Below are 243793 nucleotides of genomic sequence, written 5' to 3'. Positions count from 1 at the left end.
CGTTCGAATTAGCCTGTAATGTAAGCAAACGTTAGTTTTAATGGCGCTCTGATGTTGGTTTAAATTTTGCCATTTAAAATGTGTAACAATTTATATTTATTTAACGGATAGATTGATATAAGATATATTGGTTTTAACTGTCAAATGTTAGCTGATAAAAGCTTCGATCATATCCATAAAAAGACTTAAGAGCACGTAATATACCGAAAATTTTACCAAAAATTGCCAAAAAGGCCTAAAATTTTATTATAGGATGTTGGCTCATAAAAGCTTCGACCACTTTCGTAAAAGGAGCATGTAACCTTTGACCTAAAACACGTAAAATCATTACCCACCGTAAAACCAGAACTATTGCTTCCCGTGACATCGCAGACAACGCTCGCTTCCGTCACTGTTCTATAAAACACTTCATACTATAATACAAACATAATACATACTCTTATACAGGTCAATATAGACTTTATGCGTCTTGAAATAAGTCTAACACATGCGCTGTACAACTTTGCTAACTCATATTCAACTAAACAATCGATTTTCAGTCGTAAATGTGATATGTAAGGTTGAATTTAGGTTAAAAGGGTAGAAAAGGTTGTATGTGTGAGGGGACGCCGCGCAGCCGCCCGGCAGTACTCCCCGGGCGCCGAAGCCGCTTGCCGTGCTTGCTCATAGTGAAAACCCTTAAAAAAACACCCCAAGTCAATTTTCGCCTTCCATTTACACCCAAAAACACCTAACGTGCCCCATTGAAAGCAATAGAAAAAATCAAAAAATATAAAATTGTAAAAAAAACCGTTTAAAACGCTTAATTTGATAGTTAACTGTGTATAAAAACAGTTTAAAGTTGAAATGTGTGTTCAGTGAAACGTCAGAAGCGCGAAACCTTTGGCCAGTGTCTGCGTTACATAACTGTTCCGGGCAAGATCGATACCCTGGGCGTATTAATAGCGACCTACGGTTGAGAACAGCTGGCCGGCCGCCAGCATGCAGCCCACGGTAGGCATTCGTTTCTAAATATACTTAAGATCAGCCTTTAAGATTATCTACTGTGTGCCTTTTGTTGACTTGTTCGTTTCGTTCTTTTACAGTATAAAATAATTATAAATTACAATATTAGTGGCGGCGATTGCTATAACTATTGCAAATTTTAAGTATCTAAGTACGTCAAACGGTCTCTGAGAAAAAAGCATTTAACCGATTTGCAAGACCGAAGTGTTCCGTGAACAAAGTTTCTGACGAAACACTAAAAATTAGTTAGTCTTATAGACCTGCTATTATTAGCCTCACAGACACTCATATTCATATCCATTTTATAGTTATCAAAATTAACATTTTAGACATACATTATTAAATTATCGTAAGCACTCTTTCAAAAAGTAAACCATACACCCAAATGACTATAAAATGACCTAAGATTATCTATCTATCCATCTAATAATGATGTAACTGTTACTGTAAACTGAACAGGTACAAAACAAGCCTGAAAATCATCAGCTATTGAACTTTTCTGGCTTATTTTTTGATTGCAAAATACATCAGGAGATCGTTTATTGCTGCGTGTTTCAATATATTGATTAATTCCTCCATTGATTTTACCAGGAGGTCTCATACCATCGCAGAAATACGCAAGTTGTATCTTCACGAGGACACCGATTCTGATTTTACAAATTGTAACGGGTTTGAACGTATTTTGATACGACCTTGAAGGTTGGTGCGTGCGAAACGAATAGAAGTGAAAGTCGTGGGTGAGATGCGCCCTAATCTCCAAGACGATCGTCAAGGTAGTATCAAAGCCAATTTAAAACCTAACAATTTGTTACATTAAAATCTAGAATGGATCTTAATTTTGAATTGTTATTAATAAATATTTCACCAGTGTTTATAACGACTCAAGTATTTGAGTCTTAACCAACACTAACGCACAGACTCAACACCTCTACTGTGAGACTCGACCCAGTTTTTCAGATTTATTAAGAAGAAACTTGAGTTTTTGTCGAGACCTGAACATTTTGACCTTTTTGTAAAGATTTGAATCGTTTAAAGAACTCTCAAATTATGTACAAACGTTTTCCAAAACGCATTATCTCCACAACAACTACTAGGTACTTTCCTTAGTTTCAATTGTTTATTTAAATAAAATTTCCAAGTTATTTACTTATTTTTCTTTATTATCCGAAGGCTTGAGTAATTTTAAGTTGCGATTGCGCTCAAAAGAATTCAATAAAGGACTCGACTTGGGTCTTATACGACTCGTTTTTTTAAACCCAGAGTAGCGTTAACACGAGTTGTTTTTTTTATCAAAATTAGACTGAAAAGACTCAAGATCCTCCAACACTAGTATGAGTGGATGTACTTATGTGTGAGTAAATTCATAATCATCTATGGAAATGCGGAGTATGAGCACGTACAAGGCATATATAATCAGAGCGCCTCAATATCTTCATATCCCGAGCATTCGCCCACTGTTCACGTTTTCATTGTCTGCTACTTCTGATAAATTGCTCTCAAAAAGTAATATCAAGCAGGTCTGGGACGAGAGTCGAATTTCTAAGTGTCTAGACCAGCGTCTAGGTCAAAACTTTGGTCAGAGTTTTAATATTGTGTGAAGAAATAGTGTTTAAGTAACCTTTAACAATGTGACAATGTCATTACATAACAATCATTATACATATTCCAAATTCAAAAATGTATTCTGTATTTATGTTGAAAAATCTGCATGTATTTATGTTGAAAAATCACCTCTCAAAATTGGTTCGCTAACATTGTTGAAACAAATCGAGCTCACAATTTAATCGGATCCTAATTGAATTGTCATCGATTATTTGCCTCGAGCCGAATCGGTTTCGAGTTCCGACATCATTTTGCGCAATCCAATAAATCTTCAACTTTTTCAGCAATTAAGGTGCAGTAGGCTCAGAGAGGTAGATCACAATTAAATACCTATGGTTGCCAAAAATTTAATTAGAAATCATAAGGCCTTTCTCTAGGGACTTAAGCGATTCGAATCCTGAGTTTTTGCCTTCCCTCGATAGAAAAAAATCACGAACATAGGTCTGAAATGCAGTTTAAAAAAATATAGTAAATTTTGCAAAAAAATACTATAAAAATTATAGTAAAAACGCTGGTGGCCTAGCGGTAAGAGCGTGCGACTTGCAATCCGGAGGTCGCGGGTTCGAACCCCGGCTCGCACCAATGAGTTTTTCGGAACTTATGTACGAAATATCATTTGATATTTACCTGTCGCTTTTCGGTAAAGGAAAACATCGTGAGGAAACCGGACTAATCCCAATACGGGCCTAGTTACCCTCTGGGTTGGAAGGTCAGATGGCAGTCGCTTTCGTAAAAACTAGTGCCCTTGCCAATTACTGGGATTAGTTGCCAAGCGGACCCCAGGATGATAGTAAATTTTGCACAAATATTAAAAATAAGCAATATTATGCGTGAGGGAACTCGGTGATTACTTTTTTTATTATTAAAATTAAAACACACAAAAAAAACAACGGGTTGCACTCCGGGAGTGCCGACAGAAGTGAAAACTCAATGACATCTTACGTCTTACGCTCTCGCGAGTTTAACATTGTTTCCCCATCACAAAAAGTGCACAGCGCCGCTAAAGAAGTTTTCACTTCAAAAATCAAAAACGTGATATTCGCGGTCCTAAGCACGCACAACGCACAGTACCTATCCATTACGCTCACGCTTACGCTGAGTGAGAGTGAAAGAAGAACATGAATCTACTGGGCCTTAAATAGTATTAATTGATCATAATCACCGGCATTTCTGACTTCTAATTTCTTTAGACAATTTAAAAATTCTAAAAAATCATACTCATTCTGCCAATTCGAATAATTTTCTTCAAACAAATCAAGCACTCGCAAACGTGACGATTTATCAGACTAATTTAATTATTGTATCAAATATTCGGGCTCAATTTGAGGTTCCGAATGTCTTCATTTCCATATTGTTGTCGCTTGAAAATGAACCTTGTTTTAATAAAGTCAAGGTGGCTATTAGAATAAGAGTGCTGGAGATGAGAGCTGTTTCAGGGAGAGGGTAATGTCTCGGGGAGGGTGATGCGCGGCTGAAATGTTAATGTGTTCGTAAAGAGCGTCGTTTTGAAGGAGATTATCTTTAAAACTGCATAAGGACTAAAGACAAGGAACGTACTAGTAGTAATATAAATTGTATTTTTCCATATTTACTCGTGATACATGTTAATTATATTATAATGTTTTGAAAAGATGTTTCCCACCGAGTTTCTTGCCTTGAATAAGGGCCCGGCCACATGTCAGCGGTGCGGCGCCGCCGCCGCCGCGCGGCGCGGCACCGCAGAAATCTGCGGCGACGCCCGCCGCAACGCAAAATTTTGCGGTGCCGCGCTGCGGCGCCGCAAAGCGGTGCGCGGCGCCGCGCGCGGTGCCGCAAAGCGGTGAGTTTCGCCGCGCGCGGTGCCGCAAAGCGGTGAGTTTCGCCGCGCGCGGTGCCGCCAAGCGGCGTGCGGCGCCGCGTGCGATGCCACGCTGCATAGTAAAGAATAAAATTCGACTACCAGTTGTTTAATCAGACATGGATCCCTTATCCCTTCACACGTGTTCTGCTCTTGCTGTTGTTATAGCGATAGCGGTTCGCCAAAAAACGCTGCAAATGGTGTTAAAGGTATCAAAATCGGTACGATTGATCTTTAGGACATTTGAAACAATTTGACCCGAAGCACCAACAAATAAAAAAACTAGAGGAGTTATGACGTCATCTTTTTTTGTATGAAATTAAAAAAAAAATTGTTTAGAAACCTATCGTGTGTAGGATTAAACGAAAGGGCTTTCTGAGCCGATTCCAAAAATATATCACATCATTACATTTGAGTCATTTTTTTTAAATTATAATAAAAATATTTTTCAAAACATACCAAGTTTGGGTTTCTCCAGATACAATACCGTTAAAATTTTTTTTGTTAAATATACCTCAAATTATACCTAATATCCTCATATCTAATTCTAATAAAGCAATTTTGAAAATATTTACATTTAGTATATTTGTTTTACTCCCGAAACGTTTTTTCTACTCCCGTACATTTATTTGTCATTTAAAAGGTTCATACACACACCTTTAAACCCCTATGTTATAGTTGTCAAGACAAGTCTTAAGTCTATTCCCCAAAAAAGTATTTGTGCATACACGCACTATCTTTTTGGTACTTTTACTGTACTTCGTGTAATCACCACTTAAAAAATATTGTATTAAATACATTGTTGCCAACCTAATTTTAATTGATTGATGAGTACTAAGTGCATTGCTGCTAATGTACAAAATATTCATTAGGTTCTATAGTAGAAACAATAAAATTCCTTCAGAAGTCAGAAACGCGCATGTGACACCCGTAATATAGCAAGATCCATAGACTACGAACGCCGCTTAGCGTTGCTTGTTAGTCTCGATAGGCTACTGTGGCCAAAATCGAGAAAAAAAAACTATCCAAAATTGTAATTTAACTAAGAGCAAGTACCAGGGCCTCATGAGTTACTAGAAGGTGTCGCTGACCATCCGGCCGTGGGGCGTGGGGCGCGGTGGCCGGGTCGCGTATCTTAGCTGTATACTTTTGGTTTGTTTACCTACATATATGTCCTATACGATTCCACTTGTTTAAAGTATTATTTTTGTTGAATGAAAAATATTTGTTAAATTTACAATTTTTTTTTTCAAAGTAAGTAAGTGCTTGGTCGTAGAAAAAGTATTGTATGCAACGTTGTTTAACCGAGTCAAAAAATACTCGTGGCGTCTTTATTAACAATTTTCGGCTTCGCCTCAAATTGTTACTCACGCCACTCGCCTTTTTTGACTCCTCTTAAACAACGGTTGCATAAAATACTATTTCAATTTTACAAAGTGTAATAATACCCCTGCCGAATTATACTCATAATGTCATTCGGGTAAAATAAGAGTATTGAAACTTGGTTTACATGTTCCTTTGGTAATATCTAAGCTTTAAGTAAGAAAAAGTTCTCATGAGTGGGGGTGGAGAACTCGGGGAAAGGGGGGGGGGGTTAAAGGTGAGATTTTGCAGTTAATTCTTACATAAATAATTTTTACTACGACTTATAGATTCCGAGATATAAGCGACTTTCTGGAAAACCGTTATACTTATATTAATTTTATGCTTTCTATTTAAATATTTAATTGAGAGATTCATAGATCACACTTTGTAAAATTGAAAAATTAAAAAAAAAAGTACTTCATGTAATTATTTTCAAAATTGCTTTATTAGTGTTAGATACCTAATATCCTCATAGGATATTAGGTATAATTTGAGGTATATTTTACAAAAAAATATTGAACGGTATTGTATCTGGAGAAGCCCAAACTTGGTATGTTTTGAAAATTATTCTTATCATAATTAAAAAAAAACCGGCCAAGTGCGAGTCGGACTCGCGTTCCAAGGGTTCCGCACATTACACAATTTTTAACAATATGTTTTTTTTAATGAAAAGTCAGTAAAATGTCTTTAAAAAACCCGTAGGGGTCGGATCAAAAACTAAGTACTTAAGTCCGACTCACGCTTGACTGCATATTTCTAATAGGTTTTCCTGTCATTTATAGGTAAAGAACTATTTAGTGTATTTTTTTTCAATATTTTAGACCCAGTACCTAGTTTTAGAGATAAAGGGGGGAAAGGGTCATTTTTTGCCTATTTTCTTGAATAACTGCTAAACTATTTATCTTAAAATGATCATTCCAAAGTTTAATTAATAATTAAATTAATAAACTTTATTTTGAAACACTTTTAGGTACAGAAATTTGCAAACTTTTCTCAAAATGAGCTCTTTCATTTGATATGTAACACGATATCTTAGTTTGAAAAACTTTATTTTTTAATTTGCTCTTTTACCCCCCAAAAGTGGCCTACATATTTAAAATTCATTTGTTTACGTTACATATATGTCCGTCTTTGGGTCACAAACTTACATAGGTATGTGTGCCAAATTTTAACTTCATTAAAAGTGAGTAAAATGTCTTTAAAAACCCCGTAGGGGTCGGATCAAAATCTAAGTACTTAAGTCCGACTCACGCTTGACTGCACATTTCTAATAGGTTTTCCTGTCATCTATAGGTAAAGAACTATTTAGTGTAATTTTTTCAAAATTTTAGTCCAGTAGTTTCAGAGATAAAGGGGGGGAATGGTCATTTTTTGCCTATTTTCTTGAATAACTGCTAAACTATTTATCTTAAAATTATAAAAAATATATATTTGAGATTCTCAAACTGAGGTCGTTCATTTGATATGTAACACGATAAAGTTTGAAAAACTTTATTTTTAAATTTCTCTTTTACCTCCCAAAAGTGGCCTTCATATTTAAAATTCATTTATTTACGTTACATGTTCGTCTTTAGGTCACAAACTTACATATGTGTGCCAAATTTCAACTTTATTGGTCCAGTAGTTTCGGAGAAAATAGGCTGTGACAGACGGACGGACAGACAGACAGACGCACGAGTGATCCTATAAGGGTTCCGTTTTTTCCTTTTGAGGTACGGAACCCTAAAAAAATGACTAAAATGTAATGATATGATATTTTTGGAATCGGCTCAGAAAGCCCTTTCGTTTAATACCACACACGATAAGTTTCAAAACAGTTTTTTTTTAATTCCATACAAAAAAAAGCTAACTCATCTCGTTTTTTTTAATGGTGCTTCGGGTCAAATTGTTTCAAATATCCTAAAGATCAATCGTACCGATTTTCATACCTTTAACATCATTTGCAGCATTTTACTGAATTTCTCGGTGTACTGCCAGCGCTATTAAGAAGGCGCAGAAATAAAAAAACAATTGAAAAGAAAATTTTGGGTGAACCCATATCTTCGTATAATGAATGAAGATGCAAATCATTTCAAAAGAAAATACCGGCGCGGCACCGCAGAAATCTGCGGTGCCGCCAAGCGGCGTGCGGCGCCGCGTGCGATGCCACGCTAAACGCGCATAGTAAAGAATAAAATTCGACTACCAGTTGTTTAATCAGACATGGATCCTTTCACACGTGTTCTACTCTTGCTGTTGTTATAGCGATAGCGGTTCGCCAAAAAACGCTGCAAATGGTGTTAAAGGTATGAAAATCGGTACGATTGATCTTTAGGACATTTGAAACAATTTGACCCGAAGCACCAACAAATAAAAAAAAAGAGAGCAGTTATGACGTCATCTTTTTTTTGTATGAAATTTAAAAAAAAAATGTTTAGAAACCTATCGTGTGTAGTATTAAACGAAAGGGCTTTCTGAGCTGATTCCAAAAATATATCACGTCATTACATTTGAGTCATTTTTTTTAAATTATAATAAAAATATTTTTCAAAACATACCAAGTTTGGGTTTCTCCAGATACAATACCGTTGAAATTTTTTTGTTAAATATACCTCAAATTATACCTAATATCCTCATATCTATATCTATTTATTATTTATATTCATTGTATTTGTTTAGTTGTGTAAAAGTAGGTACCTACTTTGTTTTGTAATTATAACATGATATTGCACCGCCTACAAGTTATCTGATTTGCCCGAAGGTTGACTGGTAGAGAATGCATTTTAGCATTAAGTCCGCCTTTTGTACGTTTGTATTTTCATTTGTGCAATAAAGATTAAATAAATAAATAAATATCTAATTCTAATAAAGCAATTTTGAAAATATTTACATTTAGTATATTTGTTTTAATTTTTTTCTATTCCCGTACCTTTATTTGTCATTTAAAAGGTCGTACACACACATTTAAACCCCTATGTTATAGTTGTCAAGACAAGTCTTTAGTCTATTCCCCAAAAAAGTATTTGTGCATACACGCAGTATCTTTTTGGTACTTTTACGATACTTCGTGTAATTACCACTTAAAAAATATTGTATGAAATACATTGTTGCCAACCTAATTTTAATTGTCATCTCTGACAGATGAGTACTAAGTGCATTGCTGCCAATTTACAAAATATTCATTAGGTTCTATAGTAGAAACAATAAAATTCCTTCAGAAGTCAGAAACGCGCATGTGACACCCGTAATATAGCAAGATCCATAGACTACGAACACCGCTTAGCGTTGCTTGTTAGTCTCCATAGGCTACTGTGGCCAAAATAGAGAAAAAAAAACTATCCAAAATTGTAATTTAACTAAGAGCAAGTACCAGGGCCTCATGAGTTACTAGAAGGTATCGCTGACCATACGGCCGTGGGGCGCGGGGCGCGGTGGCCGGGTCGCGTATCTTAGCTGTATACTTTTGGTTTGTTTACCTACATATATGTCCTATATGATTCCACTTGTTTAAAGTATTATTTTTGTTGAATGAAAAACATTTGTTAAATTTACAATTTTTTTTTCAAAATTTACAATTTAATTGAGAGATTCGTAGATCACACTTTGTAAAATTGAAAAATTAAAAAAAAATACTTCATGTAATTATTTTCAAAATTGCTTTCTTAGGGTTAGATATGAGGATATTAGGTATAATTTGAGGTATATTTTACAAAAAAATATTGAACGGTATTGTATCTGGAGAAGACCAAACTTGGTATGTTTTGAAAATTATTTTTATTATAATTAAAAAAAATGACTGAAATGTAATGATATGATATTTTGGAATCGGCTCAGAAAGCCCTTTCGTTTAATACCACACACGATAGGTTTCAAAACAGTTTTTTTTAAATTCCATACAAAAAAAAGATAACTCATCTCGTTTTTTTTATTTAATGGTGCCTCGGGTCAAATTGTTTCAAATGTCCTAAATATCAATCGTACCGATTTTCATACCTTTGACATCATTTGCAACATTTTACTGAATTTCTCGGTGTACTGCCAGCGCTATTAAGAAGGCGCAGAAATAAAAAAACAATTGGAAAGAAAATTTTGGGTGAACCCATATCTTCGTATAATGAATGAAGATGCAAATCATTTCAAAAGAAAATACCGGCGCGGCGCCGCAGATTTCTGCGGCGCCGCACGCCGCTCGGCGGCACCGCGCGCGGCGAAACTCACCGCTTTGCGGCACCGCGCGCGGCGCCGCGCACCGCTTTGCGGCGCCGCAGCGCGGCACCGCAAAATTTTGCGTTGCGGCGGGCGTCGCCGCAGAGCGGTTTGCGGTGCCGCAGATTTCTGCGGTGCCGCGCCGCGCGGCGGCGGCGGCGCCGCACCGCTGACATGTGGCCGGGCCCTAAGGGATCTTATTGGGATACCCTAAGCTCCTTTCTCGAGGCAGAGGTATAGGGTTAGATCCGGTGTAGCTTTATTTGATGTTCAAAAGCGCATTGTAATATGCCTACTTGTGTTTATTGTGAATACATTAACGCTAAATTGTAAAACATGCTGTGTACACTTGTTTTGGATCTCGTGCTAGGTTTAAGCCATAATGTGCAATTGTATTACCCATGATATTGTACGATGTCTGTTTAGTGTACCTAATAAAAAAAAAATACACACTATCTAAATTATAAAAACTTACTCTACTGATATTACCTACCTTAAAACTCTCTATTTCCATTATATTATCCTGTTTACATTTTTAACGTGAGTCTGAGAGGCATTTTGAAATGAACATGGAATTTTAATTAAGAGTCCGTTCATTTTAAATTATAATTCTCCTTTAGTAGAGATTTGAACAAGCTCGCAGCCTGAAGAGTTATCATGTTTAAAATATTAAGTAATATGTACCTACTTTGGATTTTCTTTTTGTTCTAACCATTTCTCGCTCGCACTAATGTATTGGTGCGATAGAGAGGGAATGCGATCGAGTTCACGCGGTCGCTACTCGCTAACGTAAATGTCAAATGCCAACTCGTGCCAACCCAGAGTTAAGGGCTATAACGCCTAATTTTCCTGATTTAACCCTTATCTTATCGCCATAAAAGGATATTTTCTATTAATATGTATCCTGTCACCTGTGTGATATAATTCTTACTTATATAGTTTGTCAAAGGACTGTCTCATTTCAAACATAGACAGAGATGAACATTTTTTTATATAATTAATGGGCTTACTCATGGCCACAGACTAGCCGAGGTGAAGACGTGGCCTACGATGGAGCGAGCCTGCCCAGAAGGTGCCTGTTCACCTTTGATTTGAAGGTTGCCGGGTTATATGAGCTCGGAAATATAGACGCCGGCAAGGAATTCCATTCCTTGGCAGTGCGCATAAGGAAAGAGGAAGCAAAGCGCTTCGTGCGAATACTGTCATACTATCTTTGTCTTGCACTAGTACTAGCACCCAAAAAAAAAAGGGTGAGTATAGTTTTTGACGTGATAACGTCTTATAAATCGATGAACACCGGTAGCATGCACGAAAAAGGGTCACGTTATGGACAGATCTCCATGGTAACGTTGTGAACAGATCTCCATGGTAACGTATAAAAGTATGCAATCACGCAAAATTATCGTCCGTAAACCGACTTTACAGACAACCAGTTTTTTAAATCTTATTTACTGACAATTAGGTTTGACCAACTATACTCATATGCACTTAAGCTGTTAACGAATTATAAAAACTGAAAATCGCAGCACGCAACTTTAATTCAGCTTTCGTATTAAGTTTACTTACTTTTACGTCATCTTACAAATGGCTTCAGCAAAAACTCTTTCAGATAAAACTCTTATAAGTAACTTGATGGCTCAAACGGCGGGAGATTAACGACCTGACGCCATTCAGGCCAACTCAGGCCACTCGGGCTAAGTCAAGCCAAGCCGGGCCAAGTCAGGCCAAATCGGGCCGCTCAGGCCGCCTCAAGGTGACCTGTTACCTAATCCTAATGCTTAGCGGGATTTTGTAATATGAGAGGTTTGTTTTTTGGAACTTTTCTCATTTAAGTTGGAGTGAAGTTGATCGTTGTTATAATTAAATTCGTATTGTGGAGTTAATAAGGATTCTTTGTCTACCATTTGTCTCTGTATAATGTGGATCAGTATTGTTATCTTATACTATAATGTTGATTTATTGAAATAAAATAATTAAAGTCGAAGCGAAAATACAATAACCAATTCGTCTTTGTTGCTAGAAGTTTGGCACACTCGTCGCATATTACCCAACTTTTTAACCTCAGACCCCACAGGAAAAAAATATGAGCGTAGTTGGATGTTGAAGGCATTAAAAAGATACAACCCTTTGTATAAAATATACTTCATTAAAATCAAATGAGTTCCATTACATTGGCACACTCACCGCATAAAGGATGACTCACGATAGACCGGCCGGAGCTTCCGGCGCTTCATTTTCTATGGAAAGCACCACGTGATTACCTATCAGCTGTCATAGAAAATGACATGGCGGACGCCTAGGCCCGGGCCCGGCCCGGTCTAACGTGTCATCCTTAATACCCAACTTTTTAACCCCAAACCCCACAGGACAATTTTGACCTAACCGTAAGTAAGGCCTGAGTGGACGCTCGAGTTGAGCGTGCAGCGGGGCGGGGCGTGCGGCGTGCATGTTAAACAAATGCAAGCGTATAGAGCGGCCTTAGTGCACGCTGTTTAAATCACTTGCGAGCCCGACGCCACGCTGCACGCCCCGCCGAACGCTCCGCTTCGAGCGTCCACTCAGGCCTTACACAATCGCTGAAGGCATTAAGAGCATCTCTTTACGACATTTTGAAGGCTAAAGGAGGGCACGAGGTCGGTCGCGCCAGACGAGGCGACGCCGGCGCGACTGTTTCTACACACATTATCTACATTACATGCCATTTGGGAATAGTTTTTCTAAACGGATAGGTATTTAGATTTACTACAACAACAACCCTGTAGGTAGTACTTTCTCTATTTACTGATATAATTATGATGATGTTCATAACCGTACATTAATTATGATGGTCGTCGTAGCCAAACCAAAACTGAACCAGAACCTAAAGACTTCGTAATTTTTAAAAGTAAGTATCTGAACAAATGACGGTATATCTTGAAGAGTACAGCCTACAGTTTAAATTTTTGCTCGTGTTACAGGCCACACCCGTGTAACTGTAATCCATCATAACAAGTAATCGTGGTGAACCTTAGAGGATATAACCAAACGGAGTAGCCATTAACAGGCGTTCCCCTCTGTCGAAAATAGGCGGCCAATGGTCATACACAATGTATGGACTGACGTTTCACTTCACTTCACTCTTTTGTCTATGGCTACCGCGCATTTAAGCACAATTCTGCCAAAATCGAGTAACGAGCTTCGCACGGCTGACAAGAGGGTAGGTTACAAGAGTACCGAAAGACAACATGAAAGTGGGTAATACCTGGAACAAAACACGACATACACAATTTAACATTTACCACCACCAAATTAGAACCAATTTGTCGGAACGATGAAATAAATAGATATGTTTCATATGTACATATATATCTCTAACTTGGACATTTATAGATTTATGTTGTTTTTAGCCATGAATTTGCTTACGACGCACATTAGTTTTTTATTATTAGTTAGATATAGAAGGGAAGCCATGTTAGTAGGCAACGGCACATTAAGTTTCGGTAGATTAGAATATAGATCGGGGGGTTTGTTGTTAAGCGGACAATTGAAGAAAATATGGTCGATATTACCAACCTCGTTACCACAATCGCACATGGGAGAATCTTTCTTTTTAAATTCATATAACTGCTCGGACGAACAGACGCGACCTAACCTGAGTCTAATGATAATACTAGTGTGTCTTTTGGAAAGAGATCTATTTTTGAAGAACCATGGACGGGATGGGATAGATGGTTGAATTTCTGAAAAGAAGCATTTCTTAGCCCGGGACCAGCGGAGGGACCACTTTTTCCTCGTGTAGTTAAAAGGGATACTCAGAGCATCCGGTGGGTATATTTTGAAGAAGGAGTCATCGCCATCAAGGACAGCCTCTTTGGCTGCTTTGTCCGCCCTCTCATTACCTACTATTCCCGAGTGGCTAGGGATCCAAACAAAAACTACTTCCAATCCCGCTGAATGGCATTTATATGACGTTTATCTGACATGGCTATTTTTACGTTACGTATACATTTGACGTGCCCGCAAAAATCGGCAGACTGTTTTTCGCAGAAAATTACAGACAAGGCGTCTCCGTTTGGTTATATCCTCCAAGTGGTGAACGTTTTAGTCTCGGCTGTATTTGTTTACAGTTAGCAAAATAAGCATTAAGTACGAGTAGGTCTACGACTACTAACGGAAAAACGTTCAAACGGATAAACAAGACCAAGTGCGGGTAGTTCGAAAAACTCGCGCGGTTAGAAGATGCTGATGTCAACTTAAGCCAGTCTTCTCCGAGACCACGGGGACAACGCCGTCCTCGAAACGTCGGAGGTAAATCTTAAAACTTAGATACGCGATTAAGTCCCGTTGTACAATTTGACAAAATTGAAATAAGTTCTCAAGCGGAGCTGCACCTGCCCCTGGCAGTAATCTTCTGAGACCGAGAATTGGATCTGTCATGGAAGACAAACCAAAGAACCCTCTTACGATCGCCGAACTTAGCCATCTAACTGTTTTAGACCCTAATGCAAAGAGATAAGGTTTAAAACGTGTAGTTAAGTGTGCTGAAGTAAAGGTATAAATGGTTTACCTGCTTAACATTTTGACGGGAGAAAACACGGCTGGTTTATCCTTAAATTAATTATCTCATCAAAAACATTCAATGTATTTAAAAAAAATACTTAGTCTGACAACTCGTCTGACAACGCACTTCTTTTGGCAAAAAGTTTTGAGATGTACTTAATTTAAAACAAATTCGGTTAATTTACGAGTATTCAATATCTATCTATTGTACTATTTACCGGTCGGTCCATAGAACTCAACTGTCTTAAATTTTACCTACCAATAATTTGCTATTCAGGGCATTTTCGACCCCCCTCATAACTTCGTTATGGATAAAGCTTTAATACATATGTATGTAATTTAGTTAATGTATGTACTCGTATATTAAGCCTGAATTTTCTGTGACCAAGAGCTTAAATCACAAGGACTACACACAGGTGTTTCTTTAATTAACATACGAAAAAATTTTCACATTTAAATGTGTTTTAAACACCAATACCAACCCAATACCAACACCCAAATCATTTTCATCAAATCGCATCTGAATACCAAAGTGTATTCGGAACAGCGCAAATGAATCGCGTTATATCACCGTATTTCGCAAACTTTATTATCTAAAAACCTAATATCAACCCTAAGTAAATAATTACAAAGTCTAAATTTGTACAACGACAAGCTAACCCGAAAAGTGTTATTTGAAAATGGTTATTTGACCAGTGAAAAGAGTCGAAATTGCAATGGGATGGTCCTGGCCTTAATTTGTCGGTTGTAGGTATTTTATTCGCGCAATTTCGATGAGAATTTGTCAGCTTGTGCTTTTAAGGGCCCTCTTTGCTTATCAATTCACAATGGGCTGCACTGCACAGACTCCATACAAAGTATTAAGTATTGGTCTTGAGGGAAAATATAAATATGGACTATATTATCTTTTACCCGATTGTATGACAACAAAGAACAAGAAATCAATAAGTAGGTAATCATTTGATGGATTTTCCAAGGCCGCAGGTCGCATGAATGTACGAGTATTATAGAAGACATCTTAGAAATGCTACGCAAGTATAACCTTAATATCCCGCAAAATCATAAATATAATATAACAATATCTTATTTATTTAATAATAAAAGTTTAATAATGTGAAATAATGCCAATTTTCTAAATGGTTTTGCTAATAAAAGAAACGAAATCTAACTGGAAACCAAGTTCTTTCCGAGCGCCATAGACCACGCTCCTGTCTTGCTTCTTCAATTGCTTAATAGTTATTTGTTTTACAAGGGGGCAAAGATTCCATTTTTCGAAGCACTCGCTACGCTCGTGGTTCAATTTTGGAATCTTTCGCTTGCTCGGGTATCAATATTAGCACGAGCGGTTAAACAAAATTAGCCCCCGAGTGAAACACAAAATTTTTCACCACACCAACCCGAAGCAAATAGTAAATGTAAAATATCAAACAAAATCAAACCAAATCAAATCCAAATGAATGTTATTAAATATTTATCATCCAAAATCATCATTTAAAAGTCAATTTTACCAGTAAACATAAGAAAACAACTCAAAATTTGCATTTGATTACTTTGCCTCACATGTGAATAAAATGCAACTTTGCTATGAGTTTTTGAAGTGCAAAGTAAGCCTTTCCGAGCTGGTGTGGTGAAAAATTATTTGTTATGTTTGCTGCTCAGTTGTACAGGCAAGACGCCGGTTTTTACCCAACTGAGTCAGAAGGAGCGTAATGTTTTTTGACCCATTTGTACAGAATACAATAACTAATAAAATGACCAGCTAATTTCGTCCCACTCTTCTAGATACTTTGTTTAACAACCACTTAAACCTGAGCCTCAAAAATCTAACAAATTGCCGGCAATTTTTCAAGGCGTTACCCTCTCACATCTTTAACTAGTCCCTACTTTATAAGGATGTTAGCAGTGACAAGTAAACATATAGACTGTTAATCGCCATACATCGCCAGATCAAAAACCCGCTCCCATATACAGGGTGCTTCCTGTAACAGGAGCAATAAACTAAAGGCTGTACTCCTCAAACTGACCAACATTTGTTCAGCGACTTTTAAAAATTATGAAACCTTTAGACTTCCTCTTTTTCACACAAAATAAATATTGCCTTCAATGTACGCTGACGTCAGTGTGTTTGACGTTGCTTGTCACGCTTTAAACATAACAAAATTTGCAATACATTGCGTCTTAGAAATTAGAATAAACTTTAAAGTGTAATAAAAATCAAAACATGAGTTATTTTCAAAAGTTGCTAAACAAATGTTGGTTAGTTTGAGGAGTACAGCCTACAGTTTAATTTATTGCTCCTGTCACAGGAAGCACCCTGTATACAATCGAAGTTACATTCTCATTTTCAAACGATATGCTTTTTAATTAAGCGTTTTTTGGCTAGGGGCTATGTGATTCTCAATCCTTTATACTTTATTGTCCGTCATGTTGGCAAGCCTCTCTAGACCTTTCTGTAGACCTCTGGTCAATGCTAATTGGTACATGTAATACGACCACTACATCCTGAGCTGGCCCGCCCCTGCATTTAGTGAAATGCCCAACAGGCGGGACCGGGTCCAGGGGTCTCACTAAACTGGTCACTCACTCGATCAATACCATGTGATGGTTTTATTTATTGTCGTGTGTTGTTTTGTCGGTTTGTGTGTACATACAACGTTTGCACAGGGCCCTCAGAGGGGCCTTTTATTCCGTAGAAAAGAGTTTTATTCTACATTTTCCTGAAATCGGATTTTGTGACGATGTAAAAGGGTGACAGAGATGATGAGGCGTGTTCCGATTGTAAATACAGGTTATGAATTTGATCTGGATATGTTATATTCTTACGTTAATGGTTGAAAAATGTCACTTTTGACACTGACAGTTCATATCCGTGCTTAGCTTAGCCATATTGACATTGTTGTTTTTTTATTTTATATTATTTGACATTGTTAATAATTTAGTTAATTAATCGATTTCTTATAATGGTTTTTAAATTGTGTATTGCTTGACATTTGTATAATTATAATCAATTGTTATTTTCCTACTTGACGATCATAATATAAATTCGTATAGATTAGTGTAAAATAATTTATATTGTAATTGCATATTATGAAATAAATAAATCTAAATCTATCTATAACCTATTCAGATCAAGTTCATAACCTGTTATTACAATCGGAATACATCTCCATATTTTATTGTAGGTTATAGTTCGTTTTTTAGCATTAGATAAAGACTAAGCGAACCTGAGCGATTTTGAAGTGTATTTTAATTGAAAAACGCTTTTTAAAAATCATCAGGGTAATACTTTGAAAGCAAAAGAGAAAAATCGTATAGGATTCATAATTGTTACAGATTTGCCGTGACTTATTTTTCAAAAGACTTTTTCATTAAAAAGACACGCCAAAATTGATTACCTTTTTTCTAATGCTAAAAAATCGAACTATAGTCATTCATATCATATGATATGTAATACATATCATTAACAAATCACTACTTGATTTTATAGATTCCAATTGGCCTCCTTCTCATAGAAAAGATTCCTTGATCCCTTATTTGACCTTCACAGCCAAGTCTCAAGGTCTCAAGTACCCTCGTGGGAGCGAGAGGATCGATATATGTTATTTATTCCTTCAATATAACAAAGGCACGCCGAGATAATCACGACGTAATCAATCTCATCTGACGTTATATTATCCATCCCCTTCACTCACACTCTCACGAGAGAGATAAAAACAGTAATTCAATTTTTCTATCAGAATAATATTCGATTTGCGACTTTAACGCGTTGGAGCAAGGTTTGAATTTTATTAGTGTTTAATGGAAGCGAGGCGCTACGGACCGTAGCATCGCTACGACGTGGCACGTACGCGTAGCAAATGGGTTTGATAGATTTTTAGGAGCGTATTTTTGAAACGAATTAAGAAAGCTTTTAAGCTCGAGGCGCATTCGAATTTTGAAATTTCAACTTGATTTTATGTTCATTTGATATTAATTACTCACATCAGAACGTCTCGCTTGTACTTGTATATTAGGTAGGTAAGGTGTATTCGGGTATTTCCGAATGAACGAATAGTGGCGGATAATTCCGAAAGCTGACTACAACGGAATATGAGTGATTTTACGATGATTTTCGGGATTACCCGATTTCCGGAATTACCCGAATAAACCTTACAATAAACAGTATTACGTACCCTAGTGTTTACGAGATGCACTGCCGAATCAATATCAAATTGAATTGAGATTTGTAATTTACTAGCGACCCGCCCCAGCTACGCACGGGTTAGCAAATTTTACACCCAAAACTTCCTCAAAAATTACTCTATTGATAGGTGAAAACCGCGTTAAAATCCGTTTACTTAGTAGTTTTTGAGTTTGTCGCGATTATACAGACAGAGAGACGCAGCGGGGGACTTTGTTTTATAAGATGTATTGATATAGTGCGAATGCAGTTCTAGAGCTAGACTGCATATTTTTTGTAAATTATATTTCAGATTAGAGTGTAAAAAATCTACGTTCCAGCATAGAGAAAAAAATACATAGATTGCTCACTCCATACATCAGTTTTGACGTTCCAGACAATCAAGTGTTTATTACATACGTTCCTTTACCATCCCTAAACAAGAAACATCGTATTCTACAAAGAAAACCACGTCGGTTACGCCCTTCCTACCGTGGATAAAGGTTTCTCGTAAAAACGTACGCTTATGGTGAAAATCTCGCGTTCATAAAACGCGGGAAGTAAAATTTTACTGACGATAAAATACAACTCCCTTCGACTCTTGAGAATGACAATTCGTTATGGTTGACTTTAAATTCGTCCCTCTCGTTTTACTTATAAATTTTGACTAAATAAATGTCAGAAATCGTTGGTATTGTATTCTGTTCATCTTATTATGCTATTTTTACAATAACTAAAAGATACCTACCTACCTATTAAGTTTTTGAAGTGAAAACTTCTTTAGCGGCGCTGTGCACTTTTTGTGATGGGGAAAAAATGTAAAAACTCGTAACAGGTGTCACGTGACCGTAAGACGTAAGAAAGTAAGAAAAACGGTTACTTCAATGTCATTGAGTTTTTCTTTATTGATTTAAATGCCATCTAGTGAGTTCCTTCTAACTGGTATTAATATAACTCGAGTACTAACAGTGATGTGCTTAGGGGTTTCATAATTCATAATTCATAATTTTTTATTGCAACCATGGTACAGTATAGATGTCAAGTATAAATGTACAATGTCTCACATGGACCCTGTAAGGGCACAGCATAGCTTTCTTATAACAATATTATTATATTTACATATTATCATTAATTTGTTTCTATTATATGACAAAATTATATTGTATGTATTACATTATCTCAAAATCAGGTTCAAATTCCTAATAAATGTATTAGCTTATATAATTAATGTACAATATTCATATAATAAGATTAATTTTTAGTTATTATTTAGCTAAGTATTTATAAATGTCATTGTTTTAATTATAATAAATTATTTAGAATATCCTGTAACATTATCATCGAAAAAGTCCTTTAAGTCGTAATAACATTTATTTATTAGAAAGTCTTTCAACATTTTATTAAATTTTTTGTCACTTGTTTGAGCTTTGATGTCGTTTTTAAGGTGATTATATATTTTAACTGCCATGACGTTTGGACTTGTACTATGAAGTTTTAGTTTAGAAGTTGACGGCAATGCTAGATCATGCTTAAACCTTGTTTCGAAGCGTCGGGGCTGGTCTACTAACTTTGTAAATAGGTCCGAATGTTTTCTTACGAATTTACAAATTTCGAAAATATACATCGAAGTTAGTGTTAGAATTTCGTACTTGATGAAGTATGGTCTACAGCTATCTGGAATCCTAATATTCGCGAGGATGCGTACGCATTTCTTCTGGAGTAAAAATAAATCGTTTGCGTCTGTGCTATTTCCCCAAAGTATAATACCGTACTTGAGCCAAGAGTAGGCATAAGCATAATAGGCTATTTTTGCCGATTGTAGACTAGTTGATTTTTTTAATTCTCTCAGGGCATAAATGAACTTGAGCATTTTATTTTTGATTTTCGTAACATGTGCTTTCCAGTTTATGCCTGTGTCAATATCAAAACCTAGAAGGGTGAAAGTTTCTACACATTCCAGTTTGTGGCCGTTAAACGAATAATCAATTTCTAAAGCGCGCTTTTGTACTGGTTTAAATTGCATAATTTTTGTTTTGTTTAAATTTATTTCCAGATTGTGGTCATTGAGCCAGCTGACTACTTTATTCATTGTGTCATTTAGGTCTGTGTCCAGAGTGTCGTTATTTAGACATGATGTGAGAATTGAGACGTCATCCGCAAATAACACGCATGATTTGTCTATGACTTTAGGGAGTTCATTTATATAAATTATAAATAGCAAACAACTAATTACACTTCCCTGGGGTATAGAGTGATTTATGATTTGCTTGTCTGATTTCACGTTTGTTATTAAACCCGTGTTATGATCGTGGTATTGGACTTCAACGTATTGCTTACGATTTTTTAAGTAAGAAGCAAACCATTTATGTGTTATACCTCTCACTCCTATGTCGTATAACTTATCCAATAGTAGGTTACATTGTACGCGGTCGTAGGCTTTAGACATGTCTAGGAGGATTCCAACTGCATATTTTTTGTCATTTAGGGTATTTAGCACCTCCTGTATAAATTTGTAAGTAGCAAGTTCAGTGGATCGGTTCTTACGAAAGCCGTTCTGACAGTCGTCAAATACATCGTATTTTTCACAGAATGAGTAAAGACGTTTACACATGGCTGTTTCAAACACCTTTGAGGACGCGGGCAAAAGAGAAATAGGTCGATAATTGCTAGGGTTTGATTTGGCGTCTTTTTTATGTATGGGCTTAATGACGGAAATTTTTAATCTGTCGGGGAATATTCCTTCTAAAAAGGACTGATTTATTAGCGTACAATATGGCAAAGTTAGTTCATCAGCGCAAAACTTAATTAATGCAGATGGTAGCTCGTCTATGCCGTAACTATACTTATCTTTTAATTCCTTAATTATCTTGTTTACTTCAAGCGGCTCGACCGGCCGGAGGTACATTGTATTGGTAACCGGCTGGCGCACGGGTCGCCCGCGCGGGGCGGCTCCCCCGCTGACCCCTCCAACTGACGCAAAAAATGCATTGAATGCATTCGCAACCTGCTTTGGATCGGACGATAGATTATTATGGACATCCAGTTCAATGTTATGCTTGGTCTGTTTTACATTTTTGTTAGTGCGCTCTTTAATTATTCGCCACATAGATTTAGATATGTTTTTGGAGGCAGTTATTTCTTTAATGTATTGGTTTCTTTTGGAATTAAGGATAACTCGTTTTAGTAGCTTTTCATACTGCTTGTAGTGTTTAGTAAGAATAGGGTTTTTTGTATACGAAACAAGGATTTTTAAAAGTCTTTTTGATTTGCACGATATTTTAATACCTTTTGATAGCCATGTTTTTTTAGGTAGTCCAATCTTCACTTTTTTAATAGGTATATAAATGTCAAGGATGTCCTTTAATATAAATTCAAAGTTGTTATAATTATCATTAATATTATTATTACTATTTATTACTCTATTCCAATCAATTGTTTGCAGGTGTGCTTTGAACTCATACATATTGTTTTTATTAAAAATTCTTTTTTGGCTTTTCCACGTTATTTTATGTATATTTTGTTGCTCATTTAAGTGTATTATAGTGCCTTTATGGTCAGACAAACCGAAGTCATAAACATATGTTGATATAGACTTTCCCGTGAAATTGGTAAATATTAAGTCTAAGCAAGTGGATGAATTATTTGTGACTCGCGTTGGTTCATGTATCTGTTGAGTATAATTATATTGTAACATACAGTGTAATAAATCCAACGATTTTTTGTCATTTTCTAAAATATTTGTGTTAAAGTCACCTCCTATTATTATATTTTTCTTACTATATTTCTTATTTAATAATTCTAGAACAAGTTTTAATTGTATATAAAATATGTCAGGTAGTCGACTATTCCAGTATATAACAATAAGTATTATATTTAATTTAGTTAATTCAACAGCAGCAATTTCGATTACATATTCGATGGAGTAGTCCATAATGTCCTTTCGCTCGACATATTCCATATCGTCGCGCAGTAGTATGCAGCAGCCGCCTCCCGCGTAGTTGACTCGAGACAGTGATGCCGCTAGGATGTAGTTGCTGATATTGATGAGATGTTCTTTTTCCTTTGATAGCCAAGATTCGGATATACATACAGCTTGGTATTGGTTATCGCTCGGTTCTAAAAGTGCGTCTAGTAAAGTAGTTTTGTTGAATACACTTTGCATATTTTGGTACAGGATTTTAAGTGATTCTTTATTTTCAGATGTTACGAAAGTTAGCAGATTGTTGTGAAGTGTTTAAAGTGATATCTTCTGTGCGTCGCGTGTTTGTTTTGGTTTCATTTGTGACGGTAGAACTGCGGCTAGTGTTTGGGCTATGTAGTTGTGTTTCAGGTGTAGGCTGGGTTTGTAGATCGACTAGTTTTCCGTTCACATATAATTTGTTATGGCGAATCACGGCATGATGTCCGCTTTGTCTAGCGAGACGTAAACTTGCAGTTAGTGCTCTTCTGTCTTTTAGCGATTGTTCGCTCAGGTATTCGGAAACAGACAATCCGGTATTTCTAAAGTGGTGATTGTTTTGTAGGATGTACTTTGTCATACGTTTGCTGATAAGTTCTATTATTAAGGGTCGGTGTGATTGGTCAGGTCTAGATTTAGTGAGCTTTCCTATTCTGGACATGTCCTCGATATAACCAGATACATTTATATTCATAATATCCTGGAATAGGTAGATAACACGGTTATGTAGTTCACTTTCACTTTCTCCTTGGTATTCATATAGCCCGTGAATAACTAATTTCTTGCTGTTTTCTTCAGGATTGCTCGGCAGCGGCAACGCGTTGGCAGTTTTGTTTTTTAGTTGGTCTAGTTCTTGCTTAAGTTTCATATTTTCTTGTTCTAGGTTTTTTATCTTGTTGTCAATGCTAGATATACTAATTTTTATGTTAGTCTGTTCGGCTGTTAATTTTTCAGTGTGGAATGTAATGTCATTTCTAAGGGTGGATACTGCTCGCTGTATTTCGGTGAGCATTAGCTGGTAATTTTGGCTTAGCTTTTGATCTAAAAGTTTGCTGATGCTGTCTAAGCTGATAGTTGCGTTGTTATGTTGCTCATTTATCGAAGAGTGTACACCAGTGTTTGGAGAGATCGATACATTAGATTGATTTTTAGTTTGATCGTTATCTGTGTCTTCGACTGACATCGAAGTGTCGTTTAAAATTACACTAGTTAAGTTTCGAATTGGAGTATCGTCATTTCTAAGAGGACGTCGAGTAGTAACATTATAGCACTGTGGACAGAGCCAGGATCTTTCTATCTCGAATTTTTTGCTCATGTATTGCGCAGTTGTTATATTTAGGCATCGGTAGTGGTAATTATCGAGACATGCAGTGCATTTTATTCTTTCGCTGGGGTATGAGATCTCCAGTTTGCAGTTTGCACAATTCATGTTGTAATCTGGGACTTGTTATCCGTTAGCCAATCACGATATCGGGAGGGAGAGAGTTGGCTATAGTATTGGCTGCCGTAAGAGCGAGATAGCCGTTTGCGCCCACCAATCGTAGCGTAGATCAGTTATTTCTTTGAAATGGCGGTTGCCGTTGTGCACTTTAGACACTGATATTAGTCAATATAACACTGTAATTTCAGGTTTCACACACTCATTAGAGTTATCAGAAGGTACACTTGCACTGGGTATATAGTTCTTGGAGCTTTCTTAACTCTTTCTCACACAAAATAATTTAGACTCGAGCACCGTATTTAGCGGGTGCGTTCCGTATCACGCGCGTATACTTTTCAAGTAATGCGACGAAATAACGCTAGATGGCGTTAACCTGAATTATACATAGTGCTGCAGACATTTTGCAATAGCGATTGAGTTTTCACTTCTACCGGCACTCCCTGAGTGCAACCCGTTGTTTTTTTTCCTGCATATAATGCATTGACTGATTACGCCTCCTTTAGGTATTTCTTACTTAAGTTTGATAGTAAAAAAAAACAAGGTGTAATTTTTATCTATGGTAAGTCAATACTGACACTTACTGTTTACAATTTAGTTCACTGATGTACGTATATTAGTAGAAATATGGTAATAATACGAATAATTAAAGAATATTGTGGGGGCGAGTATACCGTCTGCCGGAAATATAATATTATTAGGCAGGTTTTATAAGTACCTATATCCCATAGCTCAGTAGTTTGTACTTCGCTTAAAGTTCTTGAGGGCAATAGTTTATAGAGTCTGTTCGGAAAGAGAAGAGTCGTGGAATGTATTGGGCCGTATACATTCCACGACTCTTCTCTTTCCGCACACAGTCTTAGTCCTTGAGGGCGTCCGTTATAGTTTAGCTGGCACGGGTGCACGGAGCGGGTGAGCAGCTAGGCTAACGAAAAATGATGAGCAATGGCGCGGACGCGTGCGACGGATTTTAACTACAATGGCACCCGCGTGCGTTAGCCCGCTCCGTGCACCCGCGCCATCTAGCGGACGCCCTAAACCCTGGCGGGTGCTGCCTCTGCGTGCGGTCATACCCTGTATCTTTACACCTGAACTTCCTGTAAGTAGTTAGGAGCTTTTGGACTATAGTTAAAATATACTATATATATATAGTTGTACGTAGTTGCAGTCTTACGGTAGCGATTTATCAATTTTGAAATCATCGCTATCCTGGCGGTCTAGCATGAGTTGCGTCCTCGCGCGCAACTCCATACTTGAAGTCGCGCAAGATATATGGAGTCGCGCGTGAGAACGCAACTCATGCTAGACCGCCAGGGTGTTCACACAATCACAATGTAGGAAACATTGTGATTTCCGTTTCCGCGACGGACGAAACGCGCGGGGACGCGATAATGACGATTATCTAAGATAAATATAAAACACGTACACATAGGCTTAAGGCTTGATTGACTAATATCGAGCGATTTCACGGTTGAATTATCCTTTGGCAAGGACACGTCAAGAAGGATCGTTATTATTTTAACAGATAAATTAGGATTGTAATATTTGATACTGTTGATAGGCTAGTAACAATATAGTATAATAACTTCTGCCCGCGACTTTTCGTCTGCAATGGAACGATAGTGAATGATGATGATATTGATGATTGATAAAAAGTATCCTATTCAAACTTCAAAAACCACTTTATTTCCAAAACATGATAGGTTGATGATACCAAAAATAGCCATACAAACAATATAATTATATCCTAGGTCCTTCCCCGAGCCTCAAATTATCTCCAAACTAAATTTCACAATCAGTTTAGCGGCTTAAACGCAAACAGGTAACGGACAGAGTTAGTAGGGATATAATACTTTGATACAGTCAATCGAGTGTTTTCTCGAACGTTTACGGTAAGAATCCCAATCCCAATTCTTCAAAAAAATAAAGGACCATTTATAAGATCGGCCAAGTCGGTGTAGAGTTAATTTAGACGTATTTTAACACTATTGCGAAAACAAATCTAGAGATCACGTAACTAGTTATTGTTATCTTTTTAACCGCCTTCAAAAAAAAAGGAGGTTCTCAGTTTGACCCGTATGTATGTATGTATGTATGTATGTATGTATGTATGTATGTATGTATGTATATTTGTTCGCGATTATCTCGCGTTTGGCTGAACCGATTTTGATGCGGTTTTCAGAAAAGTGTTTCTTACATTCTGGAGAAGGTTTTAGTATACATAGATCTGAGCTGATGCTGAACCCTGGCTGTACCTAGTGGAACTCGGGTTTGGTGCAACATAGGCTCACGCTGTTTTGGTCATCCGACACGCCTTGATGAGCACTTGGGAGAGCAAGTACCCAAGATAGAGCTGATGCTGAACCCTGGCTGTACCTAGTGGAACTCGGGATGTACCTAGTGGAACTCAGGTTTGGTGCAACATAGGCCCACGCTGTTTTGGTCATCCGTCTCATCTTGATGAGCACTTGGGAGAGCAGTACCCAAGATAGAGCTGATGCTGAACCCTGGCTGTACCTAGTGGAACTCAGGTTTGGTGCAACATAGGCCAACGCTATTTTCGCCATCTGTCACATCTTGATGAGCACTTGGGAGAGCAGTACCCAAGATAGAGCTGATGCACCAAACCACCCTGGCTGGCAGGGTTCACCCTGGCTGTACCTAGTGGAACTCAAGTTTGGTGCAACATAGGCCCACGCTATTTTGGTCATCCGTCACATCTTGAGGAGCACTTGGGAGAGCAGTATCCAAGACAGAGCTGATGCTGAATCCTGGCTGTACTTAGTGGACCTCAGGTTTGGTGCAACATAGGCCCACGCTGTTTTGGTCATCCGACACGCCTTGATGAGCACTTGGAAGAGCAGTACCCAAGATAGAGCTGATGCTGAACCCTGGCTGTACCTAGTGGAACTCGGGATGTACCTAGTGGAACTCAGGTTTGGTGCAACATAGGCCCACGCTGTTTTGGTCATCCGTCTCATCTTGATGAGCACTTGGGAGAGCAGTACCCAAGATAGAGCTAATGCTAAACCCTGGCTGTACCTAGTGGAACTCAGGTTTGGTGCAACATAGGCCAACGCTATTTTGGCCATCCGTCACATCTTGATGAGCACTTGGGAGAGCAGTACCCAAGATAGAGCTGATGCACCAAACCACCCTGGCTGGCAGGGTTCACCCTGGCTGTACCTAGTGGAACTCAAGTTTGGTGCAACATAGGCCCACGCTATTTTGGTCATCCGTCACATCTTGATGAGCACTTGGGAGAGCAGTATCCAAGACAGAGCTGATGCTGAACCCTGGCTGTACTTAGTGGAACTCAGGTTTGGTGCAACATAGGCCCACGCTATTTTGGTCATCCATCACATCATGATCAGCACTTGGGAGAGCAGTACCCAAGATTGAGCTGATGCTGAACCCTGGCTGTACCTAGTGGAACTCAGGTTTGGTGTAACATAGGCCAACGCTATTTTGGCCATCCGTCACATCTTGATGAGCACTTGGGAGAGCAGTACCCAAGATAGAGCTGATGCTGAACCCTGGCTGTACCTAGTGGAACTCAGGTTTGGTGCAACATAGGCCCACGCTATTTTGGTCATCCGTCACATCTTGATGAGCACTTGGGAGAGCAGTACCCAAGATAGAGCTGATGCTGAACCCTTGCTGTACCTAGTGGAACTCAGGTTTGGTGCAACATAGGCCCACGCTATTTTGGTAATCTGTCACATCTTGATGAGCACTTGGGAGAGCAGTACCCAAGATAGAGCTGATGCTGAACCCTTGCTGTACCTAGTGGAACTTAGGTTTGGTGCAACATAGGCACACTTTGTTTTGGTTAACCGACTTGTCGTCGTGTGCCTATGTTGCGGAGTTCCACTAGGTGGGTCGATGAACTTTTTTCTAACTGCCTTTAAAAAAAGGACGTTCTCAGTTTGACCCGTATGTATGTACGTATGTATGTGTGTATGTTTGTTCGTGATTATCTCGCGTTTGGCTGAACCGATTTTGATGCGGTTTTCAGAAAAGTGTTTGTTACATTCTGGAGAAGGTTTTAGTGTACAGTACATGGATGGTTTGAAAAACCAATTGGACCCGGTAGGTGGCCATGCTATCGGTATACCTACCAACAAATTTATGTTGCTAAAACCGATTTAGATAAAATAGTGGGAGTGGGAGTCGGACTCGGACTGGGACTGGGAATGGGAGTGGGAGTGGGAGGAATATACATACAAATCGTTTAGCACCAAAACGTCATATTATGTTGTGTCGCGATTATCATCGAGTTAGGCCATCACCAACATTAGTAGACTAAATGGAGAGCCTAACAAACTAGTATTTTAGCCCAAAACCTAAAATAAATGAAGTATATATCTACCTATCACTAAAAAGTAAAAAATAAAATAAATTAAACAAAAAATAATTAAAAAAATAAAAATAAACAAAAATGAAACCAAAATAAAATAACTTAATATAATATCTTTTTTAAAAAAAGGGAACCGCCTTCAAAAAACCAACCCACTGAAAAGTACAAAATAATTTTTATATGGCACCCCTTTACGTGTCCAGTCCCTATCCCACGGCGTAAAGCAATTTTTTGCCAAAAAGTAATTAATACCTAATAATAAGAAAATTAATAATCATCCGGGCACTGCATTCGGGTAATTACTTAGTTTTTGAAGGCGGTGCCAAACCAACAAAAACAGTCTTTACTATCAATCAGAAAAACAATACGAGTACGTAGTACCTACAAGAACTAAATTAATGAGTAAACTAAGTATGTCTTTATAATGCAAGTAAGTACAGCGTTCTTCGTTGTCTAAAATATCGGTTCTCAAAAATTTTGGTTTGGCACCGACTTCAAAAACTAAGTAATTACCCGGATGATTATTAATTTTCTTCTTATTAGGTATTAATTACTTTTTGGCAAAAAATTGCTTTACGCCGTGGGATAGGGACTGGACACGTAAAGGGGTGCCATATAAAAATTATTTTGTACTTTTCAGTGGGTTGGTTTTTTGAAGGCGGTTCCCTTTTTTTTTAAAGATATTATATTAAGTTATTTTATTTTGGTTTCATTTTTGTTTATTTTTAATTTTTTAATTATTTTTTGTTTAATTTATTTTCGCTTTTTCAATATGTGGTGTGGACTGTTTGCTGAATAAACATTTCATCTAGATAATTTTATTGTTGCAGAGAATGCGGCGGCCGCGGCGGCACCGCTGGCTGACGGTGTCTGTGTTCTTCATCGCGTACTCGGTCGGACAGGCGCTCATGAGCTCGCCTGGAGACGCGGTGAGTCAACTATAGATTTACCCCCTTATTCATAAACGCCTGGTAAGTTAATCAGCTGGTGATCGTCGTTTGTCCCTCTCTATGACATAACGACAGATAGAGAAAAATGACGATCATCAACTGATTAAGTTGGCAGCCGTGTTCATTAACGCCATTACTGTTCAGAGGCTGTGCGGAAAGAGAAGAGTCATAGAAAATATTGGCCTCCGTACATTCCACGACTGTTCTCTTTCTGAGGCGGTGGAAGAAGTTATTGGTGCATTCCACGAAATTGTCTCCCGTTGTCCCGAAGATTTGCAAGTGTAGCAGTTTTGTTTTCTGTCCCGGCGAACGGCACAAAAGTTTTCGCTGCCCCGACGAGTTTTTATTCTCTGCTATTAACCTTAAAAAGTATTATTTATACTAAATAAAGCTTTGTGATTACCCGCGAACCTCTTATGTACCTATACGGGCTTTACGACTCCCAAGGGTTGCAATGCAACCCACAGGTGGAAAAACGTTATTTAATATTGCGAAAATACATGTATATATCTGATTTCAGTATACTGAACTTATTCATGGATTTCCAAACTAGCAAGGCTAAATGTGGCTTTCCATCAGAGAAGGGTCCCTATGATTCATGTGCAATAAGGACCATTCTGTTAGAATTTCTGCTGGAATATCAGATAAAAACGTTCTTATTACCCTTGGAGCTCAAGGACCCTTCTGTATAGAAAGCCACATATAATGTAGAGTAGAGTATCGGCTGCATATGCTTTTATATCCCCATGCTTAGTCATCATAGAAAATCCCTGAAATACATCATTTATAAAAATTATAAATGTATATATAAGAAGAGATAGTTTACATACACAACTTGTGTAACACAAGCTATAAGCTACAAGTAAACATCTTATCTTATCTTATATTTTTGACATCAAAACTTTGAAACGTTTTTGTTTACATTTTAGCCAAAAGAGGGGTCCACGCTGCCCGAGCCAACCCCCACGACACACACGGCGAAAAAAGAAACGGACTCCACCAAGGAAGCCAGTGCAAAAGGTATTTACGCCCACATTTTTGCTTTTCTTATTTTTGATGGCTTATTTTTAAGGGGCCCACTGATTACCAGTCCGCCGGACGATATCGGCCTGTCAGTTAGAACAAAAAGTTGACAGCTCCAAACAACTGACGGCGGACTGATAATCAGTGGGCCCCTTTATATTTTAGTAATACTTTTTTTTTTTTTTTTTTTTTTATTGTTATATAAAAACACATACATAAACAGTAACAAAAATTTCGCCAAACTGTAGAACAGTTTGTTGGCGGTGCGCTCTTATCTTTTATCTTAAATTAAAAGTTAGAAGTACCTAAATCTAAAACAAGCTCAAATAGAAGTGTACAGAAATACAAACAAGTATAACTAGTTAACAGTTCACCTCGATTTAACTGCACTAAAAGTAATAATAATGCTATGTAGTGTACATATACCTATACTAACAGTGGTTTTTAACAATATTTCTTATCTATAATTATTTAACAATATTTCTTTAAGCTTTGCCTTAAGACTACCTATTTTTTTTTATTTTTTTTTCTCCAGTAAGAGAGGATATTTATTACAAATCTTGGGTGTTACATATTCTTTAGTTCGTTTACCGTAATAATTTTTAGCCGTGATTTGACATAATTTCCTCTTTTTAACCGACTTCAAAAAAAAAAGGAGGTTCTCAGTTTGACCCGTATGTATGTATGTATGTATGTATGTAGGTATGTATGTATGTATGTATGTATGTATGTATGTATGTATATTTGTTCGCGATTATCTCGCGTTTGGCTGAACCGATTTTGATGCGGTTTTCAGAAAAGTGTTTGTTACATTCTGGAGAAGGTTTTAGTATACATAGATCTGAGCTGATGCTGAACCCTGGATGTAGCTAGTGGAACTCAGGTTTGGTGCAACATAGGCCCACGCTGTTTTGGTCATCCGACGCATCTTGATGAGCACTTAGGAGAGCAGTACCCAAGATAGAGCTGATGCTGAACCCTGGATGTACCTAGTGGAACTCAGGTTTGGAGCAACATACGTACACGCTGTTTTGGTCATCCGACGCATCTTGATGAGCACTTAGGAGAGCAGTACCTAAGATAGAGCTGATGCTGAACCCTGGCTGTACCTAGTGGAACTCAGGTTTGGTGCAACATAGACCCACGCTGTTTTGGTCATCCGACGCGTATTGATGAGCACTTGGGAGAGCAGTACCCAAGATAGAGCTGATGCTGAACCCTGGCTGTACCTAGTGGAACTCAGGTTTGGTGCAACATAGGCCCACGCTGTTTTGGTCATCCGACGCGTATTGATAAGCACTTGGGAGAGCAGTACCCAAGATGAAGCTGATGCTGAACCCTGACTGTACCTAGTGGAACTCAGGTTTGGTGCAACATACGCACACACTGTTTTGGTCATCCGACGCGTATTGGTGAGCACTTGGGAGAGCAGTACCCAAGATGGAGCTGATGTTGAACCTTGGCTGTACCTAGTGGAACTCAGGTTTGGTGCAACATAGACACACTCTGTTTTTTTAACCGCCTTCAAAAAAAAAGGAGGTTCTCAGTTTGACCCGTATGTATGTATGTATGTACGTATGTATGTATGTATGTATATTTGTTCGCGATTATCTCGCGTTTGGCTGAACCGATTTTGATGCAGTTTTCAGAAAAGTGTTTCTTACATTCTGGAGAAGGTTTTAGTATACATCGATCTGAGCTGATGCTGAACCCTGGCTGTACCTAGTGGAACTCAGGTTTGGTGCAACATAGGCTCACGCTGTTTTGGTCCTCCGACACGCCTTGATGAGCACTTGGGAGAGCAGTACCCAAGATAGAGCTGATGCTGAACCCTGGATGTACCTAGTGGAACTCAGGTTTGGTGCAACATAGGCCCACGCTATTTTGGCCATCCGTCACATCTTGATGAGCACTTGGGAGAGCAGTACCCAAGATAGAGCTGATGCACCAAACCATCCTGGCTGGCATGGTTCACCCTGGCTGTACCTAGTGGAACTCAAGTTTGGTGCAACATAGGCCCACGCTATTTTGGTCATCCGTCACATCTTGGTGAGCACTTGGGAGAGCAGTACCCAAGATAGAGCTGATGCTGAACCCTGCCTGTACTTAGTGGAACTCAGGTTTGGTGCAACATAGGCCCACGCTATTTTGGTCATCCATCACATCATGATCAGCACTTGGGAGAGCAGTACCCAAGATTGAGCTGATGCTGAACCCTGGCTGTACCTAGTGGAACTCAGGTTTGGTGCAACATAGGCCAACGCTATTTTGGCCATCCGTCACATCTTGATGAGCACTTTGGAGAGCAGTACCCAAGATAGAGCTGATGCTGAACCCTGGCTGTACCTAGTGGAACTCAGGTTTGGTGCAACATAGGCCCACGCTATTTTGGTCATCCGTCACATCTTGATGAGCACTTGGGAGAGCAGTACCCAAGATAGAGCTGATGCTGAACCCTTGCTGTACCTAGTGGAACTTAGGTTTGGTGCAACATACACACTTTGTTTTGGTTAACCGAATTGTCCTCGTGTGCCTATGTTGCGGAGTTCGACTAGGTGGGTCGATGAACTTTTTTCTAACTGCCTTTAAAAAAAGGACGTTCTCAGTTTGACCCGTATGTATGTACGTATGTATGTGTGTATGTTTGTTCGTGATTATCTCGCGTTTGGCTGAACCGATTTTGATGCGGTTTTCAGAAAAATGTTTGTTACATTCTGGAGAAGGTTTTAGTGTACAGTACAGTACATGGATGGTTTGAAAAACCAATTGGACCCGGTAGGTGGCCATGCTATCGGTATACCTACCAACAAATTTATGTTGCTAAAACCGATTTAGCTAAAATAGTGGGAGTGGGAGTGGGAGTCGGACTCGGACTGGGACTGGGAATGGGAGTGGAAGTGGGAGCAATATACATACAAATCGTTTAGCACCAAAACGTCATAATATGTTGTGTCGCGATTATCATCGAGTTAGAGGCCATCACCAACATTAGTAGACTAAATGGAGAGCCTAACAAACTAGTATTTTAGCCCAAAACCTAAAATAAATGAAGTATCTACCTATCACTAAAAAGTAAAAAATAAAATAAAATAAATAAAAAAATAATTAAAAAATTAAAAATAAACAAAAATAAAACCAAAATAAAATAACTTAATATAATATCTTTTTAAAAAAAAGGGAACCGCCTTCAAAAAACCAACCCACTGAAAAGTACAAAATATTTTTTATATGGCACCCCTTTACGTGTCCAGTCCCTATCCCACGGCGTAAAGCAATTTTTTGCCAAAAAGTAATTAATACCTAATAATAAGAAAATTAATAATCATCCGGGTAATTACTTAGTTTTTGAAGGCGGTGCCAAACCAACAAAAACAGTCTTTACTACCAATCAGAAAAACAATACGAGTACGTAGTACCTACAAGAACTAAATTAATGAGTAAACTAAGTATGTCTTTATAATGCAAGTAAGTACAGCGTTCTTCGTTGTCTAAAATATCGGTTCTCAAAAATGTTGGTTTGGCACCGACTTCAAAAACTAAGTAATTACCCGGATGATTATTAATTTTCTTATTATTAGGTATTAATTACTTTTTGGCAAAAAATTGCTTTACGCCGTGGGATAGGAACTGGACACGTAAAGGGGTGCCATATAAAAATTATTTTGTACTTTTCAGTGGGTTGGTTTTTTGAAGGCGGTTCCCTTTTTTTTAAAAAGATATTATTTAGATGACCTAGTATTATATTGCCTGTATCTGGCATTTCAAAAATGATAATCGAATGTCAGTCTTACTCATCGAAAATAGAACACATGTTTGAAGTGCCGTATGTGGGAAATATATATCCCTTAGCCTGGTAAAGGGTTAGGGCCTATTTAGACGATGCGGGAACTCGCATGCGAGTTTCATTACAATGCGGGGTTTGATTGGTCGGTTGAATTGGACGTAACCAACAGTCCGCAATGTAACTAAAATCGCATGCGAGTTTGCGCTCCGTCTAAATCAGCCCTTAGTGTAATACGGGTATTACGGTAACTGAATTATAAATGATCTAAGTAGGTACCTGAAGTATGGAGGTAAACTAATTTTAAACTCTAGCGGCCCACTATTTAAGAAAAACTGCTAGACTAATTTCAATCAATGGTATTAGAGAATAGAATTGAATTTGTTTCGTTTTAATATCAAATGAAATAAAACAATAACATTTAAAATGAATTATATTCCATTGTAGGTAATTTGTAACAGTATTAGGACCGGGTACGCTAGAGGTTAAAATACATTTATAGGCTACAGAACAATATCTGGGAGACCGAGCTTCGCTTCGGAAACATACCTATAAAAACTCAAAAATGCGCGTTTTGCCACATACAAGACCTAGCTAGATCGATTTTTCGCCCCCGAAAACCCCCATTATATATAGCATATTTCACCGAAATTGTTAGGGCTGTTTCCGAGACCCTGAAATATTTAAATATAAGTACATACAAAAATTGCTCGTTCAAAGTTATAAGATGTAACAAGAATTACTCCTTAATTCTGACAAAAATGCATATTATGGCTTTTGGCTTGCTTACTCGTATGAATAAAAACTTAACTGTCATTGAATGTCACTACTTCAATCACAATCTCGTATGAACAAAACTAAGTAAACATTCAACGTTTCCACAGAACCAGAAACAACTCCCTCAGGTGAGAAGGAGAGAGTGCTAGACGAAGAGGGAGACAAGGGGAGGAAGAAATTGCTGAAAGGCACCGAGGAGCCTGACGAGGAAGATGAGGGGGAGAAGAAGAAGCAGAAGGACGCTGGATACGAGCCCTCGGTGAGTACCTACCACACTGTTAACAATGATATTATATAACCATAGATAGGTTATACTCATACTCGAAGAGCACAACAAATACTTCCATATTTATTTCTGTGCCTACGAAGAAATCTGTTATTTTTGATTAGTTTTCTCATTCCATCCATCTTTGTCACACTCGTTGTTGAACATAAGGTCGTCTCTTTCTCTTTCGGTGTGCGGGAGCTCGTTAGCACGTGCACATTTCTCGCTTGTCCAGCCGCCACTAAAGGAAACTTGTCCAATTTGTCACAAGGTAAGCGCTTCAATTTTGGAACGCCTATAACCTATCTTGAGTTATAAATCATTGACTGTTAACTGACAATAGGCTAGATGACAAATTTTCATTTATGGTATCAATCAATCAGGTTTGTTTTTAGGATCAAATGTCTATATGGGACCCATTGCATTAAAGCAATACAAAAGTCAGAAATGATAGTCAAAGTCCGACAGTTGTACTTCACTCGCGAAACGCCGCTAACAAATCGCTATGTGAACGTGTCGTCAAGGTCACTGAGAGCGCATCTTGAAGTATGAACAAAACAAGAAAATTGCATTTTTGTCAGTGAAATATTGCGTTTATGTATATAGTTGCTATACCTACAATCTTTGGATAAAATATGAGGAATCGCATTGGTATTCTTACTTTCATAAGGTCCCTTTTCATAGATAACGTCACATTTATATATTACACACCTTTCACTCCCCGGTATTACTGAAGGTTACCTTTACACAAAGCCTTATCCTAACCATTAATTTGTTGCTTTCATCGCAAGAGGAAGTCATCGAGATCAAAAGAGGGCTTCAGACGAATTGTAAAAGCTCTTTGTAGATGCCGTATACAAATCGTAATCTCATATTTCGTATGGTATCTCATCGTTTAGGAAATGTAATAATATAGCTTACAGAGCGTAGGCACCGAATAAGTAATATACTTCGTTTTTTTAGCATTAGAAAAAAGGTAAACAATCTTGATGTGTCTTTTAATTGAAAAACATGTTTTAAAAATAGTTCACGGCAAATATGTAACAATAAAATTATGAATCTAATACGATCATTTATATTCTTCTGCTTTCATAAGTATTAGTTACTGATTTTTAAAAAGCGTTTTTCAATTAAAAGACATGTCAAGATCGCTTACTTTATTCTTCTTTCTTATGCTAAAAAAACGAACTATATATAGTATTATCATACAGAACGGCCACGCACCGCCCCGCCCCGACTCGCATTACCTCGCCCCGTGCTCGCCCCGCGACTTGAATCTGGCGGACTTCTGGCGTGCTCTCAGTAAAGCTACTTACCCACACATACACAATGACGCGTGTACAGACGTGCCGTGCACACATATAAACGCAAATGATTTTTGATGTATGGCGTGTCCGCCCTGTGGCGTAGGTGAGTCAAAGGAGCGGATTGACCAATCAAATTGAACAGTTGCTTAGCCCAAGGGTAATATATTTCCCACCATAATTTCAACTCAATAAAAAAAATTTAGTTTAAATTAGCTTTATTTAATTTTGGACACGTATTAAGGGTTAGAGAGTTAAGCACTAATCTCAGGAATGAATCGTACCTGATAATGAATGACCATGGAAAGATAGTGCACGATGGTCTAGAAATACTTAGGGCATCTAAATATACCTACCAGTTGATCCGTCACTGGCTAAAGGGTCAGCAGACCAGTCTGAGGCCTTTCGACTGAGTGAGACGGAGATAAATGGGCTTTTTCTAAAATAAATATCGAAAACCCGATTCTTTCAAATCTGGACGTTCTTGGGCTCATTCTACTCAGAATCGACAGCACTCTATATCATACCATTAAAAAAAGATGTCCCAAAATTTTGTATGAAAATTGTACATTCCACTACGTCACGTTACATACAAGTGAAATTTTTTCTCATACTAAAAACGTGACGTAATGGAATGGACATTTTGGGACATCTTTTTTTAATGGTAGGATGGAGAGTGCTGTCGATTCTGAGTAGAATGAGCCCAAGAACGTCCAGATTTGAAAGAATCGGGTTTTCGATATTTATTTTAGAAAAAGTCCAATTTATACAGGTGGATTTTCTTTTTGGATCAGTGAGGGCAGCTACCAGATCCCGTGTTGCTACGAGAAAACGGTCTAAGAAGACCTTCCCTCGATTTCAAATTAATGAAAATTGGCTTTTACAGATTTTGGAAAAAACACACAGGGTGCGAGAAAAAGGTCATTTTTGACAAACATTTTTTTTTTATGCCAATCGATCCCATTCCTATTAAGGATCAAAAGCTTGTATGAAACCAAAAAAAAATTTCCGGCTAGAAAAGCCACAAATCGAGGAAAACTTTTCCCATACAATTTGTATGAAAATTAAAACTTTTATTTTTCACATGCTGTTTTTGTATGCCAATCGATTCCATTCCTATCCAGTATCAATAGTTTCTTTGGGGTCAACTTACGGTAATGTACTAAAAAGCCAGAAATTAATAAAAACTTTTTGCATACATTTACAGTATAATGTATAAGTGGAGTAAACAGGTGTAAGCGAAAAATGTCGGAGAATAGTCCATTTAACCGGAGTGGACTAACACGCCGCAGCCCGCCCTCAACGCCCACGCCGCAGCCCGGCCCGCCCGGGCCCGCACCAGCAAACATGCAGCAGGAAGAAGAGCCCCCGAAGGTAATTCCCACGAGTGACATCCAGACCTGGCTAAAAAAGATCGAACTGAACCTCCACGACGTATGCTCTACATCTGCAGAAGGTAAACTCAACACTGACCAGAAGCTCAGAATCAACAACCTGTGTCGCAGCGTGAACCACTTAGCCTCACAAATGGCTATTGAATACCAATCTCTAAAAAGCCACGCAGTCCAAGCATATCAGTCTCGCCAAGCGCAACAGGAAAAGATGGACCTCGTAAAACGCATCCAAGAACTAAAGGAATCAATTGAGGAATCCAGCCGACAAGTTTCGGGACCTGTATCGTTTGCCGACGCCCTTAAGAAAAATGGAACGAGGTACGTTCAACCATCTAACATTAGCTCAGTCGCAATCTATCCGGTCGACAAGTTAAAATCGAGTGAGGAGACAAAATCTCTCGTTCAAAAGATTATCCGGCCCGAAGAAATGAAGCTGCACGTGAGAGGGTTGCGCAAGATCAAAAACGGCGGTGTAGTGATAAGCATTGACTCAAAAGAAGACGTCATAAAACTCAAGCAATCGGCGCAGCTTACGACCTCTGGACTCACCGTTGACGAGCCACAAAAACGCAAGCCCAGAATTGTAGTCATTGGAGTTCCCGTGGACTTGCAGGAAACTGAAGTCCTCAAGTGCATCTTCAATCAAAACTTAGCCGATAAATTACAAGATTGGTCGCTCGAAAAATTTATGTCTTCCACTAAGCTCAGTCACAAATCCGGAAAAAAGGACGCCGAGACCTGTAATTATATAATTGAAGTTTCTGGAGCGATACGCAAGGCCTTAATTACGAACGACAGAGTTTTTGTGAATTGGTCATCCTGCCCTGTTAGGGATGTCACCTTGGTGACGCGCTGTTTCAAATGTCAGCTTTACAATCATGCAGCGAAGACCTGCAAAATGGAGACCAACATCTGCGGCCACTGCGGCGAAGCGGGTCACTCATTCAAGGAATGCACAAAAAAGGACGAAGCACCAAAATGTGCAACATGCTCGCACTACAAGAAACCATGCAACCACCAAACAGGCGAAGCCGACTGCCCAGCTAGAAAAATGGCCGAAAAAAGGTATTTAAACTCTATAGATTATGAAGGCGCCTAGGAGCGCTAACTTTCTACATACTTATATAGCACTTCTTATTTCATTAGTTTAACTACCTATGAACAATATCATATTTTCTGACCTAGATAGTTTCTCTGTATCAGAGTCTAACGCCTGCGATGTCGAAACCTGCAAACAACATGTTCGTCGCTGTCGAAGTCCATTATCAATTTTAACACAAAACATACGGAGTATCTGCAAAAACTTCGATAATTTTAATGTATTTCAACAAAGACTAGATATTACTTGTGACATCATTGTCTTGACTGAATGCTGGCTTAGTACTCATACCAATCTACCAAATATGCCCGGTTACATTTCGTATAGCACTAAGTATAATTATAACCAAAATGACGGGGTAGTAGTTTATGTAAAAAATAATTTAAATATCACAGTTGTGGAACACCATATACTAGATTGCAATCGGCTCTTAATTAAAATCGGATCAGATACTTACTGCAGTATTAGCCTTATATAGACCCCCCTCCTTTAGAGATACCAATAATTTTATCAAGTCCCTGGATGAAAATCTAAGTAAACTAACATCCTTCAAAAATATAGTATTGATAGGAGATATTAATATTAACATTCTATCTGAAAACAGCGAATCCTCGCTGACAGCCCAAAGCTATCTTAACCTGTGTTCTTTCCATGGCTTACTCCCAGCGCACACGCTTCCTACACATCAAAGCGGGTCATGCTTAGATCATATTATGGTAAAATCTAATTCTTCGGCGTTAGCACTTGTTACTAACTCTACAGTGACCGACCACAGAGCTGCCCTACTAACCCTCTATCGTAAATCACGTAGTACATGCACGCGCACGCAATTTGTCACTAAATTAAATATAAACAAACTTGGAGATGTTATTAAATTATACAACGGGACTTAATCGCGTAGCGCTTAATCGTGAAAGTTTAAATCAGTGTTAAACTTGGAGATGATTTACGCAATATTGACTTTGGCCCCGTTTATAATTCTGCTGATGCAGAAAATAGTATGCTGTACTTGACCAAAAATGTCCAGCAAGCAATTTTACGTAACACTAATAAGACACGTTTAAATAGCAAGAATTTTAACAAAAAACCATGGATAACCACGGGACTTCTTCGATCTATGAGACACAGGGATAAACTACACTTGAAAGCTAAAGCAAATCCAGACAATCTTATATTGCAACTGACGTATAAAAGATATCGTAACTTTTGTACCAACTTACTGAAAAACATAAAAACAAACTACGACAAAAAACAACTGGAAATTGCTGGAAAAAACAGTAAATTAGTTTGGAAACATCTTAAAAACGTAACACACACAGCAAAACAACGTGAATCATCCGCAATTTTGCTGCAAGCAGGTCCGTCCGAATTGTTGGCTGCAAATAACACAAATGAGTTTTTCGTTAACATAGGCAAAAACCTAGCTGAAAAAGTCCAGGGATTTTCATCGCCACTCCCTTCAAGATTGCTATCCGAACCAAACAAATCTTCCAAATCTTTTGTGTTATTAAATACCGATGAAACTGAGGTTGACAGAATTATCATGAACTTAAAAGAGGATTCCGCGGTTGGTTGGGATGGCATCTCGAACAAAATAATAAAGACCTTCAGACACATCCTAGTTCCACCGCTAACACACATATTTCAAAAATGCATCTCTGAAGGAATTTTTCCGAAATGTTTGAAAAAATCCGTTGTAGTCCCTTTCCACAAATCTGGTAGCAATGCTCAAGTAACAAACTATAGATCGATTTCTCTGTTACCAGCGACATCCAAAATCCTAGAAAAAATTATTAATAACAGACTTGTACAATATCTCGAGAAGAATGCCTTTTTGGCAAAGACACAGTTTGGTTTTAGGCCAAAATTATCAACCGCAGATGCTGTACACGAATTGACTGACTATCTAGTTCAGGAATTAGACAAGGGTAACAAGACAATTGGCATCTTCCTGGACCTCGCAAAAGCATTTGACACTGTTTCTACTCCCATTTTACTGCACAAGCTCGAAACACTAGGTATTAGAGGAACACAGCATAGATTAATCGCGAGCTACCTAGACGGACGTACTCAATGCGTAAAAATAGATAACATCATAAGTTCCGATTTAGAAAACTCTCCTTTTGGCTTGCCCCAAGGCAGCGTTTTGGCCTCGACCCTATTTTTGATTTATATTAATGACCTATGCAACCTAAAAATAGATAGTGGCAAAATCATTTCCTACGCAGATGACACTGCCCTACTTTTTTCCGCAAAGTCAACAAACGAGGCCTACGAGTACGCTCAACGCGGATTTGATGCTGTAACTAACTGGCTAAAACTGCATCTACTAACACTGAACTCCGACAAAACAAATTTTATAAGATTTTCCATGCGGAAAACAGATCCGGTCGCACATAACCTCAAACTTTACGCACATAACTGTAAGGAAAACTCGAATAATCTCTGCTCATGTCAATCTCTAGCTATTACTGACAAAATCAAGTATTTGGGAGTCATGATAGACGAAACCCTCTCTTTTAAATATCACATTGAAGCATTGTGCAATAGAGTTCGAAAGTTAATGTTTATATTTAAAAAACTTCGTTCAATCGCTGATTCAAATTTAATCAAACAAGTATACTTTGTGCTATGTCAATCGATACTAACTTACTGCATCTCGTCTTGGGGTGGCACAGCTAAAACTACACTACTAACCCTAGAAAGAGCTCAAAGAGCCTTATTAAAGGTAGCCACTTCCCGCCCATTCCTATACCCTACTGACCTCCTTTATAAATCATGTGAAGTACTAACTGTTCGCCAATTATATATATTAAGCACAGTACTAAAGCAGCACGCCAGAACTCCTTTCAACACTGATTAGGGCCATTTGCACCATCCCACGAACCCGGGGTTAAGCGGTTAAACCATTAACCCAGTGTCAAATTGTACTGGTTACCATGGTAACTCCAGGTTTAACCGGTTAACCCAGGGTTAGTGGAATGGTGCAAGTGACGCTTATAGAAATAAAAGGCGCAAAGATATGCATGCAAACCGTACAAAGAAAATACGTATTTTCATCTAGATTCTTTATCTTTTTGGGCCCATTTTTGTACAACAGGTTAAATGCAACACTAGACTTATACCCACTTAGCTATGCTTGTTGCAAGAATACTCTACGACGCGCCTTTCAAAAAATGACGTACGATGATACAGAGAACTTACTAATAGTCGTAAAATGATTACCTACTGCCTACTGTATTCTGATATTTAATACTTAAGAACCTACTTTTTTGTTTAGGTAATAAGACTTATATTGTGTACTACTTATAGTTTATAATTAAGTGAATAATTAATAAATAGTTAATATTGTCCTTCGCTGCCTGAAACACAGGGAATCCTAGTTCAGGCATTTGTAAATCACTTATCTTTATAAATTCTTAGTCTTTAAGAGCAACCACTGTACTATACTTTTCTCAATAAATTATTTGTATTTGTATTTGTATTTACTATGGGGAAAATGTGAAATGTTATTCTCAATTTTCTATCTCGCCCATCAGTCCTACAGCAATGTCTTCATACAGTATTATGGTCCTTAAATGTAACAGGACTGATTGGCCAGATAGAAAAATGTGAATTAAATTTCACGTTTTCTCCATAGTATAAATGTATGGAAAATGTTTTTTTTAATTTGTGGCTTTTTAGTACATTACCGTAAGTTGACCCCAAAGAACTATTGATACTGGATAGGAATGGAATCGATTGGCATACAAAAATAGCATGTGAAAAATAAAAGTTTTCATTTTCATACAAATTGTATGGGAAAAGTTTTCCTCGATTTGTGGCTTTTCTAGCCGGAAATTTTTTTTTGGTTCCATACAAGCTTTTGATCCTTAATAGGAATGGGATCGCTTGGCATCAAAAAAAAAGTTTGTCAAAAATGACCTTTTTCTCGCAACCTGTATGTTTTTTCCAAAATCTGTAAACGCCAATCTTCATTAATTTGAAATCGAGGGAAGGTCTTCTTAGACCGTTTTCTTGTAGCAGCACGGGATCTGGTAGCTGCCCTCACTGACCCAAAAAGAAAATCCACCCTGTATGTGGCTCACAACCAATGGTGATGATAGATGATTTCCGCACTTTTCCTCTCGTCTCCGCTCATATCTGCCTCAGTGAAAACCCAGCCTTAAATGTGACATTTTCGAAATAAATAACTCGTAAATATATGTGTTAAATTCATAAATATAAGCGTAATCCGAAAGTAAAGTTTTACTTACGTTTGTTTAAGCATTTGTCTTGCTTCCATCTGGACATCTGTCTGAAATAACTTTCCCCATTCTTTAAGACTCTGGCTTCGATTTGCCGAAAAGTTTAAATTGGTACGTCTTGAATTTCCAACTTAGCTAATTGGGAAGGTGCGAAGTCGGTGGAGAGGGAAGTGGCGCTGATCGTCACAAACACAGGTAATCTTATGGAATGTCCGATATTAGTACTAGCGGCAGCCGCTTGAACTAATTTTACTTCATAAGCTTTAACGTAGAAAGTCCGACAAAATGAGGGCAGCACCAGTCGTGCACATAGCGAATATTCGCGTACACTCGAATGTGGGTGTAATTTTAATTGTATTTGAAGCTGTGTATGTACAGTAAGCTTCAGCGTTAACTGACCCCCTCTGGATAGAAATTTGCAGGTAGGATCAGTTATCTCTGCAGCTTACTACCTATACACAATGTGCATAGCCAACATGCCAATTGTTTACGCTCCTCACTGTCGCACTAATATGGATCAGTGATAGAGAGGCACAAAGCGTTTCGCTGTCCTAGCGCAAGCGATTGTCACCTTGGCTAGGCACCCTGAAATATTTACTGTACTGAAGCTATTCATTAAACATGTAAACAAGTTAATTACCCTGTACAATAATTGGAAATGCTTCAATATTATAAAAAAACAGGATTTTTGGACAAGAGGCCACTAAACATACTTCTCATTAGTGCACTGTTTGTAGCATACTTTTCATGCCCGTTTTGATCTCAATGCTCGACCCAGTTTTTGGAAACTCTATAGAGCCGGCAATTACTCGTGTTTCATGCGCTAATATTATGTTTTGGGGTAAATATATGTGCCATTCTCAATCAAAACGGTACTTTTTGTCGGTTGCCAATAAGGCGCTATTTCCATATGGCTTCCATTGGTAATCAACCTTATTGACAACCGACAATGTGGTACCTTTTGATAGAAAACGTCACATACGAGTATATAGTTCTGCAATATTAAGTGATGAAAGTACTCCTAAAGGACCTATTTCCTTCTACTTTCACTAAGGAAGAACTACTTAAGCTCACTGATAAGAGTGTGTGCTTGACATAGAGCTCACTGAGAAGAAAGAGTGTGCATCTCTCGGTACCAATCATAGACATTAAGCACAGTAGTACCCGTAATCGACAGCAAAGGTGTAATGCCTTATAGCTCACTATGTCCATAATTGGTTCTTGTTTTGATGTTTGTTTTCGTTGGTTGCAGAATGTAGTGCCGACGGTCCACCCCTTGAGGAACTGCACTCCCCCAGCTATAGAGCAGGTAACATGCCAGTTATTATTATTTCTCCACTTTGGACTTCACGGGTCTATAAATCCCGATCTTTTGATAGGTTTGCGTGGGGATCTAAATCCAACACGTAGAGGCCCTTTGGAGAGCTTTAATGTCATGTAGAACGCCTGCTGGAACCCGTTCACAGGTGCAACAATAGACACCCATGAACCGGTCGCAGCAGGCATTGGGACTATTGTAGAAAAAGTGAACAGTATACCGGTCTATGGATTGAAGTTTGGGTGGACATGATACTGAGCTATTGTAAAGTAGTCCGGACACCTGCCATAACAATGCTAACACAAGTTATCGAGACATGCCAGTTTATTATTAGACAATTTCAGTTGTTATATTCGCGTCAATTTTCTAATCAAAATGAAGAGCCAAGTTCACATTTATGTTTTTATTTTTATTTTATACGAGCAAACACGTATCTAAAGATTTAGTGAAGTTTTCTAAATTTTAATTAATTTAAATTTATACAAGGTTGAGATAATGTCATAAATACCTAATTAAAATGTTGTAGCTGATGAAGTATCAAGCCGATTTTATTTGTATAAAGACTTGACGTTTGCAACAGTTCCAGTGATACCTACGGTTATGCGTTTCTCGACTTGGCGGATCATTGCAGTAATCTGTAGGGTAGGTGTAATGTATTATTACAAGTATATAAACCGTAACTGTTATGCTTATACACAGTTCCCTCGGCCACTGATGGGGCAAAACGCACGCAAGCATGGAGGCCTGATATTACACGTGCTAGTGGCCGTGTTCACGTTTATCGGACTCGCTATCGTGTGCGACGAGTACTTCGTGTCCAGTCTTGACAGGATCTGTGAAGGTACGTAGACTAAAGGCTCCTAACCTAATACACACTATGCCGGCGCGGCGGGTATTTTAGCCGCCGGGCTGGCATTGCCTGCCAGGCCTGATTATGCCGGCGGCATACCCGCGCAGCAAAATCCCTCCGGAAGTGCCGGCGGCACACTTATTGTGTAGGTGCCTAGTTCAGACACGTTCCCTAGCACGTTGCAATCATGTGACTTAACATTATAACACTTCGCGCCAATAATCAGAGCGCTTCTTTTTCTACCCCGTAAAGTTATAGTCACTTTACCTACATATATAATAGAATAGAATAGAATCTCATTTAATCAAGTAGGATTTTACAATATCTTTTGCATCGTCAAAGTACATTATAAATAAATTAAAATTAAATAAATCAATAAATAACAGCTTACAAAATACAAAATTCAACAATTACAATTTAATATATTTGTATTTCCCCTCGGTCGTGTTTTCATTTATCGCAGCGGTCGGCAACCGGCGGCCCGCGGGCCGCATGCGGCCCGCGAACCTCTCACTTGCGGCCCGCGAGCCTCCTTGGCTATTTAGTATGTACTATTGACACACGACAATGTCTGATAAAGTCATAAATATTAACAAAGTGCGGCCCGCGTCAACTTCGTTAGCTACTATGTGGCTCTTGGCTGCTAAAAGGTTGCCGACCGCTGATTTATCGCATTACTCGTTCCTATTTTTCGCACTTGTTGCATAATGTAAAATGATATTGTTACAGAGCTAAAGCTGGCGCCCGATGTGGCCGGCGCCACGTTCATGGCGGCCGGCAGCTCGGCGCCAGAGCTCGCCACCGTCGTCATTGGCGTCTTCTGCGCGCAGGACGATATCGGTGAGGAACTTTTAACAACTAGTGGCTCTGTGAGCTGTAGACCTCGCGAGTAGGGCTTGCAAATATTCGAAACTTTGAGATATTCGAATATTCGACTTTTTCTGACGACGTATTCGAATATTCGAATAATTATTCGAATATTATACAAAATAAGAAAAGGAACGAGAAATCGGTTTTATATTGTTTTATTCAAAAGCTTTTTTCACATATTGCTAAAACTAAGGATATTTGGCAGAAATCCACTTAATTGACTAGATTTTATCATCCTACTATTTATAAGATGCCCACATTTATAAAAACAAGTAAAACGCCAAAATTAGATGTATTTAATATTTCTAGATAAAACTTATTATAAATGCGTCGTTGCGTGAAATAATATAACTTTAACCATCCAAACACCTAGGTATGTAAGATATTTTTTTAGTAGGTAATTATTTTCCGATTTAAATTAACTTGTAATCACTCAGAGGCCTGTAAAAAGGCCTTTAATTTAATTTTATTTTGAATCTTTATTGACTTTATTTGTTTTGGCAAGTTGTTATTCCTAATGGTCGGCTAATTATATAATATTGGAATATTTAAGGGAAAAAGTTGGTTGAGTACTGGGTGGATTATTCGTCAGCTAAAGGTGCATGGTTAGATTACCAAGTTGGGCAGGTTTGGTATGATTAAATTTGAGAATTACGATAAGTGGCAAGGTTTAGACTTCAAAAATTCGCTTAACGTACGCTTGTACCTTGGAGGATACAACTAAACGGAGTAGCCATTAACAGGCTTTCCCCTCTGTCGAAAATAGGCGGCCAACGGTCATACACAATGTATGGACTGACGTTTATCTGACATGGCTATTTTTACGTTACGCATACATTTGACGTTCCCCTCCCCCGCAAAAATTGGCAGACTGTTTTGTACAGAAAATTACAGACATGGCGTCTCCGTTTGATTATATCCTCCAAGGCTTGTACTGAACAAACAGAATGACCCTTTAACTTAAAACTTACGCACCGTAAAAATAACATTCTTTTTGATTTCGTTTTCTTTTAAATTGAGTTAGGTTTCACTGTATTCACGAAGTCTATCGAGAGGAATACAGTAAAAATATTATTTCCTTCGTATTTGGTTACCTACCGTTCCTCATTCACTGTAAATACCCGTAAAACACACAGAAACTGTAACTACAGCGGATGACATAGATTTTTTTATAGTAATAAAAAATATTCGAATATTCGAAACCTGAGCGACCGAATATTCGAATATCAAAACAGGTCGAATATTCGACAAATTCGAATATTCGAATATTCGAATTGCAAGCCCTACTCGCGAGCATAGCTTATTGGGACCGTGCACGATGACAGCGCCACACAGCGGTTTGATCAATCAACAATACAAAGATTTTAATTTATTAAAAAAAATACGAAGTTTAAGTGAAAAAAAAAATACAAAAAGTTATTTCTTACTGGGGATCGAACCCAGACTTTCTGTGTGCAAACAAAAAAAGCGATTGTTTACAAAATGCGCCATGATAGTTCTTAGCCGCCGCCGCCGTAAATACCGCCTAAACCAGCAATACAATTTTTCTGCATTTTTTGCCATTTACTATGTAAATATGTCTCAAAAAGAAAATACTCTTATGATATCGATACGACTATTTGTTTAAGCACGAGGTATCACAACTCCTCTATTTTTGAAAATTTCCAAAAACGGGATCGACAAAAAAATTTTATTTACTCATAGAATCTGGTCACAAAATTTCACAAGAATCGGTTGAGAATTGTGACCTGTAGAGGAGAACATCCGGACATACAAAAGAAAAATGCCCGAGTCAAAACGTAGACCCTTCGGTCAATTAAGGTCAATGTGGTGAACATTTTTAATATAATTTTTGGTTGGGAAGACCATCATAGGGCAAGAGCTCGATCTCGTACTCGTACCTATCAAGCCAAGTTCAAAAGAAAAAAGAACTGGCGACGCAGCGGCCGTGTGTTATATTACACGAACCATTTGGAGCCACTTTTAACCCCTGCGTAACTCAGAATCTATTGAACATAAACATATGAACTAAACTTTATTTACACCCCAAGAAAACTAGAACTTGGCACCTATATAGATCTCAATTGTTTTCCCGGCGAAGTCAACAACGACGAATATTCTTAATATTGAACTTGACTCTCATTTCACATTTATGTTTTTGATGGGATCCCGATTACCGGCACTGTTCTCTTAATTCTCTTAGATGGTTAAGAGTTCCGACGAAAGAAAAACAGTCTTAATCATTGAGATGCTTGCTCTGAGATCTTACATACGTAAATGTATATTGCAGGCGTGTCAGGCGTGATCGGCTCCGCAGTGTTCAACATAATGTTCGTGATCTCGGTGTGCGCGCTGTGCGCCGGCACCGTGTCGCACCTCAACTGGTGGCCGCTGTGCCGCGACTGCTTCTTCTATGCCATCTCTATACTGGTCATGCTGTGTACCATCGCCAATGGATACGTCTCTTGGTAATATATAATAAACAGCCTGAAAGCCACTGATACTATCAGTCGGTGTAAAGTTTGCAAAAAAATGTGTATAAGCGGGTGCTAGCGCTAAGCTCTTAAGAAACAGTATGTGACGTAGATACGTGTCTTGTAAGGAACCACGATCACCACTGCGGCAATGGATAAAGCGAAAACAACTTCGAGTAACATTTCTTGTACTTCAGACTCCTTTTGGTCATTTGATCTTCCAACCCAGATCAAAAAAATATTACCAGTTCAGATAAACGTTCTTGAAAGTAGATACCGTCAATCATTCTTATGCGCTACTGTTATTATCTTCCAGGCCCGAAGCGCTGTTCATGCTGATAATGTACGGCGTGTACTGCGTGGCTCTGCGCTTCAACAGCGAGCTGGAGCGCTGGGTTTTGACCATGAATCTGCCCTTCAAGCTGCCAACACGAGAGGAACAGGCTGCGCTCGTCACATACAAGTAAGTCGGAATCTGGCTAATTTGCCAGACTCAGTCCACTACGGATGAATTAATTCTTCTTGGTATTTGAAATTCTGAAAGTAAACATAGATTTACAGAATACCACGGTAGAGTTATTCTATAGTGACTTCTCAGTTTAATAAAGTTAGTGGTCAGTGAACTGACTGGTAGACCTTGACTCGATGCAAATTGTCAGTTACTGTCTCCAACTTTAAAGACATTCGATCGCTGTAAGTCAAAGTGTCTTGTAAAAAAACGTCAGTCTTGTATTTTTTTCGTTCGAAGTACTCCCCTGAACCCTGATACTCATGATCCCAATCCCAACCTACAATATTTTAGGTATTCGTTGACTTCAAGTTCAGTGAGGAGATGAGGATGCTGACCTCTGCCACATATGAAACCCCCATATTACATTAGTGTACCTTGTCATGTTTACCAAAAAAACCGGCCAAGTGCGAGTCGGACTCGCGCACGGAGGGTTCCGCACCATCAACAAAAAAAATAGAGCAAAACAAGCAAAAAAACGATCACCCATCCAAGTACTGACCCCGCCCGACGTTGCTTAACTTCGGTCAAATATCACGTTTGTTGTATGGGAGCCCTACTTAAATCTTTATTTTATTCTGTTTTTAGTATTTGTTGTAATAGCGGCAACAGAAATACATCATCTGTGAAAATTTCAACTGTCTGTGACAGACGGACGGACGGACGGACGGACGGACAGCGGAGTCTTAGTAATAGGGTCCCGTTTTTACCCTTTGGGTACGGAACCCTAAAAATCAGGGTGTTTTACTTGGGATGTAGGATGAAGAGAAAGAAAATTGTTTGCAACATTTGACTTGACTCTTACTAACTTGATTTTCTCAATAGTAGTCATGGTATATGCAGGAGCGCGGCTGGGGCAGCGGCGGCGGCAAAACCCGCGGGTGACGAATACACGCAGATGGAGGGACAGACCAAGGAGACCGCCCTGCAGAACCCCCCACGTAAGGAACCGGGAATAACCCGCTCTTTTGTTCTTATATAAGTAGTATTTTCATAATTTTGCGCTCTATTCTGAACCAACTTACAATAGAGCAAGATACCTCGTTCGAGCGCATTCATTGTAAATCCTGTCGATGGCACCAAGAAGTACATACCTAATATATACTCATTTAACAAGAGAGATGGATATACCTAATAGACATAACAGACTAATGTATTAATTAATTTGTCTCCAGCATACAACCCGGACGCCGCGTACGACAACGCAGCGTACAACGCTGACCCTGCTGCCCAATCGTGGGATCCCAACGCCACCTGGGACCCTAACAGCTCTTGGAGTGACCAGCAGGTAAGTAGATGCCAACGCTACTGACTTCCGCTTCCCTAAAAATTGACAATTTATTCGAGCGATGTTAACCAGAATTTGCCCCCTTTTATATAAAGCCTAACCCCCTTATGCATAAACGTTTACTAAAGTTGACAAGCCGATAATAATCGTTTGTCCCTTTCCGACGTATGGTATGATGGAAAGGGACAAACGATTATTATCGGCTTGTCAACTTTAGTAAACATTTATGAATAAGGGGGTAAAGATTTATCCTCAAAATTAGATATAGAGATCTTTATTTGCATACCTACCATAGTACAGATGTTACATACATGGACCCTGGAAAGGGTAGTTCAAAATAGGTAGTTCACAATGTCACAGTTTGCTTATTATTACTTTACTACTGACTTATAATTTCGTCACGCATGGTCTCGGCTCGTTTCTTGCGAAATAACCATTCCATCTCGTAGATATATAGTACTTATGACTTATAAGTCAAATCAACGGTAACCTCCTTACGGTAAGGTCTTGAAGCAGTTCGGTTTAGATGATAATTGTAATTGTTTGCAGTCCCAGCAACCGGCGGCTCCTGCTAGCAGCTGGGGCGACACGTACAACTCTCAGCCGCAGCAGCAACAGCAACAACAACCTGGCTCGGCTGCTCAAACGCCGGGGCAGCAGCCACAGCAACCAGCGCAGGTTGGCAACACGAAGCAAATATTCTAATGAAGATTCGAAGATTAGTTTCTAGATCTGCAAAATTGATACCTGTCCCACAGCTGTGGTGTGCTCTAGAGCCTTGATTTGTTAATAAAAAAGCAGATGTATAGTCTGTAGATTGGAAGCTGGCCCCCAACGGCTAATCCCTTGTCTATTGTGTTAAGTAAAACCGCAGGTGCCGCTACCTGCGAAAAAAGGGTAAGCCGGCACTCAGTAACCGTAGTTCTTGGGTGGTCCCTGCCACACAAGAAATGGAAAATTATTTTTCCATTTGTTCATTTTGAATCTTATTGCAATTTCCATAGGAGTTGTAATTCAATAACCAGGTAAAGTGATGGAACCATTTCTTATGCAGGGGGTGGCACGTGCCGATTTACTTAACAATAGACAAAGGATCAGCCGTTCCGGGCCAGCAGCAAATCGACATACTATACAAACTTTCCTTTTTAGGGCAATATAAAACTGCTCCAGCATGCTCTTGTTAGAGCAACAGTGACGGTTGCTCTAACAAGAGCTAAGAGAGATTTCTCTGTTTATTACGAAGCTGTCAGTCGATCCATCAATTAAAACTGTTCTTATCAGATCTGATTGGCCTGGCTCTTAATTTAAAACACAGGAGCGAGTAGACCGTAGACCTTACTTTGTCAAGACTGATGAACTTTGGATATAAAAAATGTAAGTACATAATTATCGTATCTTGGTTGCAGGCGGCGCCCGTAGCCCCGTCGTACTACAAGGCGAAGGAGTACAACCCGGAGACCGCCATCAACCCTCTCATAAAGCCCATCGGAGCAAGTAAGTAATAGTGTATTACTATTACTTTATTACATACCTAGGGCAGGAAAGTAAGAGATGAATCGTCTCAGATCACGTCTGTCTGAGACTTTCTTATTTACGTACCTGCTTATGCTTACTGACCGAGGTATGTAAGTAGGTAATATACAATTATTCTGGTCGACGGAGCCAGAAAGCGGCTACTTCGTTTAGCGCGGCGGGCCGAAAGTTAATGCTTTCCGGAAGTTTAACGAAAACAGAAAATATATTTACAAATGTGACTACATAAGTAATTAATTTATGCGAATTCACTTATTCTTACTAAAGAGCATAAGCCGTCAATTGCGTCTCGTAGTAAGTCCATCATTGAGTCTTGACCTATCCATGAACGACGAAAACAGCACGCATCTTGACTAGAACTTGATAAAGTATGAAAATTTGTGAACGTTTTGTCATTATTAAATTATACAACGAGACTTAATCACGTATCTAAGTTTTTAAGATTTACCTCCGACGTTTCGAGGACGGCGTTGTCCCCGTGGTCTCAGAGAAGACTGGCTTAAGTTGACATCAGCATCTTCTAACCGCGCGAGTTTTTCGAACTACCCGCACTTGGTCTTGTTTATCCGCTTGAACGTTTTGCGCACTAGGGATGTCACTCTGTCGACACACAACACTAACGATATTCGATTTATCGACTGTCGATATTCGTTTACGCTTACATTTACTAATGACTGGATTCCATATGGATGAGATCTTGAAACCCTCGTCCCGATTGAAATTACTAAGTCCCGTTGTACAATTTAATAATGTGTAAAAATCGTGAAAGTTTAAATCAGTGTTATTTTGTCATTAATTTGATTCAATAATTTCTTCCAGACCACTTCCAACTAGCGGCGTGGTACGTGGCGTACCCGGTGCACTGGTCCTGCCGGCATACCATGCCTGACTGCCGCGGCCGCTGGTACCCCGTCACCTTCCTCATGTCCATGCTGTGGATCTCCTTCTACTCCTACTTCATGGTGTGGATGATCACTATCATCGGTAAGTTCCGACTAGCAATGGTCTTGACACACCATGCCCGACGCCGCGGCATCTGGTTCTCCATCACCTTCCTCATGTCCATGCTGTGGATCTCCTTCTACTCCTACTTCATGGTGTGGATGATCACTATCATCGGTAAGTTCCTACTAGCAATGGTCTTGACACATCATTCCCGACTACCGCGGCCGCTGTTACCCCGTCACCACAGTATAATAAAGAGTACTAGCATACAGTATGGACGCTCCCGTTGAAAGTGCCGCCCACCCGCTGAGACCCGCTCTCGGTTACCTCACAGTTACCCTACAATGTCTTATCTCACTCACACAAGCATGGTACGCGTTTACCTACACGAGCTTAGGCTGTGTGCGTAGGAACGCGTTTGTTTCATACATTTGATCGCCAGTGTCCGAAGTGTGCCGTCATCTTCCTCATGACCATGCTTTGGATCTCCTACTTCTACTTCAAGGTGTGGATATCACCATCATCGGTAAGTTCCGACTAGCAATGGTCAGACCATTGCTAGTCGGATGTGTCAAGACACATCATGTCCGACTGCCGCGGCATCTGGTCATCACCTTCCTCATGACCATGATTTGGATCTCCTACTTCTACAAGGTGTGGATATCACCTTCATCCGTAAGTTCCAACTAGTAATGGTCTTGACACATCATGCCCGACTACCGCGGCATCTGGTACCCCGTCACCTTCCTCATGACCATGCTATGGATCTCCTACTTCTACAAGGTGTGGATATCACCTTCATCCGTAAGTTCCAACTAGCAATGGTCTTGACACATCATGTCCGACTGCCGCGGCCGCTGGTACCCCGTCACCTTCCTCATGTCCATGCTGTGGATCTCCTTCTACTCCTACTTCTACAAGGTGTGGATATCACCTTCATCCGTAAGTTCCAACTAGTAATGGTCTTGACACATCATGCCCGACTACCGCGGCATCTGGTACCCCGTCACCTTCCTCATGACCATGCTTTGGATCTCCTACTTCTACAAGGTGTGGATATCACCTTCATCCGTAAGTTCCAACTAGCAATGGCCTTGACACATCATGCCCGACTACCGCGGCATCTGGTACCCCGTCACCTTCCTCATGACCATGCTTTGGATCTCCTACTTCTACAAGGTGTGGATATCACCATCATCCGTAAGTTCCAACTAGCAATGGTCTTGACACATCATGTCCGACTGCCGCGGCCGCTGGTACCCCGTCACCTTCCTCATGTCCATGCTGTGGATCTCCTTCTACTCCTACTTCTACAAGGTTTGGATATCACCTTCATCCGTAAGTTCCAACTAGTAATGGTCTTGACACATCATGCCCGACTACCGCGGCATCTGGTACCCCGTCACCTTCCTCATGACCATGCTTTGGATCTCCTACTTCTACAAGGTGTGGATATCACCTTCATCCGTAAGTTCCAACTAGCAATGGCCTTGACACATCATGCCCGACGCCGCGGCGTCTGGTACTCCATCACCTTCCTCATGACCATGCTTTGGTTCTCCTACTTCTACTTGAAGGTGTGGATATCACCATCATCCGTAAGGTTTAACTTCTAAAGGTCTTGACTGTGAACTTTCTGTGACTTGTACTTCTGCATGTCCAAGTTTCCTAAATTCTAATGATTGTGTTCTGTCCAGGCTACACCCTGGGCATCCCGGACACGGTGATGGGGCTGACGTTCGTGGCCGCGGGCGTCTCCGTGCCTGACGCGCTCTCCTCGCTCGCCGTCATCAAGGAGGGGTGAGAATGAAAAACCATAGCGTAGTTTATTGTTTTTCCTGAACATGGTTTTACACTAGTTTATGTAATCTATTAATGGACTACTGCTACATTTATAGACTTATCATCACAACAACCTACCAACCATAATTAGAATAACAGTAATGCATAGAGACCTATTCAAACATGGCGGCATCCCTGTAGCTTACAATATGTGTTATGTTGCGTCTCAGCGCAGTATATTTATTGGGAGTTCTCGACAGTCAGACTGACTATATTTTTGTTGTCTCAGCAAAATATTCTGGCGACGTGTAATTCAATAGACGAACTTCATAATTTAATTTTAACAAGCAGAAACGTCTGCGACCGATGCTATTAAGCATATAGGTAATATTAAATTTAAAAGTGGAAAAATTACTGTCTTGGGTGAGACTTGAACTCACGGCCTCTGGATCGATACTCCAGCGCTCTGCCATCTGCGCCACCAAGACCTCATCCATAGCCAGCAAATCTTTCCACCATACTAATGGGTCTAGGGGACCCTAGCGACATCTACCGTAAAAGCGTTACACTTCTTCATGGCATTAGTAGTTTTGAAGACAACTAAGGGTTACGATCTTATCCTTATCCTTCATTTTATTCTCATGCATTATTAGCAGTACATCACATACCATTGGACACATCATAAATAAATAAAATAAAATAAAAAGCCTTTATTAATTCTCTACGAGATTACAGTTAGCTATGTTGTATACAGAATGTTTAAAAAAGTTTGTTCGTAAAGACCCCTCTTTGGGTGAAGGCCTCTTCCAGATTTCGCCAAGTTTTTCTATCCTTGGCCTTCTGTGGCCAATCCTTGCCAGCTGTAGCTGTAGCCACTATATGGACACATCATATGACACTGAAATCTCGACAGGTACGGCGACATGGCCGTCTCGAACGCAGTGGGGTCCAACGTGTTCGACATCCTGGTGTGCCTCGGCCTGCCCTGGTTCATACAGACGGCCATCATCCAGCCCGGCTCGCACGTCAACGTCATCAGCAAAGGTACTCGTCTGTCAGGGCTACTGCTTCCTATCCTGAAAATATAGATTGGTGTACATGAATTTACCTGGCTGAAAACTAATAGGTATCTACATCATTGGGAATGACATAAATTTGGATAGATCCGGGTTTCAGAGGGTAACCTGTAGGTAGATAAGGTAGGGGAAATGTGACTCGGGACCAAAGAGACATTGCCAATTAGGCTGTCGTCTTAATACGTCCATTGGATGCTACGACTACGAGTAAGTTCTATTAACTCTTTCATTGCGTACCCAATACAAATGCTACACCATGAGTACCATGACCATAGCCCGTAAAGCATTACTAATCTTAGTGATTTCAGTTAAAGGGGCAAACTTACAAAAGCAAGCTTGAAAACGTAATAAGTTTTCCCCAAGTTAATGTCTTAGGTATGCATCAACTTTAAATCCATCACTACCCTAATACGCCAACAGATTGCAAAAATTGAAGGTACATACATCTGCTTTCCAGGTCTCGTATATTCTACCTTCTCTCTCTTCTCGACCGTGATCTTCCTGATCGTGGCCACCCACGCCAACGGCTGGAAGCTGGACAGGAAATACGGCGTTGTCCTGATGATATGGTACCTCCTCTTCATCACCTTCGCCAGTCTGTACGAGCTCAACATCTTCGGGAACTTCAACCCGCCTGACTGCGAGTCTATATATTAAATTGTCTATGGTAAGTGATCTTGGTCTGTAGCCCCCTCCACACTCGCGTTCGCGGCTTCGCGCCGCAATTCGTGGAGTGTGGAGGGGGCTTTCGGTTGGCTATGCGTCCGTGCTGCCAGTTTTTTTAAAGCATAGAGTTTAGTTCGATGTTGAAATGTATTATTAAGCTCACCACAGTTGTGACGGAATTCAGGTAGCGATCTCTATTCTTCGGTCTCTTCTGAGGCATTAGTCTGAATTTTATCGTGAACGTGAAAGATATGGCAGATTTTAAAAAACTGACATATTAATTCTGGAAGATCAGACAGAACCATTACTTACATAGACATTTGGACTCGAATTCCGTCGTGTCTGCGTTGAGCCTTAAATAGATGTTCTCTTCTATTTTACGTATGTTGATTATGAAATCTTTGTAGATATAGCTGGTCAACCAAATCTTGTCAGTAAAAAAAGGCGCGAAATTCAAATTTTCTATGGGACGATATCCCTTCGCGCCTACATTTTTCAAATTTGCCGCCTTTTTCTACTGTCAAGATCTGGTTGACCAAGTATACTATTTTTGTGACTATCACAAACTTTATGCTGGTAAATGTATAACATATTATATACTAAGTTTTCTACTACATAATACCATTGTCTTATGATGAATAAAACATCGATGTTGTTCTCGCTATCTGTAAATTATATTTTATGTTTAAGCAATTAACTATTGGATATAATTCTAATAATTACGTAGGTTATTGTAGATATTCTTAAAGCATATTTAATGTTTTATGTACATTGAACTGTACCCAAAGGTTGACATCAATATTGGAGATTTACACGAGAATGTCGCTTACGTAACGCCATTCTTCTAATACTTCTAAAAATGCTAAGAAAGCGATATTGGGTCTCGTAAAATATTTTGATGACTTGACTAACACATTGGCAGTATATTTTCGGGCTTTTCGGATTTATTTGAGGCATCTACCAGACAAGGCAAAAGCGTTACGTAAGCGATATTCTCCTGTAACCCCCTACTATACCCCCCCCCCCCCCTATTTTATACTAGAGATTTTTTTAATCACCACTCGCTTAAAATGAACTAAACATAGAAGGTAGCATCCTATAGAAGTGGTCTACGCGTGCCTCCGTGAGGGACAAAACATATAAATTCGACCAATCATAGCGTCGCATTGCGACACTATGATTGGTCGAATTTATTTGTTATGGTGGGCAACAAATAAATTCGACCAATCATCCTTACTAATTTATGGTGGGGAATAAAGAAAAATGTGAGTCTGTGACAAGGACAAACAATAATAGCGCTTTCGCTGCTACTCCTACTGAAAGATACATAAGACTATCCCGTTCTGTCAGTTATCCCCACCACTCATGCCCAATCCAGTTATACTAGATTCATGGAACTAAAGGAAAACTTCTAGTAACATTCTGTAACAACCTTCACCTATTTAATGAAGCCGCTTTAGTGCAGGGTTTCTAGAAGTTTGACTTTTGACCTTGTAGAGTAACGTTCCAAGAAACCAGATGTTACCAGGCCGAAAAGTGGTGCCGCTACCCTCTGATATGTTTCTATTACTATTGTAGGTACCTACTTACCTATAATTTTAAGGATAAGGCGTATTACGTTTATGAAATATTGCGATGCTCAAAAAAATGCAACACTCATGAATTGAGCTCCAATCGCCATAAAAAATATGGGTTCTTGGGGCACTTTTTACGAGAGTTGACTTACAATTTGAACTACATTTAAGTATTTTCCAAGCTATAGCAAGTAATTAATGTCCGTAATAAAGTCGTTTAAGGCCTAAGGTTTGTAAAGTTTCTTATGAATAGAAATGCTAGACGTTTTCCTGAAAATACAATAGATTATTTCGTCAGGTGACAAGCAAAACTCACTAATTGCCACCACAAGTTCACAGCCATAGTGAACCATATTAGTACTAAAAGAAGGTTGATCTTTGTTTAAATGTTTTTTAGTAGGTAATTAGTGAGTTTTGCTTGTCACCTGACGATTTGATAGCTTGCACTGGATTCACTTGGAACAGTCTTATTATTAAAACATGTGGTGAATGAGAAAATAGACAAAGTTGTTCAAAACAATAAATACACAGCAAACACAAAGAAATTGGTCAGATTGTACTTACACTATAATGACACGATTATTAGTGTACTAAAATAGATTTTAGACTCGTAGTAATCAAACAAAACATACCCAAATAATAAATCGAATTTATATGTTCGATGGAACGAAATCATCGAAGTATCACGAATTAACAACTTTAAATTGTATTTTTATTACAATATAATTAGTAAAAAAACTTTTTTCTCCTACAAAATGTATATAAAACTAGACCATCTCAATTCTAAATCTAATATCTTCCATCTTATGCCAGCAGGTATGAAATAGACTGATAATAAAATCTGTTTCCAATAAAATACCTCAAAGATGACCAGATTCTTCCTTCTTTAACATTATTTGTACAACATTATGTAGTTGACAATAAAAAATAACACATTTCTATGATTAGTAGATTAGATTAGAAGTTATTTAAATCAATTAATGTATTTTAACGCTTGAAAACTTATGGTTTAATTATGAATATTCGAAAATCTTTCCGAATACCTAGTATTCCACGAAAATGTCGCCTACGAAATGCTACATGCTTAAGTATTATGAGATTGTTAGGAGACCAACTTCTGGGGCCCATTTCTCAAAAGCTTGTAACTTGTAATACAAGCGGATGTCACTTTTTGACAGCTTTTGTTAGAAAGGGACTTCCTCTTGTATTACAAGTTACAAGCTTTTGAGAAACGGGCCCGGTCGTAGCATTTCGTAAGCGACACTATTGTGGTATGCTCAATGTACATGATTTCTTTACTGTTTACGAACTCTGCTAGTTCTACGGCGTAGCGCTCCGTAGCTCCGTAGCGAAGCTGCACCTTCAACAATTGTAAAAGTTGAAGCCTACCTACAATCCCTATAGGTATTAAAATATGTACCTATATGTCTTACAATATGTAAAAATATTTATTTTATTTAAAAACGATGCAATATTTTACAAATGATTTTATTTTTAAAAATGCCACGTACCTATATCATTATCAGAATAAAAATTAAAGATGTAAATAAATATATTATGTGGTTAAATGTGATGCGTTTATGCAGATAAACATAATAGTATTAAGTATTATAAGTCGGTAGTTACGATGAAAAAAGGATGACACTGCAATAGGGCACCGTTTTCTTAAGTAATTATTTCAATAGGGTAGGTTGCAGATTTTCCTACGATAAAGTCTGCAAACTACCCACATACGCCTATAATAATTACTTGATAATACTCATAGACAAGTACTATTTTTCGCGTTAAAAATGTAAGTATATTTCTATGAAAAGCCACTTAATGCTGGATTATCAATTTATCATATAAAAGTTATTATAATAGTATAATTTTTTTTTCGTATTTTAGTGCTTCTGAATGTTGAATCTGAATGTAACGCGATCGCCTTTGCATAAAATTGTATTACTCTGTAAATGTTTCGTAGGCATTACCTAACAATGCGACAATAATGTTGTCTATTACTTCTTTATGTAAAATAAATAATCTCTTATATTTAATTTGGCATAATGCCTGTCTTAAGGTAAGATGTACCTTCTTTAACCTTTTGGACGCCAATGACCGATATATCCGCACCGTAGGTTCAACGCCAAAGACCGATTAATTGATCACAGACCACAGAGCAACATAGACCTACGTGCATATGCATAAAGTTCAATTTCAGTTTTGACACACGGTGACGTGGCGTCAGAGTGACAGCTTTTGTGTTTGACACAGCGTCGAAAAGGTTAAAAATACCTATACCTAAGTAGGTGAAGATTTCATATAGTGTGTGATAAAATATACCCTTACTATTTAAATAAATCTTTTTTCGTAAATAATATGCTTAACTTTAATTGTCAACGTCCAGGAACCAAATATATTAGTATTGTGATTGTTTTTTCCTGTAGAGTTTCAACATATTTTTATATGTGTTATCTTATTAATTAATAGTAAAATGTACATAACTAGCGTAATGCTAGAGCTTACAGGTTTTTCGAAAACCTGTAGGCATTAGTAAAAGAAATAATACCTAATATAATGTAAAACGGTCAGGAAACAAGTCTAGATAGCGGCTAGACTCCTGGGAGACTAAAAGTTGAGTCTAGGAAAGGAAATTTTAATGTGATTTAAACACTAGGTACCTACCTACAAAATTACGTATCCTGCAAGATCATACTTACAGATTCAGGGTATGAATTACGGAAAATGGTCCAAATGAAAGTAACAAAACTGAAATAACTAAAACTATGTGAAAGGCATTTTAAGGACATGTCTATTTAGGTCAGATTGGAAGCCCTAGGCTCAACTTTTCAATTCACAAACTAGGTTAAACCTGATCCAAGATGACACGGCAGAATTCAACATCTTGCTTCAATTAATAATGTCAATTTGATGTGAAATCAATTATTACTGCGTAAGAGATCGCGACTAAACGTGAAATGTTATCGTTTATTATAAAATCGACGGAAAATATAATGGATTATACGGTACAGTAAAATTATTATGAACTTGGAAACTTGTAAATGTGTAAATCTGTTTCAGAAAGGAATCATCAGTCGAATAGGAGTTTGAAAAATCTCTCAACTCTGTCCCGCGGACGCGATTTCATACAAAATGCATGAAAAATCATAATCACCTATAGACTCGAGGGGTTAAGATTCGGATAGGTATGACCTATTATATATAGGGATTGTCAAAATAAACTGTTTCATCACTGAGTTAAAATTCATAAGACCAAAGTTTAAAGGTACCTATTCCAAACTGATGGATCTTTTCTTGAAAATATTTTAATGTAAAATATAACACTATCTAACTCTTCTCTCCATGGTTCGCATATTGTAAATATATTTCGGCTGCGCTACCAGCCAATAATCATAGGAGCAAAATACACAGTAGTGGACCATTATAGGTAAAACTTAGCCTCCCTGTACCTATTTGAATGATAAATAAACCTTACTTACTTATTATTTTATATTCTGAGTTGTCTAGAGCAAAATTATTTAAAAGCCGCTCGGGCTTTTGAAATAACAAGATTATCAAGTGAATCGCAGTAGTATAAAATCAGTAGTTTAGTGTTATAGATGTTTTCTACTATGACAGAGCTTTATTCATATCTTACTACTGTAAGTATCGTTTATTTAGCCGCTTATACTGTGAATACAAACTATGCGAGGTCAGTGCACGGCATTTTCAAGTCAATCGCAGTAAAAAGATAAAAGTAGATAGTCTTGATACTGCATCGGTACCTATATCGTGTTACCTAAGTTATTCTAAGTAGGATATTTATGACTGCTATAGTAATTGGCCACTCCTTACAAATAAGAAAGAAACAAGCCAATTGAAGCTTGTTAAGAGTGGCCAATTACTATGTAGTGGCCAATAGGTAAATATTGCAGTCACCCTACATAGAATACCTAAAGTCGTGCTACGATCATGTTCAAGTTGATAATTTTGCTACTGACTGTACCATAGTACTGCCGAACAGAGGCCCTATTCTCAAAAGCTTGTAACTTGTAATACAAGTGAAAGTCCCTTTCTAACAAAACAAAAGCTGTCAAAAAGTGACATCCGCTTGTATTACAAGTAACAAACTTTTGAGAAACGGGTCTCAGGTAGAGAGGTAGTAAATGTAGGATAAAACTAGTTTTATAATAGATCGGTACGAATTATTTATACAGACTCATCTACTTTTCCCTTTTGACTATTCTAGACATAACAGATATACTTACTAATGGTGTTCGTAGCTTCAACACAAAATCAGCACTTTATAAAATAAATAGTGTAACACAGTTGTTTTTCTAAGACAGTTTTTAACATAGTTTTGTAATATTGTGTACGGTACGGGATTTCAGACGCATAGTATAATCGCTTTAGCAAAATAGGCTGTAATCATCCTAGTCATTCGTACTTTTACTTTATGATTGTACCTACTTATAGCATTGTATTTTAGTATCTTGTATATCTTGTAAGCACATTTATATTAGTCGATTATGAAAATCTGAAGTAAACTTAACCCCCTTCTAAAGGAAGGACGCTTATGACGAGGAATTTCGTAATACATGGTCATAATAGGGCCCTCCACACTCGTGCGCAAATCGCGGCGCGAAGCCGCAAACGCGAGTGTGGAATCGATTTTCGCAATCAGCGCAATCTGAACCTTGTCTGAATGCACGAAGGTTGACGTTTGGCTGTATCCGCGCGCGTCAGTAAACGTCCTTGGCGGGCAATGGGTTAAAGACCCGAAAGAAATTAATATAAATGTGCCTAACAGCTTTATCAATCACCTGTTGAACTCGTTTCAAATGTTTAATGTTAGTGTCTCGCGTCAAATAATAGTTAGCGTTGATTTTCAACTTAACCTTTGACTAGTTTCGTTTAAATGAAAACGGACTTTAAATCATTGGAATAAAAACTAGTTTCGAATTAATTTGTTATCTTTACACTTGTTATTATTATTATACCTACTTATTTGAACTGAAAGTGCAAAGGACTCGCCAAATAAAGGGCGGGTCTACATCAACTCTATTTTCAACTCCTTCCGCTAATATTAGCTATGAATTATTGAGCAACACTTTATTCATCTGTCGCGACACTTGAAATCTAGTGTCTGATAAATCCGCCATCTGTGACATACACCCGGGACAACGAATATTTCCACCCACTTTCCACCATTAGCGCCTTAGGGAGGTACCCATAGCGACATCTACTGTAAGAGTGTTACACTTCTTGAACAGCTGTGTTGGAAATTCACCAGTAATAGCCATAACACACTACCGCACCGCACCGCGACTTTGGTGCGGTGCGGTAGTGTCACGGCTTTAAGGCCTGTGCACTGTTGGATGTTGGAGCCGCACACGCACACGTCACGCAAGCGGTGTGCCGTCTCTCATAAGGATCTGTATACTACAACGCCGCACGCGCACGTGCACGACACGCAGTCGATGTGCACAGGCCTTTAACGATACGCCGTCTCATACTAAACCTGATAGCATCGTTTGCAGACATTTCTACTTATTACAAAATAAATCTAGTGAGCCTTTGATGCACTTTCAGAGATGAGCAAATGTTTTAACTTTTCAGTATTATCCTGTATCCCAATTGGTTACTACTGTTCTGAATCGATGTTTTTGTATGTTGCCGTTAGACTAGGTGTTCATTCTGTGCCCGACGGGCTTACGTGAAATTATTGTTATAAAGAATGTTAAATAAAGTGTAAAATGTGCATCGCTGTTTTTCTTTACCGTATACCTAAAGCAGAGCTCAGATGTTTGAGCGAGACAACGCTATGCACGTAAGAGCGACATCCCGCTCACATATCGCAATGACGTGCGAATCGTATCCAGTGTGCTAAGCGCCTTATACTAAACTGGTATAGGGTAAAATACCTATCCATCCATCCATCTTTGGTATTGGTACATGGTATAATAATATATATTGGTACGTAAAGAGGCCCACTGATTAACAGTCCTCCGGACGGTATCGGCCTGTCAGTTGTTCGGAACTGTTTATTAGGTCGACCTGTATGTAACTAACATGTAATGGAATCTTGCAAGTTAAATTTGACCCACTTCCCGGTTTCCGATTGAGCTGAAATTTTGCATACACATGTAAGTCGGGTGACAATGCAATATTATGGTACCATCGAGCTGATCTGATGATGGAGACAGGAGCTGGCCTTAGGAACTCGACCTGTATGTAACTAAATTGTAATGGAATCTTGAAAGTTAAATTTGATCCACTTCCCGGTTTCCGATTGAGCTGAAATTTTGCATGCACATGTAAGTCGGGTGACAATGCAATATTATGGTACCATCGAGCTGATCTGATGATGGAGACAGGAGGTGGCCATAGGAACTCTGTGATGAAACAACACAACCTATTTGTGTTAGGGATTTTTACAATTGTCTCGATGAGTATTAGTTGTCTGTCGTAAGAAAAGTACAGTCAGCGATAAAAGCGTGTAACAAAAATGAAATTTTTGCCAAAAACTTAATTGTTCTGACAGGCCGATACCGTCCGGCGGACTGGTAATCAGTGGGCTCAACAAGCGTAGGAAAACCATAATTTGGGGACACCTTTTTTTTACGTTGGAAAAATCCTTTTACGCATCTCGTCTCGAGGGGAGTAAGACGGGTATGACGGACTAAAGGGCGAGGACCTACTACCGTCTAAAAACCCAACGAGTGCCACCTCCGCCTATAACGGAGCGACGCAGGATCACGGTGTGCATTCAACTGCGACAATTTGGGGACACCTAGCGTAGGGTACGTGGGTAAACCAAAGTCAAGAAATACAAATTAAATTACTCGTTTATTTTTTTATTCATTAATTATATTTATAGTTAAAAGTGCAGTACACTGAGTAAACTCAGTCCACTGGGGACGGGAAACGCCGAGGCCGTTACACTACTGACGATTACCATCGCACGTTAATATAAAAAAGGAATATTGAGATCCATTTTATCACGAGGCCTAGAGTCACAAATTCCATAGTCAAACGAAGGCGAGGCATTCCCCGTCCCCAGTACACCCCCCTACTCGTAACCACTCAAGATCTCTTATATTACACGGGGTCCCGTTGTTTCCCATAAAGTTTTAAGTCATAATGTATTGTTTGTCATATTATCATTAATCATAAAACTGAAACAGTTAACATTTCAGGATTTTCGTTAGGTTATCCTCTTATCCTATAGATAGGTTAGGTTAGGTTTGTTTTATGGCAATCCTGAAAACTGACGCGTTTCTGAACCAAATGAAATTATAGGGCTTTTTTTGTTTTTTTATTAGGTTTAGTTTTAGTTATTTTATTTTATAAGGTACTTAAGTATTAAGTTTGTATTATTTTTTTAATGATTGTATTATTTTTGAAGTGAATTAGAAGTGTGAGAATGTTTGATCTCCGAAATAAATGTCCTGCAGCGATTCTCGCCACTTTATACCTATATAAAAGGGTATTGCAAAATTATGACTAACGAAAATTCGGGCAAACAATACATTATGGCTTAAAACTATTTGGGAAACAATAGACCCATATTACATACATCCTCTTACTGTAACTTACGATACTCGACGTCTCGTGACACAAGTTAGGTTACTATGGAAGCATGGCTGCGGGTCGAGTGCTATCGGGTTGGTTCAATATAAAAATATCATCTCCGGCGTTCGCGTCAGTGTCACGAAACATCGTCAGTTCAAAAATGTTAGCGTGTTCTTAAAAAAATAACAGTTAAAATGAACACTGTCTTATATTTACATTTTTTTATCTCGCTTTAAAATATATGATACGCAATGTACCAATTGTTTATCCGGAGCTTAGCGCGGTTTTCATATTTACACTAAAGTCGCGAACGGGTCGCCGCGCGCGTAGCTTCAACAATTCGATCAGTTACTTATTCTAAGTATATTTTTTTCGAATCTTTTACATTTTTTTTTATTTCAATACAGAATCCTATTTATAATTAGTAATCATTAAATTTTTAATGAACATTTTTAGCCAATATCGTCTTTTCTGCCGCCGTATCTCAGCCATCGTGTATATGTACAGAGTATTGCTGAAATACATCGCCAGTCAGTAATTATACAATAAATTCAATGTAAACACTAGCTAATTAGAAAAAGAAACTAACATCGAAACTAACTAAATATTGAGAGCGATTAACTGTCTACCCGACGCTTGCCCGGCGTTACTTGTTACTTTACATCTTACATATTTTTATTCTTTCGAAAAATGCATTCCAATGATTCATGGATCTTAAATTCTTAATACGAACCGAACATTTCGGAGCTATATTACAACATACCCGCTGGCGATCAAACCCAAAACACAATAACTGCTGAAAATCATAACGGTCGTTATGTATTTTCTATTTATTGGATTGGATTTGTCCGCTAGTCTACACGTCTAAAGTTAGTCACCGAAGTTTAATACGTTTATAATAATCGTAAAATAAAACAAATCCGCCCGATGACGGAGACACAGTGTTTTAAACAAAGGCCTCTTGTAATATAATATAAAGCCAGTTCGCCGTTTGCCGGTAGATTAGACGCTCGACGTTACGCTTGACGCTTGACGCTGTTGACGCTCGACACGACGCGCGTCGCACGATCACACACACAAACACACAGTCACACACGCACGCGAATGCTATCGCGTTCTCTTTTTCGCCGGACCGCCCGTGGCTGTCGAACGTCGTAATCTCTTTCACTGGAAAAGAAAACGGAATGTCAGTGAAAGTACAAACAGCTTCAGTAAATAAATATAATAATTAATAATAAATATCATAGAATAAGTTTGAAATCTACATAGTTCTAATTTAACTAACACTTGAACGATAAGTGCTAAACGAAAATAATTATTTTTATTAAGATAAATACATATGAAACAAAAACAAATAAGACTCCAAAATAAACTACTCGTTTCATAACTAATGAATCTCTTATGACCTACATGTTCTAGATATCTTACGACCAGAAAAAAAAAAACACATGTAATCTAAAATGCGCGATAAATTTAATATGAATCACAAACTACGCAGTAATTTAATTACATACCTACATATGTACTTGTACTCTGATTGCTATGTAAACATTATCTTTAGTAAACCATTTACCTGAATTCACTTTGGCTCATGCCCTTGACTAATTATCAATGCAAGGAAAAGCTTAATCATTTGCATGTTTTTAATTAATTTATACAAAATTCATATGCCGACGTTTCATCGTATAGATGCGCCTTAATTCACAAAAACTATATTTTTTAAGAGCAAATCGGCACTCATTTTGTAATTTATTCAATTTTTCTAGATCTAGACACATTATTGGCTTTACATTAGTAAATAAATAGTGTCAAAAAAAGCCTAAAACGAAATAGAGCTCTGGTAGTTTCTCAAAATTAACTAGTTATATTTATAAGTATACATTACAATGAGTAAAAAGAACGTATATTCAATATTTTTCTATAACTTATAAAGTAAAAATTTACAACAGATACGCACACATACAAACAGACACGCTTCCAATCACAGTATCGTACAAAGCTAGCCAGTAATTCATTTAAATTATTTAAAATCAACTTGGCACCGTTGGTAGCTTCCTGATCGAATACCGTTGTAAGACAAATGGTAATAAAACATGTCTAATAAACGAACCTAACGTGAAAGCTACAATAATCCCCATTCCCCACTAATATTATAAATGCGAAAGTCACTTGATCTATCTGCCTTTTCAAGCTTAGGGTGGTATTCCATCTGCCCAAAATTTGATAAAATTTGTATTTGGGTGAATCAACTTTTTCTTGTCACTCGTTGCCTTGGTTACGTTCTCCTGGGTCATCAATTATTTTGTGATTAGAACTACAGGGTGAAGGATCGTATATTAGGAGACGAATAAATACTCAAACATCCCGAATTATACAATAGGGTGAATAATTTTTTTCTTGTCACTCGTTGCCATGGTTACGTTCTCCTGGGTCACTCTTTAAAACCTGATTTTTAGGCATTTAAATTCACCAAACACGCTTTTTTGTGATACTTATACACCCTTTCCATTGAGGGTCGTCTTCCAAGCGTGTCACAGAATAAATAATAGTACTAAGTACAGAAGACTCACTCTCTAACAAAACGCGTCTGTTACGATCAGCACAGATATGGCCGCTAGGTGGCGACAGCGCCACGCGCGGCTTATGGCTTTCCCCAAAATTGGGGCCGAACGGATGTACTTTTAGCTACCTGTAGCAAAGCGACGAAATCGCGGAGTGAGCCACGCCTGGTGGTGTACAATGTCTTCTAACAAACTATGCTACTATTCTCTCTTGGCTGACCGGACAGAATAACAACAAGAAATAGTTGATCCACCCATTTGCGTCTCACATTTTGCGAGAGTGACGCAATGCACATTTGATCAAATATTGGACAGGTGGAATACCACACTTAAACCGCTGAGCAGATTTAGACGAAATTTTATATGGAAATAGTTCAAGTCAAGGACATAAGAATTCATTTAGTTTTTTTAGAACGGGAATAGAAATAAGTTGTTTAATTTTCACCTACCCTCTGGAAGGGAGAAAAGGACTGCTGCCTTCGAATAAGGTTGAAGAGGCCAATTAAGAGCCAACAGGAGCTAAGATTTAAATATTTTAGGTAAATATACCCGTCTCGCTAACGGAAGCGGCTCCTAAAACTAGTGCGATAAGGACAAGGCGAAAAATCCTGCGTAAAAATATCAAAAATCGAGGTTTCGTACTCGACTGTTTCCTCCTCCAAAACTTAACCAATCGTAACCAAATTTGGAAATCTAAATGATTATGAAATTATCTGTGTCGGACCGTTCTGTTTTTTTGACTAATTGATGTCAGTTTTGAATAGCACGCCTCTCATTGCGGCATACTCAATTAGGCCATTTTGGCCATTTTTAAAGGGCTCTAGCGCCTTAACAAACAAAAATATCAAAAAAAGCAAAACGGTCCGACACAGATATTGACAATATTAATCTGTGTTGAAAAAATCATTGCTCTAGCTTCAAAACCCACGGAGGAAACAGTCGAGTACGTTTGTATGTTTCACAAATTATGTATCTCTGTTGCCGACAACAACATATACTAAAAATAAAATAAAATAAATATTTAAGGGCGGCTCCCATACAACACGATTTTTTTTGCTCTATTTTTTGTTGATGGTGCGGAACCCTCCGTGCGCGAGTCCGACTCGCACTTGGCCGGTTTTTTAGAACTGTCAAAACGATTTGCCAATATGGAATTTGTATGAAAACGTGTGTAGTGACGTCACAGTGAACTCGCCTACTTTTTATTATACTTCCATCCGATTTATTAAATATAAATTGTGTTTAAAAATAACTGCTATCTATATTTTTCTAATAATTATCTGGTGCTTTATTTCGTGCACAGTGTGATATAATTTATTTTAAGTAGAGGAAAGTACCCAATTCTTTTACTCCATTGTGTTTCGTGGCCCCCACGGTAGCTGCATTAGTACTCGATCAGGAAGCTAACCAGCCCTTATTTGTTTAACACATACAAATAAACCAAATTATTAATTAAAAATCATTAATGTCAAACAAAACCTAGTAAAACAGACCTAAATATCATACCAATAAATCAATTTCCCTATTAAAACCAATGCTAATATTGCCAAAACATCGGAACTAGATTCTAAGCTGGCGGTAGCGTATCCATAGTGATGTTGAGTGATGTTGGGAATGTTTAGGATATTTTCTTGACTTGACTGATGGACTGCTTGATCGCTTGCTTCGAAGCTTCGTTGGCGTTCACTGACTTTACCTAGGGAGTGGATAGGAAGGGGAGGTTGTCAGTGTCAGTAGGATTTCATTCATTGACTGTATCATCTACTGGGCCATCCACATTTTACTATATGCTTAACTCGTTCGGGTCTTTCCTATAGGGATCGCAAAGTTAAGAAAGTAAAAGCTAATTTTAACACTGTACAGTAGACTTCAAAGATATGTTTACACTTTAGCATCTTACTCCGTTGTAATAAGGCGAAAAATGTAAACATATCTTTGACGTCAACTGTACCTTTCCAGATATGCGACATTTTTTAGTACTCGCGACTCAAATAAAATAATGTGATGTGATATACGTACGACCGGTAATTTTTATTGTAGAAAACTCTTTTCAGAAATGTATTTGACCATTTTGAATGTATTTGAAGCGCTGGTGGCCTAGCGGTAAGAGCGTGCGACTTTCAATCCGGAGGTCGCGGGTTCGAACCCCGGCTCGTACCGATGAGTTTTTCGGAACTTATGTACGAAATATCATTTGATATTTACCAGTCGCTTTTCGGTGAAGGAAAACATCGTGAGGAAACCGGACTAATCCCAATACGGGCCTAGTTTACCCTCTGGGTTGGAAGGTCAGATGGCAGTCGCTTTCGTAAAAACTAGTGCCCTCGCCAATTACTGGGATTAGTTGCCAAGCGGACCCCAGGCTCCCATGAGCCGTGGCAAAATGCCGGGACAAACGCGAGGAAGACGATGATTTGACCATTTTGACCCAACTATGTTAATAATTTTGAAATACTGAGTAAAGCAAAACAATCAGAGCCATATAGTGAACCATGGTACAAGTCAGCTGCCGGTGTCGGACTCGGCGGGAGAAAACCTCCCGCTTAACCCTCTCCGGGCAGCCGCGCTCGCGGTCTGTGAATGGTTTGAGTTCATCATTTTGTTTTGCTTCAATATACTCAACGCCATAGACTAGGAATCCTCTAGACTGAGTTTAGAGCAATTATTTCATGAAACCGATGCTGCCAAAAATACGGGGGTGCGGGGGGACGAGGTGAGCGAATCCCGTGCCGTGATTGGTCCGTTCAAGGACACGGACCAATCACGTCACGGGATTGACTCGAAGATGGAGTAAAACTACCGTATAAGTGGCAGAGGGGGTAGCGTTACTATGCTCAGTCTAGAGGATTCCTAGTCTATGACTCAACGCAAATTGTGCGCAGCTACTAGTTAACTACATTTTGCAGCGATGGTGGTAATCTTATCAGAATTTTGACATTTACTACTTTATATCTCTTTGTTTTGTTAACATTTGCCTGTAAGATAAGATTTATTAGCTTCATATACCTAAGATGGACTAATTACCTACCTAACTGATGTAAAAAAGTAATGACATAAATGCATTTGTATTTATATTAGAAAGGAGAGGAAAGGTAGAGGAACTAGACGGATCATATATATTATACTGACTCTAAACAAGTTACAAAACCGGAGTATTCAATGAGTAGGAATAAGGCGAATTCACACAAAAGGATCCAAATTGCGAAGAAATTGTTTCTGTATGGGACCCGCCTATAGATGCGTTGAACGCGGAAAGAGCCAGAGGGGCTACCGCAAAAATCGAAATTCGCAAATTGCGGGGATCTTTCTTTTTTACTCCAATGAAGGCGTAATTAGAGTGACATAGAGCCAGTGTTGGCCGAACGTTAATCCCAATTACCATTAAAAATTAACCATTGAAAAGGTTAATTCGAATTAACCATTAACCATTGAAGGAAAATTAATTGTCAATTCGCATTAACATCAATTTGCATTAATATTAATTTATTTCGAACCATTAAAAATTAAAAAGAATTAATGGTTAATGCTTCACAAACCATTAAAAATTAAATCAATTTTTAATGACAATTAAAAATATTATTGATAATTATCAATTAACAAAAATATATCGTAATTTTATAAAGGCGCCCGTAATTTTTATCTAGCTAGTGGACCTCAGGTTTGGTGCAACATAGAAACACGCCGTTTGGTCATCCGACTCGTCTTGATGAGCACTTGGGAAACCAGTACCCAAGATAGAGCTGATGCTGAACCCTGGGTGTACCTAGTGGAATTCAGGTTTGGTGCAACATACACACACGCCGTTTAGGCTATTCGACTCGTCACAATGAGCACTTGGGAGAGCAGTACCCAAGATGGAGCTGATGCTGAACCCTGGCTGTACCTAGTGGAACTCAGGTTTGGTGCAACATAGACACACGCCGTTTAGGCTATTCGACTCGTCACAATGAGCACTTGGGAGAGCAGTACCCAAGATGGAGCTGATGCTGAACCTTGGCTGTACCTAGTGGAACTCAGGTTTGGTGCAACATAGACAAACGCCGTTTTGGTCATCCGACTCGTCTTGGTGAGCACTTGGGAGAGCAGTACCCAAGATAGAGCTCATGCTGAACCCTGGCAGTACCTAATGGAACTCAGGTTTGGTGCAACATAGACAAACGCCGTTTTGGTCATCCGACTCGTCTTGATGAGCACTTGGAGAGCAGTACCCAAGGTAGAGCTGATGCTGAACCCTGGCAGTACCTAATGGAACTCAGGTTTGGTGCAACATAGACAAACGCCGTTTTGGTCATCCGACTCGTCTTGGTGAGCACTTAGGAGAGCAGTACCCAAGATAGAGCTGATGCTGAACCCTGGCTGTACCTAGTGGAACTCAGGTTTGGTGCAACATAGACACACGCCGTTTAGGCTATTCGACTCGTCACAATGAGCACTTGGGAGAGCAGTACCCAAGATGGAGCTGATGCTGAACCTTGGCTGTACCTAGTGGAGCTCAGGTTTGGTGCAACATAGACACACGCCGTTTTGGTCATCCGACTCGTCTTGATGAGCACTTGGGAGAGCAGTACCCAAGATAGAGCTGATGCTGAACCCTGGCAGTACCTAATGGAACTCAGGTTTGGTGCAACATAGACAAACGCCGTTTTAGTCATCCGACTCGTCTTGATGAGCACTTGGGAGAGCAGTACCCAAGATAGAGCTGATGCTGAACCCTGGCAGTACCTAGTGGAACTCAGGTTTGGTGCAACATAGACACACGCCTTTTGGTCATCCGACTCGTCTTGATGAGCACTTGGGAGAGCAGTACCCAAGATAGAGCTGATGCTGAACCCTGGCAGTACCTAATGGAACTCAGGTTTGGTGCAACATAGACAAACGCCGTTTTGGTCATCCGACTCGACTTGATGAGCACTTGGGAGAGCAGTACCCAAGATAGAGCTGATGCTGAACCCTGGCTGTACCTAGTGGAACTCAGGTTTGGTGCAACATAGACACACGCCGTTTAGGCTATTCGACTCGTCACAATGAGCACTTGGGAGAGCAGTACCCAAGATGGAGCTGATGCTGAACCTTGGCTGTACCTAGTGGAACTCAGGTTTGGTGCAACATAGACACACGCCGTTTTGGTCATCCGACTCGTCTTGATGAGCACTTGGGAGAGCAGTACCCAAGATAGAGCTGATGCTGAACCCTGGCAGTACCTAGTGGAACTCAGGTTTGGTGCAACATAGACACCCGCCGTTTTGGTCATCCGACTTGTCTTGATGAGCACTTGAGAGACAAGTACCCAAGATAGAGCTGATGCTGAACCCTGGGTGTACCTAGTGGAATTCAGGTTTGGTGCAACATACACACACGCCGTTTTGGTCATCCGACTCGTCTTGATGAGCACTTGGGAGAGCAGTACCCAAGATAGAGCTGATGCTGGACCCTGGCAGTACCTAGTGGAACTCAGGTTTGGTGCAACATAGACAAACGCCGTTTTGATCATCCGACTCGACTTGATGAGCACTTGGGAGAGCAGTACCCAAGATAGAGCTGATGCTGAACCCTGGCAGTACCTAATGGAACACAGGTTCGGTGCAACATAGACAAACACCGTTTTGGTCATCCGACTCGTCTTGATGAGCACTTGGGAGAGCAGTACCCAAGATAGAGCTAATGCTGAACCCTGGCTGTACCTAGTGGAACTCAGGTTTGGTGCAACATAGACACACGCCGTTTTGGTCATCCGATTTGTCTTGATGAGCACTTGGGAGAGCAGTACCCAAGATAGAGCTGATGCTGAACAGCTGGCTGTACCTAGTGGAACTCAGGTTTGGTGCAACATAGAAACACGCCGTTTTGGTCATCCGACTCGTCTTGATGAGCACTTGGGAGACCGTACCCAAGATAGAGCTGATGCTGAACCCTGGCTATACCTAGTGGAACTCAGGTTTGGTGCAACATAGACACATGCCGTTTTAGTCATCCGACTCGTCTTGATGAGCACTTGGGAGAGCAGTACCCAAGATAGAGCTGATGCTGAACCCTGGCTGTACTTAGTGGAACTCAGGTTTGGTGCAACATAGACAAACGCCGTTTTGGTCATCCGACTCGTCTTGATGAGCACTTGGGAGAGCAGTACCCAAGATAGAGCTAATGCTGAACCCTGGCTGTACCTAGTGGAACTCAGATTTGGTGCAACATAGACACACGCCGTTTTGGTCATCCGACTCGTCTTGATGAGCACTTGGGAGACCGTACCCAAGATAGAGCTGATGCTGAACCCTGGCTATACCTAGTGGAACTCAGGTTTGGTGCAACATAGACACATGCCGTTTTAGTCATCCGACTCGTCTTGATGAGCACTTGGGAGAGCAGTACCCAAGATAGAGCTGATGCTGAACCCTGGATGTACCTAGTGGAACTCAGGTTTGGTGCAACATAGACACACGTCGTTTTGGTCATCCGACTCGTCTTGATGAGCACTTGGGAGAGCAGTACCCAAGATAGAGCTGATGCTGAACCCTGGCTATACCTAGTGGAACTCAGGTTTGGTGCAACATAGGCCCACGCTATTTAGGTCATCCGTCACATCTTGAACCTGCGGGTACTGCCAGGGTTCAGCATCAGCTATCTTGGGTACTGCTCTCCCAAGTGCTCGTCAAGATGTGACGGATGACCAAAACGGCGTTTGTCTATGTTGCACCAAACCTAAGTTCCATTAGGTACTGCCAGGGTTCAGCATCAGCTCTATCTTGGGTACTGCTCTCCCAAGTGCTCATCAAGACGAGTAGGATGACCCAAACGGCGTGTGTCTATGTTGCATCAAACCTGAGTTCCACTAGGTACTGCCAGGGTTCAGCATCAGCTCTATCTTGGGTACTGCTCTCCCAAGTGCTCATCAAGACGAGTCGGATGACCAAAACGGCGTTTGTTTATGTTGCACCAGACCTGAGTTCCATTAGGTACTGCCAGGGTTTAGCATCAGCTCTATCTTGGGCACTGCTCTCCCAAGTGCTCATCAAGACGAGTCGGATGACCAAAACGGCGTTTGTCTATGTTGCACCAAACCTGAGTTCCATTAGGTACTGCCAGGGTTCAGCATCAGCTCAATCTTGGGTACTGCTCTCCTAAGTGCTCATCAATACGAGTCGGATGACCAAAACGGCGTTTGTCTATGTTGCACCAAACCTGAGTTCCATTAGGTACTGCCAGGGTTCAGCATCAGCTCTATCTTGGGTACTGCTCTCCCAAGTGCTCATCAAGACGAGTCGGATGACCAAACCGGCGTTTGTCTATGTTGCACCAAACCTGAGTTCCATTAGGTACTGCCAGGGTTCAGCATCAGCTCTATCTTGGATACTGCTCCCCCAAGTGCTCATCAAGACGAGTCGGATGACCAAAACGGCGTTTGTCTATGTTGCACCAAACCTGAGTTCCATTAGGTACTGCCAGGGTTCAGCATCAGCTCTATCTTGGGTACTGCTCTCCCAAGTGCTCATCAAGACGAGTCGGATGACCAAACCGGCGTTTGTCTATGTTGCACCAAACCTGAGTTCCATTAGGTACTGCCAGGGTTCAGCATCAGCTCTATCTTGGATACTGCTCCCCCAAGTGCTCATCAAGACGAGTCGGATGACCAAAACGGCGTTTGTCTATGTTGCACCAAATCTGAGGTCCATTAGGTACTGCCAGGGTTCAGCATCAGCTCTATCTTGGGTACTGTTCTCCCAAGTGCTCATCAAGACGAGTCGGATGACCAAAACGGCGTTTGTCTATGTTGCACCAAACCTGAGTTCCATTAGGTACTGCCAGGGTTCAGCATCAGCTCTATCTTGGGTACTGCTCTCCCAAGTGCTCATCAAGACGAGTCGGATGACTAAAACGGCGTTTGTCTATGTTGCACCAAACCTGAGTTCCACTAGGTACTGCCAGGGTTCAGCATCAGCTCTATCATGGGTACTGCTCTCCCAAGTGCTCATCAAGACGAGTCGGATGACCAAAACGGCGTGTGTCTATGTTGCACCAAACCTGAGTTCCACTAGGTACTGCCAGGGTTCAGCATCAGCTCTATCTTGGGTACTGCTCTCCCAAGTGCTCATCAAGACGAGTCGGATGACCAAAACGGCGTTTGTCTATGTTGCACCAAACCTGAGTTCCATTAGGTACTGCCAGGGTTCAGCATCAGCTCTATCTTGGGTACTGCTCTCCCAAGTGCTCATCAAGACGAGTCGGATGACCAAACCGGCGTTTGTCTATGTTGCACCAAACCTGAGTTCCATTAGGTACTGCCAGGGTTCAGCATCAGCTCTATCTTGGGTACTGCTCTCCCAAGTGCTCATCAAGACGAGTCGGATGACTAAAACGGCGTTTGTCTATGTTGCACCAAACCTGAGTTCCACTAGGTACTGCCAGGGTTCAGCATCAGCTCTATCTTGGGTACTGCTCTCCCAAGTGCTCATCAAGACGAGTCGGATGACCAAAACGGCGTTTGTCTATGTTGCACCAGACCTGAGTTCCATTAGGTACTGCCAGGGTTTAGCATCAGCTCTATCTTGGGCACTGCTCTCCCAAGTGCTCATCAAGACGAGTCGGATGACCAAAACGGCGTTTGTCTATGTTGCACCAAACCTGAGTTCCATTAGGTACTGCCAGGGTTCAGCATCAGCTCAATCTTGGGTACTGCTCTCCCAAGTGCTCATCAAGACGAGTCGGATGACCAAAACGGCGTGTGTCTATGTTGCACCAAACCTGAGTTCCATTAGGTACTGCCAGGGTTCAGCATCAGCTCTATCTTGGGTACTGCTCTCCCAAGTGCTCATCAAGACGAGTCGGATGACCAAAACGGCGTTTGTCTATGTTGCACCAAACCTGAGTTCCATTAGGTACTGCCAGGGTTCAGCATCAGCTCTATCTTGGGTACTGCTCTCCCAAGTGCTCATCAAGACGAGTCGGATGACCAAACCGGCGTTTGTCTATGTTGCACCAAACCTGAGTTCCATTAGGTACTGCCAGGGTTCAGCATCAGCTCTATCTTGGATACTGATCTCCCAAGTGCTCATCAAGACGAGTCGGATGACCAAAACGGCGTTTGTCTATGTTGCACCAAACCTGAGGTCCATTAGGTACTGCCAGGGTTCAGCATCAGCTCTATCTTGGGTACTGCTCTCCCAAGTGCTCATCAAGACGAGTCGGATGACCAAAACGGCGTTTGTCTATGTTGCACCAAACCTGAGTTCCATTAGGTACTGCCAGGGTTCAGCATCAGCTCTATCTTGGGTACTGCTCTCCCAAGTGCTCATCAAGACGAGTCGGATGACTAAAACGGCGTGTGTCTATGTTGCACCAAACCTGAGTTCCATTAGGTACTGCCAGGGTTCAGCATCAGCTCTATCTTGGGTACTGCTCTCCCAAGTGCTCATCAAGACGAGTCGGATGACCAAAACGGCGTGTGTCTATGTTGCACCAAACCTGAGTTCCACTAGGTACAGCCAAGGTTCAGCATCAGCTCCATCTTGGGTACTGCTCTCCCAAGTGCTCATTGTGACGAGTCGAATAGCCTAAACGGCGTGTGTCTATGTTGCACCAAACCTGAGTTCCAGTAGGCACCTACTGCCAGGTTTCAGGGTCATTTTGTTGTCTCATTTTAAAATATCACGACCTGATAATTCACTGAAGCTTGTATTCATATGCTTATTTTTAATTTTAATACCTAGCTCCAAGTTTCTAAGCAATAGTAACATTAATTATTAGTTTATGAAAAAATTGATTTAATTGCATTAAACGTTAATTTAGATTGACAATCAATGTAATTAAACGTCTCAAAATTCAATTCTAATTAACTTAATTTAAATTGATGCGTAATGCAATTGACTAATTGCGGATTTAATGGTTAATGGAAATGATTAATTGTTAATTAGAATTACACATTACGGCCAACACTGCATAGAGCAATACCCGCAATTTGCGAAAACTTCGATTTTCGCAGTTATAGCCCTGATCCGAACTACCAGCGTGCACATTTGTCGATTGTGTCCGGAAGAGCAGGGGCCTTACCATGATATCCTTATTGCGATTCTGTTTAGGACTTAAACTGAATCGCTAAAGGACGGAGCTATGCGACTTATATAGCTCCATTCCTTAAGGCTTCGTCACACAGGCGCGTTTTACGGGTGGGGCGTGAGCGTTTTATATGTAAACTAGCGCCCCGCCCCGGCTTCGCACGGGTACTTCAACGAATAGAACCGCTTTTGTATCAAAAAGTATATTTGGTATGGCACCACGAATATTTAATAAATTGCCAATTAATATTTTAAGACTAGAAAACATTAATGAATTTAAAATTGCATTATATAATTTTTTGACATCCAAAGCCTACTACACCATTCAGGAATATCTTAATGACATATATTCATAGTTATAAGAACTAGTTAGTAAGTACTTAGATATTAATTAATTTCATTTAAATATGATGCATGCGACACACATGACATCACACAATATTTGCATGTCTCTATGACCAAACATGTAGCTATTGTATTAGTATTTAAGACCTGTATATACCATGTTTAAGCAAATAAAACTCTGAATCTGAATCTGAATCTGAATTTACACAAAACCTTTACAAATTATACACCAAAACCTTCCTCAAGAATTACTATTAATAGGTGAAAACCGCATGAAAATCCGTAGTTTTTGAGTTTATCGCGAACATACAGACAGACAGACAGACGCGGCAGGGGACTTTGTTTTATAATATGTATTGAAGCGGCGCGCGCCTCACTCACGCACCGCCCGTTAAACGCGCATGCGAGGATGCCTTAAGCGATTCAGTTTAGGTTCTAAACAGAATCGCAACAAGGACATCATGGTATAGTTTGTAGCTTTCTAGTAGAACCCGAATGCTTATCCTATTGTCTATTGTTCAGTAAAACCGCACGTACTACTTACCTGCAAAAAAGGGTCCTGATTATTCTATTTGGCACCTGAGCGCGGGCTAGTCCAACGCTCAAAAAACCAGTGTAGGTGCGCTCTCCGATAACGCGCCTTTGTTAAGCATCTCGATGACACATTTTAGACTGGTTCTGTAGCGTTCGACTCGCCGGCACTCAGTAACCGAAGTACCGATTTTTTATGCAGGTGGTTGTGGCACGTGGCACGAGCGGTTTTTCTTAACAATAGACAATAGGATTAGCCTTCGGGGTCTATTAGAAAGCTACAAACTATAAAGCCCCAGTTCGTGTTAGGTGTCAGTTGTGATGGTTGGTACCTCGTTGTTGGGCGGCGGCTGCGGCGGCTGCTGCTGCGCGCGGCGCTGCACGGAGGGCGAGCGGCGGTCGGGCGGCGCGGCGCCCGCCTCCATGTGCTGCTTGCGCTGCCGCAGGATGGTCCAGTCGAACGTGTAGTCGTACTGGTAGTTCATCGTGCGGAACAGGATGCGGAACAACTGGAATGACACACACCAATATTACTACAATTACAATACAAAGCGTTTAAGAGCGCGACATGTACCGTAAAATGTGCCTACTTTGCTCCTTGGTGAGTATTTGAGTAACTATTCCAATAAAAAAAAATGACTTATCGTTTATTATATCCAACCATGATATTTCTATATTATTATTTATATACTCAGATAAACGAAATTGTATATATTATTTGAATTCCTACTTTAGTCATAAAATTAATCTCTTTTCTTGGCGGGGTCTATTAATTGGCGCACAATGGGGTGACTTTGCACCTCTAAGTGGTAGGTAGGAGCAAAAATACCCCCAACAATGAGTATGTTGTGCCTCGTGTTCAAAGCTTCGTTTTATATAAAACAACATTTCATAAAGTTGATTTACCGATGAAATATGTGACATGAGATGTTCTTCTTCATATTCAATTTGTCTGAATATTTAAATGAGGAACAGTTTCAAATTACCAACTCCAAGCAGACGAAGTCGCGGGCAAAACTAGTTTAATATAACTAACGCAACCTAAAATAAAACTCTATATTCTATAATCTATATTTATTCTGTGTCCTAGTTTTTTAAAATAATATAAAACATATGGGAGCATAACACCATACACACATTCAGGTCAATAGAGAGCTTATAAAAATACCATGTCCATATTAGAACGAACTATCACCGAAACTAAAAATAGCGGGCGGGCCGCGGCTAAAATGGGATGTTGTTTTGGCCAAGCGGGCTTCGATTAGGGCAGGTAACGTTTCGGCGTAAAACGTAGTTTGCAAACAAACTGTGGTATTAAAAGCTCTACTTTTCATCATCAAATATCAACATTTATACAGCAAATAGGCCACAAGGGCACTTTTACACGTCAACATGGAATTTTCATATTTATTTTATATTTTTTAACTGAATGTAATAGGAAGCGTTATAAATTAAAATGTGTCGTTTTCCACCAAAAGGGTACTTATTGTCGGTGGTCAATAAGGCGCTATTTCCGTAAAGCTTGAATCTGAAATCAACCTTATGGACAACCGACAATGTGGTACCTACCTTTTAGTTAAAAACGTCACAAATGTTATACATAGCTAATTATAAATTTAGCAGTAACCTAGGTACGTAATTACGAATGTAACGTAGAAATACCGATGTTTGGGTTAGGTTACATTCCTAAACTACTTTGAAAGAAGATTTTAGTGGGGTTAGATTTTCAAACAGTTTGCGTGCTATCCTAAAGGGGAATTCATTCAATGATACGCTAAATAAAATCTTCATATAAAAATAATAGTAAGGTAATTTGCAGATTTCAAAAAAGTTGTTGCTATGGTTTTTCAACGGCTCTATTGGGCAGTCACGTAAACATGTTGAGACTTGTTCATATAACGTGCATCACAGTTTACTAATGGCGCGGTTTCCTAGACGGCGTTACGTTACGTTGATTGTCAACGTAACGTAAGATGACGGCCGTCATGACCTTGTCGATAGTTTCGTGAACGTTTTATTAGATAGCGGTGACGCCATTTTGAATAAATGACACGAGATTTGAATAAATGATTCCGTACTACGATTATTTTCCTATTCTGATGATATTTCATCCTGCAAGTAAATTATAGATGATCAAGCAAATCTTGTCAGTAGGAAAAGGCGCGAAATTCAAATTTTCTATGGGACGTTATCCCATCGCGCCTACATTTTTCAAATTTGCCGCTTTGACCTTGGTGGATAACGGTGTGTTATGACGCCGTGGTACTTTCCACATGTCGCCACCGTAAAGACGGCCGTCTTTTGCTGCCGCTATATGACGGCCGTCATATGACGGCACCGTTTTCGGAGGAATCCAAAGCTTAATACCGGTTTCAGAAGACCGGTAAATGGAACCGCCGCGCGACCGTTTAAATGCAAGATCGAACTTGTCAGGATTGACTTCGTGATACAAAAAAAGACTAAAAGTTCCGGTTCTTGATTAAGTGAAAAGGCTATTTGAGTTTAAGTATCAGTTTTCTAATATCCTGTACCGCTATTCGTTAGCGTGTGCGTAACTTACCTATGCATTTCGCTCGTACTCGCATATTAGTGCGAGCGAGATGTATAGAACGTAAGTTACACAGGCGTTAGCGAATACATGTCAGTATGACACTGCTGAGTGGTAAGAGCCACCCCACACTGTTTTTAGGGTTCCGTACCCAAAGGGTAAAAACGGGACCCTATTACTAAGACTCCGCTGTCCGTCCGTCCGTCCGTCCGTCCGTCTGTCACCAAGCTGTATCTCACGAACCGTGATAGCTAGACAGTTGAAATTTTCACAGATGATGTATTTCTGTTGCCGCTATAACAACAAATACTAAAAACAGAATAAAATAAAGATTTAAGTGGGGCTCCCATACAACAAACGTGATTTTTGACCGAAGTTAAGCAACGTCGGGCGGGGTCAGTACTTGGATGGGTGACCGTTTTATTGCTTGGCCGGTTTTTGTTTGAGCGTCGGCGTCTACTCAGCGCTATGGAAAATGCCGGAAATGGCGATGCTGCGCAGTTGCGTTGCGCCAACGTTGCGTCGAGCAGCAGCCATAGAGTTAACTAGACGCCGACGCTCAAAAGACGCTAGTGTGTGTGTAGTGGACCCTAAGGCAGTGGTTCCTAACCTGGGGGTAATTACCCCCGTGGGGTAAAACTAGTATTTTACGGGGGTAAATAAGCTAACCTAATATAACAATACAACAAACGTTCACGTTTTATTTTTTATTACCGTCGGGAGGAGGGGTAAAATCAGGTTCCCTAGTTAGTCATAGGGGTGACCGGACTGAAAAGGTTAGGAACCACTGCCCTAAGGCTACTAATATTAGAATTGTTTAAAAGGTGCCGCAGGATGTACATTGTACACGCACTGTTTATGAATGAACACCGATCAGCTGTGCAGTAATTGTCGATTGTCGTGTACGCACCTGTCTGAGATACATGTAGTCGGGCGACTCGTCGAAGGTCAGGCCGCGGCAATAATTTAGATACATCGCAAACTCGGCCGGGAATCCCTGGAACAAACATCACGTGTCACATTTATGGTAACAAGGAGGGTGCTGTATAAGTTAGAAAAAAAAGTATAGTTTGGTACTTTAAATAGGCCTAAAATTTCAATCCATTTACATAGTACCTAACATTCAACAGTATTTGGGTCAATCAACTATTTCTTGTTGTTATTCTGTCCCATCAGCGAGGAGACAATAGTAGCATAGATTGTTAGAAGAGCTGCTGTACCATGTTCTACTAACATGCCCAGTAGATGTCCCATTATGGAAAGGTCTTATAACTACCATAAAATGCAAGTTTGGTTCATTTAAATACGAAAAACCTGGAATTTTAAGAGTGACTCAGGAGACCGTAACCATAGCAACCTGTGACAAGAAAAAGTTGATTAACCCATTTATCTATTTAAATGGAGTTAAAACCCAAAGATTATTAATGATTGTAACTGACTTGGTGCCAAACAACTTCTATGTTTAGACATATTTTTAGGCTTTGTGCGTTTAACCTCAATTTATTATTGAATGGAATGGTGCTTGAATGTACAGTCAGCAGCAGAAGTTGCTAAGCGGGCGAGGTGTTCATAATTACCTTGGCGCGATCTTATTCTCTTAACAATAAAGTCGCGTCAAGATCATTTTGTACACCTCGCCCGCTCAGCAACTATTGCTATTTGTAATGGAGTTTTTAGAATGTTTAGCAAGTTTAATACTATTTCAATTACGGCTTACTTTCAAATGATACGGCATGATTATCCATTACAAAGGCAATGCACCCATTATGACATCACAGAGTGACTCACAACCGTAAAGAGTAACCTGACATTTTTTTACGAAAGCCGCCGGGGATCGGGATTGTTTTTTACGTCCGCTCGCGGCTTTGTGTAATGATAATGGCCTAGTCATGACAGACACTAATTTGTAGAGATGCCACGAATATTCGGCAACTATTCGGTATTCGGCCTATCGGTATCGTCTTGGGTCGTCCCATTCGTCTTTCGTCAAGTTCTTAAATTAGTCCTATTCTGCTTTCGTCACCCATTCTACATTCGTCACAATCGTCGGTGGCTTTCAATGTAGAATGCGTGACGAAAGCAGAATAGGACTAATTTAAGAACTTGACGAAAAACGAATGGGACGACCCAAGACGATACCGGCCTATCAGGCCACTTTGTCGAATATTCGGTATTCGAACGAATGCTGCCCGCTATTCAGCAGAATACCGAATATCTGTTTCACCTATCTATAAAGCATTCCATAATAAAAATAACCAAAAACTAGGTACATTTAGTAGTTATACGATAGGTATCCCTTTTTTGAGCTTTGTTGATTACAAAATATTTTATTTTTATCATGGGTCTGATTTGATTGACTCTAATCACATTCATTAACTCTTGTCATGATTCTGTTCAACAGAAAATATATCTTAGCAAACGTGCTTTGTTGGCTAACAGTTTTCATAATAATTGTCACTCAAAAAGTTCGCATGTCATGCTGAATATTCGGCGCTTCGGCCGAGAGAGGGGCCGAATATTCGGTATTCGGCCAAAACCACAATTCGGGGCATCTCTTGTAATTTGCGCTATACGGTTACGTCTAACCACTGGTCTCATTAAAAGCTTATGTTATGACACGTAAGACAGCATGTATTTATAGTTCGTGTTCTAGCTAAAAATATCTCGAGCTTACATAGTGATATGTGGCTTTCCATAGAGAAGGGTCCTAGTCCTTATGCGCCATATGCAATAAGGACTTTTTATCAGAATTTATATAGGAATTTCAGATGGAAACATTCTTATTGCACTTGAGTCTTGAAGCATAAGGGCCCTTCAGTGACGGAAAGCCACATATTTTCGGGCATTTTATTCGGCGTCCAATTGAAATATCGTAACTAGCACGATTGTTTACTTCCATGTACTGCATAAAGTACCTAATTTCGAACCACAAGCCCTTGCGATGTCCTATTAAATTAAAAAAAACGCGCATTATTATATTCTGATCACAACACAAAAACAATTTGTCCAATATTCTTGTGTCATCCTAAGGGCTCATTTAGACGGCGCGCGAACTCGTATACAATTTTAGTTACATTGCGGACCATTGAGGTTACATCAATTCAGCCGACCGATCAAATGACGCAATGTAATGAAACTCGCATGCGAGTTCTCGCACCGTCTAAATGAGCCCTAATCCTCTAGGTGTCTAGGTATATTTAAATGCTTATTATTTTAAAATTTTTAAATCGGTTAAAAAACAGACTCGATTATTTAATCGTATTCGCCAGAACAAAACTAATTGTCGCTAAGAAAGACCTTCCACTACAGATATAGCTAATCCAACACCTGCGGTGCCGCGAAACCACGTCGCATAATGGCCGACCTTGGCCGAGCCAAAAACACACATTCGCGTCTTGAAATTGATTGTGTTGTGAAGATAGCTTTGAGGATTGTTTTTAAAAGGTTATCTCTCTGGTCGAGTCTTTACGCCTTATTAAACTCAAGGTTATTTCATTTTGAATGTTTATTTAAAACAGAAACTCAATTAAAAAGCATTGGTTACGTTTTTACAGTGTTTCTGGTTATCTATAATCTATATATCTTATCTTTGAGAAAGTGCCATATCTTAATTTATTCAGTAACAGGAAAATAATGACGATTATAAATCTATATGAAGTTTATGTCTTAAGTATTATTTTTATCACAAACCGACCAATGATTGTCTAAGTGTCACCTGAGGACAGAGATAAAGTTCAATGGAAAATTCATATCATTTCCTACAATGTTTACTGTACATATGATTTTTACGCAAATTCTCCTTGATTTACCCTTAGAATCCATGGAAGTCTGATTCGATGTAAACGTGAATGTCTATTACCTACTAGTCATACTGTATGTAAGGTAAATTAAATAATGTTACCTTGCAGAGCACCTCAACGGGCGTGGACATCTTTTTCTCGCTGATTCGCTCGTACTTCTGTTTTTTGGTGATCGCTTTCAGGCCTTGCCACGGCAGCGATCCCCTGTCGAACAAAACATCTTTATAAACACAACAAATATATACATATATTGGGACATAAAAAGACAAACTAAACAATAAAATTAAACTACATGCATTATAAAACGTAATCTTATAAATAATAAATGCTCCCCAGGTCGCTGTCATGTGTTATGGTGGTGCAGAAGACTGGCAGCGTTACCTCGTTGGATGGCCAGACTTAGTCTCTGGCCGAAGTAGCTGCCAGCCCTCTGGTCACCCGACGCATCTATAAGACGCTCGGAAATGTTTCTGAATAGAGATTTCGCACTGGGCCCCGACGGTATACATATATACATCGTATATATCATATATGTATTGGGCGGATCAACTATTTCTTGTTGTTATTCTGTCCGGTCCGGTTGTTAGAAGACATTGTGCAATTTGTACACCACCTCGTTCTGACACGCTTGGTAGACGACCCCCAATGGAAAGGGTTTATAAGTATCACAAAAAAGCGTGTTTAGTGAATTTAAATGCCTAAAAATCAGGTTTTAAAGAGTGACCCAGGAGAACGTAACCATGGCAACGAGTGACAAGAAAAAAATTATTCACCCTATTGTATAATTCGGGATGTTTGAGTATTTATTCGTCTCCTAATATACGATCCTTCACCCTGTAGTTCTAATCACAAAATAATTTGTATCATAATGGCTACCTATTATACTAACACAGACACCGTTAAGTTTGCGAAGAGCGCGAGGTCACCACACATTTGGTGCCATTTTACTTGTAAAATAATACTGAAACACCTATACTATATCATACCACGACAGCCCGCGGCTCATTTTCATCTTAAGAACCAACTTTCTGTAGATATTTTAATTGACAGAAGTCATGACGGTCATAAACTTGGACACAGCTGAAAGAAACGGTCAAGGCGCTACTAAATTAGTACGGAAGATGTGAGGTGAACGTGAGTAGTATTATATGCTCCATCTTGTACTTTTGGTTTAAAGTATCTGTGGCCTTTTCAAAATAACCAACAAGTAGAAAAAATATTTGAAATCAAAACGTTTTTATTTTTGTCGTTATAACTCGTTTACGAGAACTATCGCTATCGGACCCAGAAAACCGGTTTGAATTTAATCAATGAAGTAGCATTAAAGATTCCAAAGTGATCATTAAACGGGCTTCCTCAGTTAAGGGATCTATTGCCGTGACTATTGCCGTATTATTCCAAAACGTCGTTAAAAAGGTTTGAACTAGATTACTCAAAATGCGTTTGTAAATGAGGTCGGCGGAGGCGCTTGGGCGGCATTTTTTATTGAACCACGATGGTATCTCCTTCTTTTATTGATTTTTAAACTTGTTTTACATGCGTTTAAACAAACATCTTGCTTATAAATTTGTGTGTCTTAGTAGAGCCTACTTGTACAGGTCAACTCTGTCATCTATTTAGGTTAATACTTAATCGTTTTTTTCTTCAATTGTATTCAAAGTTGTCTTTTTAGGGTTCCGTAGCCAAATGGCAAAAAACGGAACCCTTATAGATTCGTCATGTCTGTCTGTCTGTCTGTCTGTCCGTCTGTCCGTCTGTCCGTCTGTCTGTCCGTCCGTATGTCACAGCCACTTTTCTCCGAAACTATAAGAACTATACTGTTGAAACTTGGTAAGTAGATGTATTCTGTGAACCGCATTAAGATTTTCACACAAAAATAGAAAAAAAACAATAAATTTTTGGGGTTCCCCATACTTCGAACTGAAACTCAAAATTTTTTTTTTCATCAAACCCATACGTGTGGGGTATCTATGGATAGGTCTTCAAAAATGATATTGAGGTTTCTAATATCATTTTTTTCTAAACTGAATAGTTTGCGCGAGAGACACTTCCAAAGTGGTAAAATGTGTGTCCCCCCCCCTGTAACTTCTAAAATAAGAGAATGATAAAACTAAAAAAAATATATCATGTACATTACCATGTAAACATCCACCGAAAATTGGTTTGAACGAGATCTAGCAAGTAGTTTTTTTTTAATACGTCATAAATCGCCTAAATACGGAACCCTTCATGGGCGAGTCCGACTCGCACTTGGCCGCTTTTTCTCATTAAACCATTTAAAAGCAAATCAAACAAACATGATGTGCCCTGGCGTTGCAACTATACAAGAAATCTAATTTTACGGTCATTTTTATGAAGATGACATTTACTTACAAATGAGACTTGTAGAACTGGGGACAAAATTGCTCCTCGATTAAGTTTTAGATGTCAAAATACTTCCCCTAGGCAAAATAAAGACGTTATTATTGAGAATCGTCGAAGGTTGGCGATGATATCGCAATTATTCCGATCACTTATCGAGGCGTGTCAATGTAACGTACGCATTAATTCCGTGTATCATTATATAAATACGTCACAAGTGGGTCGACGTCACACTGTTACGATCCGGTATCAATGCTTTGGGTATAAATAGCGTAAACGCCATGTTGAGGTGAAATGTTTCGGCTCGATTTGCATACGTTTTTGTCGTTTTTGCGCCATTTGAAGTACATATTACATTTCTTATGTTATTTTTTTGATCACATAACTTAATAACCTGTTTAATAAATGTCCGTGATATGTGTTTATTTTTGTTGCGTAGATTTTTTTATCTAACAACGCGAAATTAAACACAAGTAACAAGTAAATTGCTTAAATTTAGACCATACACAGATTTAGGTTATTATTTGTGCCTAAAAAGTAAGAATATTGGTGAAACTCTCCACTTTTAGATCAGCCTAAGTTGAGACCGGATATAATTGACATAGCCATTAGCCACAACAGTCCCGATTATAACTAACTCAACCTTCGGGAACATTGAGACAATTATCAGTGTGTGTATGACCCCATTGCCGTAACTATGTAATCTTAACCAACACCTAACATGAACATAGTGAACATGCCATGTGGGTGTTTCACCTTACCACGTGGCGCTTACGTCCTAAACGCAATGTCAATCGATATCGAGTAGCTACGTGTCTCTAAAACCGTCTAGTGCGTGCGGTACTGAGAATACTGAGCATAATGCTCGGTTTAGTCACGGTTTTCACAAGTGAATGGACGATACTTGGTGGTTGCGAAGTTTGGATCGTATTATGACTTTTAGATTCGCGATGTTGCGAAATGTATCTACCTATCTAGGATCTGAAAGTTTCACTTCGACACTTCACTTTAATTCGAGACAAAATAGTATTCGATTTTAGAACTTTTAATAATTTAGCTACAATGTGCATTAAGCACAGTCGACGTCAAAGCTATGTTCACAGTACACCTTACTCCTTTGTAATAAAGGCTAAAATTAAAACTGTACAATGTACGGTGTCTACTCTATCTTTGAATGTGTAAATTTGTAAAATGTAAATCTTTAACCATAAACGTTCAAAAATTAAAAAGCTCCTCTTTAAAACTACAAATCTCGTGAAAAACAGCCCGATCGTTTTAACTGAACATTTATCATTTTTAGGGTTCTATACCCAAAGGGTAAAAACGGGACCCTATTACTAAGACTCCGCTGTCCGTCCGTCCGTCCGTCCGTCTGTCACCAGGCTGTATCTCACGAACCGTGATAGCTAGACAGTTGAAATTTTCACAGATGATGTATTTCTGTTGCCGCTATAACAACAAATACTAAAAACAGAATAAAATAAAGATTTAAGTGGGGCTCCCATACAACAAACGTGATTTTTGACCGAAGTTAAGCAACGTCGGGCGGGGTCAGTACTTGGATGGGTGACCGTTTTCTTGCTTGTTTTTTGTTGATGGTGCGGAACCCTCCGTGCGCGAGTCCGACTCGCACTTGGCCGGTTTTTTGGAAACTTAACTTTTACGCGCCACAGCCTCAAGTTCTATCAAAAAAACGCGTTGAAAAGCGAAAATAGAACAGGTTTTTTGTGTCGTCCTTAACGGGTTGCGCTATCGATATCCTAGTAGAGATGAGTCAACGCGTGATCGTGACTCACTGGTGAGGTGATGGAAACATTCGACTTGAGTGAAATGTTGATTCCCTTTGTATTTGATATTGACAGCACTTTTGTTTTCATTTACACCTGGTTATGGAATTTGCCAAGTTATTCATACGTTTGTCATCGTAATCGTATAAAAAACGGCCAAGGAGAGAAGGTCGAATTTGTATTACCTATAGCATTTTAAAGTAGTATTCAAAATAACCTGAAGTCATTGTTTCACTACGGACTTGTCTTATTTTTTCTTCCTACACTATTCTTATTATAGGTACTACGTAGTTCACAAAAAAATAGAAACAAGCGTTGAAAGATGGTCTACAAATGCGCAACCAAAGCTACTTATGCCATGTGTATAAGTTTTAAAGTTGGCTCAAATTCAAGTATTTCATGAGTAATTGAGTAATCTGATATCACTCATTCATAAACATGTCGGTTTTACATCGGAACAGTCTTTAGAGTGCAATAATGCTTGGCTATGATGCATTTCAATTTTAACTTGGACGTGGTTTGGACTGAATGGAAAAGTAAGACGAATACCTAACTTACAAGATCATTCAATGTAAATCCTAAAATAAATACATAGTTGGTATTTTAGTTGGTTGGTTAGTTTGCTATTATTCAGAAATACCTATTTTATTCCAAAATGTTATCTTTAAAATCGTTGTTGCGCTTGTAAATTCCGACATGTGTACGATTTTGAAATTAAGGGCTGATTTAGACGATGCGAGAACTCGCATCCGAGTTTCATTACATTGCGGGTTTTGATCGGTCGGTTGAATTGGACGTAACCAACAGTCCGCAATGTAACTAAAATCGCATGCGAGATCGCGCGCCGTCTAAATCAGCCCTAAACTTTGTAAACGCTATGGTCTCATTCCTGAAAAATCGACATTTTAGTTAGGAATTGACAAACGCAACGAATTATTTCTATAATCTATATGGACACACTAGGCATAGTGACGTTAATCAATGGATTAAGAATTCTTTGAAATGTAAAAATGTACGTTTATACCGACAAAAAAATCGTTACTTTAAAAAAATATTCCAATCTTTTAGCGACAACCTTTCGACGTCACCCTGTAAAACGAAAACTCGCTTAAAAACCGCCACTCACCTATTGAAATACATAAGTACGTAGCCGAGCGACTCCATGTCGTCCCGCCGCGACTGCTCGATGCCGAGGTGGGCGTTTATCGACGCGTAGCGGGCCGTGCCTGAAACCATACACACTTTACCAACAAGTACTAACAAGTACTAACAACCACAGACAAGACATCCTCTAGACTGAGCATAGTAACGCTACCCCCTCTGCCACTCATACGGTAGATTTACTCCATCTTCGAGTCAATCCCGTGCCGTGATTGGTCCGTGTCTTTGAACGGACCAATCACGGCACGGGATTCACTCACCTCGTCCCCCCGCACCCCCGTATTTTTGGCAGCATCGGTTTCATGAAATAATTGCTTTAAACTCAGTCTAGAGGATTCCTAGTCTATGACTAACAACTCTTGGGAAATTTTACTGTTAAGGAAAATGAATACACGTTTTTGGACTGATGTTGACGAAGCAATGTTGGGATTCAGTTTTAGGAAATCCTTTGTTAGCGATTATTTTTGGAGGTTGTGTAAAATATTCATGGTAGGGCTTGTATTTTTGCAATGTTTTGGAATGTCAGCAGGCGTGGCTCACTCCGCGATTTCGCCGCTTTGCTACAGGTAGCTAAAAGTACATCCGTTCCACACCAATTTTGGTGGCTAGCCATAAGCCGCGCGTGGCGCTGTCGCCACCTAGTGGCCATATCTGTGCTGATCGTAACAGACACATTTTGTTAGAGAGTGAGTCTTCTGTACCTAGTACTATTATTTATTCTGTGATGTCAGTTAAATCTTATCATGATCATGTCATAAGCGGTATAAGCGCTACTAGTGACATTCCTACTCGTAAACTACACACTATATTACACAACATTTCAGTCAGAAGTCAATGACAAGATTTATTGTAACTGAGAATAGTAAAAGTCAATCACACCATAGCTCTTGTGAACTGACTTATACTTAGAACATTTAGGTATCGTCACATCGCATGTTATCGCAGTTTTTTATACTTCTCCAATTTAAGTGAATGCGTAGGCTTGTATAACTTATAAAAGCTACCGTTGAAAGTCACGCATCATTAGGAATCGATCTATTTACTAGCAAAGCCTTCCTGGTAACCATGGCGACAGGGCTGACACGCAACCTAACGATTTGTTGATATTGGGGCCATAAGGGTGCTGCAATCATGCCATTTCTTAGTCATGAAAGTGGGGGAACCTAAGGGTTGTCAGTCTTTGTATGTACCTACATTTACAGTAGCAACGTTTAATTTAATTTGAAAGGGTTGCCACGGTAAACAAATTGAAATGATTAATGACTAGTTACATTTATTGTGTCGCGTATGATTAAGTAATAGTGACAACCTAAATTACCATGAAAGAGTATGACTTATTTAATGGAAGAGTGACATGCGACATGTATTCATTAAAAAAAACTGGGTTTGGTAATAAATTATCCTTTGTTGAACCTGATCACAATTTATGAATCATTAATAAAATTTTCTCGGATCAACCAACAACACTCCATGGACTTTACCTGAAAATACTTTTTGTCAATCATTTGCATCCTGCCCTATTTGGACAACAGTCCATGTTTACTTCAAATAGTTCGAATAAAATAAACTGTTACAACAAATACATATACCTATTGTGACCGTGACTCAAACACTTAATCCATCCAATAGGTGGGTAGTAGAATGTACTCTAAGTAAGATTCGCGAGGCCACAGTGTCGGCCGATGCCCATCAGGAAGTTGTCCGGCTTGATATCATGTTGGCTGATCATTAACAAGTGTGACACTCACCGGTAAGGTTCTTGTCCTCGCGGTAGATGTGCGCTCGGGAGCGCAGGTCGCGGAACTTCTTGGCGAGGCCGAAGTCGATCATGTACAACTTGTTGCAGTGGCGGCCGATGCCCATCAGGAAGTTGTCCGGCTTGATGTCATGTTGGCTGATCATTAACAAGTGTGACACTCACCGGTAAGGTTCTTGTCCTCGCGGTAGGAGATGTGCGCGCGGGAGCGCAGGTCGCGGAACTTCTTGGCGAGGCCGAAGTCGATCATGTACAGCTTGTTGCAGTGGCGGCCGATGCCCATCAGGAAGTTGTCCGGCTTGATGTGATGTTGGCTGATCATTAACAAGTGTGACACTCACCGGTAAGGTTCTTGTCCTCGCGGTAGGAGATGTGCGCGCGGGAGCGCAGGTCGCGGAACTTCTTGGCGAGGCCGAAGTCGATCATGTACAGCTTGTTGCAGTGGCGGCCGATGCCCATCAGGAAGTTGTCCGGCTTGATGTGATGTTGGCTGATCATTAACAAGTGTGACACTCACCGGTAAGGTTCTTGTCCTCGCGGTAGGAGATGTGCGCGCGGGAGCGCAGGTCGCGGAACTTCTTGGCGAGGCCGAAGTCGATCATGTACAGCTTGTTGCAGTGGCGGCCGATGCCCATCAGGAAGTTGTCCGGCTTGATGTGATGTTGGCTGATCATTAACAAGTGTGACACTCACCGGTAAGGTTCTTGTCCTCGCGGTAGGAGATGTGCGCGCGGGAGCGCAGGTCGCGGAACTTCTTGGCGAGGCCGAAGTCGATCATGTACAGCTTGTTGCAGTGGCGGCCGATGCCCATGAGGAAGTTGTCGGGCTTGATGTCGCGGTGGATGAAGCACTTGCAGTGGATAAACTCCACGCGGCCAAGCATTTGGTCTGTTGATGTGAAAAGAAATTACTAACATGCCTAAAATGAACATGAGTGGGTAGGGGCAGGGATCGGAACCGGTTTTTTGCAAAAACTTAGAAATAACCATATTTTTCGAATTATTTTATACTCGAAATGTAGGACTCAGTTGTGTATTTAGGTTACGACTTCGTATTATTAGATTGCCCGATTAGAAATGAAGTAATTAGCAAAGAACGAAAAAATACCGTTTCCGTTCCCATACAAAAAATACCGGTATCCGATCCCTGGGTAGGGGTACAATCCCACGCAAATCGACCGCCAACTTTGTAAGCAGGGTCACTGCCAACTAGGCTAATTATATAATAAAACTAACGTTCAAAAGCAGATTCATATGTAGTTATTTTTGTTTTGTTAATGTTTTTTGAAGAGAAGATATAACTAAAATTGAAATAGTGCCTATTCAATAAAATAAAAACAATTTAAAAAGCCAGATTCTTAATCCATAATATCATAATCACTATTAGTTAAATTGAGTAGATTATTTTGTTATCAATTTATAGTACCTACCTATACACAGAGTCACAGACTGCAACTGTGCCAACATATATTGATATCTTTGTCTTGTCTACATTTTATATCTTTTACACACAAATGAATCTTTATCACATAAGCAACTTATTGACTTGATTGATTTTCAGGTGAATAAAAGATATATAAATCCACACAGCACACTGATACAAACCTGCCAGCATCAGCACAGTCTTGATGGTGAACTGGCGCGAGCAGAAGTTGAACAGATCCTCGAGGGACGGGCCCAGCAGGTCCATCACCAGGATGTTGTGGTCTTTCTCGTAGCCATACCATCTGGAACAAAACATATCATTAGGATATTGTTCCAATAACTTGATCGTTTTTGAGAGGATGTAGTTGGGAAAACCTAAAAATAAAATTAACAGTCAAAAGGTTATTAATTCAGTAGCAAATTTTTGACACTGGCGTTCAAGGGATTAATAGTGGTTTTTATGGTGAAACATTTGTAACAGTCCCTTTAAGTTCCCTTATTAAACCACATAGATTAATTTTTAATTTAATAAAACGCAAAGAAGACCGTGGTTATATCAACACCGTAAGTTAAAATACATGTAGTAAGTGTTACTTATATTTATTTTGATAGTTTTTTTCAGGAGAAACAGAATTGATAATAAAAATTTGGTAAATTCATAAATCAATTAAAAACTAAGATGAAATTGAGCAATTCTCAAAAAGTGTGTACATTTCGATCACATCTTAGATTTATATAAAAAATGGTATGCTGGTAAAGTACAAAAGCTGAACAACTTCCACCACATTTCCCAAAATGTCCCAGAAAGTTTCTAAGAAACATTCCTTGATTGTTACCAAATGCGTAAGGAAATCTGGTAACAATAAAGGAATGTTTCTTAGAAACTTTCTGGGACATTTTGGGAAATGTGGTGGAAGTTGTTCAGCTTCATGTACTTTACCAACATACCAATTTTTACCAGAAATCTAAGATGTGATCGAAATGTACAAACTTTTTGAGAATTGCTCATATAATGACAACAGCAGAAACAATTAAACTATCCTAGGCACAATTGTTTACAGACTTTACAGATATGGTTAGTAATTTGCCGGAAAAATACATAATCAGTACAATATTAATAATGCACTAGGCCTTCATGGCCTTAACAATTTCCCATGCAAATTGTGAAAGTTAATCTAATCTTGGCACATTTATATACATTGTCAAGATTTTATTTTATCATAATTGGTTTTATGAATAATCTTGACATGGCAATTTATAAATTTTAGGATAAAAGAATATAAAAACTACTCTATTTACAGACAAGTGATTTTCTCATTCTAAAGGCTTCGTCACACAGGCGCGTTTTCTCGGCCCGCGCCCGGAAAACACGCCTGTGTGACGAAGCCTTTAGATAGGTAAAGTATAATCGACCACCCCTTTAGCACTCCTAATTAGAGATGCCACGAATATTCGGCAACTATTCGGTATTCGGCCTATTCGGCCACTTTGCCGAATATTCGGTATTCGGCCGAATGTTGCCTACTATTCGGCCGAATACCGAATATCTGTTGCACCTACTTAAAAAGAAAAATTGGACAATAAAAATAACCAAAACTATGTAGGAATATTTAGAATGTGCTCTTGGAAAGTTGTTAAATGACTGTTTTTTGACAATTTGTTGATTAAATTATTTTTATCATGAGTGTTTTGTTTGACTCTATTCATTAATACTGTTCAACAAAAATATATTTTAGCTAACGTCATCTAACGTTGAGCTTTGTTAGCAATCAGTTTTCATAATAATTGTGACTCAAAATGTTCGCATTTCATGCCGAATATTCGGTATTCGGCCGAGAGAGGGGCCGAATATTCGGTATTCGGCCAAAACCACTATTCGGGGCATCTCTACTCCTAATGATTAATTTTAATTTACAAGTTGTACATTTTGAAATAATGCACATGTTATATGTTTATAGTATAGTATTTGTACGCCACTATTGGCAGAGCATGGTTATACTATGAAACCTATGTAAGATCATTGTACTTGTGTTTTCACAAATAAAGAACCTCTCTCTCTCTCTCTTTCTCTCACTTAAAACGGCGACCCGCCGGTGGCCCGCGAACATAACACTTGCGGCCCGCGAGCCTCCCTGGCTATTTTGTATGTAATATTGACAAACGACAATGTCTGATAAAGTCGTAAATATTAATAAAGTACGGCCCGCGTCAACTACATTAACTACTATGTGGCCCTTGGCTGCTAAAAGGTTGCCGACCACTGCCTTAGAAAATGAACAAAAGTCATCACCTAATTAGTCAAAGTTAATAGTATATTTATGATACTAATGGCCCAGCCATCCCAGCATGCAGGCATTCATAATATTACTACTAATACTAATAGCTATAACTAATGACCTGTGCCTGATTGATAACCTATTTGATAGCACACCAGAATATTGTTTAGAAAGTTCCATTATTTGGTGAATATGTTTGTTATATTTATAGACCTGTTATTGATTTCATGTAAATATACTTGTTCTGATGAAGGAACTTATTTCATATCATAATAATTGTCATCTGATATATTTATTATGATAATATTAAAGTAAACAATACTTACAACAGAAAACGGATTGTGCAGAACACAACCAAAATTCAAATTTATTATTTTGTGATGACATGGTAATTTTACAAACAAAATTAGACAATCGTTGGGTGACTTATGTACAGATAGAGAGAGAGAGATGTCTTTACACACATGATTTAAAATTTCTAACCCCACCTCACCTCAGTATCAGTCATCAAACATCAAATCGCCGTTTGATGACAAAAACACCCGTATTCCGAATGAAAGAAAAGCGACATTTACATCAAGGATCGTTTCAGATATGAGGTTGAGTAAGTATAGCGACGAAATGTAACGCTAGTCACATTGAATGTTCTTTTTTTATTAGTTATCAACATTTTCTGTAGATAAGTGATAATTTACCCTCCAGTACCATCGGTCCACTTTCCCAATCTGTCTACTTTACCAAAGGGTCCTTTTTCGCGATCTGTGTACTTTACCAAACGGTCCACTTTCGCGATGTGTCCACTTTACCATCGGTCCACTTTCCCGGTCTGTCTACTTTGCCAAACGGTCCACTTTCCCGATCTGTCTACTTGAGCACGTTGTCTACTTTCGACATTGGTTCACTCGTTTCGTAGCATAGTACCAACTTCGCGAACTTTCATTTGGCGATTCGCGAAATGTTTTTTTTTTACACGCAAACCACCAGTTTCTCAGAATACCAAAAACGCTAAGTGCCAACATAATGCCAAGTCAATATGTTTCAACCACAGAGGACCGACATATCGGTATTGTAACAGGTGCGAGTGAGACACCGTCATTGTTCTGACAGTATTTAATCAAATATAACTGATTGCGTTGCAGCAAATTACCGTTTTGTGACTACAACGAACAAAATGTCTGGGATCATTCCAGTAAACAATATCCCATGAAAAACATTTCATGTAAAATGTTGCCAAGACGAAACCACAAGGCTCGGACTGTCAAAAAGTTATCAGATATCTTGTGGAGCCAAACTCTGCAAGCCCTAACATGACAAACTCTACACCTTAGTCAACATATGTGGCTTGGCCGTTTCGCTACCGTCACATGGGCGGAAGGTGAAGTCTATTCATAATTTTTTATTATACAATAGTTTTTGTAGTAACAAAACGGCCATGCCACGTATTTTGACTAAGGTGTAGAGTTTGTGATGTTAGGGCTTGTAGAGTTAGAAGCTTGGCTCTACAAGATATTTGATAACTTTTTGACAGTACGAGCCTTGTGGTTTCGTCTTGGCAACATTTTACATGAAATGTTTTTCATGGGATCGGAAAAGCGGACCATTTGGTCAAGTAGACCAATGACGAAAGTGGACCGATCGGTAATTAGACGGATCAGGAAAGTGAACCGATCGGTAATTAGACGGATTGAGAAAAGCAATTAGGCAGATCGAGAAAGTAGGCCGTTTGGTAAAGTAGACAGATTGGGAAAATGGACCGATGGTACTGGAGGGTAATTTATGACTTGATGCATTTGATAATATAACAAGTTTTTGGCAAAAATTTCATTTTTGGTACAAGCTTTTATCGCTGACTGTACTTTTCTTACGACAGACAACTAATACTCATCGAGACAATTCTAAAAACTAACACAATTAGGTTGCGTTGTTTCATCACAGAGTTCCTATGGCCACCTCCTGTCTCCATCATCAGATCAGCTTGATGGTACCATAATATTGCATTGTCACCCGACTTACATGTGTATGCAAAATTTCAGCGTAATCGGAAACTGGGAAGTGGATCAAATTTAACTTGCAAGATTCCATTACATAGTTACATACAGGTCGACCTAATAAAAGCGTGTTAATAAAATAGGGTATGTGTGTTAGTTTTCGTCCAGCTCTAGTTTTCTTGAGGAAATTTGAACATAAACCAAATTTGAACACAAATTGGTAGGTATTGCAATCCTTAATGTCAAAACAATATATCTATCTAGACATAAAAATGATATTTCGCTAGTAGAAAATTAAAAATCAAATATATTATTTGCGAATCTGTCAAGTGGACGAAAACTAGAGCATGGACGGAAACTAGCGCATAGACCCTATATGATTTAAATCTATCACTTAAACTTACCTTATGTGTGGTATCCCGATGCCCCCTTGGAGCATCTTATACACTCTACTTTCATAGAGAAGTTGGGGGTGTCTCGCCTTTATAGATTCTACCTTCACTGCTACCTCCTACAACAAACAAGACGTCATTTACTTTCAAGAGTACAACAAGCGGACTTAATGCCACTATAGGCAATATATTCCTGTCTACCTTAGGGCATCAAGGTGGGTGCAGTGAGAAATAAACAAAAAAATGTACCTACATTTTATGAAAAGTAAAATTTCTACATAAATATAAAATGTATTACTTATAAGACATACAGATTTGTCAGTAGGTGTTTCCGCATAGTATTAAATCAAAAAAACATTCTTTATGCCTCTTTGGTATAAATGAATAGAGAGATTATAAAAATTGCATGTTTTATTCTGTCCCATCACCCAGGAGACAATAGTAGCATAGTTTCTTAGAATAGCTTCTGTACCATGTTCTACAAACGTGCTTAGTAGATGTCCCATTACGGAAAGGCCTTATAACTACCAAAAAATTCAAGTTTGGTTCATTTAAATACGAAATAACTAGTATTTTAAGAGTGACCCAGGAGACCGTAACCATGGCAACTAGTGACAAGAAAAAGTTGATTCGCACTATTAGCAACACATTTTGTTTTAATAATATTGATTTAACCCATTATTAAGACCATGTAGTGCACTTGATTGTCCTCGAAAATTAGAATTAGTACAAATGAGTTAAATTAGGGAACTGCCTTTTGTTGTAACAATTCTGATTCTGATATATCCTCTAGCTGGGTAGACAACAAAACAGGCAATTTTGATATGTCAAAATAGAATGGAATAGAGTATAGACCTTTTTATAGGCCTCTGGGTGGCCAAAAGTTAACACATTCACTCCAAGACTAAAAACGGCACACTACCCCAGAAACCGGTTGTCTAGCGGGTTGGTAGCAAAGTTCACGAGCGCCCACCAGGTGGGTTCCTGGCAGTGAATGAGTTAATATATCAATGGCATTTGTTTTAAAATGTTAGAATTGCAGTGGTGGTGGTGTAATGAAATGGTAAAATTAACTTTTACCTTTTATTATGCTAATAGACAATGTAGACCTAGAAATTAACATAATAGAAAGTAATCATTAAATTAAAATTTGTCAAAAAGAAGCATAACCCATATTAAAGACAAATTCGTGAGATTAGATCCTTTTCATAAAGGTACATCTGAGTAACAAACATGTTTTGCTTCTATTCTTATAGGCCCATAAACTGGTTTTGATCCGTGACAGATGTTAGTGACAGGACACAAGCAATTATTAAACCAATGGTCCATGGAAACAGGAACTACTAGCCATAAAACCTGATCAAGCATGTTAACTTTGTTCGTTTTTTTAGCATTAGAAAGAACTTGCAAGAAGGTAAGTGATCTTGACATGTCTTTTAATTGAAAAACGCTTTTTAAAAATCAAAAACTATTACTTATGAAAGCAGAAGAATATAAATGATCGTATTAGATTCATAATTGTTACATATTTGCCGTAACTTATTTTTAAAATGTGTTTTTCAATTAAAAGACACATCAAGAATTTTTGCCTTATTTCTAATGCTAAAAAAACGAACTATAAGTAAATAAATAAATGTATGAAGAATCAGAAACACCTGGGAGTGTGGAAATTTATCAGTGCTGGGATTAGAGGGGTTAAGAAAAGGAAATTCCCAGATGGTATGATTCAAGCAGTAATTAATACATTGATCACTAAATAACAAATAAGAATAAATGAATGACCTACAAAAAAACCTACAGCTAAACACGACAGTCGTAAACACTTCGTCTACACAGATTATTACTGCGATTTTTATTATTTTTCACAATGTTAATGATTGAATGCTGAAAATACTTAAACAAAATCTGAAATATTTTGGAAACAAGGCTATTCTTATACAGATTCTGACCCAATTCACTTGTAAACTATCATTGTGCAATACCAACACTAAACCTAAGCTTTCGTATTGCGATATGTAACATGGCAAAACATGTTTTTTTATGACTATAGTGGAAAATATCACTAAAATAATGAAAGAAACTACGATTATAAAGGTGATCGTGTTACTAACACAGTCATTTTTGATGACAAAGGACTTTTACAAGTTTCGATCGAGGCTCTGGGCATATTGTGGTAGCCCAAATAAGTTACGTAAATCAACCACGGACGACACAGCTGTATAGAACATAGGACAACAGTGTGTCATCAAAACACCCAGTAAATACGCCAAGAATACGCCCTACCCGCCATCTTCAAGAACAAATACCCGAAATACTAACAGCCTGACATAAAAGTTAGCCATATACGAAGTACATAAAATAATTATAAACTCGGAAATTTACCTCTCCATCGTTGATATTTATTGCTAAAAATATGTCTCCGAAGCTTCCACCTCCAATTTTGCGGACGACGTTGTATTTATTAGCTATAATTACATGTTTCCTGGCTATCAACATGCGTTCGAAGGTAGCCATTTTCTTTTGCCTTCATCACTTGTAGTCACTAAATTTATAAAACATCCATCACACCGAGCAGATTTGTCACAACACTTTTGTAATTTAGGGTTTGTAACTATTGAAAAACACAATACGACGTACAAATACTAAGGAAAACTGCATAAAATCATTTTTAATCGAAGTCTAGAGACAATGTCGTCAGCCTATCTACCGTGACGTCACAATGGCAGTGATGCCAGCTACAAGAGAAGCAAAAAATCTACCTGGATTGGGAATGTTGCCATATACACAATGTAAAATCCTACCACTTTTAGTAGATTTCAGCAGATTTTTCGAAATAGAATTTACCATTTATAAAATAATTAAATTAAATTATCTTCTACTTCTTGAATAAATATAAGACGTTTGAAAATTTCAAAAACATAAAAATCATTCATCTCTTTCTAGCAAAGCAAAACACGGAGTGCGAGTGGGACGAATGATTTATTTTGGCATGATTTTGGCAATACCTAACTGAACGGTATCAGTACGAATGAATCGAATGATGCTACTAGTATATAGTAGTACTAGTATACTGCAGCTGCAACTAAGTGATAAGTGAAACAGTCCTAATCACGTTTTTGTGCTAATATTGGCATTTATTTTTTCATCTATCACTATCAGTTATCACATTTTATCAACATAAACAGATAGGTATGATAAGGTAGAAAGATGTCAATATCAATTCTACAATGAACATCATCTTCAAATAGTAGAATTATGGGAGTATTACTGCAAAAGCAAGATACATCATGAAAGTAGGTCACAGATCTACTGAAGCATTGTAAAACGGTTTTTTTTCTCAGTAATAGCAAAGAATAGCAGGTACCTAAGCATTCCTAGTTGTAGTTTCTGTTTTAACTATAACAGTGCTTACTATGTATAACAGTACTAATACAAGAGAAGAGACAGATTTTTATCCACGCATTCCTGAGGTTCAAAGGAGAAATGTTTTATGACTTTTGGTCAAATTCAGCATTTTTTTTGTGTGTGTATGTGCGTTTCCTGCACACGACATATTATGTTTTTACATCTTGAAAAACAAAAGTAAAGTTTATTCATTTATTTACAGATACATTTTGTGAGTTTCCTTTAACACTTTAATGTCTGTCAGTTCTGTCACATACTAGCAGTGTCGCAGCCAACAAGCGGTTTTTCACAAGAATTGACATTATCTCTAAAACAAGTCCGATTTCAGAAAACTTTTTTGACATTTTAGTCTCTAAATGCGGTCAAGAATAATACACCTTTAAAATCTGACAGGGTATTCAATCCCATAAAAACTATAAGACATTGACATCGAGTTCTGATGAAATGAAAATGATAAATTAAAAAGTGCCTCATACTCTTCAGAAACACAATCAGTCTCTAAATGCGGTCAAGAATAATACGCCTTTAAAATCTGACAGGGTATTCAATCCCATAAAAACTATAAGACATTGACATCGAGTTCTGATGAAATGAAAATGATAAATTAAAAAGTGCCTCATACTCTTCAGAAACACAATCATAGGATACAATCAATGTTAATGAATGAACGTCAAATGAAATAGCCATTTAAGGAGTTTTTCTACTTCCATACTTTTATTTGTCATTTAAAGGGTCGTGCACACACCTTTAAAACCCTACTTTATAGTTACCAAGACAAGTCTTTAGTCTATTCCTCAAAAAAGAATTTGTGCACACACGCAGTATCTTTTTGGCGATTTTACGATACTTCGTGTAATGACCACTTAAAAAATATTGAATGAAATACAGTGTTGCCAACCTTATTTTAAATATCATCTCTGACAAATAAGTGAACCATAGACATGGTTTTTTTTTAATTTCATTCATTTATTCATTCTTTTCCCGCCAGTACCCTCCATTTTTGCTACTTCTTGGATTAAAAATATTTGTTAAATTTACAATTTTCGTTCAAAGTGCTTGGTCGTAGAAAAAATATTGTATGCAACATCTTTAACTGAGTCAAAAAATACTTGTGGCGTCTTTATTAACAATTTTCGGCTTCACCTCAAAATTGAAAAAAATACTCACGCCACTCGCCTTTTTTGACCCCTCTTAAACAACGGTTGCATAAAATACTATTACTCAAGTAATTTCATGTAACTATTTGCAAGAAGTTTACAAATACATTGGAAAATATTTATGGGAATTCTGTTGGCAATGTTCATATTTAATTTCAGTTTCCAAACTGCTCAACAAGTCACTTCATGTGGTATTAGTAACCTTCTAAAACAATGATAGGGAATAATTAAAGAACCATAAGGTCACTGATCAATAAATTGACAACCAACCTTCAATTACTTTGTCATGGTAAGATTTTCTAAGATTCTAGTACCTATCTAGGCCACATCAAGTGCCTGTTAAAAGTGATAACATTGTATTGTATAGACAGTTTTTTTTCCGAGACATTGAGAAAGTTTATCTCACGCATGTATATAAATCGCATACTGTAGGTAGAAACAGAATGTATGCAAATGACAATAGAAAAGTAAATTCATCAACGTACGGCTATTCGAGTGGTCACATGAGCACTTGTAACTAATTATCGTCTGTAAAATATGACACCTGCAAACTAACATTATTGTTTTCGTAGGTTTTGCTAACATAGGCTTCCTATACCCCCCCTCCAACTATGCCAAGGTAAACGCGATACATGACGCGTGGAAGCACTAAAAACATGTCTCAAAGTATCCTCTAAACATGTAGATTAGATTAATATACCTCGCCATTTGAGATGTTGATCGCCAAATATATGTCACCAAATGATCCACCACCGATTCTTCTCACGACCTTATATTTTCCAGTAATCAATATTTCCTTCCTTGAGACCATGAAAGACATCTTGAAGGGTTTTTTAGTTTTTCACGGTTATAGCACAATATTTATATTTCGAATTCACAAAATTACGCAATGGCGCAATAAAAACAATGATAGAATTCCGAGCTACATTTTACGATACTGTGACGGAATCCATGGATGAATGGACGTCGCGGTACGTTCTGAATACAATCTCGTGCCGACGGCAAAATTATTGATCCTGAAGAAATTAACTTCAAAAATGTAAATATGTACAAAAAACCAAAAAAAGAATGCAAGAAAATGTTAATTATACTTAATTTGATAACAACATGCTTGAATTTAAGCTTTGATTATCAATAACCAATACATTTGATGTTGATATCATGGAAAAAGGTTAACCATTTTCAACAGAAATTGAATAGTTTCTGAACGTGCCAGTTCAATAATGTTGCCAGTACGAAGTGACCTAATTAATTTCTTTTTGGTAGAAATTATGCTTACTTTCGAAATAATTTTTTTTATCAAATCGCGCAGCTAGCTAGAATAGTTATTATTTGATATAATGAAGTGGTTGTTTACCACTCGTGCTAATACTGAGAGTTGAGACCCGAGCAAGAAAAACAACCGTAGTACTGAATCACGAGCGTAGCGAGTGTTCAAAAAGTGAACCTTTTACTTTTCACCACCACGAGTTAAATACTAGCTGTAATGTAAATATCTAGAAAACAAAGAACTGACATTATTTTCAATACACTTCACAAAATGTGGCTTTCCACTGAGAAGGGTCGTTATGCTTCATGTGTATAAGGACCCTTCTGAGACGGAAAGCCACAAATTCTTTATTATGCACGCTCCGTTACCCAATTAGCTGTTTTTATTTAATTCCATAGGTGGGAAACAAGCATACAGACCTGTGCCTGTAGGTAGGTGGTATATATGTGATGACTGTAAAACTATCTATAACTATAACAGGGGTTCCCAAAGTTTACTGAGCTGCTACCCACCTAACCAATTTCTTCATTTGGCATATTATTATGCATATAATAGTCGCTCGTGACCCACCACTAGACTTGCGACCCATAGTTTGGGAAATGCTGAAATGCTGATGTATAAAACTCATAAGTCATCAGATAAAACAATTTCGATCTAAGTAAATCTACATATTTTGAGGTGCCTTTATTGGCGCAAAGTGTAAATGTCAAGATTAAGCTTCCAATGCAGCCCACAAGATGGCAGAACCTACAATGCACAAGAAAACGTACGTGAACTGTATGTAGAGGGCAACTCTTGCTTTGGTGTGAAGTGTCAATGTATAGTTTATGTTTCCACTTCAGGTCACAAGACCTTCCAACGCGCACAACCCCTATTGCTGAATTTAGTCTCTAATGTGTGAGGAACATGCTGTCTTCATGATACCAAATGTATATGGCCAGGATATCAGTTCTAGGTTCTAGTTTTAGATAGTCATTACCAGGCTACCAGAAGCATACTACACAACTGCACAGGTAAACAATATTGGGTGACTTATATTTCATAGATCTATCACAAAACTCAGCTAAATTTTGTCTCTATCTAACATAGAGAATGTCAAAATGAATGGTGTTAATGAATAATGCCAATAGTGACCCAAGACAGTAGAGTTAGAGTAGATTTTGGGTTGGTTTTATTTCTTTATGTTCTTGGTTGTATCTTATAAGGGTTGTGACAATTATGAGTGACTCTGTGGACCACAGCTAACCTAACCATTGACAAATAAGTAAGCTTATAAGTGCTCACACTGCTCACTCTGAACAAGTTTTCTTTATATATCTAAACCTTCCTCAAGAATCACTCTTTTGATTGGTGAAAACCGCATGATTATGTTCAGTAGCTTTTGAGTTTATTGCAAACATATAGACGCGGCGGGAGACTTTGTTTAAGGTTTAGTAGTATGGGAAGCATGGTAAAACATTATTAATAAGTTTAAAACCCACTTAAAATGTAATTCTTCATTCATCTTCCTCGCATTATCCCGGCTTTTTGCCACGGCTCATAGGAAAGGAACCTGGGGCCTATTGCATAACATTTTACAACTCATAATACAAGCGGACACCTCTTTTCATTCCCTTTTATTAGAAAGAGACTTCCGCTTGTATTATGAGTTGTAAAATGTTATGCAATAGGCCCCTGGGGTCCGCTTAAAATGTTATTACTTATTAAGCTTTAATCTTATTACAAATATTTTTTTGCAATGCTTGGTTGAAACTTATCATAAAAGATTATTATCTTTGTATGGAGTAAGCACTTGCCAAATGTGTGTATAATTCAGGGTCCCTTTGTTTCCTATAAAGTTTTTAGTCATAATATTGTATTGTTTGTCATATTATCATTAGTCCTAAAACTGAAACCGTTAACTTTTCAGGATTTTCTTAAGGGTATCCTCTAGATTGCCATAAAACAAACCGAACCTAACCAAGGTTTGTTTTATGGCAATCACTTTTTTTACCAAATAAAAAATGAAAAAGTTAATCACATTACAAGTGTTATTTAGTTTTTACTGACTTTCTCTCTTTACCTTGAGGCAACATATCTGATTCACATAAAATAACATGAGTAGATATTGATAAAGGGCTTTTTCTTATTAAAGTATTTTTTATTTATATATCCACATATTTAACTTTGGCTAATGTATACACAGTTGCGGCCTTCTAATTACCCACAAAAGAAACAAAACAAAAATTCACTGTCATTATTTTATACAAATCAATAAGGATGTTAGAAAATACTAAGAGCTAAAATCTTTGTTGTTCAAAATGTTATTTGCAGTGAATCATTGATTTGTTTGCTAGACCGTAGGTATCTATGACCTCAATCTCGCCGTTCGGTGCGTCTGTCCCCCAATTATACCTGAATCCTTGACTAAACTAAAATCTAGGTTACATTTTGACAACTGTGCGAATCGAAAATCGGTTTCACAATGGGGTGCATTTCACAAATGTTTTAACTGAAATATAAACTCTACTTACCTGTCCATCTCCTACAGCTACCGCCAAATAGATATCTCCGAAAGATCCTCCGCCTATGCGTCTTATAACTCGATACCGATCGTCAATAAAAAGCTCTTTTTTGAAAGACAGCATCTGCTGAAACGTTGGCATTGTGACAATTTTATTGTTCAACTAAGATAAACTAACTTTACTAAGACTATTACGACTCGAATTCACACTAAAACTATTATTTTAAACACGCTAACATTTCCATTTATTTTGAATATTATTTACTAATGAAAATGAACTGAAAATAATGACAGATGGACAGATGATACTACGGTTAACCGACCGCATCAAATACGTCACTTTCAGATTCCTGAGTGGCGCTAGTATCTACGCCAACTTCTGTAGTGCGAGTGAGAAATCGGATTAATGTAACCTTGAGTCTATTATTGTTGGGTACTTTTGCAGTAAAAAATAAGTTTAAGTCAAACTTAAAACAGTCAACTATTTTTATTTATAGCTGGTCAACCAAATCTTGTCAGTAAAAAAAGCCGCAAAATTCAAATTTTCTATGGGACATATCCCTCTGCGCCTACTTTTTTCAAATTTGCCGCCTTTTTTACTGTCAAGATCTGGTTGACCAAGTATATGTGCAATATTGCCAATTTATTATAATAAATATAGTTGGTCAAACCAATTTGTCAGTAAATAGGAACAAAAAAAACTATAGTCATCCTTTTCTTTCGGGTGCTAGTACTAGTGTAAGACAAAGATAGTAGGTATGATTCTATGTTCTCTGTCTATGTTTGAAACGAGACAGTCCTTTGACAAACTATATATACTTCCCAATTTGATTGAAAATTTAATTGGCGTCAATCTTATTTATCTAGCGTTCGCATGAGGTAGCAATGGAACCAATATACTTAGCAACCCGCCAGGCGGGTGCTCAGTCCGTAGCCGCTTGTCGCTACATTTGGGGTTTCACATGTTATCGGCTACGCTCGTCGCTGACCCTAAATGTGTTACAGACACTGTTACAGATGTAGGGCATAATTGTATTCCATCGTATTTTCTCGGAAATGTTCGTATTTGTCATGCTACTTCAGTCAATCTCAGTTTAGTTCTATTTGAAAAGTAGACTGTTGCAATCTCATGAAATAGAGTCTTTGCGGAAAGAGTCGTAGAATGTATGGGACTTGAAAGTGTAGGTAGGGCGCCACTTTCTTCTTAACCTTTTCGACGCCGTGTCAAACACAAAAGCTGTCACGCTGACGCCACGTCACCGAAGTGTCAAAACTGAAATTGAACTTTATGCATATGCACGTAGGTCTATGTTGCTCTGTGGCCTGTGACCGATTAATCGGTCTTTGGCGTTGAACCTACGGTGCGGATATATCGGTCATTGGCGTCCAAAAGGTAATGCGACGGCGCATTATTGACGTACAATGCTTATATAAATAAACATGGCAACCATTTGTTATGGAAATGGTTTAGTTCCATTTAATTCAATTTCTACTCTTTCATGTAGTACCCGATATTAGGTTAAGTAAATAAAAAGAGTTTTATTCAACTAGAAGTACATTTAATACATAAAAAATACAACATAATTCATCGAAAATAATGACTGTTAATAAAGAATATAAATTCGCAGCGTTACAAGAAGCAATAACTTACAAAATATACTCTAAATAAATCCAACCAAAATGGAAAATAATGAAAAATAAGTGTTGATTTAGTGATCTTAAAAAAAAGTACACTTACACTACCTACTATTGACGAGGTACCTATTTATTATATAAAATAATACATTTTATCTATTGACAATATAAGGCAATCGGTAATATTAGGCTATATTGGAGACTACTGACCACTAGCGCCCTAAAACCAATCCAAATGCATAATGGAATCACTGCAAACAGCCAATGTAAATTACAATTGTAAATTGTATAAAGGCAGTGCGTTTATAGTAACTATCATGCAACTAGGTAAACTACCATAACGTAGTTAATTTTTTATGCTGGCAACCCACAAGGGTGGTTATGAATACTTCTGCATATGGGGGATTTTTTTTTTCCTTTTTTTTTTAATTTAAGGCGCAGGCATGCACTTTAGTCTTTCGAAAGCGGCCTTCTCGAGTGCCTCACGGTGGTCGGGATGGGCGATTTTGATGAGTTCGTAGGCACGCTGGCGCAGAGTTTTGCCGAACAGGTTCGCGATGCCTTGCTCTGTGACTACGTAGTGGACGTGGGCGCGTGTGGTCACTACGCCGGCTCCTGTGAATGAAAACATATGTGAAATAATGGTAGAAAACGTGGTGAGGTTAGTTTACAGGTATAGTCATCCAGTAGGAGTCCACTGGATGATCGTCAATTAATTCGTGTCAGACCGAAGTTTCGGTAGGTTTCGGCATAAAAATCATGTCGTATTTTGGCCGAAACTAGAGAAAACCGAACTTCCGGTTTCGGGAATAAAAACCGGTTTTAGTCGGACTCGTATTTGTACGCCCACTTGCACCATCCTACTAACCCGAGGTTAAGCGGTTAAACCGTTAACCTAATGTCAAATTGTACTGGTAACCATGGTAACTCCAACTTTAACCGGTTAACCCCGGGTTAGTGGAAAGGTGCAAGTGGGCCTTAGAATCAAAGAGTAATTTGAATTCATACATTCGATTTAAATAAATTTTGAGGGGGGTTGTTACATTTTGGTGTCCTGACCAGGCCCGTATTTCACCACGGTGACAGGTGAGACATTGTCGACATCACTGTTACTGACGTCACAGGCCTCCATAGACTACGGGAACCGCTTACCATCGGACGGGCGGTGTGCTTGTTTGCCACCAACATATTAATTAAAAAAAAAAAACTCCACTTATATCGCCAATAAATACGTACTTATTTTGCGAAGCTAATGACAATTGTCACAAGAAACACGACAATTGTCACGAAATTCCGACACAGATCTCATTTTCTGTCAAGATTTACAGAAAGTTCTATTAAATCGTGTGACAATTGTCATCATCATCATCATAAACTGCGAAAGAGAAATACCTGTTTTTTGCCGATATAATAAAGTTTTTTTAAATAATACAATGATGGTGGCAAACAGGAATACGGCCCGCCCGATGGTAAGCGGTAACCGTAGCCCATGGATGCCTGTGACGTCAGCAACAGTGACATTTGTCGAATTGTCGCACCTGTCGCCGTGGTGAAATAGGGGCCAGGATTTATAACACTCACCGACTTTGAGAGTTGGCACGATTTTGCTCTCGCCTTTCTTGGTGTTGGAGACGATGGCGATGATGGGCTTGCCGCGCCCGTCCACAGCCTCGGCGGCGCCGCGTATGAAGTCTACTTGACCGCCGAAGCCGGAGTACATACGAGTGCCTGGAATATTTTTTTCTCAAAAATGGACGTCAAAGTCGACGTTGCCGGTTAAAAAATAGGCCGCGGAGTGCGTAGTTTATGGTCATTCAAAAAATTAAAAAGTTAAAAACATTGCTGTCTCGATTTCGGGACTGCAATGTTGCATACAAATTCCATTATATATATAATGTATAATATACGTATTTATTATATATATAATTATATATATAATAAATACGAATTCCAAACTTTTTAAAACTTTAAATGGCCATATCAAATGAAGGCATAGGTCCCTTAAGAGCCAACAGGAGCTAAGATTTAAATATTTTAGGTAAATATACCCGTCTCGCTAACGGAAGCGGTTCCTAAAACTAGTGCGATAAGGACAAGGCGAAAAATATCAAAAATCGAGGTTTCGTACTCGACTGTTTCCTCCTCCAAAACTTAACCAATTGTAACCAAATTTGGAAATCTAAATGATTATGACATTATCTGTGTCGGACCGTTTTGCTTTTTTGACTAATTGATGTCAGTTTTGAATAGCACGCCTCTCATTACGGCATAGTCAATTAGGCCATTTTGGGCATTTTTGAAGGGCTCTAGCGCCTTAAAAAACAAAAAAAGCAAAACGGTCCGACACAGATATTGACAATATTAATCTGTGTTGAAAAAATCATTGCTCTAGCTTCAAAACCCACGAAGGAAACAGTCGAGTACGTTTGTATGGAGAAATGACCACTCCTGTTGGCTCTTAAAAACTGTAAAGATTGCAATACGAAAATGTTATGATCAACTATTCGGCAGAAAGTCGAGATTATTATATATGTCAACGTAAAATTGTAAACGATCGTCAGTTTATAATCTCTCAAGTGAAATTATAAACTGACGGTAGGGAGATTCTAAACTAACCTAACCAACGTTAGATTATAAACTAACGGGTTCACAATATTACGGTGTCATATACAATACAATTTCGAGATATCGCGCCTTTTTTGAATGACGGTAATGGTTGGCTATAATAATGTAGCAAAAACATTCTATGATATTTTGTATTTGTAGGCAGAACGATTACAAAAGGAACTTTCGGTGATAAGGTTGGCATTCGATAATTTGCTGAGGAACTAATAAAATAATCTTTTTAAATCCGCGGTATTAATTAGCAACTTGCGAGAAGAACATGACATTATGATTTCCAAGTCGAAACTCTGCGTAGAGGGCGCCACTCCTACAATAAGTCACAATCTAAGGGTCTACCGCATACGAGAGTAGAAATTTTGTTATCTAACCTCTCTATCACTCTTGCATATTCGAGCGATAAAGAGCCAGATAGCCGAGTTTAGATTTCGCGTTTTCCGGTAGGCCTTTTGTAAACAAACCGCCTTGATGTATCAATGTCATATTTTATTGTCTGTGAAAACTTGCCAAAAACAGTTTAAGGCACAGTATGTATAAGTTACTATATGGTTTACGAAAGGCGCGCTAGTGCTGCACTCTGGCGGCAAAACATTGCAGTAATTGACTATGCCGCAATGCGAGGCGTGCTATTCAAAACTGACATCAATTAGTCAAAAAAGCAAAACGGTCCGACACAGATAATGTCATAATCATTTAGATTTCCAAATTTGGTTAGATTTTAGAATACTTCCCATTAGTGTATGTCATTTAAACTAGACTAGAGCATGCATTATGACCATACCTCGCAACCGAGCTAGCAAATCTGTAGCAGTTGTACGCCAGGGTTATCACTACTACACATAAACTAAAGTACAAAAAATATTTTTTCTTTGTTTTCAAACACACCAATATGTATTTTCAAGCAATGAAAATTCCATGTTAATATTTGAAAGAAGCGCGAAAAAAAAACGTGATTTTATAAACAAAATAACAGATACATTGAAACGCATCTAATATTGACATTGACCTGTTAATTTATATTATTTGACAGTAAATTAAACCGGGTTATATCGGAAGAGGGTCAACAAGGTTCTCGACCAATTTTATTAATCTTACATACAATAAAGTTAAAGCAAAATGGTTCGTCATAATCGCCAACCCTGACACAAAACTGTCATATGCTACGGTTTTGCTAGCTCCGTTGCGGGGTATGATTATGACTAACCGATGGAGTCCGCCGCCACTTGGCCCGTGAGGTCCACTTCGATACAGGAGTTAATGGCGGTCATGCACGGCTGCAGGGACACTATGTGCGTGTTGTTCACGTAGTCAATCTCCAGCATTTCTGTAACCAACACCATAGAGAAAAAAATACATAGAGTGCTCACTCCATACATCAGTACCAAAAAGACTATTAGCATCTAGCATCGAGTAGCGGAACTATCAGTACTGCTACTTGACAATAGATGTCGCCACCGACCGGAAAGTCTTATGCTGTTGAGATAAGACTTTCCGGTCGGTGCTACATCTATTGTCAAGTAGCAGTACTGATAGTTCCGCTACTCGATGCTAGATGTAGACACTGAAATTAATAGTCTGAACTGATGTATGGAGTGAGCACTCTATGTATTTTTTTCTCTATGCCAACACAAATGGTTAAAATACACACCTGCGGGCTAAGCATGGTTCCATTTTTATCGCCTGTCACTATGCCCGCCACTTTCGCACTTACATACTTGTTAGGACGTGACAGGCATGGTGACAAGCGATAAAAATGCGATCGTGCTACAACCACTGTTTCGGTTTAAAAACGCTCCGGTTGCGGAGTATGAAACTACAAGTAAAGTGTAACGTTCTTTTGACTGACATGTGGCGACACTAGAGATATGCGATGATGCTTAGCGAGGTGTTTTTATTAAAAACCCATACAGTCACTATAGTTCGGTTTTAGCATTAGAAAGAAGGTAAACAATCTTGACATGTATTTTTATTAAATAAATATATTGAAAAACGCTTTAAAAAAATAATTTATATTACTTATGAAAGCAAAAGACTGTAAAAGATCGTATATGATTTATAATTCTAGCATATTTGCTTCATATTTTCAATGGTCGCTTACCTTCTTTCTAATGATAAAAAAACGGACTATACACGCTGAGCGAGGAAAACAAATGAAGTGATTCTATTGGTTCTTAAGAAACACATCCGCTACGCATCCTCGTACATCTTTGGTGGAAACGCAGCCAAAGACCACCCCTTCGGCATAGAGAAAAAAATACATAGATTGCTCACTCCATACATCAGTTTTAGTACCAAAAAGACTATTAGCATCTAGCATCGAGTAGCGGAACTATCAGTACTGCTACTTGACAATAGATGTAGCACCGACCGGAAAGTCTTATGCTGTTGAGATAAAACTTTCCGGTCGGTGCTACATCTATTGTCAAGTAGCAGTACTGATAGTTCCGCTACTCGATGCTAGATGTAGACACTGAAATGAATAGTCTAACTGATCTATGGAGTGAGCACTCTTGTCTTATTATATTTCTCTATGCCTTCGGTAAATAAATACGTACCAATGGCGGGGTTGTTGTCAACGAAATCGTAGAGGTCTCGGTTGCCGACCAAGAAGCTGCCGACGATGCGACCGCGGTGAGTTTTCTTCCTGTATAATATTATACCATCAATACGGGGTCGATTTTCAAACAAAACAAAACCTATATTGGGTTAACCGTTAATACATATTCATCATCATTTTAGCCTTCGGTCGCCCACTGCTGAGCATAGGCCTCTCCTTGCCACTTGTCCCGGTCCTGTGCTAGTTTCATCCAAAAGTGCCCCGCGATACTTCGAACGTCATCCACCCAACGAGCCAACGGACGCCAGGCGCTTCTTTCATCCGTAAGCGGCCACCAATCCGTCAACATTTTGGTCCAGCTGCCATCACTCTGCCTAGCAACATGTCCCGCCCAACTCCACTTAAGCTTGGCAATGACGTTACCCACGTCCCGCACCTTGGTGCGGCGTCGGATCTCGACATTCCTCACTCGGTCTTGCAGTTTAATGCCGAGCATGGTGCGCTCCATGGCTCTTTGTGCTACTCTATACATATTATAATTTAAAACAATAATTATCTAGTGTTATGTAATGTCACATGTTTATTATTTTGTAATGTAATGATGTGTTGCCTGAATAAATATTTTTCTGTTGTATTCTATTATATTCTAATTAAGTGATATTGAGGCACAGACAAGACATCCTCCAACTGAGCATAGTAGCGCTACCCCCTCTGCCACAAATATACGGTAGTTTTACTCCATTTTCGAGTCAGTGTCTTTGTGTGACGTCCGTGTGTTTGAACGGACCAATCACGGCACGGGACTCGCTCGCCTCGCCCCCCGCACCCCAGTATTTTTGGCAGCATCGGTTTCATGAAATAATTGCTCTAAACTCCGTCTAGAGGATTCCTAGTCTATGCCGTTAATATATAATTTAAAAAAATAATTAAGTGATACTGTGTTAAGTACATGGACATGTTGCCAGGCAGAGTGATGGCAGGGCCAAAATGTTAACGGAATGGTGGCCGCTTACAGACGAAAGGAATGCCTGGCGTCCGTTGGCTAGTTGGGTGAACGATATTCGGAAGATTGCGGGTCACTTCTGGATGAGATTGGCTCAGGACCGGGATAAGTGGTATATTCGAAGAGGCCTATGCTCAGCAGTGGGCGATAAAAGGCTGATATGATGATGAGGTAAGTACTGGAAACATTAGTCTGGCCCTTTAATGGGCAAAAGTTTCATTCCGTTTCAAGGCCTCATTTAAAGTCCTAAAAAATCTGCATAGGAAAACAATACAAGAAGATGATGCTACATGGTGGTCGTGGTTGGATGCTGCCGATACTAGACACTAGAGATGCAACGGATAGTTGTTTGGCCGGATACCGGATATCCGGCATGGACACTGGCCGAATATCCGGTATCCGGCCGCCGAATATTCGGCCGGCGGAACGATACCTATATTTTGAGTTTAGCAGGTGCGCGTCGTGCAGGTTTCGACCTGTTTCGTAGAGAACGTTTTGTCGGACACATTTCTAGGATCGTAACGAGTTTTATCATGTCATTACGTAGTAAGTTCGTTTATAGTTACAAGTGCGCGCGCGTATTTTTGTGTAAACAAATAAGTGTATTGTGTGACATTGGTTACGTATTCATTTCTATCTACTGTGTCGTTAGCATTATGACCGTGACCGTTTTTTAGATTGCATTTTTTACCCCAAAATGTGTTAATTTTACTATCCGGTATCCGGCCGGATAATAGGTCACTAACCGGTATCCGGCCGGATACTAAAATATAGGCCGGATACCGGATAGTAACCGAATATCCGGTGCATTTATACTAGACACATGATACACATTGCTAAACGACTGGTGTAACATACTTGTGGTTGGTGATGCAGCCGCGACGGAACAGGTCAATGACTCCAACGCTGAACATCTCCGAGTGGATGCCGAGGTCCTTATGGCTCTTCAGAGCGGATAGGACAGCGTCAGGGATGCTGCCGATACCTGACACATATGATATAATACTTCAGTGCTAAATATATGATATATATATATCGTCAGATGACAACCAAACAAAACTCACAGGTTCAAAGCCATATTGAACCTAATATGTTGTACCAAAACAAGGTTTTTTTTTGCAATTAGTGAGCTTTTAATGTCACCTAACAATATATAGTTGTATTTGTTGAGAAACCGGGTGTAACGGCTTAATTTATCTGTCTCAATCTAACATTAACACTTAAGGTGCAGTAGGCACAGAGAACGGAGTTTTTAAAAAGTCGTAGCGCCTTTTTAGATCACAATACGGTTCCCAAAAAAAATATTAGTAATCTTGAGGACTTTCTCTGCAGCTATTCTTGGCTATTTATATAAATAGTTGGCACCGTTAGGTAACATATCATTTATCATTTCACATTACTAGCAAGAAAGAAGTGTTGTCTTAGACCGCGTAGTCAACTATTGTCACCGTTAGGTCTCATCTCATTGACTTAAGCTTTGGTTTCCTCCGATAGCGGTGCCGTCATATAGCGGCCGTCTCCATACAAATACTACGACATCCATATTTAGCCGTATTATTTAGTATGGAGACGGCCGCTATATGACGGCACCGCTATCCTAGGAAAACCGATCTTTACCCATCTGAAGTGTAGCTCCATCTTCGACCAAGTTGTCCCCAATCAGTTGTCCAATCTTCGTTTCCTCGGGACTCCCGCCCTTGCCGCCATGCTCCGGCAACGGGGTGTTGTCCTCGACGGCGTAGTCGATGTGCGACATGTGGATTATAGCGTCGCCGAATGTGCGAGGCATGTTTACGTTCACTTGGGCTGGAATAAAAAAAACGGTGTTTTTTTCTACTTTTTTTCCTTCATTTGAACACGACGCTTATTATATACATAACGAGCGAATGCTCGAGTCTTATAACACTGTATAACCGTGCAAATTCATCCACAGATGTCTGTGAATATTTTTGGAGGGCAAAGGGTTAAAGTCAAGTAAGTCCAATCATTGCGGGTCACTTCTGGATGAGATTAGCTCAGGACCGGGACAAGTGGCGTACTAGAAGAGAGGCCTATGCTCAGCAGTGGGCGATAAAGGGCTGATATGATGATGATGAAGTCCAATTAATAACTGTGGTCGAAATCGGTTAGGATCTGAAGGTAATATAAGTCATACTGAACCACTTTTTATACCTGCTACAGAGCTAAACCCAAATCGTGAAAAATATTACTGTTTTATTTGCTTTTGAAATTTTTGACTGATGTTTTGTCCGGGACGAGCAAATTTTTCTTAGCGTTCTCTTTTGTTTGTTAGATATTTTTCAACGAGTTGCTAATTAGAGATGCATCGAATAGTGGTTTTGGCCGAATACCGAATATTCGGCGACCGAATATTAGGCATGACATGCGAACATTTTGAGTCACAATTATTATGAAAACTGATCGCTAATAAAGCTCAACGTTAGATGACGTTAGCTAAGATATATTTTTGTTGAACAGCATTAATGAATATAGAGTCAAACAAAACAGACTCATGATAAAAATAAAATGTTTTTTAATCAACAAATGCTCAAAAAAGGGTCTTCGTATTTAACAATTTTCCAAGAACACAATCTAAATATACCTACATAGTATTTGGTTATTTTTATTAACCGCCTTCAAAAAAAAAGGAGGTTCTCAGTTTGACCCGTATGTATGTATGTATGTATGTATGTATGTATGTATGTATGTATGTATGTATGTATATTTGTTCGCGATTATCTCGCGTTTGGCTGAACCGATTTTGATGCGGTTTTCAGAAAAGTGTTTCTTACATTCTGGAGAAGGTTTTAGTATACATAGATCTGAGCTGATGATGAACCCTGGCTGTACCTAGTGGAACTCAGGTTTGGTGCAACATAGGCTCACGCTGTTTTGGTCATCCGACACGCCTTGATGAGCACTTGGGAGAGCAGTACCCAAGATAGAGCTGATGCTGAACCCTGGATGTACCTAGTGGAACTCGGGATGTACCTAGTGGAACTCAGGTTTGGTGCAACATAGGCCCACGCTATTTTGGTCATCCGTCACATCTTAATGAGCACTTGGGAGAGCAGTATCCAAGATAGAGCTGATGCTGAACCCTGGCTGTACCTAGTGGAACTCAGGTTTGGTGCAACATAGGCCAACGCTATTTTGGCCATCCGTCACATCTTGATGAGCACTTGGGAGAGCAGTACCCAAGATAGAGCTGATGCACCAAACCACCCTGGCTGGCAGGGTTCACCCTGGCTGTACCTAGTGGAACTCAGGTTTGGTGCAACATAGGCCCACGCTATTTTGGTCATCCGTCACATCTTGATGAGCACTTGGGAGAGCCGTACCCAAGATAGAGCTGATGCTGAACCCTGGCTGTACTTAGTGGAACTCAGGTTTGGTGCAACATAGGCCCACGCTATTTTGGTCATCCATCACATCATGATCAGCACTTGGGAGAGCAGTCCCCAAGATAGAGCTGATGCTGAACCCTGGCTGTACCTAGTGGAACTCAGGTTTGGTGCAACATAGGCCCACGCTATTTTGGTCATCCGTCACATCTTGATGAGCACTTGGGAGAACAGTACCCAAGATAGAGCTGATGCTGAACCCTTGCTGTACCTAGTGGAACTCAGGTTTGGTGCAACATAGGCCCACGCTATTTTGGTAATATGTCGCATCTTGATGAGCACTTGGGAGAGCAGTACCCAAGATAGAGCTGATGCTGAACCCTTGCTGTACGTAGTGGAACTTAGGTTTGGTGCAACATAGGCACACTTTGTTTTGGTTAACCGACTTGTCGTCGTGTGCCTATGTTGCAGAGTTCCACTAGGTGGGTCGATGAACTTTTTTCTAACTGCCTTTAAAAAAAGGACGTTCCCAGTTTGGCCCGTATGTATGTATGTACGTATGTATCTGTGTATGTTTGTTCGTGATTATCTCGCGTTTGGCTGAACCGATTTTGATGCGGTTTTCAGAAAAGTGTTTGTTACATTCTGGAGAAGGTTTTAGTGTACAGTACATGGATGGTTTGAAAAACCAATTGGACCCGGTAGGTGGCCATGCTATCGGTATACCTCTACCAACAAATTTATGTTTCTGAAACCGATTTAGATAAAATAGTGGGAGTGGGAGTCGGACTCGGACTTGGACTGGGAATGGGAGTGGAAGTGGGAGCAATATACATACAAATCGTTTAGCACCAAAACGTCATATTATGTTGTGTCGCGATTATCATCGAGTTAGGCCATCACCAACATTAGTAGGTAGTTACTAGCCCAAAACTAAATGGAGAGCCTAACAAACTAGTATTTTAGCCCAAAACCTAAAATAGATGAAGTACCTACCTATCACTAAAAAGTAAAAAATAAAATAAAATAAATAAAAAATAATTAAAAAATTAAAAATAAACAAAAATAAAATAACTTAATATAAAATCTTTTTTAAAAAAAGGGAACCGCCTTCAAAAAACCAACCCACTGAAAAGTACAAAATAATTTTTATATGGCACCCCTTTACGTGTCCAGTCTCTATCCCGTCGTAAAGCGAATTTTTGCCAAAAAGTAATTAATACCTAATAATAAGAAAATTAATAATCATCCGGGTAATTACAGTGAAACCTGGTTTAGTGGGACCTGGATAAGTGAGAAACCTCTATAGCTGGGACTCATGGTGCGGTCCCGACACTTTAGCACTGAATTACCTCTGTTAGTGAGATAAAACGAACCTCTATAACTGGGATTAGCTGTTGTGATTTTATAGTCACATTTACCTCTATAATTGAGACAGAGAGTGTATTTTACCTCCTTTACTGAGACTATATTTATAAGATTATTTTTTATTTATTTTATTTTATTTTTTACTTTTTATTGTGCAATTTTTCTTATCAAGTAGGTGCAACAGATATTCGGTATTCGGCGGAATAGTAGGCAACATTCGGCCGAATACCGAATATTCGGCAAGTGGCCGAATAGGCAGAATACCGAATAGTTGCCGAATATTCGTGGCATCTCTATTGCTAATTCTGTATTCAATGGCAGCAGTAAATAAACTCTATTAGACGACTCACCGATAATAATTTTAGAGTTGATTAGAGCGGCGCGTACGCAGTCCACGGACGTGCCCAAACTGCAGTAGCCATGGTGGTCTGGGGGTGACACCTGCGACAACAGGAATTAGGTTATATAACAAGATAATACTGAGAAACATGTCAAAAACGCAATTATGACCATGAAAGGGGAAGAATCAGTCGTTATTCGAATTGCAATAGACTGTGTACACCGGCTTGCGTGTGCGTGACGTGCACGTGCGCTAAAATGTTGGAGCCGCACACGCACACGTCACGCAAGCGGTGTGCCATCTCTCATAAGGATCTGTATACTACAACGCTGCACGCGCACGTGCACGTCACGCACACGCAGCCGGTGTGCACAGGCCTTTAGTGACCAAATGTGACGTTATCTATGAAAAGGGACCTTGTTGCCGATAACGGTTACGCCATTATTAACGATGCTCCGATACAATGCCGCGCGACGATGTGCGGCGTAAGCGCGATCGACAATAAGATCCCTTTTCGTAGATAATGCCCCAAATTAGTGATCGAGCTACTATTATCTCGGATCAAGTGAAAGATATTCCTGAATAAAAAGAATGTCCTGTAGGAAGAGGCCGACCATGATGACAAGTGCATGACCAGGGGCCCGTTTCTCAAAAGCTTGTATAAGCTTGTAATACAAGCGGATGTCACTTTTTGACAGCTTTTGTTAGAAAGGGACTTCCACTTGTATTACAAGTTACAAGCTTTTGAGAAACGGGCCCCAGAAGGCATGTCCTCGTGATAAAGGTCACTTTAACAGATAGAAAAAAACACTGTCACTATCGCGCTGTCACGTAGACAAGTGGACATCTTGTCTTTATTGTAAGACACGTACTTGGATGACCTTCCTCTGGAACAGTTTGGAGATGTCCTAAAGGGAGATGGGGATGGCTTCAAACCGACCCTCGGCCACTGCCTTGGGAACTGTGAATTGTGAACTCTGTTGCAAAGGTATAAGGTCCAATGGTCACATTACCTGGATAACAGCAATGTCAGGCTGGATAATCTTCCTGTGGAACAGCTTGGGGATGTCCTGGAGGAAGATGAGTATAGCGTCGGACCGACCTTCGACTGTTTGATTGTGAACCCTGTTGCAAAGGTATAAGGTCCAATGGTCACATTACCTGGATAACAGCAATGTCAGGCTGGATAATCTTCCTGTGGAACAGCTTGGGGATATCCTGAAGGAATATGGGGATGGCGTCGGACCGACCTTTGACTGTTTGATTGTGAACCCTGTTGCAAAGGTATAAGGTCCAATGGTCACATTACCTGGATAACAGCAATGTCAGGCTGGATAATCTTCCTGTGGAACAGCTTTGGGATGTCCTGAAGGAATATGGGTATGGCGTCGGACCGACCTTCGACTGTTTGATTATGAACCCTGTTGCAAAGGTATAAGGTCCAATGGTCACATTACCTGAATGACAGCAATGTCAGGCTGGATGATCTTCCTGTGGAACAGCTTGGGGATGTCCTGAAGGAATATGGGTATGGCGTCGGACCGACCTTCGACTGTTTGATTATGAACCCTGTTTCAAAGGTATAAGGTCCAATGGTCACATTACCTGGATAACAGCAATATCAGGCTGGATAATCTTCCTGTGGAACAGCTTGGGGATATCCTGAAGGAATATGGGGATGGCGTCGGACCGACCCTCGGCCACTGCCTTGCGGACGTTAGCCGCCATGAACAGGGAACATGACCTGGAAACCAATGAATTCGTATTAATTTAGGTATCATTCAGTGCCGAAAACCCGACTATCGAATAAGATTAAATTCGTTTACTCATGGCAAACTAAAACTACATGTATTTAAGCTTAAAGTCTATTTTTTTATTCGGTAGACTAGAATGACATTTCATAGTATGATCATAAAATGTCATTTCATACTATGAAATGTCATTCTAGTCTACCGAATAAAAAAATAGACTTTAGAATAAATTTAAAAGTGGAAAAATTACTGTCTTGGGTGCGACTTGAACTCACGGCCTCTGGATCCAGACATTGAATACATACTTAACTTACATAGCCCCAGTTTGGCCTATTCTGACAGAATGGTCACTACGGAACCCTACACCGAACATGGCCCGACATGCTCTTGGCCAATTTTTTTCTATTCCTTTAGCATTTGTCTATGCACGATTGTCTTGTCAAGGCCCCGATTTCCTTTATCCTTATTGTAAGAAAGTCAATGTCCCAATTATCACAAGCTGTGGCTAACCTCTAGTACTTATCTGATATCATATCTTAAAAAGGTATCTTTACCCAACTGCAAATAGTGTGCACATTAAAAGAAATCTTAACTCGATAACAGTAGCGGTCAATATTGAATATAAACCCTTTTCTTTAATGTCTAACAAAACCGTTAAGCCATAAAATGACAAGTTTATCTGATATATAAGAGATAAAAGGCTTAGAAATATCTGAATTTAACAACTAGCGGAGATACTGTAAAATATACTTACGTGTTTCTATGCACTACACATTCTGATATTCAGCTAAATAAAAGATAACCCTGAAGTCCTTGAGAGAGCCTGCCCACCGTTCTTTATAGACTAAACCTTAACTCGTAGCACTAAAGCCTAATTTTAAACAATCCTCACCTAAAGATGCCTTCACAGTCAGGCGCTACATACTTAGGCGGCATCTTTCTCTGTGTGCATGTGGACAACCCTAATCTCCTTGACAGAGCCTGCCTTGCCCGCCGCGGTCAATGCACCTTAACTCGTAGCACTAACGCCTAATTTCAAACTATCCTCACCTGAAGATGCCTTCACAGTCGGGCGCCACATATGCGGCATCTTTCTCTGTGTGCATGTGTACAACCCTGATGTCCTTGAGAGAGCCTGACTTGCCCACCGCGGTCATGGCGTCTAGGAGTGGCGCAGGGGTGGCCGCCGCGCCTTGGGCGAATACCGTTTGACCTGGAACCAATGAAGATGTGATTTAGTTTTTTTTTATAATTAGTGTTCTGTATCTGTATATAAATTTCTTTGATGCAGCCGGGTATAGTAACAGCAGCACCAGCAATGTATGGGTTTTATTCGGGCGACATAGTTTGGCACGATTGTAAGGGACTTAACCTACCCTACCCGCTTACAAATTGAACTTCCACAATCTATTCCAAACTATTTATTGAGTAGATAAGGGCTAAATCCTACTAAGTCAGTCCAGTTCGGAGGAATTTCAAAATTAGCAGGCCAATTCGAATTTTAGTTATTCTATCTGTTTCCAATATGATAGGTTCTGATCTATCAGTGTCAAAAGTGACATTTCTTCAACCAAAAACGTCACTTTTGACAGTTTCATATTGGAAACAGATTGAATAACTAATACTCGAATTGGCCTGTGGTGCAGGTATAGTTTGTCAAAGGACTGTCTCCTTTCAAACATAGACAGAGAGAATCATACTATCTTTATCTTATACTAGTACTAGCACCCAAAAGAAAAGGATGAGTATAGTTTTTTGTTCCTATTTACTGACAAATTGGTTTGCCAAACTACATATATTCGTCTGATTATCGCGCTTGCACTCATGGCGGTATAATCGGACTTTGTGCGCGAATTGTACTTTGGATTCGGACTCTTTGGAGTTTGCCTTTCACAGATTAATTTATCGTTTATGAAGTTTATCATTTAAATGTCTGTATCATTAATTCAATTAACAATCATTCGGCTGATGTAATCTCTTTTGTTTAAGTTGGAGTATCGTTATCAACATAATAGTGAAAAAATAAAACAAAAATTATAAATCAGCCTGATGTGCAGCTGGTTTTGAACGGGGCACAATAAAGCACATGTTGTTCCAACAAAGTTCATATTTTTCCCACGCCGTGCACTGCACTTCACCCCATACACAACGGAAATAAACAATAAGTATGTACAGTCACCACACGGGATTGTTACGCCATATGGTCCTAGCTAAATTGGCTGTTCCGTACTTACTTTATGGAATGTCCAATTTAGCTAGAACCCTAAATGGTACATACAGTCCCTATATCCAGCATTAAATAAAGAAATATGTGACATTTCTTACTTCAATGTAATAACTGTTTTATTAGTGGTCCGATTTTTAGGGTTGCGTAGTCACCAAAGAAACCCTTATTGTTTCGCCATGTTCGTCTGTCTGTCCGAGGCTTTGCTCCGTGATCGTAAGTGCTAAAAAGCTGCAAGTTGGCAACTTATTGGCATGGATACATGGATCACGATTTTTGACGACCGGTCTGGCCTAGTGGGTAGTGACCCTGCCTGTGAAACCGCGGTCCTGGGTGGCCGATAAACGGTGACAATTTTGCGCTGGTCTATCTATATTGTTATGTCATTTATTAAAAACAAAATAACAAGACGCATTTACACGCCCTCTTATTTTGCATACCAAACCTACACAACCGGTGTAACACCGGCTTTGAATGTGTTACTGTTAATCCATATGAATATTATGTATAAATAGCCTGATTTGCTTTGTCAATGTTTTTCAGAAAAACCCGTTATATATTATTACGATCTCAAATTCAACTTAATTTAAATACATATCACTATAGCAACTACTTTAAATGCAAACACCTAGGTATTGCTAAAAAGTCTTATACGATTGCGTCATTTAGCGTTATAAGCCATTTTTCTCCCAAGGGTGTAAATCATGCTGCAAGTGTTTACGATTTACAGTTGTAGGCACAATGCCAAGATAAAGTTGGGTTTATTGTACCATAATTTAGCTGACCATTTGTGTACTTTAATGCAACGATATAAGGCATATGTTTGGGCAAGTAAGTGTGCTGTTGTTAGTATACTGTCTTTTAATAATTTTGCAGGAAGATATTTATATAAAGTCGAAAACAACTCGAGACTGATTGAACGTCATGACAGCTTGTAATTATAGCGATATTGACAATACATCGCCCTTTTCGTGAAAAGTAGCGATTTAATTCGTGAATATCGAGATCCTATCTTGCATTTTTTTTTGACGTGATAACGTCTTATAAATCGATGAACACCGGTAGCATGCACGAAAAAGTGTCACGTTGTGGACAGATCTCCATGGTAACGTATAAAAGTATGCAATTTTTCGTCAATGTTTTATGACGTTATGACGTTATCACGCAAAATGATCGTCCGTGAACCGACTTTACAGATAACCATATTTTTTTATTTATTTACACAAAAATAAAACGCTAATTAAATAACTTACCATATTCGGAACCTAAAGTAATATATTGAGAGTGGCAACACTGTAGTTAGTCGTATTGTCCTTTTCTAGCATATACGTCCATCTCTCTCCCACACCCCCACCACTTCAGGCAGTTGCGTTTGACAATTTTGACAGTTAGAAACAAACGCAAATTACCTCATTGGCTTGCTGTTTTTCCATCTGGAAGGTCGTGAAGCTAAACTGCTGGTGAGTTTTTGAATTTGTACCCCAGTTTAGCTGACTATATTGAAAAACAGTTTCTAACGGCTTTTGCCGTTCGAAATAAATATTTAAATTTAGTTGTCCGTTAAACTATCTAGCAAATAAAAATGATCCGGAATAGTGATGTGCAAGTGTTTTCAAAGGCTGCCTGCGCGCACCGTGGCTATGCCAATGAAAATACTAAAACACATGGTAGAAAACACATCGAGCTGGTAAAGCGTGCACGTGTCACCATTATAATTTAATTTTATTAAGTCTCTTCCGAGTCTTGTTAGTTTAAATCTTTGTGTGTGTATAATAACGGTTGAAATTATATAATACTTAAATGGTGATGTGTGGAGGTATACCCTTTCAAGTGATTTGTGTTTTCGAATACGAATGGATCGGATAGTTAATACGTGTTACGTAGAACCTACGTATTAAGGTAGAAGCTGATAGACGTAGGTTTTTTATCTGTCCAATATATTATGTACCTATCTAAACCTGCGCAAGGCTGCCATGTTTACACCTGCGTAAGGTGTGCCAAAAGAATCTTTGATTCGTTCACAAACTAACGTCAAGTTATTTGTGATGAAACCAATATATTATGTACCTATCTAAACCTGCGCAAGGCTGCCATGTTTACACCTGCGTAAGGTGTGCCAAAAGAATCTTTGATTCGTTCACAAACTGACGTCAAGTTATTGATGATGATATTATAACCTATGTAAGCCTGCGCAAGGCACGTCAGACATATTCACAGAAATATAAATGATATGGTCATAACACAGGCGTGCGAGTAGACCACAATCACAAAAATATTACAAAGATTAAGTTGTAAATATCTCTTTTTAGAGAATGTAAAAATGGTTTAAAATAATGTTTTGGGTAAAAATCAGTCGAAATAGGCAAGGCTTCGTTATTAGAGTTTTCATTTTTGTTTACCAATCTATTTCAAGGGTCCCGAACACCCTATTGGCTAAACCCGAAATTGGGCTAATTAACTGTGGTAAAAGTGAAAACTGCTTTCCATTTACATAACATTTCTAAAATTATAATAGGTAAAATAAAAACCTAAGATTCCAGGCCTATCTCGACTCATTTTTATTTTAAAGATGGGAAAAAATCTTTGCACCCTAATATAAAATTGTGGTCTGGAGACGCTAAGCCTCATAACTTGGGTGGCATAGATAATACTAAGAGATTTAGTCACCTAATTTCGACTATAAGCCCAGGCAGAATATTGATAATTAGAATAAGGAGTGGTCAATCCTCCAAGGTCCATACAATCTGTGGACTCCAATTAAATCAGGCTCGGTAAGCTCACGACACGACAGAGCTTACGATTCCATTCTGAAATAAGCTATGTTTACAATATATATTACCCATGGTGTGAAACAAACAGCCTGCTCAATGTGTACAAAGGGTCCGTTTACGGCCCTATAAACATCTACAAACCTTTGAAGTCTAGGCCTGCTACAATATGACAGACTAGAAATAAATACATATGATCCCAATGTAAGAGCAGCTCACAGTTGCATAAATTATATTTGGCTGGAGAGCACTTGTCTTTCAGTTAACATGTTTACGAGTACCTACCTATGTACACGACATGACCAAGGTTACCTACCTTTTTACATAATTATTATATCCCTGACTGCCATGGTATATTAGGAAAATTATCATGTGCTGGCGGTGCTGCTGCTGCACAAGCATGTTTGAAATAAAATATACAAAACTGGCCTAACGGGCGTTTATGAATTATGTATTTTACACCCTTGTGTCTGTATTGTGACCCTGGAAGTTTTAAACCACCTGTATCGTAAGTGCTCCTATGCACGGATTAAGTTTATAATAAACTACCCATGCCCTAACCTCAAGGGCAAGTGCTTCTATGCACGGACCAGATATTGTTGTCACTTATTTCACTTATCATGACTTGTCATAGTTTGATACTACACGTTTAATAAATTTAAGACCGTGGAATGTACCCACTACAAAAGGTTTTTAAAAATAGTGACTGAATGGTTTGTACGAACGGTTCTAGCACAGTTTCTGGGCGGTCACGTCTAGGGCATGACCCTCTAGTTCTCAATTTATACAAAATTATAGCATTGTGATACTGTTCGCTTTGCACAATAAAATAGGGGAACAGGAGCACGCCTTGCGAAAAGGCGAAGCTATTTTGAAACGCAAACCTTTCAAAAATAGATCGAAATATATAAATAATTATGTTTTTGGTGTGGAACATGTAATTGTACACCCAAACAAATGCAATCATTTATTATATGTTAGCAAAACTCTGCCAAAGTGTTAGTCTGTCTCTACAGTGTAACCTGAAGGCATGAATGCACATGAATCTCTTGAAACATGGTGGATTAACTAATTTACACCCCGTCTGTGTCTTGCTCCTACCAAATCCACAAGTTGAGGACCTCAACCTATCTAGGCACCCTTCTTGCTCGAGACCTGAAAAAATAATCTCATGCAGTCAAGTGTCGGAAAACCAGGTCCACACTCTTAGCACTACCGTGAATATATCTAAGAAGTCTGTATACTGCCTTCCAGGAGGCGGGATGTTAATAGACTAGCCTATATAGTAGGCCAGAGATATAGTATACAAAAGCACACTGGCCCAAATCCAGTAATATTATATGCACTTCAGAATACAAAATAATTGACTATTCTGCGTATATTTGATATCAAAAAGTTACAATTACCTACCCTTAGGTCATAAGGAGGATAAATATACATAAATATCAAATATATTCGACAAAGTGTTGACCCTAGCATTGGATAAAATAGAGGTTCCTCTTAAACGGCATCTGCGCTGTTGGCTTTGGGCCCACGGGTGCCCGGCAAAAGGTCGGGGACCCCATGGTTCCGCACAGTTATTGCAAATAATGTAAAATCACAAAATAAACACAAATTTTCATTTTGGTTAAAAACACATATGCGATGAGCTAAGGTTTCGAATTAAGTACCTTATTCTTAATCTGGAAAGAGAAGACTGAATATTCAGAATTAACCTATGTCTATGAATGGTTTACATAAATTAAGCCACTTTAGCGTTCAGAAACAATCAAGTTTATGTCTACTAGTAGGCACCAGATAAGGTAAACTACTCATACTGCATATATAGACAATAATGAGTACAATTAAGGTCACTTGATGATAGCTAAACATGAACATAAGCAGAATGAGCTGCACCTATACAAATATCATTGATAAAGCTCTGTGGCAATTCTACATTTACCATTTGAACGCCAAGAGCACCAAAAAGCGTCGTAACTAGAGCCCACATGAGTATTATGATATGGCTTAAGCTCTCAAAGTAACCTTCACAATTTTAAGTAAGGTTTGTTTAGGTCCATTAGCTCGCGTTCGCGTTAGTAAAGCGTACAAACGATTAAATGCATTTTATAGCTATAACCAAATAAATAGCTCACACTGGCTCACAGTCATTAAAAGAATTCAGTAAAATCATTAAAAGTATTCCCTATGATATTTTATTAAGTACCTACCCAATATTAACTTTGTGGGTAGTGATAGTGATATAACGAATATTTAAAATATTCGTCTACTTAATCCTGAGGGATTCTGGAAATAAGAAAGGTCTTGTCCTTGTTATATCCTGCAACTGCTTACCTTACTAGATAATTATTATCAAATTTGTCAATAATTGGGAGTTATAAATAAAAACTACTCGAGTACTTTATGATTTTTATCTTTTCATATTTTAATTACATCACTCCATATCACAGATGTTGTATGCTCCCTGAAGAGTAGACTGACTTATCTTCTTTTACATAGTCTCACATACATATAATTAAGTACTATAGCACCCTTGTGGTGACTCACTTATTTTCGTTGAAAATGTATAAGTACCTACATTAAATACGTATATAAAATGGAAAGTTAGTATCATAATATAATGGTATATAAAATTGTATGCTTTACTAAATACCTCTCTCCTCACATGTATTAAAATAAAGGGTGTACTACATAATTAATTAATTAATTGAACACTCCTAATATAATAATATTACATATACATAATATGTAAGTACATGTATAATCACATTGGCTTGGCGTCTTCCCACCACCAGGCGATAACAAACACGTCTCAATATATTACTTTAGGTTCCGAATATCGGTACAGTTGTTTAATGACAGCGTTTTACACAAAAATAAAACGCTAATTAAATAACTTACCATATTCGGAACCTAAAGTTTTAATCCTGCCTGGTGTAAATATGTATAATTTTGAGACAATGAGGTAATTTGCGTTTGTTTCTAACTGTCAAAATTGTCAAACGCAACTGCCTGAAGTGGTGGGGGTGTGGGAGAGAGATGGACGTATATGCTAGAAAAGGACAATACGACTAACTACAGTGTTGCCACTCTCAATATATTACTTTAGGTTCCGAATATGGTAAGTTATTTAATTAGCGTTTTATTTTTGTGTAAAACGCTGTCATACTCATATCAAAGCAGTCGTATAATAAGATTGTCGATGTCACGAGCTAACAACAAATAATGCAGAATGTGTCATGCTTTTGAAATGGGCGCTGACCATATAGTGTGTGTTTATACGTATGTACCCGTATGGGTAATCGTGTTACTGTATGTGTATTTGTGAACATTATCATACAGAGATATGAGGCAAGTTCAAGCATTATTTGAGATTCGTGTTTTTGTCAAAAATTAGGTATGTGTGACAAATTTAGGTAGCTTAGTTCTGAAATGGTTGTTACTATTTCAATACTTCATTTTAAGATAAAAAAAATGTAATTTCTCTTTATTATGCTATCTATTCAGTAAATATGCCAAGGGAAACAAGGTAAAAACTATTTGAAGGTTTTTGTATTTAAGATAACTGTGAAACAAGTTGACAGCAAGTACTTACTTATCCAACACGAAGCGTTGCTGGACGGTATACCTAAGCAGACTTAAGGTACGTTAGTCTTAGTCAGTTAAGAGGGGGTGTAATGGTGGTGGTTCCTCCCTCCTCCACGAAATTAAAGGGTGCAATAGTACATTACATACCTGGTGAATTCGTAAATGCTCCAGATCGCAGGTGTTTGTGGCCCGAACCGAAGTTGAGGGCCATAAATATGCGATCTGGGGCTTTACGAATTACCGCCCGTGGTTTGTCTAAAGTTTTACGTCTTGCCTTGGCCAGCAAGTGAGTTTTAGAGCCCACCGCGCGGTTTTTGTAACTTTATCTCAATAACTGAAAAGATCCTGTTTCATGCGGCTGTCGTGAATTAACACCCTCGTTTGCAATATTTCACTTAGCCCCCTCGTTGCACAATGTACTATTTTTTCTATCCGCCGTTTAGGCAAACTGTTTATAAACGCTTTAAAGAACAGTCAGACGATTTGCATTAAACATGCAAGATGCAGCCAACACGCTCAAACAGAGTCAAGGTTGTAACGACAGTGTTCTATATCGGAACCTGTTGGCTGGATTAGATCGCTGTCCGTTTATTAAATCTATACGAATGGCTACTATATGCGTGTCTAGGTCTAGTCTTGTCTGTTTTTGTTAAATTTTTTCATATTAGTATCATCATTCATCACGGTCTACTTGTACCAACTTTTCACCAGGCCAGATCGAACAGTATACTTTAGCTAGAAAACAGTAAGCTGAGTGAGTAAAATCGCATTTTCTTATTCGCTCGCGCTTACTCTTTGTTTATATTTATTATGATAGTAATATAATATTTTCTGGCCTGCACAGCACGTCAAGGAACCATTATATCTTTAGACAAAAAATGGTTTATTCACCTTGAAAGGTTCGTAATCACTAATCACTGCGCAAAGAGAGTTGGCATGTATGGGCACGTATAGTACCTGTAGGTATAGGCTTAGTATTTTTAGGGTTTCGTACCTCAAAAGGAAAAAACGGAATTCTTATAGGATCACGTTGGGGTCCGTTTGTCTGACAACTTTTGGGAACAAATCAAATTATTTTGTCTAATATTTTCAGTTTATGAATGTAATTCTAATTACATTACAGATTACAAATTTTTTCTGACAGATAGAATGGAGTAAGAGGACTGGTTATCTTATCTTTGAACCGAAACTGTTTATGAACATGCAAGAGCTATCTAAAGATCATCTTATACAACAGAAAAATAACTGATATTAGGATAAGGAACAGATGTTATGATCATATTGGTTTCATAAGTTTACCAAATCTTATTTACAGTAAATTAATTTCAGTTCATTTTTTTTAATTAAATGGCTTCAGTCCAGTGGGACTACTTAGCCAGTGTCACAGCATTGAGAGCTATGCAATATCTGATATAAAAACCTAAAAACGCGCGTTTTTCCAGAGATAAGACCTAGATTGATTTTCACCCCTGAAAACCCCCATACAGCAAACCTCATTAAAATCGTTAGAGCCGTTTCTGAGATCACTGTAATATATAAATAAACAAAAATTGCTTGTTTAAAGGTATACATTACTATCAGAATAACTTGTTTACCAAGTTTCGAGAAGTTGGTGGAAATTTATTTTTACTACAGGATATAGATACCAGATAGAATGTGAATGTCAGTGTCTCAATTATAGTCTTGTAGTAACATAAATTATCACTGAATATTATAAACAATAACATCCCTACCGATCATTTGTCTCAGTTGCATGTTTATGATCTTACAAATTGTAGTGTGAATGGCAGTACAGACATAAATATATGTAATAAATCTTAGAAGTATGCCTGAATGATTCATACATAATAAACAATAAATAATAACTTATACTCAAAAGAAACAGCTATAGGTACCTACTATGAGCAGAATATGAGACTATCCAAATTAATTTAATCTATGTATAAAGTATAAAGACATTAAAATATGTATGTATTGTGTGTAGATATCAAGACACGCAATCTTAGAACATAACTAAACACACCATAATATCCACAACTAAATGATTCATGTTTTTTATTTATATTTTTTTATAGGACATATTTTTTACGCTGGTTATGAGTAAAGAGTGTAAAAACAGAAGTAAGTTAATCAAGTTTACTAACCCACTAACCGTGAAATATAATACTCAAGGTGCATGCAAATGTAGATTACATTGAAGTCTTCTTGATGAACTTTGTACCCAATGTACCCATTACCTTTGACGTCGTAGCGCTGTTAGTAGCATCCCACCCTATATAGTCTAATCATCAATAATAGGCTGCAATAACCCTATTACGACCAATCTAAGCACTATACCTGCATAGTACTACAACTTTGAAGCTGTGTAGGGAGCTAGGGTACTCACCCGATTTCAAACATTTTTCAAACGCCTCCTTCGCTGTCAGCGTCTCGGGCTTCCTGTCCAAAGGCTGCGATAACTCCTGTGTGTATGTAAAATACGTTCTATTTGACAACGCGGCACTAATACGCCCGAAATTCCGGCTCGAAACATTAGGAATTATTTTTCCCATCACAGACATGGTGGCGGATAAGTATACTACGTTACTTTATACACGATAACTATTTGTAGATGGATATTTTGATATCGCGCCGAAATAATAAATGTTGTTATTTCGGAGACACCTTCCGCTTAAAAATAAACAAGTTACGTTCGTGTCGTCGGCTTCGCCGCGGCAGAGTGAAAATAATGACGTTTGCGTAGAATCGTAATTCGTAAATCTATACGGCATGGGCAGAGTGGCGCCAAGTTCAGAAATAATAGTTAAGAAAAAGTTGGTGCGCTATATTAATGCAATAAAATAATGTGACTTAATCCAACTATTAAGTATTAAATATAAATACCTAGTCCTTCGCATTCTTCTACGCTGTCCCGATTTCGATTTGCAGAATGCATCAAAGAGAATATAATCACTATGGAACGCATAAATGCAGTTGAAAAACCAGATCTGGTGGATCAGGACCAAACAATACTATACTCACTGATCAGGAATTTCAGGATTGACTGATTGAATTATTCTTTTTACTTTGTCAAAATTGTGGTTGAGTCAAAAATAATACATCTATGGGTTGAGTTGATTGACGAGGACCATCACAACCTCTTTGGACATAAACTTAAGTATAGTTTGTCAAAGGACTGTCTCATTTCAAACATAGACAGAGAGAATCATACTTGCACTATTTATACTAGTACTAGCACCCAAAAGAAAAGGATGAGTATAGTTTTTTGTGGTCTTACTCACTGACAAATTGGTTTGACCAATTATAAAAACAAAACACCCAACTTTATCTAAACTAGACAAGGATGTTCGCTTATTGTCTTTGTGTCGAATCTACCGGTGTAGTTCATCTTTAACCAAACATATGTACCAACCTAAAAATTCTAATATGACATTTTCACCAACATACAGGAAAAACTAGAGCTGCGTTCAGTATAATTATTATTTTACAAATATCTTTTGAAAGAAATTTAGAACTTATTATTGTATTTAATTCAAAATGAAAGTTTTATTGTCACCATCAATTAATATTAGGTGTCATAATCAAATTTAAATCAATTTCAGTTTTATTGATAGTCATAGAGTAACGTCATCTTGTGATGAGGTCACGTGACGGCACGTGAAGGAACATAGACAAGACATCCATTCGTCAGTTTTCAGGCGGACAGGACAGCGCAGTTTAGTGTTTTATTGAGCTGGTTGCCTGTGTACTCAAAATGAATAAGGCTCAGGCGACTAAGGAGCATGTTCTGGCAGTGTCCAGGGACTTCATATCCCAACCCCGTCTGAGTGAGTAAAATATATTAGCTTAATTATCCAGAAATTTGGTTCGTGGACGTCTTGGAACGTCATTCACTTGGTAACGTCAATTATCGATTTTGCTGCACCTTCCTTTGGTATTTTGTTATTTGTTAAATCAGAATAGTCTCTCAAATCATTTGTTTTTCCTTATTTTACGTGTATTTACGTTCCCGAAGTTCTGCAATGGCTTCTTTTTAGGGAGTTGTCAACCTTGGAAGTCTTATCTATGTAATTCGGATAGATCTTAGATCATGTATAGGTATTTAATTCACATAATTAGCTGTAACTCTAAAATTTAATGTTGAAAATTTGTTATCTAAGTCGAACCATAAGTAAAACGATGGATTATTCCATAATTGGTTGATGAAGTCCGAGGTTTAAAACAGAACTTTATGTTTAAGGTGCTAAGTTTTAATTTTGGTTAGCATGTCCAATTGTCAGTTTTGATCATATGACTACGGCTGTTCTGTAAAGATTTTAACTAAGATGTTTCATATTTAGATCATATTTAGACTGAATGTGTTTTATCTATTATTATTTTAATGATCAACTGGTTTTGTAATTCATGCACTCTTGACTTGAGTTCCTATAGGATTCATATACTTAATGGTTTTGATATCAGCTGATTGAATCATATTATAAAACTTAACATTCCTATGATTCTTTTATAGAATGTTACAAAAAGTACTTTATCTGGTAGAGATTTTTATCTAGAAAGTGTAGGTTTTACCAGTCATGTGATTATGTTTTTTAATTGTAGACTTAAATATTAAACAACCTCAAACTGGCCCCACTTGTATCTTGCAACGGTTGCTGGTAATAAGGTAATCTTTCTAAACAGAAAAGAGCCAAAGAGAGAGACAGAGACTATTATTTAAAGATTTTAAAACTAAAGTATAAAAAAAAACATTGACTTGATGGGGCAATTCAGAAACTTAATAAAACCTTAACATCAAAAACATTGCACCCAGAGACACCCACCTAATTCCACAATGGATGGTGTATAAGCTTTTTCAAATTAGATTTAACCCCTCACATGCTTAAACATGGATATGTCACCGTAAAATTGTAAACACTCGTCAGATTATAATCTTGCTAGTTAAATTATAAACTGACGGTAGGGAGATTATAAACTAACCTAACCTAACCTACGTTAGATTGTAAACTAACGGGTTCACAATCTTACGGTGTCAGATACATGCGCAAGAATTTAAATGTATTATTTTAGATATAATAATTTTGACAGGCCCCATACAAGGGGTTAATACAGTGTGCTATTTCAATCCTCACCCATATTCTGAAAGGAACATTGACATCTGATTAGCTGAAATCTAAGAAACAGACAATTTTTATTTCAGGAGTTCATAGTTTGTTTTTTTAGGAAAAATTGTTCAGTAACACAAAAAGGGTTGAAAAAGAATGCTGTAGTTATTTATGGTTATGATTTAATTATCGCGATAATCAACAGCGTTTCCCGTTAGTGTGGCCCAGGCATTAAAATACCACTCCAAAGTTAATGCTACTGCTAATCATGGCCCTAGTTTTCTATTAACTGGAACAAGACTGAACACAAGTTATTAACCTATTGACAGTCGGCTGTGGCCGTCATCGGAAAGTCTTGCCTAGGACGCCAACGACGGCTACAGCCATTGCAGTAGGGACTTACGCGAGATTCCGTAAAGTTCAATTTCGCTTGAATAATCGCGATCGCCTGGCGTCCAGGGTATGGCAAATTCCTTCGCTGTCTGCCGTTCGAAAGGTTAAATTTTTTTGCAAGGTCTACCTGCTATGTGGCAATGCTAACTTACAGTGTGAGCTGGCTGTCTGGCATTTAGGAGCTTATCTTATGTGAGTCACACCATAACCCAAGTATGATGAGGGAATTTACACTTGCGTACCTGCAAATATTTCTTTTTCAAGACTGAACACAAGTGTTTTAACGCAGCTTACAAGACGGTGTCGGGTGTCAACGGCCCCCTGGTCATCCTCGACGAGGTGAAGTTCCCTAAGTTCTCAGAGATCGTGCAGCTGAGACTTGCCGATGGAACCCTCCGATCCGGTCAGGTAATGATCATGTTCATTATGTGATCTGTCAATGAATGAATGATATCGTTCATTCACAATGAACATATGGTAAAAATAAGATCTTAATTTTAATTAAATACATTGCTTCCCATTATACATTCAGAGACCCCGAGAGATCTCCCTGAGGTCCTACTCAACATCAAAGGTTTGATAGGATTCCTCGAGGAGCTGGGCTGGCAGGACTAGCCCCTATCACGCAAAATAGGCGCAGGACGTCGAGTTGCGGAAAATCGCCCGTACTACAATACAATACAATATACATTCAGTTAATATAGACATGTGAAAATATTTCTCAGTGATATATAGTCACTCAGTCATTTAAAATTTTACAGAACTACTTTTTTATCACAAGCTTTTATTTAACTTGCAATGTACCTATGTGAATATGTACGAGGGGCGTTCAAAATATTCTCGGTATTGATATCTTACAACCTCTTCTAAAATTTATTTCGTTACTGGCCGCTAAGGTTTATTCATTGACATTAAAAAAAAGTATAATTCGAACCGAGATGTTCTTTTGTTTTTCTGCAATTGCTGAACAAACATGAACATCATGTGGGAATTGACAATGTTAACTAAATTAGAACATCGATGCGTGATAAAATTCTTGACAAAACAGGGTAAAAATCAAAAAACCATAAAAGAGGAAATGGATTGTGTTTACCGTGAGTCTGCTCCTTCTTTATCTACCATTCAAAAGTGGTCAAGCGAGTTTAAACGTGGAAGGGAGAGTGTTGAAGACGACCCTAGACCTGGCCGGCATGTAGTAGCTACTTCACAAGAAAATATTGATAAAGTGGAAAAACTTATATTGGAAGATGGTCGAGTGAAGGTAAAATCTATAGCACAAGTAACCAATCTCTCTATTGGTACCGTACATGATATTATCCATGACCATCTTAATATGTCAAAAGTAAGTGCAAGATGGGTTCCGCGAATGCTGACTCGGCTTCAAAAAGACATGCGTGTAGCTTGTTGTTCCGATTTTATTGACCTGTGCGGTGAAAATCCTGATGAGGTGCTGCAAAGAATAGTTACTGGAGATGAAACCTGGGTTCATCATTATGACCCAGAGAGTAAACAAGAGTCCATACAGTGGCACATTAAGGGTTCAGCTCATCCCAAGAAGTTCAAGGTCATCCCTTCAGCTGGCAAGGTCATGGCCACGATATTTTGGGATTGTGAAGGAGTATTACTGATCGATTATAAAGAAAAAGGTGTAAATATCACAGGACAGTACTACGCTAACATTCTACGTCAATTAAAGGATGCAATCAAAGAAAAGAGGCGAGGAAAGTTAACCAAAGGTGTTATGCTTCTGCATGACAACGCCCCCGTCCATACTGCTCATATTGCCAAGGCAGCTATTGTTGAATGTGGGTTTGAAACTGTTACTCACCCACCGTATAGTCCGGACTTAGCCCCCAGCGACTTCTTTTTGTTCCCCAATCTTAAAAAGGATCTGCGTGGAAATAAATTTTCCGATGATGAAGCATTGAAGGCGGCAGTGGAGGAGCATTTTTACACCAAAGATAAAAAATATTTTTATGCAGGATTAAAAAAAAATAATTGATCGATCTTTTAAGTGTATGAACATAGGGGGGGAGTATATTGAAAAATAAAAATATCAAACTTTTCGTACTTGTTTGTTTTCATTCTCATACCGAGAATATTTTGAACACCCCTCGTAGTTACGTTTGTACGGGTCAAATCTTGCAAGCTTAATTTGACCCACTTCCAATGATGCTGAAAATTTGCATACATATTGTAAGGCGGGTGACAATGCAATATTATGGTACCATCGAGCTGACCTAATGGAGACAGGAGGTGGCCATAGGAACTCTGTGATGTAACAATGCAACCTTATTGTGTTAGGGGTTTTTAGAATTGTCTTGATGAGTATTACTTGTGTAGTCAGCGATAAAACTGAAAACTGAAACATGACCAGGGGTCGAAATTATCCAGATAATTATAGTCTTTGATAATTATCGAGATAATTATCCCAGGTATGGATGGTGCTATATTTGTTTTCATTGATAGATTGAGGAGTTTTTTATTTTTTAGGTTATTATGAAATCGATAATTATCAGGCATAAAAATCACGATAATTATTAAGATAATTATAATTGATAATTATCCTTTCGAACCCTTGACATGACATTACAAATGAATGTTAAATTTAATATTAACTAGTGACTCGCCCCAGCTTCGCACGGGTTACACAAAACCTTTACGAATTATACACCAATTTCCGTACAATTTGTACCTATCAATATATAGATTAAGAAACTAGTATAAGTAACGAAACTGGGTCCTGTAACACAGGGTTTCCTAGATCAGGACACAGGGACGTGATTTACTGTATGTCTAAATTTATACAATAAACTTTTTTCATTTTTTCATTTCGATTGAAAATGTTGTTGTCATTTAGGTGTTGGAGGTCAGCGGCTCGAAGGCGGTCGTCCAAGTGTTCGAGGGCACCTCGGGCATCGACGCCAAGAACACTCTCTGCGAGTTCACCGGCGACATTCTGCGCACACCTGTCTCCGAGGATATGTTGGGTAAGCATGGATATTTTAGGAATCTGAAGAAAGAAGACTATGCAAATTTGCAAGCAACTTAACAAGGACATACTCTAGTGGAGAAACATTAAGGTAAGTGATGGAGCATAGAAATATTGAAGAAGCCTGTTTCCACACTTAGCCAGGCGTGTCTCACTCCGCGATTTCGTCGCTTTGCTACAGGTAGCTAAAAGTACATCCGTTCGGCCCCAATTTTGGGGAAAGCCATAAGCCGCGCGTGGCGCTGTCGCCACCTAGCGGCCATATCTGTGCTGATCGTAACAGACGCGTTTTGTTAGAGAGTGAGTCTTCTGTACTTAGTACTATTATTTATTCTGTGACTTAGCCAACAAATCGTCAGGTGACAAGCAAAACTCACTAAGTACCACCACAAGTTTATAGCCATTAGCCGTAGGTGTAAACTACATGAATTTACTAGCAAATTATGACGTCACTTAAGTAAGCAATTCACTTGAAGACTAATTCCCACCTCTGAAACTACATATCATTTTAAAAATATGTAAAATTAATTTGCCAACGTTTTCGTAGTGCTACACGCCTAGCCGATTCTAGCGTTTTCCCGCTTTGTAGAGGAAAACGACTACGAATAAAGTGACAAAGCGCCCGCGGGTTGTCGGCACTAGTCAATGTATTAATAGTATTTAAGTTATTTCGATGTTTTTGTTTTGTAACCCAGGTCGCGTGTTCAACGGCTCCGGAAAGCCCATCGACAAGGGTCCCCCGATCCTGGCCGAGGACTACCTGGACATCCAGGGCCAGCCCATCAACCCCTGGTCCCGTATCTACCCCGAGGAGATGATCCAGACTGGTATGTTCATATATTACTACTTTAACTTATCTTTTATCTTTTTAAGTTAAGATTAGTAGTTAAGTTTAGTATGTAATACAATGTCTTTTTAGTGAAACAGTTTAAATTTTTTTTTTTTACTCATTTTTATCGCGGAATTACAACAAGCAAGTTAAAACAAGCATACCGCCCGTCCGATGGTAAGCGGTTACCGTAGTCTATGGAGGCCTGTGACGTCAGCAACAGTGATGTCGACAATCGTAACACTTGTCTCCGTAGTGAAATAGGGGCCTGGCCATCACAGAAAGTCCGCCGAGGTCATGAATCTAGTATTAAACTGGATTGGGCATGAGTGGTGGGGATAACTGACAGAACGGGATAGACTTATGTATCTTTCAGTAGGAGTAGCAGCGAAAGCGCTATTATTGTTTGTCCTTGTCACAGTCTCACATTTTTTTTATTCCCCACCGTAAATTAGAATGGTGATTGGTCGAATTTATTTGTTGCCCACCATAACAAATAAATTTGCGACGCTATGATTGGTCGAATTTATATGTTTTGTCCCTCACGGGGGCACGCGTAGACTACTTCTATAGGATGCTACCTTCTATGGCCAAGGTCTACCACTTCCAACTTCTACTTCTCCTTTAAACACTTTGTTAGTCTTCTTTCACTTATTATTTCCACGTGACAAGACCATTTGTCTGTACTAAATGACTAAAAGAAACTAAATATCTGAAATTCTATTAAATATTCATGTTTTTCCTGTTGTTTGGTTTCAAAACTGAAGAAAGAAAGAAAGAAAGAAAGAAAGAAAGAAAGAAAGAAAGAAAGAAAGAAAGAAAATAAATTTATTCAGGACGCTTACAATATCGCTTAAATCTATTATTACACTTTATTATACTAAGCATAAACGTCACTGAAAAGGTCTCCCTTCAGCTTGGTGTCAAGTTACCTCTAGGTATCTTGACGCTGGTCTTCCGTGGAGACCTGTCCAAGAGATCGCATCAGTACGTAAACTTAACTAACATTATAAACTAAATCAAGGTCAGGATAGGAATAACAATATATATATATTTTTTTTTCAGTTCGACCTATTATATAAAATGTAATTAATATATATAATATCACTTATTTACTTAATACATATGTGTAAGACTAGTTTGAGTTTAGAGTTTACCCCGTGGTTGCATGGACTGAAAAATAATTAAAACTAAATAAAGATGAGAGTTGGCATTGGCACTTACAAGTGGTCTACTCTTTGAGCAGATTTCTGCAAATTTAAAATATACTTTTTGTATTTTATTTTAAAAGACAAAATTGCGTTTCTCAAGTTGGTTTACAATGGACACGTGATAATGATAGTGTTTGTGCAGGTATCTCCGCCATTGACGTGATGAACTCCATCGCCCGTGGACAGAAGATCCCCATCTTCTCGGCCGCCGGTCTGCCCCACAATGAAATTGCTGCCCAGATCTGTAGACAGGCCGGTCTGGTCAAGGTATGTTCATATCCTATACACACTTTTGGCATTATTGATTTATTAAATCTTTGGGAAACAATCAGGCTAAATACAAGTTGGATCAAGCTAACTTTGCAATGACTAAATGTGGAAATATCATCAGAAATATGATGAATTAGATGTTTATAGTAAAATTTTAACACTTTGTTTTGTCATACGCGAGGAAATTGCCTCGCGCGTATGCTCGGTCTGCGTGGACCCGGCTAATGCAGATTTAGCTTAGACGGACTCAAACCATTAGCTTGGAGTTTGAAAAGTCAATCAATCATTCAGTCTAAGTAACATTTAGTATATGACAGATAGTAGAATATGACCGAGCCATACTGCTCGAGTAAGATGTAGGGTTTAGTAGGTCTAAGACTAGGTCTTACATAGTTAAAAACCTGGGGCCTATACCACGAAACTTACAATTACAATTTACAAGTGACAAGTTACAAATAGGTATGTATTTAGTACAACTGGGCATATCACAAAATTTACAAATGACAAAATTGTAATAGACAATTTATACAAATATGTAAATTGTCGCGACAAATCTACAATTATGCGTATCACAAAATATTTGTGGAAATGTAAATACAAGTTGACTATTCTCTCGGCGTGTGTCAAGAGCATAATACAATTATTGTAGATCCATTCTACGGCAGTACTTTTTGTTTAGTTAAAATGTTCAGTACCAGAGTAAAAGCGTTAGTCTTAATATTTTACATGTTTTTGGTGGGAGGTTTCCGTCATTATATTGACTATTTATTTTTCACCTCAGCAGCTCGAACAAGGGTACTTTGCTACTTAAAAACAGTGAGCAAAATCGCATTTTGCTCACTGAGTGTGACAAAATGAGCAAAATGCGATTTTGCTCACTCAGTGAGCAAAATGCGATTTTGCTCACTGTTTTTAAGTAGCAAAGTACCCTTGTTCGAGCTGCTGAGGTGAAAATTTAATTGTTGGTATATCTTAAGAAAACATGAGTGAATAGAGGTAAGTGATGAAGAAGGAATACATTTTTCGGGTTCTCTAATATGTTCTCACTGCTGAGGTGAAAAATGTTGTGTACTACACGAGATCAAAGTTATTTACATCTCGTGCGCTTTTGAGTCCCTTACTACGCTCAAGATTCTAAATTAGATTCACTCGCTACGCTCGTGAATCTATTATAGAATCTTTCGCTTGCACGGGACTCAAAATAAGCACTCGAAGAAATATCAAACTTTGATCTCTTGTTGTACAAATAACTATTCTCCACCAGCAAACTGGAAAATCCGTGATCGACGAGCACGAAGACAACTTCGCCATCGTGTTCGCCGCCATGGGTGTCAACATGGAGACCGCGCGCTTCTTCAAGCAGGACTTCGAGGAGAACGGCTCCATGGAGAACGTGTGCCTGTTCCTCAACTTGGCCAACGACCCCACCATCGAGAGAATCATTACTCCGCGTCTGGCGCTCACTGCCGCCGAGTTCTTGGCCTACCAGTGCGAGGTTAGTTCATTGAAAAGACCTAGTTTTACTTCTTAAAGATTTCCACAGGGTATACCTTCGATTCTGTCTTGTTCAGGCGTTTGAAGTAAAATGGTGTTTTTCGACCATGTACTCTGCTTCCGTCGATGATAGTGCTACGATAAATTTTGTCTGATGTCGATGTTTTTTTTAATCTACTTGTTATTATTAGTACGCTTTGTATAAATCGTCTGGTTAGTGATCATCTGGTCTAATATAAGGTAAGCAAGTATTTCTTAGGCTCATTTAATTGCTCCGGAGACTACAGCATCCCAGAATGGAGTGGACCCTAAAGGTGTCATAGCGTGTGAATATGGAGACCGCGCGCTTCTTCAAGCAGGACTTCGAGGAGAACGGCTCCATGGAGAACGTGTGCCTGTTCCTCAACTTGGCCAACGACCCCACCATCGAGAGAATCATTACTCCGCGTCTGGCGCTCACTGCCGCCGAGTTCTTGGCCTACCAGTGCGAGGTTAGTTCATTGAAAAGACCTAGTTTTACTTCTTAAAGATTTCCACAGGGTATACCTTCGATTCTGTCTTGTTCAGGCGTTTGAAGTAAAATGGTGTTTTTCGACCATGTACTCTGCTTCCGTCGATGATAGTGCTACGATAAATTTTGTCTGATGTCGATGTTTTTTTTAATCTACTTGTTATTATTAGTACGCTTTGTATAAATCGTCTGGTTAGTGATCATCTGGTCTAATATAAGGTAAGCAAGTATTTCTTAGGCTCATTTAATTGCTCCGGAGACTACAGCATCCCAGAATGGAGTGGACCCTAAAGGTGTCATAGCGTGTGAATATGGAGACCGCGCGCTTCTTCAAGCAGGACTTCGAGGAGAACGGCTCCATGGAGAACGTGTGCCTGTTCCTCAACTTGGCCAACGACCCCACCATCGAGAGAATCATTACTCCGCGTCTGGCGCTCACTGCCGCCGAGTTCTTGGCCTACCAGTGCGAGGTTAGTTCATTGAAAAGACCTAGTTTTACTTCTTAAAGATTTCCACAGGGTATACCTTCGATTCTGTCTTGTTCAGGCGTTTGAAGTAAAATGGTGTTTTTCGACCATGTACTCTGCTTCCGTCGATGATAGTGCTACGATAAATTTTGTCTGATGTCGATGTTTTTTTTAATCTACTTGTTATTATTAGTACGCTTCGTATAAATCGTCTGGTTGGTGATCATCTGGTCTAGTATAAGGTAAGCAAGTATTTCTTAGGCTCATTTAATTGCTCCGGAGACTACAGCATCCCAGAATGGAGTGGACCCTAAAGGTGTCATAGCGTGTGAATATGGAGACCGCGCGCTTCTTCAAGCAGGACTTCGAGGAGAACGGCTCCATGGAGAACGTGTGCCTGTTCCTCAACTTGGCCAACGACCCCACCATCGAGAGAATCATTACTCCGCGTCTGGCGCTCACTGCCGCTGAGTTCTTGGCCTACCAGTGCGAGGTTAGTTCATTGAAAAGACCTAGTTTTACTTCTTAAAGATTTCCACAGGGTATACCTTCGATTCTGTCTTGTTCAGGCGTTTGAAGTAAAATGGTGTTTTTCGACCATGTACTCTGCTTCCGTCGATGATAGTGCTACGATAAATTTTGTCTGATGTCGATGTTTTTTTTAATCTACTTGTTATTATTAGTACGCTTCGTATAAATCGTCTGGTTGGTGATCATCTGGTCTAGTATAAGGTAAGCAAGTATTTCTTAGGCTCATTTAATTGCTCCGGAGACTACAGCATCCCAGAATGGAGTGGACCCTAAAGGTGTCATAGCGTGTGAATATGGAGACCGCGCGCTTCTTCAAGCAGGACTTCGAGGAGAACGGCTCCATGGAGAACGTGTGCCTGTTCCTCAACTTGGCCAACGACCCCACCATCGAGAGAATCATTACTCCGCGTCTGGCGCTCACTGCCGCTGAGTTCTTGGCCTACCAGTGCGAGGTTAGTTCATTGAAAAGACCTAGTTTTACTTCTTAAAGATTTCCACAGGGTATACCTTCGATTCTGTCTTGTTCAGGCGTTTGAAGTAAAATGGTGTTTTTCGACCATGTACTCTGCTTCCGTCGATGATAGTGCTACGATAAATTTTGTCTGATGTCGATGTTTTTTTTAATCTACTTGTTATTATTAGTACGCTTCGTATAAATCGTCTGGTTGGTGATCATCTGGTCTAGTATAAGGTAAGCAAGTATTTCTTAGGCTCATTTAATTGCTCCGGAGACTACAGCATCCCAGAATGGAGTGGACCCTAAAGGTGTCATAGCGTGTGAATATGGAGACCGCGCGCTTCTTCAAGCAGGACTTCGAGGAGAACGGCTCCATGGAGAACGTGTGCCTGTTCCTCAACTTGGCCAACGACCCCACCATCGAGAGAATCATTACTCCGCGTCTGGCGCTCACTGCCGCCGAGTTCTTGGCCTACCAGTGCGAGGTTCGTTCATTGAAAAGACCTAGTTTTACTTCTTAAAGATTTCCACAGGGTATACCTTCGATTCTGTCTTGTTCAGGCGTTTGAAGTAAAATGGTGTTTTTCGACCATGTACTCTGCTTCCGTCGATGATAGTGCTACGATAAATTTTGTCTGATGTCGATGTTTTTTTTAATCTACTTGTTATTATTAGTACGCTTCGTATAAATCGTCTGGTTGGTGATCATCTGGTCTAGTATAAGGTAAGCAAGTATTTCTTAGGCTCATTTAATTGCTCCGGAGACTACAGCATCCCAGAATGGAGTGGACCCTAAAGGTGTCATAGCGTGTGAATATGGAGACCGCGCGCTTCTTCAAGCAGGACTTCGAGGAGAACGGCTCCATGGAGAACGTGTGCCTGTTCCTCAACTTGGCCAACGACCCCACCATCGAGAGAATCATTACTCCGCGTCTGGCGCTCACTGCCGCCGAGTTCTTGGCCTACCAGTGCGAGGTTAGTTCATTGAAAAGACCTAGTTTTACTTCTTAAAGATTTCCACAGGGTATACCTTCGATTCTGTCTTGTTCAGGCGTTTGAAGTAAAATGGTGTTTTTCGACCATGTACTCTGCTTCCGTCGATGATAGTGCTACGATAAATTTTGTCTGATGTCGATGTTTTTTTGAATCTACTTGTTATTATTAGTACGCTTTGTATAAATCGTCTGGTTGGTGATCATCTGGTCTAGTATAAGGTAAGCAAGTATTTCTTAGGCTCATTTAACTGGTCCGGAGACTACAGCATCCCAGAATGGAGTGGACCCTAAAGGTGTCATAGCGTGTGAATATGGAGACCGCGCGCTTCTTCAAGCAGGACTTCGAGGAGAACGGCTCCATGGAGAACGTGTGCCTGTTCCTCAACTTGGCCAACGACCCCACCATCGAGAGAATCATTACTCCGCGTCTGGCGCTCACTGCCGCCGAGTTCTTGGCCTACCAGTGCGAGGTTAGTTCATTGAAAAGACCTAGTTTTACTTCTTAAAGATTTCCACAGGGTATACCTTCGATTCTGTCTTGTTCAGGCGTTTGAAGTAAAATGGTGTTTTTCGACCATGTACTCTGCTTCCGTCGATGATAGTGCTACGATAAATTTTGTCTGATGTCGATGTTTTTTTTAATCTACTTGTTATTATTAGTACGCTTTGTATAAATCGTCTGGTTGGTGATCATCTGGTCTAGTATAAGGTAAGCAAGTATTTCTTAGGCTCATTTAACTGGTCCGGAGACTACAGCATCCCAGAATGGAGTGGACCCTAAAGGTGTCATAGCGTGTGAATATGGAGACCGCGCGCTTCTTCAAGCAGGACTTCGAGGAGAACGGCTCCATGGAGAACGTGTGCCTGTTCCTCAACTTGGCCAACGACCCCACCATCGAGAGAATCATTACTCCGCGTCTGGCGCTCACTGCCGCCGAGTTCTTGGCCTACCAGTGCGAGGTTAGTTCATTGAAAAGACCTAGTTTTACTTCTTAAAGATTTCCACAGGGTATACCTTCGATTCTGTCTTGTTCAGGCGTTTGAAGTAAAATGGTGTTTTTCGACCATGTACTCTGCTTCCGTCGATGATAGTGCTACGATAAATTTTGTCTGATGTCGATGTTTTTTTTAATCTACTTGTTATTATTAGTACGCTTTGTATAAATCGTCTGGTTGGTGATCATCTGGTCTAGTATAAGGTAAGCAAGTATTTCTTAGGCTCATTTAACTGGTCCGGAGACTACAGCATCCCAGAATGGAGTGGACCCTAAAGGTGTCATAGCGTGTGAATATGGAGACCGCGCGCTTCTTCAAGCAGGACTTCGAGGAGAACGGCTCCATGGAGAACGTGTGCCTGTTCCTCAACTTGGCCAACGACCCCACCATCGAGAGAATCATTACTCCGCGTCTGGCGCTCACTGCCGCCGAGTTCTTGGCCTACCAGTGCGAGGTTAGTTCATTGAAAAGACCTAGTTTTACTTCTTAAAGATTTCCACAGGGTATACCTTCGATTCTGTCTTATTCAGGCGTTTGAAGTAAAATGGTGTTTTTCGACCATGTACTCTGCTTCCGTCGATGATAGTGCTACGATAAATTTTGTCTGATGTCGATGTTTTTTTTAATCTACTTGTTATTATTAGTACGCTTTGTATAAATCGTCTGGTTAGTGATCATCTGGTCTAATATAAGGTAAGCAAGTATTTCTTAGGCTCATTTAATTGCTCCGGAGACTACAGCATCCCAGAATGGAGTGGACCCTAAAGGTGTCATAGCGTGTGAATATGGAGACCGCGCGCTTCTTCAAGCAGGACTTCGAGGAGAACGGCTCCATGGAGAACGTGTGCCTGTTCCTCAACTTGGCCAACGACCCCACCATCGAGAGAATCATTACTCCGCGTCTGGCGCTCACTGCCGCTGAGTTCTTGGCCTACCAGTGCGAGGTTCGTTCATTAAAAAGACCTAGTTTTACTTCTTAAAGATTTCCACAGGGTATACCTTCGATTCTGTCTTGTTTTCAGGCATTTGAAGTAAAATGGTGTTTTTCGACCATGTACTCTGCTTCCGTCGATGATAGTGCTACGATAAATTTTGTCTGATGTCGATGTTTTTTTATGTACTGGTTATTATTAGTACACTTCGTATAAATCGTCTGGTTAGTGATCATCTGGTCTAGTATAAGGTAAGCAAGTATTTCTTAGGCTCATTTAATTGCTCCGGAGACTACAACATCCCAGAATGGAGTGGACCCTAAAGGTGTCATAGCGTGTGAATATGGATACCGCGCGTTTCTTCAAGCAGGACTTCGAGGAGAACGGCTCCATGGAGAACGTGTGCCTGTTCCTCAACTTGGCCAACGACCCCACCATCGAGAGAATTATTACCCCGCGTCTGGCGCTGACTGCCGCTGAGTTCTTGGCCTACCAGTGCGAGGTTCGTTCATTAAAAAGACCTAGTTTTACTTCTTAAAGATTTCCACAGGGTATACCTTCGATTCTGTCTTGTTCAGGCGTTTGAAGTAAAATGGTGTTTTTCGACCATGTACTCTGCTTCCGTCGATGATAGTGCTACGATAAATTTTGTCTGATGTCGATGTTTTTTTTAATCTACTTGTTATTATTAGTACGCTTCGTATAAATCGTCTGGTTGGTGATCATCTGGTCTAGTATAAGGTAAGCAAGTATTTCTTAGGCTCATTTAACTGGTCCGGAGACTACAGCATCCCAGAATGGAGTGGACCCTAAAGGTGTCATAGCGTGTGAATATGGAGACCGCGCACTTCTTCAAGCAGGACTTCGAGGAGAACGGCTCCATGGAGAACGTGTGCCTGTTCCTCAACTTGGCCAACGACCCCACCATCGAGAGAATTATTACTCCGCGTCTGGCGCTGACTGCCGCTGAGTTCTTGGCCTACCAGTGCGAGGTTCGTTCATTAAAAAGACCTAGTTTTACTTCTTAAAGATTTCCACAGGGTATACCTTCGATTCTGTCTTGTTCAGGCGTTTGAAGTAAAATGGTGTTTTTCGACCATGTACTCTGCTTCCGTCGATGATAGTGCTACGATAAATTTTGTCTGATGTCGATGTTTTTTTATGTACTGGTTATTATTAGTACACTTCGTATAAATCGTCTGGTTAGTGATCATCTGGTCTAATATAAGGTAAGCAAGTATTTCTTAGGCTCATTTAATTGCTCCGGAGACTACAGCATCCCAGAATGGAGTGGACCCTAAAGGTGTCATAGCGTGTGAATATGGACACCGCCCGCTTCTTCAAGCAGGACTTCGAGGAGAACGGCTCCATGGAGAACGTGTGCCTGTTCCTCAACTTGGCCAACGACCCCACCATCGAGAGAATCATTACTCCGCGTCTGGCGCTCACTGCCGCTGAGTTCTTGGCCTACCAGTGCGAGGTTAGTTCATTAAAAAGACCTAGATTTACTTCTTAAAGATTTCCACAGGTTTTCAACAGTTTTTTTAGTCTTGACCAGGTTATACCTTCGATTCTGTCTTATACAGGCGTTTGAAGTAAAATGGTGTTTTTCGACCATGTACTCTGCTTCCGTCGATGATAGTGCTACGATAAATTTTGTCTGATGTCGATGTTTTTTTATCTACTTGTTATTATTAGTACACTTCGTATAAATCGTCTGGTTAGTGATCATCTGGTCTAGTATAAGGTAAGCAAGTATTTCTTAGGCTCATTTAATTGCTCCGGAGACTACAACATCCCAGAATGGAGTGGACCCTAAAGGTGTCATAGCGTGTGAATATGGATACCGCGCGTTTCTTCAAGCAGGACTTCGAGGAGAACGGCTCCATGGAGAACGTGTGCCTGTTCCTCAACTTGGCCAACGACCCCACCATCGAGAAAATCATTACTCCGCGTCTGGCGCTCACTGCCGCTGAGTTCTTGGCCTACCAGTGCGAGGTTCGTTCATTAAAAAGACCTAGTTTTACTTCTTAAAGATTTCCACAGGGTATACCTTCGATTCTGTCTTGTTCAGGCGTTTGAAGTAAAATGGTGTTTTTCGACCATGTACTCTGCTTCCGTCGATGATAGTGCTACGATAAATTTTGTCTGATGTCGATGTTTTTTTTAATCTACTTGTTATTATTAGTACGCTTCGTATAAATCGTCTGGTTGGTGATCATCTGGTCTAGTATAAGGTAAGCAAGTATTTCTTAGGCTCATTTAACTGGTCCGGAGACTACAGCATCCCAGAATGGAGTGGACCCTAAAGGTGTCATAGCGTGTGAATATGGAGACCGCGCGCTTCTTCAAGCAGGACTTCGAGGAGAACGGCTCCATGGAGAACGTGTGCCTGTTCCTCAACTTGGCCAACGACCCCACCATCGAGAGAATCATTACTCCGCGTCTGGCGCTGACTGCCGCTGAGTTCTTGGCCTACCAGTGCGAGGTTCGTTCATTAAAAAGACCTAGTTTTACTTCTTAAAGATTTCCACAGGGTATACCTTCGATTCTGTCTTGTTCAGGCGTTTGAAGTAAAATGGTGTTTTTCGACCATGTACTCTGCTTCCGTCGATGATAGTGCTACGATAAATTTTGTCTGATGTCGATGTTTTTTTTAATCTACTTGTTATTATTAGTACGCTTTGTATAAATCGTCTGGTTAGTGATCATCTGGTCTAATATAAGGTAAGCAAGTATTTCTTAGGCTCATTTAATTGCTCCGGAGACTACAGCATCCCAGAATGGAGTGGACCCTAAAGGTGTCATAGCGTGTGAATATGGAGACCGCGCGCTTCTTCAAGCAGGACTTCGAGGAGAACGGCTCCATGGAGAACGTGTGCCTGTTCCTCAACTTGGCCAACGACCCCACCATCGAGAGAATCATTACTCCGCGTCTGGCGCTCACTGCCGCTGAGTTCTTGGCCTACCAGTGCGAGGTTCGTTCATTAAAAAGACCTAGATTTACTTCTTAAAGATTTCCACAGCTTTTAAACAGTTTTTTTTTCAGTCTTGTCCAGGGTATACCTTCGAATCCCTCTTGTCCAGGGTATACCTTCGATTCTGTCTTGTCCAGGCCTTTGAAGTCAAATGGTGTTTTTCGACCATGTACTCTGCTTCCGTCGATGATAAGGCTACAATAAGTTTCGTTTCATGTCTGTCTTTTCCATTTGGTTTTATGATAGTGCAAGACTTCGGGCTCATTAAATTGGGTAATTTAAGTCCGCTTTTTTCGGCGACAATGCAACGATATCCTGTTTAGTCTTCTGTTTAAAATCACTGTGAATCGCAATTACCCATATATTATTTAAAAAAATTGTCGTTTATATATAACTAGCTGTTGCCCGCGACTTCGTACCCGTCGATTAGTATATTTTCCCCATACAAACTTTGGACCCCCATTTCACCCCTTTAGGGGATGAATTTTGAAAAATCCTTTCTTAGTGGACCCCTAGACGTTATAAGGAACCTACTTGCCAAATATGGACTTTCTAGTCCCAGCGTTGGGCTGTGCGTTGATTTAAGTCAGTCAGTCAGGTCTTTCACGTTTATATATATAGATGATTATATCCTTAATTGCAGTAACGCCTAATTGACAACCAGATAATACATTGTGTTTCAAGACTGCATATCTAAAGCTTTGGATTCCTCCGAAAACGGTGCCGTCATATTACGGTCGCTATATAGCGTTGACTGACGTCACTAGAACGTTGTCTATGTAAACAAGATGGCGCGGTTTCCTAGACGGCGTTACGTTACGTTGATTGTCAACGTAACGTAACATGACGGTGTCAATAGTTTCGTGAACGTTTTATTAGATAGCGGTGACGCCATTTTGAATAAATGACACGAGATTTGAATAAATGATTTTTCAAATTTGCCGCTTTGACCTTGGTGGATGACGGTGTGTTATGACGCCGTGGTACTTTCCACATGTCGCCACCGTAAAGACGGCCGTCTTTTGCTGCCGCTATATGACGGCCGTCATATGACGGCACCGTTTTCGGAGGAATCCAAAGCTTAAAGCACACATTTGTAAAAACATATATGATTGCCAACAGAAACACGTGCTGGTCATCTTGACCGACATGTCCTCGTACGCCGAGGCGCTGCGTGAGGTGTCCGCTGCCCGCGAGGAGGTGCCCGGCCGACGTGGCTTCCCAGGTACCCTATACATACATACATACATACATACATACATACATACATACATACATATTCAATTCAATTCTTTATTTTTAAATTTAGGCATTAATATAATGCACTTATGAATGTCAAAAAAAGTACAGTTGTACAGAATTCAAATTAAACATTACGTACTACGTATTACGTACTACGTACTACGTATTACATACATAGTCAAACTTAAATCTTCTCGGGGCAGAGGTGTAGGGTTGGAGCCGGTCTACCTAGCTTTATTTGACGTTCATAAGCGCATTGTAATTATGCCTACTTGAATAAACTATCTTTTATCTTTATCTTATCTTATCTTATCTTATCTTTATCTTAGGTTTCCAAGACGGAAATTATGATATTACGGATTTAAATATGTATGTCCATAAAAAAATGGTTTTTTTTTGATACTGTCTTTTAAAGAACAGATTTTTACTGTCACGTCAAACACATTATTTTAAGCTTGAGTAAGATTAAGAAGAGAATCCTAATTGCAGAAGTATGAATCCGCTATGTGAATTGTGATGTGTCAAAGTTTGAGAAAGGAAGAGCTGAAGTAATATATTTAGCAGGATTTTAGCGTACGATTTCGGTTTCGAAAATCAAGCACACGTAGGATTTTAAGTCAACGTATTGTTTGTCATATTATCATTAGTCATAAAACTGAAACCGCTAACTTTAGCGGATTCGTTAGATTATCGTATAGATAGGTTTGTTTTATGGCAATCCTGGAAAGTGACGCGTTTCTGAGGTAAATGAATTATGTATGACTAACGGAAATGCGGGCAAACTATACATTAGACATAACTTTTTGGTGAACAATAGAGACTCCATTCAAGCTTGTAGTGCGTTTATGTATGTATATTATTTATGCGTTTATGTTTATGTTTTTTTTAATCAAATTTCTGTTACATCTTATGTGTATAGGTAATTGCATGAATTCTATAGTAATTTAAATTGTATTTTTTCCTTATTTTCTCGTAATGCATGTTAATTATAAGATGTTTTTTTTTAAAGATGTGTCCCGCCGAGTTTGTTGCCCGTCCCATATTGGGATACCCTCCTCCAATTGAGGGGGGATTTAAATCTTCTCGGGGCTGAGGTGTAGGGTTGGAGCCGGTTAGCTTTATTTGACGTTCATACGCGCATTGTAATTATGCCTACTTGAATAAACTATCTTTTTATCTTTATCTTTATGAATCATCTTCATCTTCCTTGCGTTGTCCCGGCATTTTGCCACGGCTCATGGGAGCCTGGGGTCCCGCTTGGCAACTAATCCCAGTAACTGGCGTGGGCACTAGTTTTCACGAAAGCGACTGCCATCTGACCTTCCAACCCAGAGGGTAAACTAGGCCCGTATTGGGATTAGTCCGGTTTCCTCACGATGTTTTCCTTCACCGAAAAGCGACTGGTAAATATCAAATGATATTTCGTTCCGAAAAACTCATTGGTACGAGCCGGGGTTCGAACCCGCGACCTCCGGATTGCAAGTCGCACGCTCTTGCCGCTAGGCCACCAGCGCTTCTCTTATCTTTACGAATAAAGCCATTTATATTTTCGTGTGTCCAGGTTACATGTACACGGATTTGGCCACCATTTACGAGCGCGCCGGCCGCGTCGAGGGCCGTAACGGCTCCATTACGCAGATCCCCATCCTGACGATGCCGAACGATGACATCACGCATCCCATCCCCGATTTGACCGGCTACATTACTGAGGGACAGGTAAACATTTATCTAGATTCTAGATTAATCTGGAAATCATGAGAATATTATACACATTTTGCCTATTTTTAAAGTGAAAACTTCTTTAGCGGCGCTGTGCACTATTTGAGGTGGGGAAAAAATGTTAAACTCGCGACAGATCACGTGACCGTAAGACGGACACGTGACCTGATCGAAAAACTTACAATGTCGTTGAGTTTTTCTTTATTGATTTAAATGCCATTTGGTGAGTTCCATCTAACTGGTATTAATATAACTCGAGTACTAACAGTGATGTGCTTAGGGGTTTCAAGTAATGCGACGAAATAACGCTAGATGGCGTTAACCTCAATTATACATAGTGCTGCAGACATTTTGCAATAGTGATTGAGTTTTCACTTCTGCCAGCACTCCCGGAGTGCAACCCGTTGTTTTTTACTTTTTCACGGACATGGAAGAGAACGATCATATCTGAGGATGCCAAAGACCGGGTAAAGTGAAGACTGAGCAGGAAAGCGGACCCTGGCGTTAGGCCGGGAAAACGCTAGGTCGAAGAAGACTTTAAGCTCTCGCGTTTTGTACCAGGGATGTTGCGAATATCCGCATCCGCATCCGCGGAACTTCCGGATTATTTTCAACATCCGCATAAAATCGATGCGGATTTAATGCGGATGCGGATGTGGAACAGGTCGGTACAGGAACGTCTTAACATCGGCGTAAGTGCTAGACTGCTAGGTAATTTAGTCATTAACCAAAAATACCTATTAGAAATGAGCAGTCAAACGTGAGTGGGACTTAATGTACGGAACCCTTGGAACGCGAGTCCGACTCGCACTTGGCCGGTTTTTTGAAATAAAAATTACTAAAATGTAATATTTGACGTTTTTTATGGTACTATCTTGACATCCGCATCCGCATCCGCACCCGCATCCGCGGATGTGAGCCTTTAATAATCCGCGTCCGCGGATGTCAAAAAATCGGCATCCGCAACATCCCTGTTTTGTACACATAATATTATTTAATTTCACAAACACTTCTAACGCGATATATTTTCATTGTTCAGCTGAAACGTCGGAATTTAAGGTAAAAACAATGAAAATATATCGCGTTAGACCCGTTTGTGATATTAAATATGTGTACAAAACGCGAGAGTTTAAAGTTTTCTTGCGTTGCAGCCAGGGGAACTCTGAAATTGTTATGACCTAAAATCTTGCAGTTTTATAGCGAAAATTGGCAAGAATTTTACTTGAAATTCAGCCAGAATATAGGAGTCGTAATGGTCTGAATACTGGCCTTCAGCCAGTTAGGAGTTACTCGAACTTATCTATGCAATAAACCATTTTAGTCGATGGCTGAATTCCCGAATAATTACAGATTGAGTTGTTTTAGACTTAATTGTTAAGTTTGGATTAAAAATTAGCTCTAAACTAAAACTGATGTCTTTCTCGTGGATAATATAATAGTATTTGGGTAAATTTTACGGCTTCATCATACTAATAGCTGTATCTAGAAATAAAACCGAACATGCCAGTAAGGGTCCAATAAGAAAACTTGATTTTAATATACATTTATTTTACGATGTCCACAGGAAAGTCCCATAAAACTAATCCCCCACCATCCAATCCATCCAACTGTCCAATTTCTTGGTCCAATGTGCAATGTGTGTGTTTTGTAAGACGCAAATACACATTGGACAACAAAAATAGGACAGGTGGAATGCGTATAGTGTATGACTAACTGTCCAATAAATCCTACCATTACTTTACAGATCTACGTCGACCGTCAGCTCCACAACAGGCAGATCTACCCGCCAGTGAACGTGCTGCCTTCCCTGTCCCGTCTGATGAAGTCCGCCATCGGCGAGGGCATGACCCGCCGCGACCACTCCGACGTGTCCAACCAGCTGGTATGTTTACTATACATTTTAGAACATCTACTGTCAGCTACAACAGGCAGATCTACCCGTCAGTGAACTGCCTTCCCTGTCCCGTCTGATGAAGTCCGCCATCGGCGAGGGCATGACCCGCCGCGACCACTCCGACGTGTCCAACCAGCTGGTATTTTCACTATACATTGTCATAGAGAAAAAAATACATAGAGTGCTCACTCCATTAATCAGTTCAGACTATTAATTTCAGTGTCTACATCTAGCATCGAGTAGCGGAACTATCAGTACTGCTACTTGACAATAGATGTAGCACCGACCGGAAAGTCTTATCTCAACAGCATAAGACTTTCCGGTCGGTGGCTACATCTATTGTCAAGTAGCAGTACTGATAGTTCCGCTACTAGATGCTAGATGCTAATAGTCTTTTTGGTACTAAAACTGATGTATGGAGTGAGCACTCTATGTATTTTTTTCTCTATGACATTGTAGAACATCTACTGTCAGCTACAACAGGCAGATCTACCCGCCAGACCACTCCGACGTGTCCAACCAGCTGGTATGTTGAGGATTTCATGAAGCCATGTCAACATATTCCAACTAAGGCCAAGGCTTGAAAATTTCAACGAGACGACTCCGAAGTTCTGCTGTATATTACACACTTCTTGAAAAAACGATCTGCATAAGATTTTTCAGACACCAGGGACCTGTAGGTATTTGTAGAAGAGAGGTTTTTAGAATCGCACTTTAGCGGCGGAGACAAGTCGATAATTATGAAACTGTCACGGCTCATCAAACTAGCACACTACCATTCTTCCACCATCATTTTGATTTATTCACCATGATTTATTCATCATTTTATCACCCCAAAATTGCGAGATTTTTTTCTAAGGCTTTCACGGAATAATTTCAGATATATGTAATGTATAAACTGTAACTATATAAACTATTTACATTTAATGTACTACTACATATTTAATGGCTCTTAACATAATGCGTAAACGTGGAGTCACGGGACAGGCTTAGCCTAGTGTGATCCACAAAATTGATACATATAACATATGTAATTGCCTGATTTCAAAAATAAAATTTTACTTTTACTTTACTTTTATATAGATCAGTGTCATGATGATGACAATGTAGACATGTACATAATTTTGGAAAGAGATTCCAATGCTTAATTTTGGGCCGCGTGGAATGTGGCTTACTAGAGTCTGGCTAATGAAAGTTGAGCCTGAGATAACGCGGGAATTTCAATAAAAACCGCACCTGGCAATAAAATTACTATGAAATTAAATGACATCTTGAAACTGACAGCTTATTTGATAGGAAAAAAAGTTGCCATATAAAAAGTTTTAAATAAATCTCAGGCTCAACTTTCATTAGCCAGACTCTATCTGCCAACCTTCACAGCTATTGTACCATTACAAAGATGCTAATTAGTATAATTCCCCCACAGTACGCGTGTTACGCCATCGGCAAGGACGTGCAGGCCATGAAGGCCGTGGTGGGCGAGGAGGCGCTCACGCCCGACGACCTGCTCTACCTAGAGTTCCTCACCAAGTTCGAGAAGAACTTCATCACCCAGGTAACGCGCTGGCTATTTGTCTATGGTGCATGAAAAACGCGGGAACGCCAAATGTCACTATGACAGTTTTGAGTATTTTTAAAGCTGTATCAGACGGACCGCGACCTTGGTCCGGTTAAGCTTTGGTTTCCTCCGAAAGCGGTGCCGTCATATAGCGGCCGTCTCCATACAAATACTACGACATCCATATTTAGCCGTATTATTTAGTATGGAGACGGCCGCTATATGACGGCACCGCTATCCTAGGAAAACCGATCTTTAGCATATATCTTAATCGCTCTTTAGCTGCGTCCTTAAGGGACGTACGGTGGACCACTTTACACACGGTCGGGCCGGTCTCGGACTCCGATTGGGCTGTATTTTTTTCACTCTGGTTTTTCTAAACCAAAAAAATACATAATATTCTTATTAAAAAACATAGATCAGATATATGAATTGATTATCCATTCAGTGAGTCCAGAAGATATACCATAGACTAAATTGCTTAACGTTTACTTCTTCTTCCCACAGGGTAACTACGAGAACCGCACAGTATTCGAGTCGCTCGACATCGGCTGGCAGCTGCTCCGCATCTTCCCCAAGGAGATGCTGAAGCGTATCCCCGCCTCCACCCTCGCAGAGTTCTACCCCCGCGACTCGCGCCACTAAACGCGCCGCCAGCGTGACCGCCATTTTGAACTTGTCAACTTGTCTATGGTCAAAAGCGCGGGAGCGCTAAACGTCACTTTGACAGCTTTGAGGCAGCGTGACCGCCATTTTGAACTTGTCAACTTGTCTATGGTCAAAAGCGCGGGAGCGCTAAACGTCACTTTGACAGCTTTGAGGCGTTTTTCGGACGGTTGACCTTTTTACTGTCGTAAAATGAGGTGATTTTTCGAAATTCAAAATTGTTCGGCCTATAAAGGTGTATTTACTGCCAGAGGTGCTGCAAATTTAAAGATTAAATTTTCAAATTCATCACATTTTACGGTAAGTGCGTTTAGAAATGCATACAATAATTACTATAAATTATTTTAACTGAGGTAACGCTAGATGTCCGTTTTGTTAAAACCAAGTTGAAATGACGCGTCACGTTATCTTGTAAGATAATATATTGTTTACTAGTAAGTTGTTAATAGTTTATGTAATGTGTATTACTTACGATCGAAAAACTATATCGTGTTGCTGTTTAAAGTTGTCTGTGGTAAGATAGCCGTAATGCTATATGCCGTCTTGTACATATTCCAAAGTAGACATGATAGTACTTGCAATATACTAAATATATTTTGAATAGACTTCTTTATTTATCCTACGTTGGAGTTTAAACGACAAATAATTAAATATAAATTATGTGCACAAATAGTGGAAACAAATAATTAATGAAATATATTTAATCGAAATCAAATGTTACTACGCACTTTTGTGATATATTTCCGGCTTCAAATCTTATAGCATTTTGTGAATGTTTGTATATAAATATACAACGAGACCGAGCCTGGGCTAAAACCGCTAATTTTGAAGTATATCTATCTCCGTCTTTGTCACTCTTTATTGGAGTGACAGAGCTGGAGATAGATGAATATCGAAAGTCGAGAGTTCTCGGTAGACCCCTGTACGTAAGCGTGGTTACATTCCATTCGCTTGTTGCCATCGCCGATGCAATTCTGGAGTTCAAATACCGCAAGTGAATTAGGATACTATTGTTTTTTGAATGGAAATAAAAGAGTATAGAAGTTCATTGTTATTTTATTCTTACGAGATTGAAAAACCTGCAGGGATTCTTTCTGATACCTACTTTCTACCGTGTGGACTCGGCTCAGGGCGACTTTTTCCAGTTCTATATCACCTCTTGCCGTTAAAGCTTTGGTTTCCTCCGAAAGCGGTGCCGTCATATAGCGGCCGTCTCCATACAAATACTACGACATCCATATTTGGGGCATTATCTACGAAAAGGGACCTTAATGTCGATGGCGCTTACGCCGCACAGCGTCGCGCGGCATTGTATTTATATCGGAGCATCGTTAATAATGGCGTAACCGCCATCGACAATAAGGTCCCTTTTCATAGATAACGTCACATTTAGCCGTATTATTTAGTATGGAGTCGGCCGCTATATGACGGTGCCGCTATCCTAGGAAAACCGATCTTAAAGCTTTGGATTCCTCCGAAAACGGTGCCGTCATATTACGGCCGCTATATAGCGTTGACTGACGTCACTAGAACGTTGTCTATGTAAACAAGATGGCGCGGTTTCCTAGACGGCGTTACGTTACGTTGATTGTCAACGTAACGTAACATGACAGTGTCGATAGTTTCGTGAACGTTTTATTAGATAGCGGTGACGCCATTTTGAATAAATGACACCAGATTTGAATAAATGATTCCGTACTACGATTATTTTCCTCTTCTGATGATATTTCATCCTCCAAGTAAATTGAGATAATCAAGCAAATCTTGTCAGTAGGAAAAGGCGCGAAATTCAAATTTTCTATGGGACGTTATCCCATCGCGCCTACATTTTTCAAATTTGCCGCTTTGACCTTGGTGGATGACGACGCTGTGGTACTTTCCACATGTCGCCACCGTAAAGACGGCCGTCTTTTGCGGCCGCTTTATGACGGCACCGTTTTCGGAGGAATCCAAAGCTTAAGCGTGTACTTAATTCCTAAATTGTCACCGGCGTCCTTGGCCGTTCACATTCTTACAATCTGATTATTCTCACGTGATGTCATAAGACTCCAACAAAAAGTGATTCTTTGAACATTCTTTGCTTACAAATAATGAAACAAAAAGCATGGAGAAATATTTTTTGTCCAGTACTTTTGACGGGTTAGAAAGATCATGTGGGATGATGAATGAAACGAGTATTTGGGATAAAGGCTTTTATTGATTATTTTTATACTAATTACAATTTCATATAAAGTGCAAAGTAAATGCTATGAAACATCCAAAGAATCCTCACTGTTTTGCAGTACAGGTACTTTTTGCAGACTGGTAAGTTTAATTTGGGTAAAAACGGTTCTCCCGCGTTAATCTCCTTAAGATACTGGGACTTATGGAATAAATATTAATTAAAAATAAACTATTTAACCGGCGATTCCTACAATGGCCTCAGACGCGAAGTATTTCACGTCCACATCGGGGTCTACGTTAAGTTTCTCCAGAACTGGTTTCACTTGAGGCTGAATGACGGCCGGGTCGAGGAAGGGCGCCATTTTCTGCAGCGTCTTGGCCACGTTGAACCTGACGTTGGCTACATTATCGTCGGCCATAGACAACACCGTGGGCAGGAGCACTCTGGTAGTTATATCCTTGCCGCATACTTCAGAGAGGACATTTATGCAGAATAGGTAAGTCATTCTGTGGAGATAGTTTTGTTCGCGGGACATGGCTAGTACTTTAGGGATCACATTAGTTTCTGCCCAAGACGGTCCGTATTGTTCGACGAGTTTCTTAAGATTCAGGGTGGCCGCTTCGCGGATCGCGTAAACATGGTCGATGAGCCAGGACATGCATAAGCCTGTGAGTTTTTCGTCGAAGAAGTCTTGTCCAAGTTGTCCGGCTAGGAGCGGCATGTGTTCAATGATGGCCAAGCGGACGCGCCATTTTGTGTCTTCAGCCAAATCCACTATAGCGGGAAGGAGACTTTGGACCAGCTGTTGGATTCCGATGACTTCGTTCACACACTCGAGGTTGGAAATGATGTTGAGACGGACTTCGGGGCATTCGTCCTTGAGTTGTGTGAGGAAAAGTGGCAATAGGTGTTCGATGGTGTTTTGGCGGCCGACGATGGGGCTGAGGCCCATGATGACGGAGGCCAGCGCGGACTTGACGTGCTGGTTGGGGTCGCACACCAGGTCCTTGATCTGGGGCAGGATCATGGTCATGATGATGTGCTCCTGGTGCGCCTTGTCCAGGTTCATGCAGAAGTCTTTCACCTGGGATAAAAATTATCGTTTTAATAATGAATAACTTTATTTCTTAATGTAAGCTGTATCTCACAAGGCGTAATGGAAAATGATAATCGTCATGTGTACTATTTATTGCCACGATTATTTAGGTGTGTTGTGTGTAATAGAGCCCAGTACGGCACTGATCAGTTGTCTCTAGAATGCAACAATAATGATCAGTCAGTATCAGGTCATCGAAAGATGTGCGATAGAAGGATGGACTAAAAGAAATGGCGTCGCTGCGCAGTTGCGCCAACGTTGCGTCGAGCAGCAGCCATAGAGTTGACTAGACGCCGACGCTCGGGAGACACTAGTATGGGTGGGGTGGATACGGAAAAAGTTAGCACCCTCTGTATTTTTTGATTATTGCAGAATAGAGGCGATGTAGCTTAGGTAGTTAATTTTTTTTTAAATCTAGACCATTTAGGCCCGCTTGCACCATTCCACTAGCCCGGGGTTTATCTGTTAAACCTGGAGTTACCAATACAATTTGACACTAGGTTAACGGTTTAACCGTTTAACCCCGGGTCAGTAGGATGGGTGTTGGTGTGTCTGACCTTCCCGGCGGCGGCGGCGCGCACCTCGGCCTCCGTGTCCTTGAGCAGCGCCTGGAAGATCTGCGCCAGGTCCGCGCGCGCCAGCTCCGGCCCCACAGCCTGCTGAAGCTCCACGAACCTGCACAATATACGTGTTTGTCAAAGGACTGGCTCATTTCAATACTCAATATTTTATTGCAATTTCACAAAGTAATTGTACAGGTGGTAAGTATAAGCTAGGTCTTTGTGAACCCTGTTGGGCACTGCAATATACTATTTACAATTCCAAGGAGAGGAGAATTTGTGATTAATTATCTTAATATAAACAATAATTATAAGCGAATGTAAAAATAAGGATTAAATTTATGTCAAAATACCAAAGTCAAGTCTTAACAAAAAAAAAACTAAATTTCAATGTATTTGTAATTATAGATATTATTTAATTATAATCTGTCATTAAAAAATTCGCTTAGGGTATAATATGACTTAGCTAATAGCAACTGTTTAATTTTATTTAATTATATATATTATAATTTTCTTCTTCTTTTATAGAGTCCGGGAGTTTATTATATTTATATATTTTAATAGACATTACTAAAGGGCCCGATGACAGTAGTTTAAGTTTACAAGGTGGTGGGATTAGTCTATTCTTGTTTCGTATCGATCGTGTAGAAGGTAGGTCCTCTCGTTTTATATATAATTCCCTATTCTTTCGAACGAACTTAACTTTCAAACATAGACAGAGACAATCATACTATCTTTGTCTTACATACTAGGGCCATTTTATTTAAAGTTGTGCTCTACCATAAAGAAACATAGTAAGACAAGAGTGCTCACTCCATAAATCAGTTCAGACTATTAATATCAGTGTCCACATCTAGCATCGAGTAGTGGACAGTAGATGTAGCACCGACCGGAAAGTCTTATCTCAACAGCATAAGACTTTCCGGTCGGTGCTACATCTATTGTCAAGTAGCAGTACTGATAGTTCCGCTACTCGATGCTAGATGCTAATAGTCTTTTTGGTACTAAAACTGAGGTATGGAGTGAGCACTCTATGTATTTTTTTCTCTATGGCTCTACACTTTTTATTTATTTGTGAATTTCTATGTTATTTCTAATCACGAGCTCTTTCTATCCTAATAGGAGAAAAAAAGTGTAGGGGACAACTTTAAATAAAATGGCCCATTAGCACCCAAAAGACAAGAACGAGTATAGTTTATTTTTGTTCTTATTTACTGACAATTTGGTTCAACCAACTATACTCATCAGTAACAACTTCTCATCGCAGTCATGTGAGACGGTATAGCGATCTTTCTCGAACAACCCCGCGGCGTGCGAGTCCGCACAGTAAACAACATAATTTTGGCGTACACCTTTGGCGTAGTCTGCCTGCCCCTACATAAGCCCTTATACAAGGCAGAAGAGGATTGCGAGGTTTCATATTATTTTTTATCTTGATTACTACAAATATCTGGGAGACCGAGCTTTTCTCGCAAACCATCAATCTCAAAAATGCACATTTTTCCAGAGATAAGACCTAACTAGATCGATTTTTCGCTCTCGAAAACCCCTATATAGCAAATTTCATCGAAAGCGTTAGAACCGTTTCCGAGATCCCCGAATATATATAAAAGACTTGCTCGTTTAACCTTTTGGACGCCAATGACCGATATATCCGCACCGTAGGTTCAACGCCAAAGACCGATTAATCGGTCACAGACTACAGAGCAACATGGACCTACGTGCATATGCATAAAGTTCAACTTCAGTTTTGACACTTCAATGATGTGGCGTCTGAGTGACAGCTTTTGTGTTTGACACGGCGTGAAAAGGTTAAACTTTAAAGGTATAAGATGGACCACAGACAATCCAACCTCTAGACATAGCATAGTCGCGCTACCCCCTCTGCCACACATAGCGTTACTCCATCTTCGAGTCAATCCCGTGCCGTGATTGGTCCGTGTCTTTGAACGGTCCAATCACGGCACGGGATTCGCTCACCTCGTCCCCCCGCACCCCCGTGTTTTTGGCAGCATCGGTGTCATGAAAGAATTGGCCTAAGCTCAGTCTAGAGGTTGGATTGTCAGTGAGATGGACAGATAATTTTGACAGGAGTCTTTACTCACTTGTCTGCCACCATGTAGCGGACCCTCCAGGATGTGTCTCCGGCGCGAGCGCGTACTGTGGGCATGACCAGTTGCTCCATATCTTCAGGAGGCAGGAGAGCCGCTACGGCAGCGCAGGCCTCCGCAGCCAGGAGACGTACGGAGTCTTGCTCGTCCTGTAAATGAAAAATTATGGTGTTTAAAGCAGGGATCGGAACCGGTTTTTTGCAAAAACTTCTTCTTCTTCTTCTTCTTCTTGTTAGGGGCTATATAAGGCTCCAAAGCCTATGTATCACTGCGACCATCGCTGATCTATTGTGATCGCCACCTACTACAACTCTCGATCCAAACATGCAACTTCAAATAGCTGCAGGATCTTTTTGAACTCGAGAGACTTTACCTCCTCCGGGCGCAATATGTGCCCGCCCAGGATTAAGTCACGAGTACGCATTAGGCAAGGGCACTCTGTGAGGATGTGCAAGGGCGTCTCCTCTGCCTCCATACAGAGTCTGCACCGCCCCATGTCACGTTTCCCCATGGTGTGCATGTGCTTATTTAGGCAACAGTGCCCAGTAAGCACCCTTACCAAGTTGCGCAGTTGGTTCCTAGACAGCGCTAAGGCGTTCGAGGACGCCTTTTTGCTGAAGGCCTTGATAAGCGCTTTGGAATGGTTCAAACCTGTTGTTTCCCTCCAGAGTTGAATTGTTGTGTATTGACAGTAGGTCTTTAGGGTGAGCCGCGTTAGGCTTTTGGAGATACCACAAAACGGCTCAGGACTTGCAAAAACTTAGAAATAACCTTATTTTTCGAATTATTTTATACTCGAAATGTAGGACTCAGTTGTGTTTCTAGGTTATGTCTTCGTGTTATTAGATTGCCCAATTAGAAATGAAGTAATTAGCAAAGAACGAAAAAATACCGTTTCCGTTCCCGTACAAAGAATACCGGTATCCGATCCCTGGTTATGCTGCTGCAACTTCCTCAAGGAAAGAGGAAACGTTCAGGGTTCGAAATTATCCAGATAATAATGGCCTTTGATAATTATCGCGATAATTATCCCAGGTATCATCATCATTGGCCTGTACATTAATAAAATGGGGCATTATCTATCGCCATCGACAATAAGGTCTCTTTTCATAGATAACGTCACAAATGATGGTTCAAACACAGGGCGTTTATTATATTTTAGGTTTGAAATTTTAGTTTATTTTCAAATCGATGATTATCAAGATAACTTTCATTGATAATTATCCTTTCGAACCCTGGAAACGTTGCCGTCCAAAGCAGAGCTGGCGCCGGACTATTATTGCTGATGCAAAGACTATTAGAAAGACTTGGAGCGAACTCAAGCACGAAGCTCAAGACTGATCCAGATTGGAGCACACTGTGCCCCATCTAAGTTCGTTTTTTTTAGCATTAGAAAGAAGGTAAGCGATCTTGACATGTCTTTTAATCGAAAAATGCTTTTTATAATTCAGTAACTTATACTTATGAAAGCAGAAGAATATAAATGATCGCATTAGATTCATAATTGTTACATATTTGCCGTGACTTATTTTTAAAACATGTTTCTCAATTAAAAGACACATCAAGATTGTTTACCTTTTTTCTGATGTTAAAAAAAACGAACTATAGGAGACATAGGACGGACCGATTTGACGACCGGTCTGGCCTAGTGGGTAGTGACCCTGCCTGTGAAGCCGCGGTCCTGGGTTCGAATCCCAGTAAGTGCATTTATTTGTGCGATGAGCACAGATATTTGTTCCTGAGTCATGGTTGTTTTCTATGTATTTAAGTATTTGTATATTATATATATCGTTGTCTGAGTACCCACAACACAAGCTTTGTTGAGCTTACCGTGGGGCTTAGTCAATTTGTGTAATAATGTCCTATAATATTATTTATTTATTTATTTATAGGACTAAAAGTGAAGTCAAGCTCAAGCAACTTTTTCATAGGCCTCTGGGCTAGACAATAAGATCAACTCACTTGTGCCAAATTGACGAACATGGGTATGAGGTCTGACTTGACGTACTCCACCTCGACGACCCTCGCGAACTCGCCGAGCTTGTATGCGGCAGCGCGGCGCACCATCGGCGTGTCGTCCTGGCAGAGCAGGCGGAAGTGCTGGCGGAGTTCCGCCTTCACGGGCGCTGAGACGCGGCCGTAGCATACGCTGCAAGGTTTCTAATTTTAATACATTGAACGACTTGTCACTGATACAGCCGCATAATTTTTTTGAAGTGTTTGAACAAGAACTTTATTATTAAATTATACAACGGGACTTAATCGCGTATCTAAGTTTTAAGATAGCGGGTGGTTCGAAAAACTCGCGCGGTTAGACGATGCTGATGTCAACTTAAGCCAGTCTTCTCCGAGACCACGGGGACAACGCCGTCCTCGAAACGTCGGAGGTAAATCTTAAAACTTAGATACGCGATTAAGTCCCGTTGTATAATTTAATAATGTGTAAAAATCGTGAAAGTTTAAATCAGTGTTAAGAACTTTATTATCATCATCCCTTGATATATATATTTTTTTTTTAATTGAAGAAAAGTTAAACTTGCTCTTCTAAATTTTTAAGTAATTCTTACTGATATACCTTTGCAATTCATTCAATGATTATTAACCTGGCAGGCCATTACAAAACTGTAGTTGCCTCCATACAATAACCTTCAAGATTATCATTGTCCCGCACAGCTAGTCACTTTCGTACCAGGAAAGATTCATCAAGCTGGGCCTGACAACACTGCAAAAAAGGCGGGAACGTGGCGACTTGATTGAGACGTTCAAAATCATGCATGGATATTACCACTGTCCAGAGCTAAGCGACCTGTTCACTCGAAACCCAAACACGCGCACAAGAGGACACTACCTTAAACTAGTAACAACAAAGCATAAAACAAATATCGGGAAAAACTTTATTGCAAACCGTATAGTAAATGCTTGGAACAAATTACCCTCTGAAGTTTTCACAACTTCAGAGGGTAATTTGTTCTACAAGTGTGAATCAATTTAAAAATAGACTCGACAAACTATCAAAACAGTGAAATCGTGCTAAGTGAACTATGATTTAGACGCACCAGCATCAGCTGCCTGTCTAAAACGAAATAATAAATAAATATTAAATTCTTGAGAAATAAATTTGTTAAAAAAAAGATTACCTGAACAGGCCACAAGCCGAAGCCCTGGATGTGAACCAATCCCCGCCAGCCAAACGCTGCACCAACGGCACAAAGTGCTGCTCCAGGGCCTGAGGAGTGTGATGGGCGGCCACGGCCCGGAGGGATGCTACGGCCTTGTCACGCACTACCGTCTCTTCTACGGTGGCAAGGGACTCCAGAGGCGGGAGGAGGCAGTGGGCAAATTCACCGCCACCAACAAGGTTGATAAAGTTGCCTGGAATGTAAATAATTAAAAAAAAAAACATGAGATGAGTTGACATGTTGAAGAACAAATTTTATAAAAAATGAAATATGCCACCTGAAAGGGTAATTTTCTATGGACTTTATGTATTAATTTACATATGCATGAATATACAAATGTTTTACTATTTAACACTTGCTTAGATCTAAATATTCCTGAGTTTATATTCAATTTTAAATGCTGCAGAGGGTTGGAAGAACAGTATTAGGCCTACCTTCATCACAAGCACTTAATTATTTCAGTATGCTTTCATAGAAAAATCACTATATATTTATATTGTAAAAGGCAGCAACAGTTAGAACTTTTTCAACATAAGTTCTGGTTTTGGTAACGCGTAATTGACAACAACAATTATAGAAAAAAGAAACCAACAACGCCAACATCCGATATGTAGGTATGACGTCCTTCAAAATGAATGTTATATGCACACTAAGTTATTTACTAGACTAGAACCAAATTAACGTCCATTCACAACATTTCGATAAAGACTATAAACAGAAATCTGAAGGTCCTATCAAATTAAATTGCAAACAAAAATCGTCTTCAACTTCAACGCGTTGTGTACGAATGAGTAATCAATCGCCGAACTTTTTACATACCGAGTTGCTCAGCAAGCGCCAGCAGCACTTCGTCTTCATCGTAGATCGTCTCTGTGAGGAACGGGATCAGTTCAGATCTGGTTCTTTCCACGCCCAAAGCTAAGGCAATGGTGGATAACTTCTTGATAGAATTCAATCGGAGTTGCACATCCTCGTTTTTCAACTCGTCAATCAACACCGCGATTGGATACAAAGACTCATCGGTCCCAGAGTCGCTGGCTGCCATTTTGTTATGGAATTTTCTGTATATCTTTGATTGGAATAATTTCTTGCTTCACTTAGATTTGATTCAGATTTTTGTTAAAAACTGTACGCAGCCAAGATTCAATACAAGACGTCCAAAATGGCAGCTATCATAGCCATAGAGCAAAGAGTGACAATGGTGTTGCCATTGTTATTGTTTAGAAACCCCATAAATTCTAAAAAGATTTATTTACATTTTGTATAATAATTGTTTGCTACACTTGGTCAAGCAGATCTTGACAGTAGAAAAAGGCGGCAAATTTGAAAAATGTAGGCGTGAAGGGATATCGTCCCATAGAAAATTTGAATTTCGCGCCTTTTTTTAATCATAATCATAATCATCGCATTTATTCGTGATAAACTATAACATACACAAGTACACAACAAACAGAGAAAATTAAACATAAAATAAATACATAGTTTACCACGAAATGGTCCCGCCTCAGCATAATGCTAACCCAGAAGTCAGCGCTGATCTTCCGGTAAGACCATTTGTGGGTCACGAAACGAAACGCAGCTGTACGACGACTTTTACTGACAAGATTGGCTTGACCATCTACATAAATTATGTATATATAATAGCATTTTTAGCAATCAAAATCGTACAGATTTCTATACAAGATTAATATTTCACGTTTATTACAATTTCCCTCAAATTTATAGGTACTCAATAGTAATACAATAGCAACATTAAAATGACTATAGACAAACCTATTTCTCTTTTTAAATTAGAGTTATTTTAGTGACTAGAGCTCTAGTATCCAAACAGCCAGTTTAAATTTTAACAGATTTCTAGATACAGGTTATTGAAGAACCTCCACCTTCTACATTATACTGTTATTCTGTCATCTGAGAGAAAAGCTCATAATGGTCTTAATCAAAACCCAAAATTTAATAATGACTTCATGACACTCTTGGCCATTGAGGTATGTACGTAGTACATAATATAAGTCAATGCTCTTGGCATGAGATTCGGCAATGGACCAGACACCAGTGAAAGGTCGAAAGGCCAGGATGAAATCGCGATCAACGCCTCCATAGCCCACATCGTGTTGAGCTGCGTTGCCGGACAAGGAATAAGTCACTGGAATGAGATAAACTTTACCCAACCTGGAATGCACGGAAACCTATTCCTGTTTGGAATTTTTGGATACCTTCTGCACCAAAGTATGTTATTTGAATGTGTAACAACAAGAATCTGTTGTAACAGATCGTATGTAATTTTAGATACATTGCTGGCTAAGAGGGTTCCTCGAATTCAATTGCTCGATGAAAAGCCTCAATGTATCACAAATCCCATGCGATTTCCATAAATTGTGAACAATCGAATTAACGATGCCTCATTTTGTCTTACCTATTTTTTAAATCGCCGGGGGTGCAAAGTGGGCCAAAGTAATAGATTATATATACAGCACGAATATTAACATTGCTATTATTTTTTTCCAGGCGCAAGATTAAAAATCAATATGGGTACTGTGTACAATTTCAGCGGGAAAGCTACGCGCTATCTTCCTATTCCTTGCATGATGGCCGATCTCTACAAAGGCAACCACCTTTTCGCAGGCTTACATTTGATGTCCGGCTTGGTTCCCTTCTCATTATCTATGATGGGCACTAGTTTTGACAGCGCACAAATCGGGAATTTAGTCATAGCTGGCAACATTATTTCTTTAGGACATTATTCTTTGGAAAACAATATGGAGTGGGGTTTTTATACCGCTGCCGCCGCGGTTTTTACTTATTATTTGTGCCCTCAAACTGGTCCTAAGATCATTTATCCTTTTGGCTTGGCACTGATGGAATATTGCGCTTATAGGACTTGTAAAATTAAATTAGAACGTAAGAAGATGATTATGAACTTTATCATAGCCGTGCTGCTTATCATTGATCCATGCGGCTGTTGATTGTAAAAAAACAGCCCCTGGAGAACCTTTAATTGCTATTAAATAACACAAGATCAACAGGGAGTGACGAGTTTTCATTGTAGCTTAATATATGTGCCTTCTGTACCTAACCTTCAAGAAAAGAGCGTACCTGCCTACGTACTGCCATCTTAAATGCCGGCAACGCACGTACAACCCCCCTGGTGTTGCGGGTGTCGAGCCGACGATAATCGCTAACCATCAAGCGTTCGTCTGCTCGCTTGTATGTAGTAGAAGAGCCGGCCGCAAAATTTCTAACCGACTTGATACCACGAGGAAATGCACAATGGTTTCCCATAAAAGTGATGCTAAGTCCAAATTCGATAGTCTGCCACGGCGGAACTTGCCGAAAGTACGAAAAAGAAGGCCACTTCCGGTGCGAAACAAGGGGGCTGATTTAACCCATCTGATATCGAAATAATAGTTATGGCAGCAGTTAGAAATTTACATGTAGACACATGTAAATTTCTTCTTCACACATTTATATTACAGTATGTAATATTGTCAAACAACAATGCCTGATAAAGTCACACATATTAACTAAAGTGCGGCCCGCGCCAACTTCCTTAACTAGTGTTGAGTCGCTCACTCGTGAGGCACCTCATTTGTACCACTCATTTTGTTAATTTGTCGCAGTACTTCGTACCGCAAAAATGTCTTACTTCACTCCTCTATTCATTTTACTTGATTCTAAAATTATCTTTCTCCTAAAAGTTCTATTCTTAACCTCCAGAATTGCACTCCAATTAAATGTTACTATTTATTTATTTATAAAGGAAGTGATGAATACATAAATATGTATATACATTAAATATTTTTGTCGCCGTTGGAATTAATGGAATAGTCGACGCTGAAAATATGCTAGTACCTCACCTCATTTGAAGTAAGACATTGTAACACCTCATTTTAGAAAATGAGGTACTCATACAAACTCATTTTAAATTGATGTCCTACCCATCACTATCCTTAACCACTATGTGGCCCTTGGCTGCTAAAAGGTTGCCGACCGCTGGGTTAGTGTATGGTAACCGATGTTGACCTTGCTTACATAGATTAGATTAGATTAGATTATTTATTTCATGAAATCTATAATCTCGTCTGCCGAGGTGTTTCGGCAGGAAAAGCCTTGGCAGACTTACATATTCCTGAAATGGGGGTTCGTACCTACCGACTGGAATTGGTTTCATGGTGGTATCAGATGGGTTAATTTGGGGGTCCCGATGGTCACCAGACTTCGCTTTTCTGTGTCTACATGTAAATTTCTAACTGCTGCCATAACTGTTATTTCGGTATCAGATGAGTTAAATCAGCCCCCTTTTTTCGCACCGGAAGTGGCCTTTTTTTTCGTACTTTCGGCAAGTTCCGCTGTGGCAGCTATATAGACTATCGAATTCAGACTTAGCATCACTTTTATGGGAAACCATTGTGCATTTGTGCATTTCATCGTGGTATCAAGTCGGTTAGAAATTTTGCGGCCGGCTCTTCTAACATTGCCTCCGATATCATAAAAAACTGCGCATATTGTCTTGAAGCGCTGGTGCGTGTCTTAGAAGTTACAAACCAGAGGGCGTACTGCGAACACTGAAGTCCGCGTGTAACTTAAACCTATCATTTACCTCTCACATTTGAAATGATTCCCATTGTCTATACGTGTCTTTGTCACAAAAACCTTTGTCATCACAAAACAAAGGAATCGATACAATAACAGGGTAGGGTAACCAACCGTCGCGTGTTCGAGTGAGTGTCCCTAATGCACGCGCTAGGGTGCCCCATTCGAGCCCCCTGCCGGGACAATTTCATTACGTCTTAGACGAGTTGAAAGGAGAATTACGCATTTTAACGTAAGCAATATAGTAATATTGAAGTCATATCGAGAGCATGCAGTACCTCGCATAAACCTGTACTTAGACTACAAGCATATAAAGTGTCATTCTATATGGAACTTGCTAACTATGTAAACAAAAGTCACTAGTAAATTGACATTGAGAGGCAGTTTCGATATGGCGGTTTGTTTACATAGTTAGCAAGTTCCATAGAATGACACTTTACAGGGTGTCCCTAAAACCAACGCCAGGACTGGCTTATAGAACAGGTGATGGGCTACAAGATTAAGCAAATTTATCCTTAAGGAAAATCTCTTTTTTTTTTTGATAAAAGTGTCTCACAAATAGAGATTTTCATACGTAAAAACGTTTGTAACTCCATGGTACCAGTTGAAATTTTAGTTCTTTAGGTGACCGGTAGAGGCACTGTACAATTACTCCATACATTTTCCTTAACGTTGTCATTATCGAAGTAGCGACAGTATCGACTGTCATTCACGGAACTCATGGTAGAGCTTCTAGGTGTGGCGTTGGATATATGAGTTGGATTTTTCCCCGAATAACTTGTTTCAGCAATAATAATGTAATTTTAGATTCCATCAACTCTCAATATTCCTTACACCCTGGCGGCTGCCACTGCGTGACGGGCAAGGGCAGCATCCGCTCGGTGTACCCTTTACATTTTATTGAAGTGTCAATAGGACTTTTACGTGTTGGCTTCGGCTCCGCGCACAGCTCCCAAATGTACGGAACACAATTGTTCCGTGATGGGAAAGATATCTTCTTCTTCTTCGATTCCTCATGACTGAGGGTCGCGACCACATGAGGTCGTTATTTCGCGCACCAAAGCTCTCCATTCTGCACGATTTTCCGCCTTTCTAATAATAGGCGCCTGTGTAAATCCCTGGCAGGCCTTCTTTACCGTGTCCACCCAGCGGGTCGGTGGATGTCCACTACCCCGTCCTCCATCCACCATGCCAACCATAATACGCTTTTCAAAGTTGTCCGGCTCCCGCCTGGCCACGTGTCCAAAGTAGTTGAGGATCCGCTGGAGGCAAAGGGCTGATAAACGGCACTGGATTTTCAATTCCGTCAGGATTGACGCATTAGTGTGGGAAAGATATACAAATGTGGTTACTACTACTTGATACTAAAAGGAAATATAAAAGGTACCTAGTGCCTTTATATTCGGGAGACGCAGATATCGGATACCGCAACTGGTGGCCATTATCAAAAGGATCCAGAAACCGAAACATGCTGCATTATTCCCAGACATAAAATGTTTTTGTGGAGTAATACAAATAGTATAGTCCCAGCTTAGTTGTGTATTATATTACACAACAGAACTGTGTAATAGTATAGTCAGTCGCAAAAATATCCCCACGAGTAGGGTGTGAGCAATACCTATTACATAAGCTTACTCTCTTTAAGTACATAGAATATAATAATTTATTGCATCTAAAAAAAATGGAACAACCAATTTAGCTAGGAACCTAAATGGCGTAACAATCCCGTGTGGTGACGTACATATATATTATTGGGTTAGTTTACGTGACGCCCTGCAATGGCGCTAAGCACTTCTGTTGTAAAGATTTGGCTAAATTATTCACCCTTAGGCACTGCGAACCATTTCTTGCAGTTTCAGAAAGGCAAAAAGTGTAATCTACGGTATGCTTCATAAGCGCACGCACTTGTAAGACTAAAACCGCAAGAAATTAGACTGAAACCGTTGAAACCGCAAGAAATTAATCACAGTGCGTTCTGCCTAAACACAATCTCTTTAGCTAACCGGACTATCGTCATCACACTGTATGAACCTCTAGGCAACTCTCATATATATATTATACTACTCTTTGCCTCTAGGCCACCCCGTCACAAACACAATCTCGTTCGTTCATAAAATCAGATAAACACTGGCAATTTTTACATCGACAATGTAATGAGACCTAAACTAATCATAAATACAACTTGACAGCCGTTTGTCATTGTCATTAACTATTATTATATTATATTTTCTACGCAAGTTTATTTTTGAATGCTTTTACTGTAGCCAATGGGCCAAGATGACAACATCCACGCGGCTCTATCGCACGTGGTGCTCTGCTGCGTCACCGGGCCCAGTCTCGGACGCGTTCATATCAAGAACTACACCCACCCGGGCATGCACACTAACCTGCTGATACATGGCGTTGTGGGGTTCCTTCACTATCACGGTTAGTTCATAGTTGACTGTTATCAGCTATAATAAACCTTAAAAGCCATTTGACAAAGCAATACGGCCTTGCTGCTGACGCGGCCAGTCTTTACGATAACTTGGCACAAACTTGGCAGTAAGAATGCATACCTATATAATATGTATACCCTATAGCCTATACCCTACCCCTATAAGCTCCATACTTGACGTATTACTTGACATGAAAATTTAACGCTGCCCGACTCCGGGCCAATTAGCGATATCAAAATTTTATGCAATCATAATATGTATTTAGATTCTTTAACTGAAAATGTAACCAGGTATCTAAGTCATTTGTTTTTGAGATACCGCTATGTGCTTGGGAGGGCAGAATATTTTAGGCCTCAAATCGCATCAGAAAGAGAAGAACTTACGATTAACTTAACTACATATTACTAAATGTACGAAATGATTAAAATATGTTTTCAAAAATTTAAGGTCCCTAATTCAGAACGGAATATAGCCAGAACCAGGGACACAGAATTCTACGAGTAGATATAAACATGTCCTTGAATAAAAGACGTCTGAATTTTGGCATGAAAGATTGTTAGCCCAAAGACGTTGAACTGCGCACCTTTTTAACTTACGGGAATTTGGCCAGATCTAAACTCACTCAGAAACATAGACATTCAGATCTCGTATTTTAATTCGGATATGTTTGCGGTGGCTTTAAACCATCTTGAATGGGTCTTTATTTCCAGGAGGCTTCGGTGACGTCGCCCAAGCGTACAAGATCAGCCTGGCCGCGTCCCGATACCTCCCGATACCCTGTCTAATGGCCGACCTAACGCGAGGCGATGACGTACGTTCCCTCATCCATCTCCTCTCCGGAGTTGTGCCTTTCGTCATCGCAGTGACAGGAACTGAGGACAGACACTTCGGGAACCTTATGGTGTTCATCAACATCATTTGTTTAGTCTTCTACTCGCATGAAAAGAACAGCGAGTGGGGATGGTACACGGCAGGTGCGGCTGTGTTCTCGTATTTGGCCGCGCCGCAGATCGGTGGGTTTGGTCCGAAGGTGATATACCCTTTGGGCTTGGCGTTAATGGACTATTGCGGGTATAGGGTGCATGGGGTCGCTAGACAAGCGGCGGAGCTGCCTCCTCGGTAATAAAGGGAATGTGACTGTATTTGTTTGTATCATTTAAAATGTTTAGTGTTTTCATAATCGGTATCATACATAAAACATTCCATTTGAGGTTAGCACGAGTAGTGCTAGTGGAGTGAGTTTGTCAGCGGGTCGAAAACGACTCAATGGCCGGGCCATATATGTATGGGATAATGTTATTGGTATAAGGTGGACGCGCGTACGAGTGCAGTGCTCGTCTCCGTCCCAGTACCTACAGTCAGCGTTTTAAATACGCAGTATAGTACCAAAGTGCCAGTATTTTTGGCACTTTGTCCGTATCGATATTTAATACCTTGAGTACCTTGATACATAACATCTACACTACACCTTAAAAAAACAAGTTCTCGCCGCCCCGTCCGTCTGTCTGTATGTTTGCGACAAACTCGAAAACTATAGATAGAATATATATCGATAGAATGTTTATTGGGAAAGGTTTAAGTGTATAATTTCTTAAGGTTGTGTAACCCGCGTCCGGGGCGGGTCACTAGTTAACAATAAAGGTGACAGCAGGGTGTCATCTAATGGGAATTAGCATGTCATGTCGAGAACTAGGATGTTTACATTACGCACCATTTCACCAAAACAGCATTTGCATTTGAACGGTTTCCGAATTGCTTCAGGAAACAGCATTTGATGCTTAATACGTTCTCAGCTAGAACATGGCTACTTGTTTGCATAGATTATAGTATTGACGGTTGTAATCTTGCAGGATATAACCAAACGGAGACGCCTTGTCTCTAATTTTCTGTACAAAACAGTCTGCCGATTTTTGCGAGGGAGGGGCACGTCAAATGTAAACGTAACCTATACTTAACCTTTTGGACGCCAATGACCGATATATACGCACCGCAGGTCCAACGCCAAAGACGTATTAATCGGTCATAGACCACAGAGCAACATAGACCTAGGTGCATATGCATAAAGTTCAATTTCAGTTTCGACACTTCGGTGACGTGGCGTCTGAGAGACAGCTTTTGTGTTTGACACGGCGTCGAAAAGGTCAGATAAACGTCAGTCCATACATTGTGTAATGTAACAAATCCAAACGAAGTTACGAAGTCAAAATTTGTCTTCCAAGCATTCCTCTCTATACTTTCTTGTTGCTTGACCTACTATCATGGTTCATGAGATACAGCCTGGTGACAGACAGACGGACAGTGGAGTCTAAGTAATAGGGTCCCGTTTTTACCCTTTGGGTACGGAACCCTAAAAAGTGTAGTTATACAATTTTAAATACAAATCCACTCTATAAAAAATTAAAAAAAAAACATCATAAACATTCCCAGATGAGTAAACAGCAAACTTAACTGATGCAATCTATTATTAAAACCTCGTTTAAACTTTTATGATGTAGTAAAGCAGGATGGCGCTATTTATCGAAGGGAGGCGACGACATGCGTCCGTCATCACGGTTTTCTAGTCGTAATATGTGATGATATAGCTTAAACGTGTAGCAGAGGAGTCATTTTGTTGGAATGCTACTGCATTGTCACTATATGTGCTATATTTATTTATTTAATATTTTTTGCACAAGACATAAAGTACAAAAGGCGGATTCTCTACCAGTCAACTATGAGGGCCAAACAAAAAGTTCAGGCGTGCATCTCACAACACCACTTTCACTTCATTTCATTTGATATAGACATGACATTGCCTCACTTTGCTACGAAGTATTTACGAAGTACGAATTTTGGGTAAAGGACTTTAGAAGTTGCTAAATATAATGCCTATACAAAGTTTTTAAATTTTTAATAGAGATGTCAATCACAATGAAAAAATCAACGATCATTAACTCTGGCCAACGTGGGACTCGAACCCACATCCTTGATTGCCGGTCCAATGCGTTACCAATTCCGCAATACAGGGTGTTTTATAGTCACCTGCAATAATTTACGGGGTGAAAATATAGGTCATACTGAGCAACTTTTATTATGAGACCTGTTACTAATACTTGACTATAGGCTGTTTCATACATTTTGGCTGGTCTGATGTTGATATTTTGTATGAGAGGGTAAATTTTTTTTTGGCGTTTTCGGTATTGGTCTCATAGTAAAAGTTACTCAGTATGACCTATGTAAATTATTGCAGGTGACTAAAAAACAACTTGTATAGTATTAAACTTATAGTATTAGACGACAACGGTTTCACTCACTTGAATTTTTAGTCGCTATTGGCGACATGTTTCGGGCCCGTCGTGGGCCCTTCTTCAGGCTCGAGTGCTCCGTTGTCGTCTAAACAGTTTAACTTTTTCGACGCCGTGTCAAACACAAAAGCTGTCACGCTGACGCCACGTCACCGAAGTGTCAAAACTGAAATTGAACTTTATGCATGTGCCCGTAGGTCTATGTTGCTCTGTGATATGTGACCGATTAATCGGTCTTTGGCGTGAACCTACGGTGCGGATATATCGGTCATTGGCGTCCAAAAGGTTAAAATGTGTCCCACGAAAGTTTAATCTCGATTGCTATTGGTGACATCGCGGCCCCAAACCGAGTGGCCCCGCTGTTCCCACCTGTCTGTCGCTATAAACTTTATAAAGCACAGAATTACAGCAATCGTTTTCAATGACAATAAACCCAAATCTCGCATTTCAGCGATTATCTTGATCTTTTATTGTTAGAATAATATTTGAACCGTTGCGCCATACTGAGGAGCGATGAAATGGTGGTTTTTAAACGATTACAGTTTTGCAATTGTTTATTCTGTACGAATGTTTGTTTCGTTATCGGAATAGGTACGCAACTGATCCATTTCGAGCTATTTACGTTATTCGACGGAAAATAAACAAAGTCAGTCAGGGCATAGAGAAATATAGTAAGAATGAGTGCTCACTCCATACATCAGTTTTGGTCCCAAAAATACTATTATTTTCATAGTCGACATCTAGCATCGAGTAGCGGAATTATCAGTACCTACTACTTGATACTGATAATTCCGCTACCCGATGCTAGATGTCTCGCAAGTCGCGACTCACGAAAATTTATTTCTTTATTAAAGCAGAAGGAGTTGAAAATAGAGTTGCGGCCAATCCGGTTATAATATATTATAAGCTGAAAATTGTTGAGCATTAGACTTTTGGGTCGGTGCAACATCTATTGTCGTGTAGCAGTACTGATAATTCCGCTACTCGATGCTAGATGTCCACTATGAAAATAATAGTCTTTTTGGTACCAAAACTGATGTATGGAGTGAGCAATCAATGTTTTTTTTCTCTATGGTCAGGGCCACTCGGGGCAAATGAGCATTGAGCACATAGGATCATTTGCATCTACTCCCAATGCGCTTACTGTAGGGTCTGTAGGTAAGTATGGGACTCCGTTATAAGACCGTCTCGGCTAAGTCTGCATCGACTTTGCAGTGATAATCTGTGAAAGGCTACTATATATAAACGTCATGGGGTATACCGTGGCGATTGGCGACAGATTCAACAGATTTTTTAGGTTGATCCGATTCGCCTCGTTCTACCCTATTTTGATAGAAATATAGTAATTCGAAAATACGACGAAACGTGCCGAGAAAAGATATGCACTGCCTTTTGCCCTTTGTCTCGTCTTGGCGGGGACACGGCCGTGTCCCCAGATTATTGCACTTCCTTCCACAGGTTGATCCTTGGACGGTTTAGCCTTTACAGTAGTAGATCTAATCTAGGCTAGGCGCAGTTGCCCTAAAGTACTTGTACCTTTGAGTGTATTGTTATAGAAATAATTAAATAAAAGAATTAATGAATGAAGCTTCAGGCCCGTACCATGAGTCACTGACAGTGTCAAAACTGACATTTACGCTATCGAGAACGTAATTTACTTTCTATACATCTCGTTTGCACAAATATGCGAGTACGAGCGAGATGTATAGAAAGTAAATTACGTTCTCGACGGCATTTATGTCAGTGCCAAACTGATGGTAGCCGTACCTAATACAGAATGTTAAGTTTCCACTTAACAGCCATGTTAACCTAAACACTATCCCCCGCTGAATAATACCCTAAGTCACACCCAAAAAAGATTAAAAAGGCACGTTAGGGCGTAAAGTTAGGCTCTTTTACTTTTAAGAGACGCTATAGACAATAGTCAGATGTGAATTGACCGGAAAGTATGGCTTGCTTGGGTTTATTGCAGAAATTAAGCACTAATTTGTTTTGTATGGGATTTATGTCCGGAAAAATCAGGGTAACAACTAAAGCTCAACGACGGTGGTTAATATGAATATGTGATTATTGGTGGCTTTCGATCAGAAAAGAGTCCCTATGCTTTATCTGCAAGAAGGGCGTTTCTATCAGAATGTCTGTTGAAATTTCAGATGGACACGTCCTTTGCAATTGAGGCATAAGGACCCTTCTGTGTGGAAAGCCACATTTGCTCCTAGTGGGATAGGTAGCCAAGAGTAGGGGGGGGGGGTACAGTCAAGTGTAAAAATATGGGAGCACACATCATACCTAAAAATATGCCAGCGAATTAAGAACTATCGGATATATTTTTGAGTAAGTTATTCGCTAGGTGCACGACTGGTGCTGCCCTCATTTTGGCAGACTTTCTACGTTAAATCTTATGGAGTAAAATTAGTTCAAGCGGCTGCCGCTAGTACTAATGGCGGCCATTCCATAAGATTACCTGTGTTTGTGACGATCAGCGCCACTTACCCCTCCACCGACTTCGCACCTTGCCAATATGCACCCATATTTTTACACTTGACTGTACCTACAAATGTGCAATTGTGAAAAGTTTCTAAAAAGTTCGAAAACTTCCAGGATATTTCAGAACATTTTGGAAATGGAAAATTTTGATTCCAATACAAAAACAGTTTCGAAGCCTCGGCTCGGACCCGGACCGTTCTGCCGTGAGTAATCGTAGTCGTTATAACAAATAGGGTGCGTGCCCACTATTTATCTGTGCCGTAAATTGACCCAATCAGTTTATTGCCGGCTGTTATTGTTTATTGGTTAACGATGCTATGAGAGATGAATGAGGCAATCGCTAAATCCAGACAAATTGGAGGAAAAAGGCGGAAATTAGTTCAAGCAGGTTCACGTAACTTGGCACGAAGTTTTACGTAACATATCTATGTCTGGTAAATACTTTCTGTTGCTAAAAATTGTTATGCCAAGGAAACAGAGCGAGTAGAAGTTTTGTATGTAGGTATATGTATAACTAGTTAGTTATCCTGGGCATTTTCCGCCAATCGACAACCACTGTGCCTATTTTGCGTGACACGAGGTAGCCCTACTCTTACCACCCTCCTCTACGAAGCCTAGCATGGTCTTCAGGTTGCTGACTCCCTCCTTTAGTGTGCACGGATTCCCCAGGTATTTGCTCCTGTAACTTCTACCTGTTTACAGTCTATAATTTACAGGCCAATTCGAAAGTACACTCACATCAGAATTATATTTGAATCATGTTACTTAGTTATCGTGCGTCTCGCCCGCGCCAATACATGTAGGGACGAGTACGCGCGAAATGCACGATACCTGAATGATATCAGTTTAGATGTCATTCAGATACCAGTGTATGTTTGAATTGGCCTGTTAGTCTCTTGAGTGACCATCGGTGAACCCTATTATCTTAGCAAAAATGTTTACAAATTATTAGTTATAATATGTTAACGATGGTATCTCCTCAGTAGGGCTGCTCCAGATTCGAGCGAGATGACATTTCCACACTTGCTTTTATCGACACTACACTTTGGCTAGCGTGATGTCATAAACCAGAGCCTGAAAGCCGCCGGGTGCAAATGTAAGTCGGTGGTTAGTGCCGCGTATTAATCCGTTCAACGGTTCGTGAAAGTGCCGAGCGAAGGGAAAGGACCGGGTTACGAGTGTTTTTCGCATTGTATTAACTGCAACTACTGTAATAGGTCTTATGTCAATGGAATAGAGTTGATTAATAGTCAGTTAATTGTCTATGATGCGATGGTATGTTGACCTGGATATGAAAGGTAAAGAAGTTTTTAACATAGATCTAGATTTTAGAACGACACTTACGTTTGAGGATAGTTGGAGTGTGCAAAAGGGAAGCCATCGCGTATATGAACATTTCATGAGTGTGAAAGAGGCAGACAGTCCACTTTTGAATTTCACAGCGGCCGTAGCAGCTGCATAATAAATGTCACAAAACGTAAGATGAGCGGACTGGAAAATATGAAAAGCTGTAGGTATTCAGGGGATGGGTGATTAATCTTGGAATATACCGTTAAATATGTACTTAGTTACCACTTAACTGTCACGTTTCTTGACATTTGCAGTAGCAATGCAGTCAGCAGTAATGTCGCTCTGCAATACTGTAGCAGATTACTGCTACAGTATTGCAGAGCGTCACACATCAGCACATTGAACATCAGCATTAGCTGATGTTCAATGTGCTGATGTGTGATGCTGGGGATTCAATTTCCCCATTTTTTCAGACATTCCCTTAAAAATTATTCTTACTAACTTGGATCATTTCAATCATTCCGGTGAAGGGAATGACAAATGATTCGCTGCTGTAATAGGCTGTCACGGGTAACAAATGATCGAACGGCTAAATTCATATTATCATATTATTTCGCAGTAAAGATGTGAGCACTTGGAGAGAGATATTTTTTTATGTTTTCATCTTTGAAGACCTAGTAGTCCTAGTACCTTACTTAGTACGTATACTGTTAAGTAGATTTTATTGATTGACCTTGAATGTATGTGTGGTGTTAAACCAAATTTATCTCTCTCTCTCTCTCTTTCTCTCTCAGATTTAGAAGAAATTATTTAAATGTCATTAGTGTGGGTCTCAAATCTTATCTAACAGGCCTATCTATTCGAACGTAAGTAGCTACTGATTAGAATTTTAGAAAGTTCAAATAGTTCAATATAGTTCAAAGATTTTTATAGTTTGAAAATCGCTCGGTGATGAATGATTGTAGCATGCTATTACGCATACGCGTTACTATGTGCTACGGCGAAGAAAAATAAAGTTAGACCAAGAAAAGTCTACAACGATTTTGATAGAATTACGCAGTGCAAGTGTTATTAAATTTAATACGTCATAATTTCATAGAAGATTGACGATCAAAATAACACTTGCACTGCGTGTGCTATCAAAATCGTTGCCAGCTTTTCTTGGTCTAAACTAGTGATAATATTCATACTTATATAAATGCGCCCTATCTTTTTGAAAAAAAAATCACATAAACATGGCTTCCCTTTCAAAGTGTGTAAATTAATATTTATTATCGCCTCGCCTCGTAAGCCGAACTGTGTTTATTATAAACCCTGTCAAAAGTTACGTGTTTGCGCTCTATGAATAAACACAAAAAACATCGAAAATAATAGGCTATATATATTTACGAATATTTTGAGAAATGTTCCGTTTTATTTGCTCTTTTGTGTATTTTACTCATATTTTTTTAGAATGAAAACAAAAAACGCGTCCTCACAGACAAAATTTTGTCCCTTTGTGTTTTATTGTTTACATTCTATTAAGGTGCACAGTCAACCAATTTCATTCCTAGGCAGTGGCCTAAGAATTTCTAAAGGGGCCCACTGATTACCAGTCCGCCGGACGATATCGGCCTGTCAGTTAGAACAAAAAGTTGACAGCTCCGAACAACTGACAGGCAGATACCGTCCGGCGGACTGGTAATCAGTGGGCCCCTTAAGCATTGTTCTCCGAATCGGGCCGTTAATAAATACATAAATCACAATCCAAGTTAACCGCGTAGACAACAGCCGAACCGCGCAGTAGATTAGAACCGTTTCAATTAGGAAAGCTACCGAATGTGGTTACTAACTGTTCTGAGTTCTGCCAAATTCCACCAAAGAGTGATTAATAGTAGAAGTGTACCTTAAAGCCTCAGGAATATTCGTGTTTTGACACACAGCTGAAGTATATGACGTTATATTGCCTTGTGAACATAGTCGGGCAAACAAGTTTTGCCAGTAACGTAGAATAAAAACATAAGGGCTATAAGAAAATACACTTTCTGCCTATGTTTCGTGTTTCATACAGGCAACGGCATAGGAGAAACTAAATTAAAGCTTGTAAACGTATTCTTTGTTTGGTAGGTATTTAATAATTAGTTTGATCTTTTTTTGGTAAAGATTTTTTTAGGGACTTAGTAAACTTAGTTGTTAAAATAAACTATTCTGCGGCAAAAACGAACCAATGACCTTTGTTTAGGCTATTACATTTGAACGAGGGTATCACAGATTGTCTATCCCTGTCTAACCTAAATAGTCTGTCCCTATCTCAAATGTCATCGCATAAACGTTAGCCTAGTGCTTGTAAGCTTTTAGGGCGCTGTTAGGTTTTTCTTCGATCTACCAAGTTTTATTACGTAGGGTTAGACTAGAATGGTTGCGAGCACAGAACATATTAAAGAGGTTAGAATGGCTATCGCGCGCAGTTAATATCGGAACCGGCGGTGTCGCCGCTCGTTCCTCTCCACATTTACTAACACTCGCGCAACGGTAGTAAAAACTCTAAAAAGTAGCTAGCGCCTTGTGTGCGTGGTAGGGCTTCCATTCCGTAATTACGTAATTACGTAATAACGTAATTCCGGATAGCTATTGATCTTTAAATCATTACGTAACTAAAAGGAACAATTCCGTAATTACGGAATTATGAAAAATAAGATAATATATGTGTGATATTTTAGTCTTGACTTATATAAAATAACATTTTATATGAACGCATTACTATTTGAGGTTTTCATAGCTGGCAACACAGGCATAAAAAAAGTTACGTTGATTTGCGGTGTTTTTCGTTTTATAGTTATAGCTTGGAGGGTAGTTTCACAACGACTGTCTGTATAGTTTCAATCGACTGCGTGGTGAATGAATACGCCTCCTTTAGACAGATTTGATGTCTGGCTTCTTAATCTGAACGTTATTGTGGCGCAAAAAGGCATGTTTACTTCATTTTCGGTCAGGGCGGGCGAGTAGCATGCGAGCGTTTGCTCAAAACCCCGCGGCGATACGTAAGTACCCTGCTTGCATCGCCATTCTAGTGGTTGCGAGAACCGAACTGCTAAAGATCTTTCTTCAAGTTATATTTTTCCACGTATGTATAGTCGATTTCTTAAACATGTTCCAAAAGTGGGTAGTTCCACATTACGATTCATGTGAAAGAGATAGGAAATTCGTGTTTTAAAATTCGCCACTCGTTGCGAATTTCCTACTTTTCGGACTTGTATCTTTTTGAAACGATGGCTTGTAAAAATGTTTTTGAACTAGACCGTACAATTTGCATCCAAAGCGCGGGCGAAAGGTTTAAAATCAGCTGTGCAAAACATAACTACAACTTTAGCAGACTCTGCTGGTTTGAATCAGTACAGGCAGACTACATGATACGGCGGATAATATGTCAACGTTTAGGAGAGGGGTTAGGTTATAAGGATACATTTTAGGTTGCAGGCTGTAAGGATACGGAACCTAATAAACAGATTTTACCTATTTATAAGTCTAATCCTGACTTAACATGAATTAACCCTTAAATGCATGATTTTTTTTCTTTTTGCCCGAAATTAATATATATATGTATCACATAATTGTTTGCCGTTTCTAGGAAAAATAGTTAAAAAAAATATATCTTTGATTTTTACTGCGAAATCAGTGTTAAAAGTTGCATAGGCTAAATCATATTTTTGGAAATATATAGCTATTAGTAAAGGGTATAGGAAAAATCTTAACTGCCATCAGGAAGGTACACTATTTATGATGTTCCTATGATAAAGTTTGTACTTAAATATAAAATAATTACAAACCCCGAAAAAAACTACCCAAAATCACATACTAAAAATCATCAACTTCCAGATTTTTCCAAGTTTTCCGACAATTCGTCTATAAACAAATGTAATTTTTATAAATGGAAATACTGCGTAAATTTACGTAATAATTCGGAAAATTTATTAGTTTTACTATTGAGATAATATACAGGAACAAATAGAATTTGTTTAACCCTTAATCTGTGAGCTGTCTAATGCTTTGTAGACATTTGGCAACAATATGCATTTAAGGGTTAAACCTGTAGATATATTTGTATTTGAGCGAGTGTGTGCTCCTGATAGCTCCCGGCTGACGTATGTTCTGTGCACTCGGTCTCGGTGGATCTAGAATTATTGGAGCTGGTATTTAGTACACGTTTCGACTTATCTTGACTCGAGTTAGGTACTTTTCAAACGGGTATTAATATTATGTATTTACTATTGGCTGTGTGAGTTACAAATCTCGTCATTTTAGCGAATTCTGCATTGGTCCCATAATAAAAGTTGTTCAGTATAAAGTCACTAACGCAGAGTATGGCGGTAAAATTTCACCCTGTATAACTGTACCTAAAGGATGAGTCACGTTAGACCGGGCCGTGTCCGGGCCGGAGCTTCTGGCGCTTACTTTTCTATGACAGGTGATCACGGTGATGCTTTCAATAGAAAACGAAGCGCCGGAAGCTCCGGCCCGGACACGGCCCGGTCTAAAGTGAGTCATCCTTAAATGTGACAAGGTACGAAGTGGCACAGAAATCAAAATCCTTAACCGTAAACTGAAATAGATGTCATATATTAAAGAAAAACCGGCCAAGTGCGAGTCGGACTCGCGCACGGAGGGTTCCGCACCATCAACAAAAAATAGAGCAATAAAATCGTGCTTCTTGTATGGGAGCCCCCCTTAAATATTAATTTAATTTTATTTTTAGTATTTGTTGTTATAGCGGCAACAGAGATACATCATTTGTGAAAATTTCAACTAGCTATCGCGGTTCATGACTCATGAGATACAGCCTGGTGACAGACGGACGGACGGACAGCGAAGTTTTAGTAATAGGGTCCCGTTTTTTACCCTTTGGGTACGGAACCCTAAAAAGTGACGAAGCCCTCCAGTGGTGAAGGTCGGATAATTCGTTCCCAAAGTCGTGTAACCGTAGCACAGAATAAATAATAGTACTAAGTACAGACAGTACAGAAGACTCACTCTCTAACAAAACGCGTCTGTTACGATCAGCACAGATATGGCCGCTAGGTGGCGACAGCGCCACGCGCGGCTTATGGCTTTCCCCAAAATTGGGGCCGAACGGATGTACTTTTGCTTTGCTACCTGTAGCAAAGCGACGAAATCGCGGAATGAGACACGCCTAACCGTAGTACAAAGTGGAACCAATACAAATGATATTCCTTGTCCATAATATTTAAGTTTAACCCTTTCGTAGCTCGCTTCTACCCCTTGAAGTGACGCAAGCAGTCAATGGGGCAAGTTTATCGCCGTTGCCGTCGGAATAACTTGCTGAGCTATTCCTGCCAGCTGTTTAACTCAACAATATAAACCTTGGAGGATATAATCAAACGGAGACGCCATGTCTGTAATTTTCTGTACAAAACAGTCTGCCGATTTTTGCGGGGGAGGGGAACGTCAAATGTATGCGTAACGTAAAAATAGCCATGTCAGATAAACGTCAGTCCATACATTGTGTATGACCGTTGGCCGCCTATTTTCGACAGAGGGGAAAGCCTGTCAATGGCTACTCCGTTTAGTTGTATCCTCCAAGATATAAACAGTTCTTTGACACACATAGAGGAATAGGATATTTGCATAGGAACTCCTGCAGGTGTATCATTTAGTCATAGTCGCATTTTTATCACTTGTCATGGCATGCGTCACTTTCGCACTTACATACTTATTAGAACGTGACAGGCACGATGTCAGATGATTAAAAACCGACCATCTTAGCCCCACTGCAGGTAGCCACGTGATAAAATAACACCGTGGAATAGAAAGTGACGGACACCGTTTTAACACGCTGTCACGTAGACAAGAATGACCATCATATCCGTCCTGCCGGCCTAGCCAAGTTGACAATCGCTATCGCTTCGACAGCAATCACTTTTCCATATGTACGACGCTACGGAGCGTAAGTGATTGGCACGTTGCCTACGCGGCTTGTTCTCATATTTGGTCATCCTTTCAACAAATCCGCGAACTATTCAGGGCACCATTGATAGATGATTAGCATCGTTGTTTATTATAATTGAATACCTTTAATACGATGCTTACCTTTAATACGATCAAAGAAATTTAGATAGATGATCGATGATTACCAGCGTTACTAGAGTTAGCTGCTGATTGAAACTCGCTTTTGTAGGTCATTATGTTTTTATTCCGCGTTAAAAAACAAAATCAAATACCTTTTTTACAGGCAACTAAGACCCATAAAAATACATACCTTACGTAAAAAATAAAAATTTTTTTTTAGCTATTAAACCAAGTATTTTTAAACCCACAAATATCAAGTTATGTTGATGGATACCTACAATAACATACTTGATACATAATTATAAAGTATTGTACTGCCTTAATATACTGAAAAAAAAAATTCTTTGGATGAATTAGAATGAGTAGTTGAGCGTAGCCTAATCTTTTCCCGCGATCGTTTGAGATGGACAAATCCATGCTACCCAAAAAAGAAACTCATATCTCATACTGCTATGCAAAGCTGAAACGCATTAACTCAGCAAGAAATTCATACATTGTTCCAACACTTCCAAAATTTTGTATTTGGTTTTTGCTAAGATATGATATGACGAAACTAGGTTTCAATTCAATATCGTCAGCCGTCAGAACCCGCGTCAAATACGTTCTTTCACTTCGAATCACTTTCATAGTCATGCACATAGGGATGAATGATGATAGAACAACTGTAAAATACACACGATTGCTAGTAAATATATAGCTGGTCAACCAAATCTTGTCAGTAAAAAAAGGCGCGAAATTCAAATTTTCTATGAGACGATATCCCTTCGCGCCTACATTTTTCAAATTTGCCGCCTTTTTCTACTGTCAAGATCTGGTTGACCAAGTATACTTTTTCTACTCCCGCACTTTTATTTGTCATTTGTCAGGGTCGTGCACACACCTTTAAACCCCTATCTTATAGTTGTCAAGACAAGTCTTTAGTCTATTCCCCAAAAAAGTACTTATTTGTGCATACACGCAGTATCTTTTTGGCCCTTTTACGATACTTCGTGTCCACCACCACCACCACCACCACCACCACCACCACTTAAAAAATATTGTATGAAATACATTGTTGCCAACCTAATTTTAATTGTCATCTCTGACAGATGAGTGAACCATAGACATGTTTTTTTTATTTCATTCATTCTTTTCCCGCCCGTACCGTCCATTCTTTGCTACTTCTTGAATGAAAAATATTAGTTATTTTTACAATTTTATTTTAAAGTAAGAGCTTGGTCGTAGAAAAAGTATTTATTGTATGCAACGTTGTTTAACTGAGTAGTCAAAAAATATTCGTGGCGTCTTTATTAACAATTTTCGGCTTCGCCTCAAATTGTTACTCACGCCACTCGCCTTTTTTGACCTCTCTTAAACAACGGTTGCATAAAATACTATATTAAAAGTAACTTTTTATTTTAACGAATGGCATCGTCGTTTACAAATGGTTTGTTTCAACCAGCCCCTTATAAGGTCTGAAGGTCAAGGGCGGTGAAATGTGCCATCATTTCCATGGCGAAAATTTGGCTTCGACACTGGCAATATGTTGCTTACATATTATAACTTTTCTCTCTAGTGGCAGCCCTGGTTGGGAGAGTATCCCTGATACGTAATGAAGGGTATTATTTGAGCGCAGATGTGCGTATCAATTGATTCGATTTGCGAATTGCCTACGAGTTGAGCAAAGAAACGGTTGATTTTGTTTGAAAGGAAATGTTCGCTTTAGGCGCTGCAGACTTCATTTGTTGTTGATCGCATTAATGTATTGAAATGATAAGTTAATAATTGGCTTCTAAGCTAACTTAGGTTCAGTTAGGATCAATTATGTACCAAAGGAATCAGCCTCCCTGGAATACTTTTCTTTTCCTTTTACATTTCGCGTTCAAAAGTAACCTACATAATTATAGACACGAACCGACGTATGTATTATGTTATGTATGTATTTGTAAAATGTTGCCAGTGAAAAAAGTACCTAAGTAAGTGTCGGACCAATAAAAGTCTGCAGCGGATTTGATAGCCCACGCAGTGCAAGTGTTATTTACACGTCATAATTTCATAGAAGTTTGACGTTTAAAATAACACTTGCACTTCGTGGGCTATCAAATCTGCTGCAGACTTTTCTTGGTCTGATTCTAACAGTCATTGAAAAATCAGGTTTTAATTTGGAATTTACAATGCCAAAATAAAGCCCCCGATTTGAGAAAATCCATCCATTGTTTTTTTACAAAATAACTTTTAAAAAGTGTGAAAATAAAGGAACATAGTTACAGAAACTTCTGAGCTCGATTTTAGTGGCACGGCCACTCCTTCACATAATCATTTAGCTTTCTGACAGAACGACAATAGAAATGACTCCGCCATTTATCTATCACTTAACTAATCTATCACGAAACCTAACACCTCACAAACTCAGCTTTATCTCTTATTGTCTCAGCATAAGAGTAATTTCAGCGTGACTTTTCGTTTCTCGGCTCTAGATAGAAATGTGTTGATGTTTCCAAATGTTAGACGTGTTTAGTAACACTTGTCCTTTAAGTTGACAGCCAGATTTATTGTGGAAACATGACATAAATATGGCTATTCGTGTAATTAGTTTACTCTTGGATTTGGATTTACCAAAAGAAAAAATATATGTTTATGATACAGAGACAATAGGTAGGTTACAAATCGTGTAATGCAATCCCCATGATATGAGGCGAAATATTTGTAAGGGCCTAGAATACTTAGATGGCTATACAGACATAAACTAGTGGCTCTGTGAGCTGTAGACATCGCAAACATACATAGCTCCGTAATTTTGAAAAAAATCCAAAAACTGGTTCGGCAAAAAAATCTATTTAATCATTGAAGCTGCTCACAAATTTTCACGACAATCGGTTGAGAATTGAGACCTGTAGAAGAGAACATCCGGACATACGAAATCATTTTTCCCAAGTTGAAACAGAGACCTACGCTAACGCTGAGTCAATTCAAACAATCACTCTATATATAAAAAAATACAAACCATGTTACGACTTGTTACTCTAACTCTTGGAGGATACAAATAAACGGAGTAGCCATTAACAGGCTTTCCCCTCTGTCGAAAATAGGCGGCCAACGGTCATACACAATGTATGGACTGACGTTTATCTGACATGGCTATTTTTACTAGTGTCCGACCGAAGGTTCGGTTTCGGTTTCGGTTTCGGCCAGTTTCGGCCAAAAAATCATGTTTCGGCTGTAGTTTCGGTTTCGGCCAAAAAACGGCCGAACCTTTCGGCCGGGCCGAAACTTACGAAATGGTACTTCGGACAAAGACCAAAAGTTGGGGAATAAGTAGGACAACAATATTAATACCTACATATACTGATTCATGTATATTAGGTACAGACATTAATTGGTTTATTATAAAACACAATTCCACTAATGAGGGCGCCACTGGATGGTTGACGCAGTCTTAAGAGGCTGTCAATACCTATAAGTGAATGAGATAGCACTGTCGCATGTTACTGGGCCCTGGGCAAGATAATAATAAGAAAACTAGCCTCACTTTTTACCTCAATTTACCATTGGTTTGTGTTCCACATGTCCTCTACTTCAGCTTAAGCCTTTGGCCTCGCTGCGCCATGCTCGGCCTGCGGTCTCGCTTTTGAATACAATGGACATTGGTTGGAGTTTGTGCTCAACTACTTATCCTGAAGCCTTAAGCACGGCTTTGACTTCGCATGAAAGTTCGCCTCAATGGGGCACTTCGGACTTTTTGGCCCAGCCCAGGTGAAGATCGGTACCCGGCCTTGCGATATTGTTAACAAAAAATTTCGCGCTCGCTGCGCTCGCGTTTTTGGTTGACCCTGTGTCTACATGTTAGCTTGACTGGTGAATGAATAGAGTTAGACCAAGAAAATTCTGCAATGATTTTGATAGCATACGCAGTGCAACTAGTGCAAATGTTATTTATACGTCATAATTTCATAGAAGTTTTGACGTTTAAAATAACACTTGCACTGCTTGTGTTATCAACTTATCAAAATCGTTGCAGAATTATCTTGGTCTAACTCTAGTAATTTTCATAAAAAACTGCTTAAGTAACATCAATTTCAAGGACATTGGGTGTTGACAGCCCCATAATATGTGTGTAAAAGCGGTTTTATGACATTTTTTCAACGATTTTAACAAGTCTACAAAAGTTTCGGTTTCGGTTTCGGTTTCGGCCGAAACTAGAGCCAAAGCCGAACATTCGGTTTCGGTTTCGGTTTCGGCAAAAAAACATGTTTCGGTCGGACACTAATTTTTACGTTACGCATACATTTGACGTTCCCCTCCCCCGCAAAAATCGGCAGACTGTTTTGTACAGAAAATTACAGACATGGCGTCTCCGTTTGATTATATCCTCCAAGCTCTAACTGGTCGAATATTTCCCCAAGTGTGTCGAATTCATGACTCTGTTTTCGAGCTTGTTTTCACCTGTTTCTAGAAAGATTAAGCGGCTGATTATCCGGCTGTCATCTTTACGGCATTTTTATGACAGGGCTTATTCTTGAGGGACTCTTGTTAGGCCTCATTTACACGGCGCAAGAACTTGCATGCAATTGATACATTGCTAACTAGAGTAAACGAGTACCTAATGAAGTCAGTCGATAGACCAAATACCAAAAAAAAGGCAGTTGCGACGGTTTGTTCAAAATCGGCCTTGCTGAGAAAACTCAACTGAATAAGTAGGGCTTAATTTCTGGTCAGATTGCCGTCGCTGTCAGGAAAAAATAATATAAAAATCTACCAGGCGTATTCTAATTTTAATTTCCCCGCTTTCAGAGCATGATAATTAAAATAAATATATTTTAGCATTCGAAGTACCTTATTTTCATCTCAAAATCGTTTAAAAACAATCGTTCATCCAAAGACACTTGCTCTGAATAGCCCTGTGTATGAATAATTCAGTGAGTCGCGACTACCCGCGACAAGCAGCTCAAATTATTTCGCGATCCCGATTTTACGGCCTTTTTGCTAGCACGCGATTAGACTTGTATTTTATATCGATCTGTCAAAAGTTTTGTTTGCGTGCCAAGTCTTTTGAGACTAAAAGGCAAAGTCTTTCAGCGTGGAAGTTGATTTATTTACTGTAGTAAACGGTAGTAGTTCTAGACAGCTAAAGTGATTGGGGTAAAAAGGCCTAACAAGATTCACTGAATATCAATAACTATGGAACGGAATGCAATAACCGGACTACCATTTTTTATCGTCAGAATTCCGACACAGTACCAAAAGGATCAATCCACAAACGACACTCCGTCTCTCTTACTCTTCAATAACCAACGGATTGGATAGAAAGAGATAGCGTCGGAGTTTATGGATGTTTTTGGCCTGGTTTTTCAGTTTTTCCTCATTTGAGCGAATTTATCAGCTTCCGAGTGAAATTTTATCCAATTTATAGATGGACGTGAGTTAGATACGGTATTGAGATATGTGGGTACTAGGGAGACAAATAATCTAGGGTTGAAAGTAACAAATGGACTTACCTACTTATTTCGAGTCGTTGATAAAATGAAGGTACCTACCTACGGCAAGATAGGAAATATTTTAAAAGACAAAGTTGCGTCAGTTGAGTGCCTCCAACATTATTATTCTCTTGATTTTTAATCCAGCTAGTGTTGTGGGACTTGTGGGTAGGTATAGAATATAGATGACATATAAATACTTAAAATACATCTATGATATTGATAAAGACACAAATAAATGACATTAGGTACTTGAAGGTTAGTTTGATGGTCTTGATAGCAATACAAAGATATTTTAATTTTAATTTGTCATTTTTTAAATTGCAAGACCTATAAAGTGGACATATTATAATATACAGAATACGAGTAAGTCAACAAACACTGACTGCTAAAAATTTCGCCAGTATGACATGTACCGGAAGAAGCAATATGGGCCGTCTTTGCCGTTAAAAGCCTATCGTTTGCTCGCGAAAATATCAAAGTGCTAAGGAAATAAGAAATAGGTATCTACAATAGGATATATTACTTATATGTACTTAGAGATAGCAATACGGGCACCTTTTGGTTCTGTGTTATTAATAGTAGTTTTAGGGTGAGGGTTTTTGTATTTTCGGTACTGTCCGACCTAAGTTTCGGTTTCGGCAGGTTTTTGCAGACATACAATACTGAGGGCCTACCGCGAACCACGTTCGACGTGTTGCCTCTCTGTCGCACTTGTGAATTCGTACGTAAGTGTGACAGGGAGGCAACACGTCGAACGTGGTTCGCGGTAGACCCTCTGTTTTGGTTACATGGCTTCGACCAAAAACAAAATGTCGAGCATTTCGGCCGCGCCGAAACTGTATCTTTGGTAGTGTCCGACCGAAGTTTCAGTTTCGGCAGGTTTTACATAAAAATCATGTCGTCCTGTATCAATTTAGCAGTTTTGGTAAGTGGACACTTTCTTCCTATAAGGATCGAAATAACTAAACTAAAAAAAGTGTTGTACAACTATAAATAAAATTGCCCGAATCCGTATTGACAATGTTTAAATTTTATATTTCCTTATCTACCACAGTGCAGTATCTACCGCCATAAACCACGCCATTCATCCCGCTGTGACAGCTTTACTGCATGAACTGACAATAATAGCGCTAATGCGTTTGGCTGCTTCTCACACTGAATCTCACAAACTCATTTAAAAAGTAGTCCAAAGTCCAAGTGGTTTCCATACTCGGTCCACGTTTTGTCAATGTATACAGTCTAATTACAATGCTTTGCTTGTGGAAAATCTAATGCAAAAACTATCGTAACTATACGCAGTTTTAAAATAAAGAAGCGCAGGCGTGCAGACTGCAGACCCCATTTTAGCCACGGCTCCTGGAAGCCTGGGGGTCCGCTTGACTACTAATCCCAAGAGAGAGAGAGAACTAGTTTTTACGAAAGCGACTGCCATCTGATCTTCCAACCCAAGGGTAAAGCCAGTGCCAGTAATAGCTAGCTATCACCTCTATTTTATTTCTAAATGTCGTAAATTGTAAGATTTGTAAGATGACATGCAGTGATGAGTACTCTGATATCCACCTTATAAAGACTTGTCACAGCTTATCTATATCGTCACAAAGTCCATTAATCATCGCTGCGGCGGACATCAAACATCGCCATCAAGAGGATAGTGGACGGCGGGTCTCCATGCAAACGTAGTCCCCATTTTCCTCCCATTATAGAAAATATATTTAAATATAAATTGACCATAGCAATGTCCATACGAGCTATGCGCAGAGTTATTAAAAATTGAGTTTGGAATTTGTTTTTTCGCTTCTAACTTTTATCATATATCGAAAAAAGTCAAACAAAGGGGGTCGGTCAGGTTAATAACTTAATTCTTTAATACACATCAAATTGCGTAAAAATCTTCGACGGCGCCCGAACTCGCATGCGATTTAGTTACATTGCGGACTGTTGGTTACGTCGAATTCAACCGACCGATCAAAACCCGCAATGTAATGAAACTCGCATGCGAGTTCTCGCATCGTCTAAATGAGCCCCAAGCCCAAGTCAGTATCCAGGGAGGAAAATGGGGACTACGTTTGTGCGGAAAAGCGGTTGTCCACTATCCTCTTAAGATATGGCGGCTGCGGAAATTGGGGACCGTGTCGGATTCCTTTTGAGAGAAAACACGTCGCGTTTGAAATGATCTTGATTACACCATATTATACCATATTATACCATATTATTCTATTCCATATGGATCTACGATCTACAACGTAATTTCACTTTAGAACATTTAAATATAGTTGGTCAAACTAAATTGTCAGTAAATAAGAACAAAAAAAAACTATACCTACTCATACTTTTCTTTTGGGTGCTAGTGTAAAAGAAAGACAGTATGATTCTCTCTGTCTATATTTGAAATGAGACAGTCCTTTGACAAACTTAGTAGTCACATCATCGACGATCCGAGATAATTTTGGACCATAGTTAAGGATAACTCACGTTAGACCAGGCCGGGTCCAGGCCGGAGCTTCCGGCGCTTCGTTTTCTATGGAAAGCAGTATTTATTATTTTATTTATCTATTTTATTATCATATACACAACGGCCACGCGCCGCCCCGCCCCGACTCGCATTACCTCGCCCGCGACATGAATCTGGCGGACTTCTGTACGGCTACCATCAGTTAGGCACTGACATAAACGCCGTCGAGAACATAATTTACTTTCTATACATCTCGCTCGTACTCGCATATTTGTGCAAACGAGATGTATAGGAAGTAAATTACGTTCTCGATAGCGTAAATGTCAGTTTTGGCACTGTCAGTGACTCATCATAGTACGGCTTCGATCAACACGGGCTTCCGGCACGGAAGGGATAGGCCCAAGCGATATCTTGACATTCAAATCATTCTGCCATTTTTCGCGGGGGGGAACGTGCACACAGTCGCACTTCTCACACACTTACATACAAAATCTAATCTGTAATGACGACACAAATACATAGAAAATGACACCCTACACAGACAAATCTTGCACACCTCGATCTGTTTTTGTGTACGGACGAGTCACAAGTGTCACAACACGCACACTAACACATTTTCGTCAAAGAATTTTATCGTTTTCTGAGAGATGAGAAATCGGATTTGTCGCTCGACCGATCCGTAATTTGTACTGGGCGAGGAAAATCGATAAATCCAGCAATTACATGAGACTAAAATATAATAATTGTGTTTAAATGTAATTAAACGTATGACATGTAAAAAAAATATTACATGTGAAATGTAACACCTTCTTTTTGTAAATTTGATGTCCCCGACCTCTTTTTACAACAAAAAACCGAGCAATTAGGCATTTTTTCTGCTGCTGTGTTCACTCGCGCGTCTGGACTCGGTCTAGTAAAAATCTGAGCGCAACTAGTTTTATTACCCGCGCTAGATCAGTTGATCTTGTACCTAGGCAGAGGGGAAATAGTGTGAATGCCGCATCCCTTCCGTGTTGATCGAAGTAGTACGGGCTCTGGCGTCCTCTCAGTAAAGCGACTTACCCGCACATACACAATGACGCGTGTACAGACGTGCCGCGCACACATATAAACGCAAATGATTTTTGATGTAAGTAAGTATGGCGTGTCCGCCCTGTGGTAATAGTAGGTCATAATCATAATCATAATTCTATAGTAAAACTATAGTTGCGTGGTTTTACAGTGCAAATTGTGTTAACATTTTCTTAAGACTAATTATGGAATAGATTTACCTAAGAATTAAAATGTATTGAGTAATTTTGATCACATTGGATACGAATTTGATTTTACACTTTCCCCAGCGACGGTGAGGTGAAATTTTGTGTTTCTTACATTAAATGACACCCTCACAATAAGTCTGGACATGATTCTACTTTTATAAACCTAAAGAAAATGCTTTACTAAAATTTTACTTTATTAAAAACTCTTTCCGGATTTTACTCACAACTCTAAAATTACCTTAACTCAGTTGACACAACGATTGTTCAACTCAACGAACTCCGGAAGTGACATAGAAAAAGTTAATTTCCTCAACTTCTAATTCGAAACATCTGCCCTACACATTCCGGTTCTTTAAATATGGCACGTCACAAATATTTCATTCATATAATTAGTCATAAACTAATGACAACAAGCTAATAGTGAGACATGTGTTATTTTCATTGCTTAGCAGGCATTCGCTTCAGGACTCGGGTCAGGAGTAATAAGTGGTATACAACAGTAGGTACAGTCCGGGTCCGGGCCGAGGATTTCGACACCGTGCGTGCGTTCGTTTGTTTCGACTTCATTTTCTATGACGGGTGAACGGTGATCAACGATGCTTTCTATAGAACATTTAAGTGTCGGACGCCCCGGTCCGGACCCAGACCGTTCTAGCGTGAGTCATCCTTTATGAATCTCAGTTTAACTTATCTACTTAGGAATCGTCTCATCTCATCACTAGTCATCATCACTACGCAACGGATTTTGATGCGGTTTTTTTAATAGATTTGTTATCCCGTGCGAAGCCGGGGCGGGTCGCTAGTACATGATATACATCTGTATCTGATCAATGGATCAAGTATCAGCTTGTACATTTAATTTTAATTTATTTCGGCGCCAATTGGTTCCATGTCACAGTCGTATTTATTTAAAAGCCACTAGGATCCCATATATTGTCACTGTGACAAGGTACGAAGTGGCAACAATGAAATCAAATATATAAGAGCGAAAGAGCATTGCAACTACTGCAAGTGACGTCTTTTGTCTTCATTTCTTTTGTCTCACGACTCACGACATTCACACAGGATTTCTTAGGCGGGTTTTCTTTAAACTATCGGAAGTAGAAAAGAAAGGGTCACAAGAATCTGATGAAATAAATTTAAAAAATAAAACTGAACATGACATCCGCGGTATTCGGAAAACAGGATCCGTTCTAGAGTAGAGAACGATACGATATGTACTAGATACCTGGTAGTTTAGATTTCAACTGGATATCTTTTGAAGCTCAATTCGGGCAACCAATGTCACTTTTACGTTAAATTATCGTTTCAAAATCGTTTTGAAATCTAAAAATACTTAACGAGACGTTTTAGATAAGTATTGTGGAAATCGTTCAAGAGTATAATATCTCCAGAATCGCGGAACTGTCAAATTTGACAGGCTAGATCTTAAAAATATCGTTGTCGTATCTTGGTAATGTCTAATAGATATCTAATAGACGTCTAGTTCAAAACCCGAATCGGCCCACTGGCGCCAGAATTCCTTTTAATTGTACAACACTACAGACTTGACACGGACTTTATAATTGTCTACTTCGTGACACTTTCACAGGTTGTGTGTTTGTAATGACTGGCATCGGAATTCTTTTGACACGTGATAGTTGTGAAAATACCAATGGATGCCATGACTGGAATGGTGAACTTCGCCCAAATTAAATTTCATATTAGATACCTACATCACTACATAGTATAAAACAAAGTCGCTTCCCGCTGTCTGTCTGTCCCTATTTATGCTTAGATCTTTAAAACTACGCAACGGATTTTGATGCGGTTTTTTTAATAGATAAAATGATGCAAGAGGAAGGTTTATGTATAATTTGTTAACCCGTGCGAAGCCGGGGCGGGTCGTTAGTAATAAAATATTATAGGTACCTACTGACTGTTGTGTATTGGGTGTACAAGTACCGATATGAGGTTCTACTGTGAAAAACGAAAATCGAAATTTCAATGTATGCAAGAGCGCTAAAGAGGAAAATAATTAAATTTCGATTTTCGTTTTTCACGGTAGAGCCTCTGTTTATGATTTCCATTTTCATACTTTTTTTTTATTTGTAACTTCCGATTTCTCTCCAATTTTACAACTATTTCAATACTACGACATGACACACATCTAGTAAAGTTCCATTCACAGAATTGCCACTTGCCAAACAACTGCTAGCCATCAACTGATATAATGCTGATATTGATACACTACTCCCATGACCGAGTAATATAAGTTGATCAGAATGTTACGCTACTTTCGATCTTAGGTTTCAAGCATTTAGCAGTAAAATCGCGTGTAAAATAATTTGGATATATGTCGATTTGGATCTGAGGTGTAAAGAAACGGTCGTCCATCATGTTTCTGAATTCACTGTAAGCGGCATCGGTTTTATTTGCAGAAAGCTTAGTATCGTGATATAATGTGACATAACGTGACATAAAGATATACTATGAGTTTAGGAGTGCTTTCGGGAAGATGATAAATAGGTGAAGCCATGGGGGTTATTTGTTGTCAAATGCCTACCGCGTGGATTCTAATCTGAAATATATTTCATCGAGTATCCGGAGTATCTATAGTATCTACTTAAATAAAAAAATAAAAAGGCCAGAGCCAGTGCCCATGGCTGGATTCGAGCAAATGATCGAGTAATCGAGCAATCTGAAGGCAGGGGATTTTGCTTCTGATTTTATTAGGTCAATTCGAACATACCTACACGTACTGACTAAATAACACGATTCAAGAATCATTCTGATATCACAGTATACGTTCGAATTGACTTATATGACACTGATGCTGATCCTCACGCCGCTCCAGTGCGAGACAGCGTGTGCACCTATGAAGACCTAAATCTGGTGAAAGTGGTGACCGAAGAGCTGGCGGCTTCGTCGCACAACGTATCAGCATTGCGATACAACGAGGAAAAAAAGCGGCCAAGTGCGAGTCGGACTCTCCCATGAAGGGTTCCGTATTTAGGGGATTTATGACGTATTAAAAAAAACTTACTAGATCTCGTTCAAACCAATTTTCGGTGGAAGTTTGCATGGTAATGTACATCATATATATTTATTAGTTTTATCATTCTCTTATTTTAGAAGTTACAGGGGGGGGGGGGGGGGACACATATTACCACTTTTGGAAGTGTCTCGCGCGCAAACTATTCAGGCCGCGCAATGATATTATATAACCATAGATAGGTTGTACTTATACTTGAGGAGCACAAAAATACTTCCATATTTATTTCTGTGCCTACGAAGTAATCTGTTATTTTTGATTATTTTTCTCATTCCATCCATCTTTGTCACACTCGTTGTTAAACATAAGGTCGTCTCTTTCTCTTTCGGTGTGCCGGAGCTCGTTGGCACGTGCACGTTTCTCGCTTGTCCAGCCGCGTCTAAAGGCAACTTGTCCAATTTGTCACAAGTTAAGCGCTTCAATTTTGGCATAGAGAAAAAAATACATAGAGTGCTCACTCCATACATCAGTTTAGACTATTACTTTCAGTGTCTACATCTAGCATCGAGTAGCGGAACTATCAGTACTGCTACTTGACAATAGATGTAGCACCGACCGGAAAGTCTTATCTCAACAGCATAAGACTTTCCGGTCGGTGGCGACATCTATTGTCAAGTAGCAGTACTGATAGTTCCGCTACTCGATGCTAGATGCTAATAGTCTTTTTGGTACTAAAACTGATCTATGGAGTGAGCACTGTATGTATTTTTTTCTCTATGATTTTGGAACGCCTATAACCTTCATCATTGAGGCCGCGTAGCCAACATGCCAATCGCTTTCGCTCCGTAGCGATCGAAACGCAACTATCTCTGTCGCACTAATATGAAAGAGTGATAGAGAGACACAAAGCGTTTCGTTATCGAAGCGATAGCTATTGTCACTTTGGCTAGGCCGGCAGTTTAGAAAAAAATGATATTAGAAACCTCAATATCATTTTTGAAGACCTATCCATAGATACCCCACATGTATGGGTTTGATGACAAAAAAAATCTGAGTTTCATAGAACTGAAACTCAGATTTTTAGTATGGGGAACACCCAAAAATTGTTTTATTTTTTTTTTGTGTGAAAATCTTAATGCGGTTCACAGAATACATCTACTTACCAAGTTTCAACAGTATAGTTCTTATAGTTTCGGAAAAAAGTGGCTGTGACATACGGACGGACAGGCAGACAGACAGACATGACGAATCGATAAGGTTTCTGTTTTTTGCCATTTGGCTACGGACCCTAAAAACCGCTTCGCTACGTGACTGGCCGCGTAGCCAACGTACCAATCACTTACGCTCCGTGGCGATCGAAACGCGACTGTCACTGTCGCACTTATATGGAAGAGTGATAGAGAGAGACACAAAGCGATTCGATGGCGAAGCGATAGCGATTGTCACCTTGGCTAGGCCGGCTGGTGTCCTCACGTGCTCTTAATGTGCGCGAGGGTTCACCTCGAAAATCAGCTACGTCAGCCATCTTCGGGCGCACGAGCGCCGAGCAAACTAGGAGTCCAAGTGGTCGCCATGGCCGAAATCGGCCGGAAGGATCATCATCATCCGCGAAATGCCGCCAGCATCCTTGGTAAGCTAGATTTAAGCTAGTTATTAGTTTAGTTTAGTATTTGTACAGTTACTGTAATACCTCTATATCTTAATTTCAAATAAATTACCTAACTCCAGCTAAAAATATTTCAACTACAATGCGTCACCCACCACTAATGTTCCATAGATGCCGGAAACCTCACCTGATATGCCATCTTCCAACACTTTCCGCTTTAAAAACATTACAACACCTCTATATTTTATCAAAATCATCTGCAAAACAATATTCAAAGATTCAAAGATTTTATTTGTTCAACATAGGTAAGTTACAGGATGTTAAATAAATGTTTCAGTATCACTATGTCGTGCCTATTGGCATACAAATTCAATAAAAATACACACTAATAATATCACAGATAAACAATAATAGTCAAAACAGGGTTATCTCATGCAGTAAATCTTAATATAAATAATCTTAATATTATGTGATAATAGTGGTCAGGATTAATTGTCAATACATTTTAATTTACAAATCAGTTAAAAATTCTGTTATAGAGTAGTATGCTTTCTCGGTAAGAAAAGCTTTTAGGTTTCTTTTAAAAACATTATCCTTGTCCTTACATGCTCTTATATTCGCCGGTAACTTGTTATATAGTGTATGTTATAATATGGCCGCCAATTTATTATTTCGAATGGCCTAATCTTAATGCTAATCGTGAATGCAGATAGTAAATAATGTTTATGAAGAGGATATAAATCTAGTTTTAATGGCTTCTTCGGACTGGGTTAAATATAATTAGGTCTATGGTTGAGCAATCGTAATATATCGGCTAATATAAGGAGCAATGTACCTAGTTATTGATGTGATGTTCTGTTTTTGACACTTCTTTCGAAAAAACTTGGTATGTGGTGGTGCGGGAGAGGCTACTGCGAAAACCGAAATTCGCAAATTGCGGGGATCTTTCTCTTTTACTCCAATGAAGGCGTAATTAGAGTGACAGAGAAAAATGCCCACAATTTGCGAAATTCGATTTTCGCGGTTATAGCCCTGCATTTGCCCGAATTGAACGCCTTACAAGTGTCAATACAGTACATTTTTGTATTACAGTAAAGATTTTAATTTAGGACCCATTTTTGTACCTTGCCACAGTGACAATAGTATTAGATCTCCGTTCGTGGATCGATCGTGGAGTGCATGCGTCCATAAGCTACGATTTTCGCATAACATTTGCAGTGAAAAAGTTGTAAATAGACCAAAACCACGAAATTTATCCGCAAAACTGCAAGAAACACCCTCCACTGTGACACTCCTAACACCTGAGCTCACCTAAATAAAACACCAAACTTGACGAGGCTTCAGTGCATTTGCAATTCAAATTCCATCAGCGGGCCAGCGAAAACTACCTAAAATAGAAAATGTTATCCCTTTCACTCTGTACTTTGAGACTGAGGAGGGAGTGAGATGGGGGTAAAGTTTAGAATTTCGTTTGCCGGGGTGGTTAGGATTCAGTTAACACTGGCAAATCTTTTTACCACAACGTGGCGGTGTGCGCGAGGGTAGCTGAGTCCGGAATTTCGTTAAGTAATTTCTTGTTTTGACCTAAGCTACTTTTAATGAACTACGACGAACGGAACACAGTACTTTATAAAAAAAGATAATTATACGTATTAAAAACCATAAGTTAGATTAGTTTTGTGTTGACAATTAAAACATTTAACGATATATTTATAAATACGAAATAAAAATTGTGCTTTCCCAGGACTCAAACTATATACGAAATGTCATCTTAATCGGTTCAGCGGTTTATGCGTGAAGAGGTTATGGCGGTCTGAAAAATATTATCAGCGCGTGTCTATAACTTAGTAGGTATGTATAGTATAGGTGATTCAGTTGAGAATGTTGAGATAGTGTAGGTATGTATTGCCGCAGATTAGACAATGTGATGTTAAGATAGCATGATGTATAAGACAAGTGTCTTATACATCAAACTAAGGCTGGTTTTAGTGTCACGCGGACCGTCCATGCTTCGCTTCGCACCGTCAAATTGTATGAGAAAGCTGTCCACGCGGACAGTCGTCCTGCGGACCCGTCAGCTTTACTCTAGAACGCTTCCTGAACTTAATACATATTGGTCCGGTGCGGAGCGATCCGCACGGACGGTCCGCGTGACACTAAAACCAGCCTAAGTAGTTATGATGGTAAAAGTCACATCACATTAGACCGGGCCGTGTCCGGGCCGGAGCTTCTGGAGCTTCGTTTTCTATGGAAAGCATCACGTGATCACTCATCTGTCATAGAAAAGTAAGCGCCGAAAGCTCCGGCCCGGTCTAACTTGAGTCTAACTAACAGACTGAGTTATTTTCGCATTAAATTTTTTTTAGGGATATAAATATGTACATAGTAGACTCGCTAGGTTATCGTATTCGATTACACTAGTGTGGATTATATATAGTGTTGGCAGGGACTCGAGTCCTTCGAGTCTTCTGCTCGTCCTCTTAAGACTCGACTCGGTTTTTCAGATTCTAGATTAAGTCGAAACTTGAGTTCTTTTCGAGTCCCGAGTCTTTTGCAAAGGCCTTTAACACATTCACTGTCAGGAACCAGCTAGGCAGATTCTCTGTTCATAGCCACTTTTCGCTACATACGCCTTTTCCCAGTCAGCGGTAAAAGCTTGTATCAAAAATGAAACATTTGTCAAAAAACCTATTGTGCAGAGTCTCGTAAAACGAGTCGAGTATTTCTATAGTTGGTCAAACCAATTTGGCAGTAAATAAGAACAAAATGTGTCTCATTTCAAACATAGACAGAGAGAATCATACTTTCTTTACACAAAGACAAAGAAAGACTTTTCTTTAAGACAAAGAAAGTATGATTCTCTCTGTCTATGTTTGAAATGTGTCTCATCATTTCAAAGTACAAGCACCCAAAAGAAAAGGATGAGTATAGTTTTTTTGTTGTTTGTTGTTGTTTTTGTTGTCCCTTGACAAACTATAATTTAGACTCAAAAGACTCGAGCACAGCACTAGTGCGATGTAATATGTCACACCGCACCACAGCAACCGACAATGGATGCCTCGCCTTATTTCCTGGATTTTCACCTTTCATTTATTTGCTTTGGTACGTGAAATATTCGTATTTTTACGAGACTAGATTGAATTTTCGCTTTAATCTGACTTTGATTTTATGCCACAACGGTGCAAACAAGCGTACAGCCCGTCAGAAATGAAAGTATTTTATATTTTCATTTGTTTATAAAGCTACAAGTAAGTATAAAATAATGTGTGTATGTTTATATGTTTGTATGTTGATATATAGTGGGTAATATTCTAACATTGATGCGATTGACAAGGAGCCAGATACAGATTTATAGCTTGTTAAGGTTTTGATCTTATTTTGATGCGACCGCAGATGAAGATCGCTCGATCACGCTGATTGGTGCATGCGAAATGAAGTGAAAGTCGTGCGTGAGATGCGCGCCAATCACCAAGACGATGGTTAAGGTCGTATCAAAACCAGTTTAAAATCATAGCACATTGTTAAATTAGAATCGACCTCAGGGGCTTTTTGATCAGAGGACCTAGCCAAGATGACAATCGTTCGCAGAAAACGAAACGAAACGCTATTGTCTCTTTCTCACTCTTCCATATTAGTACAATATAGACAGATAGCGTTTCGTTTCTCTTCGAACTCTTGTCATCTTGGTTAGGCCCGCAGTGGTGATGCTATAGACTAGGTATATGTATGTTTCTTATGGCTTTATACAATATAATGTACTTAACTGACAGTAAGCGAACACAATAGCCTGTGGACTACAGATGTGCCACGAGGGCTTCGAAATTTTCCTTCCTTTTTTGACTTCAGAAAGCAAATTCCTTGCCGTTTCTAAATCTGAAATTAAATTACAAGGCAATAGAGTTTATTTTCGTCAGTCAAGAATATTTAAATAAGATAATGCTACAATTACCTCGATAAGATATATGACTTGACGACAACACGCATCTTTTCGTATCTTGGAGTCCATTAGCTTGCGTATGGAAAAACTTTTGAGTGACACTCAAGGCGAGGGGTTAGCAAGTGTGAGTGAGTCGAGTTTTCTAAAGAACCAGTGCTAAAGTAAGGTAAATGTGGCTAATTCCGTCTACTACTAGCGTTTTACTCGAACAACGTACAAAATTGATAGTGTCATCGACAAAGCAGCGATTGCTTTTAGTTTCAGCAATCAAAAGCAGATGTTTTTTTCCTACGATTGAAAATCAAAGAAATATACGCCCGTGGACGGAATAGTCCCTAAGACGGAATTAGACACATTGACCTTATATAATATACACACAGCTGCAAAAGTCCATGCTCATGACAAACGAAATCCTTTTCGTTCCCGGGTGAATGTTCGAAAATTATACTGTTATATAACAGTGCTCGGAAACCATCCTATTTTTGAAACCATATATCTACCTACCTAGGTATATACCTACGCTTGAAATGTTAACACTGTGTTTCCTTACCTCTGTACTTAAAATTCCAGGAACCGATTCGGGCTGCTCCCGACGTAAAGGTGCCCATCATGCTCGCTGCGTTGGATTGAGATGTCTAGGTCAAGCAAGCTGCCAAAATCAAGGCCTCTTTCATGCAGGCGACGACCCGCCAGCTCTCGGAGGAAAGACTTTCCTTTAGAGCACTAGCGTCTCCCTAGCTTCTCCGTCTAACTATACGCTGCTGCTCGACGCAACGTTGGCGCAACTGCGCAGCGACGCCATTTTCCATAGCGGTGACTAGACGCCGACGCTCAAAATTCGCTACTGTGGGATCTCTCTTACCGAATGGGCCCTACGATACAATCAAATATTTTATAACTTTTTTTAAATCTTATATTTTTATCTTGCACCCCGAAGTCTTGATAAATTGGTTTACAATTTTCGCAGATCGCATTAGCGCTGGTTCATCCGAGCGTGTATACTCGTTAAGTGCTTAAAATTTCACCCGAAGTTGGAAGGCGGGATTTAATCTTTCATGCACAAGTTTCAGAGTACAGACTTGGAGCATAATTAATAATAATATGTGTCACAGCTTATTCTCGTGATTTTAAGCTGACTTGCCCTGTGACTTCTGCTGGGGTGAAAACATGGGTTACCTTACCTTTCATTGGGCCTTTGATTTTTTTGTTACAAATAAAATTAAGGTAAAAAAGTTTTAACCGGTCGGTTATGACAGGCAGTAACCTTCCATCATCACGACTGAGGAGTTGGAGGTCATTATGAAATGCAAGTGCCCCTGCCCAATACTTAAAATCCTACTCTAGAATCAGGACTGTATCAATCCTGGTGGTTAAGGCAGGCAGTAACCGTGCAGCATCAGAACTGAAGAGTTGGAGGTCAGTAATTAGTCACTAAGGATTTGTCTCATAGCAACAATAATATAAATAAACTAGCAAGTCTATACGACTCTCGGTTAAGGTAAGCGGTGTTTCTGTAGCATCAGGATTTGAAGACCAAAGGTTGAAAATATCATAAAAAGTCATTGTCACGGGGACTTGATACGTATACCAAATTTAATAAAAATCGATTAACTATAAGTGGCCGAAAAATTGATTGCAAGATTTGAAGGTCCATATATATATGTTGTCGGGGAGGGATGGTCCTAATGGCGGTGGGCGCGTGGGGGTAGTACCTATTTTCATCAATTTTATACAGGCGTCTAACTATGAACTGTAATGCTGCAATACGTCTTTCTAGTGTCTCGCTCCGACATATATATATATATACCTATGAATAGGTATATATAATGGTAGGTAGGTAAAATATTAAATTATATAATGGTTTATGGAATTCTTGCATGTTAGTTTTTAGTTTTTGACGATTGTGATGTAAATTCTTATAATTTTGGCTGAGGCAAAGTTGTATTGTAATTTATTTCATGAAATAAATAATCTAATCTAATCTATACAAAGAAATTAGGTATATACGGGATCCAGCTAAATAAAACCGATTAATAATAAAAACAATAAGATTATGTAAAGAGTTTCAAAGGTTTAATATTAAAGAAATAATAGTAGTAGTCTTTCAGCGAGATGTTATCATTTTGATGAGCCTTTTAGAGAGACATGTCCTACTAATGGTTGGAAATGAAAGAATGTTTACATAGTAAATACTTTTAAACGCCAAGCATTAAACGCGCTACAAGCCACAATGATTACATATTAATAGTTTGTCTTAATCTGTCATTTTTGACTTAATATATGTTTTATCCCTTTCTTACAAATACTTAACTATTTGAGGCTTATATTTTTAGGGTTCCGTACCCAAAGGGTAAAAAATGGGACCCTATTACTAAGACTCCGCTGTCCGTCCGTCCGTCCGTCTGTCACCAGGCTGTATCTCATGAACCGCGATAGCTAGACAGTTGAAAATTTCACAAATGATGTATCTCTGTTGCCGCTATCACAACAAATCCTAAAAATAAAACTATTTAGTGTTTCTGGATTAAAAGTCGACACATACATAGTAGTGAGGTACACAGTAATTGGCAACTCCTTATTACAAATCTGAAGAAGCATTATTTTAAGGGAGAATAAAGAATAAAGAATAAAATAAAATAAATATTTAAGGGGGGCTCCCATACAACAAACACGATTTTTTTGCTCTATTTTTTGTTGATGGTGCGGAACCCTCCGTGCGCGAGTCCGACTCGCACTTGGCCGGTTTTTTATGAATACCTAAGTATGTAAGTAAGGGCTAGTGTTTATTTACTTACATTATTATGCTTCTACTTCCTATCTATACGTCCTCTATATTTAAGTAAGCACTTAAACGTTTTGTTTTAAACTGAACCCCGGCTCAGTCCAACTTTCGCCGATCAGAACTTTTTGTTTGCAGCTTGTACTGCCCAAAACTCTCCAGAAAAGTTGTAGGCTGAACGCTTAAAAACCTAGACACGGCCAAAGCAGGCCGACGGCATCAGTAATGAGGGTAAACGAGCAAAAATGAAATAGATGGCGCTGTTAAACATGTCTAACTTTACAAGTGACTGGTGAGATTTCTTGTGAACACAATCTCAATTTCTTGTGAAAACGTAGAGCATAAAATTGTTCTTCTTTAGAACTCATAGCATTAGAACTAATGCTATGAGTTCTAAAGAAGAACAATTTTATGCTCTACGAGAGAGGGGAGAAGACATATGTACGTTATCATAGTCTACAGTCAATAATAATTATGTCAGTCGGAACCAATTCCAATCAGCGTCTGATGAATGTACCTAGTCAGAAATTAGACGTCTTCAGTGGGGTTACCATTGATTAATCCTAAAATACCAAGTTTCACATGCCAAATGGCAGAATATTGTATAATATAAGTGCATGCGCTGTATATGTATTCAAGTGAATAAATCATTCATTCATACTCGTCTCAATTGGTGATTGATATTGGCCGTATATGTATACATCCCTATGTGTGTTGACAGCGTGGTCCAATTGGCGACTAAGGGATGCATTAGTTATTCGACAGTTAATAAATGTGGTCCTTATGCACATGAAGCATAAGAACCCTTATCTGAACAAATGCCACAATGTCAAATACCTTCTGTTAAATTCGACCCCACATATTTGTTACGTCGAGCGGCATCATTGCTTTTCTTTCACGCACTTCGCACATATCCAATGCAATCGATATCGTGGTAAAAATGAAAGCTTCTACATCCATATAGGAAAACACACAGCCTGACCCCATACACAACACATCAAATACCAATTTAACGTCGGACGGGAAATCACAAAGTTGAACAAATCTGGAGCCCCGCGCGTGAAATGGGTACGCCTACACGGCCCTATTTATTGTACTGAATTATGGGGCGAAAAAGTTTTTCTTGGTCTTGTATTTTGTAAAGGTTAAAAGTAGGGTCTTGTAAGAAAATACAGACAGACTAAAAGTACGAATTAAAATACAGGGATCAGAATAAAGATCTGATTCAGATAAAGCCTCACCAAGTTACCATTAATTAATATATGATCACGCGCCATGTTGCGAAATTTCACTGGAACTAATTTTTTGATACTATACTGAACTGTCATCCTATACATAAGAATAACAGCGCTCTCTTGATAATGATCATATTACTGGTCAGGCTTTAACAAATTTCGAAAAATCAATGATCACTTGAAGTATTTAAATACTTAATATCTGTAAGATACACGTTAAATTTACCAAATTTACCTTAGGTACACGTAATATATCAAATAAATAACAAAATACAGGAAAAGCCACGGGAAATAAGTTAGTGTTCCCAGAAATCCTTTAAGTCCCCGTGGCGTAATGTCGGTAAGCCGCGATTGGTTTCGCTCCGCAGCTCCGCACAAGGTCAAGGCTCAAACGAGCCTGATATTTCATGGACCAGAGAAATTGCGAAATATTTTTTCTGTAGTCGGATCTTAATACATACTACTAAAGGTCAGCGTAGTTTAAATTGTCAAATTCCTATCGACGTGTGACTACATTGTAGAGCACGTCGCATACAAAAACAACCCAAAACATGTGTCTTATAAACCCTGACTTGCTGGTAGGTAAGTATGGTAAAAATAAAAATTAAATGCTCTTAAATTATCTTTGACTGAGCGTGAGTTTAGGCTCCCCGTTATTTCAACTTGGGCAAAAATGCGTTTATATATCTTCTCTACAGATCCCACTTTATCAATCGATTCTCGTGAAATTTTGAGAGTAGTTAGCAGTTTTTTCGTCGAATTTCAAAATGGTGAAGACTCAGGGGCCTTTAGACGCATAATGCCAAAAACGCAAAACGCCATTCATACGCGAAACGCCAAAGACGTGTATTGCCAAATTCTGTTAATGCCAAACATGTAAAATGCCAAAGCTGTATAAAAACCAAATACGCATAATGCCAAAAGCTAATGACACCCAACACATTATTTGATATCATCCAAAACCTTCCATACATAAATGTAATCCGTTATATAATTACCTATAGTTGGTCAAACAAAATTATCAGTAATTAAGAACAAAAAAAACTATAGTCATCCTTTTCTTTTGGGTACAAGTATTATTAGTAAGTCAATGATAGTATGATTCTCTCTGTCTATGTTTGAAATGAGACAGTACTTTGACAAACTATAGTTACCTACCTAAGTCGAATACAGGACTTTGTACTTTTGTTATTCTATTATTTTCACATTATCAGAGTATTACATCACACCATTCATACCTTCCTCGATAAAAAAATAAATAACGAATGTTTTTTCGTATACCTACCGCAACATGCTAGCCCATACTGCCCTAATTACTACATAGTTCCTGTTAACATATAATTATATGTAAGCGTTTTTGTCTTTCTGCGTTTTTGGCATTATGCGTTTTTTGGCATTCTGCGTTTATGTCATAAAGCGTATTTGGCGTTATGCGTATTTTTTTTTAATTACGCGAAACGACAAAATGGTGTTTTGCGTTTTTGGCATTATGCGTATAAAGCTCAGGGGTCCACAAGGTATAATACACTCACAGAACCACTAGTTTTAGCACATATTCTGATAAAAGGTTTAAAGAAAGTCAATTAACAAATGCCATTAGTCTTCTCCGATCTGTCTTTGCTCCGTGGCCCTGTTAACCGTTGATAAACCATTTGCCATTAATCAGGAACTACCTAAAAACGGCGCAGTTATTGGTTTTTAGGGTTCCGTAAATCGGAACATTATTAAAGAAAGGACCGCCTAGCACGCGTAATTAGGTACGTACATTGACTCGCCTGATCCATGTGTGCGTGCACGGCGGTAACATTTTAGCACGCACGCACATGCACGTCAAACGTCAACGCACACGCAGCCGGTGTGCATACGTCTTTATACCTTACTAGGTATCTCTTTCTCGCATTTTTACTACTGTAAAAATGCGAGAAAGAGATATCTGTTTCTCGCTCTCACTTATGGGCGCGACGCTCCACGGTCGCGGTGCGCTGCGATCTTAGTGTGTTACCACTTTAATAATAGTTCTAAATGTTTATAGAATAGAATACAATAGAATATAAATATTTTTTTCACCTCAGCAGCTCGAACAAGGGTACTTTGATTCTTAAAAACAGTGAGCAAAATGCGATTTTGCTCACTGAGTGAGACAAAATGACATTCAAGTGACCTTTATAGTCAAATGTCATTTCAACATGCGGGGTCTAATAAAAGTTCGAAATACTTGGGTTCTATTATCTCTGTCCCTTTCACACTGTTAGCAAAAAGAAACAGACAAAAAAAAGTAAAAACGACATTCAACGGTATATTCACGGTTTATAATAGACCCCCGAAAACTTCAGACCGCATCGTTCCAAACCAAGCACGAGTATGAATTCTTAATAATTAATTAATAAAAATGAAGTTTAAGATTTGATAAAAACTGATAAAATACTATATTTTAGGTATTTTATTGTACAATTAAAATAATGAACTCAAAAAATACACAGATCATCACGCAAAATTAATTATTTTACTTTTAAGAATTTCTACCATAGTTGACAAATACTACAAATAGTACGTATCCGCAATTCGGACCGTATCTTACAAAGATTTTTTTTACAAAAAAAAGTTGTCGATTGAAGTGTCAGTTAATGTTTGTTATTTCTATATTATTTTACTGGAATTTATTTTTCTCAAAAATGGACGGCAAAGTCGACGTTGCCGGTTAAAAAATAGGTCGCGAAGTGCGTAGTTTATGGTCAATCAAAAAATTAAAAAGTTAAAAACATTGCAGTCTCGATTTCGGGACTGCAATGTCGCATACAAATTCCATTATTTAACGAGTTCCAAACTTTTTAAAACTTCAAATGGCCATATCAAATGAAGGCATAGGTCCCTTAAACAGCCAAACAGATGATCAGCACATTATTATAAAGCCTATAACAGACTATCGCACCGCACCGCGACCTTGGAGCGTCGCACCCATAAGTGAGAGCGAGAAACAGATATCTCTTTCTCGTTCTCACTTATGGGTGCGACGCTCCAAGGTCGCGGTGCGGTGCGATAGTCTGTTACAGGCTTAATGTTGGTACCGCGTCTATTTAGGTGTCTCAAATAGGTTGGCGTATTTTCAGCAGAAAAATACACTTCTTTTTTTTTTAAAGGCGGCAAGCTAATTTTTTTTAATGGTTGTATTTTTTTCTGTGAAAATTAATGGAAAATTAGAACGTTGCTTCTGTAAGTTCTGTAAAATATTTCTATTTCTTGCACCATTTTTGAGAAAAGCACTATATATGACTCGGCTGGAAGGCTACTTGCTGGCTTCGGATTCAATTAAACGGACTCCCAAGGTCGTCCGTTTAAAACGAATCCTCAGCCTGCAAGTAGCTACTTCCGAACCTCGACAATAATGTACTAATTACGTTTTGTTTTTGTGTACCATTGCGGTAATTAAACTTAATTGTTTGTATATCTTGTAAGGTTTTTAAAAAATTATAATAATTATTTTCGATATTTATCACCTCATTTTGGATTAATAAATGCAACATTACGTAAAATGAGAAATTAAAGGGTAAGTGTATCGACCATTCTGACAGCTATGCGGGGTTCTCAAGGAAAAGGCTCAGGTTTCTGTCCGCCATGCGGCGGCCATTCTGGTTCTAGCGGTTGAGTCGTACGGACGTGCGCGATTAATAAGTTTAGTAGGCCGAGTGGCCATTTTGGATTTATGTTTTACGTTTTATTAGTTTAAGTTGGGTGTGAGCCCTTATTATATAAGTTTGATCGGGTGCGAGCCCATATAAGTTTTGATTACGGGTGTGAGCCCATAATATAAGTTTTGATTACGGGTGTGAGCCCACGATAAGTTTGGTTGGAGTTTTATAAGATTGGATGCTGCTGACTACGAAGTGTACATACAAATAAACATTATACAATTATCAATGTGTGCTTCATTTATCTAGTGTATTACATCTCAGCCAGTGGGATTACGACGAGACTTTTGTAAGTACACGCCTACCGATATTTTATTTATATACCTACAATGTTTTATTTTTATGATTTTAGTTTACTTATTAGGTGCTTGGTTTCTATTTCTTTTTCTCTTCTCATTTAAGTGAATTACTATTTAACTAGTGAAATATATAAATGGATAACCATTTTTTTTTTATGTTGACACGAAAGTACCTGTTCATTTCCTTATTTTGGACCTTTGGGCTAAATGGAAGCCTCAAGAATGCTATAAATTTGGATTGCACTACATATTCGGAATACATATGTATGTATGCAAATGTATACATCGGTATGTAGAGTCGGTATGTGGAGTCGGTATGTAGAGTCGGTATGTAGAGTCGGTATGTAGAGTCGGTATGTAGAGTCGGTATGTAGAGTCGGTATGTAGAGTCTGTATGTAGAGTCTGTATGTAGAGTCGGTATGTAGAGTCGGTATGTAGAGTCGGTATGTAGAGTCGGTATGTAGAGTCGGTATGTAGAGTCGGTATGTAGAGTCGGTATGAAGAGTCGGTATGTAGAGTCGGTATGTAGAGTCGGTATGTAGAGTCGGTATGTAGAGTCGCTATGTAGAGTCGGTATGTAGAGTCGGTATGTAGAGTCGGTATGTAGAGTCGGTATGTAGAGTCGGTATGTAGAGTCGGTATGTAGAGTCGCTATGTAGAGTCGCTATGTAGAGTCGGTATGTAGAGTCGGTATGTAGAGCCGAAATGTAGAGCCAATATGTAGAGTCTAAATGTAGAGTCGAAAATGTAATCGGGGGTTTGCAACCTTATTAACCCCTTAAATATCGCGATGAGTTTCAGATGATGGGAGACAGAGAGCATCGACGAAGTCTAAGGACTCCTACGCCAGAGCGAGAGCATATCAGGCGCAGAAGTAGCCGCGCGCGGACGAGCGCAGGCTCTCGCCGTCGGAGCCGGAGCCGCAGTCACAGCCGCCGACTGCGAGAACGAGAAGAAGCATTGAGGCAACAGCAGGAGCGGTTACATGTGCTGGAAGAGGAGCTGCAGCGAGCACGCGACGCCGATCAGCGACGACGGAGTCAGCGCCGCGGGCCTCGCGAAGTAAGTGAACGTCGCCAGAGACGCAGTCGCAGTCGCAGCAGGCAGCCTACCACGAGTGCGTCAAGGGAACGAGCAACACCTCGGAACAACAGGTCTCTTAGTCCGGCTTTTTCGTCTAAGGATGTCATGCAGATAATTAAATCAATTAAAGATATCCTTCCGTCTCAGTCATCAAATCAAGGCACGTCTGTTATTAGTAAGGGCGTAGATCACAAAAATATTATCCCTGAGTTTAACCCGTCTGAGAAAAACCAACGCGTAGACATATGGATTAAGAAAGTCAATCAGTGTGCCGAGGTTTATGGCTGGGACGAGAAGGCAACAGTGCACTTTGCTATGCAAAAACTAACCGGTCTAGCAAAAACTTGGTACGAAAGTCTTAACTCTATCCTTTTCACTTGGGATGAATGGCAAGTCAAGTTAATAAATGCGTTCCCCAGTGAACAAAATTACGGACAACTTTTAGAGGACATGCTTAGACGAAAGAGTAGACCCAATGAGTTAATCGAAACATACTATTACGAAAAGATTGCTTTGTTAAATCAATGTGATATCGTAGGAAAGAAAGCTGTCGACTGTATCATCCACGGCATTGGGGATAGGACCATAAGGTCAAGTGCATTGGCATTACGTTGCGAAGAGCCAGATCAGCTTCTTAAGTTTTTGTTAAGTAACAATAAGGAGCTATCTGGTCAACAGCAACCCTTTAGAGATAGGAACACGGGCACTGTAGCAGATAGGCAAGGTAGTCGAACAAATCCTATTAGTAGTTCAGGTTTAGTCTGTTTCAACTGCAAAGAAAAGGGGCACCCTTTTACAAGGTGCACCAAACCCTTGATAAAATGCACTAACTGCAATAAGGTAGGACATAAAGCAGACGTTTGCCGTTCCAAGCAGGATCCGGGGTCTACAAAGGCTGACACCGTACCAAAGTCGATGCGCATATCAAGCTCCAGTCCTTCCAAAAAGTATTTTAAGGAAGTGAACGTAGGTGGCGTACGTGTGGAGGCCTTCGTTGACTTTGGTAGTGAAGTGACAATGATGAGGCGTTCCTACTTTGAAAGTTTGGGTATCGCACATGACTCTACGCCACCTATAATGACGGGTTTTGGTCATAAAGCAATACACTCTATGGGAGCAGTGATATTGGATCTTTCCATCGATGGCGTTAGCGCAACGGTTCCGTTTCGGATAGTGGATGATTACTTACTGGAAAGGCCCTTACTTATAGGTCAGTCATACACCGAACAGCCGCACATAGTTGTTTATAAAGACACAAGTAAACTGCAGTTTCTTCATATCGGCACAGAGGTACCTTATGCCGATATAGGTGAGGATGACCGATGTTTGGAAAGGGTTAGAGTTTCGGCTCGATCAGACCTATCTGGTCCCGCGAGTGTTAGGGCAGCAACAGCGTCCGTTTTTAATGGTAGAGTTGTTCTAGACACCAAAATCGTGGGGAAACCAAACTCTCAATATATGGTATGCGGTGGCGTATATGAGGTCGCGAATGGTGGTCTCTTTGTCACAGTAGTACCATGTTCGGATTCTTGTTGCCTAGAGAAGGGTTTTGTCTTCTCCAGAGCTGAAAGGGTAGAAACGGTTTTTAGGCTTGCAGACGTGGTAATCAGACCAGAATCAAATCAACCTGAGAACTCCCATTGCGAAACGTTCGTTGAAGATCAAGTCAACCTCGGCGACGCGGTGACTGACGGTGATAAAGCTAGACTCATGGGATTGTTACGTCAATATCAGGATTGCTTCGCGTACGATTTGGCCGGGCTAGGTGGTACTAATGTCGCAGAAATGAGAATAGAATTAAATAGCCAGCGGCCGGTGGTTTATAGGCCTTATCGCCTGTCATTTAGCGAGCGCGAAAAAGTTCGTGAAATGGTAGGCGAAATGTTAGAGTCTGGAGTTATCCGGGAATCGGTGTCCAACTATGCTAGCCCGATAATTTTAGTGCGCAAGAAGGATGGCAGTATGCGGCTATGCGTAGATTATAGGCAGTTGAATTCAATAACCGTAAAAGAGCGCTATCCCATGCCTATAATAGAGGATGAGATAGCGAGGCTGGCTGGTCAAGGGTGGTTCATAACGCTCGATTTAATGTCCGGGTATTACCAGGTGCCGATCGCTGAAGACAGCAAACATTTGACGGCGTTTGTCACGCCGGACGGCCAGTATGAATACAATCGAATGCCGTTCGGCCTGGCAAACGCGCCTGCTGTCTTCCAGCGAATGATGAATCATGTTTTAGGACCGGCACGCTTTGATAAAGCCACAGTATACATAGACGACGTCTTAATCTTCGGCAAAAGCTCTACTGAATGCTTGGACCGGTTGGAGGAAGTTCTTGGACTCATACGACAGGCTAATCTCAAATTGAATCTTTCAAAATGTAACTTTTTACAAAATCAAATCAACTATTTAGGTTACGAGATTAGTTCTTCAGGTATGCGTCCAGGAATCTCCAAGATCCAAAGCGTTATTGATTTCCCATGTCCTGAAAATGTTCACAGTGTGCGCCAGTTCCTAGGGTTAGTAAGCTACTTCAGGAAGTTCATCCAGGGATTTGCACAGCTCGCCTATCCTCTCACAAAGTTACTTAAGAAGGACAAAGCGTGGGAATGGACCGAGTCTCAAGTGGAATCGTTTAAGGTCTTAAAGGCCAAGCTGGCTGACAGGCCTGTGCTTGCCCTATATGACCCAACAGCAGAAACAGAGCTCCACGCTGACGCAAGTCGATTAGGCATTGGAGGAATTCTGTTGCAGCGTCCACAAGGGAGTGGGGATTCTTTTCATCCGGTGGCTTATTATAGTCGCCAAACAACGCCGGAGGAAAAGAATTCCCACTCCTACGAGCTTGAAACATTGGCTGTAGTGTGTTCTCTTAAGAAATTTAGGGTATTTCTTCTTGGGAAGACATTTAAAATTGTGTCCGATTGTAGCGCGTTGCGTTCAACCTTCGAGAAGCGTGACCTCATACCCAGAATCGCGAGGTGGTGGCTAACTCTTCAAGAGTTTGATTGCAGTGTAGAGTATAGAGCAGGCACCAAAATGGGTCATGTGGACGCGCTTTCGCGAAACCCGATCGCCGACGTAAGTGTTCAGAATCATGATCAACTCCCCTCGGTAATGACTATAAACAATGATGATTGGCTGTTAACACTGCAATTGGGAGATTCAGAGTTGTGCCGTATCAGGGATATTGTTAGCAGCGATCTTGAACCTAAGGGTCTCGAATATATCAAGGACAACTATATTATTAAAGATAACAAGTTGTTCAGAAAGGTAGGTGCTGATCGGGACAACTTGAGATGGGTGGTTCCAAAGGGTGCGAGGTGGCAACTATGCAAGTTAAACCACGATGACATCGGGCATGTAGGTTACGAGAAGACACTTGAGCGCATGAAACGAAACTATTGGTTCGCGAAGATGTCGCGCTTCGTAAAAAAAAAATACGTAGCAGCGTGCATAGAGTGTGCGTATTCTAAAAAGACTTCAAATTCGCGCGAAGGGTTACTGCATCCAATAGAGAAGATTGCGACTCCGTTCCACACGTTGCATATTGACCACCTCGGACCCTTTGTTTAGTCAAAGAGAGGATACACCCATATCCTAAATGTCGTTGACTCTTTCACCAAATTTATCTTTATCAAGCCGGTGAGGAACACTAACACTCAGAATGTTATAAGAGTGTTGCAAGATATTTTTGATACCTTCAGAGCCCCTGATAGGCTTATCAGTGATCGAGGGTCTTGTTTTACCTCTAACACATTTAAGAAATTCTGCCTAGATCGTGGGATTAAGCACATATTAAATGCTGTTGCAAGCCCCAGATCCAATGGCCAAATAGAGCGGTATAACAGGACTGTCCTCGATTCACTGACCGCACTGAACCTCAGGGATAATGAAAAGGACTGGGATAATAAACTTGGTAGCATTCAATGGGGCTTAAACAACACCGTGCAAAAGACTATAGGCAAGGCTCCAGCAGAGGTTATGTTTGGGACAGGAATGAACAGTGAGGTTAACCCTATTTTAAATGAGATAACTGATATAACACGAGATGTATCTGATTTGTCTGAAGTTCGCGATCAAGTTAAAACTCGAATTGATGAAGCCCAGAAATACCAAAAACAATATCACGATCAGGGCAAACGACCTGCACGTACATATAAAAACGGGGATTTAATCAAAATAACCAAAGTAGCTTTTCAGAATGACGGTAAGAGCAAAAAGCTCTTGCCTTCATATGAAGGTCCATTCAGGGTTGTGAAAGTCCTCGGCAACGATCGGTATAAAGTAGCCCAAATAGCAGGATTCGAAGGTATGAAAAAGAAGAAAAGAACGACCGTTGCCGCCGACCGTATGCAACCCTGGATCCACGTTGCATCGCTTGAATTAGACAATGACGATGATAACGATCACGCGGTTACCATGGATGATACAAGCGATGATGAGGATGATGGTATCACTAAATAATATTTAAAACATAAAATTAAAATATTTTTATTTCCTTTAATGTATTCAAATACAATTTTATCGGTATGTATGATATGACTTGATTACTGTTTAAAAACGTATTAATATACGATTTATACTTGTTATTATGAATTCCAATGTTTGGTTATAATGTTGAAGTACCTATATAAAATTAGATTAAATAGTTATAGGGTACATTATTATGTAACCTTGATTTTGTGCATATATTAGATTGCGCGTATAATTTGTATAATCAAAATATCAAATTGACGTAATTCATTTTGCAACGTGTATCATGAAATTAATCGAATTGCGAATATAATTTAGGTTATATGATGTATGAGCAATATACTAATGAATACAAATCATAAAACTTCTAGGTATAAGTTGATGTTAACTACAGATGTTATGGATATAGTTTTGATTGCCAACACAAGCCGAGTGTAAGGTTCCACATGGTACGTGCGTGAGGACACGCACGTCGTCAGGATGGTCGAGTGTAAGGTTTTTAAAAATTATAATAATTATTTTCGATATTTATCACCTCATTTTGGATTAATAAATGCAACATTACGTAAAATGAGAAATTAAAGGGTAAGTGTATCGACCATTCTGACAGCTATGCGGGGTTCTCAAGGAAAAGGCTCAGGTTTCTGTCCGCCATGCGGCGGCCATTCTGGTTCTAGCGGTTGAGTCGTACGGACGTGCGCGATTAATAAGTTTAGTAGGCCGAGTGGCCATTTTGGATTTATGTTTTACGTTTTATTAGTTTAAGTTGGGTGTGAGCCCTTATTATATAAGTTTGATCGGGTGCGAGCCCATATAAGTTTTGATTACGGGTGTGAGCCCATAATATAAGTTTTGATTACGGGTGTGAGCCCACGATAAGTTTGGTTGGAGTTTTATAAGATTGGATGCTGCTGACTACGAAGTGTACATACAAATAAACATTATACAATTATCAATGTGTGCTTCATTTATCTAGTGTATTACAATCTTAAGAAAACATGAGTGCAGGTATTAAGTGATGAAGTAGGATTACATTTTTCAAGTTGTCTAATAGGTATGTTCTCACTGCTTAGGTGAAAAATGTTGTGTAGGTACTACACGAGATCAAAGTTATTTACATCTCGTGCGCTTTTGAGTCCCTTACTACTTTTGACTCAAAATAAGCACTCGAAGAAATATCAAACTGTGATCACTTGTTGTACAAATAACTATATTCGTGAGCACAAACACAAAAAAGAAAATTACACAAGCAGAGAAACATAAAAAAGGAGAAGGTGCCACGAAATGGTCTCACCTCAGCATGTTGCTGGCGACTTCCAGCGCTGATCTTCCGATGAGACCATCCGGTGAAACAATCACGACAGGTAACATGAATATAACAACAAAATTAATATAATACAAACAAAAGACAAAGATAGACTTTAGTTAAAAATACATGACAATAAATTACTATGTATGGTACAATACAACTATTATCTGGTCAAACTCATCTTGGCCGTACATTACGCCTGATATTTACAGCTAGCGCCATACGGCGGCTACGCAAACTAAACTAAAATGACAAACAAGGTAGGTCGATTTGTTACGAACAAAAGCAAAACTTTATCGATCTTACAGATTTGATTGCTTACCTACAGACAGTCAAAAGAGGGCAAGAACAATATATTTACAAGTAATGTGCTAAGGCAGTGCAAAGGGAATAATCTAAGTGGTAAGTAAAAGCAGAAACTACAAGCAGCTTGTATCGTGTAAGCAGGTTTCCTGGCTAAGTTGGTGGCTAAACATGTACTGTTTAAGCTTCGTTTTAAAACTATAAATACTTTGCAGATTCCTCATTGGCGGCGGCACGTTATTCCAACATTTTGAGGCAGTATAGCGAGATACCATACTGGACACTGTTTTAAATCGACACGAGTTTCGAATTACCTATTCGCACGTGTATCATACATTTTACAGTACCTTACCTACATATGTTTTTTATTTATATAACGCTTACTATTGCAAAATTAATTGACATATTTAACTATAACCGAAACTGTAATAATAATCTAATCTCTGTAACATTAAACAACCTAGTAATCTATCTCATGTAAATAAAATTGTGACGTGTAATATATAATAATATTATGAATAAATGAGTATGAGTATGAGTATGAGTATGGACAGTGACAGTTCGATGACGATATTTCGTGCCCCCGAAAGTGGCAGCAAAACTAGATGGCACAATAGTAAGCTGGGGGTACATTCATTCTTAGAATTTACACCTAGGTATCTATACTAGGTACCTACTTACTATTACTAACTTATTTTATTGTTTTATTGAGAACTAGCGACCCGCCCCGGCTTCGCACGGGTTAACAAATTATACATAAACCTTCCTCTTGAATCACTCATCAAAATCCGTTGCCTAGTTTTAAAGATCTAAGCATACATAAGGACAGACAGACAGCCAGCGGGAAGCTACTTTCTTTTATACTATGTAGTAATATCCATATTATCCATGCCAGCCCTTCACATACACTTCACTATCTTGATTTACTTGGGAATATTGTCCCTGAGTCGACCTTGACAACGAAACAACAAATAACCTCAATCGAAATACCTTAGAGACCCTTAAACGTAACCTTTTACCCTCGCCATACACTTAGCTTCATTTAACACTCCAGCCATCGGAAAATCAACCTTATTGCTACATTCTTTGGGTTGGAATTCCTTTGAAAGTTGTCATTATTAACGGGGTGTAGAATGTTCGAACCTCTATAAAATTGGAGATAGGCAGCTGTTTATGTGTATTCATAAAACAACATGAAACGGTTATTTTTCTTAACAATTTTACAGAATACTGTCCAGTTTAGGGTGCGTAAAAGTTTTGTAGTCGATAGCGTTGTAAAATGAAAGTCAATATTAAATTGAAGTTTAACCCCTTCAATGCCAAGAATCGTTAAGCCTTTGAACGCTTTATCACTTTATGTCATAAACAGAAACATCACTCAAACGCCAGGATCCCGGGCGCAAGCGAGCTAATGTAAACCCTACTTGTAAGTGTGAAGGTTACTTAGCGTCCGCCATAACACCTATAGTTGTCCTTGGCGCGGTGGGCACGACTAGTATCGACACCTTTAGGTGCTCTTGGCGTTCAAAAGGTTAAGTAAAGTTGTAAGATAGATGTATCTTTAAACTTTCGATTTCGACATTAGCAATAGGTGTTAAATATTAGGTACCTAGTTATTGGCCCCTCCATAGTAATGGCCACTCTAAATAATAAGACTTATATTGGCTTGTTTCTTTCTGCCTTTCTATGGAATGGAATGGCCAATTAATATGGAGGCTAGAAGACTAAAATAACATTTTGACCTCGACTGAGTATGAAAATGAAGAAAATAATAACATAATTCCATCTTACCAATTTCCTTGTATTTCTAAAGCCTTAAGCGAACTTCTGAACTTCGCTTCGATTGCTTTAACTAAAACGTATTATTATAAGGGCCTAAGCGCCATTGTATTGCTAAAATCCTTAACTCCTTTTGACATTAAGATAACAACAATGTAACATTATTTACAACAACAACAAACTCACTTAGAGCGAAAGCCACGAAATTTCGAACCCTATGGGTATAAGGGTTAATATTATTATGAAGTTAGTCTTTGAAAGTTGTGTTATGACTTCTGAGTGATTTATGTAGGCTGTCAATTTAAAATTTAAGTGATTAAACATTGGTAGAAATGTGCAGTCAAGCGTGAGTCGGACGTCGGACTTAATGTACGGAACCATTTTTTTTAACAAGCTAAATCGCGCCCAATATACATAGCTGCACGTACCGTAAAATGGGGTGAGTCGGTTTCGCGGGGAGAGGTGGGATATGAATGGGGAGAGAAGGTTTGAGAGGGGGGTGAGAAGGGATTTTAAGGCTACTGCTACAAAAATAATGTATTCCAATTTAAAATGGAGCTATAGTAATACGCATAATAAAAAAAAATCGGTCCAACATTCTTCCAAAATCACCTTTGTATGAAAAGCCCTCTCACCCCAAATACGAGGCACTACGGGGTGAGGTGGGTTTTCCTCTTTATCGTCAAAGTTATGAAATGGAACTACCCAAAATAAGATAAAAACTAAAATACAAACGTCCGGAACACTTATTATATACACCATTCAGTTTGTATATGTAAAAATAAAATGTTATCGAGGTTTGAATGTCAGTTTTGCGCCTACTCACCCCATTTTACGGTAGTTAAAAAAGGGGAATACGCAGCGTATTCGAGTTTAATTCAATCTGTTCCCGGTTGCACGCGTGCGGAATAAACAAATAGAAGGTCAAGTTCGGAGGCTGTTCACGGGCAAGTTGAATATTACCGTGAGGGCCCGATTCAACTTCAACTAAAAATAATGAATGATTTATAACCACGGAACATATAACATTATTTTACCATTTTTAATCCTGGGCTGCCTTGGTGACTTTTTCTTTTGTATTTGACATAAAATGCTTAAGAATTAGAAAAGATTTAGAGAAAAATACAAACAACTCTGAATTGGATTTTAAAATTTTTGCATTATTTTAACAAGGTTATTTTTTTTGTGATTGTTCAATTTGGTACCTGATTAAATAATGAACTAGGCTAGGAATCGAAAGCGAACTAACTAATTACTTATACTTGCTAATTAAAGTTTTCAAACCTTATTCCAATGAATTGTTCGTTTCAAATACAAAACAACCGATTTTTCAATGAAACCTATCGGTTTTTCATAATATTTTGACTATATTAGTTGTTTTATATATATTTTTGTTTTACAGTATCTATTATATAATCGAGTAGAAATCATCCATACCCAAACCAGGCGTGTCTCACTCCGCGATTTCGTCGCTTTGCTACAGGTAGCTAAAAGTACATCCGTTCGGCCCCAATTTTGGAGAAAGCCATAAGCCGCGCGTGGCGCTGTCGCCACCTAGCGGCCATATCTGTGCTGATCGTAACAGACGCACGGACAGACGTTTTTTTAGAGAGTGAGTCTTCTGTACTTAGTTATTTATTCTGTGCCCAAACTAGAGCTTCGAGCGTTGTCCAGCGGCGGTAGCACGGTCGCGTTTTTATGGCTTGTCTCTATGCCTGTCACGTTCTAACCAGTATGTAAGTGCGAAAGTGACGGGCATAGTGACAGGCGATAAAAATGGAACCATGCTACGGCCCCAGTTTTCGAATGCTCCCAAAAAGCAAATCAGCGTTGAGTTTAACCGCTTACGTGAACTTTCCCGAAACCGCCCGGGGTGGACAAAGTTTCTAGAAAGTTTTAAATGCACCTACATATATCAAATGGACTACTTGTTCAACCGCAAAAAAATAAGTGTTAATAGTCTAATAACTGAGATTAGTTATGTCTGCAGTGCAAAATAAGTTTTTGGCAAAAATTTAATTTTTGGTACAAGCTTTTATCGCTGACTGTACTTTTCTTACGACAGACAACTAATACTCATCGAGACAATTCTAAAAACCCCTAACACCTAATTAGGTTGCGTTGTTTCATCACAGAGTTCCTATGGCCACCTCCTGTCTCCATCATCACATCAGTTCGACAGTACCATATTATTGTATTGTCGGACCTTCTCAACTCCCACGACTTTAAAAACGAAGTGAATTTCCCTACGAGAATCACAAGCGCGACCGCCACAAATCTAGACCACGTATACTGGAATGGGACGCGCGGCGCGGTGCGCACGGCGCCGGTGACCACGCTGCTCAGCGACCACCTCGCCGTGCGCGCCGCGCTGTGCCGCCCGCCGCCGCCGCCGCCGCGCCCGCGCCATGGCCGCATATACTCGCCGCGCAATTACGCTAACTTTATCTCCGCCATACAAAGCGTGGACTGGAGAGCGATCGCACACCGGAACGAGACGTCTACTCAAAACTTGATCATGTCCATAATAAACATAATTAAAAATAAATTCGAAATATGTTTTCCCATTGTTGTGATTAATAATCGTAAAAAAGATTCTTGGGTGACGGATGACATTTATCAATATAAAAAATTACTATTTGACATTACCGAAATTGGAAAATTAGTGCCCGACAACAGTATAATCTCAAATTTAATATATGACATGAATAATAAATACTCGAAACTATTATACATTAAAAAATCTTCTTATTACACTAATAAAATACAAGCCGGCGGGAATACTATAAAGTCCATGTGGAACATAATCAATCGAGAAAAGGGTAAAGCGGTCCGCGAATCGCTCGAGTTCACGGACGTTATCAGGGACTCCGCAGGTAATCCGTTTCCTTCCAAGAAAGATGCGGCCGATACAATGAATTGTAGATTTGTCGCGGCGGCGGAAGCGTGCGGCGCCGCACCCGCGGTGCGCACTGCCGCGCTCGACGCGCTGCGCGCCGCGCGCCCGCCCGCCGATCGGTGCATCCGACTGAGGCCTTTCACGCCGAGCGACGTGTTTACCATCATCACATCGGGTATTGCAAAGAAAACTACGAGAGACATCTTTGATATTTCTGCTGTCATGCTCAGGACGGTGACCGCAGATCTAGCACCGATACTGGCGACTGCATATAATAGGTGTATTCGTGAAGGAGTATTTCCGGAGGCCCTAAAGGAAAGTCGGATAGCGCCATTATTCAAGGGCAAAGGCAAGAGGGCGGACATGGATGCGTACCGACCGGTAGCGATCATCCCCGTCCTAGCCAAAGTCTTTGAATATGGTCTCAGCGCGAGGATAACGGACTTCCTCGTATCCACCGATGCACTCTCCGAGCAACAATATGCGTATCGCAAAGGCCGATCGACGTCAGCGCTAACGCGCGCGGTTGTACGCCGGATTCTAGGGGCTCGTGAAACAAAAAACCAAGTCGCAGTGATATGCTGCGACTTGTCTAAAGCCTTCGACTTGGCGGATCACGGTGTCCTGGAAGATAAGCTACGCCACTACGGTTTCGATGACCGAGCCCTGAGTCTAATGATCAACATGCTGCGTAACAGAACGCAGGTAATCGTGGCGGACGGGGGACGCCTGCGTTCAGACCCGGTTCGAACCCACATCGGCGTAGCGCAGGGGTCGTCCGTCTCGAACATACTGTTCTCACTGCTGCTGAACGATCTACCTGAGGCAGTGCACAGCGGTGAGACATTCATGTATGCGGACGACGTAGCAGTGGTGGTCACCGCTCAGAGCTGTGACGCACTTAGCGACCGGCTAAATACTACTGCAGCGCTTCTCTCCGACTGGTTCAGTAAAAATGGCCTCACGTTGAACATACGGAAAACGCACTTTGTTCACTTCGACCTCTCGGGAAGGGAAACGAGGTCCATGTCTGTACGCGCAAACGGGCTGAATATCGAACAAGCCGCGAGCTCAACTTTCCTGGGCTTCGAACTGGACAGAGGACTGACTTGGGCGGCCCATATTGATAAAGTGTGTAATAAGTTATCAGCGGCCTGCTTCGCACTAAAACGTCTGGCTCGGTTATTGCCCCGCGATATGCTGAGAGCGTGTTATTTTGCATCGGTGCACGCACACCTGCAGTACGGGGTCGAGCTGTGGGCGCGAGCCGCAGATTGGGAGCGTGTATTTCGGTTACAAAAGCGCGCCGTACGAGCTATAGTCCGAATCGCTCAAACCGAATCGGCGAAACCGCATTTCAAAGCCCTAGGCATCCTAACCTTGCCGTCGTTACTAATCTTTCAAGCGGCATTATACGCGCGCTCGCAAGCAGACAGCGCCCCGGCCTCGGCTCTTGCGGCCCCGCGCCGCTACCCCGCGCGCCGCGCCCCCTGCAGGCTCGCGCCCGTGCCGCACAAGCTGGTCAAATCGGACAAGCTCATTCACATATTGGGCCCAAAAGTATACAATCGACTCCCGGATTCAATAGTAGTTGCCAAAAGCGTAGCAATATTTAAAAACAAATTAAAAAATTGGTTAGTCGAGCAAGCGTTCTACGACCATAAAGAGTTCTTTAAAATTTAGGAACTTAGGTAGATGTACTATATTAAATACAACCTACATTATGTAGTGAAAATTAATACTTAAATATAATCTTTATACACTGTATAAAATGTGACATGTAATTTATATTATCAATAAATATTATGATTATGATTATGATTATGATTTGTCATCAGAACTACATACAGCTGCCAATTTTCATGATGCTACGATCCTTGGAAGATGGTTAAATTAGTTACCTTAGATTCCATTACATAGTTACATACAGGTCGAGAGTTCCTATGGCCACCTCCTGTCTCCATCATCAGATCAGTTCGACAGTACCATATTATTGTATTGTCATCAGAACTACATACAGCTGCCAATTTTAATGACGCTACGATCCTTGGAAGATGGTTAAATTAGTTACCTTAGATTCCATTACATGTTAGTTACATACAAGTCGAGAGTTCCTATGGCCACCTCCTGTCTCCATCATCAGATCAGTTCGACAGTACCATATTATTGTATTGTCATCAGAACTACATACAGCTGCCAATTTTCATGACGCTACGATCCTTGGAAGATGGTTAAATAGTTACCTTAGATTCCATTACATAGTTACATAGAGGTCGACCTAATAAAAGCTTGTTAAAAAATGTCCTGTTGTGTTGTGTACGTACAGTTATTGAATTTTTTCGTATTTATTAAAGTTATTTATCTTGATATAGGTACTTAATATAATAGACATCAATTATTTTGACAGAATCTACAGTTGGTGTAATGTTACGTAGAGTCGGACCAAAAAAAGTCTGCAGCGGATTTGATAGCCCACGCAGTGCAAGTGTTGTTTATACGTTATAATTTCATAGAAGTTTGACGTTTAAAATAATACTTGCACTGCGTGAGCTATCAAATCCGCTGCAGACTTTTCTTGGTCTGACTCTATGAATATGTTTTTTTTTTAATTTCTACGCATACCTATTTGAACAAAAATACTTATACCTAGAAATGTTGGCAACCCCTGCCCCAGATTCATTGTTCTTAGGCGTTTCCCCATTTTGCACTTAGCCAGATTGCGATGAAATGAGTAGGCACGGGGCTTCGTTAATATGTGCCCGACCTTCGGTAAAATCGGGAAAATACTGCCAGTGCTAGTCCGCTAAACGCCTATACTCGTAGTAGACGCAAACCAAACAGACGACCGAGCCAAGGTTACAATCGCTATCGCTTCGACAACGAAACGCTTTGTGTCTCTCTATCACTCTTTCATATTAGTGCAATAGTGACAGCTGCGTTTCGATCGCTACGGAGCGTAAGCGCCCGAATGGCATGTTGGCTACGCGGCCGGGTTCGTAAAACTTCTCGTTCACGCTCGCGTGGTCGAAGGAAGGGTGAGAGAGATAGTGATATGACCCCGGTCGTCAGTTTTTTTGCTGAACCTTAACGGACATGATCCTATTTGTTTACAGACAGAAGCTGAACTTTTTCGCAATTTCGTCGATGACTTTCCAAAGTTCAGTAGGTATAAGTACGTAAAGAGACCAGAGGGCCTACCGCGAACACCGAAGTTCGGAAATTGCGGGCATCTTCCTCTTTTACATCAATTAATGTACTTAAGGTACCTTCAGCGTCTCCAATCGCGGATGAGGCTACGAGGCAAAAGAATCGATCATTCTTTTGTATAACTGTTAGTTAAAGAGTTTCAGAATAGGTACGTTTAGCGCGCAATGACATTATACAAGTAACTAGAGATAGTTTATACTCATATAGAGATGGTTGAAAGTAGGAGAATATTCAAATCCCGACTAAAATGGTGCCAGGATCATCAGGACCAAATAAAAATGGATGCTCTTGCTAAACAACATGACAGAGGTAATTTTAAGGGTTTCTGGCAGGGTACAAATAAGGTAAACGTTCGGCCTGGCCTCCCGGTGAGCGTCAATGGTATAAGTAAGCCAAAGAACATCGCGGACGTTTTTAGAAGGCACTTTCATGTCCAAGCACTAGCACGTACCGAGGTGAGTTCGTTTGGCACTGAGGCCAAATTGGAGGGGACACTGGTGAGATTTACAGCGAAAGAAGTAGCCAAAGTGATTCATTCAATAACGAGAGGCAAGTCCCCTGGCCATGATGGCCTCAGTGTTGAACACCTCCAACATGCCGGGCCGCACATTTCTAGAGTTCTGGCAATGTTATTTTCGTTATGCGTGAGTCACTCGTATCTTCCCCCCGACCTTATGAGGACTGTAGTTGTACCTGTAGTGAAAAACAAAACTGGAGACATGTCAGATACAAACAACTACAGGCCTATCTCTCTTGCGACCATCATTGCCAAGGTGTTTGATGGCATGCTTAATATACAGTTAGATAAACACCTTTCTCTCCATGATAACCAATTTGGTTTCAGGCCTCGGTTGTCTACTGAAAGTGCAATACTGTCGCTTAAGCATGTCATCAGATACTACACGGACCGTAAAACCCCTGTCTACGCTTGTTTTTTGGATTTATCCAAAGCTTTTGACATGGTGTCCTACGAGCGATTATGGAGAAAGCTTGAGAGCATTAATTTGCCTCAGGAACTAGTTAACATTTTCAGGCACTGGTACGGACACCAGGTCAACAGCGTCAGATGGGCAGGAGAGATGTCGGAGGAGTACAGGCTGGAGTGTGGTGTGAAACAGGGAGGTCTAACGTCTCCCTCACTCTTCAACCTGTACATGAATGCACTTATTGTCGAGCTCAGCGGTCGGCATATCGGCTGTCATGTGGATGGTATTTGCGTAAATAACTTGAGTTATGCAGACGATATGGTCCTGCTGAGTGCGTCAATATGTGGCCTTCGCACCTTACTTAAAACCTGTGAGGAGTACGTTAGTGACCACGGTTTAATGTATAATGCCGTTAAAAGCCAGTATATGGTCTTTGAGGTTGGGTCTAAACGAGTACTGGATGTGCCCCCTATATATCTGAATGGCGTACCTCTGGAAAGAGTACAACAATTTAAATATCTTGGCCATATCGTTACGACCGACCTCAAGGACAGTGCTGACATCGAGCGTGAGCGGAGGGCCTTATGTGTTAGAGCTAACATGATCGCCCGGAGGTTTGCAAGGTGTTCCTGGGACGTGAAAGTAACGCTTTTTAGAGCGTACTGCACGTCTCTGTACACGTGCAGCCTGTGGGCGAACTACACTCAGAAAGCCTACAACACCCTCCGTGTGCAGTTTAACAATGCGTTCAGGGCGGTGATGGGGCTGCCTCGCTACTGCAGCGCGTCGGGCATGTTCGCGGAGGCGCGCACGGCGTGTTTCTCCGCGAGCATGCGCGCGCGCGGCGCCGCCTTGGTCCGTAGAGTGCGAGCTAGCCCCAACGCCGTCCTGGCCATGATTGCCGACAGAGTCGACTGCCCCTACATGCGGCATTGTTGCGACCGGCATGTTTTAAAATAATTTTTGTTGTGTTGTGCGTAGTATTTAGAATAGTGTATGTTTAATGTTATTTATTTTGTTTAATGTAATTTTAATTTAATTGTATATTATTGTGATTATGAGTCCTCGTTACTCGAAATAAATGAATTTTATTATTTATCATACATAAGGAGCACAAAAAAAATCTTCCCTATTTATTTCTGAAATAAAAAATAGTTGGGTCCCATATCAAACCCGGGGTCGCGGCAAACCTTGACGGCGTTGGCGAGATGACCTCGACGCCTTTGACAGGAACTGGTGGGAGACGCGTCAAGACCGGCATACGTGGAATGGGAGGAGGGAGGCCTTTGCCCAGCAGTGGGACACTCTAGGCTCATATAAATAAATATTTATTTATTTCTATAGCTACGAAAATTGTTTGTAAACATATTTTTTTAAACCTTGAAGGAACTGCTACAGGGACCATCATTCGACGCGAGAGGAACTTTATTTTTTTAAATTGCGTCAGCGTTCTAATGACCCGATTCGAACAATGATTTTGCTTATAAGATGCCACAGCGATACGATACTGATTTTTTTTTTAATTTATTTATTATTAAAAGGGGAAGTTACATAATTATTGTTACTTATCTGCCAAACTGCATAGCAGTTTGTTGGCAGAAAACTTATTCTACCCTCCACCATCGTAAAGTAAGTTATTTCTTACTTAAATTATAGTTGTTCGTGTGCGATTTCTTACAAACGGTTATACGTAACAGACATACCTTAGTTCCATTAGTAATTATTAATATATTCTATTCTATTATATTCTATTGTCATGTGAAAAAGTAGGTAGGTACTAGATATCATCTCAACCAGACATCGGGAAACAACAAACATACGGAGTGAAGCCAAATACCGTGTGTAAGATAATAAAATCATTAGCAACTACTATTTGTCAGTGTCAAGTGTCATTTTTCAACCAAAAACGTTGATCATTGTTCGAATCGGGTCGTATGACTCTGCTCAGGTGTAAAATATTAAAATACCCGACATAAATGAATCATTGCGGCTCTGCGGAGTGGTTCATTTTTGACACGCGAAATGGCCACTCAAATACACAAACAAACCGAGAAACAGATATTTACAATACACTTTTAGGGATAGAAGATGCTTTATTCAAAAACGCTTAATTTAAACTTAACTAATAACAACACTGACATAGATTGGTTATAAAGCTTTCCTGAAATGGTCTCCACTCAGCTTCATGTCAAGGACCCTTGAAGTCCCCGACGCTGGTCTTCCGTGGACAATTATAAAGTACGCATAATTCCTCTTGTACGAAATAAATTAAATATAATTTAATTACTTTTCAAGTCGTCGATTTAATGGTTGGATTGAGAATTCGTATACCTCAAATATTATTCACTATGTGCTCCCGTCTCAAATACACTGACTTAATTTCGAAACACTTTAGTAAACTATAAAGAATATAACAAATCACGTTTCGCCGAGGTCAATATGCCAAACGATAGAGCCATCAACAAGCTGCTTTTACAGTAGGTAGATAATTTTCTTGAATTATTATGGTTGTAGAAAAAGTATTACTTTAGTTGACTCAAAGAAAAAGTATTGTATACAATAATGACAATTATGATCAAGTTTTTCAATCTCGCGTATTACTTAGGCCACTCAGCAAACCTCTAGGCCAAACTCCGTACTCGACTGAAAAGCACCCTATTATATCACGATTGTATAAAGTGAGGTACACGGAAAGAACATGTCTAGTCACGGTGACAACATTTTGAGTTATCGCGGTTTAAAAGGAACGATGTACGAGTACATAATTAATAATATAATTTTCGTGTGTGGGTGTTATTAAAGTGAGAAAAAAGGAGATATATTTATAATTTCGGAGGTAACAGAAGCTGTGACAAATAGTTCATTGAGAGCTCTACATTTTGAGATTAAAATCTCATTTATGAAAAAAAAAATAGGTAGAGTCTGTGCGGAAAGAGAAGAGTCGTGGAATGTATGGAGCCCAATACATTCCACGACTCTTCTCTTTCCGAACAGACCCTACTAGACATGTTCTTTCCGTGTACCCTTCAAATACTGTTGCAAAAATTCTGTAACCAGAGCCACCAGGGGTTTTATTAATAAGTGGAAGTAACTTTAGACAAGTAAAGATTTGGAAAAGTTACTTAGGTATCACATTTTTCTCTAAAACTTTTAAAGCCCTGGAGTCCGTTAACCCCGAATTAGTTACAAAGAATAGTCATTTGAAGCCTTAACTTGAATAATGGCCGCCGAATACTTTTAACAAAGTAATTTTAATTTAGGGCCGCGGAACCCGCGTCTTAGTATGCAGGGCGTGTTTACTCAACTTTTAATTACGTCTGACCCCTTTAATATCCATTGAGGAATATTTTCCTTTAAGATGAAATTAGTTTTTTGAGCGCTTAACGGTGACAAATAAAAAGTACAAAGTATAGGGTAAAAGTGGGATAGATGCCCCACTTTTTGAAAATACTGTATATCTCTTAGTACAAAAAGCAAGATTCTTTATTTGTAAAATGGATACGGGTTTGGTTTTTATTATCTACAAATTTATGAAAGGAGTAAACATTCTCTTTGATATTTCCAGAGTATTGGCGATTTTTGCGGACTTCTAAATTTTGGGACAACTATCCCATATAAGGGATAGTTGCCTTATGCATGTCAATTACGTTTAGGATAGATGCCCCGTCGAGAAAGAGAACATTTATCCCGCAAAAACTTTGATCGCACCTAGCCGTCCCATGCATTTGCACAGTGACATGCAACACGGTCAACTTAGTTGTAGTTGCAGAGTCTCTCGATAGATAAAATAACATGTGTTTCATTCGCGAAACTAGAGTAATTGCAATCACGGCAACTATACCCCCGGGGCATCTATCCCAGTTCTACCCTAAGTAGGTAACAGATACTTTTCATTACACTTGCTCGAAAAAGATCTTATTTCATGCAGGTGTAGAAGGATAAATGGCCTATATTGTTACCACGGCAGTTATGGATTAAAAACAAGCTATAACTCCCTTGTAAAACATTATTTAAACTAGAGAAAGTTAACAGATGAATGTAATTTCCGTCCTGCGTGACTAATTGTTATGTTCGTGCAATAAAATAATTCACACCTCATTCAGCTGACGGTTTTATAATGACTAAATCATTTCTAATGTCCCGAAACACCGTGTCGTAATGATTACGGTCTAAGGAAATCACATTTTAGATTTGTATTAGGTTAGGAGGTTAATACGGTATTTTGTGAGCGGTCATGATTATTTTTATCTCCTCACTTTTAACCTTAATAATGTTTATTTAGTTAAACAATCTAGAATTCTAGATACTTTCAAGACAGACAAGTTTGTAAAATTCGATACCGGATGTACCTACCTACCACAGTTTTTATATTTTATTTATTCATTGTTTAATTGTTTAATGTTCATAAACCTTAAACCATAAAAACAAGGACTTGTCCCCATAGGGCACTCTCTAGCAGCTGCTTTTCTCATCATCCTACATTCGATATCGGATCGGACAATGTAAACACGCTGTAAAAGTTACTGTTATGTACAGTCACCTGCAATAATATCTTACACAACAAAGGCCGTAAAAATATGTGACACGCTCTTATGGCTCTACAAATAAGATGGTGCCATAATTATATTGTTGCGACCTTCATTGTGTTGTGTAAAATACTGTTGCCAGTCACCTGTACAGTAAGCTGCAGAGATAACTGACCCCTGATTTTAAAAACTTTTCACGATTACAAAGGCAGACCCACGATATATACGTAGTCTTACTGATGTAGCGTACAGTAACTTGTCACAGTTTTGAATTTATTTTGATACGAACTTGAAGATCGCTCACGCTGATTGGTGCACGAGAAAAGAAGTGAAAGTCGTCCGTGCGATGCGTACCAATCACCAAGACTATCGTCAAGGTTGTGTCAAAACCTGTTCAAGACAATATCAAATTGTTAAATCAGAATCGTCCTCTTGGCCGGTTATTAGATTTCAAAATGGGATTCCGTGCGACCTTAAAACTTAAAAGTATAAATAACCCTTCAGAAACCCGTTTGCGTTTGTGGTTCACAGTAAACAGTGAATTCATAATCTCAGCCAGATTAAGTCGCTCGATCCTGAGTCAGTGTCTGAATGCGAGATCACGAACGCCCTTAATTAGTCTCAGTTGGGATCCGTCTCATAATTACTGTCAAATCTTCGTTAAGAGACACGCGAACCCGCCGCTAAAACGTCGCTCCCATACAATCATTCGAAGTTGAAAAAAATCGAAGATACGCTCTCATTAATCCACATGTTTGAATCACATTAAACTTGGCATTAAGTTAACATGTATGGTACTAGTTTTCGCTAAAAAAATATAGAAAGAAAATAAAGTGAGTAGAAATATTGCAAGTAAAACTTTTACTCACTCTAATTTCTTTGTATTACAATTTCTAGCGACGAAATCTAGTACTAGACATACGACATAGATATATATGTTACTTGAATGTTCATGTCAAATTTCATGTTATTTTAGAATGTCGTTTGAAAATTAGACCGTAACCTCGTTTTTATGGCGGTTAGATTCGCGTGACTCTTAATAAAAATGAAGATCGTAGATTTACATCTGTTCCATCTCCAACGTTTTATGACAAACTAAGCTAACAAAAACATGAATAAGATAAATAGATGCTTGTTTAATATAAATATCTGGGTGACCGAGCTTCACTCGGAAAAGATATAAAAACTCGAAAATGCGCGTTTTCCCAGAGATAAGACCTAGCTAGATCGATTTTTCGCCCCCGAAAACCCCCACATAGCAAATTTCATCGAAATCGTTAGAGCCGTTTCCGAGATCCCCGAAATATATATATAAATAAATAAATAAATATATAAATAAACAAGAATTACTCGTTTAAAGGCATTAGATAGATAGATAAATTGAGAATTGTTGAATTGATTTATGAGTGCAACAAAAACAGTTTTTTTTAGATATTTGTAACAATTGTGACGCTGACGCCTTTTGCACTTACCAGTATTTTGCGCCATGAGTTGATGTTGTTTTGACATTACCATAGAAGCGGAGCGTGAATCTCGCGACCTAACGCGTAAGCGCCATGAATTTTACGGCGCTTACGACGTTTTGGTCGCGTGGTACAGGTTATGATTGCGACAATTTCATTGTTTGGTATGGCTTCTCTGTAATAATGGAATCGTTAACTTTTAGAATTTGCACTTTTGTATATACGAGGGGCGTTCAATATATAATGAGAATGAGATGCAAACTCTTTAAATATTAGGAAAGTAAATACTGGCCGGTAAAGCTAATCTACCTAGCTGATTGCCATGAAAAAAAAACGAACTGTTTTTGTTTAAAAATAAAATACGGCGATTTCTTTGCGATGCTATTGAGTACGTTAGCGAAAATGGAGAAAATTGAACTGCGCGCCGTTATCAAATACTTGTGTTTGAAAAATTTTTCTACGGACCAAGTCAATTTAGATTTACGGGACACTTTAAGGTCTAATGCTCCTCCGTATTCGACAGTCGCACGTTGGTGCGCCGAATTTAGACGTGGAAGAACATCGACCATGGATGACCCCCGCTCCGGACGCCATACTACAGCAGTAACTGAAGAAATTGTGAAAAAAGTCGAAAACTTAGTTTTGGCGGATCGTCGTGTCACGGTTCGTTTTATTGCTGAAAGTGTAAAGATTTCAACGGGGAGCGTGCATAATATTTTACATGAACGCTTGGGTATGAAAAAGGTATCAGCGCGTTGGGTACCCAGAATGCTTACTGACACACAAAAACAAACTAGAGTCGAGATTTGTCAAGAAGCTTTGGACCTGATACAGCAAGACCGGGAACTTTTTTGGCGCGATTTATAACAATGGACGAAACATGGCTCCATCATTACGACCCTGAAACGAAACTGCAGTCTATGACATGGAAAAGGCCATCATCTTCAACTCCGAAGAAATTCAAGGTGGGCCCATCTGCCGGTAAGGTCATGGGCTCTGTTTTTTGGGATGGTAAAGGGGTCGTAATGATTGAGTATCTCGAGCATGGAGCCACTATTACGGGCTATTTATATGCCAAACAAATAGCAACATTGCGCAATGAGATCCGTGAAAAACGGCGAGGTAAACTCTCGAAAATTGTGTTGTTCCATCAGGACAATGCACCGGCACACAAGTCCGCCGTTGCAATGGCTGCAATACGTGATGCTGGGTTCGATATCCTTAAGCATCCTACGTATTCACCAGACCTCGCCCCTAGTGATTTCTACCTATTTCCGAGATTGAAGGAATACCTAAGAGGCAAGAAATTTGAAGACGACGACGCGGTAGTCGCTGCAGTACAAGTTTTTTTAAGTACTCAAGATGAAACCTTTTTTAGAAATGGAATTTTAAGTTTAGAAAAAAGATATACTAAGTGTATTATGCTAAAAGGTGACTATGTCGAAAAATAAAATTACATTTAATAAAAGTTGTATATAACATACTCATTCTCACTTTTTATTGAACGCCCCTCGTAAGCGAGCTGCAAAATTTGCACTTTTATGTCTACTTACTTGTCAGGGCCGCTGGAATCTTACATAATTTATATTGTAAAGTCGGCCGCACTTCACACTTCCCTACTCCTGTAACCGAGCACGTCCCGCATAATTAATTTGTAAGTCCTCGCTAATTTGCCTGGCCGTTGCCCTTAATTGTAATTAAAGCAACGCAATTAACTGTTGATTAGGTCTGCAATCGAACCGCAATCGAACCGCGTAATGCAATGAATTATGGCCATGCGATGTGATTTATTACGAGTAGGTTAGTAGCCTTATCACTAGTACGACACTGACATATTATACGCTAGCGTGTGCGTAACTAATACTAAATATCTGGGAGACCGAGCTTTGCTCGAAAAATATATAAAAACTCAAAAATGCGCGTTTTTCCAGAAATAAAACCTAGCTGGATCGATTTTTGGCCCTCGGAAACGCCCATATAGCAAATTTCATCGAAATCGTTAGAGCCGTTCCCGAGATCCCCGAAATATATATACCTACATATAAATGAATAAATATACCTACAACGCAACGCCTTAACGGCGCACCTCTCGAGGTGGTCAGCAAGTTTTGCTACCTTGGTTCGCTTGTGTCGAGCAATCTCTCGCTTGACGCGGAGATCGACTCCCGCATCGGCAGAGCAGCCACTACGTTCGGGAGGCTCCGTGCAAGGGCTTGGGACAACAAACATCTCACGGTAAAAACGAAAATGCTTATTTACCAAGCATGTGTCCTGAGCACACTTCTGTATGGAGCGGAATCCTGGACGACTTACGCAAAACAAGAACGCCGGCTGAACACCTTTCATATGCGCTGTCTGCGGGGCATACTTGGCATCACATGGAGGGATCGCGTGACAAATGAGTCTGTTCTAAGCGAGGCACAGCTCCCCAGTATCACAGCCACACTGAAGAAGAGACGATTGAGGTGGCTTGGGCATGTGTATCGAATGGAACGGACTCGTTTGCCACGCCAAATCTTGCTAGGAGAGGTTGCGGATGCAAAAAGACCGGTCGGGCGGCCAATCAATACTGCGCTTTAAAGATTGCGCAAAACGTGACATGGTTGCTTTTAACATCTCATGCAACCAATGGCAGAAACTGGCCGAAGACCGACCCATGTGGCGTCGTGCTATTCATGATGGTCAATCCAAGCACGACGATGCCTGGTTTTCCTCATTAAAAGAAAAACGCATGAGATGAGGCGCCACGAGCAGGCCTCCAACCCCCGCCCATCTGGGGGAGCATACACCTGCCGCGTGTGTGGCCGAGGGATCCTCTCTCGTATAGGGCTTTACAGCCACGAACACAAGTGTCGTAACCGGGATGCTGCTTAAACATCTGACGCAGATGGTAAAGGCCTATTATTATACCTACAAGAATTGCTCGTTTAAAGTTATAAGATACATCTCGCTCACACTAATCGCATTGTATAAGGTCGTCCCCTAAACAAAGCTGAATAGTAATTTGATGATTTGTATGACCGCTTTGGGACCTCCTCTCGCACACCTCTCCCACAATAGGCCTGAAAGGGAATCATTAGGCCAAATGGCTTACAGTCACCGGCAGGTACAAAGGCCTATACAGAGTGCTTCCTGTAACAGGAGCAATAAATTAAACTAAAGGCTATACTCCTCAAACTGACCAACATTTGTTCAGCAACTTTTAAAAATGATAAATCCTTTAGACTTCCTTTTTTTCATACAAAATAAATATTGCCTTCAATGTACGCTGACATCAGAGTGTTTGACGTTGCTTGTCACAGAACTATATACAGGGTGCTTCCTGCAACAGGAGCAATAAATTAAACTGTAGGCTGTACTCCTCAAACTGACCAACATTTGTTCAGCAACTTTTAAAAATGATAAATCCTTTAGACTTCCTTTTTTTCATACAAAATAAATATTGCCTTCAATGTACGCTGACATCAGAGTGTTTGACGTTGCTTGTCACGCTTTAAACATAACAAAATTTGCAATACATTGCGTATTAGAATAAACTTTAAACTGCAATAAAAATCAAAACATGAGTTATTTTCAAAAGTTGCTGAATAAAGATGATTATGATTATGATTATGATTATAATAAATGTTGGTCAGTTTGAGGAGTACAGCCTACAGTTTAATTTATTGCTCCTGTTGCAGGAAGCACCCTGTATATAGTTCTGTGTAGGGTTAAGGAGTTTCGTTCGATTACAAAACAAAAGAGGTTCGACCTTATTTCCTTCACTACTATTGATTTCAAAATTTTCAAATTCAACTGAGAATTATTTTGTATCGTGAATCAGAAGGCTATAAGGGAAACGTACCTACTGGTGTTCGACGCGGTCCCATTACATGTCATCTTGAAACTTAAGTCATTGTCAATAGAGGTGACAGCAGGGTGTCATCTATTGGGCATTAGTATGTCGAGCACTAGCACCTTACCTTTATACCTATTTGCTGCTAATTTCAACTAAGCCGTGCAATGTATGGAAATAGAAATAAGAAAATCCCAAAGAACATATTAAAGAGGTTAGAACGGCTATCGCGCGCAGTTAGTATCGGAACCGGTGTCGTCGCTCGTTCCTCTCCACATTTCCACATTTCTCGCGCAACGGTAGTAAAAACTTGTGTGCCTGGTGAATGAATACGCCTCCTTTAGACAGATTTGATGTCTGGCTTCTTAATCTGTACGTTATTGTGGCGCAAAAGGCATGTTTACCTTTTTCGGTCAGCGCGGGCGAGTACTAGCATGCGAGCGTTTGCTCATAGCCGGCGGCGACACCCTGCTCGCATCGCCATTGTAGCTAGTACTTATCTGCACTTTTTCCTTGGTATTCAGATAACTGCTCTCTGAATGTAAATTCTACTTCAATATATCCGGGAATACTACTAATTCTAGAGCATTTCTATGGTTCAATAGATCGGTTTCTAAAGTAGTATCGTATTAATTCCAAAAGATTCAGATCGTTCTGAATGCTGAATAGGTTTGCTTTCGGGGAAATGTCGAGCTGAATTAATTTGTCTTGTATTGCTGGCCTCAGCCCTTTGAGAACACGTTCAGCGCTTTTTATGAATGTGTGTGTCATTGTGTGATAACACTTTCTCTAACAATAATAGAATGACGCGTCGTAAGCCTACAAGTACTCCACCTTTCGACGTACTGTCAGCGAATAAGGTGCATTCTACACGGTCCACACCGCAGTTCACTTTTGAGCATTACAGTATAAATAACACAGTACCATAATCCTTATGGTTACCTTATGGCAAACATGCAATTGCAGTGTTGCTCCACAGTTGGTCCACATCATTGAACTACTAACTAGGTACTAACAATGCATCCCGAAAGAAAGAAATAACACACTCTCAATGCGTTTGGGTTGACTTTGTTTATAACTATTTCAAATTTCATAGCGATAGCTTAAGTAGTTTTCGAGATATTTAGCGATGCGACAGACGGACGGACAGACAGTCAGAGTTCCTTTTGTACCTTTTTGGTACGGAATCCTAAAAAAGAAAGATCCCGAAAACCTGCGTCACCACAACGAGGATAAAACTACACTAATAAAACCTAATCAGTAAAAGACGCATCAAATCATAACTTCTTGCATTACGACTGGAAATTTATGCGAATTGTTATTCTAGTGTCGCGATTCTGGTTATTATCGCAGTTAAAAACGGCTTATCTGACTTCCAACCCCATATACACTTAATCCATTCTCAGTATAGTTGGGATTGGGATATCTCATCGTTAGAAAGGCCGATCTACCTTTAAAACTTCTATACACTTAAGCCATTATTTCAAGCCTGATTTACGTACAGATTTATAGGAAAGGCGGCAGTAAATGGAAATTGTATGATTCTTGAGGTAGGGTGAAGTGCGAACTTAAGATTTCTGCGACATGAAGTTTATTCGCAATTTGGGTATATAAGGTTCTGAGTACGGCGGTCCTATAATAACTTTTTTTTTTAATTTCTCTAACGCCTCGGCCACCAAACGTAGTATCTGCTGATCCTGTCGATTTTTAAAACTTACCTTAATTGCATCTCGTAAGATTTAAAATAACGTAGATAATGTAGAACACGCCTTTTTTCATATAAGCAAAATAATTGACCACGCAATGAACTACTGCTTTGTTTATTATGGCAGTCTCATACGCACTGTATAATTAATCTAATTATGATTTCCACCTAAAGATACCTTTATTTTACGCAAGTGTTTACCAACTCTAGCCATGTTACCAAGCCACGTACCTAACAGTAGGTGACGGTGGGGAGGGTCGATCCCTAGGGGACACTTGGTAAACTTCATTTTTTATTAAACCAAACTAAATACAATTTTTTCCGCTAGTAACACTCATTCATTCGTTCCTAACTTCACGTTCTGTCATGGCGCTGTACCGAAGAAGTCAGTGGTTTAAAAATGGCGGACGGTGAAAGATTTTCTGCGTATTATATTCAATTTTCGGTAAGCTTTACGTGGATTTATTTTATAGCATGGGATGGAAATGATGTTAGTGAGTGTGCTTATTTTATTTATTGTTTTTTAAGTGATGATTAACTTGGATTACATTGAAATACGCGAACACAAGTTTCGAGTACGGCACGTTTTATAATCTTGCTATGTCTGGGGAGACTTAGTCTTTTTCTCCAGGGGAGATATGATTCCGGGATCATATCACCCCCATATGAATCAAGTACACCTTGTAATCAATCTACTTACAAAACGATTCATAGAGCTATCATAAATATTTTCTTTTCTTTTGGGAATCATGCCGCGAAAGTACGACCAGAGAAACACTGATTAAAATTTTCAAGGTTGACTCATTATTGTTTATTAATTGTATAATTTAGTTTTCAATTATACCTCCGACGTTTCGAAAACGGAATTGTCCCCGTGGTCTCGGAAAAGACTGACTAAAGTTGTCATCGACATTTTACGACCTACCCGTACTTGGTCTTGTTTATCAACTTAAACGTTTTACACACTAGGGATGTTCCCCCGGTCGACAAACAACACTCATAACGATATTTGGTTTTTCAACCGAACGATATTTGTTTTAATGGATGAGATGCAATTTCAATGGCCCTCCGACCTTTTATAGTATAGAACCGACGACGGTCCATAGAAAGGATTTTAGGATTATGCAGCACCGTCTTCAAAACGTGCGCGGTATATTTATAAACTTTTAGTAAATAATAACGACCAGAGAAGGGTAAAAAACCAGTAGATAATAAAAAAAATTGCTGTATCTGAAGCTAAAAATACATTAAAAAGAACTTTAAAAGCTTTAACTTGCTTGTTACAAGAAATTTTATGTTTATAACTTTGATTTCTGATTTTTTTTTTACTTTTGTTGGTACAAAAATTGATTCCAAATTTTATGTTGTTTTATGGAAAATACAATTACATTGTATTTTGAAATCATAAGATTATGGATTATTATGTGTTTCATACCTTAATATATGAATTTCGTGTAGATAAAGTTAATAAATTAATGTAGATACAACCCTTGAAGTATGGCATTTCCGCTTAAAATCTTTTTACCAAGTGTCCCCAAATATGGAAGACTTGATCCCTTCGGACTAACACATCTGATAACCGGAAATACAACCTCAAAGTATGGAAGATACAATATATATATGTTTGCTGTGTGTTTTCCAAATTCTACATGCATTACTAATAGCGATCCGAGTTACATAGTCAATGAGAATCTGGTATGGGGAGACATGGTAAAAATCTGTTTACCATGTGTCCCAAGAACCAGGGACACTTGATCCCCCTAGGATCAAGGCTCCCAATTAGGGGTAAACAACTCTCCCTAACATAGGGGACACATGGTAAAAGTCTACAGTATGGGTTTTCATTAAATAATGGTCTAATTTATTGCACAAATCTGTTCTAATTCAAACTATTGATGAACAGATAAATTCTGAATCGTATGGCCTATAACGTTTTTCAATACAGCCAATAGTTAAGAATTTTTTTGCTAAAAATAAAAGGGGTGATCAACCCTCCCCAGTTTCCCCTATAAACCGTCAATGTTTGTCGTGTTGAACCTGTAGTATACCTATGGTGAATTGTCAATGTCAGGCAATAATTGTCAGAGTGGTCAAACAGGGACCTGACCTGCGGCGGTAGCATGGTTCCATTTTTATCGCCTGTCACTGTGCCCGTCACTTTCGCACTTACATACTTACTTGATAGAACGTGACAGGCATGGTGACAAGCGATAAAAATGCGACCGTGCTACCGTGGCTGGCTTCCCCTGCGACATTTGTAGCTATATATTATACCTACTTAATATCTACGTATATTACGTAAGTCAAGCTGTAACAGCACCACTTCCAATACGGACAGTTTACCCAATTAATCGCTAGATGGCGCTAGCGGCGAGATAGATCGCGCAAGCGTTAGTCTATCACAGTTTCATGGCATGTATTAGACATTAGTATGCAAACCGCTCACTAGATGTCGGTGGCATCGAGATAGAACGCGCAAGCGTTAGTATTTCGTAGATTAGTTAAGGTGGTTCGATTTTCATACAAAATTCAATCGACTTTCATTAAGTAACTACACACTATTACTACATAAATATTTCCGCATTTATCTTCTTTCGAATATCCATTTTCGCTAAATGAATAGGAAAACAATGTTTCATACAGAAATCATGCAAAAATCATAGTTAACTTTTCATCAATTTTACGTATGTGTGCGTCACAAATGTCGTGTACGGATACATTTGCGACGTTGCCATACCATTTCCGACGTTGCCGGGCTGACCACGGCGCGAATTTGAAGTGCCGTCATGTTTAGCGCAATTTTGTTGACCTACCCGATTTTGTTGAATAAGTACCCGAAGTTCGTCAGCTTAGCTAAGAACTATCATGGCGCGTTTTGTAAACAGTCGCTTTTTTGCTTACAAACGGAAGGTTCCCGGTTCAAACCCCAGTCATTGTATGCTGGGACATAACTTTTTGTATTTTTTTTTACACCTAAATTTCGTGTTGTGTTTTTTATTTTTATTTAATTTTTCTTATTTTCAAAAATCGATGGATTAAGTATGGGCTAAGCGTATTCGTTTAATTTTTACAAAGATAATTAGAAATTATACTCTACCTAATCTCTTTGATTTTTACAATCAGGACATCCTCACAGCAATAAAAAAGAAATGTATAAAATTTCCTGTGGTTGAAAATAATGGAATTTTGTCTATGAATGAAAAACACAATTATTACTAGTTACTACCAGGTATGTAAATTATAACTTGATTATAACTTTATTAGAATCCATATTGTTGCATCATCTTTCTTCCTATTACATTAGATATTTTTTTCTATCATGATTCATGATATTATATTTCTTTCAGGTACAGAGGTAGTCCCTGTACCCTGTACGGATAACAAATATAAAAAAATGTACTGTAGGTACTTGAATTTAAAAAAAAAAAATGTTTTCCTTTTATTTTATTTTACAATTACCTACTACTTTATTAGAGGCTGGGCAGTAAGGGATTGCTTTACTTGTAGAACAAACTATTAGCGCTTTAAAAAAACTGATACCTGACACTTACAAACTGGACTTCCTTGGGCTTATTCTACTAAGAATCGTCAGTAGGTATTCTCCATCCTAGCATAAAAAGATATCCTAAAATGTCGGTCATCACGTCAGGTTTTAGTATCAAAAATGTTTCCCAGCCTGCGTGACGTAGCGGAAACTAAAACTTCTATACAAATATTTGGGACATAGTTTTTATATTAGCTTCAGGATTCAACAAGAATATGCTAGTGATTCTGAGTTGGAAGAACCCAAAAAGATCATAATCTGTGAAAATCAGGTATTGATTTTTTTTCGAAAACGTTGATAATGTAATTTATTGAT

General features: G+C 39.4%; 7 protein-coding genes across 9 annotated transcripts; 4 read left to right on the top strand and 3 right to left on the bottom strand.

Annotated features, from left to right (window-relative positions):
• Nucleotides 1-245: 245 nt before the first annotated feature.
• On the top strand, nt 246-56610 carry LOC134657708 (probable sodium/potassium/calcium exchanger CG1090). Its single transcript, XM_063513271.1, has 17 exons — nt 246-993; nt 29279-29377; nt 30328-30418; nt 35087-35238; nt 44541-44597; nt 45306-45447; nt 46186-46296; nt 48617-48794; nt 49117-49263; nt 50152-50249; nt 50484-50596; nt 51101-51274; nt 52003-52090; nt 52949-53113; nt 54772-54874; nt 55770-55900; nt 56390-56610. The coding sequence occupies exons 1-17, from the start codon at nt 982-984 to the stop codon at nt 56587-56589; spliced, it is 2061 nt and encodes a 686-aa protein (XP_063369341.1). The 5' UTR covers nt 246-981; the 3' UTR covers nt 56590-56610.
• Nucleotides 56611-69854: 13244 nt separating this feature from the next.
• Nucleotides 69855-104232, bottom strand: LOC134657571 (casein kinase I-like). The gene is made up of 9 exons (XM_063513147.1): nt 103965-104232; nt 98715-98821; nt 94227-94348; nt 93316-93510; nt 90832-90931; nt 85659-85761; nt 82668-82754; nt 79542-79718; nt 69855-69983 (listed from the first exon to the last, which is right to left on the bottom strand). Exons 1-9 carry the CDS (start codon nt 104082-104084, stop codon nt 69906-69908), a joined length of 1089 nt encoding a protein of 362 aa, XP_063369217.1. The 5' UTR covers nt 104085-104232; the 3' UTR covers nt 69855-69905.
• Nucleotides 104233-108574: 4342 nt separating this feature from the next.
• Nucleotides 108575-132935, bottom strand: LOC134657602 (4-hydroxybutyrate coenzyme A transferase). 3 transcript variants are annotated; one of them, XM_063513166.1, is made up of 11 exons: nt 132624-132935; nt 122708-122870; nt 121601-121650; nt 121364-121452; nt 119917-120007; nt 116472-116660; nt 115713-115839; nt 113850-113938; nt 112499-112618; nt 110254-110400; nt 108575-109287 (listed from the first exon to the last, which is right to left on the bottom strand). In XM_063513166.1, exons 1-11 carry the CDS (start codon nt 132796-132798, stop codon nt 109103-109105), a joined length of 1425 nt encoding a protein of 474 aa, XP_063369236.1. In that variant the 5' UTR covers nt 132799-132935; the 3' UTR covers nt 108575-109102. The 3 variants fall into 3 exon arrangements, with proteins under 3 accessions (XP_063369236.1, XP_063369237.1, XP_063369238.1); XM_063513167.1 differs by lacking the exon at nt 121364-121452 and adding an exon at nt 120920-121008; XM_063513168.1 differs by lacking the exon at nt 121364-121452 and having other exon boundaries at nt 121512-121650; nt 132624-132933.
• Nucleotides 132936-133969: 1034 nt separating this feature from the next.
• Nucleotides 133970-157544, top strand: LOC134657377 (V-type proton ATPase subunit B). The gene is made up of 11 exons (XM_063512918.1): nt 133970-134064; nt 136022-136140; nt 138593-138722; nt 139420-139551; nt 140907-141031; nt 142299-142529; nt 151518-151620; nt 153199-153353; nt 155101-155238; nt 156677-156805; nt 157316-157544. The coding sequence occupies exons 1-11, from the start codon at nt 133992-133994 to the stop codon at nt 157451-157453; spliced, it is 1473 nt and encodes a 490-aa protein (XP_063368988.1). The 5' UTR covers nt 133970-133991; the 3' UTR covers nt 157454-157544.
• Nucleotides 157545-159651: 2107 nt separating this feature from the next.
• Nucleotides 159652-167783, bottom strand: LOC134657411 (serine/threonine-protein phosphatase PP2A 65 kDa regulatory subunit). The gene is made up of 6 exons (XM_063512957.1): nt 167404-167783; nt 166543-166777; nt 165368-165554; nt 163400-163554; nt 161292-161409; nt 159652-160722 (listed from the first exon to the last, which is right to left on the bottom strand). The coding sequence occupies exons 1-6, from the start codon at nt 167627-167629 to the stop codon at nt 159871-159873; spliced, it is 1773 nt and encodes a 590-aa protein (XP_063369027.1). The 5' UTR covers nt 167630-167783; the 3' UTR covers nt 159652-159870.
• An 826-nt stretch (nt 167784-168609) lies between these two features.
• LOC134657608 (uncharacterized) lies at nt 168610-169560 on the top strand. Its single transcript, XM_063513173.1, has 2 exons — nt 168610-168813; nt 169093-169560. Exons 1-2 carry the CDS (start codon nt 168612-168614, stop codon nt 169548-169550), a joined length of 660 nt encoding a protein of 219 aa, XP_063369243.1. The 5' UTR covers nt 168610-168611; the 3' UTR covers nt 169551-169560.
• Nucleotides 169561-173365: 3805 nt separating this feature from the next.
• Nucleotides 173366-174754, top strand: LOC134657419 (uncharacterized). The gene is made up of 2 exons (XM_063512965.1): nt 173366-173604; nt 174326-174754. Exons 1-2 carry the CDS (start codon nt 173445-173447, stop codon nt 174736-174738), a joined length of 573 nt encoding a protein of 190 aa, XP_063369035.1. The 5' UTR covers nt 173366-173444; the 3' UTR covers nt 174739-174754.
• The last annotated feature ends 69039 nt before the right edge of the window (nt 174755-243793 follow it).

This window comes from Cydia amplana, chromosome 20 (assembly GCF_948474715.1).
Source record: "Cydia amplana chromosome 20, ilCydAmpl1.1, whole genome shotgun sequence".
In the NCBI taxonomy this organism is placed as follows: domain Eukaryota; kingdom Metazoa; phylum Arthropoda; class Insecta; order Lepidoptera; family Tortricidae; genus Cydia; species Cydia amplana.
The sequence above is the reverse complement of the archived record's forward strand: the minus strand, read 5'-3'. Positions and strand labels throughout refer to the sequence as shown.

Excerpts from the sequence above, each read along its gene's own strand:
- LOC134657608 (XM_063513173.1), top strand. The coding sequence starts at position 168,612 with ATGAGATTCGGCAATGGACCAGACACCAGTGAAAGGTCGAAAGGCCAG. Across the intron at positions 168,814-169,092 it reads TGGATACCTTCTGCACCAAA|GCGCAAGATTAAAAATCAAT; the intron begins GTATGTTATTTG and ends ATTTTTTTCCAG.
- LOC134657708 (XM_063513271.1), top strand. Across the intron at positions 35,239-44,540 it reads ACGCTGGATACGAGCCCTCG|AATGTAGTGCCGACGGTCCA; the intron begins GTGAGTACCTAC and ends CGTTGGTTGCAG. Across the intron at positions 49,264-50,151 it reads GCTGCGCTCGTCACATACAA|GAGCGCGGCTGGGGCAGCGG; the intron begins GTAAGTCGGAAT and ends TGGTATATGCAG.
- LOC134657377 (XM_063512918.1), top strand. The coding sequence starts at position 133,992 with ATGAATAAGGCTCAGGCGACTAAGGAGCATGTTCTGGCAGTGTCCAGG. Across the intron at positions 142,530-151,517 it reads TCTTGGCCTACCAGTGCGAG|AAACACGTGCTGGTCATCTT; the intron begins GTTAGTTCATTG and ends GATTGCCAACAG. Across the intron at positions 153,354-155,100 it reads GCTACATTACTGAGGGACAG|ATCTACGTCGACCGTCAGCT; the intron begins GTAAACATTTAT and ends ATTACTTTACAG.
- LOC134657411 (XM_063512957.1), bottom strand. The coding sequence starts at position 167,629 with ATGGCAGCCAGCGACTCTGGGACCGATGAGTCTTTGTATCCAATCGCG. Across the intron at positions 161,410-163,399 it reads CGCTACATGGTGGCAGACAA|GTTCGTGGAGCTTCAGCAGG; the intron begins GTGAGTAAAGAC and ends TATATTGTGCAG. Across the intron at positions 160,723-161,291 it reads GCGCCGCCGCCGCCGGGAAG|GTGAAAGACTTCTGCATGAA; the intron begins GTCAGACACACC and ends TTTTTATCCCAG.
- LOC134657419 (XM_063512965.1), top strand. The coding sequence starts at position 173,445 with ATGGGCCAAGATGACAACATCCACGCGGCTCTATCGCACGTGGTGCTC. Across the intron at positions 173,605-174,325 it reads GGGGTTCCTTCACTATCACG|GAGGCTTCGGTGACGTCGCC; the intron begins GTTAGTTCATAG and ends CTTTATTTCCAG.
- LOC134657602 (XM_063513166.1), bottom strand. The coding sequence starts at position 132,798 with ATGTCTGTGATGGGAAAAATAATTCCTAATGTTTCGAGCCGGAATTTC. Across the intron at positions 113,939-115,712 it reads GGCTGCATCACCAACCACAA|GAAGAAAACTCACCGCGGTC; the intron begins GTATGTTACACC and ends AATATTATACAG. Across the intron at positions 112,619-113,849 it reads TGACAACAACCCCGCCATTG|AAATGCTGGAGATTGACTAC; the intron begins GTACGTATTTAT and ends TGTTGGTTACAG.
- LOC134657571 (XM_063513147.1), bottom strand. The coding sequence starts at position 104,084 with ATGTCTTTCATGGTCTCAAGGAAGGAAATATTGATTACTGGAAAATAT. Across the intron at positions 93,511-94,226 it reads GACTGTGCTGATGCTGGCAG|ACCAAATGCTTGGCCGCGTG; the intron begins GTTTGTATCAGT and ends TCACATCAACAG. Across the intron at positions 85,762-90,831 it reads GTACTTATGTATTTCAATAG|GGGATCGCTGCCGTGGCAAG; the intron begins GTGAGTGGCGGT and ends TTTGTTCGACAG.